At 38.9% G+C, this 265744-nt stretch overlaps 1 protein-coding gene across 2 annotated transcripts; it reads right to left on the reverse strand.

Annotated features, from left to right (window-relative positions):
* Window positions 1–2557: 2557 nt before the first annotated feature.
* RTN1 (reticulon 1) lies at window positions 2558–239332 on the reverse strand. 2 transcript variants are annotated; one of them, XM_061182626.1, is made up of 9 exons: window positions 238941–239332; window positions 131483–132250; window positions 121223–121972; window positions 20417–20624; window positions 17720–17858; window positions 16225–16294; window positions 15664–15710; window positions 15520–15578; window positions 2558–2981 (listed from the first exon to the last, which is right to left on the reverse strand). In XM_061182626.1, the coding sequence occupies exons 1-9, from the start codon at window positions 239179–239181 to the stop codon at window positions 2939–2941; spliced, it is 2325 nt and encodes a 774-aa protein (XP_061038609.1). In that variant the 5' UTR covers window positions 239182–239332; the 3' UTR covers window positions 2558–2938. The 2 variants fall into 2 exon arrangements, with proteins under 2 accessions (XP_061038609.1, XP_061038610.1); XM_061182627.1 differs by lacking the exon at window positions 2558–2981 and having other exon boundaries at window positions 15516–15578.
* Between the last annotated feature and the right edge of the window lie 26412 nt (window positions 239333–265744).

A 265744-nucleotide genomic window follows, 5' to 3' on the forward strand; every position in this document is an offset into this window, starting at 1 on the left:
TTTAGTGTGGTTCAACCCACCCTTTCAGCCTTGCCTGGCACTACATTCCCACCCAAGCATTTTACAGCCCAATTCAGCGTATTACTCACTGTTCTCTGCATATGCCATGCGCCTCCATGTGTTAGCACCTTAGTCCATGTTCTTTCTTCATACTGGGATGAACCTTCTCCCTCTGGAAAAAGCCAAATCAGAACCCAGCCCCAAAGTCCACCTCTGAGTATCCTTCTCTGTTGCTCTAGTCTCACATTGCAGCTCTTATTTCATGCTGCCTTTTACTTAGTGAGCATTTCCACATAGCCATCTCCCATCACCCCCAGTCTTGGCTGTTGGCACAGTGTCCAGTTAGTTAGCTGTGTTGTCATCACAATACTTTGCACAGAAGGGTAACTCCATGAGTACTTATTGAACCCAAGTCCAAAACTGGTCAAAGGCAGCTTTTTTTTTTTTTTTTTTTTTTTTAAGATGAAACCCTTTTATAGGAACATATTAACAAAAGCATCAGAGTACACCCAGAACTGTCTGTAAATGACAAAAGACTTAAAAATGACCACGGTTAAAGATTTGATGAAAGTTCATAATAATGCAGTTGACAAGAAAATTAGTTATTTCTGAGATATACATTTTAAAGTAATAACTAGGATTATGACTTATAACATTATACCAGAACATATAAGATTTTTAGAAATTTCATGTAATGTCTGAAACATTTATATTAACATATTTCCATACAAATAACCCAATGAAAGTTTAGTATTAGTTGTTTTGTTTGTTTGTTTATACTGCAGGTTCTTATTAGTCATCAATTTTATACACATCAGTGTATACATGTCAATCCCAATCGCCCAATTCAGCACACCACTATCCCCACCCCACTGCAGTTTTCCCCCCTTGGTGTCCATATGTCTGTTCTCTACATCTGTGTCTCAACTTCTGCCCTGCAAACCGGCTCATCTGTACCATTTTTCTAGGTTCCACATACATGCGTTAATATACAATATTTGTTTTTCTCTTTCTGACTTACTTCACTCTGTATGACAGTCTCTAGATTCATCCACGTCTCAACAAATGACTCAATTTCGTTCCTTTTTATGGCTGAGTAATATTCCATTGTATATATGTACCACATCTTCTTTATCCATTCGTCTGTTGATGGGCATTTAGGTTGCTTCCATGACCTGGCTATTGTAAATAGTGCTGCAATGAACATTCGGGTGCATGTGTCTTTTTGAATTACGGTTTTCTCTGGGTATACGCCCAGTAGTGGGATTGCTGGGTCATATGGTAATTCTATTTTTAGTTTTTTAAGGAACCTCCATATTGTTCTCCATAGTGGCTGTATCAATTTACATTCCCACCAACAGTGCAAGAGGGTTCCCTTTTCTCCACACCCTCTCCAGCATTTGTTGTTTGTAGATTTTCTGATGATGCCCATTCTAATTGGTGTGAGGTGATACCTCATTGTAGTTTTGATTTGCATTTCTCTAATAATTAGTGATGTTGAGCATCTTTTCATGTGCTTCTAGGCCGTCTGTATGTCTTCTTTGGAGAAATGTCTATTTAGGTCTTCTGAAAGGCAGCTTTTTTTAAGTAACTATCCTTTTTTCTCTAATTTTTATTTCTCCTTTTGCTCTTACTTTCATCCACTTCTACCTCATCATCTTTGACTTTTGACTTTAACAGTGAAATAACATAGGCAATTGGACTTCTGCAAAAAGTAGTGAACAATCCTTAGAAGACTTAGCTTGGTGAGGGCAGGAATGACTATCTCTCTTATTCACAGCCCTGTTCTGAGTGCTTGGCACACAGTAGGTGCTCCACAAATAATTACCAAAACAGTGAGTTCATAGCAATTATAATTGTTTTATGACAGTATTGTGTTGCATATTATTATAAGAAGTTTATGAAAGGATTTATATAACTTTCAAGTTTTTAAAAAACTATTTAAATTATCTGCATAAACCTCACAGAGTACAATATTAAGGGTGTTTTCCAGTTTTACCAGTCTCCAGTGATTTCTATTAATAACCCAAAGGAGCCATATACTATGTTGGAGTTGGACTATGTGGTCCTGGACACAGGAGTAAAGTGAGCACTTGGCCTCAGCCTTCCCAGCACGTTCACAGGAGATTTTATTTCTTAGAGCTTTTGCATTTTCTGGTGAGATCATGAGAAGAGAGGGAGAAGTTTCTACATTTAGTAACATTTATTTATGCATTCAGTATCAAGTACATAAGTGCAAATATCCAGAGTCCATAATTAAGTCCATTAGGAACTACAGAGAAAGTAATACAAATTGTAATAAAGTTAACATGCTGGTACTTTTTAGTTACCATACATGTAAATCAGCCCATCAGTCTCACACAACAAAAGTACTGCATGTTTGTCTTGGGTTTATTTGTTTATTTAATTATTTTAAGTTATACAAAACTGATTACCCTAAGTACGGTCGACTTGTTTTTATTTTTATGTTGTGTGTGTTGGAAAAACACTTAAACATCGATCTACAAGTCTATATATTGTTATTAAAGATTAATCCAAGCAACAACCCAAGGACATATAAGCGATTTCCACTATTGCATCAGTGCACTGGGCAGGAAAGGCCTAGCCACAGGGAACATGAGAAGCTACAGAAGCATTGCAGAGAGAAGAACACCGACGAAGGAAAGATAACTTGGGTTCTCACCATCATGCACTTTTTTTTAGCAACACAAAATTAAAAAACACATCTAATACACTTTTCTCTATGCTTTAGTGCTTGACACAAGTGACTCAAATATTCTAAGAGTACAGAAACAGCCTAAAAACAGCTGTTTTAAAGTTTGTCTCTAAGATTATGATACTGGGGGGGAGAAACAATCAATTTATAGTAACATATAAGACAGAGCTGTTACCACTTCAGACATTCCTCTTGGTGTCCAGTCCCTGGTGGGGTACTGATTTACTCAGTGTGCCTTTTAGCGCCTGGGATTTTAGCCTGAATCCTAAAAAAACAATATCAGAAGATGGTAAATCACAAGTGTTATTTTTTTTTTTTTTAAACATCTTTATTGAAGTATAATTGCTTTACAATGGTGTGTTAGCTTCTGCTTTATAACAAAGTGAATCAGTTATACATATACATATGTTCCCATATCTCTTCCCTCTTGCATCTCCACAAGTGTTATTAATGAAATCATTTTATGACATCATTATGTGTTGTTGCTTTAATTAGCTAAGTGACCAAATAGCTTAATATTCCAAAAGATATTATAATTTTTATGTATGAGTGTCTATAAACACATTTCTATGCAGCAATAAGAAGAAAGTATAAATTAGATAATGAATGACCCAAGGAAGCCATATTCCTTAAATTATAACTTTTTAGGTAGACGAAGAGATCAATTTATCTCAGAATTATAGAAACTGTGATATAGTTAGGTGACCATTTATCACTCAGTCTGGGACACTTCTGAAAGAGAAAGAGGGTGCTGTTACTAACTATGCTAGGACAACAAGCATAAACATGGATGGTTCCAGGTAAAGAAACATATGGTCACCCTCAGCATAAACTGCCCAGAGCTAGAATTAAGAAACCTGAATCCTAGTTTCAGCTCTCTACTAATTAGCTGTGTGACATAGGCCAGCTAATGAGCTTTCTTGGTCCTAGAGCATTTATTGGGTGCAAATTAGATATCTCCAATGCCCCTAAAATTCTGTGATTCTCACAGTATGGCAGTATTATTTTAGGGTAGGTTTATACTGGAAGCATTTTGTTTCATTAAATCAAAGCTTTATGAGCTCCCCATGCAGAGTCTGACTGAGACCTTCCTCTGTCCTAGGCACCCTTCTACATGCTGGAATTCAGTGAACAGAAGGGAGAAGGTCCTGCTTTCATGGAGCTTTCATTCTCCTAGGGGTTGAGGAACCATAAATAAACAAGTAGATAAACAAGAGAAGTACATATGGTGATAAATGCTATTAAAAAAAAAAAACCCAAACAAGATGGAATGATAGGCAGTGAGGGGGCAGCAGTGATAAGCTGGGAGATGCCTACTTTAAATCCACTGATGTGAGAAACAGATGCCCAAAGAGGCCACCAGGCAAATATCTGGGTTTGAAGTGTTTCAGGAAGAGGAAGCAGGGAGTGCAGAGGCCATAAAGTGAGGACAAGATTAGGAGGCAAGGAGAGTAGAGACCAGTGTGCTTGGTGAGTGAGGAGGGGAGGTCTGAGAGGCAGGTGGTAACCCGACAGTGTTGGAACTTGTGGGCAGTGGTAAGGAATTTAGATTCTATTCTGTGGATGGGAAGCCATGATGAATTTTAGGCAGAGGAATGATGTGATCAAAGAAGATCATAATGGTGGTTATGTGAAAAAACTGGGGAAACAGAGGTGAGAGCAATAACGGATGGGGGAAAACTATAGCAGTCCAGGTGCCAGATGGCAATGGCCTGGGTGTTATGAAACTGGAGCCTTGGAAATGGAGTGAAGTGAACACTCTGGGGATCTAGTGTGGAGATGGAGCTGACAGGACCCACCTGCCATGTTGATGGATTGAATGTGCAGGCAAGGGAAAGACAAGAGAGTAATCAAGGAAGATTCTTTGATTTTTGGCCTGAGCAACCAGGTGAATGATAATGCCATTTACCAAGACAGTGACGACTGAAGGAAAAATAAATTCTGGGCAGAAATTGCAAGATCTGTTTGGCCACGTTGAATTTGAAACATCTTTGGGACATTCAAGAGAAAACATCAGAGAAGCAGATGACTAGACCTGGCTCTCAGTAAACCTTTCCTTTTTAGATTTATTTTTATTATTTATTTATTTATTTATATTTATTTTTGGCTGCATCAGGTCTTAGTTGCAGCACGCAGGATCTTCGTTAAGGCATGCAGGATCTTTTCTTGCAGCGCGCATGCTTCTCTCTAGTTGTGGCATGTAGGCTCCAGGGCGCATGGGGCTCTGTAGTTTGTGGCACGCAGGCTCTCCAGTTGAGGCGCATGGGCTTAGTTGCCTCGTGGCATGTGGGATCTTAGTTTCCTGACCAGGGATCAAACCCGCAAGTCCTGCATTGTAAGGCGGATTCTTTACCACTGGACAACCAGGGAAGTCCCTCAGTAAACCTTTTGATTTAGACTTTATACATCTATTCAAAACATCTAGACTTGCACTGATTTTTAAAAAAATGTCTCAAGCACATCACTGACTCATATTTAGCTATGACCAGTTAACCAATTAAAACCCTCCAGGTATTTTTTTTATACATAGTACTGTTGTACCCTATCTCACCTTCACCTCCCTTTCCTCCCATTCTATATTTGTAAAGCTGACTTTTTAAAAACCTAAACTTGTGGAGATACACATTTTGGAGTCCTTGACACAGAGATAAACTTTGAGGTCAAAGGACTGGATGAAAGGTGAACCAGAGAAGGAGGAGCCAAGAGAAGACACTGGGAGAAAGCAGCTGAGGCTTGAGCAGTGTCACTAGTCAAGACAAGTGTTTAACAAAGATAGCAGTAGTGTTGAAGAGTATCTGAGAGGTTGAGAGGGATGAGGATGGAGTGATGACTGCAAGATATGGCAATATGGAAGTCACTGGGTCCCTGACAAAGAGCAACTTCAGTGCTCAGGGTGAAGGCCTGATTGAAGTGAGGTGGGGAGAGACGAAAGAGATAGCAAGGACATAAGACTGGAGAAATTATGATTGTGGAAATAAGCACATAGAGGCAGAAACTGATAATGCAGCTGAGAGTGCGAAACATTCCAATAGAGACACCTTAGGTCTGTCTTCTCAAAAGTTTAAGATCTAGAGCTCTACCCACCACCAGTCCCTCCCATCAGGAAGCTTGCACAAGCCTCTTAGATAGCCTCATCCACCAGAGGGCAGACAGCAGAAGCAAGAAGAACTACAATTCTGCAGCCTGTGGAAGGAAAACCAGATTCACAGAAAGATAGACAAAATGGAAAGGCAGGAGTTTTTACCAGATGAAGGAACAAGATAAAACCCCAGAAAAACAACTAAATGAAATGGAGATAGGCAACCTTCCAGAAAAGGAATTCAGAATAATGATAGTGAAGATGATACAGGATCTCAGAATAAGAATGGAGGCAAAGATCGAGAGGATGCAAGAAATGTTTAATAAAGACCTAGAAGAATTAAAGAACAAACACCTAGAAGAATTAAAGAACAAACAAACAGAGATGAACAATACAATAACTGAAATGAAAAATACACTAGAAGGAATCAATAGCAGAATAACTGGGGCAGAAGAACGAATAAGTGACCTGGAAGACAGAATGGTGAAATTCACTGCTGCAGAACAGAATAAAGAAAAAGAATGAAAAGAAATGAAGACAGCCTAAGAGACCTCTGGGACAATATTAAATGCAACAACATTCGCATTATAGGGGTCCCAGAAGGAGAAGAGAGAGAGAAAGGACCAGAGAAAATATTTGAAGAGATTATAGTCAAAAACTTTCCTAACATGGGAAAGGAAATAGCCGCCCAAGTCCAGGAAGCGCAGAGTCCCATACAGGATAAACCCAAGGAGAAACGCGCCAAGACACATAGTAATCAAATTGACAAAAATTAAAGACAAAGAAAAATTATTGAAAGCAACAAGGGAAAAAGGACAAATAACATACAAGGGAAGTCTCATAAGGTTAACAGCTGATTTCTCAGCAGAAACTCTATAAGCCAGAAGGGGTGGCACGATATATTTAAAGTGATGAAAGGGAAGAACCTACAACCAAGATTACTCTACCCAGCAAGGATCACATTCACATTCAGTAGAGAAATCGAAAGCTTTACAGACAAGCAAAAGCTAAGAGAATTCAGCACCACCAAACCAGCTCTACAACAAATGCTAAAGGAACTTCTCTAAGTGGGAAACACAAGAAAAGAAAAGGACCTACAAAAACAAACTCAAAACAATTAAGAAAATGGTAATAGGAAAATACATATAGATAATTACCTTAAACGTGAATGGATTAAATGCTCCAACCAAAACACACAGGCTCACTGAATGGATACAAAAACAAGACCCATATATATACTGTCTACAAGAGACCCACTTCAGATCTAGGGACACATACAGACTGAAAGTGAGGGGATGGAAAAAGATATTCCATGCAAATGGAAATCAAAAGAAAGCTGGAGAAACAATACTCATATCAGATAAAATAGACTTTAAAATAAAGAATGTTATGAGACAAGGAAGGACACTACATAATGATCAAGGGATCAATCCAAGAAGAAGATATAACAATTATAAATATATATGCACCCAACATAGGAGCACCTCAGTACATAAGGCAAAGGCTAACAGCTATAAATGAGGAAATCAACAGTAACACAATAATAGTGGGGGACTTTAACACCTCACTTACACCAATGGAGAGATCATCCAGACAGAAAATTAATAAGGAAACACAAACTTTAAATGATACAATAGACCAGAGAGATTTAATTGATATTTATAGGACATTCCACCCAAAAACAGCAGATTACACTTTCTTCTCAAGTGCACACAGAACATTCTCCAGGATAGATCACATCTTGGGTCACAAATCAAGCCTCGGTAAATTTAATAAAACTGAAATCATATCAAGCATCTTTTCTGACCACAACGCTATGAGATTAAAAATCAATTACAGGAGAAAAAACGTAAAAAACACAAACACGTGGAGGCTAAATAATACATTACTAAATAACCAAGAGATCACTGAAGAAATCAAAGAGGAAATCAAAAAATACCTAGAGACAAATGACAACGAAAACACGATGATCTAAAACCTATGGGATGCAGCAAAAGCAGTTCTAAGAGGGAAGTTTATAGCTATACAAGCCTACCTAAAGAAACAAGAAACATCTCAAATAAACAAACTAAACGTACACCTAAAGGAACTAGAGAATGCAGAACAAACAAAACCCAAAGTTAGTAGAAGGAAAGAAATCGTAAAGATCAGAGCAGAAATAAATGACATAGAAACAAAGAAAACAATAGCAAAAATCAATAAAACTAAAAGCTGGTTCTGTGAGAAGATAAACAAAATTGATAAACCTTTAGCCAGACTCACCAAGAAAAGTAGGGAGAGGACTCAAGTCAATAAAATTAGAAATGAAAAAGGAGAAGTTACAACGGGCACCGCAGAAATACAAAGCATCCTAAGAAACTACTACAAGCAACTCTATGCCAATAAAATGGACGACCTGGAAGAAATTCTTAGAAAGGTATAACCTTCCAAGACTGAACCAGGAAGAAATAGAAAATATGAACAGACCAAGTAATGAAATTGAAACTGTGATTAAAAATCTTCCAACAAACAAAAGCCCAGGACCAGATGGCTTCACAGGTGAATTCTATAAAGCATTTAGAGAAGAGCTAACACCCATCCTTCTCAAACTCTTCCAAAAAACTGCAGAGGAAGGAACACTCCCAAACTCATTCTACAAGGCCACCATCACCCTGATACCAAAACCAGACAAAGATACTACAAAAAAAGAAAATTACAGGCCAATATCACTGATGAATATAGATGCAAAAATCCTCAACAAAATACTCTCAAACAGAATCCAACAACACATTAAAAGGATCATACACCATGATCAAGTGGGAATTATCCCAGGGATGCAAGGATTCTTCAATATATGCAAATCAATCAATGTGATAAACCATATTACAAATTGAAGAATAAAAACCATAGGATCATCTCAATAGATGCAGAATAAGCTTTTGACAAAAGTCAACACCCATTTATGATAAAAACTCTCCAGAAAGTGGGCATAGAGGGAACCTATCTCAACATAATAAAGGTCATATACGACAAACCCACAGCAAACATCACTCTCAATCGTGAAAAACTGAAAGTATTTCCTCTAAGATCAGGAACAAGACAAGGATGTCCATTCTCGCCACTATTATTCAACGTGGTTTTGGAAGTCCTAGCCCCGGCAATCAGAGAGGAAAAAGAAATAAAAGGAATACAAATTGGAAAGAAGAAGTAAAACTGTCACTGTGTGCAGATGACATGATACTATACATAGAGAATCCTAAAAATGCCACCAGAAAACTACTAGAGCTAATCAATGAATTTGGTAAAGCTGCAGGATACAAAATTAATGCACAGAAATCTCTTGCATCCCTATGTACTAACAACAAAAGATCAGAAAGAGAAATTAAGGAAACAATCCCATTCACCATTGCAACAAAAAGAATAAAAGACCTAGGAATAAACTTACCAAAGGAGGTGAAAGACCTGTACTCAGAAAACTATAAGACACTGATGAAAGAAATCAAAGATGACACAAACAGAAGGAGAGATATACCATGTTCTTGGATTGGAAGAATCAATATTGTGAAAATGACTATACTACCCAAAGCAATCTACAGATTCAGTGCAATCCCTATCAAATTACCAGTGGCATTTTTTACGGAACTAGAACAAAAAATCTTAATATTTGTATGGAGACACAAAAGACCCTGAATAGCCAAAGCAGTCTTGAGGGAAAAAAACGGAGCTGGAGGAATCAGACTCCCTGACTTCAGACTATACTACAAAGCTACAGTAATCAAGACAATATGGTACTGGCACAAAAACAGAAACATAGATTAATTGAACAGGATAGAAAGCCCAGAGATTAACCCACGCACCTATGGTCAACTAATCTATGACAAAGGAAGCAAGGATATACAATGGAGAAAAGACAGTCTCTTCAATAAATGGTGCTGGGAAAACTGGACAGCTACATGTAAAAGAATAAAATTAGAACACTCCCTTACACCATACACAATAATAAACTCAAAATGGCTTAAAGACCTAAATGGAAGACTGGACACTATAAAACTCTTAAAGGAAAACATAGGAAGAACACTCTTTGACATAAATCACAGCAAGATCTTTTTTGATCCACCACCTAGAGTAATGGAAATAAAAACAAAAATAAACAAATGGGACCTAATGAAACTTAAAAGCTTTTGCACAGCAAAGGAAACCATAAACAAGATGAAAAGACAACCCTCAGAATGGGAGAAAATATTTGAAAACGAATCAATGGACAAAGGATTAATCTCCAAAATATATAAACAGCTCATACAGCTCAATATTAAAAAAACAAACAACCGAATCCAAAAATGGGCAGAAGACCTAAATAGACATTTCTCCAAAGAAGACATGCAGATGGCCAAGAAGCACATGCAAAGCTGCTCAACATCACTAATCATTAGAGAAATGCAAATCAAAACTACAATGAGGTATCACCTCACACCAGTTAGAATCGGCATCATCAGACAATCTACAAACAATAAATGCTGGAGAGGGTGTGGAGAAAAGGGAACCCTCTTGGTCTGTTGGTGGGAATGTAAATTGATACAGCCACTATGGAGAATAGTATGCAGGTTCCTTAAAAAACTGAAAATAGAATTACCATATGACCCAGCAATCCCACTACTGGGCATATACTGACAGAAAACCATAATTTAAAAAGACACATGCACCCCAATGTTCATTGCAGCACTATTTACAATAGCCAGGTCATGGAAGCAACCTAAATGCCCATCGAGAGATGAATGGATAAAGAAGATGTGGTACATATATACAATGGAATATTACTCAGCCATAAAAGGAATGAAATTGGGTCATTTGTAGAGATGTGGATGGATCTAGAGACTGTCATACAGAGTGAAGTAAGTCAGAAAGAGAAAAACAAATATCGTATATTAACGCATATATGTGGAACCTAGAAAAATGGTACAGATGAACCGGTTTGCAGGGCAGAAGTAGAGACACAGATGTAGAGAACAAACGTATGGACACCAAGGGGGGAAAGTGGCAGGGGGGGTGGTGGTGGTGGTATGAACTGGGAGATTGGGATTGACATGTATACACTAATATGTATAAAATAGATAACTAATAAGAACCTGCTGTATAAAAAATAAATAAATAAAATTCAAAAATTAAAAAAAGAGTTCAAGATATATGTTTTAGTTTTGAAATGCTTTAGAATACCACAGTAGACTAGGTGTTAACTAATTCTACTCTTCTCCCATCATGGACGTCCTTTTTACCACATTTGTAACAGTGGTCAACTAACTTTTATGTGAATACTTGAATGGGTGTCAGTGAGCTCACTGTTTCATGCGGCGAATGGTTTCATTGTTGAACAACTCTAATTGGTACTGTTTTCCCTCACGTTTCATTCAAATCTCAGAAGTTCTGGACTTTCCAGTCACAGCTTGTTAGAGAAAAAAAGGAAGACTACTTCTTTCACAATGTTAGACCTCCAAATATTTGAGGATACCTATTGTGTTCTTTTAAAGTTATCTCTTTTCCAGAGTAATCATCCCCAGTGAAGCTGGGCTGTCACTCGCCATTACTGTCAGATTTCCAATACTTCAGTACCCGGTCATCTTTCTGACATTACTCCAGTATATAACTGCAGCTGTTAATATGTCCAACTCTGAAATTTAACACAGATATGGAATGACAATATGGAATATGAAACAACTATGGCCTCTTTTGATTTTGATTTATACTTCTATTAATAACATCTAAACTTGCATAGATTTTAAAAAATATGCCTCAGTACATTATTGACTCATATTTGGCTGTGGTCAATTCATCGATTAAACCCCCTCCGGTATTTTTTACACAGCTACTGTTGTACCCTATCTCATCTGCCCTTCTTCCCATTCTATATTTGCAAAGTTGACTTTCCTAAATATAGAACTTTGCTTTCCCTGTCAGTTTTATTTTATTAATTTCAGTTCACAGTTCTACATTACTCAAGATCACTTGATTCATTTTGAATATTGAGTTTTGCTGTCTTCTGAATGTGCTTTTGCTCTAAGCTATGTGTCACCTAGAACTCTGATGAGTATATTTGATTTGTCTTCACATAGTCATGTGAAATACTGAGATGGAAAGTCATGGAGTCAAGGGCAGAGCCCTCTGTCACATTACTACACCTTGCCCCAGATGGATATTTGATGGATTAATGAACATCCCTAGGGTCTACTATTTCAACCTTCTAGAACTCTACCACTTGTGCTATCACCTGGACCGTACATCTCCATTTTCTCCTCAAGGACACCAGGAAGACTTTTCTAGTACCTCCACTGAAATCCAAATTCTTGCTGGTTAGAGCAGGCTGTATGATCCCTCAGTTTAGTGATCACAGAACGATCTGAGTATTTACCTACATTTTTACTAATTCACTCTGGAACTTTGCTTGAAAGTAGGCATTCGATTCATCAAAAGGTAATTTCTAGAATCTGTTTTTCTCATTTGAAAATCAGGACAGTTCCTGCCCAATTTCAGACTATTTTACCATCCTAGAATATAACTCACCTGGACATGGAGAGTTGTATTCACTTGAGGCAGATTTCTTATTAGGTTTTCAGTTATTTAAAGCTTTAATTTCCTCTAAAATATTTATTTTACCTTTTCAAATTTGTCAGCCTTTAGAGCTGGAAAACTGAGACACAGGAAGGTTAACTGACTTGGACAGGTTCATCATCCACTCAGTATAGAGAAGGGAGGGGCACCAAGGTCTCCTGACCCAGTCTGGGACTGTCCTCCACAGCCCTCGTGAACTGATCTCTAAGCAGTAGAAGGATGATCATGATCATGATCACTGAATATTTATTGACTGCTTCCCATGTCCAAGTAAGAGTACTTTATAGACGTTATCTTTTCAATGTATAGATAAGGAAACAAGCTCAGGGAGTCAAATAACATGCATAATGAACTTATATAGCTAAAAAATGCCAGAAATGGACTCAAACCAGTCTATCTGATTCCAAAGATCATGTTCTTAACTGTTTCACTAAAAGGGTGTGAGTTCCTTTAGTGGAGTTATTCTAGCATGGAATCAGAATTTCAGAGGTTGAAGGAGCCTTAGAGGTAAGATCCCACCAAGAAATCTCCTTCAAAATTTAGTGTCAGGCAAAACAGATTCTTTTGAAGAACTGCTGTTTCCTCCTTTCTGGTAACAAGAACTACGTAACTTCCCCAGTTTCTCTTTTTGTTCTTAGCTTCCTTTCTATTCCTTTTCAGATCCTTGATTTCCAATTTTAATTTAACCAACTATACTGTATACCTACATTCATATATTTTACTTCTCTGCCATCTCTCCTTTCCCTTCATTTTAACAGGCCTATACCCTTTCGTTTGAATTCTAATAGCCTCCCAGCTAATCACCACATCTCCACTTTCCTCTCCAATTCTCCTCCCACTAGACTATCATAGTAATCTGTGCAAAATACAAGTCTGATTACATCAATCTCCTGCATAGGAACATCAAGGGCAGGCTATTTCTTGCTGAGTCAGAGTCATAACTCCTTACAGCGTTCAATACTTGTCCTCTGCCTCTCTTTCTAGACCCTTTCCAGTTCATCTTTCCATTCATTTAAACTTCAGATACACTGGTTGACTCACTGCTCCCTGAACTTGGCCTACATTTTCATGTTTCTGCCTCTACCTGTATTATTTCTTCTTGCAATGTCTTTCCCCTCATCATCCACCTGATGAGTGTTTACCCATCTTTCAAGGCTGCTATAGATTGAATGTTTATGTCTCGCTCCACCCCTCACCCTGCCCCCACAAAATTCATATGTTGAAACCTAACCCCCAGTGTGTTGGTATTAGGTGGTGGGGGCCTTTGGGAGGTGATTAGTTCACGAGAACGGAGCCCTCATGGATGCAATTAGTGCCCTATAAAAGAGAACCCAGAGAGCTTCCTTCCACTTCTGCCATGTGAGGACACAGAGAGAAGTCTGCAGCAGAACCTGACCATGCTGGCAAGGGCCCTCATTTTAGTAGCTCTCCATTATCCCCTCCAGGTAAGACCAGTAGTTTTCTTATCTCTCTCACTTTAATATTTTATGCAACTCTATTGTCATTCTTATACTGTCTTATAGTTATTTCTTTACAGTTTTGTCTGCACCTATAGGCTGAGAGCTCTGCTAGGATAGGATCATCTCATTCCTCTTTATACTCTCTGTGCCTGTTACATGCAGTTCCCGTAAAACAATAAGTATGTCTTTTTTTGGAAGCAAGCAACTAATCAGTCAAATAAAAAATTAAGAGATGTGATTTGTTCAAGATCCTCAAACTAAGTATTGGACGACTGAGCACTAAAACTTCTATCCTCCAGTTTCCAAGCTCCTATTCTAGTGTTCTTTGCTGTAGTTCCTAAACACAGTTCTAACTGCCAAAAAGGCACCTAGGGAGTTCATTAAAATATAGATTACAGGTCCCTTATTCTAGGAATTCTATTTCCATAAGTCTGTTGTACAGTCTGGGAATTCATTTTTTTAACAGGTTCCCCAGGTTTGGTAAACACCAAGTTTCATATTATACCATGCTGCCATTTCTTAGTACAAAGTAATGAATATCCTTAATTTATTGATTTTCATTAGGTATTAGTTGCATTTGTGTCCAAGCTGATAATTTCAGGCATTTTGAAATGTGCTACAGATCTGATACAGATTCAAATTCACCATGAATTTAAGAGGAAGAATATAAACAATACACAGTAAAAAACAAAAATCTTTATATACTTCAGGAGAGAACTGTAACTGATGATATGCAAATCAAATAGCAGAGGAACTTTAAAGTGCTTGTTTTTTTCTTATTTGTTTGTTTTGTTTTATACATCTCTTACTATGTAAAATACTTCCCTTGAATTCTGACCATCACCTAGGTCTAGCCACATGATTCTAAGATTACTAGAGAGAAAGTCCAGTTTTTTGAGACATGTATTTGTAGTTGAAGCTTAGGTCAGCTTTTGATTAAAACAAAATCTTGAGTAATAAGGACAACATAAAAACTATCATTTTAGATGAAGACATATCTAAAAACACTAATTTAAGAATTAAGGAAAACTACTAAGTTAACGACCATATTAACTGTAGGTACTTATAACTGGAATCTTTATCTCCTAATATATAAAGTAGCCATAAAGTACAGTCTATTTAAGACTCAGGTTTGAAAAGCAATGCTGTTAATAAAATAAGCAAACACACACACTTGCTGAGTTAAAATGGTGTAATTTAAAATGTAACAAAAGTTCTAAAGATTAAAAAAAGTTTTAAGTTTTAAAAATAATTTCAATGGTTTAAAAAGTTAGTGATATTTATTGTTTAAAAATTGAAAATGTTTAACTTAATTGTTTTTATTTCGATTAAACTGTTATAAATTAATTTCACTTTCCTGACTCAGGCTTCTTTCTTTCCTCCAACCCATTTTATTCTTGGACATGAGCCAGTCCCCAGATAGAGCTTAATATCATTCATTCATTAAAATTCACTTCATTATACCTGAATAAACCACTGAAAGTTTTGTTTAATTGGAAGTTTTAAAATTCATACTTAATTTATGAAATAATATAATTGGGAAGGGTGTGAATATAAGCCTCAAATAAGTGAATGATCATAAATCAACCTATTATTTTCTTATCCTTTTATTACTCCTATCTAATCCAGTCAAACGCCTGCCTAAGGTGGTCTCTCCTTTTTATGAAGTGCACTATGTAACTTACTTTGCCACAACAGCATTTATGTGAGTCCTCACAAGTCCCAGGTATTGGTCAATCTGTGCCTACAAAGAGGAAGAAATCATGAGCACATCCAAGGTTCACAAGGTCAAAACTTAACATGAATGTTTGACACTACATAGATCTTACCTGGTGCTTAACATACACTACAGGTAGAGTAAACATTGAAACCACAGCTGGGATGAAAAACAAATATAGTATTAAAATTGAGAGTTGTCAGTAAGAATAAGCTTATAGATATATTTTTATATAGTCATGTGATATTATGACATTATTTGCAGTAGCCAGCATTCTAGCTAAAAGATGGCAGGACTAGTTCATAAGGAAAACAAAAATATGCTGAGGTCTTCACGGATATTAAGTCATTATTCCTGGAATGAGGGAATGACCTCCTAAGAAGAAAATGAACTTCTACACATAAATGCCATTGAAGCAGATATATATTTGAAGCCAAATAAAACCAGTTACGGTTGAAGAAAAAAAACCTTCAGATTAAGAAATTCATTATTACTATGTAATATATATTATACTCTTTAATTGAACTATGATGGTCAGGGAAATGCTCTGGACTCAGAGAATCTGGCATTTGTTGCTAGGAATCCATCCAAGCAAGCTAACAGCTAACAGCCTAGGAAGCTTTATGCTCACAGAACGTGTGAGGGGAGACATAACACGCTTGTCTGTCCTTACCCATGAGCAGCAGGGTCAGGCCATTGAAGAGAGCGCCAACGTAAGTCAGGAGCCACATCAGGACTGCAAACTAAATAATGAAATGATGATCAGAGCTTCTAGAACCATCGTGACAGATAAGAGTCTCATTTCATTGACTTCTTTAGATTAAAACTTGAGGCAAACTACGTCATGGTTTCAATAGAAAATGTAAGAGCATTTAAAGCTCATCACAGAATTACTGAAAGAGGATCCTGTTTTTACATCTCTCTGAACCCTTTGGATCTCTTTGTTGTAAGATTTGAAGGACTCAACGAAATAATAATCTAGGGCAGGGGTCAGCAAACTGGCCATTGGCCTGTTTTTGTATGGGCCCACAAGTTAAGAATGGATTTTACATTTTGCAATAGTCAAAGAAAATCAAAACAGGAATAACATTTTGTGATATGTGAAAATGATATGAAATTCAATTTTCAGTATTCATAAACAATGTTTTATTAGTACACAGCCACAGTCATTCATTTACATATTGTCTTTGGCTGCTTTCCTGCTATAATGGCAAAGTTGAGTAGCTGCAACAAAGACTGTGTAGCCTGCAAAGCCTTAAATATTCACTATATGGCCCTTTATAGATCAGGTTTGCTGATCCCCATTCTAGCCCACAATTTTTACATTACAAATGTCAAGAGAAATGTCACCTTAAAAGCCCTACGGTAAGTAATTATAATCTCCCTGCTATCTCTTTTTTAGTCGTTACCTGCCAAGACATTATTCCAGTAAAGCACCTTGAGGGTTAAGGCCTCATCACTCACTTTCCTTCTGCTCTTTCTTCCTCAGTTATGGAGCAGCCCATGGGAGACCCCTCCCTCGTGAGTACAAAGTGCTCTGGGGGAACAGGGAACTCACAACATCCTTGCCCTGTTGAATCATGATTGATTGACTTTGGTTTTACATGTAAGCCACGGGGTGGTCATAGCAGCTTGTTCAAAGAAACCTGGTGAGTTCAATGATGGCACCAGGAATAACACCCAAGTGCCCAAGGTCCTCTCCCCTCAGGGGTTCAGTCTCACAGCCCACATGTCTTATTATTAGCAGAGTCCAGCATTTCAAAGAAAAAGCATATATATTTTTTACATTCCCAAAACTAGATTTTTATTTTTAAAATAATTTTAGGAAATTGAGGATTTGAAAATGGTAAGGAGAAGCAACCTGGGATATTGTAAAAAGTACAGAACTAGAAGCTGTGTGACCTGGGTTTGATCCCAGCTCTATCAGTGACTCACTTGGCAACCTCAGGCAAGTATCTTAACCTCTCTGAACCATAGTTCCAGCATCTGTAAAATGAGGGGATTAGACTGGATGAGCTCCATGGTACTGGACAGCTGGAGATTTTCTGACTCTAGAATATAATTAGCACTTGTTATTGTATTCTCCATCATGTCGCAGTTTATAACGTTACACCGTTAGGGAAAATAAAACTCAACACCGTCAAACGGAACGCCTTAAGCAATCGTACTTTTAAGGAATCCACCAGGTCCTGGACAAGGAAGAGCCTCCTCAGTTCTTTAAGCGTGTTGTTCACATAGAATTGCAGGCAGTCTGTGTACTTCTGAATCTGCTCCTGAGACAGCGTGATCTCAAGCTCCAAGTAGGCCCTGTCAACAAAGGACCCCCACAGAGAACTCCATCAAAGGGAATCCTGAAACAGCGAAGTTTTCCTTTTCCAACCCTGAGGACAACAGCCAGGTCATCCTGAAGGATTCATGCCAGCCAGAAGGCGACAGGGCACCACACACACCCACAGCCGATGCATTGGGGAACACAGGAATCATGGCACTTAGTGGGGCACTGTGCCTGCTTCTGTCTCCCATAGGCAACATTACAGTGTGAGCTGATAATTCAGAGCAACTGGCTGGGAACAGAGAAAAGTCAATCCAAACTAGCTCATTTGCTGAATTCTCTGTATATCTCTGGCCCACCAGGCAATTGTGAAAGTCCTCCTTTCTTCTTGGCTGCATGAAGATGAATTGTCTTTTTAAATAACTGAGATATCCGAAAATCCTAGCTGCCAATTATTATTTGTCATCAAAACTCTAAGATTTCATATTGAAATTCTGGAAAGTACTTTCAGGTTTTATCTAGAGAACTCTGAAAATGCAAGTGAGCTGCACCATATTAAAATGCTCACTGGTTCTAGTAAGAGTGGTATTTTTAGTAATTGCATTTTCCATTTGTTCAAATGGTTAATTTGAACTCTTGGGTAGATAAACTCTTCAAGTATATAAAAATCAATCCATCCTCCTGTTTTGGCCATTTCCCCCCTTCCCCAGGCCCATCCTCTCTCTCTCCTTCCTCCACTCTGCGATGTTGTCTATTTTGAGGATATTTCTAGAGTTTTTAAAGTGCTCACCTAACTCTGAGGATTGAGAGGAAAAGAGTAAAACAGAATTTGGCTTGAGTTTTAGAGAATTTATGTTTATATGCTTGGCTTTTTAGAAAAAAATAGAAAAACTGATTTGTCTAGATAATATGTTTTGATTCAAAATGTACTCTGAGTTATATATTCCTTTTGCTGATAAAAACAATTCAGCCGAAGGAGTGTTTTACATTTTAAATGTCTCCTAATGGAAGATAAAGTAGTTGAGCTAATTACAGTTAGACTCTTGGTCCTACAACTGGGTAGTTACAGAAGAAATAAGCCAAGTGAGAGATGAGTCCTCAGTGTAATTTGACAGGCTTGGAACCAAGCACGTGGCAGAAACCAGCCTCTCTCAGATGGCTAAGGACAGGGGCTGGGGCAGGGCAGGACTCTAATTAGACAGTGTGGATACTGGTCACAGGCTAGGGTCACTGAAGTAGGCATAGTATTCACCCTGGTAAAATGACACTCCACTTCTCCATTCTTCCCACTTTTGGGATGGGAACATGTGTAACCAAGTTATGGCCCAGAAAACCCATTCACTCTGCATTAGAAGAAGGCCAAATACATCCCAAGGGCGAGAATGATCAGACTGTAACTGTGTTTGACACTGAGGCCAGGAACCAGAGGCTGGGAAGAGAAGTCTGAAACATGGCATTTTCCCTTTTGTCAACAAGGCCCCATAACACAGGCGTCTTTCCCCTCTTTTAAGAGCCTGGTGCCCTGAGGCCTTGATTCAGCTGACTGGTGAGGGTGAGCCAGGAAGGATTCAGCGGCATCCCCAGTGAATTACTGGGGCTGGCTCAGAAGCCATCATACAGCAGTATCTACAGGTCTCATTCGGGATGCAGAAATATTCCTCAGTTCCAGGAGGTGAGGACATCTGTAGTGGGGCCTGCACTCTGGGGCCAGCACCAGGTGAGGGGGTGACTCTGACAGTCAGTGCTAAAATACCTGGGGCTTACAAGCTAGACTCACAACTAAATTGGGGTGGAGTTGGGGAGCATGCATCTGGAAGTGCTAATATCTCCCTCTGCCACATTTCATATATCCTCTTAAAACACTGCCTTAAAAAAATCCTCCTCTTCAGTGTTCATTCTAGTTAGATTTCCCCTGTATAAAAATATGGAAGAGGGTGTATAATACTGTTCATGAACCTTGCATCCCTCAGAAGTTTGGCCCTTTGATATTAAACTTCTGGAAAGAGCAGAGAAATAAAAATCCAAACACTCTAGTCCCGGCTCTGTGCTATTTACCGCCATGTGACTTTGGGTAAGTCACTTTACTTCTTAGAACCTCAGTTTTTCCATCTGTGAATAGGGATTATAATGTTCTGCCTTCTTCAGAGAGTTGGGAGGAATAATTGTTGAAACACTTTAAACTATAAAACATTGTATACATATAATGAATTATGATTACTATTACTAATAATAAATATAAAATTAATATTAAATATAAATTGAATGTTTTCACATTTCATAAATTCACACACAAGAAAAGAATTTATATTATATAAATTATATAAATTAATATTAAAGATAAATATTTAATATTTAATTAGTAGTAATAAAGTTTTAAAAGCTCAATAAAGCAGTAAGGGTTAGAATAGAGATAAATGAGTTTGTTTTAGAAATTTAACAGAAATATTAGGTATTAAAAGAGAGAGCATTAAAGGAGACTCTACGAGGCCTGTTAGGTGTCAGAGAAGCACAACCCATAGTGCACAGGAGCTGAAATAGAGGCAGACGAGAGAGCCACATGAGAGGCGGGGCAAGGGCTGGTGGGGGCACTCACTTGAAAGGGTGACCCTCGTCGGTTTTCTGCACAGCTTGTAAAACAGACTTGTAGATGCGGAAACTGATGGTGGCTGAGAGCGCAGCAAGGGCCAGGTAGGCCACGACACTCACAACGCTGAACTGGGTCAGGGAGAAGAGTAGCAGCAGGAAGCTCCCAAACACTATCCCCGTCTGCTTGATGTCCCTCCAGTACAGCAGGTCAATAGCTGTAGGGAGGAGACACACATACACACACCAGTTAACACTGGCAGTGCCACTGGGGGAGCTGTTGCAGCCCCTTCCGCAAAGCCGCAGTTGCTACAGGTTCTCACCAGCTTTTGGAGAGAAACCTAAACACAGATGAATAGACACAGCGCTATTCCCAGGGCACTTACTGTCATCCCATTTTGCTTTGGAAGAATCTTTTCTATCCCTGAGGTCAATCAGTAAATTCACGGATAAGAATAGGCTGTTGAACCACCAGTGACAATATCTCTATGAGTGAATCTCAATGGGCTACATCTGTACAGTGGCCTGAATTATGTGACTTTGAAACAAGATTGAAAATTCAGAGGACTCTGTGAAGTACCTGTTCTCTTCTTTTGGATGGCATTGATTGTACACATCTTGATGCCCTGCTTACAATTCAGTGTCTCAATGGTGGCCCGTAGATGAGCACATCAGTCATACACATGGCCCTGCTGCTGAGAAGGGGCAGCAACAAGGAAAACAGAGGTTCTGGAGAAGTGGAACCTTCAGAAGCATGGCAGCAGGTCTGGGAGACCCCAGCTAATGCCAAAGGCTTCTGAATAGAGATATGGTCTGCCTCCAAAATGAGCAAAACTGAAGGGTTAGTGGCTGTCTCAAGAATCCCTGGAATTTGGATTAAATCATTTTGTAATCATATGATTTGTTCACTTACATTCTTGTGACTTAAAAAATCTGGAATACAAGCTTTAAAATCTACATCACACCTCTCATTCAGTTATTTGCCTCTTTCAACTCAGAAACAAAAAATTAAATTCAAAAGAATAAAGCCATGGTGCTTCAAATATGATACAAAATGGAAATATTTTAAATATTCCAGTCACTAGATTATGAAAAAAGCATAGAAGACTTGCTGGAGAATGTACGCAAATTTATTCTTCAATTAGGCAAGTAAAAAATGGTTTCTTTCTTTTCAGGCAGAGAAGAGGAATCTTTGGGAAGACATGACACAAGAAACCCCTGGGCCCCTGAGGGTAGATGACAGAAGTGGGAAAAGAAGGGATCTCCACAGAAGCCTGGCTCCTCCCTGGGTGTGAGTGGCTCTGGAGACAACAAATTGAGGTAAGCCTAGGCCTAAGTCTAGACCAGTAGGCCTAAAGGCTCCTGGGGGCTAGGAGCCTCTTAGTATTTATTCTGTTAAGTGTAGGGGAGTGGGGAAGGAGAATAAAAAGGAGACTAAAACATCACCATTACCTGCAGTGTTACCTCTTCCACGTTTGCTCATTTATTCAGTATTTATTGAGCAAGTACTAAGTGCCATGCTTTGCGCTAAGTGCCAGGTATATCAAAATAAATGAATTGTTTAAAAAAGAAAACTTATATGTAAATAAATTGTAATTTTCTGTTTTATGATGCCCACAGATTCCCATGGCAGACACGTTTAGAAATAAACACATTATAAGACAGCATGATCTGTGCTATGGGGGTACACAGTGCTAGGGATGGTAGGCTTACCCATCCCTGAGATGATGTAAAGGGGCACGGAGACACTGCAAGTAGTTTTCAGGCAAAGAGGAGACAGAATTTGCTATTTTCAAGTGAATCCCCACTTAACAAATTGCATAACACCTGTTAAAAATGATGTGGCCTCTAGAAAAAACCTTCTGAATCTCTGGACCCCTGTTCAAACAGCCCAAGAATGGCAGGCACCAGGTAGGGGCTTCACTAGAAGAAGCTGTGGACAGAGAACATTAACTGTTAACTAAGTAACGTTAGTTTGGTGTAGGGTAATTACACAACAGGTCTTTCTATCAACTTGATAAAATTGCCGGAGGTTTCTAATTGGGAGGTCAACAAAAGTTTTTTCTTAAAACATCAATGGATGTTGATTCTGGGTACTTTGTGACATGATTCTCTATTTACACAGATTCTGAAATGTTCAAAGCACTTTCAGATATTAGTTTATTTAAACCTCACAATAAACTCCATTATACAGGTGTACAACAGGCAAGGAAACTAGAAGTTAAGAAACTCGCATACTGACTATTTAATAGGAGAAACAAGATCAAACCCTAAGTTTGATGCTTTTTTCAAAAAACAGTTGCCTCTCTCATGTTATGTGGTTGAATGTTAACTGTCCCCCAAAGTATGCAAAATTAATTTGGGGCAACTTGATTATATTTCAATCTGCTTCCAGAGCTAGATATTTATAGTGAATTTTTTTTTGTAAGGGCAATCAAGTCATTATCAACAGTAAACAGTTATTGGTCATCTGTTTATTTAGTAAGCACAGGAATGAAGAGATCATAACATTTTGTTCCTGCTTTTATGTAACTTAAGATCTAGATGGGAAGACGGAACATTCATTTTTTTTTTAAATGCTGCATCGATGCCAATATACCTTTGTGTTGTCAGAGGTGGCAAAAGTTGAGTTCAAGGAAGGGACAGTACTGGAATTGATGAAAGAGGTTGTGGGATGGTTTGAGAATGTGGCGAACAATTTGTTAAGGAGATGGGGTGGAAAAAGGGAAATATTATGAAGGATTAGTTGACAAGAATGGTGACCAATTAGCTGTGGGAGAAAGGAGGAAGAACTAATTAAGGGTGAAAGCAACATTTCAAAGCTGGGTGACAGAGTGATTAGTATCACTGACAAAAATAGGAAATCTGAGGGAGAACTGGTTTGGGAAAAAGCTAACACTTGTTTTTATACCTCCAGGTTCTGCTGTGATGACATCAAGCAGGGCATTTTGACACAGCCTGGGGCAGAGATGGGACGGGGATCACAAATGAGATGTAACTGACAATTACACACAATACTTATTAATTTTTTAGAGGCTTGGAAATAAAATGATTTCTTTTTATAGGCTTTGTCACAGTAGCCCTGAGTTAAAATGGACAGTAATATCCATGTGATATTCAGATGGATATGTACAGTAGAGGTTTGGAAGTGCAGGACTGGCATTTAGCTAAGAGGGTTGAACATTCACATTTGGGTGTATTCTGAGTAGAAATGATGATTGAAGCCGTGAAAGTAGAGGAAACCTCCAAGAGAGGAGAAACTAACGGATGTAATAAGGAATGAACCATAGTTAAGGATTCAAAGGATTGAGTAAAGCTGTAAAAGGAGTCGTGTCTGGGTATTAGAAAGGGTCCCACAAGAGTGTTGGTTAGGGCAGTCAAGAAGAAGGAAACTGGGCTTCCCTGGTGGCACAGTGGTTGAGAATCTGCCTACTAATGCAGGGAACACGGGTTCGAGCCCTGGTCTGGGAAGATCCCACATGCTGCAGAGCAGCTGGGCCCGTGAGCCACAACTACTGAGCCTGCGCTTCTGGAGCCTGTGCTCCGCAACAAGAGAGGCCGCGATAGTGAGAGGCCCGCGCACCGCGATGAAGAGTGGCCCCCGCTCGCCGCAACTAGAGAAAGCCCTCGCACAGAAACGAAGACCCAACACAGCCAAAAATAAATAAATAAATAAATAAATTAAAATGAATAATGCTTTAAAAAAAAAAAAAAAAAAGAAGGAAACTTCCAGAAGAAAGGGGTTGGCAGTAAAGAAGAAGGAAACTTTCAGAAGGGGTAGGCTACAGCGTGGAATGCGGTAGATGCAATGAGGGAAATGAGAAATGAGAAAGGACCACTGGTTTTGAAGACTGGGGAGTCACTCATAACTGGGGGGAGAGTGGTGTTAGGTGCTAGTGAGGATGGAAGCCCTATTGTAAAGGTTTGGGTCGGGTCGGTGGTGGGAAGTTCAAAGTAATAAAGGAGATGGTAAAGAAAATGGTAGTTTTGGGAGTAGCAACAAGCAAATCTTAAGGTTGAGCAAACCTGGGAATGTTAGTGAAAAGGGAGGAGTGAAGATCCCCGGAAAGAGAAGATATTTGTTTGAGCAAAGTCTCAGAGAAGGCGGGGAAGGGATGGGATCAGTCACAGCTCTTTCTTTTCAATGAAGGAAGAATGACAGGGTGGGTAAGGATGGAGGAACATTTTGTCAAAGTATTGGTGTGGCTACAGATATATGTTGAGGTGGATAGGGAATAATATCAGGTGGCTCGGGGTAGATTTATTCAAGTTTTCCCTGGAAAATTAGTCATGAGGTCCTCCTGAGACTGAGGAGAATAGGGGTAGGGCTTGAAGAGATTAGGAGAGGTCCAGATCTGCGTTGTTCAATATAGTAGTGATAAGTCACAGTAGCTACTGAGCACTTGAAATGTGGCTAGTCTCAATTAAAACATATTGCAAGTGTAAAGTACATGTCAGATTTCAGACGTAGTACAAAAAAGGATGTAAAAAGTATCTCATTAATGCTTTTTATATTGATTTTCTGTTGTTGAAAGGCTAATACTCTAGATATGCTGGATTAAATACAGTATATTATCAAAAGTAATTTTACCTGTTTCTTTTTACTTCTTTTTTTTTTTTTATAAATTTATTTATTTTTGGCTGCATTGGGTCTTTGTTGCTGTGCGTGGGCTTTTCTCTAGTTGCAGAGAGCGGGGGCTACTCTTTGTTGCGGTGCGCGGGCTGCTTGTTGCGCTGGCTTCTCTTGTTGCGGAACACGGGCTCTAGGTACGTGGGTTTCAGTAGTTGTGGCTCTTGGGCTCTAGAGCACAGGCTCAGTAGTTGTGGCGCAAAGGCTTAGTTGCTCCGTGGCATGTGGGATCTTCCCGGACCAGGGCTCGAATCCATGTCTCCTGCGTTGGCAGGCGGATTCTTAACCACTGCGCCACCAGGGAAGCCCTCTTTTTACTTTTTAATGTGACCACTAGAAAATTTTTAATTACATATGTGGTTCACATTATATTTCTATTGGACAGTGCTGATCTAGAAAAATACAGTAGGACTCAAAAAGAAATTAATAAAAGGGCTTCCAGGAAGTAAAGAGGGTTTGGTTAAAGTCAAGGATCTCTGTGGATCCAGTCAACAGGGTTGGAGGTTGGGTGTTCTGATCTGTGGATTGTGGGGCTGGTCCAGATTTGTGAACTGGCATAGTTAGAGGAGTCAAAGATCCAAAAGGACAGAATTGAAATGAACAACCTTGGGCTCAGGCTGGGAATGACAAGCAGTGAAGACCTTTGGGAACTGATGCGCTGGGAGAATGGCAAGGGCTGTGTGTGGCCAGAGTGCCGGCAAACAGCCTGAAGCCCTGATGATTCAGTGGGAAGGGTAGGAAGTGATGAAGTGTGATCACAGAAGAGAGTTTCTGTGTCCCCAAGCTGCTGTATAAATGCTGATTTTTCACATTTTAATTTTGCTTAGAGTGATGTAAACTTGTGTAGGAAGCTTTATAGTATCTGGTCCAGAAAAATGGGTATTTGAATAAAGCTTCCTTAGAATCCAAGTAAGACAAACATAAGTATCTCTGTAACTGCAGCAAATTATCACAAGTAGCCTTTGGATACAGCAGTAGATAGCTTGTCTCTTTCAATATCCTCCTAATACAGGAAGGCTAGGTGAGAGTTTAAACAGCTGAGTACACATTCACTAAGCATACTCACTGGGACAGGTTAATTACTGTATTGCGTTGCCAATTATAAAAATTAAATTACTTTGCTAAAAACCAAGGAGCAATGCAATGAAATGGGAGATCAGTGTGTTCTATCAATCTAATAAATAGACTGGGCTTGGTGAGCTCATCCTTGTCCCCAAACCACATGTGGGAGCACACACTGCAGCCTGCCTGGGGCTGACTTAGATGGGTGGGCTGGCAGATTTGGCAGATTTGAAGAATCCTAATCTCAAATGCTGAAATCAGTGCTACTCTCATTTCCATAATCCAGGCAAGAATAGAACAATAAAATAGAAGAAGTGATCCAAGGTTTGAATTAATACCTAAATGGAAGTAAAATTCAATGTCAAATTTCTAGAAAGAAAGCCCTTTGCTGCAGTCTAAAGTTTTTTGGATTGGGACATTATTTTAAATCTATTGAATTAAATGATCCAATAGTGACTCTAGCATTCAGAAAGTATATCAAAAATGTATGAACTGAAAAGACAGTGGTGCAGATATTCATATTTTATTTATAAGGCAAAATGTGGATAATATATAAAATGGCAATAAATTCTGCACAATTATCTACATTACTGCACCATATTCTTAAATGTATTTATTTATATTTCATCTTGGTCCAAAAAAGATTTCAGGCAGCATTGCACCACTTGCTATGTGACAAATTAATGCTACTTTTTCAAAGGCCAGGTCAGAAAATGTGTGAAATTCCTGTTCACAAATGATATCAGCATTTCATCAAAAGAAGTGTTGAAAAATGATATGCTTTGACTTGTATATTTACTTTTCAGCAAGTCTCCAATAATTTACTACCTTGTGAAAAGGATTACAGGGCTAGAAAACCCTCAGTTCTTTACAACTCAGTGTCTAAAGCAGTGATAGAAAAGCCCATTACTCTGACTTTTGTTAGGCAAATAAAATATCAGCACAAAAAGTTAACAATAATAGTAGTAACTTTTTCTACTTTATTTCCTCATTTTGCCATCAAACTAGAGAAACATAATGGAAATAGATGTAATAAAATACTTTAAACATACACAGAGACCTTCAAAGATGACATCTTCTGGTCAACTAATCCATGAGTTTCATTTGCCATGAAACAGTCTCCTACATAAGGTAAAAAGTTAAAAGGTAATCCAGGAGCCCTGAGCCCAGAGAGGACACTTTTGCAGATAAGACTCTTGCAGTGATTCCATTTTCTAGGTCCTTCCTTCACATCTTTTAAATGCAGCCAATCTGACTGTCAAGAGAAAAATGCCAACATTATTTTCTAGACGGTTAAGTAATTCTGTGGATGTTTAGAAAGGGAATATATGTTAAGCCTGGTGCTCCGTGTAGATAGTAAGAGCACAGCATTTAACCTACACAGATGATCTTCTACTCTAATCAGCTTTGGCAGAACAATGAGAAATGAAGGATTTTATTGCCAAAGCCACTGGCTAGCAACAATCTCTGGGACTTTTATTCCATGGGAGACAAAAGCAAACACGTTCTTCTAATGACTACCCTTCAGATTAGACTGATGGCATAAACTACGTTTATACTCATGACGGAGTTACCATTTTTCCGGGTTTAACAGCTGAATATGATTCCTGTTTGCTAGTTCTAACTACTAGGACCATATTCCATGCTGTGAAATAAACACAATGATGCTTAAGCCATTGTCACCTTGGTAGAGTAGGCCTGGCCAGGAAATGAGCCAGTAGGGCCCAGTATTTAAGACTGGGTGGTCAGCTTCTCCTGCTAAACCTCCAGCAAATAGGCTCGTTTAGGATTAAAGGAAGACACGGCCATATGGAGAGAAAGACAGGCTTTGGGCACATGGTAGTTGAGGGAGGCACACAGAAAGATTTTCAAGGTATTGAATAATGAATGTCTTTGTGTGCTTTTTCTTTCTTGAATAAGCTTTCTGACTGGATCAAAATACAAAACTGTTCATTGGTTGGTTTGTATCAGTCATAATTAGCCACAAAATCTTAAGTCTGGGCCATACCTTCTTAAAATCCATCACTGTATTGGAATAGAAGGTAGACTGCTGTTGGTTCTCTTTTTTAAAGAATATATTTTAAAATTTTGACAAAGACCATAATGGCTAAAATATTTCTTGAACTAAAAAGATATAAGACGAGGAAAAGGAATGATCTCTCACTGTACCTTCGTTCTGTTCAATAAAATATTATGTCCTTCCTCACCCCTATTATCGCTAGATTTGATCTGCAGTTTGGTGAAATGATTCTGAAGGCAGGAGATAAAATATGACTACATGTGAAGTATGCCCATTGTGAAATAGGTATAACTGCAATAAATTCTAAACATTAAAACCTATTGGGCTTCCCTGGTGGCGCAGTGGTTGGGAGTCTGCCTGCCAGTGCAGGGGACACGGGTTCGGGCCCTGGTCTGGGAGGATCCCACATGCCGCGGAGCGGCTGGGCCCGTGCGCCACAACTGCTGAGCCTGCGCGTCTGGAGCCTGTGCTCCGCAACAAGAGAGGCGACGGTGAGAGGCCCGCGCACCGCGATGAAGAGTGGCCCCCGCTTGCCGCAGCTGGGGAGGGCCCTCGCACAGAGACGAAGACCCAACACAGCCGAATAAATAAATAAATTAATTAAAAAAAAAAAAAAACCTATTACATTTGTACTTTTTCTTTTTTTATTTTGATTTTTTTCTTTATTTTTGTCTGTTTTTTTTAAAAATTTCTTTATTGGAGTATAATTGCTTCACAATGTTGTCTTAGTTTCTGCTGTATAACAAAGGGAATGTATCAGCTGTATGTGTACATATATCCCCATATCCCCTCCTTCTTGCTCTCCCTCCCACCCTCCCTATCCCACCCCTCTAGGTGGTCACAAAGCACCGAGCTGATCTCCCTGTGCTATGCAGCTGCTTCCCACTAGCTGTCTATTTTATATTTGGTAGCGTATATATATCAATGCTACTTTCTCACTTCGTCCCAGCTTACCCTTCCCCCTCCCCGTGTCCTCAAGTCCATTCTCTACTTTTCATTTGTTCAACATTAACACCAGTTTGGGCAAAGAACTTGTAAGTAATGCTTGAATTATTTTCCCCCTTTGGCAACACAAGAAATAAGGAAGAATTTAAGGATTTTATCTTGTGAAACAGTAAGATAATTGCTCAGATTTAAGTTTATAGCTCAAACATACTTGGGGGAAATAGAACTCTATACTTCTAAGTTCTAAAACTCCTAACAATTTTATTTTCTTATTTGAAATATATGCTATAAATTTAGAATACAATTATAACGATCAAGGTTTTAATGTAGTTATTATCTATCACATAGGTAGAAGATGGCTTTTAAAGAATTATTAATGTCAAATTCTTAGCATTCAAATTGTGAGCTTAATTATAAGGTAGTCATGTTTCTTTTAATGGCTGTGTGTACTTTCATAAGAACTGAAAAGGTGACAATATGTAAATATTAATACATGGTCAAATATGCACACAACTTAGGACATCAGGTTGAGAAGGATGGGAAATTTGGTGGTGATGTAAATTTAATTAGCTTTCATTAGATTTTAGAATTCTATTTTAAGTGAACTTAAAATAGATCAATTCACAGATTCTGTTCCTGAATGTATTAATTATTCTAAAGAGGAAAAACAATTGAGTAAAGAATATAATTTCAAATACTATAAGAAGAAAGTGGGAGGGAGGTAAGGCATCATTTTAAAAATGATGAAGGATGGGCCTGCTGAATATGACAGAAGATTTCATCCACAACCCTTACTGACGTATGGTAATCATAATTAATGCTTTCGTGATGGCGTATCAGGAATATTATTGTTTTTAATGAAAGAAGTATTAATTCATGGAAATATGAGAAAAACCATAGATTTGAAGATGTGGATTTAGCATGGCATTTCTGTCTATCTTTCTCATCCATGGTGGCTCTTCCTTTAAAAAAAAAAAAACAAGACACTGCAGAGAGTCCATCTGTACAGTCTAAAACCAAAACATGTAATAAAAAATGATTCTAACCTATTGATGTTTATCATAGTCTTTTTCTTAATTTTAGTAAGGAATAGCTCATAATGTAAAGAAACATATATTTGAAGTTCAGCAATTCTTTCATGCCAGTTTCTCCCATTAAATTATTTTAAATACTTTTTGAGATATGTACAATCTTGTTTAATAAAAGCTGTTTTTGTTCCCTACCTAGTTCTATAGATTCATTTTATATGGTATACAGATATTGGAAGATATTCAGCAAATACTAACATTAATTAACTCTAGGTGGTAGGACTTTGGATGATTTGTGGCTTTCATTTGAAACTCTTTGTAGAAATGGAAATTTTCATAATGTGCATGTATTATTTTTAGAAAACCAATAAGGCCATTATTCTACCCCCAAATTTTGAAATATTCCCTTATAAAGATTCTCTTGAAAATGATAATACATTGTGAAAAAGGAGAATTTTGTTTTTCAACGGAGTAATAACTACCTACGTTTGGTATATTATCTGTACAATGAGAGTTTTGTTTCATTAAAAAAAAATCCCTAGATCCTCAGCTAAGCCAGTGTTCCCATTAGACCTCATTAGAATCTGCAGAGAGGGAGTTTGTAAATGAAATTATTTATGCTGTAATGTTTGCACAAGTATTCTAATAATACTGAATCCAAATAAAATGCTGTTTTTGATAAAAGGTGGGATTGGTCTGCCTTTATGTCTGTGTGTAAAATTGTCTTTATTAAATGCCATTTTCAAAATACAAGCATTTCTTTCAATTCCTGTGGCTACAACAGACATTTCTTCTGTGTATTTGGGGAGGCTTGGCCGTTTTGAACTAGCACCTTTGAGAACAGACTACCCTCAAGAGTGTTTCCACAGAGAACTGTAGGCCAGCATAAAAATTTCAAAATATTTTATTTTCTAACAAAATCAGAAACATGTAAGATTATATTCTCTGGAAAGTGTTTCACCTTTTACTATTTTACAGGCAGGGGAACCTGTAAGTACAAAATGCTGCCACGTGCTATAAAGTGGGAGCTGACCACTAGCCTCAGCCCCCCACATTGCCAAGTGTCCTGCGCATGAACTTGTCATGTACAGTGATATCTGGAAAACAGCAATCTTTGGAGCACAAGTGAAATGATATGGATAAGTGGTTCTGGTCAAACTTTGTTCCCCTGCCTCAGTACCATTTGGATTCAGGTAGTATAGCAGAGTGGTTAAAAGTGTAGGTTTGGGGATCAGACTGCTCTGCGTTTGAGACCCACCTAAGTCTTAGGGCAAATTACTGGCCATCTCAGCCTTAAAATCCTCAGTTTCGTCCTCTATAAAAGGAAAGTAACACAATAATCTCAGGAAGATATGAGAGTAGATATGCAACAAGAGTTTAGGACAATGACCAACACATGGATAATATTGATGGAGAATTTTTAATGATGAGTTGATGATGGGGGTGATGACAACAATGGCATAAACTGGTCAAGATCACTGCCTCAACTGCTCAGTTTTGCTTTGTCTTTAAAGAGGTACGCTGTGTGAAAATATCTTTGAAGGTGTAAAGGAGAGTTCACTTTCTGTAACTCAGCATTAGTGAAAGAAGCAGTGAACGTTGAGATAGGAAGAGTTCTGGATTCGTGGCCAGAGTCACCTTTTCATTACTCAACTTGCCACTTATCGAAAAACTTTGGGCGAGTCACTTAACCTCTTTGAGCCTCATGTTGTTCAAGAGTAAACTGAAAAGCTCAAATGAGAAGATGTTTGGCAAAATGAAAACTATGTAAATGTGACGGGTTATTAACACCCCCCCATTACCTAGATAATTCACATTTTTAGAAAAACCATTGAGGAAGAAGCCATCTACTTCGGAGGCAGATGGTAGAACAGCAAGAATCAAGGGGCTCTGGGGTCAGACAGCCCTAGGCTTGAATCCAGCCTCTGGCATCACCAGCTGTGTGCCTTGGCAGAAGCCTCAGTTCATCACCTGTAAAATGGGATAATAAAACAACTCACACATCATAGGATTCATGAAGATTAAATGCAATGATGCGAGTAAAGCACTCAGTAAAAGTGCCCAATAAATGTTAATATTTAATAATAATAATACTTAGTAATCTGAAGATTGCCATGTATATTGCCATGTTTTATTAGGTTATTGTCTTATTTCATCTTCACTGAGTAGATTGGGCTTTGGTTTATTAACCAATTGGGTATGAGTATCATTTTTTTAAACCAGAAACAGAATGTGTGTAATGTAGTATAATGTGGACTTTAGTCTCTCTTTAAACACTCTTGTCTACAGCTAAAATCATATATATTAGTAAAATAAATATAAGGTTCCTTTTGCATGTATACTACAGTCTTTAGGACGCATTGTATTAGTTTCAGTACAGTCTTCATGACATATCCAATGGGCTGCAAATTTCTCCACGGAATTGTTTAACATGGAGGAAACAGAAGCTCACTTTTATTCCCTTTTCCAAGCAAAACTTTCACTTCTTAATACCTTCAGAGGACATTATCAACAATGTTAATACTTACTTCTTTTAACTGCATTCACAGCTGCTCCTTGATCACACCCATTTCATCATTTGTGTACTAGACCTTGCTCTGCTGGTCTATGGATTGGGCTAAGAATTATTACACATGAGTGGCTTCAACCCTGATTATGTATTAAATTCACTTGAGGAGCTTTTGAAAAATACTGATGCTTGGCTCAACTGAATCAGAACCTCTAGGGGTGGGGCCTAGGCATCCTTCGTGGTTTTTAAAGCTTCCCAGGTGATACTAATATGCAGCCAGTGTTAAGAACAACTGTTTTTGATAATGAGGGAACTAAAATGAAGAAGATACACTGAAAATGCTAAACAAGAATCTTACTGTAGATTTTAGTTTAGGTGAAAGTTCTCCTAGTGGGGAGAAACGGGAATAATTTACTTATTATTTCTCTTTTATGCCTATAAACCCACCCACCCAGTTATTAGTTAATTTTCAGGATAATGGCTTTGTTCTATCTGACAAAAGGAAATCAATGGTACTGAACACTGTCAAAGGTCACAGAGTATGAAAGACCCTCAACGATCCTGCATTAATCTTCGTAAGCAGCTGTACAGTGGAAATGAAAACGATTGTCTTCAATGGACAAATTATGGCATTTTGAGTTATTTTCTGATTATAAATGTCCACATTTTTTAACCCCCTCAGTGAGAATGTCAACTGAGGCAAAACACATAGGATTGTGATGAAATAGTGTCTTATATCTTATACAAATAAGGCAGAAAATCTGCCACTTTTGGTACTTACTTTTGGTAAGAATAGAGGAAATCCATAAGCATAGTCTAAAAACCAACTTTGTTATGTCCAACTAAACTTGGTATTCTTTCAAGCCATAGATGTATGTTGAGTGTGTATACGGAATAAACTGGTTGAGTCTAAACACATAACAAGAATGAAATGTTACCAAGAATTTTCACAGCTGCCTCCTGTATAAAACATATGCTAGTTCATGTAGTTGACATCATTCTCTAAAATTATGCCCCCCTGAATGGCCATACATTTCTTATTTCCTGGCATTTAAATTTATTAGGTCCATTTATTTACTTTTGACAGTTGTATTTCCAATAGGCCCACATAATTTGAACTAGACTATTGTATTTTATGTCTTAGCCACCCAACCAACAAATAAGAGACTGAGAAAATATGTTCTTAATTCTGAGGTTCATGTTTACTTTTTCTGTGCTTAAAAGATTTACCAAAGAAAAACTCCTTGGGGCATTAAAGATGAAAAGACATCCCATTCTTTCTATGATATAACATTACAAGAGGAAGATGCCAGGTTTTAAAAAAAAAAATCAGCTTCTGCTCCAGTGTATTCTTGGCCCCCTGAGGGATGCTGCAACCCTGCAGGTTAAGTCAAACGCACCTTCTTCAGAACGATATTTGTTAAATATTAAAAGACACTTCATATTACAAACATCCAAGTTTAAAACACGTAATTCTTTCTTTCAAAGTCTCTCTTTCTCCTAGTAATCTCACACTGAGCAAGATGAAGGAGAGAATCTTAATGTAACAAAGGAGAGATGGAGATGTGTGAAGTATGAGGCTGAATAAAAATGGCTGAAAAGCAATCCAAGCGAGGCTGGAGGGTGGCCACACCCAGTGCTAATATGGACTGTTTCAAAATAAATCTGTTATACCAGAGGGCAACTGGCACTGTTTTTTAACTTCCCTCCATTTGTTCCACATATACCCATTATTAATAAACAGTAGTTACAGGTTACCCCAATGAAAGACAAAAAAACCCTGAAATATTTCAAAGTGAATCATCCTAATATGTGTCTACGCCATCATATTTTCAGGATTTCGAGAGCTATTCTGCATTTCCAGTTTCCTTTGTGTGACCACAAATAATAAGCCTGAAATGGGTGTGTCCCTCTTAAAAGGATGCAGTACAGCCTTCTCAGCTAATGGTTCTACCAGGAGATTTCAACCTTTAGGCATAAATTAAATGCACTGGGATGCACGGAACAATAAGAAAGCATTTTAACTCCGGGAATGAGAAGAGATTAAACAAGTACTGAATGATTAAAGGATCCCAAAAGAGCTCCAGGAGGAGGCAAAAGACGCATTATTTAAAATACTAGCGTGACAACAAGAAAACAAAGGGGTGGGGGTGGGGGATTTTTTTTAAAAAGACAGGACAAGGGGAAAAAACCCACAAAAATCAAACACCATCCACTTTGATTTTTGACAGAACAAGTTTACTCCCCCCATCAGAGAGCTCTTGGGTATAAAGCATGCATAGGTCCCACAGGTGAAATGATGCACAATGGCCGAGTCTGGGTGCCGGCGTTCCCGTGCGCCGCAGGCATGCACAACTGAAATAAAGAGAATACCCTGACTTTTCCAGTTGCTCCAAACACAGTCCATCTTCGTGGAATCGGCGGTGGCCTGCATCGTGCGCGCTTTAGGAGCTCACCGTTGCTGTCCTCGGGGGCGCTGAGCGAGCACTAAGGCGTTGGTGCCCCGGCTGCAGCGCTGCTCGCGGTGGCCGCGGCTGCAGACAGACTGAGGCTGAACCAGCCGGCGTGCGCCGCGAGGGGCGGGCGCGTCGCGGGCACCGCAGTCTCCGAGGCAGCGAATCAGCGCGGCGCGGTGCCGGGTCGGCCTGCGCACTCGGGGATGCGGGCGCCGCTAGAGGCGAGAGCGTAGGCTCGCTGCCCGAGAGATGGTGAAGCCGGTTCTTACCCAGAAGACACAAAAGCTGACGGGGGGTGGGAAGTTTGGGAGAAAGAGGAGACAGGGCCAAGGGTAGGGATGAGGGTACAACACTTGGGCTGTTTCTGGGACTTCCTGCCCGGCATGGCATGGTGCTTTTTCTAGAAATGTCTTAGAAACCCATGAAACTTGTTGGATAAGACATAGTTGATGGCAGTACAAATCTCAGGCTTTCAGCATCATGTCCCCTAATTGCCGCAGCGCTCACTCACCTTCCCCCCTCCACCCGCCCCCAATTCTTTACATTGTGGTCACACTTTAATTGCTTGACATCTTCCAAACAACTGCCAGATTCTTTCCCTCTTTTGGAATAGTCCACGGCTATCCACAACCTTCCTTGGCAAGCCGCAATCACTGCAAAGAAACCCTGAGGGCTTGTGTCCTCTCCTGTTAACCCCTCTTCTCCAGCTCTGTTTGTGGGTTGAATGAATAAATAATATCAGAATGTGGTGCCAGTAGGCTCCAGATCAAAGCCTTTGGACTCTGACACACGGAGTTATTAGCCACTGAAGTGACCCTCCAAGAGTGGTCAGTTGTGGGGACACCCAAACAGAACTCAGGGAAGCAAAGGGCATTCTTCCTCAACAACATCATATTTGAGATTGAGTGCTGGGGGGTGATGGGCATGGGTGGTGTGTATAATTTGGGAGATAAAGTTGGTTTCCAAGCCCTGTGAGTCAAGGGCTTCAGGTGTCCCCAGTTACAATGCAAATGTTAATGGGAGGAGCAGAAAAATAGGTAGTAAGCTACTATTCAAATCTTAGCATGAAATACTTTATCAGATTATATTCCAAGGCAGTTGAGAGAATGGACAGGGGATAGGTATGTTTTGATGAGGAAAAGGTAGAAATAGCACAGAGAAAGGACTGGAATATAGGCATTTTCTAGGGAAAGAAAGTCCTGGTGGAGCGGACCCTTGAGGAGATAAGACATAGCATGAGGACAAAGGATGCCTTGGGGACCAAAGGGGTATATAGAAGGAAGAGTTCCCACTTCATTTGTTGTAGCATGGCCTTATCTGTTACACAGAATTTCTCTCTCCCTCATGGACAAGTGGAGCCTCCACAATTCCTCTGCAGTTTACAGAGGCACTCCTTCCCATACCCAAATCTACATCTGTACATCCTGTGCCAGCAAGAGCCTAACGACAGTAATCTCAAGGTTATGCTTGTGGACATGATTTATCTTTCATTTTATGAACCATATACACTTTAAAATATGATCTTTATGATCATGCATGTTCTTTCTAGAATAAAAGCCTCCAGAGAAACCAGCTAGGCCTCTGCATATCTTTGTAACACATCTGAAATTATTCTTAAGGAAGCTTAATAAAGAATGATTTCAGAAGGATGATTTGGCACTTCTGGGCATCTGAAGTCTCCTATAAGAGTGGGCTTGTCGGAGCTCCCATGGGGCTGATGGGAAGGAAGAACAGTGACCAAAATATTACACAGCACTTTTCAAACTGACCTGCTCTAGAGGTGCTAGTGACTTTTGTTATATTTATATTCCCTCCCCCCTCCTCCCTCTCCCTCCCCACGCCTCCCAATTTTTTCATCATCATGGTCATGTTTGGGAATTCAGTCAGCAAAATGATGAAATGACTGGTACGTGATGATGAATTCTCACTGCATGATGTGGGGCTGGGACAAACTGCAAATAGGTGGGGACAAGACTCAGAAGGAGAGAGAAAGGGCTGCCAGATGGGCTGCTCCTGTCCTGGCCACTTTTCAGTTGGAATCCTTTGGAGCCTTGGCCACTAGGAGGCACTGACAGTCCAATGATAGCCGCAGACATCAGCCTCAGTACAGAAGGTGCCCCAGGTATTTTCTTTTTTTTTTTTTTAACATCTTTATTGGAGTATAATTGCTTTACAATGGTGTGTTAGTTTATGCTTTATAAAAAAGTGAATCAGCTATACATATACATATATCCCCATATATCCTCCCTCTTGCATCTCTCTCCCACCCTCCCTATCCCACCCCTCTAGGTGGTCACAAAGCACTGAGCTGATCTACCTGTGCTATGAGGCTGCTTCCCACTAGCTATCTATTTTACATTTGGTAGTGTATATATGTCCATGCCACTCTCTCATTTCGTCCCAGCTTACCCTTCCCCCTCCCCATGTCCTCAAGTCCATTCTCTACATCTGCGTCTTTATTCTTGTCCTGCCCCTAGGTTCTTCAGAACCACTTTTTTTTTTTTAGATTCCATATATATGTGTTAGCATATGGTATTTTTTTTTTCTCTTTCTGACTTACTTCACTCTGTATGACAGATTCTAGGTCCATCCACCTCACTACAAATAACTCAATTTCATTTCTTTTTATGGCTGAGTAATATTCCATTGTATATATGGACCACATCTTCTTTATCCATTCATCTATCGATGGACACTTAAGTTGCTTCCATGTCCTGGCTATTGTAAATAGAGCTGCAATGAACATTGTGGTACATGACTCTTTTTGAATTATGGTTTTCTCAGGGTATATGCCCAGTAGTGGGATTGCTGGGTCGTATGGTAGTTCTATTTTTAGTTTTTTAAGGAACCTGCATACTGTTCTCCATAGTGGCTCTATCAATTTACATTCCCACCAACAGTGCAAGAGGGTCCCCTTTTCTCCACACCCTCTCCAGCATTTATTGTTTGTAGACTTTTTGATGATGGCCATTCTGACTGGTGTGAGGTGATACCTCATTGTAGTTTTGATTTGCATTTCTCTAATGATTAGTCATGTTGAGCATTCTTTCATTTGTTTGTTGGCAATCTGTATATCTTCTTTGGAGAAATGTCTATTTAGGTCTTCTGCCCATTTTTGGATTGGGTTGTTTGTTTTTTATATACTGAGTTGCATGAGCTGCTTGTAAATTTTGGAGGTTAATCCTTTGTCAGTTGCTTCATTTGCAAATGACCAAAGCAATCTTGAGAAAGAAAAATGGAGCTGGAGGAATCAGGCTCCTGGACTTCAGACTATACTACAAAGCTACAGTAATCAAGACAGTATGGTACTGGCACAAAAACAGAAATATAGATCAATGGAACAGGATAGAAAGCCCAGAGATAAACCCATGCACATATGGTCACCTTATTTTTGATAAAGGAGGCAAGAATACAGAATGGAGAAAAGACAGCCTCTTCAATAAGTGGTGCTGGCCTTATCTTTGATACAGGAGGCAAGAATATACAGTGGAGAAAAGACAGCCTCTTCAATAAGTGGTGCTGGGAAAACTGGACAGCTACATGTAAAAGTATGAAATTAGAACACTCCCTAAAACCATATACAAAAATAAACTCAAAATGGATTAAAGACCTAAAAGTAAGGTCAGACACTATCAAACTCTTAGAGAAAAACATAGGCAGAACACTCTATGACATAAATCACAGCAAGATCCTTTTTGACCCACCTCCGAGAGAAATGGAAATAAAAACAAAAATAAACAAATGGGACCTAATGAAACTTAAAAGCTTTTGCACAGCAAAGGAAACCATAAGCAAGACCAAAAGACAACCCTCAGAATGGGAGAAAATATTTGCAAATGAAACAACTGACAAAGGATTAATCTCCAAGATTTACAAGCAGCTCATGCAGCTCAATAACAAAAAAACAAACAACCCAATCCAAAAATGGGCAGAAGACCTAAATAGACATTTCTCCAAAGAAGATATACAGATTGCCAACAAACACATGAAAGAATGCTCAACATCATTAATCATTAGAGAAATGCAAATCAAAACTACAATGAGATATCATCTCACACTGGTCAGAATGGCCATCATCAAAAAATCTAGAAACAATAAATGCTGGAGAGGGTGTGGAGAAAAGGAACTCTCTTGCACTGTTGGTGGGAATGTAAATTGATAGAGCCACTATGGAGAACAGTATGCAGGTTCCTTAAAAAACTAAAAATAGAACTACCATATGACCCAGCAATCCCACTACTGGGCATATACCCTGAGAAAACCATAAGTCAAAAAGAGTCATGTACCACAATGTTCATTGCAGCTCTATTTACAATAGCCAGGACATGGAAGCAACCTAAGTATCCATCATCGGATGAATGGATAAAGAATATGTGGCACATATATACAATGGAATATTACTCAGCCATAAAAAGAAATGAAATTGAGGTATTTGTAGTGAGGTGGATGGACCTAGAGTCTGTCATACAGAATGAAGTAAGTCAGAAAGAGAAAAACAAATACTGTATGCTAACATATATATATGGAATCTAAGAAGAAGAAGAAGAAAAAAAAGGTCATGAAGAACCTAGGGTTAAGACGGGAATAAAGACACAGACCTACTAGAGAATGGACTTGAGGATATGGGGAGAGGGAAGGGTAAGCTGTGACAAAGTGAGAGAGTGGCATGGACATATATACACTACCAAATGTAAAATAGATAGCTAGTGGGAAGCAGCCGCATAGCACAGGGAGATCAGCTCGGTGGTTTGTGACCACCTAGAGGGGTGGGATAGGGAGGGTGGGAGGGGGGGAGACACAAGAGGGAAGAGATATGGGAACATATGTATATGTATAACTGATTCACTTTGTTATAAAGCAGAAACTAACACACCATTGTAAAGCAATTATACTCCAATAAAGATGTTAAAAAAGAAAAAAAAAGTGGTGCTGGGAAAACTGGACAGCTACATGTAAAAGAATGAAATTAGAACACTCCCTAACACCATACACAAAAATAAACTCAAAATGGATTAGAGACTTAAATGTCAACTATAAAACTCTTAGAGGAAAACATAGGAAGAACACTCTTTGACATAAATCACAGCAAGATCTTTTTTGATCCACCTCCTAGGGTAATGGAAATAAAAACAAAAATAAACAAATGGGACCTAATGAAACTTAAAAGCTTTTGCAAAGCAAAGGAAACTACAAACAAGATGAAAAGACAACTCTCAGCATGGGAGAAAATATTTGCAAACGAATCAATGGACAAAGGATTAACCTCCAAAATATATAAACAGCTCATGCAGCTCAATATTAAAAAAACAAACAACCGAATCCAAAAATGGGCAGAAGACCTAAATAGACGTTTCTCCAAAGAAGACATACAGATGGCCAAGAAGCACATGAAGAGCTGCTCAACATCACTAATTATTAGAGAAATGCAAATCAAAACTACAATGAGGTATCACCTCACACCAGTTAGAATCGGCATCATCAGAAAATCTACAAACAACACATGCTGGAGAGGGTGTGGAGAAAAGGGAACCCTCTTGCACTGCTGGTGGGAATGTAAATTGATACAACCACTATGGAGAACAGTATGGAGGTTCCTTAAAAAACTAAAAATAGAATTACCATATGACCCAGCAATCCCACTACTGGGCATATACCGACAGAAAACCATAATTCAAAAAGACACATGCACCCCAATGTTCATTGCAGCACTATTTACAATAGCCAGGTCATGGAAGCAACCTAAATGCCCATCGACAGACGAATGGATAAAGAAGATGTGGTCCATATATACAATGGAATATTACCCAGCCATAAAAAGGAACGAAATTGGGTCATTTGTAGAGACGTGGATGGATCTAGAGACTGTCATACAGAGTGAAGTAAGTCAGGAAGAGGAAAACAAATATCATATATTAACGCATATATGTGGAACCTAGAAAAATGGTACAGATGAACCAGTATGCAGGGCAGAAATTGAGACACAGATGTAGAGAACAAACGTATGGACACCAAGGAGGGAAAGTGGCGGGGCGGGGGGTGGTGTGATGAATTGGGAGATTGGGATTGACATGTATACACTGATGTGTATAAAATGGATGACTAATAAGAACCTGCTGTATAAAACAAACAAACAAACCTGAAAATCCCCAATTACAGAAAGATGGAAAATACATATTTCAAATGCCTAAAAAACAAAAAACCCCAAAATAAACAAATGGGACCTAGTGAAACTTAAAAGCTTTTGCACAGCAAAGGAAACCACAAACAAGACGAAAACCCAGGTATTTTCAGTGGTTGAGTATTCAGTGTTACTGGAGCCAGTGTGTGGCTCTGACAGTCAGTACTGCGCAGCAAGCTGGGAGCAGCACGTCCCTAGCAAGGAAGAGTAGGCAGAGAGGCAAACTCTCCCTCAGGTGGAGGGTAGCTGTGTCAGAATTCTTGGGCCATGAGTTTTCACTGGCCACAAAGTTGACCTTGGAATGTCAGCTTAGCTGAAAGACCACATTCTTTTCAGTCATGCTAAATCTGGAAAGAGAAGCTTGATGGCACCCGAAAAATCAATATAGCAGTTTGATAGTTGAAGATTGAGGAGGTAAGATGTCTGATGCCACAAAGACACACACTAGTAAAATAAGAATTGGGGGCTTTCGATTAATGCACAGGTAATTAAGAGAAACAAAAATGACCTTATTAAAGGAAAATCAGGCAAAAGAGTATGAAGAATGACTGGGGATGTGGGTGTTAGACCCACTTGTGTTACAAACTTTAGTTATATGGTTTTCAGCAAATAAGTATCTCTGGACCTCTCCCTCATAATATACAAATGAGTTACAGCTTTAGATGTTTGTTTCTATGAAATAATAAGAATTTATTTCCCATAGACATTGTAAATGGGTGCTTTCTTTGCACAAGTGCCCACAAAATATTAATTGAAAGCTCTTGGCAAGATCAAAATGATAGAATGGGTAGAAAAGATATGTAAATTGTCCTTAAGCAGTGAAAGAAAACAGAAAGCAAAATAAAGCTTACTAAAAGCAGGCAGGAACTGCCGCTGTCTTTAAACCAGGAGAGAACAGACGGGCTTTGTATGCAGCCAGCTTAGAACTTGGTTTAGGTACTGCCAGGAAAGGAAGTGATTTCTTTAGTTTTCAGGATGAAATCGTGCATTAGTCTGTACTAAGGAAAAGCAAAATAGCCAAGTTTTATAATCTCATCCCAGATCAAGATGAATGTTGAAGGCTGCTATGCCCAGAGTGTCTGTATTGTTTTTGCCTACTAAGCATCAGGATTTTTACTGATGAGACTCAATGGCACCTACTTTGACACATTTATTTAAGAAATACTTACGGAGCACCTACTGTACTCTAGACACTGCTCTAAGCATAAAGCAAAGTTCCTACCTTTAAGAAGTTTACATGCTAGTGTGTATGGGAGGAGTAGATAATAATAAAAGAGGTAAACATATATTTCACTTGTGGAGAAGTGTATTGGGGAAAATAAAGCAGGTAAAAGAGGACAAAGAAGGGGCTGGGGTGGAAATTCGCTGTTTTATAATGAGAGTCAGTGAAGGGCTAATTTGTAAGGTAAAATTAGAGCAGACACCTAATGGAATAAAGGAGAAAGCCATTAAGATCTATGGAGGAAGAGCATTCACAGATGCAGAGTTTTCAGGACAGAATGTATCATAATAGCCAGTAAACTATATCAAGCATCTTATAGAACTCCTTGGATTTTTTTAGGCTCTGAGAAGTATAGCAATTGGCAGAAAAGGCACAGAACCAAAAAAAAATACTTCATTACGATCAAAGAACACTAAGAACTCTGCTCTATGCCATATGGAATAAGGAAATTTAAAGGAACAACCAGTTTGTTACATAACCCACTGTACCAAAACAATGCATAAGTTGTCTTCAATTCAAATAAAAGATTAGCACTTTTTATTTTCACATGGTGTGTATTTGGTTGTTACAAGATCCCTATGAGGTAGATAGTGTTTACCTTCATCTTCTTGATTCATTCATTCATTCAATCTACAAAGGTTTATAGAGCCCATACTAAGTGCCTGTCTCTGTAAATACAAAAGGAACTGCCCACTGGGAATTTGAGTCTACTGGGGGGAAGATTTATACATAAATAGATACATGCAATCAGTGGATTGTATGAACAGGAAAGAGTGGATACACAAAACAGAGAGTGTTTAGTGACAGAGGTTTCAGGAAAGGCTTCAGAGAATAGGTGATAATTAAACTGAGTTATGAACAAGAAATGTATCACCAGTTTGAGTGATGGGCTTTCCTGGCTGACAGACGTGGGAACTTAATTACAGAAATGTGTAGAGGCCAAACTGTGACAGGCCTGAGTAGTAATACTGTCAATAGATGAGGGAGACACTGCAGGGTTTCAAGGAGAGGAGTAACATGGGAAGTTGAATAATTTATCCAAATTTGGCTGAGAATTTTTCCAGAATTGATAAAAGACATAAATTCTAGCCCTGAGCAAGACAAGTAAGAAATCAATACCCTGACCCACATCGTAGTGAAACTGCAGGGCATCAAAAATTAAGGAGAAATCTTCAAAGCAGACATAAGTAAAAGATTACCTCAGAGAAACTGTAAGATGAACAGCAATCTTTTCATTAATAGAAGCCAGAAGACAATGAAATAATGTCCTTAAAGTAGTGAGGGAGAATAACCGTCATCTAGAATTCTATACCTAGAAAGACTAATACAGGGATTTTCAAATATGAAAGAAATGAGAGAATTTACTAATGGCAGACTCTGCAGAAAAATCTATCAAAGATAGTACTCCAGAAAGAAGAAAACTGAACCTAAATTCAGTTAAAAGGAAGAAGTGACATGCATGAAAGAATGCTGCGCATAAACATCAGTAATGGCTAATTTGAGGGGAGGGTTATAAAAGAAAGGTAAAAGTAAAACAGTAGACAAAATAGAACACAGGTAGGAAGGAGTGACAAGAGTAAAAGCATTCTAAGATCCTAGTATTTGTTCAGGAGGAAGATAGAGATATTTAGACTACGAAAGTCAGATTTATGTGTCAAACATTTAATGGTCACCACTAAAAGAAAATAACTAGAACATGTAACTTCCAAATGAATAAAATGTATAAGCAAGGTAATTAATTCAATCAAATAGAAATCAGGAAAAGGAAAAATTAGAAGCAAAGAAAATAACTAGTAAATTGAAAGCACAAAATAAAATATTAAAAATATTTCTAAATATATCTAAAGAATGCCAACTAAAAATGATGAAAGCTCTCATATTGGATGAAAAAGATGTAGTCAAAGGATGTTTTCAAAAGAAAGTCCTAAAACATACTGATACAGAAATGTTCGAAGTAGAAATGGAAAAAGTTATACCAGGTTAATAAATTTTTGTAATAGTGACCTTGCTAGATTAACTTATTAATTTTATTTGTAGATTCTTTTGAATTTTATATGTACATAAGCATATCTTCTCTGAATAAAGATGGTTTTATTTCTTCCCTTCCCATTTTTATACTTGCATTTCTTTACCTTGACTTACTGCTTTGGCTAGGACTTCTAGTATACTGTTCAGTAGAGGTGGTAACAGGGACTATCCTTTGTCTTTTTCTTGAATTAAAGGGGAAAGTGTGTTCAAAATTTCACCATTAAATATGACGCAAGCTGTGAATTTTTTAGCTATCCTTTATCAGAATAAGGCAAATTCCCTCTGGCACCAGTTTTCTGAGATTTTTCGTCATGAATAGGTACTAAATTCTATCAAATGCTTTTACTGAAGCTAGTGAGATGATCACATAGGTTTTCTCCTTAATTTTGTTAATATATAAATTACATGGATTGAATTCTGAATGTTAAACCAAACTTGCATTCCTAGAATAAACTTTATATGGCCCTGATGTGACATCCTTTTTATATATTGCTGTTCAATTTGGATTCAATTTGTTAATGTTTTGTGTAGAATTTTTATATCTATATTCATGAGAGATATGGTCTCTTCCTTTCCTTTCTTATATTTTTCTTAAGTTTCTGCATCAGGGTTATACTGGCCACACAAAATGAGTTGAAAAGTGTTAATCCCACCAGTATTTTCTGAAGGAGTTTATATAAGATGATATTATTTCTTTTTGGAATGTTTGCAAGAATTCACCAGGGAACCCATTTGGACCTGGAGTTTTATTTGTGAGATGATATTTAATTACAGATTTCTTTAATAGTGTAGGATTATTCTGAGTTTTAATTTCTGCTTATGATAATTTTGGTCAGTTTTTTTCAAATGAATTTGTCCATTTAAAATATATTGCCAAATTTATTGGCATAAATTATTCATATCATCTTTTAATTTTTTAATAATCTGGAGGAGTCATAGTCATGTTTCCTTTCTCATTTATGATATTTTAAGTTTTGTTTTCTCTCCTCTTTCTTGATCATTTTGTTGGAAGTTTATCAATATAATGAATTAAAGAATAAAATTTTACTTTGTTGTTTTTTCTCTTTTGTATATAGGCTCTCTATTTCCCTCTATTTATTTATTTATTTATTTTTTACTTTTGTTTGCTATTCTTTTACTAGCTCCTTAAAATGGAAGTTTAGATTATATTCAACATTTTTTCTTTTCTAATATTTCATTTAAAAGTATAAAATGCCCTCTTGGGGAACTTCCCTGGTGGTCCAGTGGCTAAGACTCCGTGTTCTCAATGCAGGGGTTCTGGGTTCGATCCTGGTCCAGGAACTAGATCCCACATGGTGCAACTAAAGATTCCTCATGCTGCAACTAAAAAGATCCTGCATGCCACAACAAAGATCCCGCATGCAGCAACAAAGAGCGTGCCACAAGTAAGACCTGATGCAGCAATAAATAAATATTATAAAAAATAAAAGTATAAAATGCCCTCTAAACACTGTAGCTACATCCTACAAATTTTGATACATTATGTCAATATTATTGTTCAAAATGTTTTCCAATAGGCATTGGAAAGTGAGTTTTTTCTTTGAGCTATTGATTATATAGAATTGTAAAATTTTGAGGATTGTTCTAACTATCCTTATTGTTTATTTTCAGATTAATTATTGTGTAGTCAGAGAACAAATTCTGTATTACTTTAATCCACTTAAATTTGTTGAGACTTGCTTGAGAGCCTGGAACATGATGTATTTTGATATATATGTCTAGTGGACTTGAACGTATATGTTGAAGTTTCAAGGGGAAGTGTCAATTAGACCATATTAGTTAATAGTATTATTCAAATAATCTAGCTCCCCACTAATTTTTTGTCTATGTGGCTGTCAAATATGAAAAGAAATACTACTTCCAACTTTGAAGTTGATTTGTGTATTTCCCTTCAATTTTGTCTGCTTTTACTTTATATATGTTGAAGCTATGTTATTGGGTACTTATAAATTTAAGATTATCATATCTTACAGTGGAATTGATTCTTTTATCACTATGAAATAGTCCCCCTTTATCTCTAATAATACTCCTTGACTTAATGTCTAGTTTAGCTAATATGGAAGATATCTTTAACAGCTTTCTTTTGATTAGTGTTTGCATAATATAGCTTTTTCCATCCTTTACTTTCAAACTATTGTATCTTTATATGTTCTTATACAGCATACTTTTCAACACTCTGTTCTGTTATTTTCATATTTTATTCCCTTCATTCACCATTTTGAATATTTCCTATTGAGTTCTCTGAGTTCACTAATTGTCTTCTTCTGTGTCCAAAGACTTATTAAATATAGTCAATTAAGTTTTAATTTCAGAATTTTAATTTTCAGTTCTAGGAAATTCACTTGATTTTGTTTTTATAAATTCCACTTCTCTGTTTAAATTCTCCATCTTGTTTCATATATTTATAATAGTTACTTAAAAACTTTATCTAATGCCAATATCCAGATCATCTGTGGGTCTGCTTCTATTGCCTTTTTTGTTTGATTATCAGTTACATATTCTTGCCTCTTACATGTCTAGCAAATTTTTTTATAGTATAATGGATATTGTGTGCACAAGAACCATAAAGACTGACAGCTGATTTTATTTTCCCATAAAAAGGGTTCACCCTCCCTTTGCTAAGAAGCTGGGTTGATCACATCATTTCAACCAGGAACTGAGCTAAGTCATGATGGTGTATTGCTGGACACAAGTTCAATATACAAAAACAGTGTTCCTATAAAATAGCAAAGTCACTTGTAAAATATTATGTTTAGGTTACCTATCATAAGAGTAACAAATATATAAGGTTACTAGGAGTACATATAATTCTGTAGAAACTTAAAGAGAAAAGTATAAAACTTTTTTTAAGTGACATAAAGAAATCTTAAATAAAAAGATATTCCATGCTAGGAAGACCCACTGTTGCAGAGACAGAACTTCTCCCTATAATCATTTTGTAAATTCAAAGCAATTTCAATCAAAACTCCAAAAAACTTTTTCATAGTACTGGACAAACTATCCTAAAATTCATGTGGAAGAGGAAAATGCCAAAAACAGCACAATTTTGATAGAGAAAGTGATAAAGGAAGAAGGGGAAGAGAAAGAAGACAAAAAGGAAAAAGAAGATTCTCATCTTCTAGGTATCAAGACTTATATAAGTATTATAATTAAAAAAACAGCATAATATTGGTAAGCAATAGTTAAATAGACCCATGGAACCAACTAGAAAACCTAGAAATGGACCCATGTATATGTAAAATTTTGATACAGTAGTAGAAGTATTACTACTACTGTTACCACTATCTATAAAATAGTTTGGCAATGTTTTCAGTACTTTACAGATATTAATTCATTTGATATGGTGACATAATTCAGTGGTAAAGGAAGGGTTATTCAATAAAGGGTTCTGGAATAATTGGCTAGCCATCTGGAAAAAGACAAAATTAAATTTCTAACTTACACTATATATAAAAATAAATAACAAATGGTTTAAAGACTTAGTTTAAAAATAAAATTTTTAGAAAAAGTAAAAGAATACAGCTTTACAATATCCGAGTAAGGTAGAAACGTTACAAATCTAAAAGGAAAATTGTGATCACTTTGATTATATTAAAAACCCTCATGTTTGACAATTGAAAATATAAACAAAGTAGAAAGAAAAGCCACAAACTAGAAGAAGGCATCAGGGAAAGAACTCCTTCAAATCAATACTAAAAGAAATTCAACAGGAAAATAGGAAAAAAATACAATAGGCAATTCCTATAACTGGAAATACGTTGAGTCAATAAACACAATAAAGGTGTGGTTTTCTACTAATCAGGGAAATAAAAATAAAGACCACTGTGAAATATTTACATTGCTGAAACTTTAAAAAATTATATGTTTGATACTACTAAATGTTTTTGGTAAAGATACAGAAACAGCAACACATATAATGCTAGATCTGTAGAACAATTTGGCAATTTCTAGTAAAGTTGATATCCATACCTTGTGACCCAGTAATTCCACTTCTAGGTATCTACTCTGGAAAAACTCTCAAACTTGTGCACAAGAAGATACGAAAAAAGTTGTTCACTATAGCCATGTCTATAATACTTTCAGCAGGGAAATTGGTAAACTGTGCTTTATTCATACAATGGAAGCCTATATGGTGGTTAAAAGGAATGAACTAGGATTTCACGAATTAGCATACCTAACTCTGAAAACAGAATGTTGAGTAAAAAAATTCAACTTGAAAAAGGATATATACAACATAACTTCTGGCAATAGTGGAGTAAACAAGCTGGCAAATTATCTTGCCCAAAACCAACTATGAAATTGGACAAACTTGCCAAAGACAACCATTTCACAGCTCTGGAAATCAGCCAAACACAAAAACAAATTGAGAAGCATTTATACATGAAAAACTGTTAATATTTGGGTAAGAACAGTGGGAATTTGTTGTGTGTTCGACTGGGACTTCTTCTATCCCCATCCCACCCTATTGTTACCAAGGTGGGACTCTGTGAAAATGAACAGCTTCTTTTGACTTGATTTAGACTGGAGGGTGAAAAATCCACACTCAGAGGTGTTCTCAGTAAAAGAGGTGAAAACCGTCTGAACTTTAAATGTATTTCTCAGCCCGTACATAGATCCATTGGTTGCAGGTCAAAGCTTTACTGATGACTTGAGATGTGAGAGCACAGACTCTGACCAATCATTAGCTGTCTGCTGAACTCTGCAGACACAAAGGGGATACTTAGGAATCCAGGATTTTTTAAAAATTAAAATAATACTGAGCAGAAACATCAGTGGCCACATACAATGGGGGAGAGAGAAAACTCAGATTAAGTCCATGAAAATTACTAAAAACAAAACCAAAAGAAAAATCCAAACAATGGCACAAACTCTCAATTAAAAAGTCAGACTCAAAACGACTAGTTTTCAATAAAAAATTACTAGCCATGTAAGAAACAGGAAACTGTGATCCATAATCAAGAAAAAAGCAATCAATAAAAATTGACTCTGAGTGAGAACAAATATTGATTTAGCAGACAAAAATTTCAAAGCAGCTGCTATGAATATAACTAAAGAATAAAATAAATTATACTTTAAAGAATTTGCAAAAAATAGAATGACAATGATTCAACAAAAAGGAAAAATTGATGAAGACACAGAAACTCTAAAAAGGAACCAACTGGAAATTCTAGAGATGAAAACTAAATTAAAATTCACTAGATGAACTCAACAGCAGATGTAATATAGCAGAAGAGAGCACTGAGCATGAAGACAGATGAATAGAAGTGATCTAACCTGAAGAATGGAGGAAAAATCTAAAAGAAAATGAACAAAGCCACAGAGACTTATGGTACAACATCAAGTGTACCAACATATCTATAATAGGAGTTTGGAGACAGAGAGAGGGGAGAGAGAGACAGAAAAATATTTAAGGTGTAATCCTTGAAAAATCCCCAAATTTGATTTTAAAACCTGATTAATCAACAGATTTAAGATCAACAAACTTCAAATAGTTTAAATATAAAGTGATCTATACTTAGACATACCTTTATCAAACAGTTAAAGACAGAAGGAGAAAACCTTGAAACAGCAAGTGAAAAATGACTCATCACATACAGGAGAGTATCAATACTAATAATAACTGACTTTTTGTCAGAAACAATGGAGATGAGAAAGAAGTTGAATGACATACAAGTGCTAAAACACATACTGTCATCCAAGGATTTTATATCCAGCAAAATTATCCTTTGAAAATGAAGGTGACATATAGTCCTAGATGAAGAAAGAGAGGATTCATTGGTAGCAGATTTGCCTTAGAAAGAATACTAAAGAAAGTCTTTCAGGTAGAAAGGAAATTACTCCAGGCAGCAACTAAAATCCACAGAAAGAAAGAGTTCTAGAAAGAGTAAATATACGGGTGAACAAAACAAACTATATAAATTTATCTTTTCTTCTTTTTCTATTCATTTATTTAAAAGACATAAGATTGTGAAGCAATAATCATAACAGTATATTGTTGAGTTTATAACATATATGGATGGCAATCTATCAAGAAGACAAAAATTATAAATATATATGCACCTAACAACAGAACTCCAAAATAAATAAAACAAAAACTAAAAGAATTGAAGAGAGAAATAAACAAACAATAATAGTTGTTGGACAACTATTATTCAATACCCTACTTTTAACAATGGATAGAACTAGATAGAATATCGACAAGGAAAGAAGAATTGAACAAACTAACTATAGTTTACTAACTATAAACTAACTAGAGATAACTGACACCTGTAGAACATACCATACAACAACAGCAAAATACATATTCTTGATAAGTGCACATGGAAAATTCCCCAAGATAGAACGTACATTAGGCCATAAGACAGACTCAATACATTTTAAGAGGATGAAAATCATACAATATATGTTGTCCAACGATGATGCAATGAAATTAGAAATCAATAACATAAGGAAACTTGAAAATTCACAAATATGTAGAATTTAATCAATGCACTTCTAAATAAGCAATGGGTCAAAGAAGAAATCACAAGGGAAATTAGGAAATAATTTGAAATGAATGAAAATAAAACCAAAAGTTAGAGGTATAGCTAAAGATAATTAGAGGGAAAGGCTTTTTATTTATTTTTTTTTTGGAAAGGCCTTTTTATATTTAAAAAGAACATATCAATAACCTAATCTTCTGCCTTAAGAAACTAGAAAAGTAGAACAAACTAAACCCAAAGCAGGCAGATGAAAGAAGTAATAGAGATTAGACCGAAAATTAATGAAATAGAGAAAAACAACACAGAAAATCAATGAAACTAAAAGTTAGTTCTCTGAAAGAATCAACAAAATTAGCAAACCTTTAGCTAGAAAAAGGAAAAAAAAAGAGAGGTCTCAAATTACTAAAATCAGGAATGAAAAAGGAGACATTACCACCAACCTTACAGAATTAAAATGGTTATACAGAAATACTATGAACAACTGCAGATGAAGAAATTAGATAACCTAGATAACGTGGACAAATTTTTAGAAAGACACAAGCTACCAAAACTGACTCTAAGAGAAATATAAAATGTTAATAGATTGAGATGAAAATGCATTGAATTAGTAATTTTAAAACTTCTCACTAAGAAAAGCCCAGGTTCAGATGGTTTCACTGCTGATCTACCAAACGTTTAAAGAAGACTTATCACCAATCCTTCATAACTTTTCCAAAAAGTAGAAGGTATAGGAAAACTTTCCATCTCACTCTATGAGGTCAATATCACCTTGATGCCAAACCAGACAAAGCATCATGAGGAAAGAGAACTACAGAACATATCCCTTATGATTATAGATCCAAAAATCCTCAACAAAATACTGATAAACTGGACTTCCCGGGTGGCGCAGTGGTTAAGAATCTGCTTGCCAACGCAGGGGACACGGGTTCCAGCCCTGGTCCAGGAAGATCCCACATGCTGCAGAGCAACTAAGCCCATGCGCCACAACTACTGAGCCTGCGCTCTAGAGCCCGCAAGCCACAACCACCGAGTCTGCGTGCCACAACTACTGAAGCCCGCGTGCCTAGAGCCCGTGCTCCGCAACAAGAGAAGCCTCCGCAATGAGAAGCCGGCGCACTGCAAGGAAGAGTAGCCCCCGTTTGCTGCAACTAGAGAAAGCCCACGCGCAGCAACGAAGACCCAATGCAGAGCTAAATAAATATATAAATTAATTTAAAGAAACAATTGTTAAAAAAAATACTGACAAACTGAATTAGCAATATATAAAAAAGAAACATCATGATTAAACAGGATTTATCCCAGGGTTAAAACAAGCAGTAGAATACACCAATGAACATAATACACCATATTAACAGAATAAGGGCCAAAAACCATACTATCATCTCAATTAATGCAGAAAAAAGCATTTGAGAAATCCAACACCTATTCGTGAAAAAAACACTCAACAAACTAAAAATAGAAGGAAACATCTTTAACCTGATAAAAAGGAGTCACCAAAAAACTCACAGCTGATATGATACATAGTGGCAAAAACTGAAAGCTTTCCCCTTAAGATCTGGAACAAGACAAGGATGTTTGCTCTGGCAACATCTATTCAATATTGTACTGGAGATTCTAGCCAGGACAATGCAGCAAGAAAAAGAAGTAAAAGTAATATAGACTGGAAATAAAGAAGTAAAACTATCTCTGTTTGCAGACAAAATGATCTTGCATATATAAAATTTTAAGGAATCAAAAAATATTTAGAGGTAATAGACAAGTCTAGCAGTTTGCAGGATATGAGATCAGTATAAAAAATCAATTGTATTTCTACACACTAGCCGTGAACAATCCAAAAATGAAATCAAGAAAGCAATTCCATTTACAGTAACATAAAAAGAATAAAATACTTAGGAAGAAATTTGACAAATGAGTGCAAAACTTATACTCTAAAAACAACAAAACATTGTTAAAAGAAATTAAAAGAAATTAAACAATTTACTTGTTGGATTAAATAGGAAAAGGTTAAATGGAAAGACATTTTTGTTTATAAATTAGATGGCTTAATATTGTTAATATGGCAATACTCCCAAAATTAATCTACAGATTCAACACAATTCCTGTCAAAATCCCAGGTAGGGTGTGTGTGTGTGTGTGTGTGTGTGTGTGTGTGTGTGTGTGTGTGTTTCCAGAAATTGACAACTTGATCCTAAAACTCATATGGAAATGCAAGGGATCCAGAATAGGTAAGACAACCTTGAAAAAGAAAAAGGTGATAAAAAACACACTTCATGATTTCAAAACTTACTACAAAGCTACAGTAATCAAGACAGTGTGGTACTGTAAGACTAGACATATAGATCAACAGAACAGAATTAAGAGTCCAGAAATAAACCCTTACCTATATGGTCAACCTAGTCTTTGACAAGGGTGCCAAGACTATTCAATGGGGAAAAGAGTAGTATTTTCAACAATGGTGTTGGGACAACTGGATATGCAAAATAATAAAGTTAGACCCCTGCGTTACTCCATATACAAAATTTAACTCAAAATAGACCAAAGAGATAAAACTAGAAACCTTTTAGAAGAAAACACAGGCATAAATCTTCATGGCCTTGGATTAGGCAGAGGTTTCTTAGATATGACACCAAAAGCACAAGGAACAAAAGATAAAATAGGTAAAATTGGACTTCATCAAGTTTGATGAAGCTTTTTTTCACTTCAAAAAAGAAAAAAATGTTTGTGCATCAAAGGATACTATCAAGAAAGCAAAAAAGACAATCCACAGAATGGGACAGAATAATTGTAAACCTTATATCTGACAAGGGATATGTATCCAAAATATAAAAAGGATTCTTACAACTCAACAACTAAAAGACAACTCAATTTAAAAATGGGCAATGGATTTGAACAGACATTTCTCCAAAGAAAGTATGACCAACCATCACATGAAAAAAATCATATGAAAAAAATGACCAATCATCACATGAAAAGATGTGACCATCATGAGGTCAAGGCAAATCAAACTAAAATGAGATGTCACTTCATACCCACTACAATGTATTTAATCAAAAAGATGGAAAATACCAAGTGTTGGGGAGGATTCTGAGAAATTGGAACCATTGTACATTGCTGTTGGGAATGTAAAGTGGTGGAGCCACTTTGGAAAACATTTTGGCAGTTCCTCAAAAAGTTAAACATAGAGTTATAATATGACCCAGCAATCCCACTCCTTAAGTATATATCTGAGGTAACTGAAAACATATGTCCACACAAAAACTTGTACATAAATATTCATAGCAGCACCATTCATAACAGCTCAAAAGTGGAAACCATAAACTACATATCAACTAATGAATGGAAAAACAAGATGTTGCATATCCATTCTATGGAATATTATTCAGCTATAAAAAGGAATGAAGTGTGATACCCATGGATGAACCTTGAGAACTTTATTCTAAGGGAAAGAAGATGGATATAGAGGCTCATGTTTTATGATTCCGTTTATACGAAATGTCCAGATTAGGCAAGTCTATAGAGATAGGAAGTCAATTAGGAGCTGAAGGAAGGAGGGAATGGGAAGTGACTACTAATGGGTACAGGGCTTTGTTTGGGGTGATGAAAATGTTTTGAAATTAGATAGTGGTGATAGTTGCAAAACTTTGTGAATATGCTGAAAACTAATGAATTGTACATTTTAGAAGGGTGTTTTATATGTAAATTATACCTTGATTTAAAAACAGAAATACGGAAGAACAGAATTACAATAAGATTATTCTTCCAGGTGGCTGTAATGTTGCACCTTGGCATGGGGCTTAGTGAACAGAGCATAAGCTGGAGTCAGGCCTCATTTGCCATTGTGGCCAGGCACTCCTGGCAAAGGGCACAGCCTGACAACTTTACATGGTAGCTTGGACTGATTTTTAGCCCACCCTCCAGGTCAGCCTTTTTCTCTGTCTCAGTCTCTACTCACAGTATAATTCCTTGGCTCAGGCCAAAATTGCTCCCTGGAGCTCCTTGACAACCTGAGTCTATTGCTGTCCCTCTCCTGGTCCTCCCTTCCCATCACATCTCTCAGAATTTCCCTTGCTGGACTTTTTAAGCACATAACTTGAATTGGTTTCTGCAGTCTTCACATTTCCACCAAACCCAGGCATGATTCTATTTGAGGGTTTCTTCTTTACTAGGCATTAGTTCCTCAGCCTTGCTTTCCACATGTTCCTATCTTCTAATCTGACTCTAGATTTTCTGTTTCTTGTCTTGCTACCCATCAGTCAGTGGCTGACTTACAAGAATTAGCATGATCCTCACTTCTATTTTTTTCTCAAGCACACATAAAACATTTTATGCTTACAGCAAAAAAGGACACTTAGTCCACATGTAGTTGGAAAGAGGGAAGTTTGTGAATAATAAACAACACATGAAAAGTCACAAAATCAACCACAGAACAATAAAGTTAAATGCATCTGAGGAGGCTGACATTAATTTTTATGTTGATTGTACCTTGAGAAATAATAACCTGATTAAGAAACCAGTAATATAGAATATTAAAATTTTATGCCATCATATACCTAATAGAATGGCCAAAATCCAGAACACTGACAACACCAGATGCTGGGAAGGGATGTGAAACAATGGAACTCTTGTTCACTGCTGGTGGGAATGCAAAATGCTACAGCTACTTTGGAAGACAGTTTGGCAGTTTCTTACAAAATGAAACACGTTCTTATCATATGATCCAGCAATTGTGCTTCTTGGTATTTACCCAAAGGAATTAAAAACTTATCCCCACACAAAAACCAGCACACAGACGTTTATAGCAGCTTTACTCATAATTGCCAGAACTTGAAAGTAACCAAGTAACTTCAGTAGGTGAATGGATAAATAAACTGTAGTACATTCAGAAAACAAAATGTTATTCAGTGCTAAAAAGCTATCAAGCCATGAAAAGACAAAGAGGAAACAAATGCACACTACTAAGTGAAAGAAGGTGATCTGAAAAGGCTACATGCTGTATGAGTCCAAGTATATGACATTCTAGAAAAGGCAAAACCGTGGAGACAACAAAATAAGCAGTGGTTGCCAGGGGTGGGGTACGGGAGATGAATAGGCAGAGCACAGAGAATTTGGGGGGTCTTCTCCTTCATCTGGAATGTCTTTATTTCTCCTTTATTCTTGAAGGATAGTTTCACTAGATACAGAATTTATAGTCGACAGCTTTCTTTCAGCACTTTAAAATATTGTGCTACTTCCTTATGGTCTCCATGATTTTAGGTGAGAAATTTGCTGTCATTTGAATTCCTGTTCCCATATAGATATGTCATTTCTCTCTAATTGTTTTTAAGATTTTGTCTTCAGTTTTCAAGAGTTTAATTATGATGTGTGTTGACATAGATTTGGAGGGTTTATCCTTTTTGGGGCTTGCTCAGCTTCTTGAATCTCGAGGCTTGTCTTTTGTCAAGTATGGTTAGTTTTCAGCCATTATTTCTTCAAATGTCCTTTCAGCCCCACTCCCTTGCTTCTCCTTTTGGGACTCTGATAATTCAAACCATAGATCTTTCATTATTTCTCAACTGATCCCTGAGGCTCTGTTCATATAGTTTATTCCAGTATATTTTTTGTTTTCAGACTCGGTGAACTCTATTGTTCTGTCTTCACGTTCACTGATTCTATTCTAGGTCATTTCCACTCTAGTATTGAGCTATCCAGCAATTTTGAAAAATTTGCTATTATATCTTTAGTTCTATCACTTCCATTTGGTTATTTTTTTATGAATTCCATTTCTTTGCTAAGATTTTCTATTTTTTCCTTTGTTTCAAGAGAATTTGTAATTGATTGTTGAAACATTTTTATGATAGCTGCTTTAAAATCCTTTCCAGACAGTTCCAACATATGATTCATATTGTTGTTGGCATCGGTTGCTTGTTTTTTCTTTCAAATTGTGATTTTCTTGGTTCTTGGTATGATGTATGGTATGATGTATCCTAAACATTTGCTGTATCATGTCAGGAGACTTTGTTTCCTATTTAAGGCTTTTATTTTAGTAGGCAGACACTCTTGTTTAGGTTTAGCATGTGAGTCTTAACCAAGTTTTGTTAACTATAGTTCTAAAGGCAGTTCTTTAATTTTTAGAACCTTTGAAAAATAGTTTGTTCTTCTTTGTTCTACTGCTGCCACTGGGGCTCCCACTGGTCTCTGCTGGTGCTGCCAGAGGCAGCAGAGGCGGTTTCACCAGACTGGGCCAACCAGTGTCTCTCAGTAGGGCAGTGGTATGATGGGATCTCCCCACTGGTACTTCCCAGCTGCCCTGGTATCTGCTGGCAGGGGAGGAGAATCTCAAGCCCACCGAGCAATGAGGTTTCCAAAACTGGGCCACTTGCTGCAGCTGGATTCCTCTTGCCGGTTCTGCCTACCTGCCTCAGTATCTCTTCGCAGAAAGGGAGAATCTCAGGTCTGGAAGGGAAGGAGAGTATTTTCCCTAGATGCTTATTATTGGCAGGGTTCCTGATTGACCTTACTTTGCCACACTTGCCAGGCTAGCCTGGTGTTGTCAGAAAGATTCCCATTGGATCTGAGGGAGAAATGAACCTACCTGGGCTTCCTTCTGTTGCTAGGTTGAAGATCAGACAACACCAGGTATGGGTGGTCTTCTGTTGAGTGGGGGGATGTAAGACATCCTGCTTCTATACTGTTCCTCCAGTCCTGGGGTTCAAACTAGTTTACCTCCTACCACCCTTCAGAATTCTCCTTTGGTTGTATTCTCCTTTGGTTGTCTCTTGCATTATTTCCAGGGTTTATAATTGTGCTTAGTGGAAGTGAATGGAGAGAAACAGGTCTATGCCAGAAGTTCCATTAATTGCTTTTTAAATTAAATAAAACTGCTAATCACTGAAATTAGGGTCTTCCACAACCTCTTTCATCTCATTACCATCATTATCAGGAATGTTCTAACTTATTCTCTTTGTTTCTGCTGATTAATTCAATACAGGTTGGTGATGAATTTTAGTTTTGGCATGCTGAATTTGAATCTGTGCTGGGACATGAACTGGTAATCTTGCATATAGGGGGAAAGAAAGGGCTGGGGTGAATGATCTAACAACATAACAACATCTTTGCTTTATTTTGTTTTTGTAAAGGAATGTTCTGATATTTCCAGGAAAATAATGATGGTGAAATTTACTCTAAGGAAACTGACAAGGCCTGAAAGGGAAATCTGGAGCATGCTAGATGAGGTTGTGACAGAGAAGACTGCATGTACCGAACACTCTAAAATGTGGCCCACTGTGGTAGATGCCACAGCCATTTTAAACCCTCTTCTCTCATGTTCTCCTTCTACTATGGAGCCTATAAAAAACATATAGTAACATATAGCTATATGCATGCACGTGTAATTTTTCCAGAATGCCTTGCACATAGGGGTGGCAATGGAGTCAGGTTTAGCCAATGAGATAAAAAGAAAAGTCGGCTGGAGAGCCACTGTGGAAGATTTTTTTCTTGATGAAAAGCCGGGTGAACTCTTTTGTCACTCTGGTTGGCCCCAGTTTTCTATGAGGACATGATGCTTGGAACTACTGCAGTCATCTTGAGGTCATGAGGAGAAGGCAACGATAACTGTAAAGAGTCTAGTGCCCTGACGTTGTAGGTCTGTTGAACCACCTGGGTCTCTGGAATCTCCCACCTCTAAACTTTTTATTAAGTAAACAGTCAATGTCCTTATGGTTCACACTGATGCTAGTTGGATTTTCTGTCATTGCAGCCAAAAGCGTTTCTATGGATAAACTCACTGACAGGGTTAGCACTGTTGTACTTTTTCCTGGTTCCCTTCTCCATTTTACAAATTCCTTGTACCAGTGAAGAGCAACACCACATTGTGTTTCCATTTTCTGCTTATTCCTCTCACCATTAATGAGTTAGACATTTTCTTTGAAGGTCATCATTGACTACTTTTACAGAAAGCCACAGCAAATAGAATAACTAAATCAATGGGTTTCTATTGCAAAAATTTGCCTTATACATTCAAGGTTAAGGAAACATTTCTCAATAAATCATCATAGAAGGGACATATTGATGATTTTGCAGTAGTACCTCATCAGTATAAAGTCCCCGCCCCCCAAAAAAAGTTTCCTCTGCTGAACATGCGTTAGTGAACAAGGACCAGAAACTGGATTTAAAATAATGATCTCATTAAACATTTACAGCACAGCAGTAAATTTTTGCAAACAGTTCCAATTCTGTAAACCACTCTTAACATACCTAGAAGGAAATGAAAAACAAAAACAAAAACAAAACTAATCTGAAAGTCCAGGAAGCTGCTGAAGCAGCACTGAATTTTTTTTCTCCGCAAGAGGCAACCTGAATCCACAAAACCAGTCTCACTATTTAGGTCTGGAATTTCAGAGGAGGCCTTGTGTTAGGAAAAAAGTATGCAAACAAAGGACAAGAATAGTCCGTTATTGTGGAGAAATGTGTTAGGACAAACCACAGCAAAATTCTAAAGCACACAACCATAGGAGCTCAAAGGAATAAAAACACTAAGATTGAAAGAATATGCTTCCTAGAATATGAACACCTCTCCACTCTTAGCTAACTTAATATTGGGTTGGCCAAAAAGTGCCTTCAGTTTTTACGTAAAAATAAAAGACACATTTTTCATTTTCACCAAGAACTTCATTGAACAACATATTAACCGTTTTGTTCCACTACCTTCTGCCATTTTTCAGGCAACTTCATAATTCCATCTTCCCAAAACTTTTTATCCTTCTGAGCAAAGAGCTGTTCCAGGTGCCTTTTACAGTCTTCCAGAGAATTAAATTTTTTCTATTAAAAGAATTTTGTAAAGACTGAAATAAATGGAAATCCGAAGGTGCAATGTCTGGTGAATACGACAGATGAATCAGAACTTCCCAGCCAAGCTATAACAGTTTTTGCCTGGTCATCAAACATGCAGTCCTGCATTATCCTGATGGAAGATTATGCGTTTTCTGTTGACTAAGTCTGGATGCTTTTCATCGAGTGCTGCTTTCAGTTGGTCTAATTGGGAGCAGTACTTGTTGGAATTAATCGTTTGGTTTTCCACAAGGAGCTCATAATAGAGGGCTCCCTTCCAATCCCACCATATACACAACATCACCTTCTTTGGATGAAGACCGGCCTTTGGTGTGGTTGGCAGTGGTTCATTTCACTTGCCCCATGGTCTTTTCCATGCCACATTATTGTGCAGTATCCACTTTTCATCACCCGTCACAATTTGTTTTAAAAACGGAACGTTTTCCTTACGTTTAAGTAGAGAATCACACGCGGAAATACGGTCAAGAAGGTTTTTTGGCTTAACTTATGTGGAACCCAAACATCAAAGCGATGAACATAACCAGGCTGGTGCAAATGATTTTCAGTGCTTGATTTGGATATTTTGAGTATGTCGGCTATCTCCCGAGTGACACAATGTTGATTGTTCTCAATTAATGTCTCAATTTGATCACTATCAACTTCAACTGGTCTACCCAACCGCGGAGCATCGTCCAGCAAGAAATCTCCAGCCCGAAACTTTACAAACCACTTTTGACATGTTCGATCAGTCACAGCACCTTCTCCATACACTGCACAAATCTTTTTTTTGCGTTTCAGTTGCATTTTTACCTTTCTTTAAATAATAAAGCATAATATGTTGAAAATGTTGCTTTTTTCTTCCATCTTCAATATTAAAATGGTTACACAAAAATTCACCAATTTTGATAAGTCTTTTTTTAAATGCACGCTGATGTGACAGCTGTCACTTACAATCTAACAAAATTGTTTCGAATGAAGTTAAAGACAACTAAGTGCTACTAGAGCCATCTTACGGAAAAAAACAAATGAACCTTTTGGCCAACCCAATAATTTAACCTCTTTTTAAAAAATGTGTAAGATATTATCTGCATTACAGTGAGTCTAGAAGTCTCAGGGACCAGAAAGGCGTTCATTCTTTTGTAATAATGGCTATAGCAAGTCCCAGGCTAAAAACTCATGTGAGGTGAGTATTAAAAGATGCTTAGGAATGACTCAGTTGTTGTCGAGTGACCCTGTAGGAATGGTTTTACGTTGGTTAACTTGAGATCCAGACAGATGTGTGTGCTCCCAGGTCTGCTGGTCTCAACGACAGAGTTAGGACCACTTCTTGATTCAGCTTCAGTGTTCTTAGCATAGACTTACTCTTTGGGTATAAAATAATGATACAGCTGCACTCAAATTATACTCTTATTTTTCCTTTAATCTAATATTCCAGGTGTTGATGGTTTTTAAAATTCCTGAAGGTTAGAGACAGTTGCTTAAAGATAACTCAGCAAAACTGACATCTGATGTTAAATTTGAAGTGAAAAGAACTCTGGCATGTTTTGCCCAATCTCCTTCACCTATATGTTTCAATACCTCCATAGGAGTACAGCCATCTTTCAGCCTATTCATTTTCTTGAAGATTAAAAAATGTGCTGGTATATGCTAAATAAGTGTTCACACACTAAGCTATTATGCATAAAAAAGGTAAATGACATTCAATTATAAATAATGTCTAGCATATTTTTGCATGTGTATTTTAAGTCATTTCAGAACATGTTTGCTATAGTCAAGTAGTGGTTTCCTTAGAATGTCCTATAGTATCAATGTAATTATTAACCAAGTCTTCTTAAGCAATTCCCATGAAAATAAAGGCAAACTGGGCAAGTTATGCTTGCACAATATTCCTTGAGGACTTTCTAACCGAGGCTACCATACAGAGCGAATAGCAGCACCTTCACTGCAATGACAATAAGCACATACCACTCCATCCTATCACTTTCTAAGTGGTGGACTCTACAGAAGTACACACTGGCTAAGTCTTTTTTTGGGTGTTGATGGAAGTGTACATGGGGAGGAGAGAAGGTTGCTATTTAAGTTTTTAAGGAGATGTTTGTCTTGCAAAGATACATTTCAAAGAGTCAAACTTGTGAAAAGGAAAGGAGAAAATGTCGTGTCAAAGTCTTCCCTATTTAAACATCCTTTATATAGTTTTACCAGATTTGTGGAGGATGTTTCTTACTTCCCATTTTTAATCTCCATTAGTTAAAGATAAAAGATCAGGAGTTTGTGAAAAAAGTCCTCCTTATTCCTCATTTTGCAATTGTCAGATAACATGGAATGACTCATACATAAATCAAAGAGCAGAGAAAAACATTCCACACTTAAAAGAATAAGAGCAATACCAATAAAAGCACACATTTATTAACATATACCAAGTGGCAGATGCGGGGCTAAGTGTTTCACATGGATTCTCTCATTTCATCCTCACCACAGACTTATAAAGGAGGGCTGCTAATACATCCATTCTACCCAGAGGGGAAGTAAGGCTCAGATTAGGGAACTTGACTCCAGCCCCAGAACCCATAAGCAGCAGAGTCAGGTTCAGACCCAGGTTAGCCCGGCTTCAGAACTCCAGCTGTGATTCAGGAGACTGTACTGCCTACTGACATTTCCTAACAACCACCCACAGTCTGCACCAGAGAAGCCAGGTGCTGGGCAAACAAAAGGTCTAAAGTATCTGAACCTGAAAAGGCCAATCCCGAGGGTAAGGAACAGTTCTGAGTCTCCCCAGTGTGTCTGCTCTATGGAGCTGGACTTGGGCTCAGAATTCAATGAAGGGGGAAGATAATATGTGTTTAATGTTTCATTCTGCCCCCAGAATGAAAACAAGAAAGCTCAGATACTATATTTCTGACATCTAGCTCCTGCTTTTCTCCTTGAAGTGGATACCATACAACCTGATGCTGCACGGATTAGAACTGATTAGTTGGAAGCATGAATTTTGGGAGTCTCTAAAATCATCCTCACTTTCTCTCTGGGCCTCAGGATATGAATCTAGTCTGGTTAAAGTGCAGCAATGGCAGTGGAAAGAGTTCTGTCTCTGCCACTTACTGGTCTTACTACTTCAGATTCTTTGACTTCCCTGAGCTCAGCTTCATCAGCAGGAAAAGGATACTACTCCTCACCACACGTATGTAAATAGGACAGCACTTATGGTGGTCAGTAGCCAGCAGCCAGGGGTCAATTTGGAAGAGGGTGAAATTGGACTGATCACCTCAACATAAAAAGCCATTCCATAGTTGAAAGTAAAGTACTATCAAGTTGCCTCAGCTTGAACAAAGCCAGTGCAGGACCTTAAAGGATGTTACTTTATTTATTTACTTATTTATTTATTAGATTTTTTTGATGTGGACCATTTTTAAAGTCTTTATTGAATTTGTAACAATATTTCTTCTGTTTTATGTTTTTTGGCCACGAGGCATGTGGGATCTTAGCTCCCTGACCAGGGATGGAACCCATATCCCCTGTATTGGAAGGCAAAGTCTTAACCACTGGACTGCCAGGGAAGTCCCTAAAGGATGTTGCTTTAAAATGTTGCTATATTCCAAGGAGAATTATTTTCTTTCTGCTATGGTGCTTTGAGCTTCATATAATCCACATAAAGGACACACCTTGTGACAAATTATTTTCCAAATTAATATCAAGGTGTGTGTTACATTTCTCAAATAAATTATATTTTATTACATAATGAAGTTATTTAACAGATAATTATTTGTTGAATGAATACAAAGCATATCTTTTTTTTGCCTTGACTTTTGTGCCCAACCAGGAAGCTCAAAGCCAAATTTAATATAAAATCAGAGAAAAAAATACTAATATTTATCATGGCACATTTACTTCACCTAATTTTCTTTATGGCTTTGATTTCCTTATTTTTAACTTTCATTTAAATTTTTTTATTTATTTTATTTTAATATTTTACTTTTAGCTTTTTTCCCTTCCAGTTTTATTGAGATATAATTGACATACTGCACTGTATAGGTTTAAGGTGCACAGCATAATGATTTTACTTACATACATCATGAAATGATTACCACAATAAGTTTAGTGAACTTTCAATCACAATTTCTTTCAAATATTTGCTTTCTAGTTATAAACTAAGGAGCACAGAGTTGGAGAGATGAAGAGATACTTTAATGACAGTTATAAATTGCCAATCCCTAAAAACGCTCTGAACAGGGGGATTACTACCAAATGACTTAACAAATAGCATTCAAAGAAAACCCAAACATAAAGGGTACGAGTATGTGTGTGTGTATGTGTAGTATTCAAAATAGTGAAAGATATTCATCTTTCATACTGAAAAAAGTTCTTTTTACGCTGAAGGGAGTCTATAGTTTCATTTTTTTTTTAACATCTTTATTGGCGTAGAATTGCTTTACAATGGTGTGTTAGTTTCTGCTTTATAACAAAGTGAATCAGCTTTACATATACATATATCCCCATATCTCCTCCCTCTTGAGTCTCCCTCCCACCCTCCCTATCCCACCCCTCTAGGTGGTCACAAAGCACTGAGCTGATCTACCTGTGCTATGCGGCTGCTTCCCACTAGCTATCTATTTTACATTTGGTAGTATATATAAGTCCGTGCCACTCTTTCACTTCGTCCCAGCTTACCCTTCCCACTCCCCGTGTCCTCAAGTCCATTCTCTACGTCTGCATCTTTATTCCTATAGTTTCATATTAAACGTGAATAATTCTAAATTGAAGGATACAAACAACAGAGGATACTTGGGCAAAAAAAGGTGAAAAGTGACAAAAGAGGTAAATAAATACTTCAAAAACTGCAAATAGCAAAGAGTAAGAAGATAAGTGATCTGTAAAAAGTTATAATGTGGAGCTCAATAAGGCTAGAGTATATGCACTAAATATATTCTTCATCTAAAATTGGGGGGAAGTTATCTATCTATCCACCTATTCATTCATTCAACAATGCATATTGAAAACCTATCATGGGCCAGGCTTTCTTCTAGGCGCTGGACATAAAAAGGTAAACAAGTCACACATGAGGCCATGTAGGCTGGTAGGGTATGCAGATGAGTATACACACAATTATCAAAAGGTGTGAAAGGCACCATTATGGGGAAAAACAGTGAGTTACAGTGTCCATGAGAGGGGTAGCTAAACGAGATATGGACAAGAGGGTCAGGGCAGGTTTCTTGGAATAAGTGGTGCCTAAGCTGAGTCTTGAAGGATCAGTACACTGAGTCACATAGAGGGTGTGTGCATATGGGCATGGAGGGTGGGGAAGAAAGGAAAGGGAAAATGGGAATCCCACATGCGAAGTCCTAGCGGCCAGGGAGTTTGGATGCAAAAGTCAGAGTGCTCAGCAGGAGGTCAGAATGCTAATTTGGGAGTCAAGAGGCTAATTAAAGTAAAAAATTTAATTATTTGAGACCTACAACAATTAGAGGATAACACTAAAATTTATTGAGCATTTACTGGGTTCCAGACACTGCTCTAGCTGCTTTTCAAATGTCATCTCATTTAATTTTCACAACAACCCTGTGATTTAGGGATGATTAATTCTGCTTTACACATTAGGACCTAAGATTTGGAGAGGTTAAGTAACTTGTCCAGAGTCACACCACGTATAAGTGGTGGAGCTCAGATTTAAACTCAGAGGGGTCCAATTCCAGCACCCTGGGTTATTTTTATTACTTATTTTCTATTGCAATTTTATAATTAAGACTAAAAAATCAAAAGAAAATAAATTCTGGAATTTTGTTTTAAATGAAACCAACCATCAAGGACACGATCTAGGGTCAACATATTTAGTCCAACTTAACTTTTAGTCTTCCAAGATGCCTCCTTGATATCCCTGCCCCTCCCATTCAGTACTGGATTAGGTGCCACCATGTGTGTGCTCATGAGTCCCTTTGTCTTCTTGTCTGCTTCCCAATTAGATCGTAAGATTCATGAGGGCAGGATCATCACTGTATCATGAGCACCTAGCACAGTGCTTGATATATGGTAGTCTATAAACATCCACTAAATGCATTTTCTAAATCAAGATTAATAGAAAAAAAACTGACATTGGAATGTGCACTTATGACCAGTTGCCTTTAACTGAAAAGTGGAAGGAGTAATTCTATCTAGTTTTTGCACATGGACTGTACAGATTAATGAGTCAATGTCTTCTGTATATACCAGGTCCTCAGAAGGTTCTGTGTATATAGCAAACGCTGTTTATTTTCTGTGGTATATAAATGACCTTGAGAATATCATCATCATTTATAATTGCAGTGGCAGCAATTAGGGAACAGGTTCAATTAATTACCAGTAGTTTTATGGACTAAGAGAGAAGTCAGAGTTTGAGGCAAATAAACAATAATGAAATTCTGTGAGAACTGGGTACCTAGCTAATTGATGATTGGAAAAGAGATTTGAGGGCAAAGGACACATGCACAAATATGTTGTGTGTTGGAAGAATGCCAAAAAGGAGGCAGGACTATGAAAGATGACGGTAAAAAGAAGCAAATGGTAGGACAGTGTAGCTCTGTTGACTTAACTATCAGCTTTAAAATCAATTGGTGTATTCACTAAAATTGAAAATTTCTGGATCCATCCCTGATTAACCAAATCAGAATTGATGGGGATGAAACCCAAGAATCTGCATTTTAACAGGTTTCTCAGGTCATTTTTAAGCACTGAAAAAACAGTGAACCACTAGTCCTTAAATCCATGAAACATGATGACCGCAGCATAGAAAAGTATGAAGTTCAGACATGCTTATTCTCTAAGAGGTAAGATGAGCATTGGAAAGGCATTATGAATTTAGATGATAGGAGCAGATTCATCATATTCATCGTACCCTATTTAGGCAGGCAGATCTCACCACATCTACACATGTTCCCCACTCCACTGCTCTCACCCACGTTTCCCTGATGGCGGGGGGCTGGCTGCCACCTCCCAATTGTCTTTAGGTCTTTCTCTTTCTTTCTTCTTTTGTGCTTTCTAGCCCCTTTCCCCAGAAACCCAGTCTTTTGAGTCCTTCTATAAAGAACATACCCATAGGTGCCGATATTTAAGTTATGTTGATGTGATGTATTCATAGTTGTTACATCTCTGAATTAAAAAAACAATATCAGGTTGATTTTTCTCAGACTTTGAACATCTAAAAAGGCAAAGGCTCTCTTCATTTGATTTTCCTCGAAGGTTATTCAGGACATCTTTTTTCCAGGGTTGATGGTACCTCATCCCTCTGGTCAATGAGGAAACAGTGGTTATAGTCTGGAGATAAAAGCAGGAAATAAAGAAACCAAAAAAAGTCCACTTTTTTTAAGGAGGCATGAGGAGAGATTTACAGTTTGAAATGTAGCTCAAGGGATCAAATACTGCAGTAAGTGGCTAGAATATGATGTAAAAGGAAATGAAACAAAAGACTGACATTAATACTGGAGTTTTTAATCACTAAAATGAAACTATCAAACAATCTGGCCCTGTGGATGGAGATAATGCAGATGGTCATAATTACTCAGCCAAAGGAAGTTATGGACCTGGCTTCCACAGGTATATGGAAACAAATGAGGCCTGTGTTGGCTTTCTCTTGAGTTAATTCAAAGCACTTGGCCAGGCTCATGCATCCTCTAGCTTTGAGAGGTGGCCATAACTCAGGAATCATGACCTGATTTAAGAGAAAGTGCGAAAGTGGCTAACTACCCCACTCATATAGGCAGTAACATGGATTTTAGCTTTGCAAGGACATTTCTTAACAAACCATATGGCCCATTTCTGTCTTTTAATGTTAGAACAATCCCCTAAAATAGTATTTCTTATAAAAATAACATTCTTTTCCCACTCCAAGTATCTTGGCATCTAAATGCTATTCTAAGCGTTTTAGAAAGATAAACTGGTCCAAGCTGTTTACAACAACTACCACTGCTATGGCCAGAGATAGAGAGCTTTGCTTGAATTGCCAAGAAGGGAACAAGGGCGTCATATAAGCCCTGGAAAACAAGCCAAGGGGACAAGTCCTGCTGTGGGCTCCGAGAGGATCTGAAAGGCTGCCAAAGCTTAGGGGCTGCGGTGGGAGTGTGTGGGGGATGAGAGAAGGGGTCTTTTCTCCAAATTTTTATCCAAGGACTGCATGTTAATGCTCAAGTGGCCCCATTATTTCAGCTACTCTGAACAGGTCCTCCTAACAACAAGAAAGAAGCCACCAATAAGTTACAAAACTTTTCATTTCTCTACAAGGCTGGGGCCTGGTCTTTGTTTAATGCATGTTCTGGTGTCCAATATCTGGGAGAAGAAAATTGATTTCAACACTTAGGTAATTACAGTTGACTCTTACTGACTCAGGGACCAATTACTCAGACTGCAGATTGCTGTGTGGTGTCCGTTTTTCTTCCACATGCTTTTTCCCCTGTGAAGACCCAAGGTCTGTTGCTTTCTTCACACGTAGATGGATCCAGACTGGGCCACAGCATATGCTGAGAACTCAAGGGCAGAAGGCTCCTCGTTGGGCTCCCAGGCCTCCCTTTTCACTAGTGCCACCTCCATAATCTCTCCATTGCTCCCATTTAGCTTAGAACCATGGGTATGGATGAGGCTCTAACCAACTGACAAGCTACTTCTTGGTGTCTCAAAGTGCAATATGCAGACATATTGCATATTGCAATATGCAATATGCAATACATCTGCATCAGAAGAGCTTGCTAAAATATGGCCTCCTGAGTCAGAATGGGGCGCTGGGAATCTGTATTTTTAACATGCTCCCCAGGTTATTCTTCTGAATGTATAGGTTCAACAACCATAACCATAGGTGCAAAGTTTTAATATCTAAATCAATTTTGTTCTTGAGTCTGATAGTGAATTCAAAAAGCAAAGAACAGCATCTGGATCTTGTTTCCTAGGATTTGGAAGGTGAGAGATTGGATTGTGAGGGATAATGGTATTTGGGAAGGACTGGGAACAGGTAGGAACCTAGTAGAAAAAGGTCAACAGAATCCCTCACTTGACTGTATCGAGTAACACGTGCTAGTGTAATTGTAAGGGTGGCCTGGGTATGAATTGGGAAGTATCCTGGATTTCCCTCTTAAGTGTCAGGGTTGTGTAGGTGCTCCAAAATTAAACAGCAGTACAGTGCTTGCTGCTAAACCACGTTATCTATTAAACAGCCACAATGATAACCCATACACCGTTTGACTTAGGTTTTGTCTGCCATTGTGGAGATGTTTGTAAATAAGGTTGGTGGCTGGGGCTCTAACTTTTCTCAATTCAAACTCCACCCCTGTCAGTTGAGACCAGGAGGTCTTTATTTCTTCTCTATGCCTTAATTTCCCCCATTAGGGAATGCACGGGCTTATGGTACCAGTCATTTGTACTTTTAGGGTGGGTTGTTAAAGAGGGCTGAGCAGTGAAAAAAGCAGAGCACAAAATAGACATTAATATTAGTAATCACTGTTAATAATTTTACATTGTCCTTATAAAAATTAACACTGCACTGACCAATGAGGAGAAGATGAACCGCTTAGCTAAAGTCTGAGGATTATTTATGGATTTAAATTATTCACGTGCTGCCCATCATCTACTGCCACAGACATTTCAAAGTTCACAGCTCTTGGAATATCATATACTTTTCTGGAGCTTCTACACAGACCTGCCTATTCTCATAAAAGATGGCTGTGAGCCTTGCAAATTGCTCTCATTTCATTTAAGTCTAATAGGTTGGTGATGTTTTTGTTCATTTTTTAAAAAATCAGAACGTTTCGTTTTAATCTGGGTCATACTTATCAACAGAATCTAAATAAGCCTCGGTATGTTGTACAACCTCCACAGTGTAACAATAAAATGTTCGCTGCAACTGCTGCCCTCATACCCCAAAGCATTTACAATACATGTGACAAAGTGTGTCTATTTCCATGGTACCTATCACCATGGTAGCTGAGCAGCACTCCTCTTGGAACAATCAAGTTAGTAATATAGCCTTTGGCTACTGCTTCCTAAAAGCTTTGCTCTTGAATAGATAAATGGGACACTTTGTTTTTTTTTTTTTAAGAAGCCATAAAACCCCTCCAAAATAAACAACTGTTGCTAAATACTTCTTAATTTCACTAAAAAATAATAAACCTTCTTCCCCTCCATACCAGTTAGAGAAACATTTTCTTATTTCTTTCATTTAGAGAAGTATTTCCAAGCTTCAAGACCATGCAAAATGTACAGACTGTATTGTGCTTTGAACTACATTTTAAGATTCTTTTGCATAAAGGTTAAGAAAAGGGATAGTAAAGGATAAATTAGGAGCTTGGGATTAACAGATACACACTACTATACATGAAATGGAAAAACAGCAAGGAACTACTATACAGCACAGGGAACTGTATTCAGTATCTTGTAATAACCTACAATGGAAAAGAATCTGAAAAAGAACACACACACGCACAGAAACACACACACACACCCCTATATATATATATGAATCACTTTGCTGTACACCTGAAACTAATACAACATTGTAAATCAACTATACTTCAATAAAAAAAAATTTAAAAAGAGATAGTAGTGATGTAGTGATTGTTTACAATAAGGTCAATTTTATAATAATTTGAACCGATAAAAATATTTATTGAATCAATAAAGTGCAAGGGTAGTGCCGATTCCCAATGACCCCAAATACAGGCTTTATAATATGCTTCGTGGCACTGCCATATAAAGCTGACAGAAGTGTAAACTGATGTTATTTTTCTCAAGAGCTCTTTGGCAATGGCAGCCTGAAAATGTTCATACCTTTTATCTTAGTCCATTTGGGCAGCTTTAACAAAATACCACAAATTGGGTAGCTTATAAACAACAGAAATTTATTTCTCACAGTCTGGAGGCTTAAGTCCAAGATCAAGGTGCCAGCATGGTCATGTTCTGCTGAGGGCCCTTTTCCTGGTTCATAGTCAGTGCATTTTTGCTGTGTCCTCACATGGTAAAAGGGGTGATGGATCTCTGTGGGGTCTCTTTTATAAGAACATTAATCCCACTTCTGAAAGCCTCACCCTCATGACCTAAGCACCTCCCAAGTGCCCCCCACCACATAATACCATCACATCCGACATTAAGATTTCAATATATGAATTTGGAGGGGACACATTCAGACCATAGCACCTTTTAATACGGTAATTCCATTTCCAGGAATCTATCCCAAGAAAATTATTTTAAACAGATACAAAGCCTTATAACAAAGATGCTCACTGGAGTGGTGTTTAAAATAGAAAAAAAAAAAACCTAAATGTTAAACAAGAAAGAATATGTAAGCAAATAATTGGAAGGTGATGGGCATCTTTGTGCTGACATTAAAAATTATGTTTATGCAGCATGGTATTGGCACAAAAACAGACATATAGATCAATGGAACAGAATAAAGAGCCCAGAAATAAACCCACACATCTGTGGTAAGTTAATCTGTGACAAAGGAGGCAAGAATATACAATGGAGAAAAGACAGTCTCTTCAGCAAGTGGTGTTGGGAAAGCTGGACAGCTACATGTAAATCAATGAAATTAGAAAACTCCCTCACACCAGGTACAAAAATGGCTTAAAAACCTAAATATAAGATGTGACAACATAAAACTCCTAGAAGACAACATAGGCGAAACATTCTTGGACATAAATTGTAGCAATATTTTCTTAGATCAGTCTCCCAAGGCAAAAGAAATAAAAGCAAAAATAAACAAATGGGACCGAATCAAACTTAAAGGCTTCTGCACAGCAAAGGAAACATCAACAAAACGAAAAGACAACCTACGGAATGAGAGAAAATATTTGCAAACAATGCGACCAACAAGAGGTTAATAGAAAAAATATACAAAGCGCTCATACAACTCAATATCAAAAACCTAAACAACCTAATCAAAAAATGGGCAGAAGACCTACATAGACATTTCTGCAAAGAAGACATACAGATGGCCAATAGGTGCATGAAAAGATGCTCAACATTGTTAATCATTAGAGAAACGCAAATCAAAACTACAATGAGGTAACACCTCATACTGGTCAGAATGGCTATCATCAAAAAGTCTACAAATAATAAATGTTGGAGAGGGAGTGGAGAAATGGGAACCCTCATACACTGTTGGTGGGAATGTAAATTGGTGCAGCCACTATGGAGAACAGTATGGAGGTTCCTTAAAAACTAAAAATAGAGCTACTGTATGATCTAGCAATCCCACTCCTGGGCATATATCCAGAAAAGATAAAAACTCTAATTCAAAAAGATATATACAACCCAATGTTCATAGCAGCACTGTTTACAATAGCTAAGATATGGAAACAACCCAAGTGCCCATGAACAGACAACTGGTTTAAGAAGATGTGGTATATACAATGGAATATTACTCAGCCATAATAAAGAATGAAATATTGCCATTTGTAGCAACATGGATGGACCTAGAGATTACCATACTAAGTGAAGGAAGTCAGATAGAGAAAGACAAATATTATATGATATCGTGTATATGTGGAATCTAAAAAATAATACAAATGAATCGATATACAAAACAGAAACAGTCTCATAGACACAGAAAACAAAATTACAGTTACCAAAGGGGAAAGGGAAGAGGGGAGGGATAAATTAGGAGTATGAGATTAACAGATACAAACTACTATACATAAAATAGATAAGCAATAAGAATTTACTGTATAACACAGGGAACTATATTCAATATCTTGTAATAACCTATAATGGAAAATAATCTGAAAAATATATATATATATAAACTGAATCACTTTGCTGCAAAAAAAAATTTTTTTAGAGTGATGTGTTTAATACTTTTTTTATTTAGCACAGCAAATACATGATTTAAAGGATAAAAAAATCATGTTTATGAAGAGTTTTTAATAACTGAGGAAAATGTTTATCATATGATGTTAAGTAAAAAAGCAACAAACCAAATTATATATACAGCAGAATATGTATAAAGTATGTAAAAATATGTACATAAAAATATTGGAAAATACGTTGAAATTGGCAGTGGTTAACCCTAGGTGGTTGCATTGTGGATGATAGTTATTTTTGTCCTTTATACATTTCTTAATTAATAGTATCAGTATTTAATAGACATAATAATAGATTGTGTATCACTATCTTTCTCATTCTTCTTTTCTCTGCCTCTCTTTCCCTTCATTCTAAGTGTCCATAAAATAAAACTAAAATTTACTTTATTAACTCCATATTTATTGAATATAATTTAGAATTCTACGTGCACCCACCCATCAAATACTAACTGAGCTTTATGTGCAAGGAACAATTCTTAATTTGTACATATGAACAGATATTTTCTCTAACAAAAAAATTAGTTACTTTGCTTTTAAATTATTTGGTTCTTGATAGATTGTTTTCCTCTATGAGTTACTATCCCTCAGTAGAAAAAAACTTTAAACCTAAAAAATGATAATTTGATAATACTAAATTTTTACATCCCCAAATGTTGACCATATACTGCAATAGGCACTGGGAAATAATGAATCTGGGATATTCATTCTATAGTCTCCCCCTGGACTATATCACCCACGTTCATGGTTACCACTAGACGTGTGCACTACCAACTCTGTATCTCTAGCCTGGATCTTGCTCCGAGTTCCAGACTCAGTCACTAACTGCTTACTAAATATATCTTCCTGAATGTCTCATAGGCATCTATGAACTCATCCTTCCTGCATCACCTTCTCCTCAGACTGTGTTCTGGTAACTAGCACTTCCGTTCACACAGTCAATAAAATCAGAACACAAGGATCACCTCAGATTCTTTGTTCTCTTCCACTGTCCCCTGTGTGCCCAACCTCACACCTTGATTTCTACTTCCCAAATCTCTCAAGTTCATCTGCTCCTCTTAAACCCTCATCACCTCTCAGTGGATTTTTGTTATGAGCTTCTAACTACCCTCTTGGTTGCCAATCTATCCTTCACATGGAGAAATCTTTCTAAAATGTACATTGGATCATGGCACTCCCCTTTAAGAAGCCAGAAGTCTGCTTACCATGCCCTACCTGATCAGGCTCCCTCCCATCTGCCCGACTTCATCTCCCATGGCTTCACCACTGACATCCAAAAATCCAGCAAAACAGAGCTAATCTGGTTCTCTGAACCCACATGTTATTTCCTCCCTTTGGGACTTTCCACATACTCTTCTCTTCAACTGGGATCCTTTCATCTATTCCATCTCTCTGCAAGCTACACATTTTCCAAACCTTGGCTTAAGGTTCAGCACCTCTTGTTTCCCTTCCTCTGTGGCATCACAATGTCTTGTATATATTCTCATGATATTTTATTTATTCAACCAAAATCTACTAAGCATCCAACGTTATGCCATTCACTGTGCTTGCTGCTGGGTGTCTAGACATTTCTGCCCCTGCAGTGGGACTCCCATCACTATTACTGCCCTGGCTTATTTACACTTCTGTCTCCCCTGAACTGCTAGCGGGCATGGACTGGATCATAATCATCTTTGTATTCTCAGAACTTGGCAAAAGGAGGTACTTAATAAGTGTGTGTTGAACCAACTGAAACTGCAGTGTTTTGACTACAGTGTTTTGAATGATGAAATTTTGTAACTGTAAAAGTAACTCATAATTTCCAATGAGTAGTGCTTGATACTTCATAAGAGAAAAACACAACTCTATGTTTCCATGGAACAAGATCAACTGTACTCAGAGAGCACATGGTTCCGGAGTCTTCAAGGATGCTTTGAGATACGAGTGGATAATTTCTGAGTTCATAATCCATAATTAAAGTGACTGATAGTAGGGAATATTTAGTCCCACTGTAGTCCACTTCTAGAAACTGTGATTTCTAATCCACGCTGCACTAATCTGCCTGATAGAAATCTTACTTGTGGTTTTATTCAGCGTTTAGGGATACAGGCAAGAGAAAGGAGTAGAAATTTCATTTATAGCTAGAGAAGTAACGTTTTGATTCTTGATTAATATTTAAAAAATCAAACACAAAATATTTGTTGACATTCACTCTGTGGTTGATGTATGAATCTGTCAACCCCATTCTCTCTTATTAAGGCATTCTCTGGGTTTTGTACTGAGGCTTATTCCAAACTCAATCTCTGTTTCTATTCTAAATTGCTAATTGGCATCACCTTTTGCTTTTTTTCACTGAATCAGTTTAAAAATGTACAAAGACGGTATTGATTTTCATGAGTTAACACTATGACATTTTTTAATCTAAATGTTTCCAAATCATCCTTGGATAGGGGAAGTGAAAACTGCACATTTACAATATGGTTGAGATAGAAAATATATCTTGCATATTTGAAATGATGTAGATTCAATATGAATCTTTGTCAATTTATTAAGCATTTAAGACTAGGACCTCTCCCTTCCTCCCTCCCTCCCTTTCTTTCTTTCTTCCTTCTTTTTTTAACTTTCTTTTAGAAAATTGAAAGAAGCTTGGTCAGAGTATCGCTCTGGCCAGTCCCAGAATACTTTATGATATACTGATATACTTTCCTAAGGTCCATTCACTGTAGGATTGAATGTTGCAAATGATGGGTTTTACCACAACATTTGAAAACTTTCTTTGTTCCTCAAACAAGGTGAGCCAAGTTACAAATCTGTTTCTTCATTTCTATTTCCTGAAAGATTAGATACTCTAGCTCAATAGTGGGTTCCTTGAAGGGCTCCCTTCTCTTGCTTTAGAATTACTCTTTATTTCCTTAATCTTTTTGGTTTCAGGTAGTTGACCTTATTAGTCAGAGAAGTGTTCTTGACTTTTGTCGGCCATGAAAGAAAACTGATGACCCATCTAATTTGCTCTTCTTTGGTTTTCCATTCTTGTCAAAGCCAACTCCTTTACTATGAATAGTACCCTAGTGCTTTGATAGTCTTTGTGTCATTCTTATTATCAAGTATTGTGCTTTGAGTTAGTTTCTCAAAAGTAATAATTTTAGTGATTGACTTTCACAGGCTCAGAAAGCTTCTGCATTTAGAGTTCTGTAATGAGTCAAGTAAAATATATATAGTGTATATTTAGTTTGCAATTATATAATCATACAACTGAGAAAGACTTTGAGTTTTACTTAGAACAAGGCTTTTCTAAAAATGTAAAGTCTTCCTCACTCCAACCCATTCTTCTTACTTAGTTTCTGATATTTTTACTTATGGTGGTTACTATGATTTATTTAAATTATCTTTTTGCAACTATTTCTTGATTTATTAATTTCAGGTAGTACCTGTTACATAAAATTTTTAAATTTAGTGCACTTTCACTACTACTCATTTCCTTTCCAGTTACAGATTTTTCACTTTATTTTTAGAGCCAAGGTTTATAAAATTTACATTCTTTTAAACAGCTATAATTAAAGACTTCTCTGCCTTTTCTATGGGGGTGATAAAATTTATGGTGTATATACAGAGTTATTGTTTTACAACTATTTAAATATTATTTATATAGAAATAAGTGATGTGTTTAGATTAAAAGAAAGGGCATGTGATCTATATCACTAAACACCCCACTGATCAACAGGAAAAAGGCTCAGTCATTAAGAACACAATACATTTTCTACTAACTTCTTTTAAACTTTCTTTGCTTTTATAGGTCATATTCAGCTACCACTCTTTCCTATACTTTGCTCCATCCTCTTCCTTGAGTTTACTTTTGTTTTTTTAAGGTTTTGTCCTTGAGAATTTTTTTTTCATATGGGGTACTTGAGTGGAAAAACTTTCAAAGTCTGCAAGACAGAAAATATCTTGATTTTGCTCTTTTACATGAGTAATAGTTTGGGTGAGTATAGAAATCTAGGCTTAAAATCATTTCTCCACACAAATCTGAAATCGTTGTTCCTCTGTCTTCTCGTGTATAGTGCTGTTGATAAGAAATATAATACTGGGAGGAACCAAGATGGCGGAGTAGAAGGACGTGTTCTCACTCCCTATTGCGAAAACACCAGAATCACAACTAGCTGCTGGACAATCATCGACAGGAAGACACTGGAACTCACCAAAAAAGATACCCCACATCCAAAGACAAAGGAGAAGCCACAATGAGATGGTAGGAGGGGCACAATCACAGTAAAATCAAATCTCATAACTGGTGGGTGGGTGACTCACAGACTGGCGAACACTTACACCACAGAAGTCCACCCACTGGAGTGAAGGTTCTAAGCCCCACGTCAGGCTTCCCAACCTGGGGGTCCGGCAACGGAAGGAGGAATTCATAGAGAATCAGACTTTGAAGCCTAGTGGGAATTGATTGCAGGACTTTGACAGGACTGGGGGAAACAGAGACGCCACTCTTGGAGGGTGCACACAAAATAGTGTGTGCATCGGGACCCAGAGGAAGGAGCAGTGACCCGGGGGGAGACTGAACCAGACCTACCTGCTAGTGTTGGAAGGTCTCCTGCAGAGGCGGGGGGTGGCTCTGTTTCACCGTGGGGACAAGGACACTGGCAGCAGAAGTTCTGGGAAATACTCCTTGGCGTGAGCCCTCCCAGAGTCTGCCATTAGTCCCACCAAAGAGCCCAGGTAGGCTCCAGTGTTGGGTTGCCTCAGGCAAAACAACCAACAGGGAGGGAACCCAGCCCCACCCATCAACAGTCAAGTGGATTAAAGTTTTACTGAGCTCTGACCACCACAGCAACAGTCAGCTCTACCCACCACCAGAGCCTCCCATCAAGCCTCTTAGATAGCTTCAACCACTAGAGGGCAGACAGCAGAAGCAAGAAAAACTATAATCCTGCAGCCTGTGGAACAAAAACCACATTCACAGAAAGACAGACAAGATGAAAAGGCAGAGGGCTATATATCAGATGAAGGAACAAGATAAAACCCCAGAAAAACAACTAAATGAAGTGGAGATAGGCAACCTTCCAGAAAAAGAATTCAGAATAATGATAGTGAAGATGATCCAGGACCTCGGAATAAGAATGGAGGCAAAGATTGAGAAGATGCAAGAAATGTTTAATAAAGACCTAGAAGAATTAAAGAACAAACAAACAGAGATGAACAATACAATAACTGAAATGAAAACTACACTAGAAGGAATCAATAGCAGAATAACTGAGGCAGAAGAACGGATAAGTGACCTGAAAGACAGAATGGTGGAATTCACTGCTGCGGAACAGACTAAAGAAAAAAGAATGAAAAGAAATGAAGACAGCCTAAGAGACCTCTGGGACAACATTAAATGCAACAACATTCGCATTATAGGGGTCCCAGAAGGAGAAGAGAGAGAGAAAGGACCAGAGAAAATATTTGAAGAGATTATAGTCGAAAACTTCCCTAACATGGGAAAGGAAATAGCCACCCAAGTCCAGGAAGCGCAGCAAGTCCCATACAGGATAAACCCAAGAAGAAACATGCCAAGACACATAGTGAACAAATTGGCAAAAATTAAAGACAAAGAAAAATTATTGAAAGCAGCAAGGGAAAAATGACAAATAACATACAAGGGAACTCCCATAAGGTTAACAGCTGATTTCTCAGCAGAAACTCTACAAGCCAGAAGGGAGTGGCATGATATACTTAAAGGGATGAAAGGGAAGAACCTACAACCCAGATTACTCTACCCAGCAAGGATCTCATTCAGATTTGATGGAGAAATCAAAAGCTTTACAGACAAGCAAAAGCTAAGAGAATTCAGCACCACCAAACCAACTCTACAACAAATGCTAAAGGAACTTCTCTAAGTGGGAAACACAAGAGAAGAAAAGGACCTACAAAAACAAACCCAAAACAATTAAGAAAATGGTCAGAGGAACATACATATCGATAATTACCTTAAACGTGAATGGATTAAATGCTCCGACCAAAAGACACAGGCTTGCTGAATGGATACAAAAACAAGACCCATCTATATGCTGTGTACAAGAGACCCACTTCAGACCTAGGGACACATACAGACTGAAAGTGAGGGGATGGAAAAAGATATTCCATGCAAATGGAAATCAAAAGAAAGCTGGAGTAGCTATACTCATACCAGATAAAATAGACTTTAAAATAAAGAATGTTACAAGAGACAAGGAAGGACACTACATAATGATCAAGGGATCAATCCAAGAAGAAGATATAACAATTATAAATACATATGCACCCAACATAGGAGCACCTCAATACATAAGGCAACTGCTAACAGCTATAAAAGAGGAAATCGACAGTAACACAATAATAGTGGGGGACTTTAACACCTCACTTACACCAATGGACAGATCATCCAAAATGAATATAAATAAGGAAACAGAAGCTTTAAATGACACAATAGACCAGATAGATTTAATTGATATTTATAGGACATTCCATCCAAAAACAGCAGATTACACGTTCTTCTCAAGTGCGCACGGAACATTCTCCAGGATAGATCATATCTTGGGTCACAAATCAAGCCTCAGTAAATTTAAGAAAATTGAAATCATATCAAGCATCTTTTCTGACCACAACGCTATGAGATTAGAAATCAACTACAGGGAAAAAAACATAAAAAACACAAGCACGTGGAGGCTAAACAATACTTTACTAAATAACCAAGAGATCACTGAAGAAATCAAAGAGAAAATCAAAAAATACCTAGAGACAAATGACAATGAAAACACGACGATCCAAAACCTATGGGATGCAGCAAAAGCAGTTCTAAGAGGGAAGTTTATAGCTATACAAGCCTACCTAAAGAAACAAGAAAAATCTCAAGGAAACAATCTAACCTTACACCTAAAGCAACTAGAGAAAGAAGAACAAACAAAACCCAAAGTTAGCAGAAGGAAAGAAATCATAAAGATCAGAGCGGAAATAAATGAAATAGAAACAAAGAAAACAATAGCAAAGATCAATAAAACTAAAAGCTGGTTCTTTGAGAAGATAAACAAAATTGATAAGCCATTAGCCAGACTCATCAAGAAAAAGAGGGAGAGGACTCAAATCAATAAAACTAGAAATGAAAAAGGAGAAGTTACAACAGACACCACAGAAATACAAAGCATCCTAAGAGACTACTACAAGCAACTCTATGCCAATAAAATGGACAACCTGGAAGATATGGACAAATTCTTAGAAAGGTATAACCTTCCAAGACTGAACTAGGAAGAAACAGAAAATATGAACAGACCAATCACAAGTAATGAACTTGAAACTGTGATGAAAAATCTTCCAACAAACAAAAGCCCAGGACCAGATGGCTTCACAGGCGAAATCTATCAAACATTTAGAGAAGAGCTAACACCTATCTTACTGAAACTCTTCCAATATATAGCAGAGGGAGGAACACTCCCAAACTCATTCTACAAGGCCACCATCACCCTGATGCCAAAACCAGACAAAGATGTCACAAAGAAAGAAAACTACAGGCCAATGTCACTGATGAACATAGATGCAAAAATCCTCAACAAAATACTAGCAAACAGAATCCAACAGCACATTAAAAGGATCACACACCATGATCAAGTGGGGTGTATCCCAGGAATGCAAGGATTCTTCAATATATGCAAATCAATCAATGTGATAAACCATATTAACAAATTGAAGGAGAAAAACCATATGATCATCTCAATAGATGCAGAAAAAGCTTTCGACAAAATTCAACACCCATTTATGATAAAAACCCTGCAGAAAGTAGGCACAGAGGGAACTTACCTCAACATAATAAAGGTCATATATGACAAACCCACAGCCAACATCGTTCTCAATGGTGAAAAAATGAAACCATTTCCTCTAAGATCAGGAACAAGACAAGGTTGTCCACTCTCACCACTATTATTCAACATAGTTTTGGAAATTTTAGCCACAGCAATCAGAGAAGAAAAAGAAATAAAAGGAATCCAAATTGGAAAAGAAGTAAAGCTGCCACTGTTTGCAGATTACATGATACTATATATCGAGAATCCTAAAGACGCTACCAGAAAACTGCTAGAGCTAATCAATGAATTTGGTAAAGTAGCAGGATACAAAATTAAGGCACAGAAATCTCGTGCATTCCTATACTCTAATGATGAAAAATCTGAAAGAGAAATTAAGGAAACACTCCCATTTACCACTGCAACAAAAAGAATAAAACACCTAGAATTAAACCTACCTAAGGAGACAAAAGACCTGTATGCAGAAAACTATAAGACACTGATGAAAGAAATTAAAGATGATACAAACAGATGGAGAGATATACCATGTTCTTGGATTGGAAGAATCAACATTGTGAAAATGACTATACTACCCAAAGCAATCTACAGATTCAGTGTAATCCCTATCAAACTACCAATGGCATTTTTGACAGAAGTAGAACAAAAAATTTCTCAATTTGTATGGAAACACAAAAGACCCTGAACAGCCAAAGCAATCGTGAGAAAGAAAACCGGAGCTGGAGGAATCAGGCTCCTGGACTTCAGACTATACTACAAAGCTACAGTAATCAAGACAGTATGGTTCTGGCAGAAAAACAGAAATATAGATCAATGGAACAGGATAGAAAGCCCAGAGATAAACCCACGCACATATGGTCACCTTATTTTCGATAAAGGAGGCAAGAATATACAATGGAGAAAAGACAGCCTCTTCAATAAGTGGTGCTGGGAAAACTGGACAGCTACAAGTAAAAGAATGAAATTAGAACACTCCCTAACACCATACACAAAAATAAACTCAAAATGGATTAAAGACCTCAATGTAAGGCCAGACACTATAAAACTCTCAGAGGAAAACATAGGCAGAACACTCTGTGACATAAATCACAGCAAGATCCTTTTTGACCCAGCTCCTAGAGAAATGGAAATAAAAACAAAAATAAACAAATGGGACCTAATGAAACTTAAAAGCTTCTGCACAGCAAAGGAAGCCATAAATAAGATGAAAAGACAACCCTCAGAATGGGAGAAAATATTTTCAAGTGAAGCAACTGACAAAGGATTAATCTCCAAAATTTACAAGCAGCTCATGCAGCTCAATATCAAAAAACAAACAACCCAATCCAAAGATGGGCAGAAGACCTAAAGAGACATTTCTCCAAAGAAGATATACAGATTCCCAACAAACACATGAAAGGATGCTCAACATCACTAATCATTAGAGAAATGCAAATCAAAACTACAATGAGGTATCACCTCACACCGGTCAGAATGGCCATCATCAAAAAATCTAGAAACAATAAATGCTGGAGAGGGCGTGGAGAAAAGGGAACCCTCTTGCACTGTTGGAGGAAATGTAAATTGATAGAGCCACTATGGAGAACAGTATGCAGGTTCCTTAAAAAGCTTAAAAATAGAACTACCATACGACCCAGCAATCCTACTACTGGGCATATACCCTGAGAAAACCATAATTCAAAAAGAGTCATGTACTACAATGTTCATTGCAGCTCTATTTACAACAGCCAGGACATGGAAGCATCCTAAGTGTCCATCGACAGATGAATGGATAAAGAAGATGTGGCACCTATATACAATGGAATATTACTCAGCCATAAAAAGAAATGAAATTGAGTTATCTGTAGTGAGGTGGATGGACCTAGAGACTGTCATACAGAGTGAACTAAGTCAGAAAGAGAAAAATAAATACTGTATGCTAAGACATATATATGGAATCTAAAAAAAAAAACCAAAAACACATTCTGAAGAACCTAGGGGCAGAAGAGGAATAAAGACGCAGACTTGAGGACACGCGGAGGGGGAAGGGTAAGCTGGGACGAAGTGAGAGAGTGGCAAGGACTTATATATACTATAAGTAAATGTAAAATAGATAGCTAGTGGGAAGCAGGCAAATAGCACAGGGAGATCAGCTCAGTGCTCTGTGACCACCTAGAGGGGTGGGATAGGGAGGGTGGGAGGGAGACGCAAGAGGGAGGAGATATGGGGATATATGTATATGTAAAGCTGATTCATTTTGTTATAAAGCAGAAACTAACACACCATTGTAAAGCAATTATTCTCCAATAAAGATGTTAAAAAAAAAAAACAAACTTAAGTACATCTTAGCATCATCAGGATATTTTTAACGATGCAGTTGCCCAGGCCCTGACCTAGGCCAATTAAATCAGGAGTGGGGCTTAGGCATCAGTATTTTTTTGAGCTCTTCAGGTATTTTAATGTACAGTTCAGCTAAGAAGCACTGCTATTAGGCATGTGTGCAGGCAACAGGCTCACAGACCCAGGGCTCCCAATTACCAAAGCAAGAGGGCTATAGTTTGGGATTGGAAGTGTTTAGCGTTTCTGGAAGGAAATGCCTAGCCTCTCTTTTCTTCTCCCTCTATATCTGTTGTGCAGGTCTGGAGTTTCTTTAGCTTTTCTATGTCTCCCTGAAACCAGAGTTCTCTTTCAAGATGCCCTCCCCAGCAGAAGGAGTGCTTTCCTTAGAAAGTGTTCTCTAGCTTTAGTCAAAGGTCTCAAGTTCCATCACCAGCTCTACTTAGGGATGGGAGTGAGCCCTGTTGTCTCACACCGATGCACATAGAGAGGTCCCCCAGCCCACCTTGCCTGTGGTACTTGTTAAACTGGGAGCCTTTCTAGGTTTTCTTGGGATGAACTGCACCAAGAGCTGGTGTCTGGATTTCCTCTGCAATTCCATTGCCAATCCAATCCAATTCAATCTGCTTTCTGTTTTTCAGAAATTCTTCAAAACGTCTTTGTCCACTGATTTCACTAGTTCATATTTTCCAGTGATTATATAAATGTATTATTTAAAAAATATTTTCTGTCATCTCAATGGGAAAATGGGAGGGAGCAGAGGTGGGCACAACTGCTTGCTTTGTCATCTTAAACTGATAGCCCCTCAAACCGTTCTGGATATCTTCTAAAGCCTGGTACAATTTAACTCTGTTGTCAAACTTTCCTCTGAAGATGTAACCATTGTTTTATTAATACATATCTGTTCCTGGCTTTGCTATAACTCAATTATAATTATTTGGAAACTCACTTAACATCTTTGTGTTGGTTTTCCTCATTTTTAAAGTGAAGAGGGCTAATAGGGATTTTCTAAATTTCTTCCCAGCATTAATATTTAAGTATTCTAAAATTATCTTTAGTATCATAGGATTGTGCCACTATCTGAAAATCTGAAAATCAGGGTGTCCTGCATAAAATACCTTTTTAACATAGGGAGGACCTACGTGTATTATATAACTAGAACCCTGTTGGCTCGCCCAGAGTTTAGTAAATCTATTTTAGATTAAGAACTAAAATAGGATAATGTACAAGCAACTAGCCCAGTGGCTACTTTAGATTTAGTGGTCACAGAAGGCCTCTCTGAGGTGTCATGTAAGCTGAGAACAGAATAAAAAGATAGAAACAGCCATAGAGAAATCAGGAACAGAGAAAATTCTGGGCAAAGAGAACAGTTAGTACAATGCCTTGAGACAGTAACAAACTTGGTATGCTAGAGAAACATGAAGGTCAGTGTGGCTGGAAAATGGTGTATGAGAAGGAAAGTGGTATGAAGTAAGGTCAGAGAGTGAGGCAGAAATCAGATCTTCTAGGATCTTTTAAGTCACAGCAAGGAGCTCAGATTTTACTGAGAGCACTGGGAAGACAATGAATGATGGCAGCCTCTGAATCATGCTTCTGTAGCTGCCAGAACAGCCTGTAGGGGGCAAGAGCCAAGCAAAGGACCAGAAAGAAACAATGAGCAACCTTGATCAGTTTTTGCACAATTCACCTTCTGCAGCATTTTCTCAACTATTAATGTACATTTCTATGTCCATTTAATTGAATATGGCTCCTGTTTTGACTCTTTTGCACTAAGTATGCTTTAACTCTAGTAGCCCAATTCAATACGGATGCTGCCCAAAATTGTTCTTCTACCTGTGCCTTACTTTTGCCTATAATGCATTCAGACAATGCTACTACAGAAAAATGCATGCAATAAATCCAAACAAAGGCTAGTCAATACTACCACAGGTAAGTGAGTTCAGCCAAAAAAGGAAGTCAGTCTGCTTCATGCTGACACATCCAAAGATGATTTCTGATGAACGCAGGATATGCTCAGAACCAGATTGACTTTTCAGTTCCCTTCACCTTTGTACACACCTCAATTTGGTTTAAAAGAGATGCATCCCAAAGCAAATGGTCCCTTTGGTTCTGAAACCTTACTTTAATTCTAAACACCATCTTTCAGTATAGGGCCTTCCTTGCATTTGCCTTCTTCAGTCAGCTGTTTTGTTACTCAGCTCTTATTCCTCAGTTGGCCAGGTTTTTAAATCAGAAATTTTTTTTTTTTACTCCAATAAAATATCGATCATAGTCAACTCTCAACAAAGGTAATACTAGCATGACATTTAAATGCAGTAGATTACCTATCTGGAAACAAGGAGAGCCATAGCTCAGGACAGGTGGGAAGGAGAAGAAAATCACTCTCAGTGGGCATAAAAGATTGGCAAACACCACAAGAATGGAGGGAAGAAATAACATATGTGAGTGTGTGTGTACAAACTTATACACAGTATATACTTCTCTTGAGAATCAGAATTGCATCACAAGATATTTCATATGACAAAGGATAATTAAATATCTTTTTCAAGAAGCATTAATTGCAAGCTTCTGAAAATAATTCTGAAGATTTGCACGGTGCAAAAACATTACAGTACATCAATTGCAAAACTGAGAAAATGCCATATGGTGACTTAGAACCTCAAAGCTTCAGGTTGAAAAGAAAATTTCTGTTATATTCTTATACCCTCTACAATATTCAATATTGACAGCCAAGCTCCCAACATTAAGAGTCAATTTATAGTTAAATATGCAAATTACTGGTTACACAACACAAAGTAGCCTAATGAGATTCTGAACTTATACTAGCTACTTGTTCCATCTTCCAAACCCAACCCTGGAGATGCCATAGAAAAGAAAGGAGGTTGACAGACCTTGGAAACTCATATACAGACTGAGAAATCCTTCAAAGGAGAGTAGTGTCTGGGTTCCAGTATGCACAGCAGACAGGAGTCCAGAGCGAGAGGATAGGAAACCACAAGTGAAAGACTGGAATGGAGCTTCCCAGTTTTCTTCTCCCCTTATTGCCCTGGGGTAGGTCACCAGAGGCAGAAAAACAGCAATTCCACTTCTCAGGGTGGCACCAGATCGTTCCCCCATCCTCTAGGGTGAAGAAGCAGAGAGATTCCCAGAAAGCTAAAGTCACTTGGTGGTGCTATGGTTGAGTGACAGGGTACAGGCGGTTGGTAGTGAGGTGGTGGGGCAGGAGGGACCATCAAGTCCAGACCATAACAGCAGAGGCCTTCTACTTTGAAGAACATTCTCTTTGCCACTCCTTAGGCTTACTATGAGGGGCCCAAGCTAGAATCTCAAAATATATAAAACATAATTGATCAAACTATGGGGTGAAATAGATTAAGCAAAAATTGAAACTGGAAAGTTTAATAAACCCTGCACAGCAGCTCATAGATCAAGGACGCAAAAATTAACAAAGTTATATAAGATTTAAATATCATAATTTAGTTCAAACTAATAGAGAACTTTACATCCAACAGAGAATATATATATTGTTTTCTTTAAGAATACGTGAAACAGGGGAATTCCCTGGTGGCGCAGTGGTTGAGAGTCTGCCTGCCGATGCAGGGGACACGGGTTCGAGCCCTGGTCTGGGAAGATCCCACATGCCGCGGAGCAGCTAGGCCCGTGAGCCACAATTACTGAGCCTGTGCGTCTGGAGCCTGTGCTCCGCAACAAGAGAGGCCACGATAGTGAGAGGCCCGCGCACCGCGATGAAGAGTGGCCCCCGCTTGTCACAACTAGAGAAAGCCCTCGCACAGAAACGAAGACCCAACACAGCCATAAATTAAAAACAAACAAACAAACAAAAACCATATAATGCGGTAGCAATTGGAATGTTTAAAAAAAAAAAAAAGAATACGTGAAACATTCGCAAAAATAAACTGCTTGCCAGGACACAATGAAAACCTTAATAAATCCCAGAGAATCAACATTATAGACATTCAAGACTAACCAAAATGTAATAAAATTAAAAGCCATACGGGAAAACTTACATCTGAATGACAGTGAAAAACACATGTCAAAATTTGTGAGAATTTTAAAATTGTTAGTCAGAACATAAGGTAAAAATAAATGAGCTATATTTTCAACTCAAGTGTTAGAAGAGCAACAGAAAAAAATCCAAAGAAATAAGAGAGAAGGAAATAATATGAGTATGAAAATAAATCAATAAAATAGAGAAGAAAATAACAAAAAGGGAGAAAATGAAAAACCAAAAGCTGCTTCTTTGAAAAGATAAATAAGACAGACTGGACTGATCAGAAAAGGAGAAAGAAGAAACAAATAAACAAAATGCAACATGACAAGAAATAGCTACAAACACAACAGAGATTACAAAATAATATTATGGGCAACTATACATCAATTATATGAAAACTAGAATAAAATGGATACATTTGGGGGGAATATAGTACAAATTAGTACCAAAAAAAGAGTCGAAATCTTAATGCTAAACAGTAGTCTTCAAAGAAATTGAAATAGTAATCAAAGACTTCTTCTATAAAAGAAACCCATAGATTCCAGGTGGTTTTACATTTTAGTTCTACCATACTTTTTTTTTTCAGTAATTTTCTTTTCTATTGGAGTATAGTTGCTTTACAATGTTGTGTTAGTTTCTACTGTACAGCAAAGTGAATCAGCTATACATATACATATATCCCCTCTTTTTTGGATTTCCTTCCCATTTAGATCACCACAGAGCATTGAGTAGAGTTCCCTGTGCTGTACAGTAGGTTCTTATTCATTATCTATTTTATACATAGTTTCAATAGTGTTTATATGTCAATCCCAATCTCCCAATTCATCCCACCCCCCCACTCCCCCTTGGTATCCATATGTTTGTTCTCTACGCCTGTGTCTCTATTTCTGCTTTGTAAATAAGATCATTTACACCATTTTTTTCAGATTCCACATATATGCGTTAATATATGATGTTTTTCTCTTTCTGACTTCACTCTGTATGACAGTCTCTAGGTCCATCCACATCTCTACAAATGACCCAATTTCGTTCCTTTTTATGGCTAATATTCCATTGTATGTATGTACCATATCTTCTTTATCCATTCGTCTGTCGATGGGCATTTACGTTGCTTCCATGTCCCGGCTATTGTAAATAGTGCTGCACTGAACATTGGGGTGCATGCGTCTTTCTGAATTATGGTTTTCTCTGGGTATATGCCCAGTAGTGGGATTGCTGGGTCATGTGGTAGTTCTATTTTTAGTTTTTTAAGGAACCTCCATACTGTTCTCCATAGTGGCTGTATCAATTTACATTCCTACCAACAGTGCAAGAGGGTTCCCTTTCTCCACACCCTCTCCAGCATTTATTGTTTGTAGATTTTTTGATGATGGCCATTCTGACCGGTGTGAGGTGATATCTCATTGCAGTTTTGATTTGCATTTCTTTAATAATTAGAGATGTTGAGCATTTTTTCATGTGTTTGTTGGCCATCTGTATGTCTTCTCTGAAGAAATGTCTATTTAGGTCTTCTGCCCACTTTTTGACTGGGTTGTTTTCAAAGACTAGATGATGCCTATTTTATTCAAGTTGTTCCAGAAATAGACAAAGAGGGAAAACTATCCACATCATTTTATGCTGCAAGTATAATCTTGATTCCAAAATGAGATGAGGGCATTACAGGACAAAATGATTACAGGCTCTAGTTATTTATGAGAGACAGTAAAGCACAGTATGTAGGAACACAGATTCCAGGGCTGGGCTTTCTGCAGCTTCACCATTGACTAGCCGTGTGACCTTGGGAATGTTACTTAACTTCCTTGTGCCTTAGTCTCTTCATCAGTAAAATGAGAATAACAAATATTAGTATATATGTCATAAGTTGTGAAGATTAAATGAGTCAATATATGTAAAGTCCTTGGCCAGTGTCTGGTATGGAGTAAATGTTCTGAAAGTGTCAGTAATTGTCAATATTGACATGAATATCAAAGTTATAAATAAACAGTAGCTAACCAACATATATTAAAATGTTATATAAAACAGTAGTTAATCAAACCAGAGTTTATTTCAGGAATGTAAGATTGTTTACCTTTTGAAAACCTATCAGTTTAATTTACTACATTGGCCAAAAGAGAAAAATCACATGATTATCTTACTAGACACAGATAAAGCATTTAAAGTTAAATTCCTATTTATTTATTTATTTATTATTTATTTTATTTATTTATTTATTTTTGGTTGCGTTGGGTCTTCGTTGCGGTGCGCGGGCTTCTCATTGCAGTGGCCTCTCTTGTTGCAGAGCACGGGCTCTAGGCATGCTGGCTTCAGTAGTTGTGGCACATGGGCTCAACAGCTGTGGCTCGCGGGCTCTAGAGCGCAGGCACAGTAGTTGTGGCACACAGGCTTAGTTGCTCCGTGGCATGTGGGATCTTCCTGGACCAGGGCTCGAACCCGTGTCCCCTGCACTGGCAGGCGGATTCTTTTTTTTTTTTTTTTTTCTCCTTTGTTCCCATTTAATTGCTAGGAAAACCAGGGTACCCAGGAGAGCAGACAGGGCATAGAGGGTAAAGGGTGATGGACTGGGAACCCTGACCCAGCCCAAAGCCAGGAAGTAGGTGTGCAAGAAGCAAGAAAAGGAACAAGGTCTACCTTGCCTGTCCTAAGCCGTGCAGGAGAGCTCAGTTTGGAAGAGATGAGGGTGGGCCCTGTCCCAGCACAACCCAAAAGCCTCGCTCCTGCCCCCACTCATGCATTCTTGATCTGGGCATCTTCTGAATTGCGAGTGATCTGGAGCACAGAGTAATAATCCTGGCCCATGGTTGGTTGGTTGTCAGTCGGTGGATAGTCCTGACTCCAGCGGATCTGTTAGTCTGCATTCCGTGGTTGCTCCTGACAACCGCACAGGGGCACGCTGGGAGTTGTAATCCTTCCTCGCAGGCGGATTCTTAACCACTGTGCCACCGGGGAAGCCCTAAATTCCTATTTATGACTGAAAAATATTGGAGAAGTAGGAATACAAGGAAATTTCCTTGCTCATGGCTGTATGTAAAAATCAAATTATAGAAATCATACTTAATGGAGAAAGTTTAAATGTATTCCCTTTATGATTAGGCATAAGACAAGTATGATCATCTATACAGAAATCCCAAAAGATTCAACAGACATGATATGGAACTAATACATGAGTTTGGCAAATATGTCAGATATAAAATATATATGTATATATGTGTACACACACACACACACACACACACACAGAGCATTCCTCTATACCAATAATAGCCAACAAAAAATACACTGCTGCATTTATAACAGCAATGGAAACCACTGGAATTAACGTAAAAGGGTACAAGATCTTTATTTAGAAAAACTTTAAACTCCACTGAATAATCCAATAAACAAACAAAGGACTCAGTAAGTGGCGATATAAAAATAAAAATTCCAGTATGATTTTTTTAGAACTTAAAAAATGTATTATAAAACTTAAAGGTAAGAATAAAGAACCATGCAAAACGGAGTCAATTTGGGGGGAAAAAAGAGGGTAGACTCACCGTAGCAAACATTAAGGCAAACAACTAAACTATAATAGCAATAAAAATAAATGTTTTGACACAAGAACAGAAAATTAAACCAATGGAAGAGAATCAAGAGTTCATGAACAGGATCATAGATTGAAACCTGATATATGATAAAGGTGGTACCACAGTTCTGTGGGGGAAGGATAAATTGTCCAATAAATTCTGCTGAGAAAATCGACTCATTACATACGAAGAATGCTAGATTCTTAACTCATAGTATATTCAAAGGTAAACTACAAATGGATTAAGTAATTAAATGTAAAGGTTAATCTAGATAGTAAAAGATAATGCAAGAAAATAACTTTGTGTCTTGAAAATGTGTTTAACCAAAAAGGAGAAACCACAAAGTGAAAAATTTGTATAGTTGACTCCATCAAAATAAGGATTTCTGTTCAACAAACTGCACAACAGAGTTAACAAATGGATGACAAACTAGAGGAAGGTCTAAACCAATAAGAGAATAAACAAGAAAGAGATGGAAAACCAAATATAACTAGCCAATTCACATATAAGGAAGCCTGAACAGCTAACAAGTATATAAGAGATGCTCAACCACACTTGTAATTAAGAAAAAGAGAGAGAGAGAGCTTTTTATTCCTGTCAGATTGATCAGAATTAGAAATTCAGATAATACCAAATGTTAGCAAGCACAGAAAGGGAAAGGAAGAGGAAATAAAACCTTTCCATGCCTGGCTGGTAGGAATGTAAACTGATTCAAGCAATCTGGAGAAAAACCTAGCAGTATTTAGTTAAATTAGGTATGCAAATAACTAATGAGGTAGCAATCCTGTCATACGATGTATAGACTATAGAAATTCTGCCATAGGTTTATAACAAGACACATGTGGGATGCTTATGACAGTGTTGTATATGAATGGCAGTGCGAGATTGGAAGCCGCCTAGAAGTCCATCATCAGGGAACGCATAAGTGAAATCTGATGGATGCACACAATGAAATACTATGAAGTAGTTGGAAGCAATGAACTAGTTGCACATGTATCACTGTCTTAATAACACGGTTGAAGTAGAAAATGTAAGAAACAGAATGAGAATTGTAGCACAGTATCACTTTTTAAAATTAAAAACACTTATACCAAACATCTAGTTTATATACATAAACCCAAGGATGTATATCACTCCCATTAGAGTGAGTGATGAGAAGGACAGGGGAATGGGACTGAGTAAGCAGAAAGAAGGGGTAAAATCAAATAACATACAATAAGAGAGGGGCCTTTCACTGATTGATGAGTATACATATCATCATAATAAAGAACACGATTAATTTGTATCTCTGTATTTAAGGAGTGTGCTCCCCCCACTTATCATGAGTAAAAAACTACTGCCGTATACCAGCAGCCAATCATTTTATTTATGTGCCTGCAGAAACTGAGGTTTTCAGATTAAAAGAAGATTTAGCTTATTCACTCTCACAGACATAATTAAATCCATTTGTATGCTCTTTGTAAGCCCTTAGGCTCAGGCAACATTTATCACTGTTGACTGGAAAGTGTCTCATGTCTCAAGACCTGACTGGATTAATCTGGTCAACTTGACATAGCAACGGCATATTAAAAATGTCCTAAATAATATGGAATAGTCTGATTGGCAATATATTTTCTCAAACCTTGAACTAAATTCTGCATTTGGAATGACTATATTATTGATGCATTTGTTGAAATGACCTACAGCTGACTTCTCTGCAATCAATGTTTAGTTTGAAATGGGACATTTCTGCATTTTCTAGATAATATTCACCATGGTCAGAAAGATACTTTGATTAATGCTGACAAACTTATTAAATTCCTTAATTATACATTTCAAGAAAGTATTTTACTCTAATGTCAACAATAGTCACTGACGTGAACATTATTCAAATAATGCTCAGAACACAAATGGTTTCTCAGATCATTTCCATTTTTATTCATTTTGGGTAACACTGACATTATCCAGCTTAGGTACCTACTTAAATTGCATATTACATCTTGGGATGGTTCTTGGGTGGTCATCCTAGTGTTTCCCTAAAGGCCCATCAGAAGGGTTCTGCTCTGTTATAAAATTATCAATCCCAGTAATTGTGGAAGAACTTAAACAACCCAAAAGTTTCGTTATGTGGATCAAAGATCTGATTACAGTAATGTAGTTTCTTTAAGGTTTCATGTATAGCACTATATGTAAGTTAAAGCCTCACAAATCTCCGCAGTGTACACTGAACTAAAAGGTTTTTATTTGCAGTTGTTTTCAAAACAGAACATTATTTTTTTATAGCAATGTAGCTGAATGCCAGAAAGTCCAAGGAGTATGACTACAATTTTAATGCTGACTGGTAGACTGTGTAATTATTTGTTTACATTATTTGCTCCTCTTTTCTTTCATCCTGCTTACCCATCCATTAACTTCAGGCTTGGCTATGTGTGGCATACTTCAGCTAATGGTATGTGAGGGAACATTCATTTTCCACATCTGAGCAGAAACTTCATGTGACTGTGTGGCTTGGCTGGGGCTATCTTGCTTCATCCTTGTACCAGGAGAACAGCATGTCCTAGAAAGGGACTGCTCCTTTTGCCTGGGTTCCAAAATGAAAAAACACATAGAGCCGAGCCTAACAAAGTATAGCAGAGCCAAACCTTGATGTAATGTGCAGAAGAAAAACTATTTCTTGTTGTAAACTACTGAGATCTGGGATTTATTTGTTATAAACTAGAAAAAGCTGGAGAATTCACTGATTTAGTGGGTGACAAAAGAATTTAGCATCTGTTTTATCCATATAAATTAAGAATAATTCTTTTCTTTTCTCTCACTTTAACTATAGATTCCTAAATCTACCTTTGATTATTTAAGCACAGTTTCAATTTAACTGTATAGAATCTATCTATCCATCTGTCTACTTACCTATCAATATCAGAAAAATTCTAGCACTTTACAGATTGAGTCCATAAAAATATTCAAATGATACGCTAACTTGGCCCCAAATCTTATATATATTGACCACACATTAGATGATGAGGTGGGGGGAGGGGTAATTTTAAGCAGTCTTTATGTGGAAGAGCCAAAGGGTGGCAGACTAGTGGTGAAATAGAACCCAGAGGTACTCTCAGTTGCCACCATGTATACCTCTTTCAAGCAGGTAAATCCTCCCAGTCCCCCTGGTCAACCTTCCAGTTTGATATCCACCAATACACCATCCCCCAGCCTTGGAGGGAACCACCCCGAAAGGAAATGCTTATGTTTGTCATATTTTTATTTACTTGTTATTTCCATGTGGTACCTAGTACAGGGCTTGCAAATAATAGGCATTTAATAATGTTTATTGAATGAGTGAAAGAGTAAATGTATGCATAATGGAATTTTTTATTGACTGTTTAAATGACAGGCAAAGAGAGGTTGAGAGAAAATATATGTGAGTTACATCCACTATTTCTCATCCCAGACACATTGTCTGTAAATGCTGCTTCCACTTTTGCCTTTGAATAGGAGTTGACAAGAAGGAAAAGTATCACCAAGGAAGATTCTTCTCTGGTGCTCACCTTGTCTTAAGAACCTTCACTAGGGGTACTACTCTCCAGGAACATTCAGCTCTAGGTTGATATGTGCAAAACCAACAAGGATGCCAGACTATGGGCTCAAGAGGCAAAGGTAGAAGGAGTAACTAGTAACTGTCACTTTTCTTCTACTGGATCCTGAGTTCCTTCAGGTCAAGGAAGACACTGTGCTAGGTGGTGAGCATATAAACAATGACAAACAAAACATGGTCCATGCCCTCCTAGAGCTTATACTCTATCATGGATACACTCATTAATGAATGAATACAGGGGTAAATCTGTAATTTAAAACCATGATAAAAGCTACAAAGAATAGCAAGCTACCAGAAATGTAATATAGTTTTAAAAATTTTACTTCTTAGGGCTCTCATTTTATTCTTGGCTTCCCTGGAGATTTAGACAGATTTAGCTTGTGAAGTTGAAGTCAGAGCTAAGTTTCCAACAATTTAGCTAACTTTTAAACTTCTCGACTTCTCCACTGTCAACAGCAATTTAATACCTGCATTTACCTGCCTGGCAGAGGACAAGGTCATGTGTCTTTATGCTGAGGCCACAGGTAGAATGACTTTGCTTTTAAAGCTGCAAGATCATTGCTAAATGCATGGTCACTTCCAACTAAATGAATGACTTGGCCCACAGCAGAATTACCTTGGTGTCTTCAGATGGCTTTCTGCCCAAGTCATTCATCATTCCCAGGGCCAAGACACCACTTAAAAGGTCAGTAGCATAACTTAATAAAAGGACAAGTTCTTTTGTATTCTTAGGCCTTATTGTGAAAGAAGAGAGGCTGTTGTATTGGGTTGGCCCAAAATTTCATTTGGGTTTTTCCGTAACATCTTACGGAAAAACCCGAACGAACTTTTGGGCCAACCCAATAATTTTGTTTCAGTTTTTAAAGGAGAAAATCTCTTGCTGAATTGATTGTCCTTGTAGAGATGCTAAATGGAAAATGCAATTGACTACAGCTACATGAACAGATCCTGGGGCCAGGGCTGGAAGGCCTGGTAACAAATCCATATGTTGCCAGCAACAAATTTCTGAATTTCTACAAAGGTATGGAGCCCACTGTGATTCTCAGGGGTCCTAAATACTCACTGAAGAAGCTGGAAGCTACTATAACCTAGCCGTCAAAGGATGTAATCCGGACAAGAGCTGTTCCTCCAAGCTGGATGAGTCAGTCACAAAGCAGAGATTCAGGTCAATAAGGATAGTCCATCAAGAAACAATTTTTCAGGATTTCCTATTCTTGGCCCCTAGACCCTAAATCTAAGGAACATTACATTAGTAAGAGCTTCTTAATCAAACTCAAGGGGCAAAAAGCAGGAAAATACAAGATCTAGAAAATTTTTTAAATGGAACTGCCCATTCTCAAAGAATATGACTGCTGTAATGTTGTGAAGTAACCACTGGATACTCTCGAGTTTAGGTTAGGTTGGCTAACATTATTATTGTGGTAGAATCTCATTTTTTTGGTCTACTTGCTCCCCAAGGAAAGAACTCTCAGGAAAACAACATTTTGTTTTGCTGTGAATAAATGCTGATTAATGAATGGCAATCAGACTCTCCTCCCTTCCTCTCACAAACACCTCATCCTCTTTCAAGATTGGTTCAAATATCATCTCACTTGATATGCATCATTAACCTCCCCAGGTAATTACTGGCCTCTTCTCTGTGTTCATTGTTCATATCTTCTCTGTGTTCATTGTTCATATGTTATTGTGCTCATTACTGTATACCGTGGTTATTTGTTTAGATGTCTTTCCCTCTATATAGAGTGATGATTTGCTTGAGACTACCATCCTAGCTTGTTTATCATTGAATTCTCAACTGTTAGTACCGTCCGTTACTAAGTACATGCTGAATAAATGCTTACAGAATTGAATTTAAATCTGGATAAAAGATTCTAATAGCCCATCACAGGATTTGGGCTCTCAAACTTTTCATCCATGTTAGGTAGGAAGCTAGTGATTATACTATAACAGATAATGCAAAAGTTGGCAGAGACAGCAAATGCATTCAGTGAAAGAATCCTCCCAAATCTTGACAGACTAGAAAAATGGGGTTAACCTAACAAGATCAAGTTTAGTAGCAATAAAATGCAAGGTCTAGTATTTCCCCCCAAAGTGCCAACCATGATAAATATCATCAAAATATGAGATAAATTTAAGAATGGACCAAGGATGGAAAGTAAGCCTGGAAGCAGTGAGTTCCCTATCACTCAAAATGTGCATAAAGTTTTTAGTTCCTTCCAACCCAGAAACTCTCTGATCCTGAGCTCTTTCATCAGTCAAGTTAAAAAAAAATGGAGGGGGATTTCCCTGGTGGTCCAGTGGTTGGGACTCCATGCTTCCATTACAGAGGGCATGGGTTCAATCCCTGGTCAGGGAACTAGGATCCCACGTGCCGCAGGGCAGCCAAAAAAATAAAAAGAAAACAGTCACACCTAAAAAAATAATAACAATAAATTCTAAATAAAAAAGTCTTAAAAAAAAAAAATGGAGGTTCCCTGATTTCTAGAAAAAGATAACATCATCTCAACAGTGATCATTTCTAATATTATGCCCCACTGAAAGAATGAGTAGTTATAATGGCCTGTCATTTTATTAACAGATTACAAGACCTAATTTTTTGTAAAGCATTACGAATCAAGCTATAAAAAATATTGTGACTGAGAAAGTCCTCTATCTTTCTGTAAGCACTAGATTTACGGTTTGTTTCTCAGATAATCATTGTTTCCAGATAACCACGCTTCTGAAGCACTTTGAAAATTTCAGTTGTGAGTGGAAGTCTGTATTTTACCTGTACAACCAGAGTTGCTGAGTAATATTTTGATCCATTTTGGTATAGTCAACATTCTTCTAGATTCAAATAATGGAGCAAGAGGAAAGCCATTTGAATCTGTTCCAGCTGGAAGCCTGTCGTCATCTATATCAACAAAATAGATAATGCAGGAGATATGCTTTTGGTGGCTGAAACAGCTATGCTTTCCATCTCATTGTGGCTAATATAAATGTGTCCTACATGTTTATGAACCAAGCTAGAATGCCATTACTAAGAAATGGAGGTAACATCTTTTTCTTACGGGAAAAACAAAACTTGTTCCAATATCACCTAATACTGAGTAACCAACATATTTTTTTGCACTTAACTTTTTATGAAAAAGAAGAAAATGGTATAAATAAGTAATAAAGGCACATCTAACAAGCTGGTATTAAGAATTTAGTGAGGGAAGTAGGGAAAAAGCAACTTTTAGCTTATATCTTCTGGTCAGGATTTAACTTCCAAGCAGTGGAAATGAAAATGGACAAAAAGGTAGAAGTTCGGAGTTCTTGACATATGCTATAACATATGACATTAGCAAGTCACTTTCTGCCCTCTTAAGAAAAGGAAACGAAAATTTCAACGAGAAGAGACAATTTCAGAGAGATCAAACAGGAAGTGATGACCCAGGATTGGACCTAGCTCTCACGAACTCCACAACTCATCCTATCTAATATAATTTGTATTTCTCAACATTAAATAAAATAACTCTGATTCTTCTTCCATCTTACCACACAGCATCTCTGAGGGAGAAAAAGGAAAGAATTGGCATTTTCCAAAAATAAATTATATTCGAAAACAAAGATTAGCAAACTTCTTCTGTAAAGGGCCAGAAAATAAATACTTTCAGCTTTGTGAGCCACATGGTCTCAGTGGCAACTACTCCACTCTGCCCTTGTAGCAAAAAAGCCAAAGACAATATGTAAGTGAATCAGCATGGCTGTGTTCCAATAAAATTATATTTAAAAAATAACAGGTGGGAACCAAGATGGCAGAGTAGAAGGACGTGCTCTCACTCCCTCTTGCGAGAACACCAGAATCACAACTAGCTGCTGGACAATCATCGACAGGAAGACACTGGAATTCACCAAAAAAAACCCCACATCCAAAGACAAAGGAGAAGCCACAATGAGACGGTAGGAGGGGCGCAATCAGAGTAAAATCAAATCCCATAACTGCTGGGTGGGTGACTCACAGACTGGAGAACACTTATACCACAGAAGTTCACCCACTGGAGTGAAGGTTCTGAGCCCCACGTCAGGCTTCCCAACCTGGGGGTCTGGCAAAGGGAGGAGGAATTCCTAGAGAATCAGACTTTGAAGGCTAGTGGGATTTGATTGCAGGACTTCAACAGGACTAGGGGAAACAGAGACTCCACTCTTGGAGGGCACACACAAAGTAGTGTGCGCATCGGGACCCAGGGGAAGGAGCAGTGACCCCAGGGGAGACTGAACCAGACCTACCTGCTAGTGTTGGAGGGTCTCCTGCAGGGGCGGGGGTGGCTGTGGCTCACCTCAGGACAAACAACCAACAGGGAAGGAACCCAGCCCCACCCATCAGCAGTCAAACAGATTAAAGTTTTACTGGGCTCTGCCCACCAGAGCAACAGTCAGCTCTACCCACCACCAGTCCCTCCCATCAGGAAACTTGCACAAGCCTCTTAGATAGCCTCATCCACCAGAGGGCAGACAGCAGAAGCAAGAAGAACTACAATCCTGCAGCCTGTGGAACAAAAACCACATTCACAGAAAGATAGACAAGATGAAAAGGCAGAGGGCTATGTACCAGATGAAGGAACAAGATAAAACCCCAGAAAAACAACTAAACGAAGTGGAGATAGGCAACCTTCCAGAAAAAGATTCAGAATAATGATAGTGAAGATGATCCAGGACCTCGGAAACAGAATGGAGGCAAAGATCGAGATGATGCAAGAAATGTTTAACAGAGACTTAGAAGAATTAAAGAACAAACAAACAGATGACCAATACAATAACTGAAATGAAAACTACACTAGAAGGAATCAATAGCAGAATAACTGAGGCAGAAGAATGGATAAGTGACCTGGAAGACAGAATGGTGGAATTCACTGCTGTGGAACAGACTAAAGAGAAAAGAATGAAAAGAAATGAAGACAGCCTAAGAGACCTCTGGGACAACATTAAACGCAACAACATTCGCATTATAGGGGTCCCAGAAGGAGAAGAGAGAGAGAGAGGACCAGAGAAAATATTTGAAGAGATTATAGTCAAAAACTTCCCTAACATGGGAAAGGAAATAGCCACCCAAGTCCAGGAAGCACAGAGAGTCCAATACAGGATAAACCCAAGGAGAAACACACTGAGACACATAGTAATCAAACTGGCAAAAATTAAAGACAAAGAAAAATTATTGAAAGCAGCAAGGGAAAAACGACAACAAACAAGGGAACTCCTATAAGGTTAACAGCTGATTTCTCAGCAGAAACTCTACAAGCCAGAAGGGAGTGGCATGATATACTTAAAGGGATGAAAGGGAAGAATCTACAACCAAGATTACTCTACCCGGCAAGGATCTCATTCAGATTTGATGGAGAAATCAAAAGCTTTACAGACAAGCAAAAGCTAAGAGAATTCAGCACCACCAAACCAACTCTACAACAAATGCTAAAGGAACTTCTCTAAGTGGGAAACACAAGAGAAGAAAAGGACCTACAAAAACAAACCCAAAACCATTAAGAAAATGGTCAGAGGAACATACATATCGATAATTACCTTAAATGTGAATGGATTAAATGCTCCGACCAAAAGACACAGGCTTGCTGAATGGATACAAAAACAAGACCCATATATATACTGTCTACAAGAGACCCACTTCAGACCTAGGGACACATACAGACTGAAAGTGAGGAGATGGAAAAAGATATTCCATGCAAATGGATATCAAAAGAAAGCTGGAGTAGCAATACTCATATCAGATAAAATAGACTGTAAAATAAAGAATGTTACAAGAGACAAGGAAGGACACTACATAATGATCAAGGGATCAAGCCAAGAAGAAGATATAACAATTATCAATATATATGCACCCAACATAGGAGCACCACAATACATGAGGCAACTGCTAACAGCTATAAAAGGGGAAATCGACAGTAACACAATAATAGTGGGGACTTTAACACCTCACTTACACCAATGGACAGATCATCCAAAATGAAAATAAATAAGGAAACAGAAGCTTTAAATGACACAATAGACCAGATAGATTTAATTGATATTTACAGGACATTCCATCCAAAAACAGCAGATTACACTTTCTTCTAAAGTGCTCATGGAACATTCTCCAGGATAGATCACATCTTGGCTCAAAATCAAGCCTCAGTAAATTTAAGAAAACTGAAATCATATCAAGCATCTTTTCTGACAACGCTATGAGATTAGAAATCAATTACAGGGAAAAAAACGTAAAAAACACAAACACATGAAGGCTAAACAATACGTTATTAAATAACCAAGAGATCACTGAAGAAATCAAAGAGGAAATCAAAAAATAACTAGAGACAAAAGACAGTGAAAACACGATGATCCAAAACCTATGGGATGCAGCAAAAGCAGTTCTAAGAGGGAAGTTTATAGCTATACAAGCCTACCTCAAGAAACAAGGAAAATCTCAAATAAACAATTTAACCTTACACCTAAACGAACTAGAGAAATAACAAACAAAACCCAAAGTTAGCAGAAGGAAAGAAATCATAAAGATCAGAGCGGAAATAAATGAAATAGAAACAAAGAAAACAATAGCAAAGATCAATAAAACTAAAAGCTGCTTCTTTGAGAAGATAAACAATATTGATAAACCATTAGCAGACTCATCAAGAAAAAGAGGGAGAGGACTCAAATCAATAAAATTAGAAATGAAAAAGGAGAAGTTACAACAGACACCACAGAAATACAAAGCATCCTAAGAGACTACTACAAGCAACTCTATGCCAATAAAATGGACAACCTGGAAGAAATGGACAAATTCTTAGAAAGGTATAACCTTCCAAGACTGAACTAGGAAGAAATAGAAAATATGAACAGACCAATCACAAGGAATGAAATTGAAACTGTGATTAAAAACCTTCCAACAAACAGACATCCCGGACCAGATGGCTTCACAGGTGAATTCTATCAAACATTTAGAGAAGAGCTAACACCCATCCTTCTCAAACCCTTCCAAAAAATTGCAGAGGAAGGAACACTCCCAAACTCATCCTATGAGGCCACCATCACCCTGATACCAAAACCAGACAACGATACTACAAAAAAAGAAAATTACAGACCAATATCACTGATGAATATAGATGCAAAAATCCTCAACAACATACTAGCAAACAGAATCCAACAACACATTAAAAGGATCATACACCATGATCAAGTGGAATTTATCCCAGGGATACAAGGATTCTTCAATATACGCAAATCAATCAATGTGATACACCATATTAACAAATTGAAGAAGGAAAACCATATGATCATCTCAATAGATGCAGAATAAGCTTTTGACAAAAGTCAACACCCATTTATGATAAAAACTCTCCAGAAAGTGGGCATAGAGGGAAGCTACCTCAACATAATAAAGGCCATATATGACAAATCCACAGTAAACATCATTCTCAATGGTGAAAAACTGAAACCATTTCCTCTAAGATCAGGAACAAGACAAGGATGTCCATTCTCACCACTATTATTAAACATAGTTTTGGAAGTCCTAGCCACGGCAATCAGAGAACAAAAAGAAATCAAAGGAATACAAATTGGAAAAGAAGAAGTAAAACTGTCACTGTTTGTAGATGATATGATACTATACATAGAGAATCCTAAAGATGTCACCAGAAAACTGTTAGAGCTAATCAATGAATCTGGTAAAGTTGCAGGATACAAAATTAATGCACAGAAATCTCTTGCATTCCTATACACTAATGATGAAAAATCTGAAAGAGATATTAAGGAAACACTCCCATTTACCATTGCAACAAAAAGAATAAAATACCTAGGAATAAACCTATCTAGGGAGACAAAAGACCTGTATGCAGAAAACTATGACACTGATGAAAGAAATTAAAGATGATACCAACAGATGGAGAGATATACCATGTTCTTGGATTGGAAGAATCAATATTGTGAAAATGACTATACTACCCAAAGCAATCTACAGATTCAATGCAATCCCTGTCAAATTACTAATGGCATTTTTTACAGAACTAGAACAAAATATCTTAAAATTTGTATGGAGACACAAAAGACCCCAAATAGCCAAAGCAGTCTTGAGGGAAAGAAACGGAGCTGGAGGAATCATACTCCCTGACTTCAGACTATACTACAAAGCTACAGTAATCAAGACAATATGGTACTGGCACAAAAACAGAAACATAGATCAATGGAACAAGATAGAAAGCCCAGAGATAAATCCACACACCTATGGTCAGCTAATCTATGACAAAGGAAGCAAGGATATACAATGGAGAAAAGACAGTCTCTTCAATAAGTGGTGCTGGGAAAACTGGACAGCTACATGTAAAAGAATGAAATTAGAACACTCCCTAACACCATACACAAAAATAAACTCAAAATGGATTAAAGACCTCAATGTAAGACCGGACACTATAAAACTCTTAGAGGGAAACATAGGAAGAACACTCTTTGACATAAATCACAGCAAGATCTTTTTTGATCCACCTCCTACAGTAATGGAAATAAAAACAAAAATAAACAAATGGGACCTAATGAAACTTCAAAGCTTTTGCACAGCAAAGGAAACCATAAACAAGATGAAAAGACTACCCTCAGAATGGGAGAAAATATTTGCAAACGAATCAACGGACAAATGATTAATCTCCAAAATATATAAGCAGCTCATGCAGCTCAATATTAAAAAAACAAACAACCTAATCCAAAAATGGGCAGAAGACCTAAATAGACATTTCTCCAAAGAAGACATACAGATGGCCAAGAAGCACATGAAGAGCTGCTCAACATCACTAATTATTAGAAAAATGCAAATCAAAACTACAATAAGGTATCACCTCACACCAGTTAGAATGGGCATCATCAGAAAATCTACAAACAACACATGTTGGAGAGGGTGTGGAGAAAAGGGAACCCTCTTGCATTGTTGGTGGGAATGTAAATTGATACAGCCACTATGGAGAACAGTATGGAGGTTCCTTAAAAAACTAAAAATAGAATTACCATATGATCCAGCAATCCCACTACTGGGTGTATACCCAGAGAAAACCATAATTCAAAAAGACACAGGCACCCCAATGTTCACTGCAGCACTATTTACAATAGCCAGGTCATGGAAGCAACCTAAATGCCCATCGACAGACGAATGGATAAAGAAGATGTGGTACATATATACAATGGAATATTACTCAGCCATAAAAAGGAACAAATTGGGTCATTTGTTGAGACGTGGATGGATCTAGAGACAGTCATACAGAATGAAGTAAGTTAGAAAGAGAAAAACAAATATCGTATATTAACACATATATGTGGAACCTAGAAACATGGTACAGATGAACTGGTTTGCAGGGCAGAAATTGAGACACAGACGTACAGAACAAATGTATGGACACCAAGGGGGGAAAGCTGCGGGGGGTGGGTGGTGGGGGGGTGTGATGAATTGGGCGATTGGGCTTGACATGTATACACTGATGTGTATAAAATGGATGACTAATAAGAATCTGCTGTATAAAAAAATAAAATTAAATTAAAAAAAAAAAGTGTGCCCCAAAGAGGTTCTCCATGACTATTTACTAAATAACTGATTCTTCAATGCCCTTTCAAGCTCTTAAATGAACAGTATATCTTGTCAAACCTTTTAAATATTTTAAACCTAACAACCAACATGTGATTTTCTCAACATTTTGTAAATGTTATTTTTGAAAATAAAGGGAATACAACAACCTAAAAAAAAAAAAAAAAGAAAACCGGTGGTGGTATGATAAGAATCAAAAAGAATAAAGTAATTAGGGATAAATTTAATAAAATAAGTGCAAGACTTATGCAAAGATAATTACAAAACAGTGGTGAAATTAAATAATTAAATGGAAAGATAGCCTGTGTTCATGAATTAGAAGTCTTAATACTGCTAACATGGCAATGTTCCCCAAACTACACAATCCCTATCAAGGGATCCCTATCAAGGTCCAAGCAATCTTTATCAGTTTCTGTTTCTCAGTTGATTCTAAAATTTATATGGAATGCAAAGGACCCAGAAGAGATAAAACAATATGGAAAAAGAAGAAAACGGTTGGAGGACTTACACTTCCAGATTTCACTTACTACAGAGCTACATTAATCAAAACGGTATGGTACTAGCATAAGGCTAGAAATGTAGATCAATGGGATAGAACTGATAATCTAGAAATAAAACCCCCACATTTATGGTCAATTGTTTTTTTGACAAGGATAACAAGATACTTCAATGGAAAACAGTCTTTTTAACAAATGATTCCAGAACAACTGGATATCCACATACAAAAGAATGAAGTTGGACTCCTACCTCACACTAAATAAAAAAATTAACTGAAAATGAATCAAAGACCTAAATGTAAGAGCCAAAACTACAAAACCCTTAGAAGAAAACAAAGGAGTAAATCTTTGTGACTTTGGATAGGCAATGGTTTCTTAAGCACTTCTCAAAGGCCTCACCTCCTAACACCATAATCTTTGGGAATTAGTATTGCAACATATGAATTTTTTGGGGAGGAAAAAACAAATATTCAGACCATATCATGGTCCCATCATAAAAATTCATTAATTCTAATCCTTTTATGAACAACCCTCAAATAGTCAAATCTCTGCGAGATTCAAAGATCTACTGAGAAGATTATGCAACATTGCTCAGGAATCCCATCCAATATTTAACAATGGGAATAAGGGGAAACTACTCCTTATGCCTTTGAGAAGATGGAAGGAAAGAGCAGTGGGTACAATATGGTCTGCCATCAGGAGAAGGAGAAACAGAAATAGTTAGAGCTTTGAAAACCTTCTGGCGCCTAAGAGTCAGCTTTTAGAACTCCAAAGGTCTAGAGTCAGTAGAATCTACACACTAGTCCTTGTTTCCATTGACAGGATGTCCCTACAACAGAATGAAGTGATGGTCAGGTTTTTCTTTTTTGAATTCAGCATTGTCCTGTGCAGACAGTACAGAAGTAAAGGACAGTACAGAAGTAAAGGAAATTGTAGAAATAATCAAACTGCCAGCTAGTGAGAGAGAGGAGAGGAGAGAAGATATGGAAATACAGTGAAAGCATCTGAGAAGAGCCAGTGTTGGTCCTGGAGTTTGACTTGCTGCTGCTGCTACTACTACTGATTTTCCCTGACACAATGATCAGGAGGAAAATCCACCTCTCACAAAGGCTGCACCAGAGACCATAAAAATATCATTTTGATGTCAACTGAGCATATTAGATTGGGGGAAGGGAGGAGAAGTGGGTAATCAGAGAGCTGGACCATCAACATAAACACTCAGCAAAAAGCAGCATTTATAGCTTTTAGTTAGCCCAACAAATACTTTCCTGGCTTTGAAAAGTGGTACTCAACTGGATGGAAATTTTATATACAGTAAGGGTAATATGATGGACTAAATCCCTCCTTTATACCTAGAAAAACTTTATTAAAAGCACCCAGAGAGTAGAGGATACATAAGACATTCAACAGCCTCCCCCTATTCCCAAACTCAGTTTTACTTTTGCTTCCATGCAAGCTACCACAAGCTCCCAGGCACAGGGCAGAGGAGCTGTGCATACTTAGGAGTGAATACAGCACCCACCCACCTCACTTTGCAGCTACGCTGTGATCAGCCTCTACTGAGGTGAGCATTTATATCTAATTATACAGGGGGCTAATGAGTCTCTAAAGTTATCCACTGACTCCAAGTACATTGTATAAACAGGAAAACAGGGAGAACATACATTTTTACCATTTGCTTATCTCCCACTGGTGTACTATTACCACAGCATCTGATGATGGTACTCAAGCTATTAAAGCAATGATTCTATTTATGTGGCTCATTTCACAGTAATCCAAAACAAATATTGTCATCACTTCAGGACAATTCAATCTTTCTCCTCAAGGGATAGGAATGATTATTTGTCAAATACTTCTCCCTGACCCAGATTTGTTAAGATATGGGAAAATCAGGCCAGAAAGGTCAGAATACTCATACAATGGCTTAATCACTGCAATGTAAATCAGTTAACGTAGGCAGACCTAGGAAAGGTATGGCTTTTACTGCTCCTACAACACTTTATTGCATTAATTTGTTTTTATGTCTGTCCTTAACAAATGCCTTGTGGGCAAGGACTATATCTTATCTTTGCTTCCTCAGACACAGCCCTATCACGCACCTGCAGTAGGTGCCAGAGACTTGATTCTTGAATGAATGAATAAGCACTTGCACATGTAAGTGGGTGAACACATGAGAGCAAACACACACACACAAACACACTGGAATCCACATGGGTTGTTCATAGTTCTAATTACACAATTCAGAAAATCCTTTGTTTCTAATGACAAGAATGTTAGTAATCTCCATAAGCTCAATTTTCAGCTCAAACTGATCTTTAAAGAGGGTAGGTAAAGAGAAATGCACTGGGCATCTTAACACTTTTCCCTCCTCTGACACCCAATATGATTGCATTTAAGATTGACAGCGTTTGTAGTGAGCGTTAATCATAATGGTACCTGTTGTTATTATTTAAATTTCCATTTGTATTTATTCTATCCCCTGGATGGGTTGAAGGTTGGTGGAGTAGTCACTTAAAAGCAACTTCTGGAGAGCAGGCTCTGACTTAAAATCCTCTGGTGTCCCCATGGAACCTAGCAAAGAACTGGACACATATAGGAGCTCTAATCACGTGCTGAATTACAGAACTGCTCACCTAAATCAAATCCAAGGTCCACCCAGTTCCACAGCAATAGCAGAAACCATCTGACAGCTCTCAAAGGACAGATTTTTCATTTGTATAACGTTTCTGCTTCAGTTGAAAGGTAACTGATTAACTAACAACAAGATGACTCTATCTTTAACAAGAGCCTCAAGGCACAGGGTTGGAGGGCACATGTGTCCTTGTTAGTGACCTTAATGTTAGAGGTGTTCACTGCAGTATTTTAATTCTATCATCTATCTTTGACCATCTTATTTATAATAGCTCCCCTTAGCCTGCCTTATTTTTTTAATTCACAGCACTGACCACTGCGTGATACTGTAATATGTGTTTCCTTGTATATTGTTAGACTCCTCTACTAACTGAACTCCATGAGAGCAGGGCATCTGCTTTGTTCTCCACTCTCCCCCCCGACCCCCACTGTGCCTAGGAAAGAGCCTGGCATATTAATAGGCTTTCAATAATTATTTATTTAGTGATGTTTCTGAATTTACAAATGTTCACTCACCAAGAGTCAGGCTGTCATTTGAGATAAAGCAAAGAGGTCTAGGAATGTGTTAACTGCTTGATTGTCACACACACATGCACACACACACGCACACATCGCACTAAGCGGAAACTGAAGGCTTCAGGAAATGAATAGCTAGAGCCAAGGGAACATATTCCTCTGACAAAAGCCTCAGCCAGTGATCAGTAGGAAGAAACAGGGCCAATCATTATAAAAGATTTGGAAAGAGATTTGCTGAATTCTATTAAGACTAAAAAAAAGGGGGAGGAATAGTTGCAAATAAACCAGATGGGGTAGAATGCCATGAAACTTACAGCAGATGGCACTAAAATATTAAACTAACATTTCCTTATGCTCCAAGCTGAGCTCTCTGTTAACGCTGATTAGGGGAGTCAGTCTATTTAAAAACATGCATATGAAAAATGAATCTGGTATTGTTAAACCATTCTGCTAAAAACAACTCCAAGCATTAGCATCTAATGTGCTTTCACACAAGCGGTATGTTAATATTATTCAGGCAAGGTTATGTCTACCAAAACCACCTAGAATAGGAGAAAAAAAAGCTCAGTCTCATGAATCTGTTCAAAAACAAGCTCCGTGTGGTAAAGCCGTGAAAATCTGCTTCTCTGATCTCCATAGCAACAGCAGCAACCCTCAGACAGACATTTTAAAAACCAGATTTGTTTTTCTCTTTTCTAAGTACCTTTGCATGATATTTTGGATAATGTTGAAATACAACTGACATTGCATAAGGTGTAAACACACTGCCTGTTCCAATTGCTTCATTATTAGACGGGGTGGCTTGTCATTTTCTCGCTTAACCCACAACGGTGATATCGCTGTCAACAGTGCAGCACCTGGCTCTCTGGGGATACCCCAGAGACATACTGACAACTGAAAGTCAGGCTTAATAGTATTTATAGGCTGGCATGGGCTACCCAGTTGGAGAAGACACTTTCAAGATTTATAAACCATGCAAAGTAATCAGTATCTTATCCATCTGCTTTGCAAATATTATTTAAGGCTTCCACCTAAAAAGAAGCCATAAAATACTCACTTTCTCACTGAGCCTGAGGTATAAAAACTATCAAGTCCCAGTCACCCCAAAAAAGGAAGGGAAATAATTTAAAATAGAACCATGTAAACAGGTGTGCAGTGAAGAATTCTTTCAACTATTCTGTATGCTTGAAGATTTTCATAATAAAATATTGCAAAAAAAGGAAACACATCTGATCATCATATAATACACAAACCAAGGGAACTTTCCACTGTTCCATGTTCTTATTACTATAATATAGTTAATATAGTTGAAAAATAGAAGAGAGATATTTGCTCGTTGGCTAATTAAAAGTGACCAACCGAAAAAATTTAGAGGATTCTTAAAGAAATTTGAGTATGAACTGGGCATTAGATGTAACAGTGGTCCTGTGGTTACATAAGAGATGTTCCTATTTTTAGAGATGTACAATGAAGCATTTAGGAGAGGAAATACATTGATGGCTATGACTTAATTTTCAAGTTCTCCCCCCAAATTAGATGAAACAAATGTGAAAAAATGGTAATGACTGTTAAGTTTTATAGATCTATATTTGGAAGTTCATTTTACTATTCCCTCCAATGTATGTATGAAACTTTCTATAATAATCTATTTTAAATATTTTGAAAAAAATAGAAGCATGAGTACTCATTCAAATCACAGGTAACAGTTAAATATTTGAAGGGTCAACCCTAATCTTGCCTTCCTTAAAGGATGATTAAAAATATATACTATTTTAAGGATGACAAGTCTTTGTCAGTGCTTGTGAAATACCTTGTGTGGATTTTTGGAGTGAGCTAATGAACAATTATTTTTGAAAGCGTGAAAATGGTGGACAAAGAGGATGAAGCAAAATGCACCAAATAAGCAGGATGTTGCAAGAAACCTCCCTAGATGGAGACAGAAATACTGCATAAATCCTGCTCCCTGCCTGCTGCCAGTCTGCCCGCCCGTAGGAGACCAGGCAGACAAGAGACTGCCCTGAATTGGAAGCATGCCAAAGATTCCTTCCCACTTCGGATAACTGAAAGCATGTAACAAAAATGGAAGAGCTTTTTGAGAGAAACAGCAGTCATCTGAAGCATTTCATATAAGAAACAAATAAACCCTCAAGGATTTGTCTATCTACTCTAAAGGGGTAATTCCATGTTTATCATTGTAAGAATGTGGTTAAACCTTGCCCCCAAACGTTATTTCAAATAGTCCTAAAGAATCTGATTGTTCAGAAGGTAGTTTTCCATAAAAATAAATCAGAGGGGTGAATCTTCTTTTTTGTGTAGAGTCATGCTTTGGGAAATGAGGAAGAGGCATCTGCAACATTACAAGTTTGCCATGAATTCAGTCTCTTTTAAAGGAAAGTAGCCCTGATGGTTATTTCTGCTTAAGCTGCTACCGCACTGGTCATTCTGCATTGAGAGAAATCTGATCAAACCAGAGTCGGGGGCTTGACCTAAATATTGATGAGGTGAGGTGTGACAGGAGAGCATCTGATGGTGATGAAGCAGCCCACTCAGATCCTCCCCATTTTGGAGAACAGGAGTCCTCAGTACACAGAAGGAGGGCAAGCTGCCGATGGAGCTCAGGTGCATGACCAGGCTGCTGTGGCTGTGATCTGTAGACCTGTCATACAGCCAGCCTTGGAAGGCCAAGGGGCTGATCCACCAAGGAAAGCCCATCCCTGCTGCCTCACATTCTCCTATATCTTTGGTAACCACCATTACTGACAGTAGCCTGCGTGTATAGCCTTATCTAGTACAGAAAACATGATCCAGTCATGGAATGTGATAATAATTGCTGCCATTTACAATGTGCCAGGTCTTCTACTAACCTAAGCTCCTTAAAAACAGTATTCAATGTATTCAATTTAAATTTCATTACAATTCAAGGGAGTAGGAATTACTAGCCATATTTTGCAGATGAAGCCTGGGAAGTTTTAGGCCGGCAAGTGGTAGACTAGGGTTCAAACCCAAATCTGTCTGATTTCAGAGCTCACGCCTTAATCACTATGTAATACAACCTTAATAACAAACCTTGTTTTTAATTGGGTTCTGCTGTATTCAAAACAAGAAGCATTTACTGCAGAAAGTGTCCCCATTTTATAGGGGTTATAAAGTTTCAATAGACTGGTCTTGTACACATTCCATAGGCTCAGCAAAGAAAAGCTGAACACTGGCCTACAGTGATGTCACCTTCTGCTTTGTCAACTCACATCTATTATTGGCTTTGTCAGCTGAACCTCAGAAAGCATCTTTCTCTGCTGATGCTATATGCCCTTTCCTGGGCTGATGATCACTCTAGAAGAGCACAGCCAAGAGGACGATGCTCTTCATGAGTAACAGTAGGGAATACACACACAATGTTCTCTTCCTAACTGGCCTATTATTCTTTAACCTTTCACTGGATTCAATAACATTTAAATGAGCTCTTGGAAAAGAGCACAATCTATAAAACACACTGACATATAATAAAATCTCATAATATACCTCTGTGGCTTCATCTGTGTGTCTGGAGTCACCATTCATTTAGTCACCAAATGTTTACTGAGTCTCTACAAACTTACCAGGCACCATGGTAGGCACTGGAGACACAGCACTGAAAGCAAGTGTGTGATCTCAAAGAGCTTAAAGTCTAAGTGGTAAAGACAAGCCATAAACAAATAAAAATGCATATTTAATACACTGGGTAATGATAAGTGCCATGAAGATCTATAGTAAGAGATAATTGTGCAAGAGGTCTGTGATAAAGACTTGATGCTCATCAAATTTCTCCTATGCCCCATGCATCAGGGGAGAGTCATGTTACTCATTCAGGACCATAAGCAAAAGTGACATGTGTCATTTCCAGGAGGAGGCTTTGAAGAGCTAACGTGCCCCTCCAGCTCTCTCTTCCCCTGGCGTGGCAACCCGGGAAGCCATATGTTGATATTCAGTGGCACAGGAGGGAGGGAGCTTGGATCCCTTTGTAATTGGATGAAAAAGAGCCCCCCATCAACTAGTATCTGATTTTGTGTGAGCTAGAAATAAACATTTGTTGAGCTAAGCCATTGAGATTTGGGGGTTTCTCACTGCAGTATGGCCTGACTAATTCAAACTAAGTCAAAAATGTATGAAATGCTAGAGCCTGGGGGGAGAGAACAAATGGGAGCCCATACACCATGGATGGGGTTAACTCAGTGGCTGTAAACCCCGGAGGGACATTTTAAATCACCCAAGGGATACTAAAAGTACTAATCTACAGGTGACGTTATACCCAAAGAGTATACTCTGGGATATTTAGAGTAGGGCCTAAGCATATATATTTTGAGGAAAAAAACTACTCACAGAAGATGATAAATCAGGTCCGTTGGCTTTAAGAAACCTCCCCAGAGGCAACCTGTCCAACAATATGCTTGGGAAAGAGCAAATTAGTGAGATCAAGTCAACTTTGTATAAATCTTTGGAAAGCAGCCAATCAAACTGTAGCATATGAAGACAACCTGTAAGATGACTGAAATATTATGAAAGAATTCTTGTACTAAATGAGTAACTGGACTAGATTTTTCCAAAGCTCCATCTCATTGTAAAATTATTATTAACATAAATATTTAAATAGTAATAAAATGAGAGGATAATTACTTAAATCATCTAAATTAATCATCACAAGAATCCTGTGATATAGGTACTATTCTCCCCTTTGAACAAATGAAAAAATTGAAGAGCAGACAGGGTAACTGCCCAAAATCACACAGCTAGTAATAAATGGTAGAACTAGGATCCAAACCCAGCTGGCTCATGATTCCTTGTCCCAGTGAAGAGGGGGATATGCAGTCAAAACAATACAGAGTTTGGAAAAAGTTACTCTAGACAAGGGGCCACGAGAGGGGAAGCACCTTAGGCATGGGCTCAGGGAGTAGCTGCTCTGATTCTAGTTGAGGACCCAAGTCCCTAGAGAACAGAACAGTTCACATGCCACCAAAGTGTGGTGGAAATTTCTAATGAAACAATCTACTCTTCTTGCCCCAATTCTATGTTCAGGCAACAATGAGCTGATCTCCACACTGGAGTGGAGTTCTCCTGATACATCTCCAGGTAAATTGTAAAGAGGCATTCTGGTTTATACCAGATTCAGATACATTTGTGTTTCAGTCCACTTACTACTGAGAACGGAGTCTTGGACTAAGGAAACTACTCCCTAGAGTGGACCAGCTCTAACCTAGGGTGGCTCATTCCTTCAGAGCCTTCTGGAGATCTTCTGTTACATAGAAGGGATCACACACTAGCTCGCTAACACATGAAAAAGAATTGCTTTGTTAAATTAAACCTCTATAGCGCACTCTAAGAAATGGAGAGCATGAAGAACCCCAATGAAACAGGATACAGGAAATGCATTTTTGAAAGGGAAGCAGGGGGAGCTCAGGAGCACTGGGCTCCAAAGTGGGGATCTTGAGTAGCTGAGGGACAGGAATACACCAGTTGTGGGAGGCAGAGGACCCCAAGATACTGTACTTATTTCCCAATTTCTCCTGGGGTTAGCCCAATCAATGGGACTTCTCCAGTTCTCCCAGTGGTCTATGTCACAGAAACTTTTTGTGCTTCTGTTCTGGTGGACCTGATGATCACTACCAGGGCTGTTTCTTACTTTGCAGAACTCCAGAAGGCATCAACTACTCACCTTGTGGTTATTAAAGATTTGTTCAGTTTTTATGACAATATTTAGGTAAATAGCAATAGAACATCTTGAGGACAAGACTGTCATTTTCTAATTTGCTCAGAATTACCTTACCAGTATTTCTAACAGTAGGACCAATTAGCATCAGCAAAGGAGAAAGATATAGAGAAGGAGAGGCAAAACATAAAATTGTGCAACTATGGGACATATGGTCCAACATACATTCTAACTGTAGGTCTTCTTTCTCAACCTCACCCTTACATCATGAGTTATCATATTAGGATGAGGCTGGCTATGGTAACAAATAACCCCCAAATTTCGGTGGCTTAACATGGGAGAAATTTGTTTTGGGGCTAACTTAATAGATCAATGTGAGTGTTCATTAGCAGGCAGCTTTCCTCCAAGCAGTCATTCAGGGGCCCAGGTTCCTTCCCTTTTGTCATCCCTTACAGCCTAGAAGGAAGAAAAGGCACAACTGCATCTTAACCACCTTGTCCCAGATGTAACTCACATCACTTCCACTTACATTCCATTGATAACAATCAGGGTTTAGCTTCATCTACATGCAAGGGGGGTTAGAAAATGCAGTCTCTGACTAAGCAGTCACGCCCAGCAATGACTCTACACTATGGAAGAGGAAGTATCAATTTGGTGGAAAGTGACCCATCTTTACCTGTTACAAAATGGGCATTATATAAATCACAAGAACAAATATAATATACAATGGGAGAGATAAAACTTACAGTTCAAGTGAATGATCTTATGTGTCATCTTAGAGGCAAATCAGTTCGGATTTGACAGATGAACAGTAAGGCTGAAATCTGAAAGGTGTCTCCTTCAAAGAGGACTTTGCCATCAGTCCCTAGGAATTTCCCCATCTACATGGTCTCTGGTGTTTTTAGCCATACTAACAGGATCTGAGGGAAAGATGTGGTCAACAGGAACCAGGTGCTTTAGAAATCAAAGTCAAAGTCAAGATCTTTGGCTTTGTAATTAGAGCATAGATTTGTGGATTATATAAAATCTACCCAAAATTTCACGATTCAGTTTTCAGAGGAATAAGAAAGGGGCTTTAAAATGTGGACCCCAACAAAGGGAAGATAGAGAAAATAAAAGGGACAAATTGGCAATGAGGCCATTTTACTTATATCAAAAGTATCTAGAACCAAGTTATTTATGATTTTATTTATGTCTAACATCTGAGAAAACTATGACTCTGTGTAAAATGATTCAACCATCACTTGGCTAACCTAAAATGTAAAAAAAATTAAATCCTCTCCAGGTGACTGGACTGAATTTCCACCTGATTGACCATACTTTCACTTAAACTAGCTGCGCTTATTGCACCATTATAAAACTATTTACAGCAATATATGTTTAATATATGAAATCTTAAATCTCCAAATTCTAAAGCAACTCCACACAGAAAAGCATTTAGGTTTGCTTACAAAGAAGTCTATCCGGAAAGCAATTTAGTTGGAAAAGGGCACTGGATGAGAGTCAGGAGATCTTATCTCAAATCCTGGTTCTTCTATCCCTGCAATATCACCTAGAACAACTGACTGTACCTCAAACCCTGAGTTCAATTTAAAAGGAGGATGTTGATCCAAAAACTCCAGTTAGTATGAAACTTTGGCTCATGAATCCTATATACTATATTTTTTGGCACAGGCCAAATGGCCTAGCTTAAAATTAACTCTGGTAAAAACTAACAGGTTATTTGGACCTCTGTCCTTTTGCTTATTCCAAGAAAAATATGGATGATAATTTAAATCATCAATCACCATATAAATGGTCCAGCCATGTGGACACTGTAAAATCATTCAAAGATATGACAATATTTAGCTAAGTAGCAATAGAACATCTTGAGGACAAGATTGTCATTTTCTAATTTGCTCAGAATTACCTCACCAGTATTTCTAACAGTAAGACCAATTAGCATCAGCAAAGGAGAGTACAAAGGAGAAATATATAGAGAAGGAGAGGCAAAACATAAAATTATGCAACTATGGGACTTATGGGACATAACCCAGGAGATCTGTAAGTTTCAAATCCTGGTGGTTTGAGATGAGGTTAAAAAGTAGAGGTTGGATATTTTCATCACAACCACTGGATGGCAACAGACATTAACAGTAAGTGGGGAAAATCAATATGAAAGCCATTCTTCTGCTTTACTTGATTTCCTCTGTGCTTTTAGACATAGCATCAAATCTCCTAGAGTTGCTAGGGGAGGTAAACAAAAGTGAGTTTGGAAGTAAAAAAAAAAAAAATAGCTTTGGAAAACATATTCTGCTTTTGCAAGTGCTCTGTGTGTAGGTAAATCCCCCAAGATTTCAGTGTTCAGCCAAGAGTTGTAAGAAAATGAGGTCCAGCCAGAAGGGAAGAGTTAAACCAGCATTCTGTTATTTACCAGAATATGCAGCTTTGAACTGAATTATTTATTAGTGGTAGTGAAATTTTTGATCTTGTGTAAGAAGATTAAGCTTGCTATTCCCCATTTGTGACTGGAAGTGTAGAGCTCAACCCCACCCTCAGGACTTCTCCCTCTCCCATGATTCTCCAAGCTATGGACAGAGGCAACCTGGAGGACTCCTCTAACCCAGGAGGCCCCAAACTACTGGGAACATGAATGGTTATCGATCTGTGTCCTTGCCAGCCCTATTAAGTTCTCTGTTCCGGAGGCTTTGTGGGGTGGGGAGATAGTAGGAGCGCCCTCCAGAGTGAGCTGGTAAGGCCAGGGTATGCTCACGTTATCTTCCCTCTACTTCTCCTACGAGGAGGTGGAAGTCTCAGAGTTAACAGTATAAATTTCATTCTAAACCCTACACATAAGCCATTTTAACTAACATTTAAACTCAATCAGAAAACCCACCTTGCAGGATTCTGGCTCAGGCCCTGGAAAAAGATGGGACACTAGAGGAAAAACCTGACAAAGATAACTCTCAGGGCTTTGAGAGATCAGCCTCAACACAGTCCCTAGAACAATAATTCTCAAATTCTGGTGTGCCAAGGATTCACTGGGGAGCCACTTAATGAAGCAGATTCCTCAGCCCCTTCCTAGGAGATCCTGGGGTGAGCCTAGGAATCTGTATTTTAACAAATGGCTTATGATATAAATAGTTCACCAACCACACTTTGAGAAACACTGTCTAGAAAAACAAATGGTTCCACTGAGCCCCCAATTCATTCTCCCTGTTACATGCCCCCAGTTTCCACAAGAAGAGAGAAGAGTCCTGGATCAATGCTTTACCTGGCAGAAGAGGACCACTTTCTCAGGCCTAGGTCATTTAAAACCCAGAAGGACCATTACAGAGATAGGGTTAACTCAGGAAGCACTGAGTAACCACAGATAAAGACAATGGTCAACTGTAGGCTTGGGCTGAAGTTAACTAGACCCAGTGGTATGCTTGTCCTCACTTCAGACCCTAGTTTGAGTGCCTGCCTTAAACTGCCTTTTCTCTGACTTTAACCTCTGCTCTCTGGCAGGCTACTGTCTTTCTTTTGTCTGTTAGTGTAATTTTGATCCATATTTGGAACTGCACTTTAGACTCCTGAAGCTTTTGTGAGTTCCTGGCCCTAGCCAAACTTACACTTAATTCTTTTTAAAAAACCAACTTGCTGTCCACCATCCCTGCCTACCTCACTATATGTCTTATTTAACCTCCACAAGTACCATATTTGACCCTCATCCAAGCTCCAGTCTCAGCCACTCAAATATCACTGTCACCAAAACACATTAATGACCATTATACCCCCAGATGTTTGGCCATGAAAATATACTAGATATACAGCTCAACCTGTGAGAGAATACTTCAGTGCCAGCATAACCCAAATGGATGATTTTCCAATAGCAGACATAAAAAATTGGGCTCAATGACTAAAGAAACAGCAGCTAAGTTTGGGGTATTTTTCCTATTGTAAGTATTTTTGCATTTATTTATAATGATTCTGGCGACAAAAACTGAAATATAATTTGAGAGATGTTGGGAATAAAGTCACCCCCACCACCAATCCAATGTACCAGTAAGTCCTATTAAGTCAATCTCCAAAATATACTTTAAACCCATCCATTCCTCTCCATCTTCATTGCTACCTCCCTCTCCCAGACACCGCCATCTCATGCCTTAACTACTATAATGGCATCTTATGATGAGTAGGATAAAGACCAAATTCTGCACCATGGTCTGGGCATGAAAGGGCACTGCCAACCTTCCAACCCCATTTTTCCCTTTGCCTACCATACTCTAACTATAAAGACTTTTTTTTTAGTTTCTAGAATGCTCCCAGAACTTTCCTGCCTGTGGCTTTTGCATTTTCTATTGTCCAGAACTTTTAAAAATTATCTCTTGCCACAGCCGATTCCTCAGTTTCCTCCTTCTCTGACCTTCTGATCTAAGTTCCACTATCACCAGGTACTCGCTCAAGAGAACACGTCACTCTGTTGATTTCCTATTTAACGTCAGCCCCCCCACCCACCCAAATGTAAGCCCTGCAAGGGGTGGATTCATGTCTGCTTTGGTCATTACTATATTGCTAGTGTCAGGCAGGCAGTACGCCATATTGGTTGAATCAAAGGAAGGATGAATGAATGAATGGGTAAGGTCTTGCTTGGGTGAGGCTGGCATAACCTTGGGTGAAATTTATGTTATCTGTGTTACAGCAGTGCAAAAGTCAGAGATCTGGGAGGTGCTACACATGAGGCAGTGGCTGAAAACCTGTGTGGATGAGAGCAAGGAAACGAGGGACAAAGGAAGACAGGGAAAGAACTCGGGGCCAGACAGAGGAATTGGAAGGAAGGTAGCAAAAGAGATTGGGAAAGAGGTCAGAGACTGAGGGGATAACCAGGAAGGAGAAACATCACGGAGATAAGGGGGGAAAGTTTTGAGAAGAAGAGAAGAGTCTCCATGTGAGCCGGTATTATCCTTGATTTTACTGCTAAAAGAAATAAGTTGCAATAGTCTGTCCAACATGATATCACTTGTGCAATAAAAAATTGTGATACATAAAGAAAATTTCTGAAAGGAACAAGAACAACAAGAAGGACAACAACAACAAAACAGAAGCCTGTGGTTATCTCTGAGACTTAGGAATGTGAGGTTGGAGTAGGGGAACGTTAACTTTTTATTTTGCACCATTTCTTACAATTTAAATTATTATTTTGAACATACATTATTTTCTCACTGTTTTAAGGACTGTTCAGCAGTATGACATTAAAGTACCAGGGAGAACAAAAAAGATGAGACCGAAAAGAGGTCTTTTGGGGGGTAAGAAGGTTATCATTGGTGACCTTCATCAGAACAGTTTCAGGTTGGAATGTGAAAGCTGACTGCCATGGTCTAAAACATTGCTTCTCAAGCTTCAATGTGAATAGGAATCACTAGGGGACCTTGGTAAAATGCAGATTCCAGTTCAGTAGGTAGGTCGGGGAAGGACCCTGACATTTCTAACAGGCTCCCATATGATATCCACATGGCTGGTCTGACACTATGCTTTTGAATTGCAAGGAAAAGTAATCAGAATGCAGGGAATGGAGGTGAGTACCCAGAAACCACTATTTCCCAAAGAATACGCCCTAGAAGATGAACACTACAGCACATTCTAATAAAAGATTCTGCGATAAAATAGGTCTGGAAATACCACACACCCATCCTGATGAGTCACACTGGGTATTAGTGTTTTATTTAGAATTTTTAATTGGCTTTCACTTAGATGTTCCTAACAGGGTTAACCTTGCAACAATGAAAACTTATCTATCCTATCATGTTCATGACAGGCCATCCTAGAGGCTATGAGGAAGCAGAATGACAGGGTAGCAGGAGCTCAGGGGGTGCACAGAGAATGGAAACTGGAATATGATGAACCACATCTTGCCTTCAGTGAAACAGCAGCAGAGGTCTCCAAAAGGTAAGAAAGGTCCAAAAATAGACCTTGTTAGGGCATGTGCACACCAGTAAAGCCTGATGTTCCTTGACAGTATGTGCTATGATGCCGTCAGATATTTGCCAAACCTTATTCTAAATATTTCTGGACCTTTCTAAAACTTGGCCCAGCATCAGCAGAATAACTCCAAAGCCAGGGAGATGAGCATACTTGTGAATGCATGAACCTGAATGCATTTATACTGCCGGAGGCTTCAGGAAACCACAGAAGCTGACCTGACCTCACTGCTGAGGGGAGTCACACTTGACTTGAGCACAATCCTACTGTCCACTGACAGTGATTAAGAATAGCCTGGCGCTGGCTGGTCAGCACTGATCCTCCCACATGCTGAGATGGAGCAGGGAGACCAGAAGAACTCAGGGCTCCAATAACCTGCTGGCAGCACTGAGTCATCTGCCCAGAACCTTCAGTGCTTGGCTGCCCCAGGGCCTTTTAGACTCTTCATAGATAATGAGGCTGAGTGCTGAGTTTCTGTGGGAGACTGGATTTCAAAGGATCCCTCAGTGCAGAGGATAGCAGAGGCTATTCACCCTGCCATGCCTTAATTGTTTGAAAAGACTGCCACTTTCTCCTTTCTAACGTCTAACTTGGCAGCAGAGGGTCCAAGCCATATGAGGCAACTTGCACAGAGATTAGAATGACACCAGAATCAGCCATAAAATACTCTCTGAAGCCTTTGCATTGACAGCTGTAGTATTCCATCACCTTAGCTCTTCATCGGATGTCTGGTCACTCGGTCAGTTCCAGCTGTCATACTTGTCTCTCAAGTATACTAATGAGGGAAATGGGCCTGCACAATACCATTTTCTCTTTATTAGCCTTCAGATTTACTTACTTTTGAGGATAAATATATTTGAGCAGCACTGTGCACATGGTGACTATTTCACTATGGGGACACTAGTTAGGGGATAAAATGGAAACACATGCGTGTTATAGTATGGTGATATGAAACTATACTCCGAATGACTCAAGCTCTCCTGCTTCAGGACCACAGGGAACTGCAGGTTGTTCAGGCTAATGCTGTTTCCCAAAGCTCCCTGAAAGCTGCAGGGCCCCTTCCCACCACAGTCAGAGTGGTAGCAAAAGAATCCAAATTAGTTCTAATATTCACCCAACAAATACACATTCCTACTGTTAAGTTTGTCATAGAATAGCCTCCCTGTTGCACACACTAAATACACTTTAAACTCTCAGGGATAAGTTATTTGGGAAATCAGGAATCAATTATATCAGCCCCAACATGATGCCACATGTCTAGGCCTCCGGCAACCATGCAGCAGGGTTATCTTTTTATTACATTCCTCCAGTTTCCCCCTTTCCAATGTGCTAATTTTAAAGAATTTAGAAGCCAGCTTCCAATCTATAATGAGAAAGTTTTTGTCCTCTATTTTTATATGAGGCACTTTAATTGCTACTAACATCATTGAAGCTAGCATATAAACAGGAAGGAGGGTGTACTCTCAGAATCATTTATCTCCAAAAGGCAAAATACTTCTAAAAAAACAGAAAGCAGAGGAGATGGGTGAGAGGGGACCTTGAACAGAGTTGTGCTTTTAGGGTTTGTTTTCAAGTTCCACCTGGATGTTCTTCTACCCAGCATCTGGGGAGAGATTGTCTATCTTCAATGTAGCCCATTAACTAGACTGTGCAGGGCCTAATTTATTCACCTGACTCTTTCATTCCTTTCCTGAATTCCATTATACAACTGCAATCCGGTGTGGGGGATGACTTGGGGGGAAGAGTGCCTGGAAGACAAAATAATGACTTCCATTTTTTCTGCATTTGAAGACTTCATTCAACTCAAGATTTCTCATAGGAAAAATATAATGGCCAGATTAAAATCATTCTAAGTTAAAAGTGACTAAAATTAATTAGTCACCTTAGGCCTTGCTTAGGCACAGGAGAAACCCTGGGACTAATTTCGGTCACTGTCTTTCCTGGTTAGCTGGGACACAAAAACCTTATCAAGGCCCAAATTCCTTGCTGGTTTTGTCGTCGTTGTTGTTGTTGTTTTGTTTGTTTTTTGGTAAGAGAAAGGATGGCACTGAGATGCTCTTGGCCCATTTAAGAAACAAGTTTGGCCAAATGGAAGTGCTAATGGTGGGTTCCAGCACCTAGAGGGACTGTAGCCACGCCCCATCACTGAGGGGGTGGGAAATTGGAAATGAGACTGGACAATAACAAAACCCCATCCCTTCCCAAGAGAGGAAACCCAGCCCTGGAACGAAAGGAGGGACACATTCACTCCATTCAGGAGATCTTGGAATGTACACAAAACCGCTCATTATTGGAGATGCTCTGGTTCAGCCAGCCCAGCGCAGCTCGGAGCACGTGTTTCTTCCATGGAAGCCCCAGCTGCGAATCTGAATCCTCTCATCTCCTCCCCACCCCCCTCGTAATTGTTCTCCGGTCAATTGTTTGACCAGCTAGGACGTGACTATTGGGCTAAGGCAGAACCACCTCCCTCTGCTGAATATCTCAGAGCACCCAGGGGAGAACAGTAAGCAGACAACCTAATTTAATCAAGAAAGCTGTCACTTTACCTTGTTGCTTATTGAGAAACAGCAGAGGGGGCGCGACGTCTGGACCCCGAGGCGCAGGGCCCTTTGTGGCCTCGGAGCTTTGGTCGTAACTCGCTGCTTCCACAGGTGTCCGCGGCACTGCGGGCCCCTCGGGCGCAGGGGCTCCGTCTCCAGAGGGCAGCTCGGAGCAGACTTGGGGGGCGGCCGAAGGGAATTTGAGGAAGGGCCCTGGCTCCGCCAGGCCGCGCCGGCTGTGGGCGCGCTCCTCGGCCCGGGCGCCCGGCTCCTCCCGGATGGCGTCCAGGGCGCCCGGCTTCATCGGCGGCGAGTCCTGCTCCCGTTTGGGACTCTCCTCCGAGGCGGAGGAGGCGTCACACGACTCGATGATGAGCTCGCTGTCCAGCTCAGCCTCGCGTTCCTCCCTCAGGATGCTGTACTGGATGGATGGAGAGGCCGGCGACGGCGGCGGGCCGCCCACATGACCAAAGGTCACGTAGCCCGAGGGCAGAGCGTCCTCGGCAGCCAGCGGGTCCTCGGACACCAACTCGATCTCCGAGTCCCCCGACTCCGCGCTGCTGGCCTCGTGGTCCAGGGGGCTAGGGATGGTGGGCAGCCCAGACCTGGCCTTGGCCTCCGGCCTGTCGGCCACCTGGCCCGCTGGCCGTGGACTCTCCGTTGTTTCGAAGGACAACCCCTTTGCTTCCTTAATGGCAGTGATCAGCTCATCCTCGGAGATGCTGCATTTCCCCTGGGATTCTGCAGCAGATGGTTCTGTCGTCCCACAGAGCGAAGAAAGAGGCACACACAAGGACAGACAGATGGACAGAAAAAGAAGAAATCAAACAAAATTCCATTAGGGGAGGTATTTTCTCGTTGCTTAAAAAATACATATCTCATTAGCACAAAAATAGTCTGTTTCCAGGGCTATGCTGGAAAGACAGGCCACCTGAACTAAAAGGCTAATTACTGTTATGGCCCAATTAATCAGTGTTTGATATACCTATCTGTCTTAATCTAGCTATTTTTAAAAATGACCCAGCAATTTCTTAGCGTTAGCACCTCGTTGGTTTTTCTGTTCCAATGTGGGAAAGATTCTAGAAGTCATGGTTTTGATTTCTAATCCATTCTCTGAGGGAAGTTTTCCAGTTTCACAGATTTCATTAGATAATGCAATGTATATGACTCTCTAATTTGGCCCACCAATGTCAACAAATCTGAAATCATCCATTATTCCTTGTCTGTTTCTGTTCATATTCCCTACTTCAATAAGACAAAGAAAGCTAATTTGGATCCTTGTATACAACTTGACTCCTAAGCTTTACATTTCCCATAAGAATCAATACTTCTACTCTTTTTTTAGTGAAAAGTGTAACAAAGTGGAGCAATATAATAGATAGTTTTTGCCAATTCCACCAAGCAGGCTGTGCAGATTACCATACTGCACAACTCCACAGGGCTTCTAATGGTGGAGCCCACTGTCATTCTTTTTCATCTCTTCACCTCCTCTTGGGAAGAACAAAACCCAAGAGTCAACCCCTGTCCACTGGGTGAGTGCCTGCCTCCTGTCTGATGTTTATCCAGATGGCCCCCAAACCTCACCAGCAATCTTACTGATATTTCTATGTTAGTTGAAATTACCTGGGATAGCCATGACAACAATTTTCAGGAGCTTGGTTTTCCCCTTGCCCATGCAGCAGGGCCTTATTTCAGAATATTCTAGACAGTGATTTCTGGCCCTTTTGTAAGCAAGAACCACTTGTCATTCCTCCAAAGCTTTGAGGTCACTGGGAGGGATATAGGAAGGGTAAGAGGTAGACTATCTATGGCTAAGTAATCTGTCAATTTAGGACTGTGGGAGAACCCCAATGGATAAAACATTTTAGATTTAGATTTAATTTTAGATTTAATTTTAGATTTAATTCTTTAATTTAATTAAATTTAATTTAATTTTAGATTTAATTCTCTATAAAGCTGAATTGATTTTATCCTTTGTCCATGTATCATTCATTCATCTGTTATTTACTGAGAACCTACTATGTGTCATCACTCTTATAGGCACTTGGGATGTATTAGTGAATGAAACAGGAAACAAAATCTCTGCTTATATTCTAGTGGGAGGAGAACACAATACACAAACAATACATGTAATAAATAATTAAAGTATATAGTATGTTAGAAGATGTTAAGTGCTATGGAAAAAAAAAGTAGAGTAGGGTAACGGGATCAGGAGGGCTGTGACAGGGTGGGGATAAGTTTGCAATTTTAAATAGGATAGTCAGGATAGGCCTTATTGAGAAGGAAACCGATATTCAACACTTGAGAAGGTGAGCGAGTGATTCATGAAGATATCCAGAGGAAAAGCATGCCAAGCAGAGGGAACAGACAGTACAAAGGCCTGGAGGTGGGAGCTGCAATGATTTATAGATATCACAAGGAGGCAGCTATGTCTGGGGCAAAGTGAATAAGGGGGAGAATAATAGGAAAAGAGGTCAAATGCATTCAGGGAAGGGGGGTCATCATGTAGGATCTCATCAGGCTTTTATTTTGAGAGAAATGAGAAGCCATTGGAGGGTTTTGAGCAGAGAAGTGACATGATCTATGTTGCTGTTTTTCTTAATAACTAAAACAACAACAACCTCATTATCTTGCACACAATTTATGTGTAAAAAGATTTACTGCATGATCCCAAACTCTATTTTTATAGAAGTTAGTTCCTTAATAAGTTGTGCACATAGTTCTTTGATATGATTACAAGCAGCATAAAAGTATAAAAGCTACATTAATTCTCAATGGTAGGCCAGACGGAGGAGGAAGAAGATAGGGAGTAGAGGCTAGTGTGAATGGAGGAACAGCCTGTACTTCCAGAGCACTATCAGTAGCTACATCGTCACAGCTCCACTTGTTGAGCATCTGCTGGGATAGAGGCACTTCACATATGGGGCTTCGAGTCTAGTGGCAGTAGGTTAAGTGACTTGTCCAAGGTCACTGTACTGGTTTTTCTATCTTTGCCCCCTTGGATTTATTCCCATCTTTCTCTGTCCTGTTCTCTGTTCTGAGAGGCTGACCTACATAGAAGGCATTACCTGGAATTCCTTCCCCTCTAGTTTCTGGTTGTTTTCAGCCAAGAGGAATCATAGGAGGACGGGGTGGAGAGAAATGTTAGGGTATTTATACCTCTTGCTGCTTCTGAAGCTCCAAGTCTTGGCAGGCTTTGGGAACGCTGTTCCCTCCCCTTCCTCCTTTGGGTCCAGGGGTGCTAACAGATCCCTAATATTGCCAGTCCTTGAGTGCTTTACCATCTTTTGTTTGTTCTCTTAACTGTCTTTACACATTTGTAAATAGATACCTCTTTAAACCCTCTTCAGTTACAACCTTTGAGTGTGTCACTTTGTTTCCTCACAGGACCCTGAATGATATAGCCATGTGGCTAGAAATGACTTGGCTTAAATTTGAACTCAAGTCTTTATGTTCCATGTGTTTCTCACTATATCATGCTACATCTGTTCAAAAAGGGGGTGGGGTCTCAGATAGGGCAAATTATATTTTGGAGAATGAGATGAAGAGGAAAAGTGAGCTGCATAACCACGTACAAAAGAATGAAGCTGGACCCCTACCTCAGGTCATATGTAAGAATTAATTCCACATGGATCCAACCTAAATATACGAGCTAAAACCAGAAACTCCAGAAGAAAACACAGAAATGAATCTTCATGACCCTGGATTAGACAGTGGTTTCTTAGACATGACACCAAAAACATAAACGACAAAATAAAAATATACAACTTGGAATTCATCCAAATTAAACACTTTTGTGCTTTAGAGGACAACATCAAGAATGTAGAAGGACAATCCACAGAATGGGAGAAAATTTTACAAATCATATATCTTATAAGAGACTTGTATCTAGAATATGTTAAAAATTATTACAACTCAGTTATAAAAAGACAAATAATCCAGTTAAAAAGTAGGCAAAGGGCTTGAATAGACATTTCTCCAAAGAATATTTACACGTGACAAAAAAGCATATGAAAATATGCTCAACATCATAATTCACCAGAGAAGTGCAAATCAAAACCACAGTGAGTTACTACTTCACACTCACTAGGATTGCTAGAATAACAAAGTCAGAGAGTAACAAGTGGTGGAAAGGATGTGGAGAAATAGAAACTCTCATCCACTGTTGGTGGGAATAAAAAATGGTATAGCTGCTTTGGAAAATAGTCTGGCAGTTCAACTATTTAGAGTTACCATATGATCCAGAAATTCCACTCATAAGTAGAGAATTGAAAACCTATGTCCATACAAAAACTTGTACACAGTGTTCATAACAGCATTATCCATAACTGTCAAAAAAGCAAAACAACCCAATGTCCATTAATTAATGAATGGATAAGTAAAATGGGGTATACCCATACACTGGAATATTATTTGGCCATAAAAAAGGAATGAAATACTGATACATGCTACAACATGGCTGAACCCTGAAAACAGTATGCTAAGTGAAATAAGCCAGTCACAAAAGACCACGTATGACTGGAAAGTTAAGCAGACCCCTGATCATAGAAAGGCCTGGAAGCTAGTTTAAAAGTCAATATTCTATCAGGAAGGCACTGGTGGGTCCTAGAAGGGTTAGGATGAACTTAGGAAAGAAAGAATAAAAGGTGGATGACCCATTAAGAGGATACTGAAATAGTCAAGGGGAGGAATTATGACAACCTAATGAGTTGTAGTGGTCATAGGGATGGAAAAGAAAGGATAATTCAAGAGACACTGAAGAGAGAGAAAGCATAGACTTGGGGTCTGCTTCATGTGGTGAGTGAGAAAGAAATGGGGGGGGGGTCAAGGATCACTCAGAAACAGTGAGCCTGGGTGAGTAGAATGAATAGGAATTCCATACCCAGAAACATGGAAGTCAGAACAGTGAGCTGTTTTGATGGGCCAGGGGAAGAAAATTCTCATCCTGGATATTTCATCCCTTTCCATAGCACACATCCTTCCAATTTCTCACGCTGGCAGCCTCTGTCTAACCATACAAACTGCTAGGACTGACCAAACTCCTACTTGTACAACATTCCTAGGAGACCACGAAGCAGGCAGGCAGGCTCTTGGGCTAAGAGGACCACAGGCGACCCTGCAGGGTAGCCTGCCTCCTGTGCAAACCGGCCTGAGGCTGCATCATTCAGGAGACAGGGTGGTGCCCACTCATTCTGCACAGCTGGGTGCCCCTGGGTGGCTCTGTATGTCTATGTAATGATTTCATTAACATCTGTCTCTTCACCCTCCCCCACTCTCCCTGACCCCAGACTGAAAGCATCATGAGGGCAAAGGGCAGCCAAGGTGTTTGTTCACTATCATATCCCCAGCACCTAGTGCAATGCCTGGCACACAGGAGGTACGCAACAAGCAGAGCTCATGTGAGGACTACCTCAGAGCTTTAGAACAGTGGTTCTTAATTAGGTGTATGGCTCAAAACTGCCCCCAGAAATTTTGACTTAGTAGAAGTAAGTCTGAATGGGGCCCAGGCATCTGCATTTTGTAACTCTAAGGGTGATTCTAAAGATCACCTCCAGTTAGGGATGGCAGATTTAGCAAATAAAAATACAGGATACCCAGTTAAATAGGAATCTCTGATAAACAATGAATTTTTTTAGTATAAGTATGTCCCATGAAATATTGGTATTTTTATCGGGCAACCCTACCTCTAGCTGAAAACCACTCTGTTAGAGCATTCAGAAAAGAAGGCTCAAGGATGTTGCTTTATTTACTCAAGAGCAAGGATGGTATCAGACAGCTGTGGGGTGGGAGGAAAGGGCCTGATAAGTTTCATCCTGGGTAAGCAAAAGTACTACCTTAAAAAAAAATCATCTTTATTATGAGTGAAAGGGGATTCAGTATATAGTGTAGACATTGCTCTCCATTCTTAAAGTGAAGTAAAAGTTTAACAAAGTGCTAGGAGGAATCAGGAGAAAATTTAGAACAAAAGAGAGGTTTTCCTACCCTTGTTAAAAACTTATGGGCCTCTAGCTAAGACACTAGTTATGTGTCAGGACTGACACAGCAAAGCTAGAAACAGTCATTGAAAATAATTAAATAGAATATAGAAACTGAGAAGGTTAGAACCACCCCACATGGGGAGATGTGTTTGCTGATGATGATAATTATGATGATATAATTCAGATTGATAAAATGGAAGGTGAACATGGGCCAGTCTACCAAGTCGCAGATGCCAGTGAACAACCATGAACAATGATGCCATTCCGGCCTCCCCTTTGCTCCCGGCTCATTCTCCACTCATCTTCCAGAAGGATCTTTTGAAAACACAAATCTGATGCTGCAGCTCTTCCCTTCCTTCTCCCCACTGCAGCCACACTGACCTTCTAGCTGCTCCTGGAACACACAAGACATTCCCAGCTCCAGGCCTCTGCACTGGCTGTCTCCTCAGCCTGGCATCTCTTCCTCAGGTGTCTATATGGCTTGCTCTCTCACCCCATTCAGGTCTCTGCTGAAAACCATCAGCCGGGAAATGCATTTTCTCATGGCCACCCCATCACCCTCTTACATTCTGTCTTGCTTTATTTTTCTTCGTAACCATTATAATGACCTGATATTACATTATTATTTATTTGTATGTAAGTCTTCTCAATTAGAATGCAAACTCCATGCATGCAGGAACCTTGTTATGTTTCACCACTGTATCCCCAGCAGTGATGGAGCAATACCTGGTATGGAGTAAATGGTCAATACATATTTGTTAAGTGAAAGGATGAATGAATGAATGGCATCACTTCCCAGATTAAAACCCTCCAATGCTTTCCCACTGCATTTGGAACAAAATTCAAATTCTTCATCCTCGCATGTGAAGCCCTGAAGGATCGGGGCCCTGTCGACCTCTCCAATTCTGTTCTATGCCATACTCCTCCCTTGCTCCTTTCGACCATCTTTCAGTTCCCAAATAATACAGCCTTGGGGCCTGTGTATTAGTTGTCCTCTGTACCTGGGGCCCCTCTTAACCCCTCTCTGAATTGTGGGCTTCTTCTCATTCAAATCTCAGATCACATGTCACCTCAGAGAGGCCATCCTTGACCCTCTCACACCCAACATTCTATCACTCTTCACAGTGCGCACACTCCATGAAATTACACTACTTATTTATGTGCTTCCTTTTATTGATTTCTCCCACTAGCAAGTAAGCTCCATGAGGGCAGGGACTTTACACATCTTGTTTACTGCAATGTCTCTGGTGCCCAGCACATGTCTGACACATTGAAGTCACTCAATAAGTATTTTTGAATAAAAGAACAAATTTTCAAAATGGGTAGGAGAATCACAGACCTCATCAATGCAAGGAAATAGCAACAGTAGTTTTCAGAGTTTAAATTGATTTACTTTTTATTGCTTATTTCTTCTTAAGGGACGCTGGGGTGGTTTTATGATGGCCTCTTGATTATTGTCCTTTCTGAGGATAACACCTCAAAGAACATCCATGACCACCATAATATACTTCTAGGTGTTTGTGTCAGAAACAACATGCTGCCGATGGGCCAGTGGTCTGGTGCAGCAGGGCACTTACTATATTTTCCTAAAATACTTCACTTGTATTCATGAGTGATCTTTGCTTAGAAGAAACTTTCAATACTTAAGCTGTAAGAATTTTTACCTCCGTACCTCATGGTATATTATTTAATTTGATGAAAATAATTAAGTATGTTGGAGAAAGTTACAAAATGTAATAATCTATTGGAATTGAAGAAAGTATATTAGACTCCTTGCTTAAGCTTTAGGGTCTGCGGCTAAAACTGTTCTACATTAGATCTTCTTCTGATTCATAATTCACATAATTAGGATTATTCTCCAGAGTCAGTTGATAATTCCTTATTTATTAAGCAATGATAAACTGAATTCCTTTTCTTTAGGATGCTTTCCTTTTCCTCAGTTTCTATGTAGGATTATATGTAATTGTTTGTCTTACCTGTCAGCACAGGAAATGGCAGAGTGAATCAAGACCCAACAGATGTAATAAAGCCCAAATCCTCCAGTGTCTATGGGCACAGTGTCACATGGTACCAGGGGCTCACAAGATGGGGAGGGGGTTAGGGTAACCTCTTGGGATAAAAAAGACAAGGAGAAAAGCCTCAATGACAAACCGAGTCCTCCTATCTCTCCTATTAATTTTATTCTTACGTGTTCTCATATGATTCAGGTGTTATGGTGTGGGATGTGTGTGGAGAGAGGAGCTGAACATGGGAGATAATTGTGTAATGGGACAGGGGACTTTCTCTTTCTGGAATAAACCTTACTTAGAATGTTTATTTGAAACAATTGCAGAGAAAACCACTGCCCTAACCCCTTGCTGTCAAATGGCCACCAACAGATCATAAAACTCCAAGATCATGAGAGCCAAATCTGACTTTGTCTTCTCTTGAAGATGCTCCAGAACCCCAATGAGTCATGACTACTGAAGAAAAAAAAAATTCCCTCCTGATTAATGAATCCCATATCAAGTCTTTACCATCAGCTTTGTAAACTGTAATTTTCTCATGAGGCATGTGTCATATAAATGGACCAAAACGTATGGGGTCATTTCACTCTTCCTGAAGACTGGCCAAAGTTCTTCTGTACTGACCGCCAGACAACGCTGGAGCTCTGTAAACACAGCTTATAATGTAGTTTATATCTTCAGAGTGTCAGTATCTTTATGTCATGGGATAATCGAAGGGTTTTACATGCATTGCCAGAAAAACCATAAGGAGGCTTTGAGACTCAGATATGTCCCTACCTCCTACTGTCAGTTGGGATAAGTCAGGCTGGAGTGTGACTATTTCCCTGGTCATCTGTCCCACTGGAAGGCAGGGACTGCTTTTTGCTTGCTTTTCAACTCCAGCATCACCAGTGCCTATTCGAGTGCCTGACCAAAAGAAAGTGTGTGTTGAATGAATGAATGAATTTGAAAATCAGGAACTTGGTGCAGTGAGTTTACAGCTGAATGAGTCTGAGGTAAGGCTGTGGAGGGGAGGAATTGATGCTAAAATCTTTAGGGAAATAAGACAGGAGGGACTTCCATTAAATCCTCTCTGTTCTAACACTTGGACTTACTGCATCATCAGGATTTAGAGCAGTCACTCCTAATTGTAAGGGTTTAGATCTGTTTTAAGAGTTCAGTAGAAGCTCTTTTACCTGAGGTGCTAAAAATTGCTTGTTTTTTAACTTTTTATTTTATATTGGAGTGTAGTTGATTAACAGTGTTGTGTTAGTTTCAGGTGTACAGCAAAGTGATTCAGTTATACATATACCTGTATCTATTCTTTTGAAAATTGCTTTTTGTAAATCAAAAAGGTTTGTAAATTTCTTTTGGGTGGGGTCAGAATTCCAGCCACTGGAGGCAGGGGACGATTCAAGGATCTCTCATTATCCTCTTCATCCTGATGCCTCATGAGCGTTTGAGAGCGATGGAGATACAAAGGCTCCACTTCTACTACCCAGGATGGTGGCACAGGGTGGGATGGGGAAGCTCTAGCTACCACTCTGGCCTTTCATTAGGGTATGGGAGGTCCCCTTTGTGTTTGAGAGGGGTTTCGATGTGGTTTAACAACACCCTGCCTTGAGTCAGAGTAGAAGGCTCAGGTTGAAAAACATCATAGGCTAGTGAATTCTGAACTTTTTTTATTCTAACCAAATAGGATCTTTAGTTTAAAAAATAAAATTGTATGCAGAACTTCAATAAACTAAAAAGATGAAAATGATGTGCTGAGATTGAAGGGGGAGGGGAGGAGTACCCTTTGTTTAGGTTTCCTGTCACTGCCCATTCCCCCCCACAAAAATAAGACTCTAACCTCTACCCTACCCCCTTCATTGTTCAGACTTGGAGTTGGGGCCAGGAATGTTAAATGCTCTGTGCAAGGTGGCCCAGCTGGTCTGGGAAGAACAGTCAAGGTACTCTCCACGATGCCCAGAGGTCAGGGAGGAGAGCTAACCTAGAAGCTGGCAGCATCTCCTTCTCTGCTCTGAAGAGTAAAGCCACAGGAGGATTTTAATGTCCCCAGTGTGTCATCTTTACCTCTCCCCTCAAATGAAGAAAGAAATATTTTACAAAGCAAATCTGATAGGGCTCTAAAAAATCCCAGATGTCAACCTTTGCGTAATGGGCACAAGACTGAAAAAGTTATTTGTTAATTAAATCAGTTAAATTGAGATTGAAGTATTTTGAATGCAAATCTTCACTCCTTAATGTTCAGATTTCCATATGCTGGGTTTTCCCAAGGCAGGGAACACCCGTTGCCTTACCTGTTCCAGAAGACGGAGGAGTGACGGATTCTGGGCTGTCATCTTCAGGCTCTGAGACGGTGACTGTGGGGACTGTGTCAGGACCTGGTTTCAGGCAGACATCTTGCTTCTCGGGGGTCTTCTCTGGGGTGGCAGTTTCAACAGAAGGCTCGACCTCAGTCAGCGTGATTCTGACAGGGGCAGTGATCAGAGGAGCACTGTGCCGCTCTTCAGAGATATCGTCTACATACGGTTCTGACGTTGATTCTTCAAATAAATGGTCCTTGAGGATTTTTCCCTCCACAGGAGATGGTTTCTCTGCTGCACGGGCCTCTTCGGATTTTGCTGAGATGTCAGTATCCTTAAAGTCCAAGTCTTTCTCTTCCAACTTGGGGTGACACTGCTCCTGATATTTCACCTCCTCTGGCCTAGTTATGTCAATGTATTTATAGGCTTCTGCTTTCATCTGGTCCAGGGGGTCTGCTAAGATCGTGTTCACTTCAGTGGACTCTGCAGGAGTCATTTCTATTCCAGAATCAGAGCTAAATAGGCCACGAGGCTCCGTCCCAGGCACATCTGGTAAGGAGGGCCCGGGGGTACGCATCTCCGCAGGGCTCTCTGAAGCGGTGATGTGGCTGTTTTCCTTCTGAAGAATTCCAGTGAAGTACGTAGAATCCTCCCGAGGTGGGTAACAGATGTCAGAAACCAGAGATGTGTAACATACTCCTTCCCCATCTTTTGCTGCTGCTGAAAAGGTATGATCCATGGCCCTGGATACATCTGCTGCACCTGTGAATCAAAACGGCAGCAGACAGTGAGGGGGCGCCTGGCTCCAGTTCTCTCTCCAGCCTAACCCACCACCCACCCTGGCCCGTGCAGACACAGCATCCTTTCTCCTCAAGACCTCAGAGTTCCTTCGGACCACTCTCATGTTGCTTTGCCTTGTCTCCCTGATAGCCCCAGCAGACCACATAAGCTGCCACATCCAGAGATGTGGGGGACAGACCCCAGAGGACTAGAAAGTTGATTCTCAACATCTGGTACTTCAAATATACAGTGACTGATTCTTACTTGGTATTATTCAACAGAAGCCTCCTTTGTATCTAAAGTATTAATGACTCTTTAAACAGAGGTGGAAATATAGGCAAATTCAGGTGTGTAAATACAACAATAGGATAGTCCACTAGGGAGAATGGTTGCTCTTGGAGACTCAACAAGCTGGCAGAAGGCTCAAGAACCCTCTCTGGTCCAGCCCTTTCATTCAGGGACTCCTGCCCTACCTGGATTGATGCCATCCCTTCTCTTGCTAAAGGTCCTCAGAGAAAGAAACTCCCGGTTTTCTGAGGCCTCATCCCAAAGTGGTAGCACCCTAATGGAGTGCTTCCCTCTTTCTTCAGTTTTCCCCTCATTTCGTTTTTCTTTTCAATTCCCCACCACTACCCACCCTTTGCCTTCCAGTGATATTCAAAATGACCCACTGGGAATTTCTTGGTGGGTTTCTAAGGGCAAAGTAAGTTTCCAAGTTTGAGTCTATAGAATGCTTTCACCAGGCCTTCATTTTATTCATAAATGAGCCAAAAAATTCATTAATAACAAGCAGAAGAAGGAAACCCTTTAGTAGTTTTCTGTGCTGTAAAATACTGCCAGAGGGGAAGAAAACTAACATTCATTGAGGCCGTATCATGTGCTAAGCAGCAGGATTTTACCTAATTCTTTAAAACTAATTATTTAAATTAAGCCCCACACTCTCAAGAGATCACACATACACACACATTCAGCCCTTAAGACACACTCGAAGAATATTCCAGATTAGGGCGCCAACTCATAAAAGTAACAAAGGTAGTAAGAGTAACATAATAATATTAATAGCTAATATTTGAATCTTGCTACGTGTCAGAGTACCAAGCTTTTTATTAATATTGACTCATTTAATCATCAAAGCAATCCTAGAAGATAGGTACTATAATTAGCCTCATTCGACAGATGAGGAAACTGAGGAACAGAAGGGGTGAATGACACACCAAAGATCGCACAGGCAGGAAGTGGCGGAGTCAGGATTCAGACCCAAGCAGTCTAGAAGTCAGAAAACCTCGCCTAGTACCTCGCCCTTTGTACCTCCTTAAATCAGTTTGTGAAGTTTTTTTTTTAAGTAATTTTGAATCAGTTTTATTACAAATAAACTTATCTATTTTCTTTTCCTAGCTTTCTCCTTGGTTACATGAGCCACTGTTAGTCTAAGGGGAAGGGAAAAGCACAGAGCCTCTTCACTTCTAGCACTCTTCTGTCTCAGCACCATTGCAGGAGCTGCTTTCTTTCCTAGGAATTCTCTTCATCCAGATACCTGCATTTTACCTGCATACCTAATCCACTCACCACCAAGTCTTCGCTCAAATGTCACCTTCTTAGGAAGGCGACCCTGACCACTCTATCTCAAACTACAACTCACCCTACACTCCCAAGCAACCCTGTCCCTTCCTACTTTTCTCTACTTTTTCTTTTTCCTGTAGCACTTGTCTCCTTCTAATATACCATATAAAAATAACTTATTTATTCATTACTTATTTAATGATTGCCTCCCCCCCGCTTGCTAGGTATGTTCCATGAGGGCAGGAATCTTTGACTATTTTGTTCATTAATGTAGCCCAAAACCTAGAACAGGGCCAGGCACATGGTAGGTACTCAATAGATATTTGCAAAATTAAAGAAGGTAATTTTGAAGTTTAGAATAAAGCATAAATAACACAATGTGTGAGAAGACAGGTTGGAACATACCCCTAAATTGCTAATGACATTCACTTTATTCAGCAAGTAGCCTAATTTTGTGAGCAACAGACCAGTTTAAATCTGTACATTTCAGCTAGTCTTCTAGTTATACTTCCTTTGTATATGGCAGTCCCGCTTTTCAAGTTAGACAAAAACAAAAACAAACTCAATAACAAAAGGAATAGTAGTAATGATGGGTCTTATTGCCTACCATACATAGACCACCAAAGAAAAACTATTAAATTTAAATCCATGTGTGCACACACACCATTATCCTAAAGGATATTTAAAGCTTCTTTCGTTATATGGGCTTAGCCTACATGTAGCCCTCACTGGAGGCAGGGATATCAATGCAGAGATATTTCACTACAGACATTTGGATCCTGGGATTCTCTACCACAATTACCTGGAACCACTTCCACATGTTAATAAGTAATGGTTCACCAGAAAGTAAGGAGGGGTTTGCCACTGGATATAAATAGTCTGGGGAGTGGGGGAGGGGATGCTCTCCTGCGGAAGACACAGTAGATAGTTTCCAGGGCTGTGTCACAGTCATTATCATTCAACTTTCAGTCAATGCTTCTATTGCAGGGGCCACCACAGGACTCCTGACCCTTATAGCCCTGCAGCTCACTGTCTCCTGCCACCAATTATCACACTAAACACAACTGTCACCTATTCAGCAACTGGTCCCAGGGCTCTGCCTTGCCTCACTGGATAATCCTTAAACTCTGCAGCCTAGCACTTGAGAGACATGAATGATGTGAATGCCACCTGGCCACAGCCCTGTCTCCACAACTCCTCTCACTTACCCTCTACTCCAGGCATAGAAAGCCCTTCACAATGTCACACTCACTCTACCAGCCTTTCTAGCCCTTTCACTCTCCAATTCAAACTCTCAGCTCTGGTTAATAAAAACTACCCATCACTTCTCCAACACTTATTCCTTACAATCTCCACATCCAAATCTCCACCTTTAACTTCAAGCCATTAAAGAAAAACAGCTTTAAATGCTACCCACTCCAAGATGAATTTGCTGACCACACCTGTCAAGACCTGACCCCTTCCTATTTTTCTCCCTCCCCTATCCGGTAGCACTTAATTATATTGCTTGTGTCACATGCATGACACACAACTTCTATATGTCTACGTCATCTCCTGCCAACCTGTCAGTTCCTGGAGTCTGAGGCTCATGTCTTGCACACTATATTGTACATAGTAGGCACCCAATACAAAATGAATAAATGAAGGAATGGACCAATCAATCAATGAGTAGACATTCTATGCAGAACAAACTAATTGATGCAAGTTACAAAGAGGATGTTTTTAATCTATTATGTGAAAGAACTATCCAGAATTCAAGTTATCCAACAATGGGATGGAGCTGGATCTCAGGAACAAGACTGTTATGATCCCAGTGGGCAGGCAGAGAGAGAGAGGCCCAGAATCTGTCTAGGCAGGAACCAGCATTTGATAGAAAGTTGTATGGGACAACAGCAGAAGTCTCTTCCAACTCTCTATGATTTTTATACCAATTGGCTGCCACCATAGTGGAACACAGCTTCCTTTACTTCTTCTTTACCTGTACAAAGGAATCAATATAATTTTCCCTGAGGTGATGCCACAGAGCTTGCCAGATATATGGTAATAATTGAGGGAATAGACTCTAGATTACATCTATATTACTTGAGAGACTATAAATAGAGTCAGTTATTGGGAAGAACTCCCACCCCTGAAATCCTCATCTTACTAGCTTCGTCTTGCTCAGAAAACCCAGCATAAAATTGGAAGGACTCCTTTGTCACACTCTACAAATACTACCAAGTAGAGGAAGAGGAACAAAGCCATTTGTGTAAATCACACATTTTAAATGGGACCATGTAAGAACCCTCATAAAAGCAACAAATAATCTAAATACTCTAAATGTGGTCATGTCCCATTTCTTAAATTGAGCTAAATATCCTGAAAGATTCTCAAGGTTCGAAGTTATTGAATTTGAAAATGTGTATACATTACATAGGGCCTGTTAGATAGAACTCTTGAAAATAGGAAGTCCTTGTAGACAGTAAATTATGTGAGAGCAGAGTCCTGTGGGATCACTGGAAATGGGAAGCAGAACTGAGCCTCAAGGCTCAGGAAAGCCAATTAATCCTTGTCAGCGCTTCCTGCAGAGCTGGCAGCTGTGGGGACTGAGGCAGACAGCATAAGCCAGTTGCCCCAGGCAGGAACCAATATTGTTACATTGTTAGATACAAATCCACTAAATAAAAGGGCTTTCCTTGTCTAGACTAGAAATTACTACTTTCTTTATATAAGCAAGGATTCCTGGGAACATCTGATTTCCTCATTCTCTCTGGCTATTGCCTTGGCCATCCAGAAACCTGATTCACGTGGAGGCAGATGTACATCGAGAGTCAATGTGTGGACTCACACGTGCCCTCTCGGGAGGTGGCCGGACAGGAGGGCACAGCAAATTTAAAATGGGATTGATTTTCAAATTTTCATTTTACAAGGAACTTTTTAGGAAAGTACTTATAATAAAAGCTGAAGGAGCCATAGGTCACTAATTCTAGTCAAAAGCTAAGCGGAAGAAGAATGAAAATAAGCTAAAACTATTGCCATTAAATCACATGTGCTGATAAAATCAGGCTTTTGTATTCACCAATGTCCTACATCAGAAATGCTAATCATGAGCTAGACAAATTCAGTAGTCTCCTAAATGGTGGGTGTTTTATTTTATTGTTTAAATTTCTTCGGCAATACTAAGGAATGATGACTAGCTGAAGACAGTTTGACTTTTCTCAAAGAAAGTTTCAATCCTACAATCCTCATTCTTGACTCTGACTTATCCTTACCGAATCAAGCTCGTTGAATTGCTAGCCTACAGCTTAGGTTTGTATTCTGGCTCTACTACTATCAGTTGTGAGACTCTGGGCAAGGTAGCCTCTCTGAGACTCGTTTATTCAGTTTTAAAATGGGGGCAATAATAGTTCCCATCTTATTGGGCTGTTATAGGGATTAAATGAGATTATGCACTTAGCTCTACTCCTGGCACATAGTACACACACTCAGTAAATGAGAGCTGTGGATTTCATGATTACCTCTATTTTGCAGGGAGGACACCAGCATTTGCAATATATACCATCTGTCCATTTGGTACTTTATCCTATCTAGTGACATGTGATCAGGGTCGTTTGGGCCAGAGGAGTTAAATATAGCCAGTCCACACTCATGTTGCCCTCTGGGGTCTGCTGTAGATGCTGAAGTCCCAAGAGTGCAAGGCCACGGTTCTCTGCACAGCTCCATGAGCAGGTGGTTGGGTGTTAAGTACTTTCTAGTGATACAACTGATGGATCCTGTCATGAACGTGGTGATGACCGACTTGGGTATGATATGTTGAAATTTACCAAGACAATAGAAAAGGAAGGCGAGTGTTCGGTGCCCACAGATGAGGTTTCTCCCTTGTGGACGGAGCTCATTCTGACTCCTCAGGGTGGAGATAAGGGGTCTATAGTTTAAGATGATACTTCTGTAACTCAATAAAGACCCTCTCATTGCACTGAAATGGAAACATTGAGAATGCCAGAAAGAAAGAATGATTATATGAAAAGGTTTTCTGAGCACAGAGGTAGATGTGCTCCATTAGATAAACATCTGGATTAAAAATAAAAACAAAACACCAATTACTGTTTGAATAGAGTCAACACTAACACGTATAGGGGACAATAGTTCCATTAATTTGAGAAATATTTTTAAAGGGGGGAGCATATAAAAAACTGGAATGACAGTAGGAGTAGGGTGAGAGATGCATGTTAAAATTCAAGAATTAAAGGCCAGCGGGCTTCCCTGGTGGCGCAGTGGTTGAGAATCTGCCTGCTAATGTAGGGGACACGGGTTCGAGCCCTGGTCTGGGAAGATCCCACATGCCGCGGAGCAAGTAGGCCCGTGAGCCACAATTACTGAGCCTGCGCGTCTGGAGCCTGTGCTCCGCAACAAGAGAGGCCACGATAGTGAGAGGCCCGCGCACCGCGATGAAGAGTGGCCCCCGCTTGCCACAACTAGAGAAAGCCCTCGCACAGAAACGAAGACCTAACACAGCCAAAAATAAATAAATAAATTAATTTAAAAAAATTAAAAAAAAGAATTAAAGGCCAGAAACAGTGACCCGAAGTGAATCTGCATTCACTTTTCCCAGAATCATTTGCCCTTAGACTGCCTATGTGATGGATGGTAGTAGCCTGCACAGAGGTTAGGCAGTGAGGCTTTTCCCCTGAAACTCCCACTCATCTTTTCTAAATGCTAAGAAATCAGCAGGCCCACGGTATGGAGGCTGTGACACATTTGACAACAGAGCCATCTATGAGGGATGGATATGCCAGGGAGGCTCCAGGAGCCTCTGTGTCACTTAGAAAACATTCTCTTCTAAAATTAAGTACCCTGTTATTTAACATGACAAATGGGCACTGAGAAATTCAGGTACATCGATTCTTTAAAAATTTATCTATGTGATTAGTTAATTGAGTAAAAAGGAAAAGATGAGCCTGCATTCCCTAGCAAAAGACTTGAAGCCAATGCTGATGACATGCTCGGGGTTTAAGAATATGAGTAAGTACTCTTTCTTTCCCCAACTCACTGCCTTATTTAAAGCTCGCCTGACAGAATAACAGATTTAGCTGTCGGGATTGTAAAATTAATGTTTAATAAAAAATGATTCAGCAAGTTTTGGGTTTTTCCCCCACTATGAAGAGCCAGGGCTTGCATTGCCTGTGGAGTTTTCACTTTAGCAGAAAATTCTGTTAGAGGGAAAAACCTGGCCCAGCAGCAAACCACTGTCTAAGTTTCTCTCACGGTTCTCAGCAGGGTCTTGGAAAGCATAAAGCTGCCAAGTGCTGAGATGCAAAGTAAGCCCAAGTTCTGATGAGCGTCGAAGTGTGGGGACTTCTTTTGCCTGTGTTCAAAGATGGAAATGTGGGGGCTTCCCTGGTGGCGCAGTGGTTGAGAATCTGCCTGCTAATGCAGGGGACACGGGTTCGAGCCCTGGTCTGGGAAGATCCCACATGCCGCGGAGCAACTAGGCCCGTGAGCCACAATTACTGAGCCTGCGCTTCTGGAGCCTGTGCTCTGCAACAAGAGAGGCCGCGATAATGAGAGGCCCGCGCACCGCGATGAAGAGTGGCCCCCACTCGCCGCAACTGGAGAAAGCCCTCGCACAGAAACGAAGACCCAACACAGCCAAAAATAAAATAAATAAATAAATAATAAATTAATTAATTAAAAAAAAAAAAAAAAAAAAAAAAAAAGATGGAAATGTGATTCTGCAGCCCTCTTGGGTGGGGAAAATTTTTGGGGGGGGAGGGGGTAAATATTTATTTATAATTTACTTAGATTTTAAGAAAAGTTCCTTAAAACCCTACCTAGACTTCCCATTGCTTTTTTTTAAATAAAAGCTTTACTGATTTATAATTCACAAACCATAAAATTCACTCCTAAAGCATGCAACTCAGCAGTTTTTGTATATTCACAGAATTATGCAACCATCGCTATTAACTAATCCACCCACTTAATTTAGATATATTCCACTCTTAATGTTTTCAATACAGAAAAAGCTCTAAGTTACCTTCACCATGCAAAGAATTACCTTTGGAACAACAAAAAAAGTTATCCCAATCTTTTTATTATTTGTTGAAGAATTTTGCTCTCTAATTTCCAAAGAGAAAAATAATTGTTCTTGGTCGTTTCCTTAATGCTATGTATATATTGATAGTAGCAAAAAAATACGTACTATGTTTCTGTTTACACTTTAATGGTTCTTTCACTCCCTCCCCTGACAGAGAATCATCTAGCTAATCCTCAGAAACCTTCTTACATGACCTTTCTCCCTTACTTCCCATCCATGGCTACTTCCCCAGCTGGACCCTTATCACCTTCTACTTGAATTAATGTGATAGTTTCCTCAGTGTTCTAGGGGTTCCAGCCTTGCCTCTTCTTTGTGCCACCTTGCACACAGCTGACACATTCATCTCCCTAAAACACCACTTTCACCGTTTCACTTCTCTGTTCCAAAGCTTTTGGTGAGCATCTTTGCCCATCCTTTGGCTTAGAATTCAGGATCATCATCAATGAGACCCCAGTCTGCCTTTATGGTTTTATTTCTGAGCCTGCTCAAGAAACACACCTGCTCACCCACAAACATGAGATTTTCAACTTCTATGCCTCTGTGCAAGTCCTTTTCCTCAACTGAAAGGCCCCTTCACTCCTCCCTAAGTCCAAATAAAGCCTCTGGTGATGCCACACTTCCTCTAAGCAGCCTCCTCCTACCACCCCACTCCTCACTGCTTTCTCCCTCATCTCCACTCTGAGGCATGACCATTTGTTTGGGGTTCACCAGCTTTTCTGCCTTCGTCACCAGTTATCTTTTTTCCTATACTGGTTGAGAACCATGTCTTATACTTCTTCATATCTTTTTGAGTTCCTAGCACTGTGCTTTGCACACAGTATGTACTCAGTAATCACTGAATGGATGATTACCTCCATATTACCATCTGATTGAGTCACATTCAAGAACTTTTATTATAAGCTTTACCATTAATCATGTATTAATTCAATCAAAGATTTGTTGAACACTTACTATATGCAAAGTGGAGGACATTTCCATATATATGTAGGCTTAGAAATCTGGTGTCACAAAAATCCACTATGAAGTCATTGTTTGTAACTGGAAGTTTGGGTGTCCCTGGCTGCTTGTGGCTGTGAATGCTGGGGCGTGGCAGTGATGTCGGAGGATCATAATAAGAGGAGGAAGGTCCTATATGGAGCCCTGACATGTCATATATCCTGATTCATCTTTCAGGTCAGGCATGGCATTAGCAGAAAAAAAAAATAAAGATGAATTCGAAGGGTTCTTTGAAGTTACCAAATTCAATCCTCCCTCAATTCCAGAATCTCATCCACAATATTCAGGATTAGCCGTCTCTGAACCTTAGTTTCAATATTCACATTCATAGTTTGCTATGCAAACCAATTAATTATTAATTAATAAGTGTTTGTAGTTAAGAGCCTAGGTCCTGGGGTCAAATGCATGACTTTTAATACAGACTCCAACATTTACTAGCTCTGTGGCAGATTTTCTAATGCCTTTGTGCTTCTATCTCATCTGTTAATAATAATTATCACCTCATAGAATTGTTGTGAAGATTAAATGAGATGGTGGAATCAAAGCACTAAGAATCATGCCTGATACACATTAAGGGCTCATTATTATTTTTAGAATTGAACTTTACACCTCACTTTTGCTTCTAGCCTTTAGTCCCAGGTTTGTCTTCAGAGTCTGTTAGTGGAAGCAGATAACTTAAATAATCACAAAACAATACAGCACATAAAGGGCTAATCTCCCTAATATATAAACAGTTCCTATAATTCAAGAAGAAAAAGCCTATGGATCCATTTTTTTGGATAATGAGAAAAGGATAAGAATAAACACTGCATGGAAAAAGCAATATAAATGACCTTAGAGCATAAAAACACAAATTAAAACAACCCTAAAATGACATTTCTCCCTTATCAGATTGGGAAAAATTCAAAAAAGTTTGGCAATACACTCTTTGGTGAGGCTGAAGGAAAACAGGCACTCACGTACTGAGACAAGTCTGGTAGGAGTAGAATATGATATAATTCCTACAGAGGGCAATTTGGCAGTGCCTATCCAAATTACAAATGCATTTATTCTTTTTTTTTTTCTTAACATCTTTATTGGAGTATAACTGCTTTACAATGGTGTGTTAGTTTCTGCTTTATAACAAAGTGACTCAGCTATACATATACATACATCCCCATATCTCCTTCTTCTTGCATCTCCCTCCCACCATCCCCATCCCACCCCTCTAGGTGGACACAAAGCACCGAGCTGATATTCCTGTGCTATGCAGCTGCTTTCCACTAGCTACCTATTTTACATTTGGTAGTGTATATATGTCAATGCTACTCTCTCACTTCGTCCCACCTTACCCTTCCTCCTTCCCATGTCCTCAAGTCCATTCTCTACATCTGCATCTTTATTCCTGTCCTCCTGCCCCTAGGTTCTTCAGACCAATTTTTTTTTTTTTTTTTAGATTCCATATATATGTCTTAGCATACGGTATTTGTTTTTCTCTTTCTGACTTACTTCACTCTGTATGACAGACTCTAGGTCCATCCACCTCACTACAAAAAACTCAATTTCATTTCTTTTAATGGCTGAGTAATATTCCATTGTATATAGGTGCCACATCTTCTTTATCCATTCATCTGTAGATGGACACTTAGGTTGCTTCCATGTCCTGGCTATTGTAAATAGAGCTGCAATGAACATTGTGGTACATGACTCTTTTTGACTTATGGTTTTCTCAGGGTATATGCCCAGTAGTGGGATTGCTGGGGCATATGGTAGTTCTATTTTTAGTTTTTTAAGGAACCTCCATACTGTTCTCCATAGTGGTTGTATCAATTTACATTCCCACCAACAGTGCAAGAGGGTTCCCTTTTCTCCACACCCTCTCCAGCATTTATTGCTTGTAGATTGTGTGATGATGGCCATTCTGACTGGTGTGAGGTGATACCTCATTGTAGTTTTGATTTGCATTTCTCTAATGATTAGTGATGTTGAGCATCCTTTCATGTGTTTGTTGGCAATCTGTATATCTTCTTTGGAGAAATGTCTATTTAGGTCTTCTTCCCATTTTTGGATTGGGTTGTTTGTTTTTTTGATATTGAGCTGCATGAGCTGCTTGTAAAATTTGGAGATTAATCCTTTGTCAGTTGCTTCATTTGCAAATATTTTCTCCCACTCTGAGGGCTGTCTTTTCGTCTTGTTTATGGTTTCCTTTGCTGTGCAAAAGCTTTTAAGTTTCATTAGGTCCCATTTGTTTATTTTTGTTTTTATTTCCATTTCTCTAGGAGGTGGGTCAAAGAGGATCTTGCTGTGATTTATGCCATAGAGTGTTCTGCCTATGTTTTCCTCTAAGAGCTTTATAGTGTCTGGCCTTACAACAAATGCATTTATTCTTTGAACCAGCAATCTTACTTACAGGAATTAGTCTATAGACATACCTGCATGTGTATAAAGTGAATATGAACAAAATTATTCACTGCAGCATAGTCTGAAATAACAAAAATTGGAATCAGCTTAAATACTCATTATCAGGACCTGATTAAATGAACTCTGTACTTCTACACATAGAATACTAAGTAGTTGTACAAAAAAATGAAGACAATCTCCATGTACTGCTATGGAAAGATTTTCAGATATTGTTAAGAGAAAAAGCAAGATGCAGAGTATGTGTTATATAGATAGAGATATATAGACACAGATGTGTAGAATGCTAACTCTCATGTAAGAAAAGGGGGAAATAAGAATATATGCTTGCATTTGTTTGTATCCTCATAAAGAATCACTGGGAGAATACACAAGAAACTAATTATTAGCCATGGGAGTGGGACAGCATAGAGTAACAGAAGTGGAAGGGAGACTTTTCATTATGTACTTCTTTTAAAAATTTATTTTCTTCTTTCAACCAAACGAATGTATTACTCTTTAAATTTTTAATTTCATTTAAAAATAAAGAAAAAGAGAACAATGTGGGATGATAGTAATAGTGTTGCACAAACTATCATGGGAACCCCCAGCCCAGCTTCCTTCTTCCACATGACAGATGTTCAAAGATTTGAAGCAGATGTGTCCTCTCTTAGGTTCTCATGGCTCAGGCTAGAGCCTTCTTCATTCTCTCTTTCACATGATTTGTTTTCCTCACACTGGGAGCTCCTAAGAGACATGAACTGTACCTGTACCTCACTGTTTCCCTCATGCTAAGCACGTTTGCTGCCATATAGGTTTTATTTGGTAAATACTTATGGGATAAATCAATGACTATGTTTCCATAGTCATCATACTGGTTACAACCAGGGGATACACTATAGTTTGTCATTGTCCCTCTAAAATCTGACCTGGACCTGACTACAACGTGATGAGGCCAGAGACGGACAGTGAGACAATTTCCCCTCCCAGTTTTGATTCCCTTGACTTAAACTTCCTATTTTTATTCACAAACCTTTATATTTTCGGCCCTGTACTATTAGCTCATGTTGCATTTCTGTCCAACTAAAACATGTGGGTATATAAATTTTTTTAAAAACTGTATAATTTCAAATTGCACTTTTAGCCACAGCACTGGGTATATCTCATAAGTTTGAAAGACATTAAAGTCAGATGCAAAGATTTTTTGTAATTGCCTATGACCTGCATCTATCATTTAGAACAGATTGAAGAAGACCCTAGAAAGGGAATTTACCTCACTCTGGAATAATCCACAAGATCAAGATAAAGCTAGAGTTAGGGTGTCTCATTAGAATGTGTTTTATAAAGGGAAATCTATGTCCATACAGCATAAGGCGACCCTTGCAGGGCTGCCATCAGCCCATACTGTGTCTTGACCAAAAAAAAAAAAAAAAAAGATGTCCTTCATCTGGCAGATACAGACCAGTGCCTGAGATATGCATCCTCTGCTGAAAATCTTGGATTTTGTGCCTGCGTTGGGAATTGAACACAGATCCCTGGAATCTAAAACAATGTTATGTAAAGTGATACACTTTGGGAGGCACATAAGGAAGGACAAAGGAGGATGACTGAGGGAATAATTCTGTTAGAAAGATGACATGTCACGTGGCATGACATGGTATAAAGTATGTTACAGCATGCTGTGGTGTGGTGTGAATGGTGTGTGCTGTGCTGTGTTGTGCCCTGATATGACAGAGCATGCAGTGTGGAGCACTAGGACATGCTGTGGTTTGTTGTGTGAGGGTGCTTTGAGTGTGGCATTCTGTGACAGAAAAGTCCCAAGCTTTAGAGGACTTGGCCTTCCATCTCCATCAAGTTACTGATCTTTAATAAGTCATTAAATTCTCAGGAAATCTGTTTCCTCACTTGCAAAAGGAAGATAACAACAACTAACATTTAAATTGCATGCTTACTAGGTGCTAAAAATGGATTATCTCATTTCAAGCTTAAACAATCTGAGGGCTTTTTTTTTAAACCACACCCATACTATTGATAAAGAAACGGAAGCTTAGAGAGGTTAAGGAACTGACTATGAGGAACACAGCCAGAAAAGACAGACTCAGATCTTGGATTTAGGGCAATCTGACTCCAAAGCAGATGCTATTAGCACTATTCTCAGAACTGCTGTGAGGATTAAAGGAGACTGAATGGTTTTGTCACCAGCAAAGCCCATTAACAATTCCCAGGAAATAAAAATAGAATCTGGCTAATAAAGTCTAATCTTTTTTTTTTTTTCTCCTTCATGCTTAGTCTAGTTTCATTTGCTCATAGGTTGCCTCAGGCAGAGGCCTAGCACCTGGCCCTTCAGATCAGAGGTCCTAGCAAGACAGGGCTGTGCCGACACCTCACGTAGGTGGGTCCCGTGCAGAAGTGCTGCCCACGACACTCAAAGATGGCCGCAGCAGCAGGCTGTGAGCAGAGACTCTGCGACCGCCCCAGGGGAAAACTCCGCCCACTCCCCCTCCCCTCTGATGAGATCCCTATAAAGCAGCCCCGCCCACAGGCTGCTGGGGAGAGCATGTGCTCTGAAATGGGAGCTCCCACCTCTCCATTCTTTACTAAAGAATAAAGCTTTCCTTTCCTTCCTAAACGAAGAACTCAGTCTTGTTCTATTGGCGTGAGCCACACTGGGCAGGAGGACCCTTTTTGTGGTCGGACCTGAAAGGATCAATAGCATGATTAACATTAGCTACCATTCTGCATTTATACAGTACACCTTCTTCCTCAAGTTTTCAAAATCTAACTCCTATGTTCTGGAATATTTGAAATTTAATTTGGGATTTTGAGCATTCCTAATTTTAAACGTAATCTCATGTGGAATGCAGGTTGTAAGAGTAGAAACTTACATGTGAATGACATGTGGGGACAAATTAACATAAAACTGGAATTCAGGACGCATCACTTGGTAGGCTCAAAGGCAAACCACTTGACTTTAACACACACATACAAACAATCACATGCAGTCACAATCAAAATATATGTAGAAAATTTATTCTATTAAGGTGTACAGAAAATGGAGCCCAGAGGTAGCTATACTAATCAAGGAGAAAGAAAAGAAAGATTAATGCCCTTTATCAACAACAGCATTCATTTTGCTTCTCTGAGCTATCTGATCTATGGGCCGAGGTAGTGTTCAAAGCAAGACAATAACTCAGCCATTGATGTGCCAGAGTTTGGGAGTATTGATCCAAGTGGCTTGAGTGCTCAGTCAGGAAACTACATCAAGATTCCTTTTCTTCCCATTTTCTTTCCTTTTATCTCCAAGAAGAAAAAGAACAATAAATAATAAGCAATAAATTCAAAACACATAATTTCTGCCATCAATGCAAAATTTCAATCAACTGCATATTTGAAGGGGATAACTGAAATATCACACTGTTCTAGTATAAGCTACCTGCATGATGATCCATAAAAATGCATTGTGTTTTGGGGAATTTGGAGAAAGATTGCTATTGTGAGGAAAATGAGACTTGCACTGGGGATCTGAAAATACATATGTTTTAGAGAGGCAGAGGGAAGTAGTACAAAGTTATTTTGGGAGCAGAAAATAATAGCAAAGGTAAAGATGAAGTAATGAGTAGGAAAGAATCCCAACTCCAACAGGAGAGCTTGGGAAGCAGTGGGAAGTCAGGCCAGAAGGGGTGGCTGGGATTATGAAGCCAGTGTGAGGGTTTCATAGAGATGGTGGGAAACAAGGATCCAGTGATTGATTTAGAGCAATTAGTCCAATAATAGCTCCCACAATGGCAGCATACAGGTTTGGGAGTCATGTCAAATTAATTTGTGATTTTTTTTTAATTATAAAAGCAATATTACATGATCACTATAACATTTTTTTTTTTTAATACGTAAGTACACAGAGGCTAAGAAAAAGAGTGGTTTCAGCAGATGCCATGAAAAAATAGTGAACATTCAGCAGGACTTGCTTTTAAATATAGCCTGCGGACTTTCCTGGTGGCTCAGTGGTTAAGAATCCACCTGCCAATGCAGGGGACATGGATTCAATCCCTGGTCTGGGAAGATCCCGCATGCCGCGGAACAACTAAGCCCGTGCGCCACAACTACTGAGCCTGCATTCTAGAGCCTGCGAGCCACAACTACTGAAGCCCACGTGCCTAGAGCCCGTGCTCTGCAACAAGAAAAGCCACAGCAATGAGAAGCCCATGCACCACAACGAAGAGTGGCCTCCGCTCGCTGCAACTAGAGAAAGCCTGCATGCAGCAACGAAGACCGAACGCGACAAAAATAAATAAATAAATTTATTTAAAAAAAAAAAAAAAATATATATATATATATATCCTGGAGTTCTAGGCTCCAGAGAGCACAGCTCTCAAAGAGACCAGAGAAGGTAGGTTCAGAACAAAGTTCTTTAATACAGAAGTGCCTGGCTCAGGAAGTTTCACAGAAGTGAAGGGTTTTGAGCTCAATCTTGAAGGATGTGGAGGATTTGTATAGGCCAAAGTATAGGTAATAAATTTCCAAGGACAGAAGCTTTGATGCTCTGATGTTCAGTTAAATGTATTCAGAGAGTTATTTGAATTTCTACAAATCCCATCTAAATTTTGGACACCATCTCACAGGCATTTTTTTAAGTAGTCTGAAATGAATCTGTCATGTTTGAGGGCAAAAAAATAGACTCCCTAAACAAGCTAGTATATGAACAGTTAAAACAGTCTGGATAAGACCATAAATAAATAAAAGCTTGCAGATGATACTGCATTTCTTCATTCTATAAGATTCATAAAATGAGAGCAGAAGCCAAAACCAAATGTGTCCTGGAAGAGGAACCAGCAACCAATTACTACGTAAATAATTCAATATAAGCATTAAATTTTCATGTTTTTTTAAAAAACTCCTAAAAATAATCTGCAGGACATTATCTCCCACATCTGTTGTTTGAAGCCCTCTAATCATGACTCCTAAGAACTGTACTTGTTCTATTTAAGGACTGAATTAACAGATTGGGCCACAAACAAAAGTCAATCACATTTAATTATTATTTTTTTAGAAAATTTGGTTAACAATTAGCTGAAATTTTAATCTGTCCCTTAACACAAAGTGGTTTTCAAAATAAATGTTTCTTGAAAAAAGCAATTGGAAGGAAAATACAGGATCAAGCTTTCCCTTTCCTAACTGTGTGGGAACAGGCCAGAGTCAATATATATCTTCTCTTCTACCTTTGTTTTTATTATTTTTGCTCCAAACTCATGTACATTATTCAACATATTTTTTATTTATCTGGAAGTTAGTAAGTCAGACGCCAATAAGATGCACTTATATTTTGAGAAGAAACCAACAGTTAAAACAGAGCTATCCAATTGCTTGTTGGCTGTTGGTCATTGTTTGTCAGATGATCCCCAAGAGAACTGATTTTTGAAAATGCTATCCTTTAAGGTAAATTCTTTAATTCCTTAATGTTTCATATTTCTTCTCTGAGTGTCAAGATTAATTGTTTCAATATTATTTCTTAACATATATTTATATCCTATATATGAATCTTTTCTTCCTAACTAAAAGAAATGGAAGGAAACAGCATTTGTTGAATACTTGTTATGTGCCTGCCAGTCACAATGTTAGATGATGCCAATCAATAACTACGTGAACATTCTACAGTAACTGTTTAGTAGTACCGTGAGAATTATGAAGACAAGCCAAACCCAATTATGATATAGCAAATTATATTTTTCAGTGTTTAGTTGTTTAACTTCTTTCATCCAAATATAATGAGTGCCTACTATATGCTAGGCACTTATTCCAGTTTCTGAGGAAATAACAGTGAATAAGACAGATATATAGTCCCTGGCCCCATGGAGGACAGAACTAAACAACAAACAACAAGCAACAAACAAACAAAAACACAACTATGCAGGCATAGCAAGAACTGCTCATTGTCCCCCAATGTTTATCTTGTCCCTCTTCCCTTTAGCAATAGACCCTCCTCAAGGAATTTTAGCATATGGCCACCCAGCTAAAGACTATACACTTCCCAACTTCCCTCTAAGTGTGTACACATTACCAGGATGTGAACAGAAGTGAGGTGTGTGCCTCTAGATCACATCCTTCAAAACGAAGCTGGCTGCCCTCAACTTTCTTTGCCCTTCCCATGACTTAGTCTATGAACAAGGTCTCTTTGAGCCAGCTTTAACAATGCAGATGAAGGCAGTACTCACAGAGAAAATGGGCAAGAAGACAGAAGGAATCGGGAGCCCTGGGGCAGACCCTCACCTGACCGTTCACCTGCCTCTGGACTGTCAAAGAAGAGAGAAATAAACTTCTAACTTGTTTGAGCCACTCTGTTTTTTTATCTTTTTGTTACAGAAGCTTAGTCTACACCCTAATTAATACAGCAAACAAGTAAAATAACTAACAGTTATAACAAGTGCTCTGAAGGAAAGAAACAACTGGATAAGAAAAAAAATAAAGGCTTATCAGTGGGGAGAGATGGGTTACTTTAGAAAAGATGCTCAGGCCACTCTTAGGGGGTGACATTCAAGCTGAGACCTAAAGGATGAGAAGAGGCAATATGCAATTTTTTGTTTTCTTTTGGTGAAACATAATGGAATCCTTGAATTTTTCCTATGTTTCAACTGCTTTGTTCTTCTTACTCCTGCCCATGGGCCAGAGTGCAAATATTATACACCGGTATAAAAGCCCTGGGATAGGTCCATTACTGGGGTACCTGATCTCTCTGAATGTGCCACAGTTGTCACTTTTATGTGAAAAGCCACATACATCAGTTAACCAGCCAGTTACAAACTTTATTGAATGGCTGTCTACCTTAACTTATAGTCACACTAGACTGGGAGATACTTGAAGGCAAGAATGGTCCTACTGTCTCTGTATCTCTAGCACAGTACTTAGCACTTAATAAGAGTTCGATAACTCTTACTGAATGACTAAGTTCACAAAGGACTCACCAAATGTTTGAAAAATTCCCTTTTCTTTGGCAATACAAAAATAGGACCTCAAAGCAACTATATCTTTTAAGACAGCTCTTCCAAAAATGCGGTCATGGTCCAATGACTAAAATCAGGATTTAGATCATCTGTCTTGTCCTCACAAGGGCTGGACCACTAGAGGTAACTGAAGTATGGCTCTACCTCATAATGGTGGATGCATCATGGCTATTGATCTGGTCTATTTTCGTCATCTTTGCCCACAGGCTACAGGGCCCTGGACTGTGTTTAGAGGGCTACACATCGCCTCACCCCCATCCCCCGCCCCAGCTTCTACTCTATCAATGGCTCAGAGATGAGGGCAGGGGAGTCCTATCCATGCAATGACTGTATCAGGGCCTTGAGCTTTGTCACTAACATATTAATATGGTTCTCTTCCCCTCCTTTTATTTAATTCTGTGTGACTCATTGTTAAAAAAATTATACTAGCTAATAATAAGGATGACAATAGCTGGATTTATTTAACTCTCCTATGTGCTAAGCACTGTGCTAATAGCTATATATACATTAACTCTTTTAAGCTCTTTAACAATCCTGTGAGGCAGGCACTATTGTTATCCCCATTTTATAGACGGGAAAACTGAGAATTAGAGAAAGTACATGACGTGAACATGACATCAAATTTCTATGGTCATAATTATCTTAGCTTGCCCAAGGCATTATCCAGGATGTAGGACTTTCAGTGCTAAAACTGGGAATGTCTTGGACAAACCAAGACAAATTGGTTACCCTATAAATAACTGAAGAAGAATTTGAACGTAGGTAGTTGGACTCTAAAGCCATTGCTCTTGATCATGATGTTATCCTGCTTATTTTTTAAGTATTCATTACTGTTATAGACTGTGTACCCCCAAACTCATATGTTAAAATCCTACCGCTCAATGTGATGGTATGAGGAAGGAGAGCTTTGGGGAGATAATTGGGATTAAATGAGGTCATGAGAGTGGAGCTCTCAGGAATGGTATCAGTGCCCTTATAAGAGTCACGAGAGAGTTTGCTGCTCTCTGCTCTCCACCATGTGAGGACACAGCAAGAAGCGTGCAACCCAGAAGAGGGCCCTCACCAGACCTGTCATCCTGGTCTTAGACTTCCAGGCTCCAGAACTGTGAGGAATAAATTTCTGTTGTTTATAAGCCTCCCATTTTATGGTATTTTGTTATAGCCGCCTGAGCTGATGCAGACAATTACTAAAAAGAATGGAAGTTCTCTGTAGGGTATTTAGCAAATGTTAAATGCAAACAGTAATAGCCGGAAGGTCTTTTACATGAAGTCATGTCATTCTGCACTGCAATCTCCATTAGGGTGTTTTTCAAGACACTATTAACATATGCACTTTAAGAAAGATGCTTTTTGATTTGGCACCTGAATAAAGTCAGTATCAATACATAGCATTTCTGAGGCTCTACAATATGAACATGAATATGAAAAGATTCACCACTAAACCTCATGATAAATGAAAAAAATTTTCATGGACACTTTCCCCAGCAATGAGTGTTTTGCTGCTAGAATTCCAGAATAATTGATGAGAACTCTGCTGGGAACCCTGAAGGAGCAAGCCCTGCTCCTTGCAGAACCTGTCACATTGTGCAAGAAGCTGAGAAAGTAGAACGCTGAAATGCAGTCTTATAAGATAGGCCATGCAGATTTTGTTTTGCATTAAGATTAAACATAAACAGAATTAAAATAAAAAAGATTATTTCTCTTTGGCTTTATCACACAACAGTCTAAACAATCCCCGCCAACATCAAAGGTGTAGGCACCTCTTAGCTGGTTTGAGGGGGAAAAAGATCCACTTTGACTCATCATGTGGTCACTGGAATCCCATCTGCAAAGGACAGAGTCAATAAGCAGGTCTCATGATACCAAGGTAAGACATAGTCTGTTGCCCTCCAGGACTTTACAGTACATTGGCTACAGCTGTGATGAAAGGTAATGACCTGAAGATACAGGAAGGACAATGTGTGTGGGAACACAGAGAACAAAGCAGTCCTTTCTGACTTGTGGGACATCAAGGAGCGTCCCAGAGGAGTTGATGTTTAGGTGGATGGATAGGATGGATAGGATGGCAACAGGAGGAGACAGAAGTCCCACCCTCCCCAGGCAGAGAACACAGAATAAGCAAAGCCATGGGAAAGTCTGAGTCTTAAGAAAAAGATCGTCTGGTGTAGTGCATGCCACATATGGGGAACACAATAGAACAAATAAACAAACCAAAAGCCAAAAACAACATAGGACTTGGGATTTCAACGATTAATGCATGATTTCCTTTTATTTAGATGGTTGGGATCTGGAAATGTATCAAGTTTGCATTAAGGCCAGTTCAATGGTTTCAGAGCTCTACTCATTTCTATGGTTCTCTCCCAGAATTTATCATCTAAAACCTTAACGTTATGGTCAAGCTTTATGTATGTATGTATGTATGTATGTATGTATGTATATACATATCTTTATTTTCATAAGCTAGAAATTCATGGAAATTAATAGTGATCAGCTCAACCACAGGTATTCAGAAATGAAAATAGACACTTTAAAATTTCAAATCAGATTTACTTCCCGAAAGGCTTGCAGCCTTAAATATTTTACTTAAGAATTGTGTAGTGACATGAATTCCTTCCTATATCTAAGTCCTCCATCATCAACAGAATCTGTATTTTGAATTATTTCTCTAATAGCCTGATGCAAGACAACCCATTTACATTCTCATTCTCCAACTGATATTTTGGTCCATTATTTGCAAAATGGTTGGGTTGGAGCAGGGAACCACCTGTAGTTACGGAATCCAAAAAAACCACAGGCCTCTACAGGGGTCTTCAGCAGGTGGACTAATAATAAGTAAGAGTTGCTGGTAAACCCATGAGTCTGAACTGTGCAAGAAGTGCAGGCATTGCTTTTTAAGGTGCCTAGTGGCACCTTAACTTTTATAAAATTAAAACCCAAGTGCATCTGTGAGCACCACAGAGGTATGTGAATCATAAGCATTCATAAACTGCCATGCTTAAATTGTCTTATCATCAAATAGTATTTATTAAACACCCACATGCTGCATACATGTGGCAGTGCGCAAGGCACTTTAGCAACAGAATGCTGTATCTTCAGCCATGAAAATACTTCATAATAAAATGTGAAACTGTTGCTGGAGGTCATAAAGATTATTCTTTCACTTTGAGTATTCTCACTGTAAATTTCAAATAAACAGAGGAATGGGGTAACTTCTCCCATCTGGTGAAATCTTCACTGAAGTGCTTGTTCAATTATCCTTATCAGTAAATGAAAGGCTTATATGCAACTCCAATTCTGCTTCTTGTAGATATGACAAGTCATTCTCAGAAGAATTACTCATGTATAGACTCATGTCATTTTGCACTGTGCTTTTTATTTTTATTTTAATTTATTTTTGGCTGCATTGGGTCTTCATTGCTACTTGCGGGCTTTCTCTAGTTGCGGCGAGCGGGGGTTACTCTTCATTGCGGTGCACAGGCCTCTCATTGTGGCGGCTTCTCTTGTTGCAGAGCACGGGCTCTAGGCACATGGGCTTCAGTAGTTGTGGCACACAGGCTTAGGAGTTGTGGCTCACGGGCTCTAGGGTGCAGGCTCAGTAGTTGTGGCACATGGGCTTAGCTGCTCCGCAGCATGTGGGATCTTGCCGGACCAGGGCTCAAACCTGTCTCTCCTGCATTGGCAGGCGGATTCTTAACCACTGTGCCACCAGGGAAGCCCTGTGCTTTTTTTTAAAAGTATGAGACAATAAGAAACACAGTAAGAAGAAATGTCTACATTTAAATTGTTGAAGAACTATTTTATTTTAGACTGGAGTATGCTACTCATTATTTATTGCTATTGCCTTTTGTAATTACTTCTGAGAATACATAGACTAAAAAAAATTCATAAAATCTGAACAAATAGAACATTTGAAGACAACAGCACTGAAATTACTTTTTATATGTGGAGGCTGAGGACACACAAATTCTGGAAAAATAAAATTTTTAGTCAGTCAACTAATGTTTTGTCTACAGAACATTTTAAAAATCTGTTGGCTTTTATATCATGTAATTGACTTTTAAAAAACCAAACTGTGTGAATCAACCTGCTGTTTCCATATCTTTTAGAATGATCCTGAGATGATTTTAAATCTGCATGAGTTGTTATCCCTCATAGATTTTTTTTGACTCCTTAGTCACTTTCATTTACAAATGTGCTTATTATATGCCAATTCCATTGTTCAACTTACTAACAAGTACATTTAACTGCCTTCAATGTGCTCAGCACTTTATTAGGTAATTTGAGTGCTACCAAAGAAGCAAAAGAAGGTGAACATAACAATTTACACCCTTCCAAATTAAGTTCCATGACAGTCTAATTCCTTCCTCTCCTTCTCCAAGACTAAGAAAAAAAAAGTACACTAACAGGAAATCTTTGCTGCTGGCTGATTCCTTAGCTATCATGATGCTAAATCATGCAACTGTGACCGTGCATCTTTTAGGTTACTGTTTTTCTCCTCTAGGGACCTCGTAGACTATGAAAAATACTCATCCCCCAAGATGAACAAGACTGAGACACAGCCCTTTGTCCTTCATTATTTAACATCTCAAGTTCTCAAAGAATGTGGACAACCTACTAATAATATCCTTATTTGTTCATAAGGGAGTCTTTTGGCATTTTAGAGATGGAAAATTTAGGGCTTAGAAAAAAATGAAAAGATGTATTATTTATGAAACGCCGTGGCTATGCCTCTGGGATCCCTGTGAATGAACTCCAGGTAAATGGAACTCTTTGGTGAATAAGTCATTGCACTCCCTTGGATGATGCTCAAGTTATGCCCAACTTATACTTTATTCTGTCTCTAATGAACACTGTTACAGGAAAATTTCAAAGCAATGCATTTCAGATGGTTTGCTATAAATTAATATAGTAGTAGATTTGTTAATTAAGAATATAATTCCTTACCTTAAAGGAGTTCATAAATTAGGCTTTAACTGCATTATCCTTTCCTTATGTGTTTTAAGTTGCTTCTTAGATAAGAACCCCCCAAACAGTAAAGTGTAAATCTATGAGACATATGGGTATTCTATCTCATTAGTTATAAACTGTTAAAATACCTAGTTAGTTATATTAGAAAAAGTATTCTCATGATTGATTTCTTGTTATAGTAAAAACAATCTTATTAAATCTAATTAAGAAAAAACTAAATACAGTACTATATCGTGTAATTTACTGTAGTTGTTCCAATAAATAAGGAATTATTATATATCTATTATGCATCTTCTGATGCTAAAAGCTAATTTCTGACAAATAAACCAGCATATGAGAACTCACTTTAAACCAATAATAATATTCATTTACAGATATAAATATTCCCATTTTGGATTAAGACTTCAAATATCTCATGAAAGATATTTTTTCCATAGTTGAGTATCAGAAGTAGTTTTTCCATCAAGAGAAGAGTCTCCTGAAGATACTGCAGTGTCCCCACCTGAGTTGCCAACTCCTATTGCTATGTCTAAGATATAACGGGACAAGCCCATGAAGTTAAAAGTAGGTGGGAGCACTGTTACTTCTCAGGTATTCAGGGGCTGATTTGTCTTGGCTTTTCATTAAATGTCTTTCTTCTTCCTCCTGCCCTGCTTATGACTATCTCATTATCTTACCTAAAAGAAGATGAAAGAAAAGGACAAGAGACAGGAAAAGAAATGAATATTCAGTCCATCCTCCGGTACTTCTTTTTTGGCACTTTCAGAAAAAAAAACAAAAACAAAAACATAATAGGATAACGGAATATGGTGACTGAAAAAAGGATTTTAGACGATCTGAAGGTTTTATCCACCTATGCCTTTCTTTCTTTTGTGTTAATAAGGGAGAATTACTCTTATTTCTCTGTTATTAAACAATTGGGATTAACCTGCATACATGTTTGCTAACTAGAATATCAGATTTACAAATCTTGGACTAGTATCCACACTAGGGGTAAAAGATTATCTGTAGTGAACTGCCAGTTAAACTTAAATGAAAGGGAAGCTTTAAATGCTTTAAGTCAGGGGTCCCCAACCCCTGGTACTGGTCCTCACCCTGTTAGGAACCGGGCCGCACAGCAGGAGGTGAGCGGCAGGCGAGCGAGCAAAGCTTCCTCTGCCGCTCCCCATCGCCTGCATTACTGCCTGAGCCATCCACACCCCCCCACCCACAGTCTGGAAAAATTGTCTTCCATGAAACCGGTCCCCAGTGCCAAAAAGGTTGGGGACCACTGCCTTAAGTAGCAGAATTAAAACATAATGCACCTGCTGAGTTAACGACAGCACAGCTCTTTATTGTTCTATGACAAACAATGTGAGTTTCGTACTAAATCGACTTGAAAAATTGCTGAATTTCCCCCCAAAGCATTCTTCATCCCACTTGGTAGAATGTGGAATCAACTCAATAAAAAGTGTATGAAGTGCTTTATAATCTACAAAACACTGTACAGATAATTATAATTTGGCTCTGAAGGGTTGGTTTCTTTCAACCTCTGCAGTTTTAGTTAAGTCACCTACTGTTTTAGCTGTGTCAACATGGGCAAAATTGAGAGCTGAAGTAATTAGGCCTATAATTCAAGCCAAAAAAATGACTGAGTAAAAAGCTATTTGGCAGTCTCTCTCTACATTGGTGAATATCAGTTCCTAATAGTCAAATTCTTTACTTTGTTTTTTTCCCCCAAAGATCTCAAATGAAGGCACGTGAAGTCAACGAAATTCAAGTAATTTTCATTTGGAATCTAATATTCATATATGTATCCTTAATGTTCCCTTCTGAATAAACTGCAATCAATGTGCATAAATCTGGTCACAATACTTTACCACCACCATAGGTGAGTCTGGGGAGTGATACGATAGTCAGCCAAGAGCCAACTCACAAAGCATTCACAAATATCCCTACGGGGAGACCGCATGATCGGAAGTCACTCCTCCAAAAAGTAGTCCTGATAATTAAAGTACTATCTTTTTCTTATTACTCCAAGAGGCAAAGATGGCCAAGTAACTACTTCTATGTTACTTTACTGAATGAACATTTCAGGTGGAAATGTTGCAGTAATAAACAGAAACCTCCTTCAAAGCTATGGCAACAATGGCTGTCAGTCCACCTACTCATGCTACCCTTCTACATTGTACAGGTGTTGCTGGGATGTAGTTGCCCAGCCAGGGACTACATTTCCCAGCTCCCTTCCTAGGTGGGACCATGTTCTGCTTTTTTTTTTTTTTTTGGTGTGGGTGGTGGGACCATGTTCTAAATCCTCTGCAGCTATTAACTCACTCAATCCTTGTAATAGCCCCACGAGGTAGGTATTATTCATTATTCCTATTTTACAGATGAGAAAATTGAAGTACAGTGAGATTAAGAACACACAGCAACAGAAACTGAACTGAAATACCAGACGATGCATCTCCAGACCAATAATAACACACTCTGTGCTCTATATTTACATGACAAATATCAAGGTCCTCTACTTCAATGTATATTTTAATACATCCCACAAATAGGCAAGACCATTCATTCATGGAACAGCAAGTTGTCTCTAATAACTGAAATAAAGAAGAGAAGCTATTTGAAGTCTGAACTGTTCTTCTCACAACCAGGGACAAGAAGTTTTAAATTGGGGGTTGCAGAGATCAATCAGTATAAATAATATCCAATAATTTAAAAATTAAATAAAATTTCCTTCAATAAGATACATTATAATCAACTTGAGCTCATTTCTGTCACTTTCCTTTTTATTTTACAGTCAAAAGCCTATTGCATCTTGGAGAATAAATAAATAAAATAAATAAGTTGCACCAACACTTATAAGAAAAACATTGCTAAGTCATTGTTCTTTCTCTTCGTTTCTGAATGTGTCCATACAATAGGAACTTCCTTCATCTTTGAAGTGTGGGGTTTGGGGGAGGGAGACACAACCCCTTAAGCCCTTCTCTCTGCCTCATTTGCCCTGCCCAAGACAAGAGGCTGAGCCAAGGATCTTCAATCTAGAGCCGACCCTGGGCCTGCCTCTTACCTGCTCTGATACTCTTTTGGAGCTGCACATGGCTCCTCTCCTTCATCCAGTAGGAGGCTCTGCTGGGGACCAGATGGAAAATTCATTTCAGGAGGATGAAGGAGTAAGAAGCCCAATTTATAATCACAGGTCCAGGCTGTGCCCTCCAACCCAGGTTTTCCAGAAATAAGGCAGCTCTGTAGGCTCGAATCTGACTGGATTGGTTCAGAACTCAGGGGAGGGAATGAGACTAATCGGCACTCTGAAACTCCCACAGATATCCTAAATTATTTGAGTTATAGCTTCCAAAGTAAAAATAATCCACCTGCCATGGCTGACAGTGTTCATCTCAGGGCAACATGCCCCTCATCTAAGAAGACTGAAGGTGGCAGCAAACATGGTCCCTGGGCAAGGGAACCTCAGCATCGGAATTCTGACCATGTCACAGAGAAGCATGTGGACTCTCCAACTTGCGCCCTCCTTTGTCTGGTGCCAGGTTACTGGAGGAGAGCACATGCTACACATCATCATCATGAGCATGATTGGTCATCCGTCTTCTCTCGGTTTAGAGGCACACCCTAAAATCCTGGGGAATCAGCTTGCTTTTTCTGTTTGTTTTTCATCATGGCCCACAGACTTTTTACCCCTCAATGTTTCTCCTTCTCCCAATAGTAGCTACAGTACTTTTTAGCTGGAAATAGAGCACATTAGACTTGTTAAAGCTGCAAGAATGAGACCACTTCCCATCTCGGTCCCTTTTAAGTTTGTGCCAACCCAGTGGCTTTGTCATCTAAATGTCCTTCTATTGTGATTGGTACCTACCACTGGCTCTTTCTTCCCTTTGGCCATTAAGTTGGTGGCATTTCTTACAAACTATCACTTTCCAGAATAAAATGAAAGTCATTGATGGTGCTTTTTGCTCAGCTGAAGGATGTTTTAATTCTGGACTCTGAATCCCAGAACTTTTGCCCTTTTTCAGGAGTACTCTTAGGACCAAAAGGATGTTCTCCCTTTCATGGGGAACGCATGGGTATCTAATGAGATTGACACGACATTTTCAGCAAAAGAGAATGATCTTTTTCTTCCAGCTTTTTTCTAAGTCTTTAGAAATCACAGATGAGGGAAAGTCAGGACTAGGAAAATTAACATTTATTTTGTGTCTTTTCCTGTGCCAAGTCAGGGCTTCACAATGCAGCCTCCACTTGCCTCTGTTCCCTGCTCCACATTTACCCTTGCTCTCTGCATCCCAGGCACACTGACTTCCTTTCAGTTCCTTGGACATGCTATACTCTGATGTCCTCTACCTGGAAAATTTTCCTCCCTCTTCACCTAACAGCTCCTCCTCAGCCTTCAGATTTCTGCTCACTCATCGCTTCCTCCAGGAAGGCTTCCCTGACTTCTCTGACCAGGTCATTCCTTCTATCACAGACTCTCCAGCCCCATGTGGCTCTGTTTTGAAGTACTGATCACAGTTGTAATTTTACATTTATTTTTGTGATTATTTTATTTTCTCTCTCTCTAACTAGATCATATGCTCCAGGACAGCAGGGATTATGTACATTTTTGCTCATGGTAGTTTAAGCCATGTTTTGAATTAATGAATGAGTGGCTTTTTTTAATTCTCAGAAAATCCTGTGCTACAGATATTTTAAACTCAAATTTTTAAAGATAAAGAAGCACTGTTTGCTGGAGTAAATAATTTGTCCAAGTTACAGTAAGTTAGGAGAGCCTGAGACCATACTTATTCATGCATTCATCCAGTATTTATGGAGTGCCCACTGCATGCCTTGCCCTGTGCCAGACAGTGGATAAAGTAACAAATAAGTCACAATTCTTTCAGGAGCTCTTAGTCTATTTGAGCAAGAGAAGTTTGTAAACAAATAAGTCAAATAAAATATTACACAGGCTAGGATGTTTGTCTAGCATCCAGCAGGCATATACAGGAGAGGGTGGTCAGGTCTACCAGAAGAGCAGTGAATCTTGAAATATTAGCAAGTGCTTACCAAAAAGACTAGTAATAAGGGCATTAGGGTGGAGGGAGCCCTGGAAGCAAAGGCACAGAAGACCATGAGAGTGAGGCCCCCTGAGACACAGCAAACAGACTGGAGATACAGGAACACAGGTTATGAGGCTGGAGTGAACGGGCAAGGGCAAGTTAGGTAGGGCCTCATATGCCTTATAAGGACCTTGGAGATTATGCTGTAGCTATAGGGAGTCACTGAAGGGTCTTAAGCAAGAGAAATCTGACCAGATTTCAAAAAAGTCACTCTGGAAGTGGAGGGAGGTAGACAGATTAGGAGCAGGTGAGTCTGGAAACTGGAGGAACAGAATAAAGGATACAGCAGTGGCCCAGGACAATGGTAATAAAGACCAGAATTAGGGCAGTAGCAGTGGGAATGGAGGGTAGTAGATATAAGAGATATTAAAGGAAGAGGAATCAACAGGATCTGATACCCATTGGGTGTGCAAGCTAAGAGGAGACTGGGGTGATCCTTGGGTTTTGGGTGTGGCTGATTGGGTGGACCGTAATACAACTTTCCCACATACAAAGGGCAGAAAGAGGCTTGGGAAGACAGAGAATAAATTCTCTCTGAGGCCCATTGAGTTTAAACTGCCTGAAAAACATATGAGTGTAGCTGCCCACTGGGCTAGAGAAATCAATTTGGGAAATCTCATCTTAATGTTGGTAAGTGGAGCCATGGTTGTGAATCAGGCCATGGGGAAGGCTGCAGAGAGGGAAGACAGAATCTCAAGGAACCAAACCCACATTTTTGGTGTAGACTGAAGAACAGGAGCCAAAAAAAGAGACAATGATTCCCCACAATTTTATTCTAAACAATAGAGAATGGAAAAGGTTCCAACCACATAAGGAAAATCATACTCTCCTCCTGATATATTATGTTCCTTTGGGGGGCATTTTCATGGTGTTGTGGCACATTCTTACCAGTCTGCTTAGTGATTCTGAGAATTTGCCTGACCGCTTTCAGAGAACTCAGTCTAGCTCTGTGCATACACATTTAAGTTGTCCATATATTGCTAACTTCTTTAATGATTGCTCACACCCTCATTGTTTTTCTTCTTCCCCCTACCTCCACCCTGCAATCTCAGAGAAGAACATTAAGGCAAAGATGTTAAATGATTCAGCAAGGATTACATCACTAGTCAAGAGCAGGGCAGGACTTGAAAAAAGAATTTGTGGAGAACCCTGCACTACTGGTACGTCTTGTACATTCTGGCCTTGTTCCTTCATTCACCACTCTTTTGCCATGCACTGCTTAGGTACTAGGGATAAAAGGTAAAAACACATGATCCTTGTTCTCAAAGAGCTTCCAGGTTGCTGGAGGCTGAACCGGTTGACAGTTAGAAGCACTGTGATTTGTGCTGTGAAAGAGGTCTTTGTAGGTGCCATCAGTGGTGGAGAGAGTGTGCCAAATTCTATCCTCGGGTCTGGAGAGGAGATGCGATGCTTGTACTGAAACCTAACTTTCTTAGCATGTACATAACCATAAAAGCAAAGAAATTCAATAAATTAGAGAGTCTACTAATGAAACATAATGCCATCTTGGGTTTACATCCAATTGTCATGAAACCAAAAGGAAGTTTGGGGGAAGAAAAACCATAACAGAAGCAAGTGTTACCTAATGGTGCCAACCACACAGGAGGTAATCAAAGCTGGTGGTTATCAAACTCAAGAGAAAATTTGGACCAGAACCATTTTAGCTGAATGAAGAAGCTATGGAAAGTAGAGAACCAAGGTCTACTGCAGATACACTTTACCAGTTTTTCTAACAATTAAAGGACGGAGGAGACTGTGAATTACCACAACATAAACTCATTTCAGTAGCAGTGAATCCAATTACATCATAGACAGCAAGGTAAATACAGGAAGGTGCTGCAAAACCATTAGTTCCACAAATATTTATTCATTTTACTTGCAACTTGTAACAGCAATAGATATGATGTTAGAGGTGGAGGCATGTGCCTTAGAAGTAGAGTGAAAGCCTTGCAAGTTCTGATTTCACATACCCTTTTCCTTATAGCACCATTACTGGATGCTACTCCAGGGCATGGCACCTGCATGGAAGGCAGAATTAATATAATAATATATAATAAGTACAAAGTACATCATAATAATGAGCAGAACATGCAAAGCATCTTTTACTTCTATCATCTCATTTAGTCTCCCGACAACCCTGTGGAATTGGTGTCTTAGCCTCCCTATGCAGATAAGAGAATGGAAATATTTGGACCAAGGTCACATGGACAGTATTGGGCGGGGGTGGCTGGGATCTGAATCCAGTTCTCACTGATACCAGAGCCCAGGCTCTCCACCACTTAGCCATCTCCTTTCTACTTTTTCAGAGCAGATCAGAACAAAAATCAGAATAGACCACTTGGACTATTTTATTTCTTTTTAAAATAACTCTGTCGTACACTTTAATATCTTTATAGAAACAAAAATCTCCAGAATTTCAGTTATCAACTATTTATGTTCTTGTTACTGTTCTGCTCCAATTATTGTTACTATATATGCTGGTTTTACTTAGTTGTAATCAGGATATAATTTTGAGTCTCTGCTTTTCCTATTCAATGTTATTTCAAAATCCAGCCCCATGTTCTGACATGGTTCACACCACTTGTCATTTTAATGGCAATAAAATATTCCATTCTGGTCACTATTTGGTTTCCTTCCAAATAGCCATGGATACTTTTCATGTACCCTTTCCCCCCTATTCCTATTATTATTAGTTGACATTTAGGTGTTTACAAAGTATAAGAATTTATAACGTGCCTATCATTTAAAATTTACTTTTCTTCATTGAGTTCTTTGGATACCTGACTTGATTAAAACTGCAAAAATGTTGAAGTGAGTAGGTTAGATAAGAATTACTTTAAAAATGAAATAACATAGTTTTTGAAACATCTCTGTAAAGACAGACATTTCATGAAGATATGATAAAAGAGTATATAGATTCGCAGTACAGAAAGGTGGGTCATGCAGATATTGTTTTTGGAAGATAGCTACCTGGCAACACTATCCAATAAAATTCATGTAGGGGAAGGAGAAAGTATATTTGCATTATAATCCCCTGGTTTTGGACTCTTCTTTTACAATGAAAAGTAGCCAGGAGCAAGAATTAAACCTGAAGAGATAAAATAACTCTGTCAGTTTAGAGAGCACAATTTTCCCCTGGGTTAGCAGAGCTAGAACCATCTTAAAGCACCAATAAAACTTCACTGCACGCAGCTGCAGAAATGCAAAGGCGTTAAGTCAGCCTTTTATCCCAAATCTCTCACCTAAATTAATCATTAAGAGCCGATAAAGAGGCAAAATGTAACCAAATGATGAGGTAGAATAATATGTGATCCTGACTTCCTAAGAGGCTATAACGGTTTGTTTTTCAGGTTGAGACCTTCATTTTCAGCTGCCCTTGTACTGCAAGAAGAGGCATGCACTTCACCAACACCTTTTTCAAATGGCTGTTATGTAATGTTGTCGAACTGCAACAGTGATTTGTCGGTGCAATTTTTCTCTTTCCTGACTCAGCTGTGAGCTTCCCTTTTTTATTGAGGAGAATGAGTGAGTGATCATCATCCGCAAAGGGGAGGTGGAAATGGTTAGAGTCAAGTCTACCCTGTGGGCTATGTTGAGCGACGGTTCAGTGATGGCTGCAGTGGCCCAGATTACCATCACCCCCTGTGCTTTGCTAGGCACTTGGCAACTTTGCATATATCATTGCATTTATGCTCCTCAACAACCTCGTAAAGAAAGCTCTGTCAATCTGATTGTGCAGATGAAGAAAGCAAGACAGAGAGAGGTAAAGAACATTGTTCAAGAACACACAGTGCCTGAGTTTCTAATCAAGACCTACCTCTTGATCCCTATGCTGTGTGACCACCCTACATGCCTATGTATATGTTTTTTGGTCAATCACAAATATGTCCAAATTTCTACTCTACGTGCAATAAGATGGAGACGAATATATTCACTGAAATTCTGGATGAAGTGGGGTGCGGAGAGAGAACCAGGCAAGAAAGTGACCCTGTGGGGTCACATCCCATGGAAGGAGCAGTTAGAGTGGTGCCTGGATTACATTCCCCAGGAGGCTGGGTGTACTGATGAATGTTAACACCTGAAATTTGGAAGGGGTGGAGGGTGGGATGACTGGGGATGTGAAAAGGAGGAGAGAGGAGCAGTAGGTGAGGTGGTCAAAGCTGTGTGATGTGGAATATGCTTCTTCCCCCACAGCCTTCTGATTTTCAGCAAAGAAACTAAACTGAGAAAATGCTTTGGGTATTGAGATTTCTTCTTGAGAACAGTGAAGGAACAGTCACCAGAATCAAAATCACAGATGCAATATAAACAGTGAGATGAAACCTTCCGTTTTCCCTGTAGCAAAAGGGGGAAGGGAGTGAGGCCAGTGACACCTGATAACACAGGGGTATCACTGAGGGCCATCACCAAGGATGTTGTTCCTTCCTTTGAGGAACACACAAGGGAAGAGATAATCAAGGGGCATCTTCCCCACCAGCTAGCAAAATGCATTATAAACCTCTAATAATAAAAACAAAAAGAATGTGTCATACAAATATGTGATGGAAGAAGTCCACTCCTACAGAGAGGGTCCCTATACGCTAGAAGAATAAATACTAGCGTGTTGAATTAAAAATAAATAAATAAATAAAAATAAAAACAGCACGGTATAGACAAATAAATGAAAAAAAAAGGAGGTAATAAAATCTTATAATATTAAAATTTTCCAATCTGGTGGGCAGAAAAAAGATATTTCACAGTTTGAATTTGCATTTTCCTGGTTTCCAGAAAGGGTATGAATCTTTACAAATGCTTATTGGCTATTTGTCATTTCTTTCTCTGTGCAATGACTCTTCATATCCTTTGTACATTTATTGGGTCATTTGTCTTTTTTATATTACTTTGTTGAAACTCTTAATATGTTTTGATTGTTGATCTCATCTTTGTATATGTTACAAAAATCTCCATTCTCACTATTTTCAACTTGAATTATGGTATCTTCGGCTATACAGCAGTTTTAGCTTATATGTGGTTAAATCTGTGAATATTTGTCATTATGTCTTTTGGGTTTTGTATATTGTGGGAAAAATATTACTGGGGTATACTTTGGGAGTACACTTTGCTCGAGCCCTTTGGAAAGGAAATTTAGCAGTGTTTCTTTTTCATACTGAAAATTCCTTTTTGTGAAACATGTTATTCCCTCTTTCTTCATTTGAATATTTTGCTAGAAAGAAACTGTATACAAAATGCAAATTCATATTTCTGGGATATTTAAGTGACTCTTAGTGGCTGAAGAGTAAGTAATTAGTGATACTTTTAATCCTGTAACTGCTGGGGCATATAATGAAAGAAAAATAGGACAGAAATTGGACTGGGAACTGGTAAGCTTCTTGGACTTACAGTTCCATTTTTAATTGATACATTTTAATAACAGAAAGTCTTCCTGAATCTCCTGATAAATATATTTCCAACTGTCACTTTTTATTTCCCATTTTACTTACTTTCATTGATCCAACAAACCCTGCAAACCTTGATCCAGAGTTTACCTTACTGGATGAATCCTTCAGTAACTCCTTCAAACAGAGAGGTTTCTGTGTCTTACAACGGTAAATATGTTGGCTCATGTTCTAGATGTCTGAGTTTTTACCAACCTTAATGCAGCAGGTATTGCCTTGGACACCTTTTCCATTTACAAAATAATGTGCTTTCCAAACATTATGTTAACCTAATCAATAAAACTGATCAGTGCTCAAGCTGTTTTACTTAATTCTTCCTGCAACACTAATTTCATTTTTCTTCTTCTTAATCTTGCATTATAGGAGTTAATTTTAGTGCCTAATGACACAAGTACATTGCTAAAACCCATATGAAAAATTATAACAAAAGTTAAACACATAAGATCTAAGTGCCAAGATAAATTTTGTCATCTGGTGCTTTGTCTCTACCTAAGTACATTTGTTTCTTTCCCATCTGTTTGGAAACTTATTTAAGTAAATTAACATTTCTCTCAGAATTAATCTGGCTTCCATATCAAATGACAAGTATGTTTATTTGAAGAAACTTTGCATACTTTTTTAGTCCCCATCATACACTCTATGCTATAACTATTATTATTCCCAGTATACAGATAAAGCAACTAAGTCTGAAGAAGTTAATTAACTTGCTTAAAGTCATACATTTCTCAAGTGGTATAACTGGAATTTGAACTAGTCTTGTCTTTGCACTCCCTATTTTTTCCAGTACATGACACTTCTACCCTTCCATTCATCCATGAAGGTCAGTCTGATGTTGTTTGACTGGGACTCCAGGGTTGGAGCTGTTAATGGTATCTTTTAGGAAAGCATGTATGAGAGGGAGTTCTTAAGGTCCAGCAGCTATGGACCAACACTGGGTCACCCATGGAAGTAGTCCTTTCCTCTCTCTTCCAAAAGTCTTCCCTGTACTTTCTCTTGTTGGCCATAAAGGCCAAAATTTCCTCTCCAATCTGAAAAAGGAGGGTAGAGAAAGAAGCTCTTTGCCTCACTATCTAGAAGGTGCAAGATCCCATCAATAACCCATAGAAGTCAATGGCCCAATGGGGAGGACTACAGGCAACAGAGAAAGGGACCAGCATCTTGCTAGATATTACTAAAACTACCTGTGTGTCTAAGATGAAACCCTATCCTGAACAGAAGTTCATGGAAGGAACAAAGCATTTGCAGTCAGGGAGGCCTACGTTTGAATTCCAGTGACACTACTTACTATGGTGACTTTGGGTGCAACTTTTTAGAGCCTTTACTTATCTATAAAATGGAGTGAATAGACCCACCTCACAGCACTCAGTAAACAGCAGTTACAATTAGGATTATAGTAGCAGAAGTGTAGGCCTGAGCTTCTCTATCTTTCTTCTATGCAGAAATAAATGATGCTGAATATAAAGTACTTGCAACAATGCATGGCCCATACTGGGCACCCAATAGGTATCATCATCATCATCATCATCACTATTCCGATTAATAGGGAAGACTACAACTGGCCTTGTCAAGGTCCCTTTCAGCTTCTAGATTTTAGGGAACGGCAGAAAGAGTTATGAGAAAGGGTAAGAGTACAAGATAAAGAAGAGAGAACACAAAATGACAAAAATTTATAACCTGTGAAAAATTCCCCTTTAATTTCTGTTCAAAGAGTCTGATGAATATGTAGGCTAAAACTCTTATCATTAGCATAAACTTCTGGCCAATTATTTCACCTTTGCTGTCTGAGAGCAACATAGCCATTTGGAGAGAAAAATAGCGACTTGCCTGGGACAATGTTTTACCGTGTCAGAACTTAGTAACTGAACTGGAGCAAAATGAGTAATTCCAAAAATATACCTTTGAAGAGCCAAAAATAGTCCTGACAGCTATAAAACTGAGCAATCAGAAATTATTTGGGGAAAGCAATCAAGGGGCAGAAAAGTACTTAAGGAACTTCCACTGTACGTGTATTATTAAAAAGAACATTGAGTGCAGATGGTCCTCCGCTTATAAAGGAGTTGCATTTCCCCAAGTCCATCTGGGTCAGTATTTGGAACCTGAAAAACATCCCCATCAAGAAAAAAAAGCCATAAATGGTGGGCCCAGGGAACTGTTTGACTCACCGTGGAGCTGAGCCGTCCTCTGAAGAGTACAACAGAGGTAGTGTAATAATGTTGAAAGCTCTAGCTAGGGTTAAGCACATCAGGGTTTGAACCCTAGACCTGCCTCTTATTAGGTAGGTGGAGGCCCGGGCAAGTAACTGCATGTCTATAATCTTCAGAGTGCTGGGGGTTTTTTCCAGCTTTATTGATATATAATTGGTAAAGAAAAATTGCACATAATTAATGTATACAATTTGGTGAGTTTGGACATACGTATACACTTGTGTTATCATCACCACAATCCAGGTAATAAATATATCCATCACATCTACAAGTTTCCTGTGCTCTTTTTTCGTTTGCTTTTGTTTTTGTGGTAAGAACACTTAATATGAAATCTACCCTCCTAACAAATTTTTAAGTCCACAATAGCATATTATTAACTATTTTATACAGCAGTCTCTGGAACCTACTCCTCTTATATAATTGTAACTTTATACCCATTGAACAACAACTCCCCGTGTCTCCCTTCCCCCATCCCCTGGTAACCATCATTCTATTGTCTACTTCTATACCTTTGACTATTTCAGATGTCTCATATAAGAGGAATCATGCAGTATTTGTCCTTCTGTGACTGAGTTATTTCACTTAGCATAATGTCTTCCAGGTCCATTCACGTGGTCCCAAATGGTAGAATTCTTTGGTCAAATGGACAGGGAAGTAGTACCAGTCTCATGGGTCCATATGAGCAGGAACTGAGACTATGTCTGGGAAGTGTTCAGCACAATCAGCACGCAGTAAATGTCAGTGACCACTAGCATTAATATTAGTAACAGAAGTGAAGCCTGATCTATCTTTCTTCTACGCAGCTCTCACCTGCCACTGAAGTCAGAACTAAAGAAAAAGCCATGAATGTGGTAGACACGTATTCCCCTAATGGGGAGAAAGAGGAGAGGGGCTGGTGGCAGGACTGGTGTGGCTGGGGTCGCATGTAGGCTCGGTAATTTGTATAACCCTTATGTGAGCCCAGCCCATGGTTAAAAATGCAAACAGGACAAAGGCGTAATAAGATGGAAAGAAAATGCTTCCTCCCCTTCTGATACCCCATCATTGCATATTCTTGTGTGCTCCTCAGGAAATTCTTATACACCTCTATTAGCCTAAATCAATCTCTACTCCTTTTCTTATCCCTATAGCTGTGTCAAAACCTCTTACTCTTTATTTACACAAAAGGATTATGTTACATGTGATCTTTCTCACTGCTTTCTTTTTTCATTAAATAACTCATCTCAGAGCTCTTTCCGTATGTGCAATTATAGATCTGCCTCATTCTTTGTAATGATGTAGAGGTATTCCATTGAATGAACGTACTCTAATTTTTTTAACCTGACCCCTATCAGTGGATATTTAATTTTTTTTCTCAGCGCTTTATAATAATAATCCTTCAATAAACATCCTTGTACACATAAATTTACATATTTTTGCAAATTTATCCAGAAGGTAAATTTCCAGCAATGGGGCTGCTAAAGTAATAGGTATGTGCATTTTTTTTTTCTGTTGGGAAATACTGCCAAATATTTCCTTAAAAAATAATGCACTAATCTGCACACCTACCCACAGCATGAGAGTTCCTGCTTCCACTCACCCTGGCCAACACTGAGGGCTAGCAAATGCCACAAGCATGCCATTAGACACATGAAAAGTAAAATCTCATTTTATTTGACTTTTCTTTGATTATGAAGGATATAATCACAGCATTTGTTTGTTTTTCATGTTTCTTTGCCATTTGTATTTATTTTTCTTTTTGGGGGGGGAAATGAGGAAAATGTTTATTTAGACATTTTTTCTCTAGGTAGTGAACATATTACAAATAAAGTTTGCTTTTAAATAATGTGCATTTCTAACACTCAAATTGTAGCATGTGTTAACTCTATATAATAATCTTACCATTAATAGTACATACTGATGTGGAATCTAGAAGAATGGCGCAGATGACTGGCATGCAAGGCAGAAATAGAGACACAGATGCAGAGAACAAACGCATGGACACCAAGGGGGGAAACTGACAGGGGGCGGGATGAACTGGGAGACCGGGACCCACATATACACACCAATAAGTACAAAACAGACAACTATTGAGAACCTGCTGTACAGCACAGGGAACTCCAACCAACCCCGCTGCACAGCAGAAACCAACACAACGCTGTAGAACAACTACACCTGAACCAAAAAAAGAAAAAAAATAGTACATATTGATTTGGAAATAAAATTGCTGGCACAGATATCATTTAAATAACCTTGAATAGTTATCTGATGCCCGAGGTCGAATAGTAATCTGTGAAAGAGAAGATATTCAATCTGCAAAGCACTAAACAATAAGCTGAGGATCACAAGATTTATATTTTCATTCATGTGCGTTTGTCTTGATGATCATGATAAGTAATTCAAACACTTCAGTGTCTATAACAATTCTGTTTGTGTCTCAGAGGTCACTATTTAAACCCTTGATTCTGGATTGAGTAGCATTCAGAGGATTTTAATGAGTTGGCTTATAGTCTTATAAGAACTCCCTTGAATTAAAATTACATACCACCAATAATTACTTTAACAAAATACCTAAGCACAAATTGACTGCCTCATGATGTGTACATGTTTAAATGGTATGATCCTCATCTGAGTCATAAAAAAATTTAAACTATCTGCTTCTGTATGATAGTAATCTTTATATTCTATATTTGAAACATAGTATAGTGTAAAGTATATGGAGTCAGACGTTCTGTACTGAAATCCTGTGGTTCTAGCCATCAGCTGTGTGAACTTGGGGAAATTAACTTTTTGGTGCATCCCACCTATAACAGAGGGATAGTAATGCATACTTTAAAGGGTTAGTATGAGGATTAAATAAATTTAACATATGTAAAATATTATAATACTGGTTAACACACAATAAGCATTCAAACAAGTATCAGCTATTACTATTTCAATCAATTCAGGGGGTCTGTATGCTGTAAAAATATTCATTTTTATCAATTTTGGCAGAGCTCATACTGGTACTTGACAAAACATATGGTAAACACTTTCCCTTTTTCAACTACTTCTTTGAGGACTAGATACATATAGTGTATGTGCATATTCTCTATAAATATTGTTATTCATAATAACGACAGTAAGAAATATAAAATCAATCAATGGCACATTTTTGTCTACCAAAATACTAAACATATGGGAATTTGAAAATATTCACTTTGACTAAAGATGTCAAGTTCACTCACGTTGTATTTATTTTTCTATGAAATTGCTCTTTATATTCTTTGTCCAGTTCTCTGTTTTTTAAAGATTTTCTTCTTTGTCATCTAATTGGCCATTTATAATATCTTTTATTATGTTAATTTCAAATGCTTCATTTTTTAATACCAAATGTTTATATGAATTTGAGTTTACTTCTAGAATTTGTATTCATTTCCACTTATCTATTTCTTTTTCAGCTCTGAACAGTTTTGGTTATTAGAGCTCCATCATTTATTTTCATATTTTGATTGGTTATCATTCTCCTCTCCCTGTAATCTTCTGGCTGTTCTTACAGACTTATTTTTCCAGATGGACTTGATTACAGTTTTGTCAAATTCCAAAATGGATATCTTGATTTCTAGTTGGTATTTATTTAGAAATTAACTTAGGGGAAAAATAGCATCTTTTAGAGTTTTCCTGTTCAAGAATAAGGTACAAATTTACATAAGTCTTCTTGTATGTCCTTCGGTAGGTTTTTAATGTTAATTTTACAGCAGCCTTTTGCATATTATGTAATATTGTTAATTTTTTCCTATATATTTTTATCATTTGGTTATTATTATAAATAGCATCTCTTCTTCCTTCTAATTTTCTATTACTTATGTCTTTAACAGTTATGTAATGAGTGACCTTACCATATTCTAGTAATATTTGCAGTTTTTTAGTTTGATTCTCTCTGGTTTTCTTGATATACAGTATTTTGCCTCCTCCTTTCTAGCACTGTCTATTTCTTTCCTTGGTCTAAATGCATTTTCCAAAACAGGAAAATGCTAAGTAATAAGGATAAATGGCATTTGTTCATGATTTTAATGGGAAAATTTTTAATGTTGTACGATTTGCTTTTTTTTTAAGCTAATGTTAAGAAAATAGTCATTCATTCCTATTTTGCTAAAAGTCACTTGTTCCTTTTTTTTAAGAATTGAATTTTATCAAGTACATTTTGGCATCTGTTAAAATGATCATATGGTTTTTATCCTTCAAGAAAATTTAACGAAGAAAACAAAATGAACTATAAGAATACTTTGCAAACTTTTATGCAAATAAGTTTGAAAGCCTGGTTGAAATGGATGTTTCTCTAGGAATTATATGCTGGAGATCTTGCATGTTTGAAAATACTCTGTTGGCCTTAGACTTCAACAACAATTTGGCTGGGTATAACATTCTTCGGACAAACTAAAAAATATACCAACCCTGCCAACTCAGAAATTCTAATATTTACCCTAGAGAAAAGGTCACATTTGTGCACAAGGAGACACCTAAGGATGTCTAACGCCACTTTATTTGTAAAACTAACAAAATTAAAAACAATCTAAATATCTACAATATAATAAAATACATAAGTTAAAAAAAATAAGGAAATAATAGTGTTAATGAGGATGGATCTAAAATTTTTTGTTAAAAAATAAAGCAAGTTGAAAAATGATGCATACAGAGTGATACTATTTGTATACATTAAAGAAAATACACAAAAAAGTTGTACGGTTTTTATAGGTACATACATAAAAGTGTAAAAATGAAGATTGGAATGATACACATACTAAAGAGTCTATATGTGTGTCTTGGAACATTTAACTTATCTGTAATCGTGTAACTTTTTAAATGGAAACAATGTAGTCATTCATTATGTCTGATACACACACATACATATATACACACATACTTAGGAAAAAAGTAATAAGAATGTGAAAAAACATTAATAGTTTTATTAATAGTAGTTAATTAATAGTAACATTAGTAGTTAATTAATAGTAACATTAATAGTAGTTATTTCTGAGTGGTAGCAATAGGGGATTGAGTTCTTTTTTGCTTGTTTATAATTAAATTTTAAACTAATAGTTATATTAAATTCTCGAATCACTCTTTCTTCAGAACTCTGCACACTTTGCTCCACTGTCCTTCGGCTTTGATTGTTACCTTGGAGAATTCTGAGATGAGTCTGATTTTTCCTACTTGTAGGTGATTTGTTTTTATGTGTGAGGAAGATGGTTGCAGAATTCATTCTCTAGCTTCAAAGTTTAATCAGAGAATGTGTGTCTTGGCATTGAGGCTTCTGTATCAATTTTTCCTGGAACATAGTACGTTCTTTTCATCTAGAGAATCAGTTATTTCAGAATTGGGGGGGTGGGGGGGTGGTAATTTCTTTTAGTATTTTTTCTGTCCCATTTGTTCTATCTCTAACTCAGATATACCTATTTTCCTTTTGCTATATCATCTTTGAATTCCATAACTATTATTGTCTAATATTTAAATCTCTACCTTTCCCTTTTACACCTACTGACTATTTCAAGCCTTTCTTCTATGTCATTGCAGGTTTTATCCATTACTATCCTCTTCCTCCTATTTCCAAGTTATTTGTCCCTGCGGTAACATTGTTTCCGCCCTCAATTTCCTTGACTCTGGCATTTCCCTTTTTATCTCATTCTGTAGCTGTATCATCTTGTCTTTGTTTCCATTTTCATTGAATTCATGCTCTCTAAAGTTCTTTATACAGAAAAGCAACATTTAGATCATATGTTTCCATATCATAGCTAGTTTTCTTTCAGAACAAATTCTTTCCCTCTTATTGGTATTCTATCCTCCTCTCCTTTGTTTTCCTTTTTGCTCCTTTACTCTTGCCTAGTTTCCCTGTGTTTGCTTTCACCTTGCTCATGTTGAACCTGAACAGTCCTCCGTCAAGACAATATAATTGCTTCTTAGCTCTCCTCCATATTATCGGACCCCTCTTCATCTTCTCCTTTTATTTTCAGTCTGAGAGTTAGGAAGTTCAGGTTCTATCGGGGGTGAGTTCAGCTGGGACCGTGAGAAGCTATGGCTAGTCGACCTGCCTGCTGCTTTCACGTTTCTGCTCTGGATAAATAAAGAGCTGGCATCTGGGTGCACACTTTCTAATTTACCCTGTATCAAGGGACATTACACTCATTTTCCCAGTTTCCCAAAACGGCAGAGCCACGGAAGCTTCATTTAGACAGGCCCAGTGTCTACTTTCTCTGTGTCACCCTCCTCTTCCCAACAGTGGATCCCACTCTCTTCCCAGCCAACAGAGGCCAAAGAAAAGCATTTTGGCCACATTAACATCTCCTGTGGTCTAACAATTGGACCCTCTGGGCTCCTGCTTATCCCATTTACTTTACCCTTCATCCTCCAGTTGGCTAAATCACTATCAATGCTGGAGATAATTTGCTCAGGGTAATTACAGTCACTCTCCATTCTCTCTCAGCTTTCCTTCCACCTGGTCATTTTCATAAAGGTTAGTCTTGATGTTTTTTCTCTCTTTGGTGAGACACTGAGGGCATACAAAGGGATTTTCAAATTCTCTCAAGGGCTTCTAACTAAACTTAGGAGTATTGAAGAGACTTCTTAGGACTTTGTCCATTCACATTCTATTCCCTCAAAGGGAACAGGAAGTAAAGGAATGAAATTAGGAGCCATGAAGTTTCCTGGAGTCTTGTGCTTCTTTCTTTCCCCAGCTGTTAACACTGCAGGAAGCTGTACCTCTGCCTTTATTTGATGGCAGCCAGCATACTTTTTGCTGGTTTTTAATGAATTCAATCTTTGCGCATGCTGTTGGCTTTTGGGAGAGGGAGATTCTGTGATTGGCTTCACTCCACCATCTTCCCCTGGAAGTAGAGTTAAGGCTATATATATCAGGGACTTTCCTCCCCAAAGTAACTATAAGTAAGTTTTACTCTTCAACAGTGAAAACATAAAAGGCTATCAATTCAACCTGAGGGAAAAAAAAGGCTCTGAGGTAACAGATATATTGAGAAAACATGCATGGATGTGTGTGCAAGTGTAAGTAAACATGAAAGCCAAATAGAGAACTGGACATATTTAACTGGGTAAGCTTCAGGGATTTACAAAAGAAGACAAGACAACAACTGCCTTAGTATCACCAAGAAATTTAAACCAGGGTCAACAACACTCTTTATGGCTCAATTCTGAAAACAGGACTCAAAATCCCCCATTTCATGCTTTCTCTGTATTTACTGTCATTCCCATTTCATCAAAAATACCAATGTGTTCTCAACATATTTCTAACACAATCACACTTAAGGGTGAATATTATGACCTCAAAAATAGAATTTAAAGGCAGAATCCTTCAGAAATTACTAAAAGGAAGCAAGAAATGGTCAATAATACTTTGGTTTCCTGAGAATTCCAGTAAATGTATTTCTATGAGTAAAAAGAACTGTTAAAAAGATTTTCTTTTTTGGCCTCCAGGATGAACAATAAAGTTTCTTTTTCATTCTGTGTCATGCTAGATTGAAATGAACTATATTACTTCATGTGCCAACAACAAAGTAATAAGGCAATGAAAACCTCCCTGAAATCATGTGACAATTTTAGTCTGATGTTTTTTAAAAGGCTCTAAAAATACTGTTTAAAGCAATTGATCCACTCTGGCCCCAAGGTCAGACCATGACAATGCTAGGGAGAAATTACTGAAACTGGCAAAATCTGAAGAACACACATCATAGTAATTCTACTGAGAAACAAACTTAGCATTAGCATAGCTATTAAGTACTAATTAACATAGAACACACATTTTTAAAACAAATATGTAGTATTTTACTTTGTTCTAAACAAAAACTAAGATTTTTTTTTTCCTACAGAAACTTGATTTCTCAGTTTTATTCATCCTGCCAAGTGACAGCAGAGCTCTATGCTGGGCACAGTCTGATGGTTCAGGACATGTAAACTATGTCTCCACCTTTACTTTCAGCTGCCCTTAGAATCAAAGGTGGAGTTAAACTATAAATGCAACACTTTTTTTCTTAAGTACAGAAGCACCGGGCTCCATTCCAGGTCTGTTCAGCCAAGGCAAAGCAGATGATTGTGTCAACTTTCTGGATAATTTAGGCAAAATCAAATGAAGAGCAACAACAACAAAGACAACAACTCCTAACCTTAAAAATCTAGTAAGAAACTGATTACTATATGTAAGTAATCGGGTATGTTTTCAATCACATATGTTTCATTCCCTTTGCCCAGGACCTTTTAGCAGGGAATTCAAAAAAATATCATTACCTTCTCAGGATTATACAGACACACACGTAGAGTAACAAGATCAAAAATCTACCCAGACATACATTCCCTTAGACTTTCTTAAGGGCCATTATACTGATTTATACTTGCTGTTGTGTTACTGTCAGAAATCACCTTCTTTGAGTCCTGCTTTAGACTCAGCCCAAATGCCCAAGTTATTGTATATACAAAATCCTGATCATAACTTGCAAACACTTTCTGTAGCAGCCCCACCCAACTCTATACACAGTGCCCTACACCACAGCATGTGTACTCCACTCCAAGCCACATAAGCCTCGCACTCTTTCCTTAGGTGTGCCCACCTTTAGCAGTGGGTGCTGTCTACGTGCCTCCCCAGAGCAGCACTGACTAGCAACCAGAATCTTGAGTCAGACTGACCCTTCCTCCAGTCCCACGGATGCTCACTGACTGCAGCTATCCAGGATGGTATATCCTCTTTACCTCAGTTATTGATAAACCAAACACAAGTCAGTAAGAATATAGCATTATCTTGGCCACAGTGACTTATTCAAGCGTAGACATGTGACCTAAAATTGTTCCAGTCAAAACGAAACTCAATTTCTTTGTTCAATGGTGGAGGCACAAGAGCTCTCCCCATCCCACTGCACCCCACCCCCATCCCCTGGATGTTAACATCAAATGCATGTAGTCCCAGGAGCTGCTAGCAATATCTTGTTGACTTACAGAGGAAGACAGATGGAAAGAATTATGGACAAAAAGCATCACAGCCCTGAAGGTGGTGTAAGCCACTGTATTAAATCACCCCTGAAGCCTGTCTACCTCAAGTTTCCAGTTTCATCAGCCAATGGATTTCTTTATTGTTATGACGGTCTCAATTGAGTTTGTTATTTGCAACACAAAGGTGCTTGGCTGATACATATTCCCCCTGCTTCCCAACTGTAGTAGAGTAAAGTTTTCGTTGTTATAACAAAGATTCAAAATAAAAATGACTTAGTCCAGGACCAATATGGCAGCTCCATGGTGTTGGGACCCAGGTTCTTTTGACCTTGTTGCACTGTCATACCTTGAATGTGGTGTCATCTGTGTGGTGAAGGTGACTCACTACCAAGCCTATGTTCCTGGATGAAGGATGAAGAAGGGAAAAAAGAGGAAGGAAAGGGCATACTTTTTTTTTTTAAGGGCACGATTCAGAGGTAGTGTCACCGACAAAGTCCATTAACAAGTCCTGGGAAATAAAAATAGAATCTGGGTAATAAAATAAAGACTGACCTTTTTAATTTACTTTTCCTTTGTGCTTCATCTAGTTTCCCTGGCGCACAGGAGGCCATGGGCAGAGGCCTTGCCCTCGGCACTTCAGACCAGAGCGTCTGGTGCGAGAGCACCTCCGCTTCAGGACTCCGTGCAGAAGCGCGGCGCGGGACACTCAATTCAAGATGGCGGCGATGGCGGGCCGTGTGCAGAGACGCTGTGCGTGTGCAGAGACGCTGTACGTGTGCAGAGACGCTGTGCCCAGCACCTGGATCTGGAGCTTGAGCTGCACAGCTGCACCAGCCCAGTAAGAACCCCGCCCCCTCCCCTCCTGCTGACAAGATCCCTATAAAGCAGCCCCGCCCGTGGCCTGTTGGGAGAGCGTGGACTCTGGAAGCAGAAGCTTCTACCTCTCCATTCTTTGATCAAAGAATGAAGCTTTCCTTTGCTTCCGAACCCACCTGGATCTTTTTTTATTGTTGCGAGTGACATGGGCAGAAGGATTCTTGCTGGGAACTGACTGGGGGAGGGTCGGTAACAGTACCAAATACTACTCGCAGTCATATTTTACTGACCAGAAGATGGTCATATAGCCACATTTAGCTATAACAAAGATCGAGATACGTAGTCTTTGTCTGGACAGCCATATGTCCAGCTAACATGTCTTCCACTATGGGGGAAGAAAAGGATGAATACTGGAAGAAAACCAGCAGTTCTGCACCCTGACCTTTACCACAGTTTGTCCCTTATGGGTACAATAATCTGTCTTCTACGATCTACAAAATCATTTCCATTTTGTTCTTTTAAACCTATTTAATATCTACCCCAATCTAGCAGTCTCAATTCCATCTGCTGAGTTCTACATGAAAATAATTCCATATTGTGTGTATGTTTGTGTGCATAGCAACTGAAGTTCGAACTCTGGCTAATTTCAATATTCTGTGACTAATTTTAATTTTTGATAGAACAAACTGGAATTAGACTAAATTGTTTTCGCTTGATGACATTTAAGTGTTTTTTTTTAAGTAGTAGCATAACAAATGTGGGGTTTACTCTCTAAGGCCAGTTAATGAGAGAATGGTTTGTTTTTTGAACCATTTAGAAATAACTAGATTCATGTTAAATCTTATGGACAATGGTAACCTTAGCCAGAATTCTGAACTTGTTCCAGTACATAAAATCCATCTGTTTGTATTATCTGTTAGTGTTCATCTACATAGTTTACTGTGAATAACTTCCCAGTGCCTAGGAAGCTGCATTCACTTGTAGAGTTTTAAAACAAACATCTCATTAGGGTGTTCCCTGAAAGATAAAGGGCCAAACCATGACACTGATACTTGGTATATATGCAGCACATAGTTTACCTGGACTGAACAATTTAGTTGTATATACATGTAATTGTTGCTGATTAATGTCACAGAAGATGTGTTTGTTTTGGCCATCCCAATGGCCCAGTATGAGCTCTACTCAGGAATGTAATATGTACGTGGGAAACAGAAAAGACCAGAAAGGGGCTTTATAATAAATGTAATTGTTAAAGTAATCTACATCAATCCAAAAATCATGTATTAATTGCCAACTATGTCCCAAATACTATGTGAGAGACTGGGGCAGATAAAGAAGAATGAGACAAGACATCTACGCCCCTGTGATGTGTTCAGTCTGGTAATATAGGCAATGCTGTGGATCAATAAAGCACTGATCATATCATTTTTTGTTCTTTAAAACCTTCAGTGTCCCCAGTGCTTACAGGAAAATACCCCTCCTTCTTGGCAAGATACATGGGGATTTAATAATGTCCTGTCTTTTGTTTACTTGGTGCATCACTGTAACACATTACACCCTAACCTTATAGCAGTTCTTGTAGCTGCAGGAACATTCTATGCTGTTTCACATCTCTGTGCCTTTACATAAACTCCCACCTCAGCCTGGTCTCACTGTTTAACTGCTCATTCTTCAAGATTCAGCTCAGGCTTCACCTCCCTTATAAAGAAAGTTTTCCCCAACCTCTTCAAACAGTATTAGTTACTCCTTCTAATTCCCTCCAAAGAAATCATCCTCTCTGGTTGCATCCATCACATTATTTCTCATTGTTAATTTACTGACCTCTTTCACTCACTAGAATATGGGCTCCTGGGGGGCAGTGATTTTATCCTGTCCATCTTCATATCTTCTGTGCCTAGAATAGTGCCTTGTCCAAGATAAAAATTCAGTACAAATTTGTTGAGTGAATGAGTAAAGGATCAGATGTGTTAAGGTTGTAAATGAACGCAGTGCAAATTATTGTCATCCATGAGTAACTCCTTCACATTACAAAGGAGTCACCTGAATTCTCTGAACATTTCCCCCCATGATTGTTTGAAATAACACAAGCTTTTGGCTTCCACAGAGGATTATTTGGAAGATTTACTGTGCGTGAAACAATTTGAAATTCTTACGTAACAAACTCTTTGAAATTTGAAATTCCTCCATGTAACAAACTATTGCTAAACATGAAATAAATCTTCATCACCACTACTCTGCACCATTTTCTGAGCAACTTCTACAAGCACAGAGAATATATGACAGTAATATACTACTATGGGGAAAATCCCCTTGCCTAACAACCACCTTGGGTTCCCTAATTGAAATGGACTATTTATACTGGTAACACAAACTGCTGTGCCATTTAAATATCAACATTGGAAAACATTAAAGTGGGAACCTGTGGATTCTGATTCAGAAAAGTTTGTGCAACATCCAGCAGTCTTCCCTCCTGTGAAGCTGTAGAGAGACCTTTCTTTTCAGCTATTCAAAAGTCCATTGTGCAACAAGTAACCAGAACCTACTATTTAGTAAGAAGAGTAACCCAGGGATGCTTCTCAGCATAGCCAAAATGGTGGCTACCTGCATGGCGTAAAAATAGAGATACACCAACATGTCTGAATGCTGCCAACTATCCGCCCATTATTAGAGCCATTTCTTTGCTTTAAGACATTAGGTCTGCCTCTTCCTTATATGGGAGCGGAGGCACTGGAGTCATATTAAAGGTAAAATTCTGCCTTTGCATTACTTTTGCCTAGTGCCATCCCTGTTAGCACTATTGAGAAGCAGTGTTTTACAGCGATGAGGATCATGAGACTTAGAAGCATATGTCTCTTAATTCAAATCTAGTTCTTCCACTGATTAGTTGTATGACATTGGACAAGTTACATCAGGTTCCTGAGCTTCAATTACCTGTAAAATATGGATAAGAATACTTACTTCTAAAGTTATATAGATTTTATGAGATAAATGTAAGTGCCTAACATAGTATATGGCTCATAATAAATGGACATTTATTATTATTGTTGTTGCTGCTGCTGTTGTTATTGTTGCTACCACAAATAATAATGGCCCAGCTCTGAGGGGGCATTAACCCATCATGGCCATCACATCCAAAGTGAAGAGACAATGTATTAAATAGTACGCCAGAAAAAAACAAGATATATTCCCCATTATAAAGATAGGGTGTCATCCATTATTATCCAAGATAAAACAGGGCATCATAGTAAATCTCTGGAATAAAGCGTTTAGTATCCACTTTCCCAGGAAGAGAGGCCACTAAAAGGCATGACTCTTAAAATGACTCTTCTCCTTCTGTTAAAATGGATCATTTATCATTAATTTATCATAGGACAAAATCCATTACAGTTCATTTGATATTATAAAGGACCCATTTCAAGATTACTAACTAAATGCTCACTTGACTGAATGTTCTTTAAAATGGTCACATCCACTGGGTAATTCCTTTTCTTATGCAATGAAGGCAAATTGGATGTTAGCTTTTCAAAATTTATTATTAGTTTCCTATTACTGCTATAACAAATTACCACTTAGTGGCTTAAACAACATGAATTTATTACCTTATAATTTTGAAGGTCAGAGTCCCAAAATCAAGATATTGACAGGGAAAGGTTCTTTCTGGAGGCCCGAGGAGAGAATCAGCTTCCTTGCCCTTTCTGCCTTCAGGAGGTGGCTGCCTATTTTCCTTAGCTCATGGCCCCATACTGCATCTTCATAGTTGGTAGTGTGGCATCTTCCAATCTCTCTCTCTCTGATTATGACCCTGCTTCCATCATCACATCTCCTTCCCTGAATCTGATCCTCTTGCCTCTCTCTTATCAGGACCTTTGTGATTACACTGGGCCCACCTAGATAATCTCTCCATTTTAATGCCCTTAACTTAATCACACCTGAAAGTCCCTTTTGCTATATAAGGTAACATATTTACAGGTTTCAGTAAACCTGTAAATATGAACTAGAATTTTTGTTAAAAATTTAACATATTTACATGGACATCTTTGAAGGAAGGGGGCATTATTCTGTCTTCAACGGTGGTGAATTTAATAAACTTACAGAAAAAGCATTTCAAATACTGAGGACTTAAAAAGTGACGCAAAATGATAACAGCAAAGGATTCTTAGCTCCCCAATGACAGTCAGTGATTTGCTGAGGTCACTTGAAAAACAATTCCCAGACTTTTAAGGCAATTGGTGTGTCTGAATTTTCTAAAAATGTAATAATTCTTTCCAATGAGGTCAAGTGAATTATGACTTGACTGCATAAACAAATGTACTATTGTTCTAAACATATAATCTGCTTTATACAACTTGAGGTATTACCTCATGATCTGAGATGATACAGAAGAATTAAAAATTCTCTCCCAGTGGCACTCATAGACGAGGCCAAGGAGGACACTCAGTCTGAACAAAAACAAAATGCCTATGGAATGAGAATAAGTTGGTGAGCCACACTCACCAAATTTCACTCATGATAATAACCATGAAGAAGAAAATTCTGCTTCTTCTTAAGAAGAAAGCTTCAAGAGAACATCACTCCCATTCTACCACTGAGAAAAATTTGGATAATCTACAAAATCATCAATTTTCTCAAGGCCATCAAAGAGCATAGGTTGTAAGTCAATGAACTGAGCTGAATTTCAACAGGGACAAGTCCTCCCCAAGGAAATATAGGACACACAAACTCTTTTACCTTTGACAGAGCATGGGAAGAAGAGATGGACACTATAAAAGAATAAATAAGCTAGAGTTTTAGCAAATTTGTGGAGGCTGAATATAGGCTAGTGCGTAAGTTTACAGTAACTAGGAGTCCCAGACACGTAGGCAGTTGACATTCTTCTCCATGGATCCCCACTGAGTGCTCATAAGAAAGACTTGAAAAGGGCAGACCATGAAAGCCCCACTTGGTGGCACAGATTTGCAGGTGGTGACTGGCTGCCAGGGTGGGGCAGACATGAAATACCAACCACTTCAAGAGAATCTTCTCTCCTACAAAGCAAATGCCTTACACCACTGGGGAAGAGGATAGGAAACCTTCCCACTGCCAGGACTCAAGCAAAACTCTGTTGCCTCTGGGAGAAAGGTAGAAATAAGAGCCCTCTGCTGCCGGGAGAAGGGCAGGAAAACCTTTGGGGACCAGGATCCTGCACCAAGACAAAGCAGAGGTCTTCTGTCATGGGCAGGGGTTGGGGGTGGCTGAGGGAGAGGATTCTGTACTTCCCAGGAGCTGCCAGAGATATGAGGCAGAGTTTGATGGCCTAAGGGGGACAGAGACAAGAACACTGAGGAAGCCTTACTTTATCTCTAAGCACAGAGGACCTGCTTAAAACTAAAGCTGCACCAGGAGAATTCCTACCTCCACCACCAAAAGCTTTGCTCCAAGTAATACGCAAATGAAGTCTATTGGTGGGGGGGGAGAAGCAAAAGCAAGGAGAGAGATGGAGAGACTCCCTCCATGGAGTAGATGGGCGGGGCCTGCTGCAAGCTGAGAGTGAAGCAGCAAAACTGAGGAAAACCATTTGGCACTATATGACCACAAGTAAGCACAAGGTAACAGCATCCCACAGTGAGAGGAATTTGAAGCCTGTAAGACAAGTTTTCTGTGAACCCAAAACTATCCTAAAATAACGTTTAAATAAATAAGTCATCATACATAAATAAATACACAAAACCCTCAGTGTAAAAATGGAGTCTCTATCCCATACAGACAACAAAGCATAGAGTACTGGGGCCTCAGATTTCTGAATCTCCAGGTTGAGATTCGGAACCACCCACCTGCTTACTACCTCTTGTGCTATTTACTATTGTTTCTCTCTCAGGTCACACGTAGTGCAGCTCAGGAAAGGAAAGTGCTGTTTAGAATGGAAAGCAAAGTATAATGTATCCAGGCAGAAAGAACCAGAAGACAGAAATAAGTGGGTCACATTAATACTCTTACTTCTCGCTTGTGTGGGCCAGTAAATGATGCTGATTTCCCAGGGCAGAAAACGCTATGGGCTCTCGACCCCTCTGAATTATGTGGGGGACCAGATCCTGCAAAGAAGGTTGCTTTTTAACTTGAATGATTCAGGCCAGAGTAGATTTGGGTGGCCTGAATTATCTGGATAGTTGCCCTAATTCTTTGCTTTGACTGTGGAGACCTGGCCTTTGAGGGAAATAGGCCATTCATTCCCTGAGATACACATTCCCTTCCTGGAGGATGAAAGGAAAGGTCTGGAAACTTCCCATCTGTACTGAACTATGAGCTTGTAAAGGGATTCATTCCATGGTACAGTCCTTGAGGGTAGAGGCAAGTCATACACAGCACAGGGACTCATACGGAACTGACTCCCCCTCTCCCTTCAATGGGCAGCAGGCGAGCTGCCAGAATCACAGCTCCAGGGGACTCTGATTACAGGTGTCCTCTCTCCAGCTGTTTTTAGCCAAATGAGAACAGGAGGCATCCTGTCCTCGTGATTTCACTTAGATAGACAGCTATTTTCTGTTTGGCCTGGGTGTTTATCCCAGAGTAAATGACATGTTATCTTTATCAGTTTCACCAAGGGGATGGTGGATTGCTGTGTAGATTCTTTTTTTTCAGAGTGAAAGCTGAGAGAATTAAATGTCACCTGTAAATTCCCAACTCCATTTCTCCTCTTTGTAAAAGTGATCTGTCTTAGCAAGATGGCGACATCATTCTGGATAAAGAAAAAAGATTTGTTAATACAACTGAAATTAGTTGCCATTTTAGCAAGTGAGATTTTGGTTTAGGTTACGGTCAGATGCTGGGAGGGCAAAACCTATGAAGCTTCCCCAGTGATGAAACTTTTGGACAAATCTAGAAGCCCCTTTCTTTGCTGTGGCTGCTTGGATACTGGAAATGGTAACTAAAGGAAACCTTAAATGCTAAATGTATAAATTCTAAATGTATCACTGAGCTCTAAATGCTTATTTCATCTGAAATTACATATAAACATTATATGTAAAGAGTATGTATTAACAACCAGAATTTGGATTGAGTTTTGTAACAGTCATTGAAGCAAATGCAAACTCAGATGCTCTTACAGCTCAGAGTCAGATAGATTTAAATTCAAATGGATTTAAATCGCATTCCCTGATGTAAAATGACATGCAGAAAGTCATATTCCATTCTACTGTAGCCTAGTGCCACACCTTTTTCTAGCACCGTACAGATAGGGATTCAGGAGGTCTTTGGCTTGGCCCAAAATTGTGTATTTCAAACAAGCTCCCGAGTGACACTGATGCTGCTAGACCATGGTCCACATTTTGACTAGGAATGTTCTAGCCCCTCCCTCTAAAAAAGTCACAATTCTGTTTTAAAAGGTTTCAATTAATCAATCCTCTAATTTTTCATGACTTTAGTTTTACTAGTAAATAAATGGAACCAAAGAGAAAAAATAGCTCATTTTTTTTTGCAGATTTCATTCAACATTAGTAACTTTACCAGTTACTTCAAAAACTTCAGTTGTCCATGACGTGCTATATCCAGACACCATTTCCCAGATCGATTTCTTTAGAACACAAGTGAGTTGTGAGATGTTTCCATACTCAAATACACCTGGGAAATGCTGCATAAGATGGAAGAGCACGTTAATGGGCCTCAGAAGTTTGCCAAGCACTGTCTAACTCCAAGCGTATTCGATTATGGGATACATTTTTTCATGTGTTACTCATAAATGTTACTTGGAACAGCATGGGAAGAACTGGAAATAGTGGCGTTTTCTGTAATATCTACGTATAGATATTAGATATATTTATACATCTGTATTTTAGATATATATCACAATCTATCTTCAAATAATGTTATATCTCTTCATGTATAGTGTCATCTATTCAAAGATCCCTTCCACAGGGATGCCTTCCTTAATCACCGCATCTGAAACAGCATCCCCAAGTCCTAGTCTCTATCTCCTTATTCTGGTCATTTTTCTTTCTGATACTTACATACTCTGACACTGTTTGTTTACTGTACTATCCCATCCCCACCAGAACGTAAACTCCATAATAGCAAAGACTTTTCTTTCTTCACTGCTCTATCCCCAAATTCCAAAATAGTTTCTGGCACACAGGCTCACAGACTTAAGCAAGGTAGGGGAAGAGAGGGAGGTCCCCAGCGTGGAGCACCTAAGAACCTAACTGTGTGTGGCCAGGTCTCTCCCTGGACATTCTGACTGGGATTGAACCATGGCTGCCCACCTGCCCCACCACAAGGCCCTGATTTATAGCAAAGGATAAACCTTAGGACCATAAAACAGCTTAGAACTAAACACTGATGCTCAGATTAATCACATCCATAAATGAGTCTTTTCCTAGAAGGCCTACACAGTGTCATAAACCCTGATTATGATAAAACAAAAGTTTGACCTAAAAAACTGTCCAAAAAGTTTCTTCTGTGAAAGCCTTTGTTTTTCATCAGTTAGGTTCCCAAGATGATACACCCAAAATTTTAAAATGAAAGGGGACATTATGAATTCTACCTTATCAGGTACTTCCCAAATGACATCAAAGACCCTGAAAGGAATGAGCACAAAACAAACACAAAGAATGCATAATGTATTTCATTTTGTTGATGAATTCAATCCTATGAGAGGGTTTCATAAAACTGACATCAGAGGATGTCTGCTATGGATGATATGAATGACAAACAATTATATACATTTGATTTAATAAAATTATGAATCATAGCCCATAAAATTATATTTCTTTCTTCTCTCATTATCATACATCTTTTTCCTCAAAGTTGATCTGCGGAGATACCATTTTTATTTTTGAAAAGTCTGACTATAATCCAGTAGATTAAAATTGAACTAACATAAATTGCAGTATATTTTTATATTTTACCTTTCAAAGCTAAATTTTTTAAATGGGATTCTTTACTTCAGATTTGGCTGAGGCTCCAAAAGGCTGAGAACGAAATAGGTAGCGAGTACTCCCATATTCCAAAGGAAATGGGAAAACCAGCTTTGTAACTCTTTGCCTGTAACTCATTCAACATGATAAAAGTGTTAAAGTTGGAGAGACTGAGACAGTTAGCAACTGAAAGGAATATTTCAATGAGGTGTGATTTCAAGTCAAATGAGAGGGTCTTTCTGGAGAACGTGTCCAAGCTTGGTACATGTTCTAGTGCGCGAAGCACTGTGGGCTGGTGGCCAGTGAGGAGGTACGTGGCTGCAGAGTGCAGCCCTAAGTTTGGGAAGTAGATGCATTCTCCTTCTATGGCCAAAGGAAAGGTGACATGAGGTTGTCTTGGATCCAGCCCCAGAGGTCAGCCTAGAACAACTAGGAGACTTTGGGAAAATGAGGCCTGAGTTGATCCTCAGGATGTGAAAATCCACTAGAGATCCAAAGGAACTGCAGATGAGAGATCTTTAGGGATGGGGGTGATCTACAAAGAATCCACAATACTCCATAAAAGCTTTAAATACTTGCCACACTCAGAGGAAGTCAACAGCCTTTTACATCATTGTCATTCAAGTGAAATCTTTCCTGACCCTTCCTCTCTCCAGCCCCACTTTTACCCTGGAAAGTCACAAGCTGTGCTAGGACCTGGCCGAATTAACAGAAAAATTGACTGGTCCCCTCTTTTCCACTGCAGCCTCCCACACGGAATAGCTCTGATTTGTGATAGGGAAAAGCTTTAACTTTAAAAGAAACTGGGATGAAGTTTACAAGGACGTGACGTTTTGATTGCAATATGTGACTATGTGTTTGCCCCTTGAGGTTGCTGAGGACCTTTTGTTTTCCCAGAGTGACCAGAAAAGTTATGGAATCACTCTAGCGTGCATCCAAAAAAGCAAGGAAGAACCAGTCCCACAAAGCAGGTTGGAAAGGGGTAAGGAGGGAATAAAGGTTTTGTTCGAAGCCTATGAACCCTGCTCCCTCAATATACCCTAAGGCACATTATTAATTGTTCTTACTTACAATGACTAAAAGTGTGTTTTCATATCTATAAGCATGTTGGAATGTCCCAACATTTTACAGCAGGGAGTAAGGTTTGGCAAATACTTTTCTTATTCCGATATCACTGAGCCAAAGCAAAAGGCCATAATTATACAAATTAATGGCTTAGTGGGATATAAGGGTAAACGGGAGCCTAATTAGTAAATCTGCTAATTGTCTTTTCTTATCATGAGCATCAGTATTCGGTACTTAGCTTTAACTTATCCAATGGACAGGAAAGAACAGAGTTTCACAGGCTGCCTGGCAGTTTGGCCAGAGGTTTTCCTATGAAGGTCTCCCTACTTTGGGCCCACCCTACAGAGCAGCTAAAACTAAGGCTGAGGACTGACTCAGTGAAGAGCGCACAGTAGAGGCCCCAGCTGTTCCTGATAAAGTAGTAAGAGAGTTTCAGGTTGATTTTCATGGTTTTAAAAAAAAAATACTAGGGGCTTCCCTGGTGGTGCAGTGGTTGGGAGTCCACCTGCCAATGCAGGGGACACAGGTTCAAGCCCTGGTCCGGGAAGATCCCACATGCCACGGAGCAACTAAGCCCGTGCGCCACAACTACTGAGCCTGTGCTCTAGAGCTCACGAGCCACAACTACTGAGCCCACGTGCCACAACTACTGAAGCCCGCGTGCCTAGAGCCCGGGATCCGCAACAAGAGAAGCCACTGCAATGAGAAGCCCGCGCACTGCAACGAAGAGTAGCCCCCGCTCGCCCCAACTAAAGAAAGCCTGCGTGCAGAAACAAAGACCCAACGCAGCCAAAAATAAATAAATTAATTAATTTTTTTTAAAAAACTAAAAGAAATTGGTCTCTGTCCAAGGATTTTAAAAGGAAACCTTCTCAAATAGGGACTTTTTCACTTCCTCCCAAAGATTTTTAAAAAAATTTCCAGCTGCTTTCACTCATTCTTCAACAAATATTTACTGAGTACCCACTACGTTCCCAACCCTGTGCTAGCTGCCAGAGAAAAGAAGATTAATATTGGGATATAAATCTCCATGGGTCTCTTCGTAATTCCGCATGTCTTATGATGAGGTATTGACGGCTTGTTGACTACCCTTTCAAGAATGTTTGTGTAGCAAACAGCCTTGGAAGATAGGAAGAGTCTCCCTCCCAAGCAGGGGCAGATTTGTTTCCCATCCAGAACATGAAGTCTCCCTTGGGGGGCAAAAGTGGGACAGGTTTGCTGGCAGTCCCTTAAAAGATTGGAGGATTTCCTAAGCTCAGAGTTCCTGGGCTGTGACACAAGCCCATCCTGTGTGCAGCATCCACCCGGGCTGCTCTGCATCGCCCCCATGGGGTTTGGGATTTGGTGGGCAGGGAACTGACACAAACATGAAGCACATGCTGCCTGCTGTGCTGTGAGTAAATATGTCCTCTGTCTCTGACCCAGGAGTCCCCAGTCCTCTGTCAGCTTCCACGAAACTATGGCAGGCTAGCTTGTTAGCTTGCAAGCAGGACAGAACCTCCAACTCCTCACAGTTCTTGGCATTCAATTCCTCGTACCAAGGATCTCTAGGTCACTGGGGGAAGTAAAAACAACAAAAATATTCTAAAATAACGTGTACATGGAGTGTTAGACATATGGCTATGGGTACACTGCAAAATCAGCAGGAAGGGACAGTCAGGAAAGGTTTCTGTGGCAGCAAAACATGGTGTGTGCAGAGAAGTAAATGATTCACTGATGCTGAAGCATCAACTGTGAACCTGGGATTGACCCAGACTATAGCTGGAATGGTTGGTACAGGCCAAAAGATAGAGACCCTTGTATCTCTCCACAGGAGCCTAAATTTTGGTTGTACTCAGTGGTCTCCAAAGAGAGGCACACAAGGCAATCCATTGTGGCACTAGAAAAATATATTGGAATATACAAACAAATATGTAGGCTTTATTGCAGGCCATGACCGCACCCTGAATTTGTGAGCCCCCCTTCATACCCACCTCTCCCACGACCCTTGCAATAATCCCTTGAGGTGGGCAGAGCCTGGCACTATCTCCACCTTACACAAGGAGAAACTGAGGTCAGGTTCCCAAGGGCACACTCGGACTGAACACAGAATAGCACTTGGCACCAATTCTCCCATGTCACATGGCATGCTGTGCCCTGAGTCTCACATTTTCACCTGGAATACCCTGGGTGGGGGCCAGGCAGGATTCTGTGCCAAGGGCTGGTCCAAGTCTTCCCAAAGTACCCACCTCTTAGTCAGCCCTGGTGAGGGACCTGGGCAGAGGGACAGGCCGGTAGGAAGAGAATTTGGGGGATTTCAGGTGGGGGACCAGCCTCTCTTCAGGGACCCGCCTGTTGCCCACACAATCAGTTGACCACAAATGTGGGAATGGAATCTGTTTAGAATTGCTCGAGGGAAATTTGCTGCTTAAAGGGTCTCTGGAGGAATCCTGCAGGGCTGAGAGCACTCAGGGGATGAGTGTAGAATGGACCATCTTCCTGGAGCATCTCTGCTCAGTGTTAGGGTCTAGCCACAGATGCCGGGGGAGCGGGCTGCGTCTTCCTTTCCAATAGAAGCCGGCGCTTAGCCTGGCACTGTGAGTGGATCCTGGGTGTGGGGAGTGACAGGTGGCTGAGACTGGTCTCCAGGTCTGTGGCCCTTCTGTTAAGTGATTCTCTTGTGACACCCTTATTCCTGGGCCACCCGCCAGGTTTATCTGTTGTACCTGTGGCATTCCTTGCTATGTCAGGTAAGTTATTACGGTCTATTCAACTCTAACAGGACAAATGAACAAAAGAAGCATAAATAGGAGACCATTAAAGGTCTTCTGTGACAGGAAAAAATCATAATTTAACTTGATTAACATCTAATATATGGATTGACACTGCCTCCCCCACTTGATCTGTATTTTTGATGATCCTGTGTCACACAGAATACGGGCATTCCCCAGGGAACAGTGCTAAGCTCCTCAATCACTGGTGGGCTTTCAGCATGTTGTAACATTACAATCTATGAGCACTCAGTTAAGAATATGCACAGATTATACTACCTTGTTTTATTAAGCTAACTCTTACAATACGGACAATTGGCTTAAAAAGATTCCAGAAACCACAGGCTGACAATAGCAGTAATGATGCAAATACAAACAAATGACCTGAAAATGGGCTGACATATTTAGTCCATCTCTTCAATCAGCCACATTATAAGCTAAAATCAATGACAATTTAATCAGATCTAGCCACAAGAATTCATTTCCTTGTTAATTGAAATATGGATCTATATCCACCATTGGTAAAGATGAACCTCATTATAAGTGTCTGCTAATTCTTGAGATATTAGCTAATGTTGGTGTCAAGTCACCACAATTTGCCAGACATTTAAAAATTGAGCATCCTAAACATGGAGGTAAACATTACAGTTTTTTCAGTGCTACTTAATATTATATGTGCTTCAACCCAGAAAATGCCGTTGGAAGATGCATTAAAAATATTGCTGTGGGAATTCCCTGGCAGTCCAGTGGTTAGGATTCCAGGCTTTCACTGCTGGTGTCCCAGGTTCTATCCTTGGTTGGGGAGATAAGATCCTGCAACCCGTGCAGCGCAGCCAAAAAAAAATTTTTTAAACATTGCTGCATATTTGAAGAGATGTGTATTAGTACAAATTATACAATATGGGAGGTTTGCTACACAGTTGGATGAAAATACTGGGGTTTCAACATGTCTCAGCTTATGGTATTTGCTAGTATCTGTTTCAAGTAAAACATACACAAAGAGTTACTTCTGGTGATATATGAAGCAGTGATTCTCAACCCAAAGTTCTCATTAGAATTAACTGGGTGTGTTTTTAAAAAATGTCCATGGCCAGGTCCCTTCTCAGACCAAATAAATCGGAATTACTATAAATACTTCTTTTGTCAGGAAAGAGAAAAGGAAGGAAGGTTGCAGTGATAGCATCTCAATGTGAAACCCATTGCTGAATCATTCACAAGCAAACCATTGCTACAAAGAAGTTAAAGCCAGGATTGCACAAACTGCTACTAGAGGTCATCAGTGTATAGTCAGTTCTGCTATAACGACATGCATTCTTAAAAATCACAGCACCACACTACGCAAAGTCGCAATAAAAATCACAGGGCTTATGAAGAAAATGAGCACAACGCTCAAAAACTTTGTCAGTGTCAGATTGTTTTAAAAAGACATAAAATTTTAATAAAACCAGAAGCACAGTTTTACATGTGTTAAATGGCTAAGACATACATAAATATATAATAGATATGGCCCTGTCCCTTGAAAAAGGCCTGAAGGTTTGTGTGTTGCAGCTTGTGGATTATTGTGCAGTGGTGAAGGAGGGTTATCTGAAACTGGATGGAAAGTTATAACACCAGATGTGAATAAGTATGACTCATAACACACAACGTGGTAAACTGAGGCAGCTAATAAATGTTTGAGGGTGTGTGTGTGTATGTGTATGTGTCCTGATTCAGCTATTTTCTGCATTCACCCAGATTCACATAGGTGTTTCACCCAGGTGTTTCTCGTGGATGAAACCGTGCATAAGCAAACACAAAATTTGTGTTATACTCAAAGTATTCCCTAAAATATCAATTGCATTGGAACAAGCTCACATTTTCAAATAAGCTTTATAGCAGAACTGCCTACTTAAAATTACAAAAACAACAAAATGAAATACAGCATAATCTTTCAGTAATTTGCAATGAGATGGAAAGTGACCAAGAAAATCTTTTACATCAAATCAAGGTTTGCAGGTTATCTCATTGTAAAGAAAATAAAAGATTTATTGAACTTTAAGTTGAGTTATCCATTTTTATTTCACAAAAGAAGACAAGTAAGCTAAATTTGGACCTCTCCTGATATGACAAATGCTTTCTGTAATACGGTACTAAGTAGACACAAAAACTCTCCCTTTAACCACAAGGGAGGAAATAATGGCTTTTCAAAAGAGAACAGCTCTGAAGGGAGCATTTTGAAAATGAATAATTGGAAATGATTCCATTATCGGGTAATTTTTTGCTGAAAATGATATGTGTCATATATAAAAACTCTCAAACCTGCACATATTAAATTGGAAACTGAATTTTCCAATCCGTCTAAAAATCTTCGACATGAGGAGTTTCTGTCAGTAGGTTTTGAAACCAATTGTTAAATGTATAAAGAGCATCACTTCCAGTTAGTTTGCAGGGGGAGTCATCAGGGAAGATGGAGGTTTACTGGCCAAAATCAATTAAAAAAAAAAAAACCTTTGCATTGTTGAGGGATGGGATTGAAAACTGAGTACCTAGATATAGTAAGTTCAACCAATGATTTACTTATTCCTTTTGGAAATACGCGTCTTTGTCAGGTATCTTTTTCAGACTTGACAGACAATAAAACCAAGCGTAGAGCTAAACTAACCTTGAAGACAGACCTTGAGATCATTCAATCAAAAGGTGTTAGGCTTAGATTTTCAAAAAATTCGAAAGCATATTAAATTGCAATCATGTTGCTCAGTATCAAAAGTTAAAAAAAATTTTTGTATTGTTAATAAAAAGAATAAAATACAATATTATTTTAAAATATGTTTCTTGTCTTTAACATTCCTTTTTCTCTATGTCTAACATATCAGTACATGTAGATAGTTTATAAATAATTAAAAATACAAATTAATATATATAAATACATGTTCAAAATTTTTATTGATAGACATCATGATCAAAAAGGTTTGACGACCACTTCTAAAGTTGATGGGGAGATTAAGCAGTTGAGACTGCATTTAACTACAAGTTATCAGAAATCCTACTTTTGGGTTTAATTTCCTTAAGTAAAAGAAGCCTAGGTGTAGAACAGTTCCAGGCTGGGACTCATGAAAGGCCCAGACTCCTTCTGTCTTTCCACAAAGTCTTGTTTAAAATATGGACTCTCCCTCATGCCCCTGGGGGCATGCTGCACCCTGGGATGTGGCCACATCATGTCCACATCTCAGGCAGGAAGATGAGGGAAAGGTGAAGGGAAAAAGATAGAACATGCACATTAGCTGAAGGCCTCAACAGATAACCCAGGGCTAGGCACCCAAGGGAAAAAAATCTAGGGAGGTCAACTAAGGCTTTTCCTGTATTGTATATACATCAGGGCAGGCAACAGAGTCAGAGGCCAAAAGTTGGGCATCAACAAAGCTACTGTAGAGAAGTGAGCCGAAAGCCTGATTTCTAGCTGACTGCATATTGGATTGGCAGTGAGGGGCCCCACTTGCCCTGGAATGGGGCCAGGGCAGGTGTGCATGGGGTCCTCGCTGAGCAACAGCCCAGTACCTGCTCTACATCTGAAAGCACAAGCTCTGAAGACGTAAAGTCAGCACTTCTCTGGAAAGAGTCATCAGCCCAATGTAGAGAAAGACTACGGAAAGGACTAGCTAAATGAACTTCTCACAAGGCCCACTCCATCTCATTTTTTTTAACCCATTAACTCATTTTTGCAAACAATAGTACATCAGTGCATCTATGGCTTTAGCAAGCCAGACTGGGGGCTTCTTCAAAGTAGTCTTTGGGAAAACCCTGATTGGAAATGCTAAAAATTATTCTATGAATGGTGTCATTCATTTACCATGTAAAGCAAATTCAATGATTTTAGGCTAATGACAGGCAACCCAAACAAAGAAAGAAATATAGAAAGTCCATGGTTTAGAATGGCAGCCAAGTTCTCTCTGGGATAATTTTATCCTGAAAAGGAACAAATTATCCTGATTTGTCTTCTGTATGATTTTCTCATATACAGTATTTTTGAAATTTTTGCTCTGTAATAGTTAGAATCAGCTACTTTGTTAAAACAGCAGAAATAGTAACATTTAAAGCCAAGATTATATATCTCTCACAACAGTGTGTCCGGGCTATTTTATATTGCTCAAGACTCAAAAGTCTTGTGCATTACTCACTTACTCCAAACAGGGCATGTAATAAATTACTCCTGAGATGCAACCACTTAGAGCAAGACAGTTCATATTTACTCTGAAAAATGATTTCTTCTCAGAGAGCTTTATTCTTTAAGGTCACTGCCACAGGCACTGACGCCCCTCCTAATGTTTATTCTTTACCCTGCTGCACACTGCACTGTGTAAAGCTCCATTCTACAATTTTAAACAGAATTTTCTCTCTTGGATTTTACCTTCTGAGGGTGATAGCTCTGGAATAACTAAAGAAGAGTCTTTGGGGTCCCCCAATACAGACTGCAAATCTCCCTCCAGCCCACAGGAGCCCTCCCTGCTGCTGCCTTGGAGACGGCACTGCATTGCTCATCCCCTCTCCCTCTCAAACTTAAATCTCTCTCCTGACTTCAAAATTTCCCTCCTGAACCCTACATACCGCTGCAGTTGCCAGGGTCTCTCTACTTCATTCTCTTCAGACCAAGATTCTTAGATGGTAACCTAGACTGTCTTCACCTCTCAACTCCCACTCTCTCCACCAGCTCCTGGTCCATCAACCAATGCCTACTGAGCCGGCAATTCTGCAGAAAGTATCTACGGACACCTAGAATCTCTGTGCCCTCCTGGGAACACAAAGGTGCCCCATGGTAGCTCTCCTTCCACGTCAAGCTTTCCACCGCTCAGCCTTTCTCCCATCTCATACTGATTTCCCATTCCTCCCTTCCCAGCCCCGATCTTGCGGTCAGCCTGTTCAGTACCCTACCTCCCTTCTTATCGAGTCTCCCTTTCTTCCTTATTTCTTTCATGCTGATTCCCAGGCCTGGGAGGACCCCAGAGGCCCTTTGTCTATCTGCATCCTTCTCCAGCTGCCCAGGTAATCTGCTCTCCATTTTCTGTGTTGTTTACCAACGCCCACCTTCATGCCTTTCCTCAGGGTACTACTTCTGCTAGCAGGGCCCCTTGTCCCTGCCACTGTGCAGTCACTTGTGCCACCTGTCCTTCCTTAGACAGAAATATGAAGTACCTCCATGTACTTCCCTGAGTAATCCCCACCTCACTTATTTTACCCAACCTCCGCTAATACACAGAAGCACAATTTCTCCCTGATGCTTGATGTAGGATCCTTGTTTCCAATTTCTTTTATGATTATCTTTAATGCTACATGTATAATCTGAGAGACTAAGGGGGGTGCAAATACACACACACATAAACACGCATGCGAATACAATAGGTACTCAAATGATTAATTAATGCGGATTCAGACTTTTTGTAAAGAACAAAATAGCCATTCCCCGGGAAGCTGCTGTCTATCCTCACGCATCTCCAATAGCATCCTGTCCACTTCTCTATTGCTACAGAGCTGACCACATGGTAATGTAGCTCATTGTCTGCCTTCTCCAATTCCCGAGGTACATCTAAGAAATCAGAAATGAAATCAGATTTAGCTCTGTATCTCCAGCATCTCACATAGTGCCTGAGACAAAGTAGGGGCTTAATAAATATTTGTTGCACATAGAAATGAGTTTTGAGATGGAATACTCAAACTAAGTTGTGACCAATATCCAGAAGATCTGGAGGAGGGGGAAGGGAAGTGGTACAATAATAATACTGTGAAGGATTAAATTATAAAATACTCAGTACTAGTAAGGCTTATTTTTTGTATGTTTTCAAAGCAGATCTCAGCATGATGAACAGTATGTGGTGAACTTACTAGAAAACAGGAGGGGGCATCATAAGAAATATTTCTGCTTTGAAGGCAATAGTCAAACATAGAGTTCAAGTCCTAATATATATGCACCCACTTATTCAGGAAATTGTTACTAAGTGCCTGTGTGTGACAAGCACTCAACCAAGATTGGGGGTTACAAGAGTGATCGTCCCTGTCCTCACGGGACCTCTAGCTAATGTCTAGTTAAACAGACATTAACAAACTAGTAACAAGGAAAATGAAAAAGTAATTACAAATGGTGATAAGAACTATGAAGAAAAAATAAAAGATACCATGAGACTATATGCAGGACGACCGAAACAAGATGATGCTTCAGGGTGGGGAGAGGTGCCATTTTTTTTTTTTTAAGGCAGGAAAAAAGATGTACTTGGATCAGTTTCTTAAAAAATCATCAAGGTGCCCTATACTCTCCTCCAACTGTCTGTCAAAATAACCATGCATTCCATAGTCCTGACAAAGGGGATGTCCTGAAGAAGATGATCTTCATGTTTCTTGTTTATAAAGACAGTCATGCTGCCCTCTTAATAAATATGCCACGACGCCCTTAACCACTTCCTTATTAATGGACAATTGTTAATACACTAAAACATCTGTCTACCTATCTACACATTTATTCTTCCTTTGATTTTTCTATAAGGAAATTTCTGAAGAGTGGGAGTACTGGTTTAATAGTATAAGCATTTCCACGCCTCCTGGAACATCCAGCTGGCTGGGATCCTGCAATGCTGATGCTGGAGTGTGTACCTAACTACCCACAGCTTTGTGAGCAGCACATTTCAGTGTCTTCTCTAATTTTGCTAGTTGAATAGATAAAAACCAGTGCCTAATTCTCCTCTCTTTACTATGATGTTAAACAGTTTTCAAAAACTGGTTTACTGGGTTTTTTTTTTTTCTTTTATGTCATTTTGAACAATTATTTACCTTCTCTAAGCTTAATGTACCTCATATGCCGAACAGGCATAATAACAATATTCATCTCTGCAGTGTTGCTTAAGAATCAAATGAAATAATGTTCTTAAAATGCTAAACCCAATATCTGGGATATAGCAAACATTCAACAGATGATAACTATTGTGTCTATTTATTCATTATCAATTTAGCTCTTTTAGATTTATAAGCACTTGTATTTTTAGGTAATAAACATAAACCTGGCAAAATGATTGAAAATATTTTCTCCTATTCTACCATTATGTTTATTATCTTAATTTTGCTTGTTCTTGTTGTATAGAAGCCTTTGTAAAATAAATACATCTTGAAGGAGAGCCCATGGACTTCTACTGACATTTCAGCTTTATTTTCTGGATTCTGTGACACCTATTTTGATGATTTAAGTTTATAGGGGGTGGAGAGTTCACCCCTTACTTCACAAGCATTTCCTAAAACTGCCCAAAATGTGATTTTGAGAAAAGTAAGATGTTGTGTAGTATCAATATTTACCATGCATATGTTTGTATTTGTGGTGACTCTTGAAATCTGTTGTTCGGGAAATACTCCCTTTGCTTGCGTTGGCCAGACAATACCTGAAGGAAGATGCGGTGACAGCTCCCTTGCTGAAGTCCTTCCCTTTAACCTGAGGTAGCTGATTTTTTTTTTTTTTTCAAAATACAGTTTTAGGAACTACAGCAACAAAAAGTTCTGGCAAGCAACTAGCTGAAGAAACCACTGTACTGCATCTTAACTTTTAATTTTTTATTCACCAACTGAGAAGTCTAGATCCCCAACTTCAAGGCATTATTAGAATTGTCAAAATGGAAGAAGAGGTGAGAGCGACCCCTGGACCGACAAAAGCCTGTGTCACTGCATCCCTGTGTCCAATGCCTACATCCCGCCACCGTCACCACCGTGCCCAAGAGAAAGGCTGAAGGGGATACTAAAGAAGATAAAGCCAAGATGAAGGACAAACCACAGAGAAGATCTACAAGGTTCTCTGCTAAACCTGCTCCAGAGCCCAAGCCTAAAAAGGCCCCTGCAAAGAAGGGAGAGAAGGTACCCAAAGGGAAAAAGAGGAAAGCTGATGCTGGCAAGGATGGGAATAACCCTGCAGAACATGCAGATGCCAAAACAGAGCAGGCACAGAAAGCCGAAGGTGCTAGAGATGCCGAGTGAGGTGTGTGCATTTTTGATAACTGTGTACTTCCGGTGACTGTACAGTTTGAAATACTATTTTTACCAAGTTTTATAAAAATGCAGAATTTTGTTTTACTTTTTTTTTAAGCTATGTTGTTAGCACACAGAACACCTCATTGTTGTTTTCTGGGGGAAGGTCACATGTCACTAATAGGATGTCTCCGAAGCTGGACTGATGTAGGGAAAACACTCCTTTCCTATCAAGTTCTGAGAGACTTCCTCTTGGTTCCCAGGAAGGAGGGATTCCTTGATGTTGACACACATTAGCCACCATGGCACAAACACCTTGCGATGTGGAAAAACTAAAATTAGTTTTTATGTCCTCTTCTCCCTCTCTACCTTCAGCATAGACTTGACTCCCTTAAACCCTGAGACCTGTTGGAAACTGACCCCAAAAAATTGGTTACCAGTATGTCAGGCAATCTGGACTTTCCAGTGTCACCTTTGAGATGGCATCCCTCAAAAGAGTAGCGGTTCCTTTTTTAGATTGTGGATCTTCAGATTGACACTTCTGCCATTTTCATTTCCATTTCCTGAAAGTCAGGGTCAGCTTGTGAAAAGTTGTTAAACAACATGCTAAATGTTAAATGTCAACCCTCACTCTAAACCTTCCCTGTTCAGAGCATCACATGAAGACTTCATTGGGTTTTATAGTGGCTTTTTGATTTTGGTTGTCCATTGAAAAAGGGCATTTGAAAGTTGTTGTATACTGTTAATGACTGTCTGCCCATATCCTGCCTGAAATACCATGATTGTTTATGAAAAGTATCTTTAATAAAGCTGGGCACAGTTTGGCATGGAAAAAAAAATTGTCATAATGTATAAAATTCCTGATTTCATTAATGAGACTTGTTCAATAAAAGGTAACAAAATTCTCCCAAATTCCTATGTGCTAAAATCTGAGCATAAACCACACAATCTTTCCATGAGCACTTTCTTCCCGTCTTCCAGCTTTGATAGGGAAGGGCTCTGGAGAACTACCTACAGCTTAACTCTATGTTTCCCCTGCTCCAGCCACGTGATTCGACTTTGACCCACACTCTCCTCAGTCAAACAAGTGCCAGACTTGAAGGCTGAAGACTCTGTCACTTACTTACTGGTAATATGTGGCAATCACTTAACCCGTCTCAGCTTCAGAGGGCCCAGCAGTAAAATGGAGATAATGATAATAATACTGACCATGCCTATCTCAAATAGCTGTAGTAAGGAGCAGATGCTAGAATTATGCCTATTTCTTGATGCCAGATTTGACCCCAAGCAAGCCAGCATCAGGAAGCCCCTTAAAAAAATTAAAAGAGGCTTCTGTTTCAGAAAGCCGATGGCACATTAGAAGTTTCATTCTGCTGGTGGCCTGTGCCTATTTCCAGATGTCTGGCCTAAATCCTAATCCTTAGCTGGGTTCCCGAAGCTCTGCAGCTCAAACCTCCTACCCTGGGCTGCCTGCCCTGTTGTTGCTCACTTTGCCTGCCTGGTTCCTGATCTCTGATCTCAGCTTTTGTAGATGTGACACTTTTTCTGCTCTCCCGTCTTAGTTTAGGATTTCTTCATCTCAGCATTATTGACATTCTGGGCTGGATAATTCTCTGCTATGGAGGACCATCCTGTGTATTACAGAATGTTTAGCAACATTCCTGGTCTCTACCCACTAGATGCCAAAGTTCCCCCGAGTCATGTCAATCAAAAATGTCTCCAGACACTGCCAAATGTTCCCTGGGGAGAAAACTGCTCCCCCATCTCCTGTTGAGAATGTTAGCTAACCCTCTTAAACTTGACCTCTGGCTACCTGATTTACGACCCTTGCTTGCCAGCCCTAATACGTTTTAGGCAAACACTGTTCTTGTTCTCCTCCTAGCTTTCTCTACTATCAAAAGCCTGAAGTATCCAGAAAGATGCTCTAACTCAGAGAAAGTTGCTGTAAACTAATAATAAAATAGTTAAAACGTGTTTTCTGATTTTTCAAAGTTTTATCAGCCTGAGGGGGAGCTGTCTCCTATACAGCCCACAGTGTGAGAAGAACACAGACGTGTCACATCTGGGCCTTCTGGTCTCCAGTAGCACCACTGCTCTCAGGCCAGCCAGGGCAGCATTCATCAAACCACGAGAGCACACAAAGCACAAAAGGCCATGGAACAAAGTTATCATGTGCTCTTAGAGTTACAAAGAATTTTAGAGTTTTCCTGCCTCAGTGCCCCATCTTACCCTCAGTTCTAGAGAAGATAAAACAGGTCTGCAGAGGCTAAATGACAAACCCAACGTCACAAAGCTATTTAGCAACTGAATTCAGACCAAAAGACTATAACATCATCACATGCCACTCTTTCCAGGCATGGTGGAATTGAGCACCCAACAGTTTGTGGTACCCATCCCCAGTGTCCTAGTTCATACATTTCATTATTTAGCACTGGCTTTTCTATTTGTACCTGCATGTTTTGCGCTATGAAACATATCACAGTATACTTACGTTTCTCCACCAGACAGATAAAAAAGAGAAGTTGATGAAAAAGCATTAAAATACAATATCAGGAGATCAGAAAAGTACTAACAAGAAGAGAGGAGAGAGGGGAAGAGGGGAGGAGAGAACACACATTTGTGAGTACAAACTGAATACTTTTAACTAATTATCTCAGTTGGTTCTCAACATGATCCTATGATGTACATTTGAATATTGGCTCCACCACTAAACAATCAGGTGACCTTTGGTAAGTTACTTAAACTCTCTGTGCCTCAGCTTCCTCACCTGTAAAATGGGTATAATAATAGAACCTACCTCTCTATATAGTTGTGGGATTAAAGACACAGTGTATATAAAATGTTCAGCACAGTGGCTGGCACATAGTAAGCATTTCATAACTCTTAGTAATTCTTGTCCTGTTTTCCAGCAAGCTGTGTCTTTTTCACCTCCATATTCAGTCTGCCATGTTTCCAATCCCAGTCTGGCCACATAACCATAATTCTGAGCTGCTCATTGGAAGCCCCTGAGTTCCTTCCAGACTTTGCATTGGCTAATGGCTCCTGGGAACAAGTGACAAGGAAGACAAAGGTCACAGGGATAATCTCCCTGCTTTATCATGGCCCACACTTGCTCAATAAATGTTTCTAAGCCAGAAATTCAAAATACAGAGATGAATAAAATACAAGGTTCCCCCACAAGCAGCACACAGTTCTTCATGTAGCAAATGTTTATTGAGCTCCTACTCTGTGCTGGGGTCTATGTCAGGCTCTGAGGATACCATGGAGGAAGGAAAGGCCCCTGCTTTCACAGTTATTAGATTCTAATGACAATAAACAAATAAGCAAAAACACAGAATCAGCTAGTGATGAGTGCAAAAAAGAAAATATAACAGATTTGACTGATAGGGATTAATGGGAGGTGGGGTGTGGTATTTAGAGTGGGTGGTCAGGGAGGGCCCCTCTGAGGAAGTAGTGTTGCAGCTGGTACCTGGTGGATAAGAAGCATCCAGCCAAGTGAAGGTTTGGGGGCACTAAATGGGTCTACTGCCAATGAGGACATGCACATATGTGGCTCTTATTGCATTTTTCTTCTTTGCCTCACTTGAGTTCATTTTCTCACGGGACTTGCCCTCCTGTTGGCTGCCATAGCAACCTGGGCAGACCATTTTATTTTGCCCACCCAGTCGCTCATCAGCCCACACTCAGCGCCCACTCAATCCTAGCAACTAGTCATGGAAACATTATTGAGAAAACAATAGACTCCATAACTCTTTACATCAGCTCCAAGTACTATTCAGCCGTAACTGAAAATAAATCAGGCAGCCTTGTCCCAAGAGAAATCTTCAGTCATTGCCTATCCTTCACTGGCTTCTCAAACCAGTTTCTACCTTGCTTTCAACAAAAGGCTGCAGTCAGCCAACCCAAGTGACCCATAATAGCCCTGTCTGATGCCACATGATATTCTTCTCTACCCCTCTGTACTCAAACTTCCCTGTACTTTCCCTCTGCATATATTTGCATTTGAGACAAGTCCTTTGATTTCAAATATGACATACTCCCAGAAGTTGCAGCCTATGTACAGTTTATTTCCACTCATCTGTGGTATTTAATTTAAGTTCTCCCATACAAGCAAATGAACAGGATACTTCCATGTTTAATGAGCCAAGCAGGACCAAAATAAGTTACCACCCTATTTCTCTCCCAGTAAATGAGTTCAGGGGAAGCTTGTTTACTTTTGTTCGCCTCGCAATGGCATGTAGCTTGGCAAATGAAATCTTACATCTTTAACAACAATTCAGAATCATTTCTCCTGACACAGACATTCTTTCTGTGCATCTTTGCCATCATTTCCTGAAGATCTTCAAATATTTGTCCTTGGTTTTTATTCTAAAAGGAAAGTTAAAGAATTAAACATACATGATCAAGTCTCTCTGAAGATCTAATCATTCTCTCAATATTGAAGTATTAGGTTAAGTATATCATTAGAAGAGAGAGAGAGAGCGCCTGCCTGTAATACCTAAACAGAAGGCAAGGACTGTGTTCTGACTAGTCTGACTCTCCCTGGAGTGCTGTGCTGATTTCTAGGCTGGACAAAGCCCACCTTAAGAGGATTGTGGAAGTTACTGGATAGGAGCACAGAGGGAAGATGACAGAGGCTTGAAAGAAGAGATTGGTGAGGATGAGCAGGTATTATGTGGCCTGGAGGGAAGGCCGCAGAACATCCATTTACATACCAGCAGCAGAGTAACTGCAAACTGCCTTAAAACCAGATGCCAGTGGTCTAATTATCTCCCAGTTTTGGTCTCAGGCAATGGCTTATTACAGATGCAGCTACAGAAGGCTCCTCATCATAAAACACCTGGCCAGCTGCTTGCTGCTACACCACAGGGGTAAATGTACTGCCGACTGCAACCAACAGGTGATTTTTCACCCCCATGGCCCAAAGGTAGATGGTTATGAAAATCTAATTGTGAGGGAGGGTGAAGTATTATGATTTCAGTATGAAATTCTTGGCTTTAAAGAGACATATAGTCACAAATAAATTTTCTGAAGCACTGAACATCTGTAAGCAATAAGGAAGCAAGGTGGCCTATAAAAGGTACAAGGCAGAATCTTATGCCTAATGAAGTAAAGCTGGATAGTAAATGCCTTATCTCTGCTTGCCCCACTTCTGCCAAATATTATGTATATATTTTTTTAATTTGTTTATTTTATTTTATTTATTTTTGGCTGCGTTGGGTCTTCGTTGCTGTGCGTGGGCTTTCTCTAGTTGTGGCGAGCGGGGGCTACTCTTCGTTGCGGTGCGCGGGCTTCTCTTGTTGCAGAGCACGGGCTCTAGCCACGCAGGCTTCAGTAGTTGCAGCACGCGGGCTCAGTAGTTGCGGCTTGCGGGCTGTAGAGTACAGGCTCAGTAGCTGTGGCGCACAGGCTTAGCTGCTCCGCGGCATGTGGGATCTTCCTGGACCAGGGCTCAAACCCGTGTCCCCTGCATTGGCAGGCAGATTCTTAACCACTGCGCCACCAGGGAAGTCCCCAAATATTATATTTTTCAGCCTCTCAGGCTTTCACCATGTCTCTGTTTGATCTCATAGCTCCATATTGAAGCAGCTGGATAATGATGAACTTTAGGATATTTGGTCTTTTTTAGGTCCCCAGATGAGCTTCTTATTTCCCATCCTTTCTACTCAAGAAGCTAGCAACTACACAGCAATCCATCATTCATTCACTAATAAACATTTTAGAGTGCCTTCTACACACACAGAACTGTTTGGGAGGGATTCAAAAATAAATCAGATGTGCTCTCTTAGGGAGCTTGTGATCTGGCAGAAGGAGAATAAAAATATACTTGAGTGAGTATAATACAAGGAAAAACGTTCCATTTGGTAAAAGAGAGGCAATCAGAATGTGATGTGAGTTTGGAAGAGTTTTATGTCTTTGCAATTAAGGTATGCATTTTTTTTTAAAAAGAAAAATCTCTATCAGTGAGATTAGATAATGCTGAGGTAACCCGAAAATCTCAGTGACTTAAAGCAGCACTTTATAGTTATGTAAGATAGAACCATTGGGGAAAACTGGGTGAATGGTACAAGGAACCTCTTGGTACTATTTTTGTAACTTCCTATAAATCTAAAGCTACTGCAATATGAACAAAGATAAACGGACAGGTGGGTGAGGGGGTACAGAACGTCATTTCATTTCTTGCTCATGCTGCTTGTTCAGGCAGGTTGGCTTGCTCTGCAGTCCTCACCCACCAACAGGCTGAAGGAGGCTCTACCTCTGTGCCTCCAGAAAGGAGGACAAATAACAGGTGGTGAAGCACACCCTGGCTCTTTAAACTTCCACCCTGAAGAGGCACATGGCACTTTTGTTTCATTGGCCAAAGCACATCACACAGCCATATCTAGCTTCCAGGGGACAAGGATATTCCCAGAGGAAAACCGAAACTATTTGGCAAATAGCACTAATGACTACTGTCCCCAAGAACACAAACTGTGTCATCAGGCACTGGTTTTTGAAGAGTCTTCTATGTAAGATAACCACAGGTATTTGGGGCATGTGTCTTAAGTATGATTTTCTTATAACAACAGAGTAAATTCTGAAAGGAATTTAACTGGAACACAGTCACCCAAGCTGGTCAGCCACAGAACGAGCAAGTGTGAGGCCTCTCTGCTGCTTCAGCCACGTGCCTACCAGCAGCATACTACTGTCACAATGCCTTCCTGAAGGCATAAGAGAGAATCTGGATCGATGTGGGTAATGCTGGCTGGAAAGCAATTCTGGCTACACCGGATCTGAGTCTGAATTTTAAAGTGGTCCAACATCTTCAGTGCCAACATTAAAGATGATTTGTGCTGACTCTTCAGGCGCACACTGTAAGCAAAGGATCAAACAGCAAGCCGCAACGAGACCGACCCAATTCCCTTACCCACGGAGTCTGCTCACAAAGTAAAGGGAACTCAGGGAGTTCTCTGGCCCAGGCAGCAATAAGGCAAACTGCTGAGTGAGGACTGTGACGCCCAGGGCACAGTGACTGCAGTCGGGTGACAGAGGGTAGCAAGGGCAGCATCATGGGAAAGAACCCAGGACAGGGTGACAGGTGCCGGAGGACAAACCTCAGCTCTGCCTCCTAGAGATCGTGTGCCTCTGAGCAAATCATTTACCCTCTTCCAGTTCTCCTTTTCTTTGTCTTTAAAATCAGAGGATTGCACCAGATCATCTCTGAGCACCTTCCTAGTTCAGAGCCAGATCACTTGTGTTTGAACAGTAGCTCTGTCCCTAACCAGCAGTATAACCTCAGCAAGTGCTTAACCTCTCTGTGCCTCAATTTTCTGTAAAATGAGGATAGTAATGGACCTAGCTCACAGCATGGTTGTCATGAATAAATGAATTAACATATGTAAGGCCCTTAGAACAGGGCCTGCTATGTAGTAAGGGCTAAATAATTATTATCTGTTATTATTATTATTTCTATTACTAATCAAAATGGAAGACACAGAAACAACCCTGAGAACTCTCAGCTCTGTGTCCTGGACCAATTCACAAAAAAAGATACAAGTACATTTTAGATCAATTTCCCCATGAGTTTCGGTTTAAAGATAAAAGCTAAAGGTATGGGTTTTAAATCAAAAGAAAAAATGTCAAATTATTACTTTGCTAGCCTCTTGACACTAGAAAAAATCCAATTCTCTTCCCCTACACTTGAAAGAAGGGCCACGCCACCTCAACCTAACCAACACTCTGCCTTATTCACCCCTGACCCACTGGGGCACAGAAGATGCCTCCCTAAGTCAAGGCCTTTTGAGGCAACATTTCCCCAGTATTGCCACTGATGATCTCTGTACACCCTGGTAAATCTGACTTAGACTTAAGACCACAGGTTTCTGAGAGTCACAGTACCTGAAGAGCAGAGATGGTTAAATTATAATCTGAAATTAGGGTTGTAAGGACCTGAAAAGGGTCATTATATTTATCTACAAATATAAATAATTAAATTTATATTTTTATAAAGATAAAAAGATTGATAGCTTTTATAAAGATATATCAGCTCTTTGATTTATTTATGAATAATTTATAATTATTTATAATTATCTGTAATAAAGTATAGACAATTTATTTATCTTACTTTTTCTTATTTATCCATGAATTCCCAGAGCCCATAAATGGTCACTGAATCCACTTCCTCACTTTTCCCCTCACTCCTCTTAGAGCACAGGAAGTCAAGAAAGGAACTATGCAGAACAAATGAGGACTGTACTCTAAAAAGATTACACACCAGGAAGTGTCTTTATAATTGAGGTACACAGAGCACGTCTGGAAGAGAATATGACAAAGGGCCTCAGGAGAAGAATTAATGATAAGATGCATCTGGGTAGCTGCCAAACTGAAGCTTGAACAAATATTTTCCAAGTAGCAGAATCCACAATCCTAGAGAAATGGCTCATAACTCAGAGATTGATCTGAAAATGAGACATTTATATCCACATGGATTCATATGGGAGATTTAAGTCTAAGAGAGACAGAAAGAATGAAAAAGAATATAATAAATATTGATTGTCTCATGGTGATTAACATATATTCAAATTAGTAATATAAAAAATTTACTTATAGGAATGCATCAAATAATAGTGAAAAGGTTAATGACATGATTTATACATTAGTTTTAGAGAACACGCATAGTGGTAAATAATATGGTAACTTCCATTTATTCAGAGCACAGGCAAAAAGAAAGGTCACGTAGACATGTTTATCCCCAAAGCAAATGCTAGCTCTGAAACATTGCAAGATTCTTCTAAACAATGTTTCAGAATTTTCCTTTGGTTTAAAAATCATTTCATTAAGAAGAACCACATTGGAGGACAAACGCCACCGAATTTCAAGACATTATAAAACTACAATAATCAAGAGAGTGTAGTATTGGCTTAAAGATAGACAGATAGATCAGTGGAATAGAATAGAGAGTCCAGAAGTAGATTCCACACACATATGAACAGCTTATTTTCAATAAAGGCAATTCAGTGGCGAAAGGAGAGTCTTTCAACAAATGGTGCCAGAAAAGTTGGATATCCACATGCAAAAAAGGGGGAGGACTTCCATCCATACTTTACACCATATACAAAAACTAACTCAAAATCGATCACAAACCTGTATGTAAAACCTGAAATTATAAAACTCCAGGAGAAAACGTAGTTCCGAGAAAACTTTGGCACCTGGGGTTAAGCAGAGATTTCTAGATACAACATCAAAATCCATAAAAGACAGTAATCCATGAAAGAGCAAATTGATAGAGTTGATAAAAAAAATATTTCTGCTCCTCAAAAAGACTGTTAAGAGAATGAAAAGAAAGCCACAGCTGAGAGAACCAAATCATATCTGATAAAGGAACTGAGTGCAGAATATATAAAGTACATTCAAAACTCAATAATAAGGAAAAAATCTAATAATAACTTGAGCAAAGATTTGAATATTTCACCAAAGAAGATGTAAGGGTGGCAAATCAGCACAGAAAAGATGCTCAACATCATGAGTCATTTGGAAAATTCAAGTTAAAAGCACAATGAAATACCACGATATACCTGTTAGTATATGGGTGGTGGGAATGCAAAATAGTACAGTCACATTGGAAAAACAGTTCGTCAGTTTATCACAAACTTAAAACTGTACCTACCTTATGATTCAGCCAATCTACTCTCAGGTATTTACCCAAGAGAAATGAAAGCTTACATCCATACAAAGACTTGTTCATAATGTTCACAGCAGCTTTGTTTGTAGAAGCCAAAAACTAGAAACAATCCAAATGGCTATCAAAATGTAAATGGATAAACAAATTGTGCATCCACACATGGATTCAGCAATAGAAAGGAGTGAAATATTTATACACACAGTATGAATGAATTTTATAATTACCCTGCGTGAAAGAAGCTAGACCAAAAAAAAGTACATTCTGTAAAATTGCATTTAAATAAAGTTCTAGGAAATACAAAATAGTATAGTAACAGAAAAAGCAGGTGTGGGAGTGGAAGGGATAGATTACAAAGGGGCCCCGGGAAACTTTTTGGGTGTGGGAATGTTCATTACTTTGATTGTGGTGATGGTTACACAGGTTTATGCATATGTCAAACTCATTATACCTTTAAATATGTAGAGTTTATTATATTTCAATTATACCTCAACCAAACTTTTTAAAAAAGAAAAAAAATGTTATTCTTTTATTTAACATTTGTTGAGCATCTACTCTGTACCAGGCACCATTATAGGTATAGGATACAACAGTGAATAAACCACAGTTGACCCTTGAGCAACACAGGTTTGAACTGCCCGAGTCGACTTCTAGGTGGATTTTTTTCAATAGTAAATACTACAGTACTACATGCATCCGAGATTGGTTGAATCCACTGCTAAGGAACCATGGATATGGAGTAATCTGGGATTCAGAGGAACCCATATAAATTATACATGGCTATTCGACTGCCCAGAGGGTTGGCTCCCCTAACCCCCCACATTGTTCAATGGTCAACTGTAGACAAAAATCCCTTCTGTGGTCCCCTCTAAAAATATTATCTCTGTTTTTATAAATAAAATGATTTGTTTAAGGCCAGGAAAAAGTTTAGAAACTGGTAGAGTGAGGAGCAGGTCCTCCCCTAACATTTGCAGAGCCTGGGACAAGGGTGCAAATAGAGGCTCACAGTACAGATTTAACATACAAAAACAATAAATCAAGCTGTGCTCCTTCCTAGCCCACATTCTCTCTCAGCCCCAAGAGCTAGAGGCTAAGGAGCTACCCTTCCTGGGCCCCCGGCAACCCTGAAGGAGGCCAGGAAAATGCAGCAGCTAGGTAGAAGCCAGGCCTCTCTCAACCTGATCAGACTCACAGGATCAAGCTCCTCCCTGAGGCCTCACTTTCCAGACTCAGGATTTCCAGGTTCCTCCCAAAGCTAAACTGTCTGAGCAAAGCACAGCACAGGAGTGAAGTTACCTGGAAAACCTGGTGGGCCTGAGGCAGGAGATAGCTGGGCCCTACGCTGAGCAGCTGCAAACAGTCTCCTGTTAATGACAGGAGCAGAGCTCTGCTTGAACAAAAGATAAGACAACCACATTTTTCTAATTATTGTGGTCAAGGAGACCTCCCAGACCACACAGGCACAGAAAAGATCCTCAGGGGTCAGAGAAGGGAGAGGGTGCCGTCCTGTAATATGTCCTGCCAACCTCCCGGAAATGCTCGCACTGGAATCCATCTTGGCTAAAAGATGTGCGCCCATATCGGGAAGGGCCCTGAGTCAGACCAAATATGGGCACAGGCAAGATGACTGGCCAGAGGGAACCTGGAAAACTGCCCCCATATAAGTGATTTAAGCCACCCCTTTGGGGCACAACTCACTCTGAGTCTGTCCGTGTGTTCTTCCACATGTACTTTGCTTCTAATAAATGCTTTACTGCTTCACAAACTGTCTCTTTGCTGAATTCTTTCTCCAAAGAAGACAAGGACCCAGGTCCTGCTTCCAGCCACCGCAGACTGTGGCCCCCCGAGATCAGGCCTAGGCACCCTCTGGTGTCCAGGACAGAGGCTATAATCTTCTCCTTCCCCCTCTTGGACTCCTGCTCTCTCACCTCTGCAACCTTGCCTGAGCACAGGGCTCGAGCAGTCATCTCATTCGCTCAGTTGGTTTCTGAACTTGGAAAAAAAAGTTTAGAAAATGGAAAAAAGAATGTTTTAAGATTTTAAATCTTTGTGTCTCAGTATTTGTAATACACAGAGCCCTCTAAAGAGAAAGATCCAGATAAGGGTTCCCTCTGGCCTGGGTTTTTAAGGGTGGCAGTGATCAGAAATAGGATCCAGGTTTCCAGGAGACCACATGGATTTCAAAAGTCCTGTATGCAAATCATATAAAAGATAAATGGGAAGCATTCAGTAACAGGGAGCTCAAAAACTTAGGGTTTTAAAACAATACAAATGATATACAGTTTCTAAGTACAAGGTGAAGCAGAGAAATAGGCATTCCTTGAAACAAGTATTGCCCACGTATCCTGGATTTCATAACTTCATCAAAATTAAAATCTGAATCAACATTGAAATAATTGCAGAAATAGTCTCTAATCCCATGAACCAACTCAAAGGAAGACAAATGATAATTTGAATATTTTCTACACTTGAACGGTGATGAATTTAATCCTTCCTCCAACATATTTTTGGTGAGTTCAAGAAACCATAAACAAGCTCTGTGTGAGTTACTAAGTGTGCAAAACATTGCCCTGGTCCTCAAGAGTCCAGGAAGCAAGATATAAGGTCACATGTGACAAATATCATAGAAGTGGGACAGCCAAGAGTAATGGGAATAAAGCAGATAGACTGTGCATGAGAGATTACTTTTGCTAGCATGATAATGGAAAACACACTGAAAGGGAAGGCATGAAAGTTCAAAGGCTGAAATTTAGCCCCACCCTTTGCAGGATGCATATACAACTAAATAATAGATGTCTTCCAGTGGCTGCTTGAACTACTCCTACATATCAGTAATTTACTTTTATTGTATCTCAGGAAGTTTTCTTTTTATAATTGGCTCAAAATGTCCTTGTAACTTCCAACCATTGACCTTGCTTCTGCCCCCTGGACCACCTAGAATCACTCTTCCATATGAAAATTCTTTAATTGTGTTAAGACTGAATCATGTCCTAATGCTTTCTTCCAGGCTTAATAATTGTTATAATGATGATGATAAAATTAATTATAGAACTGTATTAGTTTCCTATTAATGCAGTCACAAATTAGCACATGCTTAAAACAATACAAATTTATTATGACATGGGTCTCACTGGGCTAAAATCAAGATGTCATCAGGGTTGTGTTCCTTCTGGAGGCTCTAGGGGAGAATCATTTCCTCGCCTTAATTCCTTCATCCCATCACTCTAACCTCTGCTTCTGTAATCACATCTTCTTGGCCTCTGACTCTTCCACCTACCTTTTATAAAGACCCTTTTGATTATACTAGGCCACCTGAATAATACAGGATAATCTCCCCCTCTCAAAGTCCTTATTAATCACATCTGCAAAGTTCCTTTTGCCATGTAAGGTAACATTCACAGTTTGCTTGGATTAGGACATGGACATCTTTGGGGGATGGGTGGAATTATTCTGCCTACCACATCAGTTAACATTTTTTTTAGCATTCGCTGCATTCACTATGCACCAAGCATGCTGCCAAGTACCTTACATGCATCATCCCATTTAATCATGCCAACAATCCTATAAGGTGAGTCCTCTTGTTGTCCCCATTGTATAGATGAGGACTCTGAGGCTTAGAGACATTAAGAAACTTCCCAGGAAGAAACACACCTAAGTTTGTCAGTTCTTAGAACGCTTCTTCATAAACCATGGTTTCTAGAGGTTTTACTCTCTTGTTCTCATCCATGGATGTGCTACAATCTGTTGCTATTAGGAAAAACTAATGAAAACAGAAGAAATGACATCCCAGACAGAGAAAATTGTATGAATAAAGGAGTGGAAGTAGGAAAGTTAAATTCCTCATTGAGGAGAGGCAAGGAGTCCAGGATATCCAGAGCAAAAGGGGTGATAAAATTGGAAAGGGGGGTGGAAGCAGGATTGGAAGAAGATAGGATTTGGACTTAGGTAAAGGTGGGCCACAGAGACAAGAAACCAGGGATGACACAATCATAGGAGAACTTTAGGCAAATTAATCCAAAAGGCGCTAAATGGAAAAGAGGGAAGCAAAGAGTAAAGAAGTATAGAAAGGTACAGAATGTACAGAAGGAGAAAAGCTGTCAAATTCTTCTGAAAAACCATAAGAAATACTTGAATAAATAGAGAAATACCCATTTCAATCAAAAATTTTCACTGAGTTTTTTTTTGTATAGGTGGTCCCTGATTTAGGACGGTTCAACTTACAATTTTTCAACCTTACGATGATGCAAAAGCGATACACATTCAGTAGAAACCATACTCCAAATTTTGAATTTTGATCTTTTCCTTTGGCTAGTGATGTGCAGTTCAATCCTCTCTCGTGATGTTGGGCAGGGCAGTGAGCCGCAGCTCCCAGTGAGCAAGGTGATCATAACGGGAAACAACTGATACTCTTAACAACCATTCTGAATCCATACACAGAAAAAATTACAGGTAGTATTTTGGCCATTACAGACATGTATGATTGAGGATTTTGAGATCACTGAAATACAGCTGTGCTTCTGACCTAGAAAGTCTTCTATTAATCTGTCTCTGCTTGTCTCAAATGTTGCCATTTCCCTCTACAATGGTCCAGTTGTGTTTATTTAGCCCTTTCCACCGACTTTGTAGTGTAGTATATATTACTAAAGTTTAATAAGGAAAGAGCATCCAACAAAAATAAAAAGAAGCACTCTCTCTCTCCCTCTCTCTTTTTTTTTACTGGCAAAATCTTCCAGATTTCTCATCAAAATTCCTCATTATGAATCAAAAAGAAAGACTGAGAATGATCAATTAGAATTAGATTATCAAGGGAATTCACTTGAATAGATAATATTCAGGGGTGTTTTTGTTTTTGTTTTTTTGCTTTCTACCATTTTTTTCACTTTCCTAACAAATATATGCAGATGTAACTAGTTTTACACTAGAAATCAACATTCTATGTATCTATTACTACAAAAATACTTTCATTACAGGAACCATATTCTTCCTCTAAGAATGTTTAAGACACACATTTAAAATCCCTCTTTCAGGAATGGTTAAAATAAGTAGACAAAAAACAATAAGGATGTAGAACAGCCTGTTTAGGCGTTTCTAATAAACTAGAGTTGTGCAAGAAATTTAAGCACTTAAAAATGATTTGAATGACAATATATTTTTTGCAATTTTCCCAAAGATGGTATATAACCAGCACCATTCTAAATCCAAACGATGAATATCTTAAGGCATTAGGGCTTAGTTATCTGCAGAATCTCCAGTTATCAAAGGGAGTTGACAGAGATGATATGAAACACATTATTTATTTTTTTGCTTGTTCTGACTATATTTTCTTTTTTTACAATTAATTTTTATTGAAGTATAGTTGATTTACAGTGTTGTGTTAGTTTCTGCTGTACAGCAAAGTGAATCAGTTATACATATACATATACATCCACTCTTTTTTAGATTCTTTTCCCATATAGGCCATTACAGAGTATTGAGTAGAGTTCCCTGTGCTATACAGTAGGTCCTTATTAGTTATCTATTTTATATACAGTAGTGTGTATGTGTCAATTCCAATCTCCCAATTCATCCCTCGCCCTCCTTCCACCTTGGTAACCATAAGTTTATTTTCCACATCTGTGACTCTATTTCTGAAACAGATTACTTATTAACTTGACCTAAATGGCAATCACAGACTATTTATACCTAAAAACGGATTGAGATGGTGGTCACACGGTCTTAAACTTTTTTTAATACTCATCAAACTATACACTTAAAGTGAGTGCATTTTATTATATGTAAATTATATCTTGATACATTTCAGCTGGAAAAAAACCCACAATGAGATTCCACTACACATTCACTAGAATGCCTGAAATTAAAGAATCTGACAATAACAAGTGCTGGTGAGGATGTGGAACAACTCATATATTGCTAATAGGAGTACAAAATGATACAACTACCTTGGAAAACTGTTCAGGGGTTTCTAATAAAAGTAAATATAGGCATATAGGCCTACCCTATGCCTGGAAGGAAGTACTCCTAAGTACATACTCAAGAGAAATGTTTCCACAGATCCACAAAATGGTATGTTTCAAGAATATTCATAGCAGGTTTATTCCTAATAGCCAAAAAATAAGGGGAGAACCCAAAAGTCCATCAACAAGCAAATGAACGAATTGTGATATATTCATATTGTAGGCTACTACACAGTGATACAATAAAATAACTCTCCGTACAGAAAATAACATGGATGAACTCAAAAGCATCTTATTAAGCAAAAAAAGCCAGATACTGAATTATTTCCTTCATAAATATTCAAAGACAGGCAAAACTATTCTGTGGTGATAGAAGCCAGAATAATGGTTGCCTCTGGGAATGGGGGATTGACTGAGAGAAGTGGCATGAAAGAGCCTTCCTGGATGATAGAAATATTCCTTCTTGATCTGGGTGATGGTTACATGGACGTGTATACACCAAACTGTACAAATAACATTTGTTTACTTTTCTGTATGTAAATTACATCCAGTATTTTTGAAAGATTAAATGGTATAATTAAGTTAAATCACAGAATCAGCCTGACTCATGGATGATGTTTCATAAACTATAGCTATTATTGCTATTCTAACTTAAATACCTGTTAATAATATCTGTTAAGAAAGTGTAACTGCACACCCTTCGAAGGATAAGCTAAAACAAATTGAAAAAGGAAGGCATGCGTGATTTGAGAAGGGAAATTTTGAGTGCAACTTCACTAAAGTAAGACATCGGAAGAAATACAAAACTTGTAGAACCAATGTCCTATAAATGGTTAGATAAACTTCATAAAATGTTTATGAATTACATAGCCAGTGCAACTGCACTAAAGTAAGACATCGGAAGAAATACAAAACTTGTAGAACCTATGTCCTATAAATGGTTAGATAAACTTCATAAAATGTTTATGAATTACATAGCCAGTGCAACTGCACTAAAGTAAGACATCGGAAGAAATACAAAACTTGTAGAACCTATGTCCTATAAATGGTTAGATAAACTTCATAAAATGTTTATGAATTACATAGCCATTGGAGTTTTGCCACTAGTGTCATTTATTCTCAAAGTCTTCAATCTGAAAAGCAACAATTAGAGAATAGTGCTTTTTTACAAACATTTTAAAGACACTAGGAAAAAAGATTTATTTTAAGAAAATAAATGGGTTAAGATTTAGGTCGAAATCCCAAAATGATTTGTGTTTGTCCTTAATTTGCTCCATGAAAAAAGCTGCTTTGAGAATCTCAGCATCCTCCTGGGACACCGTTACTCCCAGCCTCTGCAAGAATACAGGCTGGTTCAGCAACGGAGGAGTGAGTCCTGTCTGGGCAAAAGAACAAGAAAAGCTTGTGGGTGTTCTCGCAGGCACAATTACGCAGATCTAATAAACACAACTTCAGGGATGGAAAGGGAATAAAAACGAGATTGTAGTAGTGGTCTTTCTATTCATATGAGAAGAAAATGAAGAGTTTGTGATTATTATGTGGAAAACATGTTTTAAAATGGAAAAATACAAAAGTAAAATAGGCAAGGTGCAGTTAAGAAGCACATGATACTTTCTGAACAGGGAAGAACTAAATGGAGTACCTGGAAATTTTAGGGCTTAGACTTTTTTGCTTCTAGATGTCTCCCTGTAATCTCCCCAGGACTTCACCAAAGAAATCTAGCCATTCATTCATTCAATCATTCTTTCATTCAATATACATGTTTTGAACACTCTTATATGCCAAGCGTTGTTCTAGGCCATGGAGATATAATAGTGAGACTTCAGGGAACATAAAGTTTCCAAACATGAAAAATGAACCAGGTATTCACAAGTGAGTTGTTATCCCCAGGTTTCTGAATACAGAGTTGCTGATACAACCCTTGCTTGTCTCACCATGTCAGTCAGACAATACTGGCAGTAAGTAGAGGTCAAAACCTTTGTTCTTGGAGAAAGAACAGCCCTATTTTAGTCTCTGAATGTGGAATGGGAAAGAAATTGTAACAGGGTGCAGTGGGGGTAGGAGGAACTCTTGATTTTTCAACTAGAGCAATCAATTTCTTCCACTTAAACCCTGGGGGAAGAGGAAGGAAGTTTCAGCTAATGTAAAGGGGAAAAATCCTTACACGGGGCCACAATATATCTCCTGACCAGTTTCTGTTATGATATGGAGGATCCTGAGCAATCCTTCTAGTATGTGATGCTTTGAGTTACAATTTTTTGAATAGTGCACAGTATATTCAGTGTTGTGAGTCACCATATTAAGGCCACAAGAATGTTCACACTTCATATTTCCATTATCAAAACTGGAGAAACACACTGGGACCAAAGTAGAACCCCAGAAATTTTACCAACCATGACTATATTTGACATCCCAGTTCTGGCTGATTTTAAAAACACTGTGGCAAGGTCGTAAAATATTCCATGATCATGGTTCAATCATGTCCCTGGTCAGCTCAGACTGACAATACAAGGTACTTAGATTAAGAGCTCACCTGAGAAATGATAGTAGTTAATATTGAGTAAATGCTTATGATGCGCCAGGCTCTGTTCTAAATGCTTTTATATATAACAACTCATTGACGCCTCACAACAATACTGTAAGGCAGGTTTTATTGATTTCCAGAAGAGGAAACTGAGACTCTCAGAGTTCAATCGACTTGCCCAACATCGCATGATTAGAAAATGGTAGGCCAGGATTCAAACCAGGGCAAAGCTACTCCAGATACTATGCTCTCAGACTACTGCCTGTCAGGAGACTGCTGATCCTGATTGGGACTGGGCAGCATCTGAAGGACTTGTCCAAAGATCACCAATGTGCTACTTTCTTACCAAGCCCAAAGCACTGTGATGCTTTAAAACCTTTTGAAGGTTATTCTGATCATGAGTCAGTTACATGTGAGCCATCCCAGAGAACAAATAACAGGTTATAGAAAAACTATATTACTTTCTTTTGCTCAAAAAGTAATAAGTCCTCCTAGAATAGTCAAATTTATAGAGACAGAAAGTAGAATGGTGGTTGCCAGGGACTGGAGGAGGAGGGAATGGGGAGTTAGTGTTTTATGGGGAGAGGGAGTTCTGGAGAGAGATGGAGCACTGGTTACACAGTAATGTGAATGTACTTAATACCATAGAACTGTACTTAAAAATGGTTACGTTGGTAAACATTATGTGCATTTTATCACAATTAGAAATAATATTTTTTAAAAAAGATAATCACAGGAGGAAATTAAATAAATAATGAATTCTCCTGATGTTTTATTTAATAAATTATCAAATGGGTTAAGATATAATCAAGGATCTTTCTTTTGCATCTTATCAGAACTTGTCAAACTTTAATTTGTTGTCTAATTAAGACTTAACAACTTCAGTTACTTTTTATGGATGCTAGATAATGAGATTATAAGAAAGCAATTGCGAATCCAGTTATATTCAATCAGTAGAACTAGTCAATGTTTCTCCACATCAAAAAGCACTAATAAAGTAAAATCTATAACCAAAGTAAAATGTAATCACCTTATACATGAACTTGACATTGTAGATTCCCTGCATCAATTAGAAATTAAAAATTCAAAGCCTTCAGTTTGCATTTTTATAGTGTTTATAAAAGCACTTGCTTTGTGACTCCTAATGGTTTCTCTACATCTGTATAATCAATCCTGTGGATGACCATTACCTTAAACATAAGTTCAGTGATATATTATTTCAATATTAATACATTACATTTGCAATGGAGTGCTATTATCTTTGAAAGCGTTTTACATTGATTTTCTCTTCTCTCTTCCTGTATCCATGTTTCACTTAAGAGCATCACCATGCACCCACATGTCCAAGCCAGAAACGGAAATAACTCTCCAAGTTCTATCTGTACTTCACACAACATCTCTCCATCCCAACGCCTCTTGCTCTCCACTGCCACAGCTTCTGCCCTACCATGTCTCATGGGACTGCTGTGGAAGCCTCTCAACTCACCTCCCACCCCTTGCCTGCTCCCACTCCAACCTTCCACGTCGCCAAAGCGCTTTCTCAACACCAATCTGAGAGAGCTCCTATCTCACTGATAAAACCTCAGATGACTCTCTATTGTCAAGAGAATAAAATCTACAGTTCTTACTATGTCATCCAACAGCTTTAAGCTTCTCACAGTCTAGTCCTATCCACCATTCCATTCTCCGTTCCCTTCCCCAGGAGGGTCTAGGCACACCTGGAACCACTTGTCATTATCCCATCATGCCAGCTTTACAACTCTATTCATTTGTACTCCCCGGACCCTCTCCCTAGGAAGTCTTCCCTGCACAATTTTCCAGCACATGACATCCTTCAAGACCCAGAAAAAGAAGCTAGTTCAGGCAGCTGCCGTGGACAAGTCTAAAGAGGACAAGGGGGAGGAGAAAAAAACCTCCTAAGTTCCAGCATCATATATAACTCTACTATAGTAGATTAGGAACAGCAGTTGGAACTATAAACGTACCATTGACGAAGGCTATATATTTAAAAATCTGAACTTGGAACAACTGCAAAAAAAACCCCAAGAACTCTCTGTAGTAACAGCCCTGATTTCAGTAAGTAACCAATCAGGGGTGGGTCACTATGGGCCGTGAACCAGATTGGGACATAACAGAAGGTCAGTGATACTGCATAACAAGGATGATGGAAGGAAAGAACCAGGACCAGAACGATGATGTCTCCCCTAACCTTCCTGGTTCACTAGTGCTTTTGTGAGGAAGGAGAAATAGAATGATCTAAAGCATAAATCCTGGCCCAGCTTTGCTTCTCTTCCTTCCCATTTTTCACCCATAGCAGACAATATTCACCAATCCCAGCAGTCTTTTTCACAGCGTTCTTCTCATCTCAGCACCCATATCGATGAGTCAGTGCATGCACATACACATGTACAACACACACGCATGCACACCCACTTGTATAACACTCATCTGCTACATTGATCCTGAGGTTCTCAGTACTCAACCCAGAGCACCTACCCAGACACCTTTCTGCCTAGTAGTTCTCAAATATTTCCAACTAAGTAAGCACAATAGAAAAAGAAAATCAAGTGTGTATCCCAAGGGCCTGTGGGTGAAGTCTAGGTATATGATGCAAGAAGTTTATTTAAAGTCTCAATTTTGAAAACTGCATGTGAATTTACTCTTCAATGCATCCATCTATTTTGTAATAAAAAATAGTGTTTTAAAAGGCTTGCTACTGGAAAAAATTGACTTTGTCTAGTCTGGCTCTGAGTGCCCTTGATCCTTAGCCAAGTGTCTGCATACCTGTTTGAGATGCACAGTCTGTCCAATTCTGAAAGCCATATGCACTCTCAGAACAAAGGATTCCTCTTTGAAAAAGCAAGAAGGGAGAAACGTGGCTTTAAGCAGGGTTGTTTTCTCTGAACAATCTTCTCCAGGCCTTATCTTGCTAATTTCTCATCCTTTAAATCTCAGTTCCAGAATCACTTCCAGTAAAAATCTTCTTCTAACCTTCCCTTCTATTAAGATGCTTGACATAGCATCATGTACATCATTCTATCATATTTCACAATAAAATATAATTGATGCTCTATTTAGCTCTTTCATTAGACTATAAGTTTCTTGAGGAAAGAGGTTTTTTAATGCTCTATCCACAGCACTTAGCATATTACCTGGCATGTAAGTGTATAATAATGAATAATTAGTTCTCATCTCTTTACTGTTGTCCCCGGTGAACACTACATTATAAATAATTTTGTCTACCAATAGTATTTTACAGAACGTAATGATTAATCAATGTTTCCATTTTATTAATCAATGACATTTTACCTGAGCATGCCATAAAAATAATAAGCTGAAAGTATTTTTTGTTAAAATTACTTGCAAATTTAGATTGTTGGTGTTTTGGTTTGCTCATATGGGTTCATACAAGTTTTAGCTAAAGGTCTAAATCCCCAACATTCAAAATATAGGTGTCTTACAAAGTCATTCACAGGACTTAGTATATAACAACTCCCTGATTTTATTGTAAAATCGTAGAATCCTGAGACAAAAGGAATATAAAAAATATTTGAAGTAGCGTAGTTCAACTTCTCACTTCTCACTTAACTGAAAATAAGCCTATTTTAAACATCCCCGATAAGTGATCATTCAGTCTGTACTTGAACCCTTCCAGGGATGGGGAACACGCTACTTCATGCTATATTCCCTTTTGAGCAGCTCTAACTCTTGAACCATAGACTTTTCCTGCCATATGAAGAGACAGCAACATACACAGGCAGGGCCAAGTAGAGATGAAGGAAGCTGGCACAGATTACCCAGCCCACCAGTCAGAAGTGGGCTCAGTGCCTGAATTCACTTACAAATCCCATATGAAGACTTTTAGCCAGGCCATCTACCCCGGGAACTCCTGAAATAAAATTTTCACCAGGCCCAAACCTGCTTTTAAGTTCCACTTCATTGGAGCCTCTTTCACCTCAAGTAACTGCTCACACTTTAAGAGGCTAGAATTGAATTGGAAAGACTGTAATGCCTTGCTCTCCACAAACTAATGAAAAACGAATGCGCCATTATTATTCCTATTACTAATAGAAAACGAAGATTTAACTTGTAATGGTCTGCATCTCAGTGCAGCATCCCCTTCTCGGGGGGCAGAGCTGCCAGGTGAGCTGCCAGGTGCTAAGAAGGAGGAGCTCTTAATGGCAATTGTGTCAAACTAATCTCAAGGCAAACTACTGCATTTTATTATGTAAATTCTCAGGATAATTGAACACCTTATCAAGGACATCCATCCAATTCATTTTTTAAAATGTCAACAGAATTCATTTACCATCAGATAGTTTTAATCATAACGGTCAATAATTGTTTTTATTTTTTAAGTTAGCACTCTCAAGTTTTTAAAAGAAATTCAAAATGGTACGACATATGAAAACTTTTTGCTGATTATTCTTATAACACAGAAATAGGAGCAAGAATTTACACTGTAATTGATTTAATATTGGTCACATAAGTCATACACAAAAGATACAAATCCTACTTCTAATGTCTATGAACAGTCATTGATTCTGTGAACTTTGAAAGCTTACGAAAATGTGCTATGATCCCAATATAGTACTAAGAGCATTTTATGTAATCAAAGGAAAAAATAAAATAAATCATCAAACAATGAAATTCTGACACTGATATACTTGATCCTCTGCTAGGGATTATGGAGACTATTGGAGACATAACACCTGCCTCAAGGGACTTGCAGACTAGACAGGAAGAAACATTCATGCACTTGATAGAACACAAACAAGTACATGTATGCAAATCATCATTGACGCAAGGATAGGAAGGACCCCAAATGCTTTGCTTACTATTTCAACAGGCCCCAGGAAGAGTGTGGTTTAAATAAACATTCCTGAAAATGCACACGTGTTACCAACTAGGACATGAACCCCAACATCTGGTCCCCCATCCTGGGATCTCACTAGAAGACTTATCTGTGTCTAGTTTTTGGTCTTGGCTGGAAGCAAATAAAGAGATTATGCAAATTATCTGTCATCACTGCTCAGATTAGCTAAATGACAATACAGTCCTCTGCTACCTATTAATAGGCCACTGGATCCTAAACTAATCTAAGAAAGTATATGAAGTGTTTGTCACAGTGCCTGTCTGCCTAGCACTAGGTGCTAAATAAATGTTAACTTCCTTCACTTTTATCTGTTTTCTCTCTTTTCCTTAACTAGCCTTTTTCCCCAGTCAAGGTATAAGTACATTTTTAAACTTGAGCATGGTAAAAGAAAAACCAATTAACTTCTTGATATCGATATCCAGACCATTGCATTTGCAAACCTCAGTGCTCATTGTACATAGGGGAAGAGTTTACAAATAATCTCTTACATCTAAGAGAAAACCCTGAGCTAAATTCTTCTCCATTTAGACAAAGTTAATGTGAGTCCTTTGGAAAATCCCCAGGCAGAGGAAGGAACATTTGGCCCACAGGCCTGACTCAGCCCACTGCCTGATTTCATCCAGCCTGGGGGTGAGATAGCTCTGGGCAGCCCTGTACAGAACACCTGGAGAACAATTCCTACCCTTGAGCCACAGGGGCCTGCTGGGGTCACCCCATTTAGAAAAGTCACTGGAGGTTTAAGGATCTAAGCAACTGTAAGGATGCAAATTACCATTTCAAAGGGAAGTAAAGCCAAGAACCTGGTCTCACTCCAGATTCTAGAATTTAGGAAAGCTTTCTTACCTACTTCTCTTTTCCTTTTTTTACAAATCCATTCCTTTATAAAAAGATAGAAATACAGATATATTTTTGGCTTCCTCAAAGAGCCTCCCTCCCTCTGTGTATTTCTCTGTTCCCTAACTCTCTCCCTTTCCGTGTCTTAACTCCCCTCCCCTTTGTTTATTTGTGTCCATTCCAGGGGTCAAGCTTCCTCCCTCCATCACCACCCCTCTCCAACCCCATTGCCCCCTCTCTTCTCCACCTTCATCTCTCCTCCTGTCTCTTCTCCAGTCTCTCCAGCTAAGACTCCTATTATTGTCTTCTCTCCCTGAAAGATAAAGCTGAATTCCATGTCCTGGCTTTGTTGTCTTGTAAGACAGTGTTATTTTTCCTTATACTATATTTCAAAGGCAGAAAGGCGCTGTGGTACAATAGAGAGAGCATGAGACTCAGGAGCCAGAGATGTGGCTCACATTTGTAAAATGAGGATCACTCCATAGAGGACATCAGTGTTTCATCCATTCTAAAGTCCTTAAGGGAGGTTGGTGATTATTATGCAAATAAATAAAATTGATAGGGAATTAATAACGATAATAAGAATAGCAAACATTTATACAGTCATTACTATGTGTCAAGAACTACAAATATTAGCTCACTGAATCCTCAAACCACCATATGAAGTTGGCACTAAGAGTTGTGCAGAGAGGGTGAGATTTTTAAAAAAGAGAAAGAAAGTGAGATCATGAATAAATGTTTTCTCTTGCAAACATTTCTTTTACTATTGTTTTTACAATTTTAAAACAAGGCTGTAGAGTTGACCATTTCCATTTCACTAAGAAAATCAACTAAATTAAGTCCCATTTTACTTATACACAGTCATCTGCTGATTTTTTTTTTCCTTGAAGGACAGGGACCTTCACAGAAAAAAAAAGAAGTTCTAGGTTCTTGTGATCAACTGATGTACCGACCCTTCCTTTTATGAACTGAAAATTGTGTTTCACAAGATTCATAATAATGTGATTATACAGTGGAGCATGTCAACATCAATTCAATATCAAAAAGACATCTTCACAAGAGCCATCACAGTGCAAACATAGTCATTATGTGTTAACTGATACAGTTAAAGGTTGACCTTGATGTCCCCCGTCTGGCAGAATGGCGGAGCTTTTTTTGCTTTTAACAGATTGATAAAGATTCCTTTTAGGAACCAATGTTCCTGGGAGTTATTATAATAGTTAGATAACTACTGAGCACAGAGGAGATTACTACACTTAAAAAAAAAAAAAAAAAGTAACACAGACGGCCTTGACAGGCCACTGCAAATTGTCCCTACTCCTAACTCATGTTTACCTTCAAGATAGGATACTTCTGGGACTCATTTCTCTAGAAAGTATATTACCTCTCTTTAAAAATATATTTTTTAATTGCTCCACTTTATTCACAGAAATGAAACCAATTCTTCTGAGACTTCTGATATGCAAACATACAAATTATAAACAGGAACTGCTTGGCCTTTAAAAGGTTATACAATTTCTAGGTGTTTATTCTTTCTCATACTTATGGTAAAATAAAATAGGAACACTTCTCTAATGCCATGGATTCAATTTAAAAAATAAACTCACACAAGTTCAATTCTGGTAATGCAAACATGCTGGGTTGCAATATAATTTACCTTGTATTATCTATAATAAAAGATTTGCTAAATAAATTAATAGTATGATCAGTAGTAGTAACTCCAAAATTTCTATATATGATGGTGCTTAGGGGCTACAGTCTGGTTGGAGTAGAAGCCAGTTGACTTAGTATTTTAAAGCTGGATTTGCACAGGGAGCACCTTTTTACTTTGATGATGTGCTCATATGTAAATAATAAAAGTAGTAAGATTTTTTAAAATATCGCATGTATATTTTACATAAAATTGAGAAAACATTAATTGTTCACATCAGAGGATATCTATTTATTTGTTTGTTTGTTTATTTATTTATTGTGACTTTAGATGGCTGATGGGGTTATTATTAGAGGGAGAATTAATATCTTCCCCTACTCCAACCCCAAGCATCTCCTGATAATCAGTAAAGGAATGTTGTCTAAAGTAACCACTGGTTCTAAAAACTTTAGTAATGACTAAAGTGTACACAGAAGTGTACAGTGTACATAGAAACAGTGAATAGACAAATGATACATCATTATCTAGACACTACAGATTCATATAGACCCACCCTTTAGCCCTTCCCAGAGAGGCTGAGACTAGCTACTGGCCATTGGAAGAGCTGAGATGGGAAACCAGCATGGAGTCTCCAAGTTCACACTCTTTCTCCCACTTCACCAGGGCCAGTTTGGAAAGAGGATGGCTCAGTAATCCTTTGAGAGCCACAAATTCAGTTACCACATATTCCTGAAACTAACAAAATAGAATTTATGGAATGCAGACTTTTCCTTAATTTAGACTCTTCATAATAGCCTATGTTGTTATTTTACTGCATTTATTTTTATATTCTGGTTACATATTTAAGTATCACCTACTCAACTACATACCTTGTGTGTGTGTGTGTTTGTGTGTGTGTGTATGCAAACACACACGCACACATAGTACGTGCTTAATAAATATTTGCTGAATAAATAAATGGATGATTCAATGAGATTTTATTAAACCATGAAACTATTGCTGCTGTATAAACAGTGATTTATGTGAGAGTATCCGAAATTATTGATCTCTAAGAGTTAGAAAGTTATTTAATTCCTCCATCCATAAAAGGCCTCCGAAAAAATGCCACAATTTGTTTCCAAAATGGTGTTTGTAAGTACACTTTCCTGAGCAGATTCCAAAGCTTTCATCAGATTCTCCAATGGGGATCTGTGATCCTGAAAAGATAAAGAATTACTAACCTAATGTATCCTCTCTATTATATCTCCTCTGTCATATAAGCGACCAACCCAGCTATGCTTACATACCTCCAGTAACAAGAAACTCACCACCATGAGGTAGTCCAAGCTATTTTCATATTTCACGGCTTAACTCATGATCGACCACAGTTCCATCCTCCAGAGTCACGTAGAACATATCCAGTCCCTATGCCACTTGGCAGTTCTTTATGTATTTTTAGGTGGCTGTCATAATCCATCCTATCTCCTCTTGTGCAGGCTGTAAATCTTCAGTTCTTTCAACCAGAGTCCAGGTTTCTGCTACCATCTCTGCTCCGGCACTCTCAGTACCCTCAGGACTTGGCCCAGCCCTGCATGTGGTCATCCCTCCCGGAGCCAAGCACAACTCTCAGCTCCTGGTTCTGGGCACCATGAGTTAATAAGACTAAGAGTTCCTCACCTGGGGGGAAGCTGGCTTGCCCCATTGACTGAGAGTTAACTATGATTAAATAAAGCTCCTCTATTTTTTTCTTTATATGTGTTGCAGTTTCACTTAGAGTTAGTTTGAGAATCCTACTGCAAGAAAAATCTCTGGATTCTCAAGTTCTGTCATTCCAAGTTTTAGCTACCGTCCCCCTCACCCAGCTTTTCTCTCTCACCAGACAGGTTTTCATCTAGGTTAATGCCTTACAAGTATGCTACTTTCACTGCACAGTCTTTTATGCTTATCTTGTATATAATGTCCAGAGTTTTTAGCTGTACTTAGCGAGAGGGATAAGGAAAAGCTGTCTACTCCATCTTTCCAGAAGTATTAATCTATTTATGGAAGACTTTTAAATCTATAGAGCTGTAAGACTAGCATGCAAGTACCTACAAGCCCACAGGGCCAATTAATTTAAGCTTGGGGGGTGAGGTGGGGTGAGGTGCAGGGGCTGGCTTTCACTGTGATAGCCTCTCTGGGAGACAGCCTCTTCCAGACTACCATGCACACATGGGGCAGCTTTCTACATTTACTGCCCTTCCACTGAGCAGGAGATTAAGAATAGACCTCACCTGGCCCCTGTGGGCACGCCTCAGCCCTGCTCCAGCCACAGTTCACTCTTTAGGACATGAAGAATGGGGTGGGTCGTCACTCCAACTGCACTCTTCGTAGCCAGAATGTCTCCCAATGTGGATTGCCAGAACCAACTTCTCCCCAGCCCCACTCTTCCTCACTCTCCTGCCATTCCCCACTAACATTTGGCTGAGGTTCAGCTAAGCACAGCAAGCATTTTCTATTAAAACACGTAGGGCCAAGGTGACATGACTTTTTCTCAATCTTTACTCTCTTAGACCTCTCTTCCACATCTGACAGTGCTACCAGGCTTCCTATTAGTAGTTCCTTACAGATGTAGAGTAATTTGCAATTTGCATGTACCTCCTCTTGTTATCTCATTTTATCCTCAAAACAGCCCTGTAAGGTAGCCAGGACAATGGTATCATGCCCATTTTACATATGAAGAAACTGAGACATAAAGCAGGTTTGCCCACATTGACATGATATCAGGTGCCAAAGCCAAGACTAGACAAATCTGTCTTCTCGGTCAAGACTAATTCTATACCATGCCATCTTGATTTCCATGATACTATAATAATGAGGGGAGTTACCACCTGATTGCCAGGCACTCTACAAGACCTAGTGCCACATACACAGAATCTGAGGCTGAGGGAGTTTCAATAACTGGCCTAATGCCACTCAGCTAGTAAGACACAAGGAGCACTTGTTCTGTTCTTGGCCCCTTGTTCCTCCCATACTACATAATCTCTTCCAAAAAACTAATTTATTCTATGGCTTCTCTTCTAATTTTCTTTTAATTTTTAAAAAATTTTTAATTTATTTATTTTTGGCTGCATTGGGTCTTCATTGCTGCGCACGGGCTTTCTCTAGTTGCAGCAAGCAGGGGCAACTCTTCGTTGCAGTGCGCGGGCTTCTCATTGCAGTGGCTTCTCTTGTTGCGGAGCACAGGCTCTAGGCATACGGGCTTCAGTAGTTGTGGCACGCGGGCTCAGTAGTTGTGGTTCGTGCGCTCTAGAGCACAGGCTCAGTAATTGTGGTGCACAGGATTAGTTGTTCCGTGGCATGCGGGATCTTCCCAGACCAGGGCTCGAACCTATGTCCCCTACATTGACAGGTGGATTCTTAACCACTGCACCACCAGGGAAGTCCCCTTTTCTAATTTTCTAAACCTTTATCTACAATCCTGTTTTCATCTCCAAAATCCGTTCCTTAATATACAGAGCCAAGTGGAGATTTCCACTCAAATGCTTTTGCTCATTTTGAGCCCCATATGACAAAAATGAATGCATTTTTATCCTCATCTCTCTGACCAGTGCCCCCGCCCACCTCTCTATAGCACCATCATTCTCCCAGCCATAGGAACAGAACCTTAGAGTTGATTCATTCCTCCCTTCATCCCCCTTGTCCTGTCAGTCACAAAGTCCTATTGAATGTTCCCATGAAGTGCTCATCTTTCCTCCTCTTTCTTCCCAGGTACCTTCCTCTTCATTCCCATGTTTATTTAATCAAGCCTCTGAAACTGATGTTATTGAGTCAGCCTTCTTTCAGCAAAAGTGCAGGTTTCAGGATCATCCCCGTTGAGTTCATCATCTATGCCACTGTTGGACTAATCTTCCTTAACGCAGCTTTATACAGTCATTCCTCAGTATTCACTGGGAGTTGGTTCCAGTACCCAGTGTAAATACCAATATCCATGGATGCTCAAGTCCCTTATATAAAATGGTATAGTACAGTGGGCCCTTCATATCAGTGAAGGTGGATGTGGAACCCAAGGACACAGAGGGCTGACTGTATTACTTCCCTCACGTATAAACCTTCAAAGGTCCCAGAATCCATATAAAAGGAGTCTAGAGTCCCATGAATAGCTTTCAAACCCCCCAGAATCTGTCTCCCTGAACCCGAATGAGCAGGTTAAAACACCCTGGTCATTGCTCATCTCTATGTCATCACCCATGTCTCTCCCCTCACCTAAAACTGCCTTTCTGCCACTTCTGCTTATTTCTAATCTATCTATCCTTTAGGCGTAAGTCACACTCCACCTCTTTCAAGACACCAGGTACCCTGGAACCCATAAAATTATGAAATTTGTACAGTGCTTACAGCTTGTAGCATCCATCCAAGCACCAGGCTGGACAAACTACCTTTGTTTTGTGTGGGTTAGTCACATCTCCCATCTAGACAGTAGACTTGGAGGAATGGTGAAAGAGGACCTGGCTCATGCTCCATCATTCCCCACAGCTCCTAGCGAAATGCTGAGCATAAGGAGGAGAGTCAATAAGTCAGTGCTTCTTAAAGTTTTAACATGCATTTGGCAGGCTTGTTTCCCTGAGTTGAGGTCCGTGAATCGCTTCACGTGATCTTGAAGCAGGTCATCTACAGACCACATTTTGAGAGGCCTGATATTTCGGGATCCATTGAAAAATTCATGCCAAAGGGAGATGTGACACTGCTTTTTATTCTTATGCTCACCAACTGGATCAGCAGTAACTTGAATACACACAATTTTCTGTTGTCCAAGACTTGTTTTTAAAAAATGAAGACTTGCTATGCATAAAACAAAATTCTAGATACTTTTAAGGATGAGAGATAGACAACAAATACCCCACATTCAAGAAGCAAGAATTTGGTCTATAACTGGTTTTATAACAATCTCATGCAGTAGATGAATTGAAAAATCCATTTGGAGATTGGACATGGAAGTCAGAACGCAGAACAGTTCCAGCTAAGAATGTAAATCATTAGGCAACTCAGGAAACATGATTTTACAATAAATAATCTGACATAAACATACAGATAGTGAGGCAGAGGACTAAGGACAGAATCATATGATGCTTTTAGCAATATGAAATTAGTTAATGAATTCCCCAAACATTTTAGAATATATCGAATATTTATGGAATTAGAGTCTGTAGTAAAAAAAATGAAAAAGATAGTTCAGGAAAAAAGAATAAATAAAAGAGATGCTTGCAGATAGCATGTTTCATATTTAGGTTAATAACCCCAAATTGTATAAAACTGTGTAGTTCTCAAGAGGCAAGAATGTTACATTATAGAGTTTTTCTCAACAATGGAGAACTAGAGAAGAATTTAAAGATGGCCACAATTCTGTGGAGAGTGCATTTTTTAGAGAGCCAATTTGAAGTTAACTGTGGTTTTTGTGATGAGTACTGTTTCTGGTTTCATTTGTGAGCTGTTCACTCTTGAGAAATATGCCTTCTCTTAACAACCACAGGTAAGGTTAGGTGTATCATTTTCTAAAGATCTTGGTATAACTTAACACTTTCCTTTCTGTTTCCCCCAATAAATAGCAACCTCACTTGTGCTTAAATATCAGTAACTGAGAGGCAATCTATCTCTTTTCTGGGCAATTCTAATTATTAGAACTTTCTCCTTCATTAAGTTGAAATGTGTTTCTCTGATTTACCCACCAGTCTCAATTTTGCCTTGTGAAATCACCTCGGTCAAGTCTTCATTTGGTTCATAAGATTTCTTCTAGTATTTGAATTTTACTTTCAGATCTCCTTTCATTCTCTTATTCTGGCTAAAAAGTCTTAATTTTTTCAACCATTTCTCAAAAAGCATTTTATTTTCTAGAAGCCACACCAATCTAGTCACCTTTCTCTCACTGTACTACAGTGTCTCTAAACCATGGCACCCATCATTTAGTATAAGATTCCAAATTTTGTCTGCCTAGAACAGAATCTAGGGGAACTATTACCTCATATAATGTGTACCCAAGACTTTCTATTAATACTACCTAAAATTACATAAGATATTTTAGTAATTTCACCATACCACTAGCTCATATTTAGTTAATTACAACCCTCAAAGTTCCCATCCCCCACAATGAACTATTTTAAGTTGTGTCTCCTACATTCTGAACATATTAAATAGAATTTGCAGACCCTACAGTCAGAAATTCATAATTTTACAGGGTACTATTCTTCCCTCCCCTCTAAAATCCCCTAGCTTTGAAGCCCAGGCCACTGTGCCCTTTCCTAAAGATATCAGCACCAGTTCACTGTATTCTCCAATTGCTTCAATCTTTGCAATTTCAGAAATCATGTAGGTAATTATCTCACTCCCAGCCTTGTCATTCTTCTGGACGCCACTCCTCTGTTGACCTTGTCCTCCACTACATCTGTCTTCCAATCCCCTCAATAACTGTACCCCCTCCTTAATCTCCACATCACACACTACATCTTGAATCTTATCCTTTCAGCCCCCTTACTCTAGTACCTCAGCTCCTGCTCTTCTTCAACCCTGCCAGTACACACAACCCACTGTTCACATCATCTTTTCACTGTGCTTCATCCCCCTCTGTCCTCCTTCCTCCTCCCCAGATTCCACAACCCGCCAGTACTCTCACTGCCTTGCACACATCCTTAACTCCACTGCCCATCTCATCTTGTCATACTTACCAGAAAAAAACAAAAACCAATCCAACTGTCCACCTACCTGAAATCAACACTGATGGGAAAAAAAGACAACATGTATGATAACTGGTCTCGCTTTAAGCTCATGACCTTCAACTCCAAGTGGGCACTGGGGATGCTTAGAATTCCTACCATTTCCCCTAGACATTTCACTCTCCCAATCTCCTACACAAAACTTGTATACCTTCTCCCCTCCTCTCAAACTTCCAACTCCACTCTTGCCTTCACTCTGCTGTTGACCTTTCTTCCTATTTCATTGAACTTCCACCTATCCTCAGCCCCACCCCTGCACCTGTGCCCCCTTCTCTGTCTTTCCTCCAGTTATATCCGTGAACTGTCCTTACGTCTATCTAACATCATCCCTCCACTGTGTCCTGATCCATTTCCCCTCACCTGCTCAGGGACATAGTACAGGAAATGCCCCCTCCCTCTCCTGTACCATCCATCTTTCCACCCTTATTAAATCATTTGTATCATCTTACAAATACCCTTTAATATCCCCCATAGTAAAAAATAATTAAATAAACTTTTCCCTTCTCTTGATCCCAACCCTCCAGGTAGTTATGTTCCTATTTTTCTAGTTTCCTCCTTCAAAAGAGTTATGTCTATAATATTGTCTCTCATTTTCTCCTTTCTCATTTTCCTTAAAACCCATTCCAACCAAAGTTTTCCCCCAACACTTCACAATAAAACAGCTTCATCAAATTCATGGCTTCCTCATTGTCAAATCCAATGGCTGATTCTCAGTCCTCATCTTACCCAACCTACAAGCAGCATTTGACAGAGTGAATCATTCCATCCCTCTTAACATACATTTCTCTGCCTTCTGGAATCCCACTTTTTCAGTTCTCCTTCTACATCATTAAGCCACTTTTACTCAGTTTCCTTTGCTTGAAACTCTGAGTATTTGGGTATCCCAGGACTCCTTGACCTCTTCACTGTCAAAACTCACTCTCTCTTGGTGATCTCAACTCTATGCCAACAACTCCAAAATTTACATACCCAGACCAGACCATTCCCCACTCCTGACCTCTACACTACCTGCTTGACATCACTGCTTAGCTATCTAATGAGCATTTCAGAGTTAGCATTTGCAAAACCAAACTCCTGCCCCTCCCAAAGTCTTCCCAATCCCAGCTAATAGCAACTCCATTCTTGCATTTGCTCAGGCCATAAAATGGTGTCATCCTTAACTCTTTTCTCTCACACCCGTACAAAACCCATTAGGGATACACTGTTAGCTTTACACTTAGAATATATCTAGAATCCAAGCACTTTCCACCTCCTCCAATGTATCACCCCAGTGCAAGCCACTATCATCTCTTGCTTGCATTATTACAATAGCTTCCTAGTTGGTCATTCTTGCTCCATATTCCTCCCCTCCTCCCCCCATTTTAGATTCTCAACACAGTACAGACTGATCCATTAAACTTAATTTAAAACTTAACTCCAAACATGTTCCTCCCCTACTGTAAACCCTCCAGTGGCTCCCATCAAACTCAGAGTAATATCCAAAACTCTTAAAATGGCCTATAGGACCTAATCTGCCCATCACCCCTCACCCTGCACTCTGAGCCCATCTCCTACCATTTTCACCTTGTTCACCCCACTTCAGTGACCTCCCTGCCATTCCAGGGAGTACTTTCACCCAAGGCCTTTGCACAGACTATTCCTTCTGCTTAAAATGATCTTCTGCATCTGCATAACTTACTCTGTCACTTTCTTCAAGTCTTTGCTTTAATGCCACCTTATCAAAGAGGACTTTTTTGACTATCTCTCTCACTCTACTGCTCTATTTTAACTTTCTCCTTAGGACTTATCATACCTTGACATATATTTTTTCTTCTTTGTCTCCCCTCTGTCTTCTCTCCTTCCCTGCCTACACACACACACACACACACACACACACACACACACACACACAGTAGGATATATAATGTATAGGAGATAAACTTTTATCTGTCCTTTTCTGTACCATACCCTTAGTGCTTAGAACAATGCCTGGCATAGAGCAGGGGTTCAATAAATAATAGTATAATCATGAATGAATTAAATAATGCTCTATTGCTGAATTTGATAACAATGGTTGCTGCTGAAGAGGGATAACAGCTGGCTGGTTGAAAGACTGAGTGTGAATACTTCCTTTTCTCTGTACACCCTTTTGTAGCTTTTAAATTTTAATATCACGTGCATGTGCTTCTTACCCCAACAAGGAATTTTTTAAATTAGAGTAAAAAATTATTTTAGTAAAAAGAATTTGCTTTTGAGTTAACATTAAAATCAAAAATTTTAAATAGCAATGCTACCCTCTACCATATCAATCATCTTTTGAAACTTTGTGCCATTTGCAAAATTAAAGAGCGTGCTTTCTAATGTAAGTTGAGTACTTTCTAGAGTTCCTGTGCATAGTAAGCGCTGTGCATATGTTGGTGATTCAGAATATGAAAAAGAGAAAATTATGTTTTATGGGCATTATTTTTTTAGTGAACCAATGGGAATTGCTGGTGATCAACATGTTTATTATTTTCTAAGGGTTTATAAATATTCAGCATAATAATGCATTCTTAGATTCTACCAGCACTCAGCAACAAATATATTGGCTTGTAAGTTTTAAATATCCATTGTTTTCCCTTTTCTGAAAATCATTCCCCATTTCAACTTTTCTAAAATTAGTCTTATTCTCAAGAGATACTAGGAATGACATCAAAACTGCTCACCACACTCATTCTATACCATGAGATATAAAGTAGTTGGCTCCGAAGAGCCAATCTTATCAGAGCAGTGACACAGTATTCTACTTGCTGGTTACTTATCCTGGGCTTCCAGTCTTTCCTTCCGTATGTTTTAGATTGCCCAGCTTAAGAATCACTGTCCATTTTAATTATTTATTTTTAAATGATCAACTTTCGTGAACTTCCATTATCTCATATAGATATAAGACTAAAAAAATAGAAAAAAATGTTTTCCTTGTGATGAGAACTCAAACTCTCTTAACAACTTTCATATATAACATGCAGCACTGTTAATTATATTAATTATGTTGTACATTACATCCTGAGTACTTATTTATCTTATCTGGAAGTTTGTACCTTTTGACTGCCTTCATCCAATTCCCCGTCCACCCACCCCCCCCCCCACCTCTGGTAACCACAAATCTGATCTCTTTTTCCATGAGTTTGTTTGCTTGTTTGTTTTGGAAGTATAACTGACCTACAATAGTATGTTAGTTCCTGTCACACAACATAGTGGTTCAATATTCCTGTACATTTCAAAATGATCACTGTCCATTTTAAATAATACGGGTTAAACGTGAACTGAGAAACTCTTCCCTCTCCTTTTTTTCATTACTCTCACTAGAGCATCTTCCACAAGCAGTGAGCCTCTCTAGTTCATGTTCTTCTGATTGCTCTTTTTGCCCTCAAATATTATTTAAACAAATAAAACTGGTTGTCTTTCATCTTTTTTTTTTAATTGTACTTGAACATTTTGTTATTTTATTTATTATTATTTTTTTAATTTATTTATTTATTTTTGGCTGTGCTGGGTCTTCGTTTCTGTGTGAGGGCTTTCTCCAGTTGTGGCAAGCGGGGGCCACTCTTCATCGCGGTGCGCGGGCCTCTCACTGTCGCGGCCTCTCTTGTTGTGGAGCACAGGCTCCAGACGCGCAGGCTCAGTAGTTGTGGCTCATGGGCCTAGTTGCTCCGCGGCATGTGGGATCTTCCCAGACCAGGGCTCGAACCCGTGTCCCCTGCATTAGCAGGCAGATTCTCAACCACTGCGCCTCCAGGGAAGCCCGTCTTTCATCTTTTGACCATATTCTTTCATGGAAAGCATTCCTGTGTGGATGTATTAGTCTCTTGAAATATGTCTTTTATTTTCACTGCCGTCTCTATTTTACAGTGCCTTTTTTCAAATCTCCCTTAGTCACCACTGAGATAATTTCCTTTAACTTTAAAATAAAAGCACTACTAACTAATACAAGGATCTCTGAGTACTATTCAGCCACAGTTACTTCTATGAAGAAGATAGAATTAGCTAGATAGATAGTTAGGTAGATAGATAGATTTTGTTTTCCCCCAGCTATGCCCTTTGAGCAAGCTATGCTAGTATTTATTTATCCTATGTCGACCTCAGAAAGCTAATTCATGACTGTGTGCCCATGTGGTTAGACTATTATAATACCCTTCTAGACAATCTTCTAGCAATGACTTGGGAATGAGGAAAATTAAAAATGACATAAAAGAACTGTTTAACTAAATACTAATGTGAAACAGAAAGGTGCACATGTTCTAGGAAACCAAAACCTGTGTTTAGCACAGATCCTTACACAAAGGAGGCATTCAATAAATGTTTACTAAATTGAATTGAATCTCAATGGTCTCTCACTTTACAGATAATAAAAACTTGCCATAAAATTTTTGGAAGTTTTGTCTATCTCCCAGGCTATGCAAGATAGACAGTATAATGAACAAAATAATCCACAACTCTTCTCCAAACCCTCAGAGTCAGAAGTAGATGAACAGCCTAGAGAAGAGATGGGAGCAGGAAGGTCTATGGTGTACCTGAGGGACAATGAGTAGGATGGGTTTCCTGGAACGGTGAGTTCATGAAAAGGAAGTTATGCTGAAAGCTCTGATAAAATTTATTTATCAATGTATTTTTAGGGTATGTAAGTGTTTCTAAATTTTAATTTAACCTAATTTGAATTCCCAATATGAAAGGATAAGTACTGTAGTTACTGCCAGAAATGTCATTGATTATATTCAGAGCCTATGTCCAGAGAAATAAATTGCATTAGAAACTCTTATTTTTCTTATAGGTTCTGTAAAATATTGTAAAAGCTAGTGTAGTGTTCCTTCCCATTTCAATAGAACTGTAGCTTTCTTAAAAGATGAAAGAAAACAGAAGACTGAAATTTACACCTTCTGAAGAGGATTGCTGGGAATGACTCAAAATTTTTAAAAAATGTACACATCTATCAAGCACATCCACAAGAAAAGACAGCTAATCCAGTCTCTACCTGGATTTTAGAAGATGATTGGTAATGTGCATGGTACAATTTATTATATTAAACAGAATAAATGCAGGACATATAAGCATTTCTGAAAGGTATTTAAATCATGATAGATTAAGAATAGTTTTTTCCAATAGAGTATCACATTCAGCATTTGAAAAATATAAATTTATGAGCACTGTAGTCCAAGTAAATTGGAAAAATACCTCTCTCTCCCTCTCTCACTTCCCTCCCCCTTGGCAATCATCCAGAAATTTAAGTCAAATTATCTATAAGTCAATATCACTAAAGCAAATCATCACACTGGGCTGCTTTCTCCAGACCATTCTCCATTCTCTTATTCATTTTGCCTTCCATGCATGAATCAGTCAATGAGTTAATTTCCAAAGCGGCCAATGAGTTAATTCTTACCATTGCATTTTGTTCAAATATTCTATTTTAAATTCTTCCTTTAAACAAAGGGCGATTCTTCTATCCTTGTGTTATTGTATGCTCCTTTTGAATAGTTTCCAGGAATAAAATAACTGATCGTGAAAAAACAAAAATGTTACTCTTCACATTCTTTATATAAAGTTAATAGATGATGGCACTGTTTCATGATTAACAATCTAACATGTTGTAGCCTACATATAGTGCATTAAATGTTCCCTTGGCAACAGACATCATATCACGTGCCCATTATCAATTTTAGACATGAAAAACTGTAGCTTTAGAAAAAAATGCTACTTTTTGTTAAGGACATTTCCATCCCACAAAAGGGACAGAAGCAATGAGAATATCTGTACTGATGGAGTACAGGTAGAGAATACAGTACTGACTGAGTTTTATAGTGCAACTTTAATGATGTTTAAACATATACTCATTCCAGGACATCACGGAAAAATATTTTTGGAAATATTTCTTTAGGAACTTTAATTACCATCAATGTATAAAAATAAATAACAGAATTTCTGTCCAGATGGCATGATTAGTGGTGTTTTTCAGAAAAAAGTTTTTAAAACATCAATATCTGTCTTACATTTTAGAATTTCATTTGAGAAAGAAACAAAAGCTGTTTACAGTGCATCACACTCAAAGTCTAAGTTACTTCTTAGTTTGATTTGAGTCCCAAAGAGCAGCATTCTTTTAAAAAAAGGAAAGCCATGTGCTTAATAGGCTTCCTCTGGATTTTGTCCCTGATTAAGTTGAGGATGCACCTGCTGACTCTGCTTATTGCAACAGAACTGCCAAAACAACAGATAAGGAAGCTGGCCCAGATTTTATTTGAATTTTTCAAGATCTAGTTATTTATTTAGATATCATTTCTGGCATCTGAGACTCTTATAACAGCCCATACAGTCTACGAAAAAAGAAACATACAAACTTAAAACATTAAATAACCAACAAGTATATGAGAAATTCCTTCAAGCAGCAATAATAAACTTAAAAATTTCTATATAAATATGCAAACTATGTGCTCCTTCTGCCTCCCTTCATTCTCCTCCCATCCAAAGTTAGCATCATGTTCGATTTTATTAGTGTATTTGTTGCCTAGGATAGGAAACCCCTAATATATTCAACAAAGTAAAATATTTCTATAATAATATTAAAAATTGCAAATGCCTACTTTGTCACAGTTGTTCTAGGCATTTTGTATATAGCAACCATTTTAGTGGATAGTATGTTACTGAACAGGGGGCGCTTAGCTTCCTCTCCCTAGTTCACCTAACCTTGGGGACACCAGTGGGAGGTGGGCAATGTTTATAAATGATTTACTTTGATGACAGTGGATAAAGGTTCTGTACTATGAGCTACTCTCAACGAAGAATGGTAATGGTAAACCAATGAAATGTGTACCTTCCTTTGTCTATTAGCTTCTGCCATCTTCTTTTGCAATTATAAAAAGTTTTGTTTTCTCTCCATTTAGATGAAGAAGTTGAGATCTCTCTTAGTCTTAAATCCTCCCCTCCTCCACATAATAACTAATATATGACAAATGGGGTTTTCTGCTTTTGAATCTTTCTTTCCTTTTCCTTTCTCTCGTTTTTCTTTCTTTACTTTTTTTCTTCCCTTCATAATGTTTTATTCGACACATTCCCTAAACCTCCTTTCCTCAGCTCAAATCGTTTGTACTAGAGAAGAATTAAGACTACCTAAGGACTACCTAAGACACTCCACACGACCCTTAAGAGAGGCAATGGCTTAAGAAAGAGGTTCCCCTAAATCAGCTGCCATGAACAAGCGTGCCAGTCCCGCCCCCCTTCCCCTCCTGCAGAATCACCCAGCACCCGGCCTTCAAGAGCTACATTTCCAAAACTACACAACTCTCATTCCACCACAGCAAAGCTTTCTCCGGGAACAACACAACACAGCACCCTCTACCCCACTCCCTGGAAACACAGAGCTACCCAAGCCGGCAGCCCCTCCCCAAAGCTCGCCTCAGGCATCCTTCGGACAGAATGCTTCAGGATCCCTGGTCCCCGCTGAGCACCCACGTGCTCCAGTTCTGAAGGGGAAGTCAGGCGAAAGGAGGGCGAACCCAGGACAATTTCCAAAGGACCAGGCAGGTTCAGACTGATGGTAAACTGTGCCTGAACACTCACCGCCACTCAAGCCCTCTAACACCTCAGCCAGCGGCCGCTCTAAAGGGCTGCAAGTTTCACAGCTCCCTTCGAGATGGGAGCATCCGGGGAGCTGGGAAAGAAGGGCTCTGGGAGGGAGCCGCCACAACTCCCAACCTTCTGGCAACGCTGTCCCTCTGCAATTAGACACACCTTGGCGTTTCGGTTTAGTGTGCGGGGGGAGGGGGAGATAGAGGAGGTGAAGGGAAAGGGGCTAGGAGTAGGGTGTGGCGATTCTTGGAGGGAAGGGAGAGTTAACGTCACGTCTCTGCCCTGGATCGAGCAGGGTCTAGGGGCAGCAGGCCCGCCCGTCGCTTTGTTGTCAGCGTCCCCTGTCGCTGGCGCGCGCCGGGCGCACAAACACGCCTCAGAATATCATCCCAACTGGCCAAGCGGGCCCTACGGCCCCCAGCCCCTTCCAAGAAGGAAAAAACTTGTACACAGGCGCGGCGGCAGCCAGGATGCTGCGGTTTGCCTCTGAGAACAACTTTGAAAGCCGGAAAAATAATGATAATGAAATAAAAGGATCAATAGTATTTTGTTTTCTTCCGAGCCTTTGGAAAAATGAAATTTCTGTCCCTACCAGTCCGCTAATATTTACAGTCGCCTGTGGCGAAGGGGGGTTAAGGTTGGTGCTCAAGATAGAGAGCGCGAGGTAGGTGCATAGGCGAGCTGCAGAGAAGGGGACTGGTTGGGGGACCCGAGTCCCCGACGCCATTTGCGGGGCAGCGGCGCCCGCCCGCCTTACCTGTGGATGCAGTTTCCATGGCAACGGGCGGCGGCCGGGCGGGGCCCGAGCCCAGTTCCCGCGGCGCAGCTTCTCGGGCCCCGGAGCCCAGCCCAGGTCCGGGCTCTCCCGCCTGCGGCTCGGGCTTGGCCCCTTTCGGCGTCACCGCTTCTTCCTCCCCCTCGCCCCGGTCCCCGAACCACTGGGACCCGGGACTGGCCAGCGGCAGCAGCTCTTCTTTGGGATCGGGCGGCGCGGCCATAGCTGGCAGTTCCCCGGGCGCAGCGACGGCTGCTTGGCGGGGCCGAGGTGCAGTGACTGGGCGGGCGGGCGGGCAGGCGCTCCCTGCTGCTGCCCCCGCCGGGACTCAGGGCTTGGGGAGGTTGCGGTGTCAGCGCCGCCGCCGCCGCAGCTGCTGCAACTCCGGCCGAGCTGCTGCCTGCCGCTTTCCGCGTTTCAGCTCCTCCTCCTCCCCCTCCACTTCCTCCCGGCCCCGCCCCGGCCGCTGCCTGCGCTCCTCCTCCTATTCCCGGCGCCTCCGCCGCTGCTGCTTCGCTACTCCCAAGCCTGTCATTACGCAGGTGAAAAAGGCCTGCTTGGTCCGGGTCTTCCTTTGCACACGTCAGCCACCGCTCTGCAGGCCTAGATTAGGGGATGTGCCACATCCACTTGAATCTTCCTCTCATTTGGGGGAGAATCAGAGAGAATGAGCAGGTAGAAACAGCCCCCAGCTGAAGAGTGACTGATTAGGCAAGCTGCCCTCCCAACTCATAAAGTTAAACCTCGACTGGTGTCCTGGGACCCGAGGCAAAGAAAGGAAGCTGGAGCCCTCAAGGCCACAGTTCTGAGGGTGACCAGTATCATCTGTGGAGGGGACTGGTCTTCGCGGGGAGGGGTGAAGATGGTTGTTGACAGATGGAGACGAGGGAATCTGCAACCCCGAGGTTAAATGCTGTATCCATAAACTGTTTCCAAAACAGAACCTAAAATAGTGGAGTACAGGAAAGAGCTATCAGGAGAGCCTCCGAAAAAAGCTTACCAGACTTCATTCCTACCAGCACTGAGGGCGAATAAGACAGCAATAGGCAGGACAAAAACAACTTATGTTTCCTTTCAGAAACCCTGAGCCAAAGCCATACAAATTATAAGCTGTCTGTGCAGTCTATTTTATTTGAGAAGTTGGACATTCCAGAAAGCTTGCTGCTGCTTCCCCACCCACCCATTTTCCTTTACAGCTCTCTCTGATAAGATGGAAGATATTTGACAGATAAACAGAAACTCAGAGGAGGGAAGTGACTTGGCTTATAATGTATTATTCCTATATTTAGATACATCTTTTCAAACGAGACTTGTGCTTTATTGGTTCCTAAATTGTCTATGAAATGATGTGGTTGGGAAAAAAATAACACACAGTCCAACACACAAGGTGGAGGAATAAGCCCATCCACTGCTCCTTCTCTAGAGAAGGTGGGGCATCAGGCAAGCTACTGTGAGGCTTTGTGGGATTGCTAAGCCACCATAGACATGCTGAGGATTTCATACCTGTCAATTTATATATTCAAAGGCCAACTTCAGCACCATGCAGATGCTCCTCAAAAATGCTGAAAGTTAAAAGCCTGAATTCTGCCCAACCTTTTGTTCTGTTCAGTGACAATAAATTAGAGAAAATGTGTTCACTCAATAGACAAGAAATATGGCCTACTAGGGCCAGATACCCCTGGGGATATGATGATCACCAAAATTTTACATTATTGATATCTTCAAAAATTATGATGGACATTTTCATTGGCTTGATTGTGGTGATAGCTTCACAGGGGTATACATATGTCAAAATTCATCAGATCACTTACTGTAAATATGTGCAATTTAGTGTATGTCAATTATACCTGAATAAAGCTATTTTTTAAAGTTACCCCCTTCAACATTAACAATTATTGGTTACCCTGAACCATCATGGTTTTCAAAATCTTTCCATGGGAAAAATGAGCCTGTTTAAGAAATCTTTAAGGTGAAAAGCTATTACATTGCTCTCTTTCCATTAAGCTTAATCCTTTCATATAATCAGGGTCATTTCTGAGTTTTTTAAACTCCATTGTTTAGAATATCAGAAATACCAGATGGAAATTTCTCACAGTTTCATTATTGACAACATGCCAAGAATATAGAAAACTAATGATATAACACTAAGTGCTTATCGATGGGTACTGAATATTTGAGAATTGTTATGGTAAGGGAATTACATACAGAATTATATGCAGAATGTTATATTGTTTCTCTGAGAAACACTAATGAAAGTCATCATTTAAAAAAACTGGAGTAGCTATGCAAGCCTCACGACTTCCTTACACCTAAAATGATAAGGAGTTTTGGGATATGGTTCCAATTCTTTTTCATGGTTCATCAGATACTGATCGATACTCTAATTGAGAATGTGTGAAAGAAATAGCCAGTTAAAGTATATTTAGATTTTACTTGTTAGAGAAAATTGAAATTTTCCATTTTGATTGAAAATTTTCATTTCCATTTCCCATTTAATTGAAATTCCACTTTGATAAATTATTCTATTTTGCTCTGCTGAAAAGAGGTGTTCACACTGTTTAGTTTTAGCAATTTTCACAACTATCTTTATTCATTAGGTTCTACTACTGGATGTGGACAAATAATTATCTATTTGGGTGAAGGAATTTTCAACTTTATGCTATGGTTTGAAATTACCAATGTCTATCACTATCATTTATTTTACATACATTTGCACCCCTGTGAACTGACAAAGCTTGACTAATATGAAGATGTATGGGCAAAACACACAGTTAACAATGGGATTCCTGGGCTTGCAGAGTTGCTCTAAGTTATGAGTTGTTCTAAAATGCTTTTGTGACAAAGAAAAATGGGGTTGGCACTTTTAAAGGAGTCATAGCACGGATAGTTGAGACAAAAGAACTGTCAGGTTTTGTCTTAAGCTATTGTTTTTTAGAAGAGAAGTTTTGTTCACTTTTTCAAAAGAAGGAGTTGGTGAGGAGCATTTATTTAACACTAGCTTCTTAACTTAGATCAAAGCTTATATCATGGGGAAAGAAGTGTGGGGACATGGAGAAAGAGTACCACAAGTAACACTTTATAACCAAGATGAAGTCCTTTCCAGCCTCAGTATGAAAGTTATTTAATCGTTCTGTGCCTAGTTTCCTCATTTGTAATCTGGATATTTTAATAGCACCTTCTGCAAAGGATTTGGGGGAGCACTAAATGAGTTGACGTAGGTAATGCATGTTATTAAGATTTAATTGCACATGCCAAATTATTTCCAGAAAATGGCTTATAATGGTTAGCACTCTGCCTGCGTATTTCTATTTGTAAAGACCAGAGAGTCAACAGTAACCATTTCAGGCATTCAAAGCAAATTAAATAAGGAATGATATTGAGTAGCTATTGATCTGTTTCTACTAGTAGTTTCTATATTCTGAAAGGCAAACCTTACATAAAGATAAATATACTCCAAAGGTTCTTCTAAGTAGTTGTGTAAAACACACATAGGCATGTATACATATTTCAACTTGCCATTCCTATATCAGGAATGGCAAATAGAGCTCATTGATAGATTAGTAATGTATGTTTGGGGCACTGTGTTGAGAAAGAGTCTTAGATCACATTCAGAGTCAGTAAAAAAGAGCGTCTAGAAAGGTAAGCAATAGCTACATTCAGGCAAGTGAAGGGGGCGTGGCAGCACATGCCAAGTATTTGCCTTCTCTGGTTTATTTAAAAACTTTTAGCATCCAAGCCAAGGCCCTACTTTTGAACCTTTTTAAGAGAGACTGCAACTGTGGAAACACTCCCATCGACTTAGTAAGATAAGTGTTTGACTCAAGATGAGACTCACACTGGAGCCTCAGATTTCTCTGAAATCATTATGTGTGGGGTTGGTTCAGGACTTAGTTTGTCTATGGAGCACCCAGCTCATTTTGCAACATGGTTTTCACCCTTCCACAATATGTAGAAGCTCTTGAATTTGACCAGGAAGAGTTCTCCAATTCCTACTGCAGTGAAAGAATGTTTAGATTGAAACTAATTTATAGAGGCTACAGGCTGGTGCCCAAGACAGCTGTGTTTTCTCCAGGAGACCACTACATCATTCACAAATGTCGCACAGCACATTTGGAACACACCAGGCTCCTTCTGTCCATAGGGAGTGGCTGCTGTTACTTAATCTGCCATCCAAGGGGATAAAACATAGACGCTTCTAATGCATAAAACATAGATGCTTCCCACTCCAGTAGGGGTGGAAAGAAGAGAGTTGATCACTTTTCATTGAACCCAGTTTCGTTTTTCTTATTTAATTTGCCCATCTGAGTAAAACTACAAAGACTTTTTAATTTCTTTGGGCAAAAACATGAATTAGGAGATCTGAAACTTGAATTCTCCATGCTTTGGACTCACAAAGCCTCTTTTAAAAATTCTGAGCTTGACAAGAAAACCGAAATATATACATGATAAAGGTAAATTTTCTTTGAATAGGTTCTTTGAAGTTTACAAACAGATCTCATTTAATACATGCACATATACATGATTTTAATTTCCAAAATTTGATAAGAAAAATGGTATCTCACTGTAATTATTAATTTTTTATTTATTTGATGACCAATGAATCTGGAGTTTTTTCATGTGCTTCTTGATAATTTGTATTTCTTTTTTAAAATAACAGCTTTATTGAGATATAATTTGCATACAGTACAAGTTAAAGTATATAATTCAATGATTTTAACTATCTTCACATGGTTGTGCAATCATCACCACACTCAATTTTAAAATATTTTTATCACTCCAAAAAGAAACCTCATACCCAATAGCAGTCATTCTCCATCCCTACCACCTCATATCCAGTCCTTGGCAATCACTAATCTACTTTCTGACTCCATAAATTTGCCTGTTGTGGATACTTCATTTGAATGGAATCATACCATATGTGCCCTTTTGTGACTGGCTTCTTTCCCTTAGCATAAGATTTTCAATGTCCATCTGCATTATAGCATGTATCAGTACTCCATTTCTTTTTATTGATGAATAATACTCCATTGTATAGATATAACACAATTTGTTCTTCCATTCATCAGTTGATAGACATTTAGGTTGTTTCCACTTTTTGATTATTATAAATGATGCTGCTATAAATGTTTGTGTATAAGTTTTGGGGGGTAAGTTTTCTTTTATCTTGGGTATATACCTAGCATTAGAACTGCTGGGTCATATGGGAACTCTGTGTTTAATTACTTGAGGAACTGTCATACTGTTTTCCAAATCAACTGGCCCATTTAAAAATCTCATCAGCAGTTTATGAGGACTTCAACTTCTCCACATCCTTGCCGATACTTGTTATTATTTGTCTTTTCATTACAGCCATCCTAGAGGGTGTGAAGTAGAATCACATTGTGGTTTTGATTTGCATTTCCCTGATAGCTCATGGTGTTCAGCATCTTTTTCATGTGCTTATTGGCCATTTGTATATCTTCTTTGGAGAAATGTCTATTCAGATCCTATGCCCATTTTTAAATTGGGTTATTTTTCTTTTAATATTGACTTGTAAAATTTCTTTAAATATTCTGGATACAAGTCCTTTATCAGATATATGATTTGCAAATATTTTTCTTTCATTCTGTGGATTGTCTTTTTACTTTCTTGATGGCGTCCTTTGCAGGACAAAATTGTTTAATTTTTATGAAGTTCAATTCATCTATTTTATCTTTTGTCACTTGTGATTTTGGTGTCATATCTAAGAAACAGTTGCCTAATCCAAGGCCAAAAGATTTACAGCTATGTTTTTTTCTAAGAGTTTTATAGTTCCAGGTCTTATAATTTGGTGTTTGATCCATTTTGAGTTAATTTTTACATATCTTGTGGGCAATTTGTCTTTCTTATTTTGTAAATTGCCTTTTGTGTCCCATGTTTACTTTTCCAAGTTTTTTTTTTCATGTATTTTTAAATGCTCTTTGTATTATATTTTTGTCATTTATGTTACAGATATTTTTCACATTTTATTTTCAAGGATGATGAGAAAACCAAGGTTCTGAAAAATCTTCAGAGACTTCTTCAAAATCACATGGCTAATGCAGCTGTTATTAAAGTCTAAGTCTTCTGATTCTATACCTCATGCTCTCCAACTTAAAAGTCCTGACACAGCATAATCAATTTTACAGTTTGTACACAGTATGTCATTAACAATAGCCTAGATCAATAGAGCTCAAGGTAAACTACAGAGGTAATCAAGATTAGTGATCACAAACTACATCCAAAGTATTCAGAATTTAAAGCAAAATCACCAGCATCAAGCCCAAGGGTTGGAATGTCCCATGCCAAAGTCAGAACCCTGGACAGCTCAGTATGAGCATTAGCCAAAAACCAGTTTTCTTCTAACTTTAGACTGTAATCACTGCAACCCCAGATTAGTGGTTGACTCATACTTTATGGGGTTAGTTCCAATTTAAGGGGTTCTGGCCTTATTAATATGATCCCAACCTCTCTTGGTGAAGAGGGTCATACCATCTTCCAAGAGTCTGTAGTCTTGTCAGATGACATACCTTCATCTTTGGGCCTGAAAAATATGTTAGAAAATCCTAGGTCCCAGGGGCTTCTTTGGGGTTAGCCTGGTCTGAGGAGAAAATGTTTTCTTTCTTTTCTTTCTTGCAGCAATTTATCCATCAAGATGCCTTTTCATCCAATTTAGGGACTAAGCAGGAAATCCGCTATAGGTGGGGACCTAAAACAGAACTTGGCAGAAGCTTAAGTTTATATGAGAGTGCCAAGGGAATTAAGGGGAATACTGAGGTAAAAGGGCTCAGAGCCAGGCTGTATTTATAATTCCATATACACCATAATATAAGTTTGACCACTGGTGTCACAGAGCAGATAGGACCACACAAACTCTGTGGCTTGTATGCCTTATGAACTGTCCCGTCGTTGGTCATCTATCTCACTGATCCCTATTTGGTTACAGTTGTAAAGCAGTGATAAATCAAGATAAGCCTATCATAACCGGGAAGATAACCTAAGTGAAGGTCCTGATGATAGTAGAAGGTTCCAAACAGAAGTCCTTAACATGAAGATGGTGCAGGATACCTACACATAGTCAGTAAAGAGAAATACTTATTTCACTTGAATAAATAAGCAAAAAAGAGAACATTGGGCTCTGTCTCTTTGAAACAGGCTTAGCATCATAGACCATCACTCAAGAGGTTAGTTTCTGTTTTAAAAGCAATAGGTCAACCACCTTATGTAGAGAAACAATTGTTCTGCAGAAACATCTAGATGATACTCTGGAATAATGTTATTCTTCAACAGAATCATGGCTTCCTGTGCAACTTTACTTTGGAGACTTTAGAAAGATCTTACTACCAAATGTTGCTCCTACTCTAGCTTGTCAATGGTGTTGGAAATTCAACATTTTGACTTTATAATTTTGGAAGGTCAGTACTGCTGTAAATGGTAGCATCCCCCCATAAGGTAACTCAGTATTCACAGTATTAATATCTTATAGTGGATTATCAGATAACTTTAATAAGCTGAGTTTAGATTTTGGTAAGAAAAAGAGAAGAGCCAGCACTTCACACTGCCCAAGTAGGACAGCATGCGGGATTGCAACTGCAGGCCTTAGGAGTCAGAGGAAGATGCTTAACTTCCCCAGGGGTGAATATATTTCAGCAAATTATGGACATGTTCAACAATCCTTGCAGATTGTAATAGTGTAGCAGAAATTATCTCTACAATTGTGAAAATGTTTATAATGGTCCATCTACTTGCCATTAGACCATTTGGGACACACAGCCTTGTAGGTCATCATAGAAGGGGAAAAGGGAAGAAAGAGTGTAGAATTCTTATCTGTTCCAAAATACCTCATACTGAAAGTTTCACATATCACTTCTTATAGAATATCGGTCAGAACGGGTCATAAGCCCCAGGTCTAATGCAAAGGATACTGGGAAACGTAAGGAAGTACATCAACTATTTGGTGAGTCTTATAAACTTTGTTCAAACATTTGTACCAGACACTTTGGGAATACAAAGATGAATCAGCTTTTCAAGATGTTTGTAATCAAACCATGGAGATAATAAAATGTGCCTGTGAATAATCAAAATCCAAAGTGGAAGGTGATAAGCACTAGGAAAAAGGCTCAGATAAAGTGTTATGGCAAATTACTGCCATCTGGAGATATCAAGAAAAGCTTCATGGAAAGAGAGCTATTTGAGCGAGGCTTTGGAGGTTGTAGGATCTGTACATGAGGAGCTGAGGAATAGAGATCATTCTGATCTAAGGAGCAGCAAGGGCATGGAAGAGAGCAATTATAGGGCACTTACAGAGAAGAGTGACTAAGTATATTTTTCTAGAGCAAAAGGTAGGTAAAGTGGGAAATAAAAATAGACAAATTGGTTGGGCTCAGATTGTGAAGGACCTAGAAAGCCAGGTTAGGGTGTTTGGATTTGTTTTTAAAATAAGAGTTTTAAAGAGACATAAATAGATGTCATTCAGGAAAAGACAGCAGCAATTAAAATGGATTTTAGGGGAAGAAAACTAATGATAAGGAGGCCGGCTAGCAGGCTATTAAAGTTGTTTTGATGAAGGGCACTAAGAAAGAGGAAATAATAATATAAATGGGGGGACAAATATTAGAAATATTTCAATCAACTGAATTTGGTACCTGACTGAATGCAGGAAGAATAAAAATTGATCCAAAGAATTTGGGGGACAGATAATTTATAAATGTCATTAATGGAAACTTGAAAACACAGGAAGAGAAGCTGGTTGTAGAATAACTCGTTAATGTTTGGCCACGCAGAATTTAATGTGCAGAGGAGACACTTAGGTGAAGGTATCTAGCTGGCTCCTAGAATATGAAAAGGAGGTCAAGGTCAAAGCTGGTGATTGAGATTAGGAGTCACCTAGGTAGAGAGAATAATCCAAGTCATAAGGTTGGATGAGTCTGCCAGGGGAGGCAGTATATCAAGATCTGAGAAGCCAGCCAAGAGCACATCCTTAAGAAATACATATTTATTTGAATTCAAAGAAGAAGAAAGAATATCCACAGAGATGGGGGGAGCACACCCAAGGGAGGAGTTTCAAGTGTGAGCACCTTCAACAATGTTTAATCCCACAGAGAGCCTGATGATGATGATGACTGAATTGGCCATTGAATTTGGCCACTGAATTTGGCCACTGGGAGGGACAGGGAAGAAAGGTGATACTTGCTTAAAGAAGTAAAGGGATTAAAGGAAAGTGTGGGCTTTTAGAAAAGGACAGGAAAACATATAAGCTAAGTGGGAGGATACAATGGAGAGGGGAAAACTGTAGATTCAAGGACAGGAAATAATTGATGAAGTCAATGGATTAAGATGGAATCAGCACCTGGTTCTCCTCGCCTGCCATACCTATCGCCCCAAAAGAAGCAAGTACCCATCCCCTCTTTTTGTCTTTGCCTATGTACTAAACCATTTCATATGGAGCCACCACAATGTCGCTTTCTGGTGTGCTCCTGCTTTTCTTGGATCCTGACAACTTCCCTGGAGCCTTGAAGGCTCTCCTTGCAGCAGATGCTTGATACTTACCTCTGATACATTGACCTCCCTCTCGGTCCACAGCTCACAATCACTTGTAGACTTTTGACAGCTCCCATCTAGCCTAGAAAAAAACCCTACCCCATCTAGTCTCTCCATAGGACCCCACACCTGGTACAAGCCCTTGAGGGCAAGGATTAAATTTAGAATGTAGGAAACTTAATTCTTATTCTTTTTCAGAGATAGAAGAAAGAAAATACAAGGCAGATGAACACTGAGAAAAAGTTCAAGGTGGTGATGAGGGAGATTCACATCAGATGGTTACATGTAAGGCAGAGTCATCTGCAAAGCATGAAGGTGGCAACAGCAGGGTTTCAGCAGAAGAAAAATTGCATGTAAGCCTAATATTTGTAATTTGTATTGCTTTTTCCAATTGACTTCCATTATAATTTTACAGTACATTTTTTCTCAGATCTGCTAGACTCTAATTCTTCAAATGGAGAATACCAAAATTATCAAAGAGCTTTCTGACTGCTCTTTATCAAAGGCTTTCTAATATGATCTTTCTCTGGAAAGATCATAATATTGTCAAATGAATAATCAACTTGAACTTTCATCAAAGCATTTTAAGGTATGCTTAAGGTATTTTATTTCTAAAATTTCTTCAATAACTCCAGTGGAGTTGAATGTTAAATGGCCACAAAAGTTATCCCACTTAGTACAAATCATTATCCAAAACAAACAGAAAAACAAACAAAGAAAACCATCTGAGACTGACTTTCCAGATGGACAGTATTGGACTGATTAGGGATTCTGAAGTCAGGCAGGATTTGAATATCTATTGCATCACTTACTAGCAGTATAGTATAGCAAGAAAGAACAAAAGGGCATTGTGGTATCAGACTTCCTGGGTCCAAATTGTGACTATCCAGCCTACTCAACTCAGGGAAATAACTTAACTCCCCCAAAGCCTCAGCTTCTAATATCTGTAATAATAATAAAAGTACAGTCATAATGTAGACCTCATAAGACTACTGTGAAGTTTGCATAAGGTGGGTCATATATTTAGAGTTAAGAGCATGAGCTCTGTGTCATGTGGCTTGAATTTGGATACCAGCTCTGCCATGGTCTAGTTGTGAGACCTTAGGTAAGCTACTCTCTGTGCCCCAGCTTCCTCATCTGGAAAATCAGAATAATAGTATGTCCTCCACAGGACTGTTGTGAAGACTGAATGACATGACAATATAAAAGACTTAGCATAGTGTCTGATGTATAGTGAGTTCTTTTTTTTTTTTTTTAATTTATTTATTTTTTTGCTGCATTGGGTCTTTGTGGCTGCATGCGGGCTTTCTCTAGTTGCGGTGAGCCAGGGCTGCTCTTCGTTGTGGTGTGCAAGCTTCTCATTGTGGTGGCTTCTCTTGTTGCGGAGGATGGGCTCTAGGCGTGCAGGCTTTAGTAGTTGTGGCACACGGGCTCAGTAATTGTGGCTCGCAGGCTCCAGAGCACAGGCTCAGTAGTTGCAGCACACAGGCTTAGTTGCTCTGCAGCACGTGGGATCTTCCAGGACCAGGGCTCGAACCCGTGTCCCCTGCATTGGCAGGCAGATTCTTAACCACTGTGCTACCAGGGAAGCCCCTATAGTGAGTTCTTAATAAACACTATCTATTATTTTGTATTTAGCACAATGCCTGACATATAGTCAGCACTCAATAAATGGTTCTAAATTATTCTAAAGGGAAAGCTCTTAGTGTCTCTTCAAGACACTTTGATCCCGTAATAAATACTGGTTTACCTAAAGCCTAATTGACAATGCCAGCATTCCAACTACCATTAATGGGATACATTTTCACAAAATGTAGAAAGCTGGGCTTCTGAAAACTAAATTACCCTAGAAATAAGGGTACATTAAACACTGCACCTGAGCAGGACACATGTAAAGCACAAACAGCTGCAAGATATTAAGTAGGTGCTCCGACGTGAACAAAAAAGCAAAATAATTGCAAGCTGAAGAAACATCGTAAAAATCAATGGATGCAGAGCCACAGGCAACGATGCCCTGCTTTGTTACAAAATGCTAAGAAACAGCAGTGCTGAGCTGACCAGCTGGACCCACTGCCAGGAGTGCTGCTGTGAAAGTACATTGAAAAGACTGCAGCTCAGTATCATAAAAACAAACAACACAATCCAAAAATGGGCAGAAGACCTAAATAGACATTTCTCCAAAGAAGATATACAGATTGCCAACAAACACATGAAAGAATGCTCAACATCATTAATCATTAGAGAAATGCAAATCAAAACTACATTATGATATCATCTCACACCAGTCAGAATGGCCATCATCAAAAAATCTACAAACCATAAATGCTGGAGAGGGTGTGGAGAAAAGGGAACCCTCTTGCACTGTTGGTGGGAATGTAAATTGGTGGAGCCACTATGGAGAACACTATGGAGGTTCCTTAAAAAACTAAAAATAGAACTACCATATGACCCAGCAATCCCACTACTGGGCATATACCCTGAGAAAACCATAATTCAAAAAGAGTCATGTACCGCAGCTCTATTTATAATAGCCAGGACATGGAAGCAACCTAAGTGTCCATCGACAGATGAATGGATAAAGATGATGTGGCACATATATACAATGGAATATTACTCAGCCATAAAAAGAAACAAAATTGAGTTATTTGTAGTGAGGTGGATGGACCTAGAGTCTGTCATACAGAGTGAACTAAGTCAGAAAGAGAAAAACAAATACCGTATGCTAACACATATATATGGAATCTAAAAAAAAAAAAAAAGAAAATGGTCATGAAGAACCTAGGGGCAAGATGGGAATAAAGACGCAGACCTACTAGAGAATGCACTTGAGGATACGGGGAGGGGGAAGGGTAAGCTGGGACAAAGTGAGAGAGTGGCATGGACATACATACACTACCAAATATAGAATAGATAGCTAGTGGGAAGCAGCCGCATAGCACAGGGAGGTCAGCTCGGTGCTTTGTGACCACCTAGAGGGGTGGGATATGGAGGGTGGGAGGGAGAGAGACGCAAGAGGGAAGAGATATGGGGATATATGTATATGTATAGCTGACTCACTTTGTTATAAAGCAGAAACTAACACACCATTGTAAAGCAATTATACTCCAATAAAGATGTTAAAAAATAAATAAATAAATAAATAAAATCAGTAGTAATAAAAAAAAAAAGACTGATATATGTTGACCAAAAGTTATTTCAGTCCTGTAAAGATGAACTTCTTCCTATATGTTGTGTTAAACAGGGAATCACTGAGATTTTGGGATGTCTTTTTGCTCATTGATTTATATGCACATTTTATAGAAGTGACTAGCATACAGTAGATACTTAATACATTTGGGCTAAATAAATGAATGAAGTGTGAAGAGTACCACTAGAAGAAGAGACATTGGGGATCCTTTAGACTAAGCAGGGCCATCACCTCCAAGGGACACTACTCCATATGAGTCCTGAGATATCTACCCAGGGTCTCCACCAGATACCTCCAGATGCTATGATTTCCTGGGTCCTGGCTTTGATGCACATTTTCCTTCTGGAGATGAAGCAGCTGAGACTTCAGCTTTCCATCTCTGCTTGTCCTGGTCTTTCCCTCACATATGGCTTCCCTTCTGAGAACTCAGCCTTCCCTAGTTTCACTTCAGCCTCTTTTCACCTTGCAAGTCTCCACTCACTTCCCAGATGAAGCAGAGTCACTAGCTTCCCACTCCTTGGCTTTCTGTTCTCTATGTCTGTCACCCATGGGATAGAGGCCTTTGTGCAGCTGTGGCCCCGCAGGCTCTAAAATTAACCTCTTGAGTTCTGTCAGTCCTTGCCTATTCTGCCCATTAACCCCTAAGACACATAGAGGAATACTACCCCCACCCCACAGCCATGTAAAAGGTCACAGCATTCCTAAATATTTCAAAGATTGAAGTCCATTGCACTTTTCCCTTGTTTCTCCTATAATTTCCTGCCTCAGCCTTCCAAATAAATTTGAAAGAAACAGAAGACTCTGTCCAACCTCTTGGCATGGCTCTAGGTTTAGCTAAAATCTTTGACCTGTAGACTTCAGCACAGATACCTTGAAATTTGGGCTTCCTCATAAATCACCAGGAGGGATAGAGATTCAAATCTCCAGTGATAATAAATACAGTCTCCTTCTCTGCTGCTATGGAGAATACACAGCTTAATTGGGGTGGATTTTGAAGGATGCCTAAAGATGATGGCTGAGTCTGGAAGCTTCAGTGGCAGTAGCAGAGCCATAGCTTAGTTTTGTGCTAAATTGCTCATTTCAATTAGCTCACTCAGTTTGGATTGGAATAAAGCCACTCTATATAATGAGTCTAAGGAAGGTCTGAATAGTCAGTCCATTTGGGCTACCGAAGTGGATATAGTTGTGATTCTGTCCAGATTACTGTGCCTACTGATTGAAGCTGATTCAATGCCCCTTAAATACCAGCTCAGATGTGTCTGTAATTTTTTTCAAACTTGGTGGCCTTCTCAGGCACCATCTTAAACTGATACACTTAGGCTACACTGACTCCAGCTTTCTCTTCCTCTTTGAATTTGGGCAGGCAAGCCACTATGCCATTTACAAGCCCCCACTGGAGAGAGGGAGTGGAAAAATCCAGCTCTGGGCAATGAGGTCCCTACCAAAGGATGAATTTCATCAGGGAGCAACCCCAGCACCTTCATCAATCATTCTACAGTTCCTCAACAAGTTCTACCAACCCAAGAAGTTTTGGGAACTATACACTTTGACTGATAACTAAGGACCACATTTACTTCTACCCAATATTTCCCCAAATGTTACCATACTTTAAAAATTCCACGGAGCTCCATGCCCATCGCAATTTATGTGAATGGCATTCCCAGGAGCCAAACACTTCAGCAGACGTCATTGCCCCACTGGAGTTGAAACGGTGAGAGACCAACCTTGAGAACTATCTACTCATGATAATTACTCTGTTTTTCTAACAGACTGTAATCCTGAGTGTAATATATATCCCACTTTTTCCTAGGTTTCAAAATTTGTGGTCTGCCTCAGAGCTGGCATTTTGCTCCCCTAACAAGGTTTATGGTTTTCCTGGACTCTGTCCAAAAACCAGCAGCCAAGCAAAGTGTCCCTGAGATATGCAGAGAATATCAAAACTTCCAGTACACAAATAGTACCATGGAAGCTACCACCCTGGTTCTGGGAGTCCCACTTCTGATGGGGTATGTTCATCCCTCTGAGTATACAGATTCAAGGTATTCTGAGACTTCCTTCCAACCAGTCTGTGACAGTGCCCCAGCTGAGGAACACCATTCTTTACATGTTGGATTGGGGTTCAATCATATTCTGGATGATTGTTTTCACAACTCCAGGGAGTTCTGGCCCATTCTCTCATATGACCCTGAATTGCTGCTGGCAACACTGGCTCTTTGATGAGCTGAATCAACCCAAATATGAGACTGTAAAGGTCAATTCTCTGGAATCATCTTCCCTCAAGACATTCCCTGACATGCATGATTGGGGCAGGCCACCAAGCTCCAACAGTTGGTAGTACTTTTGGGGTTTGTGAAAGATTACAGGAGAGATGTGGGAGGGATATATAAATATACTTTCTTCCATATTTCTTCATCCTGACTTCCAAGCTTACCAAACTGCTTAAGGAAAATAAGCCAAGCATCATTAAAGGCCCAAAAGACATTTAAAAACCACAAAGATGGTCCACCCTGCATCTATTCTAGTACACCCAGACTATCAGGGTCTTTCCTCCCCCCAAGCATATTCTGAACATATCATGGAGGAATATTTCTCAAAGTATGTTCTAGAGACCAACTACATCAGAATCACTTGACATTCTTGCTTAAGATGCTTATTCCTGGGCCCTACCCCAGACCTACTGAGTTAGATTCACTGGAAATAAGCACCTCAAATTATTCTTATATCCACTAAAACTTGAAAATTACAGCTGTGGAAGCATCTTTCCTAACTCAGCCCTGACTCAGCATTTTCACAAACTTATTACACAAATTTTCCACTCCCTATCCCTTGCCCATCTAATCACCCAAAATTATATGATATGGGAGAAGAAGTCCTTAAGAACCAAAGCACAGAAAGCCTGAAAGTATTATTTGGAAGAGGGCCATGTTTCCAATAAGGACGAAAACAGGTTGTTACAACTGAGAACAGCATCCAATTGTCCAAAGATTAAGCCAAAGGTCCATTCATTTGTTCTAAATCTCTCCTGGTGCAGAAGAGAGAATTTATAAGTTCAGGCTCAGCTGGACTGAGATGATCATCAGGGATCAGGATTCATCTTTATCTCTCAGACAGAAATTCTCCCTGTAGTGGGTGAAATGACCATTGGCAGATCATAAAATCCATCCCACTAACTTAGTCCAGCCAGGAGCAATAGAACCATCTTTGCTGATAGCTCTGAGGAGAATGCCCTGGGGAGGACTTCCATCACCTTGATTTGGGGTGATATGTGAGGTCCTTTAGAAAGAGGGTTGGTTATAATGTAGGGCAGGATGACTAACTTGTCCCAGTTTGCCTGGAATTCTTCCAGTTTTAAAGCTGAGAGTCTATGTACTAGGGAATCCCCTCAGTTCCAGGCAAACCTGGAAGATTGATCACCCTAGGTGGGTCAGCCATTTTTCTATTTGGAATGAGTTCTCCACAGGAAAAAGCACTTCCGTTACAAAATGAAGGGGGAAGAGGGGCTGAAGCAGGGGAAAATATTCACTTCACCCAGGCCAGATCCATCTTGTGCCTGGGTGGAAGCATGGTAAAAGCCCCCAATTCGCCCCCCTTCTCTATGGCAACACTGGGGCAGGTTGTCCTTCAGATCAGGCTGGGGCTGCGTGACTGGCCCAGGCCATCACCTCAAAGGGTTTCATCCCTCACTAAGCTCAACCAGGACCTGACTTCTATCTCTCAAGATTCTTTGCACCCTCTCTAGGTCCTTACTTGTTCTTAGTTCCTGGCCTTGATCTGACTCTCCACTCTAGTTACATGGCACCTTGCTCTTCGGCTTTCATCCCTGGGTTCACCCTGGTTTCTGTGTCCCTGTACTCGTTGTAACTGATCTGCACACTCCTCTGATGCCATCGCTGCATCTTGCTTGCATTTGGCTTGACGTTCTTTCAGTAGGGTCTTAGCAGTCCATCTGCAGCTAAGGTTTGCCAAAGCCTCCCAACTCATGCAGTTCACCACTGCCCCCACCTGTTTTCAGGTGGAATTCAACATGGCTGTCCATCAAAATCTGTCCCAAACTGTAAGTTTAATCCTTATAGTCACAGCTATTAGCTCTCTGGCTTCACACACACACACACACACACACACCCTCTGATCCTTACAATTCTGCAGTGCAGGCACTTTTTCCCATTTCACAAATGAGTACACTAAGGCTTAGAGGCTTAGAGGAGTGAAGTAACTGGCCCACATTCACAAAGCCAGTCAGTTCTGAAGTTAGAATTCAAAACCTTGAGCTGACTCTATTAGGCAATATGACAGTGGTAACTAGTTGAAACAGTAAGATCACAAATGACAACTTCTGAAGACTATTTTTTAAAGTTCTGCTCCATGTGTGTATCTATCCTTATATTACTGGCACTGAGCAGTGTCAAACACGTGGAATTTTTCAGAATTTAAATTTTAATCTAGGCTTAGAATTCTAAATTTATTTACTTTCAATTATGGACATTGCACCTTTTCTCTTCATGGGCCAAATATTGTTCTAAACCAGTGGTTCTCAATGTGTGGCCAGTGACTCTTGGGGTTTGTGAGGTCAAAACTGATTTCATAACAATATTAAGTTATTATTTGCCTCTCACTCTCATTCTCTCATGGGTGCATGAAGCTACATGATCTGAGATTCTGTAACAGATTGACTGCAAAAGCAGGTATGAGAATCCAAATATCTTCCCTTACATCAGACACTAAAGAATTTTTAAAACATGTAAAACATTGCTTTGTTTCTCACCAAAGCTTTTCTTTCAGAAGGTACAGTTATTTTCACAAACATATGTTGTTTATGTTAGCATGAAATGTTTTTAAAATAAATTGATAAACATGTTTTAAATTTCTGAGTTGTAATTTTGAATTAAATGGTAAATATCAATTGGCATAACTCACATAAACAAAAGTTCTTTGCGGTCCTCAATAATTTTTAACAGTATAAAGGAGACCAAAATGTTGAGTATTGCTGTTCTAATTAAGAGATTTTTTTTGTGGTGAAATTCTAAATTAAAAGCTCTCTCTAGTATAAATAAGCTTTGATATTCTAGAAAATGGGGAAAGATAGGGATAGTTTACAAATTAGTCAAGTGTATTATTATTACAAAAATAAAAGAAACACAATAAACTTGTGATTTGAAATACCTGTCAGTCACTCATTACAGCTGTTCATCAATGTCTGGCATAGCACTCATTTGAGTCATTGTATTTATGGCTTTAATAATATTCCTAATGATTAGCAATTCATTTAAATTGAACTAAGAAATAAAACCTAAGGGAAGAAAATTAGTGACAAAATCTAAGAATATTTTTAAAAGCCTTGAAAAAATAAGCCTTGGTTTTTTTTCTTTAAATGGGATATCCAGTAGGAAAATTCTTAACGGCAACTTAAAGAATTGAGGCATTCAAAACAAGGTTCGCAGATGAATTCAATAATCACTTCAGTTGAATTAGGAAGAAGTAAAAGTGAAGAAGTAAAGATATAAAGTGCATTCAGGGGAAGGGGAAACGTCTACAACTGAAGGACACAAAGATCTCGTCTGCAATCATCTCATTTATCCTTTCTTCTCCATTCTCTGATCTACAACTTTAGAAGGGGCTTAAATCTTTTCTCATTTATTTTCCCTTTGAATCCGATCAAGCGGCTGCTGAAATAGTTTTAAATGAGAATAGCAACCATGATTACACTTACTAAAAAGAGTTTGATGTGGGAAAGGCAAATGTGATCCCTTTAAAGTCATCATTTTTATTCAGCTATCTTTTTAACTCACCAACTTTGGTTAGTAAAAGTATATTGGCAGCATTTCAGGGGTTATTTCTTGGGGCCACTGTAATAAGAAGGAGTCTTAACTGTTCTGTCATTTCACGACACACATGTGTTGAGTACCCACTCAGTGGCAAGTGTGCTCCTGAGGCCTGAAGGCAGGAGAAGCCTGAGAGAGGGACCATGTCCTCTGAGAGCTGCCCAGTCTAGTGGAGAAAATTACAGTGAAGCTCAAGCTGACTTGATGTTTCTTTCCCATTTATTTTATTGTATGACATTTTACTTCCCCTGGTTGGTTCCTCTCTCCTTCCCTTTCTCAGACAAACCTAAACTGTCTACTAATGCATTCATTTACTAACTTAAATAAAAGTGAATTCATTTTGAGAATTTTGCTGCACCCGTTTAGATTATTGAAGTCACTCTAAGGTGCCATAAAAACTTATCTGGAAACCCATTTATTTATCACCAGGCTTCAAGTCTCCACACAATTTAAATAATTTTCCAGAAACAGTGATGCTTTTTGTTGGACCAGAAGTTAAGAGTATTGATTGAGGGATGGAGAATGAGAGAATTTTTATTTCAACTGTTAGGATATATCTTGAGAAAGTAGGCAAACTGTTTTTGAAGAAGAGCAGGAAAGTATGGCTTTGAGTTTTTTGTACTATCTGTAACCTTGATCCTTGGATATTTGCCCTAGATTTCATAGCCTTAGAGTAGTGGTGCATTTTCATTAGAAATATCAAATATCTGCTTATTCAAATACTCTACTAAAGTTGTGTCTGGGAAACACAAAAGCAATAAAATATAGGCCCTTGCCTTCTGGATATTTAGAGATATTTAGTAAGAAAAAAAAACACCTAACAAAATGATTAAATGGTAAAAAAGCAAACCTGCCAAAAAAGGAGAAATGGAGTCCATCCTCCACTTAGCCCATTTTTTCTCCAGAAACTATTCCACATTTAGAGAACTTCTCAATTTAATACATTTCTTGAACACATAACAACTCAAATTTAATAACTAGGCATTTAAATACGTGCATGTATGAATATAAGATTGGGAAGCTGGAATAAGAAAAGGCATCTCAAGTGATCTGGTTATAGGCCAAGACCGAGGGGACCTTTTTACTGTAGCAGAAACCTCTCTGAATGTTACATACCGTACTGTTATAGTTCTAAGGTCACACAACCCATTTGGATCTCTATCTTCTGGAATGTTAAATGTCAGTAGATTTGCCAGTAAATTAACAAATTTGTTGATAAATTCTATTGAAGTAGATATAACCCTAAAGATGTCTTGTTACACTTCCAAACAGTGATGAGTATATTCAAGACAATCTCCTCAAAAATCTATTGAGTTTTCAAAGACCCTCTTGAAATAAAGACTACTGGTTTCCCCTCATTATCCATTTCCTTTTCTTCTACAGTAGTAAAATCTCCAATTTTAAGATGGATATAGGGCTACCTTAAATTAACATTAAAATTTTCATCCATCCCATTGCAACTATCTGTGGACTTGTGACTAAGTTCTGGCTGATGGTATATGACTATCATATGAAATTTCCACCTTCTCTTTCCTCCTCTCTGCTGCAAGCATCTTAGACCATGAGGTGATCTTATTAATAGAGGCCGTACAAAGCAAAGCAACAAGATTAAAAAGCTGGGTCCCTGACACCTTACTAATCTCAGACCACTATTTCCCAACTTTGTATAAGAGAGAAATAAACTTCTATATTTATAAAGCCATGATTATTTTGTGTCTTCTTTCACTGCAGCCAAACCTAAGTTTAATATTTATCTAAATTCTAAATTAAAAAATTAAAAACAATCATTTAGAATTGCACATTTGAATATGGTAGCCACTATTCACAGGTGTGTCTATGAGCACTTGAAATGTGGCTAGTCTGAATTTAGATATACTGCAAGGATAAAATATACACTGCATTTTGAAAACTTCATATGAAAGAAAGAATGTAAAATCACTCATTAATGATGTTTTATATTGATTAGATGTTGAAATGAAAATATTTTGATATGTTGGGTTAAAAAATATGATTAAAATTAATTTCATCTGCACAGTAAAGGGAACCATCAACAAAATGAAAAGGCAACATAGTAAATGGGAGAAAATATTTGTAAATCATATGTATGATAAGGGGTTAATATTCAAAATACATAAAGGACTCATACAGCTGAATAGCAAAGAAACCAAATAATTCAATTAAAATATGGGCAGAGGATCTGAATAGACATTTTTCCAAAGAAGACATAGAGATGGCCAACAGACACATGAAAAGATGCTTAACATCACTAACCATCAGGGAAATGCAAATCAAAACCACAATGAGATACCACCTCACACCTATCAGAATGGCTATCATCAAAAAGACAAGAAATATGTGTTGTCAAGGATATGGCAAAAAGGGAAGTCTTGAGCACTGTTGATGGGAATGTAAATTGATGCAGCCATTGTGGAAAACAGTATAGAGGTTCCTCAAAAAATTAAAAATAGAACTACCATTTGATCCAGCAATTCCACTTCTGGGTATTTGTCTGAAGAGAACAAAAACACTAGCTTGAAAAGATATATCGACCCCCAGATTCATTGCAGCATTATTTACAAGAGCCAAGATATGGAAACAACTGAAGTGTCCACTGATAGATGAATGGATAAAGAAAAATGTGAGATATATATATACATATGTAAAACTCAGCCAAGAAAAAGAATAAAATCTTACCATTTGTGACAACATGGATTGACCTTGAGGCATTATGCTGAGCGAAATAAGTCAGACAGAGAGAGACAAATACTGTATGATCTCACTTACATATGGAATCAAAAACAAACAACAACAAAAGAAAACCAAGCTCACAGATACAGGGAACAGATTGGTGGTTGCCAGAGGTGGAGGTTGGGGGGAGGAGTGATGAAAGGGTAAATGGAATCAAAAGATACAAACTTCCAGTTATAAAGTAAATAAGTCATGAGGAAGTAATGTGCAGCATGCCAGCTATAGTTAATAATGCTGTATTGCATATTTGAAAGTTGCTAAAAGAGTAAATCTTAAAAGTTCTCATCAAAAGAAAAAAATTCTGTAACTAAGTATGGTGATGGATATCAACTAGACTTACTGTGGTGATCATTTCACAATATATACAAATATCAAATCATTACATTGTACACCTGAGACTAATATAATGTTGTATGTCAATTATACTTCAATCAAAAAAAAAGACTTTTCTGATGATAATAAATGTGATCTTTTAAATATTGTAAAAACATTAATTTTACCTGTTTGTTTTACTTTTTTACTATGGCTAATAGAACATTTAAAATTACATATATGCATATGAGATTAAGAGATACAAAGTACTATGTATGAAATAGATAAGCAAAAAAGGATATATTGCACAGCACAGGGAAATATAGCCATTATTTTGTAATAACTTTAAATGGAGTATAATCTATAAAAATTTTGAATCACTATGTTGTGCAAAAACTAATATAATATTGTAAATCAACTATACTTCAATAATAAATAAGTAAATCATTAAATCAATCAATAAATAAATATTTTTAAAATAAAATTACATATATGGCCCACATTTTATTTCTACTGAACAAGGTTGATCTAGAATACAAACTTTTTAATATGGGGGTCAGTAGCTGTCTTCACTGAAGATGAAAACAGACAAAAAAAGGTAGAGTCTATAGCATTTCAGATTTAGGTCAGGCTTAGGGGTAAACATTCTGTCAATAGGGATTTTTTAAATTAAACTGAAAGATTGCTAACATATCTTTTAAGTAAAGAGTACCTGGGACGATTTTTAATGTGACTCTGTTTTAAGACAAAAGGTGAATTAAATGGCCAAGGTCTCATAAGCACAAAAATTTTTAAACTCTGATAACTCTGATACAAAATCCACTATCTTAGGTAAAATTCTTCAGTATATGTATAAATACATATATACAAATGAAAATACATATGAGACATTAACATTATATATGTATTTACTTTTACCATATGTTACTAATGTTTTCAAGGGCATGAATGGCTTATTTTTGAGGTCCTGTATCTGATTTAAGAGGGTCATTTAAAGTTAATTATAATCTAATGTTCAGCTTGGTATTCATCTTGTATTTGCACAATTAAAATTCTGCTTTGGCGTAGCTAGCAAAATGGTGCTGGCCACAACTAGTAACTGTCTCAGAGTTCTCTGTATTTAATAACAGTGTTACATCTTTTTCCAAGATCTCTTGTCAAGTGAAGAGATGTGTACTTTAGCCATGGTTTGTAAAGCAAATCAAGTGTTTCTATGTAGGCTGGCTCTAATTTCTACAGATACTGTCATCTCTGTGTACATGTGGCTAAGAGGTAGGCCTGTAGTAACAGTATAGCAAACTTTCATGTTCCCAAAATGAAAAAAGAGTTCCGTATTCTGACTAATGGAATACTCTTTTTTTTCCAGTGTCAATATTCATTTTAAATTACAAACATTTGGATTATACAAAAGTACACTTAACCCAAACTATAGAATTAGGCTTTAAAAAGCAAATAAATAATACCTCTTTCTTTCCTTCCCAAGCTTGGAACCAACTGGGAAATAGACATGAGACAGATAACTGGAGATTAAAATATCAGCTTTAATACTGGAAAAGTCATTGGGAGAATCATTGTGTATCTGTAGAGAAAGGCTCACTAACATCCCCTATTCCCACTAGATCTTGCTAGAGCGCACTCGAGGGAAAATTTGGGTCTATTCAGGTGATTCACTTAGGCAAAATTGCTGCCTCCCACTAATCTGGGGGCACCAACAGATGAAATCAGAAGCAAATCTCCTGCAATAGATTGGGGGTGGGGAAGGGGGGTGGGGTCTCACATTTGCTCTCTTAACTTCTCAAATATTTTACTGTAAAATACTACAGATGGAAAAGAAATGAGGATAAATCTATACAAAGTCAAAGCAGCCCTGGTTTGGTGTATGTGGGGGTAATGCTTACCTACACATTGTGATATAAAGGTTGTGGGGACAGCCACTCTCTCTACAGTGCACATCTGCTGGTTTTGCCTTCCCAGCATTCAACATTCTGGCAAGAACACCTCAATTTTCCTCCAAGGTATCAACTCTCTTCTTACAGTACACCTGAGATTCTGGTGGACCTGACCCCACCCCTCAGCCCAGGCCAATCAGAGCATTCCAGTTGAGCATATGACCCAAGTTAGGCCAATCAGGCTTGAATACCAGAACTTCTGTTGAAACTGGTAGGAAAAAGGCCCCCTCTTTCCATTAGGGTCCTTAAGCTGGCAGATGGCACTATGTGGAGATGCTCCTCTCTGAAAATGAAGCTGATTAAAATAGATCAGAGTCATGGAGAAACTGAGTCCAGATATTTTCATTTGAATGAATCCTGGATGTGTAGCTTTGCCTAAACCTATTCCTACCCCTGGACACTTGAATTGTTGCTTGTGAAGGTCAATTTTTTTCAGTTTTCTTAAACATTTGAATTGGATTTTCTTCACTTAACATCAAAAAGATTCCAGGTTAATAAACTCCCTTGCCAAAAAAATTTTTTTTCCGGAAACCTAAAATTGTGCCACAAGAGGAATCTTTTCCTGGGAGAAGTATTATACTATCAATTCTTAGTGTTAACTATCATCTTAGTGTTAATTTTTTTACCAGTTTTTTGCAGAAAGGACAGTGGGATAATGGACATTTTTATCAAGGATGCTTGTATTTTTTCTAAGGAAAATAAAGAGATAAAGAAGCTAATTTCTTCATCATCGAATCAGCTTCTAGTTAGAGCTTGATAATTAGCTAGGGTATCTCAACATGACTGATTACTAACAGCATCTGGAAAACTTTTTAAAACATAATTTGTGAACCTTACTCTAAACCTACTGAATGGTATTCTCTGGGATATGTCCTTAGAATCTTAAAAACATTCTACAAGTGATTCTAATAATCGGATAGGTTTGCAAACAATAGGTTTGCAGTCTATTTTGGTTTAGACTAAGGTGGTGATTCTTTAGCCTGGTGGTATTCATTCATTCATTTATTCATTCAGGCATTATTTTTAGGTTTCTACTTTGTTATTATCTACAGAAATGCAAGGATGAATGAGATGTAGCCCTGACTCATAAAGATCACAGTCTGGTTGAAGAGACTCACCGTAGATAAATGTGCTATATCTGTAATGGAAGCATGAACCAAGACCTGGGTGCAAGTTGGGAAGAGAGAACAGCTTACTCTGCTGGCGTATTGAGTGAAGGTGTTGAAAGGGATTTGTAGGATAAGGTAGGCAGGAAGGGGAAAGAAGCATTTGAGGCCTAGGAACTAGTAGGTACAAAAGGGTAATGTGGTGCAAGGCCTTGCAATACTCCGGAAATAAGTTTGGTGTGGATGGAGGAATTGCTGCCAAGTGGGGTGTGGGGTTGAGGAAGCAAGAGGTAATTTGAGCTTGTATTTTATGAAGTGCTAAAAATTTGGGATTTTCTTGTGTGGCCCCACTGGTATTCATAATCCATAGATCCTACCACTCTTATCCCCTTACTTTCCTCATGAAGTCACTTCCTTCCACACCCAGCTTAAATTCCAAGGTCAATCACTATTAACCTTCCTGTGAATACTCTCTCAAGCTATCCACCCTCTTTCACTTTGCTGCATCTATCTGGCCAAATTCAACTCTTCTTATCTTCCATGCTAGCAGCCACACAGCTGACTGTGGATGGAGGAAAATCACAACCATACTGACAAGTATCACTTACACTCTTGATCACTAAACTCATAAGAAAGTAACGCTGTTAGGCAATCATACGCTGTTGCCCTAGTCCACTCACTCACCTTCATTACATCGTACTTTTTCATCTCTCATCAAACCTCAACATCTTTCCAAATTCTTACTCTCAGATGACCTTCTTTCTACTTCACTGAGAAAACTGAAACCATGAAAAGAAGGCTTCTACACACCTCTACCACCACATATACCTACCCACCTGCTTCTGTACAAATCCACTGTACCTGATCTCCTGTCCAAGCTCTTAGCTAGGGCTAACCCTGTGACCTGTGTGCAGCCACCTTCTCTCAACTCCTCAAGGATGTTGCTGTAACAATTCTCCCTCTATCTCCTGGATACTTTTTGGTCCCCACTGGATCATTCTCATTAGCATAAAAGCATGCTGTTATTCTCCCAACTTGAAAAATATCTTCATTGACCCTACTTCTCCTCTAGCTTATGCCCCCATTTCTCTTCTTCCTTTTATAGCAAAACTCCTTGAAAGAGTTTTCTGTAATACTCATGTTCTCCAATTTCTCTCCTTCCATTCTTCTTGAACCCACTCCTTAGAAACTGTCCTTTTTGGTAGCATCAATGACCTCAATTCTCAGGCTTCATCTTCCTTGACCTATCATTACTCAATTTTCTTCATTTGGCTCTAGAACACCATACTTTCCTGGTTTTCCTCCCACTTTTTTGGCTAAGATTCTTAGTCTTTGGTGGTTCTTTCTCATCTCTCTTAACTTAAGTATTCAAGTGTCCCTCAGCTTAATCTTTCAACCTCTTCTCTTTTCTACCCACACCTACTCTTTTGGAAGTTTAATCCAGTCTAATGACTTTAAATACCATCTTCAGGCTGATGAAATTTGTATTTCCAGCCTGGATCTCTCTCCTGGACTCCAGACTCATAAGTCCAACTTCTTACTTAGCTTCTCTACTTGCATTTCTAATAGGAATCTTCAACCTAAAATATCCAAGTCTATGCTTTAATACCCTCCCACCCCTAAAACCTGTTTCATTTGCAGCTTTCCGTTTTCAGAAAATGCCATGTCTTTTCTACAACTGCTCAGGTCAAAGCCTTGGAATCATCCTCTCGTTTTTTCATACCCCACATCCAATCCTGTATAGTCTTCCCCAGACATCATCATGACTTATGCCTCTCCTCCTTCCAGTCATTACTCAGATATCATCTACTGACAGTGGCCTTCCCTGGACATCCAATTTGAAATTGCATAAACACACACACACACTTATCTCCTTTCTCTTCTTTACTTTTCTTCTTAGCACTTATCTCTAGCTAACCTGCTATACATTTTATTTATTTGTCTTTTCTCCATTAGGATGCAAGCTACATAAAGATAGATATTTTAAGCTATTTTGTTCACTAACTGTATCTCTAGCGTCTAGAAGAGTGCTTGGCTCACAGTGGAAGTTCAATAAATATTTGCTGAATTAATGAATGCACAAATGAACACACATGTAAAGGATGATGCATGGGAGGTCTATTAAAGC

The sequence above is a fragment of the Eubalaena glacialis genome, chromosome 2 (assembly GCF_028564815.1).
Source record: "Eubalaena glacialis isolate mEubGla1 chromosome 2, mEubGla1.1.hap2.+ XY, whole genome shotgun sequence".
Taxonomy (NCBI): Eukaryota; Metazoa; Chordata; class Mammalia; order Artiodactyla; family Balaenidae; genus Eubalaena; species Eubalaena glacialis.

What these genes read in the sequence shown, in the direction of transcription:
- RTN1 (XM_061182626.1), bottom strand. Translation starts at nt 239,181, where the DNA reads ATGGCCGCGCCGCCCGATCCCAAAGAAGAGCTGCTGCCGCTGGCCAGT. An exon ending in TCCTCCGTCTTCTGGAACAG is followed by an intron (nt 121,973 to 131,482) that starts GTAAGGCAACGG and finishes GTGGGACGACAG; the next exon opens with AACCATCTGCTGCAGAATCC. An exon ending in CCTGACCCTGCTGCTCATGG is followed by an intron (nt 15,711 to 16,224) that starts GTAAGGACAGAC and finishes TTTTCATCCCAG; the next exon opens with CTGTGGTTTCAATGTTTACT.